At 40.4% G+C, this 288,358-nt stretch overlaps 1 protein-coding gene across 5 annotated transcripts; it reads right to left on the reverse strand.

Moving 5' to 3' along the window:
- Nucleotides 1–27,395: 27,395 nt before the first annotated feature.
- CHL1 (cell adhesion molecule L1 like) lies at nucleotides 27,396–224,036 on the reverse strand. 5 transcript variants are annotated; one of them, XM_079122180.1, is made up of 27 exons: nucleotides 223,736–224,036; nucleotides 110,398–110,585; nucleotides 105,272–105,377; nucleotides 103,899–104,086; nucleotides 92,077–92,199; nucleotides 91,232–91,402; nucleotides 90,190–90,237; nucleotides 88,137–88,257; nucleotides 81,428–81,612; nucleotides 74,010–74,141; nucleotides 69,258–69,398; nucleotides 68,816–68,927; nucleotides 67,297–67,463; nucleotides 64,717–64,882; nucleotides 57,090–57,214; nucleotides 52,237–52,338; nucleotides 51,894–52,091; nucleotides 50,212–50,282; nucleotides 44,881–45,103; nucleotides 43,322–43,437; nucleotides 42,977–43,181; nucleotides 42,507–42,629; nucleotides 40,631–40,810; nucleotides 36,975–37,136; nucleotides 36,216–36,347; nucleotides 34,239–34,311; nucleotides 27,396–31,242 (listed from the first exon to the last, which is right to left on the reverse strand). In XM_079122180.1, exons 2-27 carry the CDS (start codon nucleotides 110,486–110,488, stop codon nucleotides 31,026–31,028), a joined length of 3,678 nt encoding a protein of 1,225 aa, XP_078978306.1. In that variant the 5' UTR covers nucleotides 110,489–110,585; nucleotides 223,736–224,036; the 3' UTR covers nucleotides 27,396–31,025. The 5 variants fall into 5 exon arrangements, with proteins under 5 accessions (XP_078978306.1, XP_078978307.1, XP_078978305.1 ...); XM_079122181.1 differs by lacking the exon at nucleotides 223,736–224,036 and adding an exon at nucleotides 222,275–222,421; XM_079122179.1 differs by lacking the exon at nucleotides 223,736–224,036 and having other exon boundaries at nucleotides 110,398–110,627.
- Between the last annotated feature and the right edge of the window lie 64,322 nt (nucleotides 224,037–288,358).

A 288,358-nucleotide genomic window follows, 5' to 3' on the forward strand; every position in this document is an offset into this window, starting at 1 on the left:
TGGGGGCATGCATCTGACGTATATATTTTGTGTCTGGAGAGTGGAGTCTCTCTCTGCTTCCTGATGTGATGTCCTGACCTGTTTTCCTCTATCACACTCTTCCACCATGATGTTTAGTCTCACCTTGAGACCTGAGAAATGGAGCTGGTTGTCTGTGGACTGCGACCTCTGAACCTGTGAGTCCCATGATAAATGTTTCCTACTTAAAATCATTCTTATCAGTTCTTTTAGTCACGGCAGTGAAAAAGCTAATTAAAACAGGATCCAAAATGGAACTCAAGTCATGTCACATCCACATTCCAATCAGGAGGGGTGATACAAGGTAAGAAGAAGGGACATGTACCTTTGAAGGTGTACACCAACCAACCACCTTGCATGCCATGTTCACATAATCCCATTTTCCAGAACCTCACCTTAAGGGCATGACAAACTACAAAGAAAACTCTGCACACACTCATGTTTTCGTCTGTAGACTCATGTTCCATTAATGAGGAAGCAGGAAAAGGAGGTTTTTGGTGACCAGCAATTTCTGCAATAAGAGAACAAGTGATAAACAACACAAACTGTGTGGCACACTAGTAACTGGACAATAATTTTATATCAGGTTGTCTAGGACAACACATTTGATTATCAGATATGACAACTCCATGAGAAGAAGTCATCTTTATTACTTATCTAACCTAAGTAACGCATTACTCCCAGAACTTGTAGGCTTAAAACAATTCGTACTTGTTACCTGAAAGTAACAGAATCCACTTAAAGTTCCCAGGGTAGCTAGCAGAATTCATTCCTGTCAAGCTGTTGAAATGAGGGTTTTAATTACTCACTGGCCTTCAGTCAGAGGCTGCCCTTGGGTTCTGGTCACATGGGGCCACTTCAACAAGGCAGTGAACATCATCAAAGCACATAAAGCAAGAAGGCCAGTAAGAAAGATTTCTAGCAAAATAGAAGTCACAGACAGCTATATCCTAATCTCAGAAGTGACATCCTGTCCCTTTCTGCTGTATTCCATGAGAGCAACTCCCTGATGCTAGTTCACACTCAAGAGGACAGGATCACCCTAAGGCAAAAAAACAAAAAAACAAACAAACAAAAAAAAAAAACTAATGAAGGAAAGACACACATTAAAATTATCGTAAGCAAAGAATCAGCTAGTAAAAGGACTCAAATGTGGTTTTAACCTCAGCATGTTCACAAAAGGTGGTGTGGGGATGTGTGTGGGCACATGTGTGTTTGGTGTGGCATGAATTAAGGACATATGATAGGTGAAAGTCAAATCATGTCAAATTTTTAGACCAGGATAAAGAGTCCAGTTATTAATATGCTAGAAAGCCTTTGGAAGACTGAGCAGGAAAGTGATATTGTACAGTTAATGTTTTAAAAAATGTCACTCTGGTCCATTATACAAGATCACCCAAGAGGGTTGAGATAGTACAGTCAGTGGGTAAGAGAAAAAGCATCAGAGTGTGGTATCCTGGAAGGAGGGGAAGATAATCGTGTTCGCCATGGGGAATACATCGGAGAGGTCAAATCAGAGACAGAGAACTGATCACTGGATTTGGGAACATGAATGGCGTTAGTGCCAGCAGGAGCAATTTTAGAGCAGAAGTGGGTATGGGAATGTGATGCGGAGGCTGAGAATGTCCCAAGGATGGCTGTCTTCAGAAGTTTGCTTAGGAATGTCAGTGATGTGGGAGGCCAAGGGCAGGACCGTGGTTTTGAGCAGTGGTATTGGTGAGAGTTGATAAGGTTATGCTGAGATACGACTCTCGTGGTCAGTCCTTGAGCACAACAGACATTACTCTCCCCTATTGTGAATCTGGAAAAAAAAAAAAAAAAGAATTTCTAGGGTTTAGCTTCTCCTTCTCACTCAGGGAACAGAGCTGAAGTAGGCTCCCTCTTGACAACTGTGTCCAGGGTCACCTGGCACCAGGCAGAGAAGGTGACTTATAAAGCTGCCAGCCAAAGTGACCAAAGTGGGTTCCACACCCACATCTCAAGTCAAAAGGTTCCAAGAGCTTGCTCCCGCTCGAAGCACTGGGTTACACAGGAGGTAGCTTAACACCATGGCTCAGAGCTTTTATCACGAATTACACATTTCAGAAACTCGGTAACTACTACAGACTGACAGAAAGATGAACTGATGAGACCCGAGAACACAGAACGGTGAACGGAGCATGGGCCTCCACACTCAAGTCCAGATAATAGCCTTAATTCCATATGAGCACCTATTTTGAATCTATAGCAACTATCACAGAAGGAGGAATACAGAATGTTGGGACAGATTGGTGTGCTTGCTAGAAATACTTAAATAAAGAGACAGCACTTCATAATGCTGGCCTTTGGGATGATTGAAGTTTATCTATATATAGTGATGAACACAGGCATCTAAAAGGCATTGTTATTTGAAACAAACCTTCAGAGGAACATTTATTTAAAAACACAGAGATTATGGAGGCTATTTCTGTTAGCGGCCCCAGCACACATGCACATGCCGGCCCATCTACCCTCTTCCTCTGCAGCACAGAAGCGAGTGTAAACCAGCATAAAAATAAAAGAATTCTGGTGCTTACTCATTAAAATGATAACAAGTGTTGTGATTTTGGAGACCAGAATAGAACTGGGATTGGAGAGAAATGAGAAAAACTTTGTCCGAAGTATTATCTTTTGTAAGAAGGAAATATTCATATATTATTTGCATAATTTTTAAAAGGCTAATTAACTTTGTTTAACACAGTACTTCCTAAATGCAAATGTCCTTAATACAGATAAACAGACAGCTGGGTATGGTGGTGCACGCCTGCCATCCCAGCAGCTTGGGAGGCTGAGGCAGGAGGATCGTGAGTTCAAAGCCAGCCTCAGCAACTTAGCAAGGTCCTGTCTCTAAATAAAACTATCAAAAAGGGCTGAGGATGTGGCTCAGTGGTTAAGTGCCCCTGGGTTCAATCCCCCACACCCCCACACAAAAAAATAGATGCAAACAAATACATGCACACATATGCATTAAAGTGCTATAGAACTAACTGGAAAAATAGTTATTTGTTCAGGATCTTACTGAGTCATCTGCAGGAGAATTTTTTTTCTCTCTCTTTTAGACTAGGGATTGAACTCAGGGACACTCAACCACTGAGCCACATCCCCAGCCCTATTTTTTGTATTTTATTTAGAGACAGGGTCTCACTGAGTTGCTTAGTGCCTCACCATTGCTGAGGCTGGATTTGAACTCATGATCTGCCTATCTGTCTCCCCAGCTGCTGGGATTACAGGTGTGCTCCACCAGGCCTGTCTTTTCTATGGGAGAATAAGGAGAATATTTATATATCACGGGTAATATTTATAAGGTGTTACCTTGCCTCTGCCCTTTAAGAAAGCTAGAAGGGAAGTTGCTCATTTTTCTTACTTCATTTTAATTGTAAATAAACCTCCTCTCAGAGTTCTTAACCATTGGGTGAACTGTTTCCCAAGACATAAGCAGACAATTATTTAAAAAAATAAATAGTGCATAGGAAAAGTTCCCTTACACACTGAACAATCTAGCAGGCCAAACAGAGAGGCACGAGATGTAAAAATCTTTCAGTGCCCACTCCAGAAGGCATCGCTGAATTGAACATGGAAGTTAAAATACAAAGAAGTATAAATATACAAAGAAAAAGAAATAAAATAAAAAGAAATATAAATACAAAGAATGAAGCAACAGTCACTTTGTGCATAGGAAGGAGACTCACAACGGCAAAACCAGGAAAAAAATAAAGAGAGAGAGAAAGGGAAATTGCCTTGAAAGAAAACTGAAAAACTAACAGGTTATGCAGGTCAGGTCTGATATGGGGACTCAGTGATTTCAGCTTCCCAGGGTTTTATTTTCCTTCTCAAACCAGAGACACAAAAGCAAGCTTGAGCTAGAGACTCATCAGAGTGAAGGATGAACGGGGAGGAAAAGACTCACATTCCTCCTGCTTTAGTAGCTGACAAGCGGGGCACTGTGATTCTGTCCTCAGGTGAGCTACAGGGAGGAATAAAACATAATATCCCAATCGAATTCTCCTACCGAGGACCTGGACTGCAGTTAACCAACCCAAGGGGCCAGGAGAACATCAGCCATGTCTCAAAAGACATCCCACGATTTTAAAGACCACCTCTAGCCTTGGGGCTCACATCACGAATAAGACCGAGTGCTGGAAATTGACATTGAATCAGACCTTTCCTACAGCAAGAAGAAAAAGGTAGCACATTCACCGGAAAAGGTAGAGTAAAAACTATCATGCAACATATTCTCTATCACACACGCATGTGCACGCACACACACACACACTTATTCCTTCCTTACCATCTCAGTGTCTGCCTGCCTCCCAGTAGCAAACTCATCATGCATGTTTAATATAGAACACCCTCAGTATTTATAGACAAACATAGCTGTTTCGTTGTTTTTGTTTTTAATAAGCCTCTTGCATATTTACAATTTGCCCTGCAATCAATGGCTTTAATTACCACCAGCGTGTTGATTATGGTTTAACACTGTGAGTGTTTTTCTTCCACTGTAGACTAATTTTTATTTCCCCTTGGGAGTCGTTTAGTATTTCAGCATTACAAGAAGCTGACGCTGTTTTCTTGAGGTTGCTAACACAGAACTGAGGTCAAAAATCTTTCCCTTTAACGGGCTTGAGAGGAAATACTGGGGACTTTGCAGGTCACAGCCTCTGTCGCAGATGCTCGGCTCTGCAGTTGTAATCTGAAAATGTTGAAACGCATGTAAACAGGTGCAGCTGTGTTCCCGGAACTCTCCAAGCAAACAGGAGGGCGAGGGTTGTGGCTCAGTGGCACAGCATTTGCCTCACGTGCGTGGGGCACTGGGTTCAATTCTTGGCACTACATAAATAAATAAAATGAAGACACTGTGTCCATCTACAACTAAAATAACTCATAAACAAAAAAAAGGAAACAGGAGAGGTCAGACCGGGTCAAGGGTTTGTAGGTCATAGACTCCTGATTAGGAACTAAGACTCTTATAACACTAAAGTCCTTAAATATGCATATATAACAGAATAATACATTCATAGTAATGCATGATGAAAATTCCAGCTGATGTCATCTATGCGTATATTTTTAAAATTCAAATTACACAAATTTATCATATTTTTAGTAAATTATTGATGACCAAAGAGAAAGATAATAATAACTTCTTTTTGAGGGAAAATTAGGGACAATACACACAGAAATAATAGTGGCGTTCTACAATCAGACAGTCGTGCTATAACCATCTACATTTTAGTCCTTCTTGTCTTTCTCAGGCTCTTCCCTGTAACCAGCTTCCTCAGCTATCTTGACATGGGCTCCCCACACAAAGCTGTCACAGACATTAGATGGCCATTATCATCTCTGCCTTCCATGGGGGAAATGTAATGTCCATAAAGGTGGACAGAGTACACTGCCCGAGATACACACACAGATGTAGTAACACAGCTGGGAACGGAACCCCAAGTCCAACAGAGCACTGTTCATTGCTGTTTCTACTCACCCTGCTCTCTTCTGGTAGAAACAAACCCCGCTGGCCCTAGGTTATCAGCAGAAGTTCCAGGTAAAGCACCCAGATTTGGGGAACTGAGGGAGGTGAAGTTCCAAATACTCAGGCAATGATGACAAGGTATTTGGACAATGCTGAGTGATGCAGAGATTTGGATTAGTGGCCTCGGTGATTAGCAGTAGCATTTCATTCTTTGTTGGCTGACAGGTGGAGGTTGATCTTTGTACTCAAATATTCCCATACTTATGCATTATATCTCACGTGTCTACTTATTACCTAAGTCAAGGATGCTCAGTATGTGTCATGAGCGATTAATTACAATTTTAACTACGTGGTGTATGGGCCTGGAATCCCCACTGTCCACATCCATAGTAGATATCCCTTATCAGTCATGGTGCCCTTCGGCTTGGCGTTACCTTTCCATCTTTAAGAAAACGCTCCCAATAGATTCCATCTCTTAATCTGAATTTCCACAATAGAAGTCTCTTTTCTCTCTTAGCCTTAGATGACCATAACATTATCTCTACCTCAGCTCTGAGGCAGACCTGTCCCAGACTTCCACAGTGGGTTATGTAAGCTTTTTGACAGGTATCAACTTTGGTCCATGACTTGGTTGACTAGTAGTGTCTCAGGCTGGGAGTTAGGACATTAGAGCATGCACGAATGTCACTGCATGTAGCAGTCGTGTCCTGGGTCTCAAAGCCTGGAAGGCATTTAAGGAGGTATTGATATCTACAGCATCACACTGTGGCAGAGGAATGGGAAGAAAGAGTGATATAAAGAAAGCGGAGGGGAGAAAAGTATATGCAACCATTATTTGTGTTGCAAATGGAGGCTTCTAGAGAATGCTAGAAACAAAAGGAGATTCGCTGTCATTCTTGATCAAGCTTCAGGGACTCCCTCTCGGAATAAAGGGCATTCTTCAGTTTTGCTTTGCTAACTCAGGTGTCTTGCTATCTGAGTAAACACCCGTGGTCAGTAAGTGTGGCATAAATTTCTCTAACCTGTCTCTTGAGCTTTGTTCATGCATGTATGACTTTTGCATCTTCCTACACACCTTCCCTATAGCACAATTATAGAATTCATATTTGTATTTTATTCAAAAGTGATTTATCTACAATTGATATATAAATGTGATTTACCTACTTTTAATAATATAAACCATAAAAATTCCTACTTTGTGCAACATCCATCCTTTGCCAAAAATTAAACTCAAATATCACCTTGATTGCACAACCAGGGGCGTAAGTCATAAACTATGTCAAGGACCATTATCCTCCTTAGTTGATAAATATAGAGCCTAGTTTATCAGGTTGAGTCTTGATTTATGAGACTTCTGAATTCTGTAAGGCTCTGAAGAATGTATCTGTGGTATTAAGTGAAGTGCCCCGAGAATCAGAATATATTGAACAGTTCCCACAGGTGGGTCATGAAAGACCATGAAATAGCTCAAGAGATCTATTAACTACATAAAAACTTTGGTTCCCAAAGGTTGTAGATAATGACGTCCACAATAATGATGTCTGATCTCATTGCATCTTCCCTAACCACCTGGAAATTTTTTTTAAATCACAGCATAATAAATACTCTACTGCTAATTGGACCAATAACCAAAGTTTCTGCCAGTTGCTCTAGAACTTTGTACTCACTAAAATACGCTTGGCCATGTCTGGAAGATAATTGTGGTCAATTACTGGTTATGAAGACTTAACGATTATGGAAAAAAGTTTATCTGTATTTTCCATTCTAGAGAAACCTATTAAATAATTTTACTGGTTATTATTCTGATTATGAGAACAAAAGAAAGAACTCCAGTCTTGTCAAACTGTCTGGAATGTGACAATAGAGATTTGTGGAGGGCTGGGGAGATAGCTCAGCTGGTAGAGTGCTTGCCTCGCAAGCACAAGGCCTTGAGTTCGATCCCCAGTACAACAACAAAAAAAAAAAAAAAAAAAAGAGATCTGTGGGGTAGAAAACAAGTTACCATGAACCTCAGTTCATCAGCTGAGCTAGGATTTTAAAGATGGCTCCAGTGTACGTTTATGTTTATAGTAACAGAATAAATCTGTTTTATCCACACTTCACACTGGACCCCACGGTTAGGAAGGATTTTTGTTTGTTTGGTTGTTGTTTATGTGTTCTTTTGTTTGTTTTAGTTAATTCCTTTCTCTACCCTTGTGAGTTGGGATTCCTTGGCCAACTGTTTATTTCCCCACGACTTTCTTTCACTAGGCAGAGATTTCTCTTAAAGCAAATCATCTATGACAAATGGCTGAATGCTGTTGTTTTTCTTTTCTTCTTTTCCTTCTCTTTTTGTTATTGTTTGTTTTGTGAGCTGCCTTCACAACTCAATCTTGTTATTGAGGTTCTGGCTTGGAGATCCAAGTCTAAATAATGTTTCTAACATCCTAAGGAGGACTAGAATACTTTACATTGGAAAGCCAAAGCTATTAGTTTAAAGGGTACTGAAATTTGATACCCCATACATTCTCATCAAATGTAAATAAAACCATTTTTTTTTCTCTTAGGAAGATATACAAAAGAAAAGTTATTAGTAAAATTCACAGGCAAATGAAATAGGGCTGTGTGGTAGTTTGGTCTTTTGGGTGTGTTTGGAGATGAAATGGGACACTGAGTATGTCCTATTTAATAAATTTGTTCAAAAATTCTCTAATTGTATTAATTTTTATACTAAGGCTACTATAATGTAAAGTTGTCAGTTATTCTAAGAAAAATGCTATATGACTCTAGATATTGACCCTTTAGTATCCATAGATTACACCCTGGTATGGACTGAATGTTGGTGCCCTCTCCAAAATATAATTTCAAAACCCCAACCAAAAATAGGACTCTATTTGGAGATCAAATCTATAAAGAGGTAAGAAAGTCAAATGAGGTCTAAAGGGTGGGACCCTGATCATATGGAGTTAGTGGCCTCCCAGGAAGAGATACCAGAAACCCTGCATCTATGTGCTCTCTTCTCCCTCCCCTCGCCTCTCTGTGCATTAGGGAGGATATTAAGGTTTAGCAGTTAAGGGCTACATTTTTTGTAACTGAAAATCATTCTGGTCATAGGAACTGAAACTTAGTGAGGCTGTGAAGATTAAAGAAGATAAAATATGTGAAGCTCTCAACTAAGCTTGGCTTAAAGAAATCAGTGAACAAGAAGTACTATTAGGATAGCATCCGTTACTCTTCAGAGGAGATGAGTGAACCAATTAAGGTGCGTGAGGCCTCTGGTCCTGCTGAACTCTAGCATTAAATAAAACTGATGGCTTGATGATGTCTGAAAATTAGTTGTAGGTCTTTTTCAAAATAAAGTCATTTTTGACTTCATAATGAGGACTGGAACTTGCCCACACAGATTTTCCAAGTGACAGTGCTGAGTTTTACCTGGGTCCTAGGTTCCCAGAAAAGAGCGATGGAGATTCCTTCCCATCATTTTATATTCTGGAAAAATGACCCAGCTTAGGAAAAAGAAGCCAACACTTCACCCCACAGGGAGAGAGAAAATTCATGATACCCCTATGATCGGGCCAGATGCAGGTTCCCCAAAGTCCTGTTCTTGACCTCAGAAGGGACAAGCTGAACTGCTTCGTCCCTACTGATGGATGTGACAAAGCTTTGGTGGAGCAGACCTTGGTGAATCCTCTCTCCTTCTCCCAAGCCCTGGGGCTTGGATGCAGAACCCTCCTAGGCCAGCTCCCAGCCCCTCTTGGCTGCCTTCAAGAGAAGAGAGTGACACGGGAGGAAGAGACCCTCTCTGTTCTGCCCTTTGCAGCAACCCCCTCATTCTCCACACTGCCCACACCTGGGTCACCTTGCTTCCTCCTTTTTACAAACAAAATCTTTCCCCTAACAATCGTGACACTTCTGTTAGCTAGCACTCTGTCAATCATTGCAAACACTTGGGATAAACCACTCTGTAAGAATGAAGGTTGACTTGGACTCACTGTTTGGGAGATTTCGGTCCAGAGGAGCCCGGTGGCTTCCAGTTGGTGATGAGGGACCACCTCATGGACCAAGTTCAGGTTGCTGCCAATCCACCCACCTCAGCCCTGGAAAGCTGAACAGTGAGAAAGAGGAAGGGGCGGGCCCCCAGACTCAAAGACCTCCCCCTGGGCTCCAACTCTGAGGGGCCAATAGCACCCAGCTGGAGACAACCTTCGCCACGTGGGCTCCCAAGGGACATGCAGGGACTCTACCTTAGCACTGACCAATCTTGTGGTCAGGAAGCCACGTCATCCAGTGAAACCGCTGTCTTCCCCTCTCACAATATCCTTTTTGAACAGTCTCTTCTGACCTATGTGCAGATTCTTTTTTTTTTTTTTTTTTCTAATTCAACACAGGAAAATCAAATGAAGCGAAAACTTACCCAAAGACTCTGAGAGTCGCAGATGAATTGGTTCCCCCAACTGTGACCTCCTCTCTCCCAGTGACCACTCCCGTTTTGGGTTTTTCTACAATATAATTGAAAATGGATGGGTAAAATAAAATAATACATCATCAAACTAGAACCATCTCACCTACTTTTTAGGAAGCCCTTCTCAAGGGTATTTTCTGGCTAATCCAATTCTTAGTAATTCTAGCTAATTCTAATAGAGTTTCCTGTTAGTCAGCATCTTTCGCACAGCTGAAAAACTGAGCTATTTTATCAAATTAGTTTTTCGGTGATTGAATGTGAGACTTGAGGAAAGTTAAATCACTTTTGCTCTAGAGAGCAATGGATATAACTCCATAATCTCATAATATTCTGATCAAAAGTTTTCCATATTAAAATCATCATGGTTTCTTGCTAAAGTAATATGTTCGACTTAAGATTCAGCAAGCTGGGCTTGGATGTGTGCTATTCTGCAAAGAACTGTGGCTTAGACTCACATAGGACTGGCCTCCATCTCTGGCTTGCTGTTTTATAGCAGCTGAGCAACATAGAATCTCAATCATCTCACCTGAAAATCCAAATCACAACACTTAATCTCACACAGTTGTGGGAAGAATCAAATTGTGGGCAAAGTGCTTAGCAAAGTGCCCAGGAAAGGTGAAATTTACAGATGCTACTGTTCGTAATGTAAGGTTATTCCTCTGTGCCTTTGATCAATGAAAGGAGCTCTCTCCCAGTCTCTGAACAAAAGCTTGGGTGATTCAATGACTTCACTGGGCACTTTTAAGAATTTCAAACTCCAATGTTACTTAGTTTGCCCCCAAGCTTTATTAAGATAAAACTGGCATAGCCAGGCAGAGTGGCACATACCTGTAAACCCAGCTGCTGGGGAGGCTGAGACAGGAGGATTACAATTTCAAAGCCAGCCTCAGCAACTTAGTGAAGCCCTAAGCAATTTAGCAAGACCCTGTTTCAAAACAAAACAAAACAAATAAACAAACAAAAAGGAATGTCGCTCAGTGGTCAAGTGCCCGTAGGTTCAATCCCTGGTACAAAAAAAAAAAAAAAAAGGCATAAAATTTGCACATGATTGGCACATGTGATTTGCTGAGTCTGGACTTACATATACTCCTGTGTTACCATCTCTATAATTAAGACTATGATCATAGGCACTACTTCCAAAAGTTTCCTCATATTTCTTTATGCTTTTATCTCTCTCTCTCTCTCTCTCTCTCTTTGTGTGTGTGTGTGTATTGAGACCACAACATGAGCTCTACCTTCTTAGCACGTTTTTAAGAGCCTGATATTTGAACTAGAGGCACCATGTAGCAGAGCAGATCTCTAGATCTTATCCTGCGTAACTAACTCTACACATTGAGCAACTCAAAATCCAATGTTACTTCAAGTTGCTAAGCATATCCTCTGTTCCAAAACTAGAATATCTAAATGGAGATATTCCTGAGTTCATAGGAAGCCAGTATATGGAATCTGGGTGGAGGCTGGAGGAAAATATGTGGTTACTTCTCTTTTCCTCAGTCTCTGAGCCTGGCAGGTGTTGGATGCTGATTTTTCCTCTCCAGGAGGGTTTTGCTGACTTGAGGGAGACCAACTTCTCTCTGTGTGGGGAACACTTTTCTCCAGCCCCACTGACCATGACGAATAGGTTTTCCATTTCTGCTCATCACATCCTCCTGCAGCAGCCTCCTCAGAACCCAGAAGCCCCTTGACAATAGGTTCATCTCCTTCCAGGACAGTGTCTTGAACAAGATTCAGACACCAACCCCAAACCCTGCATCCTGTTGTGGCTCTCACTTCCTCGTGGTCCAGATCAGAAGACACTTGCCCATCCTCTGTTCCAAGACTCTGAGATCAAATTTGATTCCAGAGATGTTGCTCTCCCTCTGCTTCTCTGCCCATCTCTACCCATCTCTTGAATTTTCAGATCAGAGACCGACAACCTAAGGACCCCAACCTAAGACCATTATGTTCCCCCAACCTAAGGACCATTAGAAGTTCTCTTCACAATTATGTCAAAGTTATTTTCTCTAGAAGCAAATAGAGAATCCGCTACAGCTCTTCCCTTCCAGAAATGAGATTCATGGAATACAAGATAGCCCACAATCTTACCCAAATTTCACCCTCAGGGTGAATGAACTGTTTCAAGACCTCTCACAGATTCTCAGGCACCTAAAGTTAGCTAGTTCCTTTAGGCACTTTTATAACACTATGGATGTCTGATATCTCATAACTGATAACTTTGGATCTATCTTAACACCCTGATGTATTATTATTGATTTATTAAGAAGATTGGGTTCAGTAAAAATAAAGTTTCATAGTAATATATCTGCTACTTGCATGATTAACATTTACTGAGCATTATAATGGATTCTTTGAGTTGACCCAGGAAAATCCCAAAGGGCAAATGAGGGAAAGTAATAAATACAAACAAAAAGGTTGTTGTAATACAATGTACAAATTTGAGAGCAGAAGCAGCAGTCTCATCAGGAAATGTGGTGCTGACTTTCATGGACATTTTAGTTTTTATTCTGTGCATGTCTTCACTCCCAGAATAAAAACAGCAACCTCTGCTAGGACATGTGTTCCTAGCAGACCACGGGCTGATCACTTCTCTACCATCGCACGTGAGCTTCACTTCATTCAGAAGGTCAGAGAATGGAATAGCTTCATTATGTGACCAGTAAAGACAAAGGTGTAAAAGTGATTCCAGGTCTACCTGAATCCTTAACCTGCATGTTATATTTTTTTCTTCTTTTCCTTTTGTGGTGTGAGGGTTGAAATCTGGGCCCTGTCTATACTAGTGCTCCCCCACTGAGCCTTGCCGAGTCCTAACCTCAGGTCTGCAACACGGCCCTGGTGATACATGTTATTCCAGACCCTTCCTTAGGATGTGCTGAAAATGTGTCCAAGGTCTATACTCACTAACACCAGGGGAATAATCCTCAGTGAGAAGGAGAACATTCTGAAATTATACAATATTTTTTCTTTAGTTTGGCTAGAAAAGTACCATTGAAATTATAAGTTTTGAGAATAAAGATTTCTTTTTTTTAAGTTTTCCACTGAGTCTACCAAAGCCATAATCAATGATTCAGTAATTCAATAATTCAGCAATGGATTCAAAGGGGCATTTTGTAAACTGAAACTAGAGACCCTAATTTTATACTGCTTTGGGGAGAAGCAGAGGGCCCACCATTAGCTAGAGGATCAGAGTACATGAAGTGAATGGTTTCAATCACCCAAACTGAACTGATAGATGATTGACAGAGAGAGACAGAACCAGGAAGTCATTTAAGGGTTTGGAGAGGAAGTGATTGAGATCACTGTTTTCCAAACTGTGTTCTAACAGTCAAGAGTTCTTAGACCCAGTAAGTTTGTGAAACACTGGACCCAACAGACTTCTATCCTGTACTTCTGACACCTTGAACGTGCATCTCAGCTATCTGAGAAGGGGGCTATTTTATTATGTTTCACATCCCTACCATCATAGAAGCCATTTGGTCCCCCATCTACTTGCTCCCCAGTTAGTCAGCTTTTCGTCACTGTGACATAATACCTGAGAAAAACAACTTGAAGAAGGGAACATTTTTGTCTCACCGTTTCAGAGGTGTCAGTTCATGTTAAGCTGGCTTCTTTACTCTGGCTTGTAGTGAGGCAGAGCATCATGGAGGAAGGGCACGGGGAGGCAGGTCTGTTCACCTCTTGGTGGCTGGCTGGAAAGCAGAAAGAAAGAGAGAAAGAGTTGAGACAAGGTATGTTCCCAGAGGCATGCCCGAGGATCCATGTCCTTCAACTTGGTCTCACCTCCTACAATTTCCACCATCTCCCAGCAGTCCATTCAGCTATGAACCCTTCAATGAAATAATCTGTTGATGACGTCAGAGACTTCATGATCCAATCACATCCCAGTAGTCCCATTGCCGCACAGGTGACCAAGCCATCAGGATATGAGCCTTTGAGGGAAACCCCAGATTCAAACTATTATATTCCTAAAGGAATGAACTTTATGAAACGAGGTGCCAAGGTCTACAGAACCTTCTGGATAGTCACGGGGGTAAGCTACTGCTCTAATAAATCTGTTTTAAATGTATATACCGGAAGAGATATAGAATCATAATTATAGGGTCTTTTCATCTAAAGAAGAAAAATCAAAATGGTTTTCTGGTGAGAAGAAAAAGTGTCCAAGTCAGAAGTTCCATCAGCAGGAACGCTGCATAATGAGGCTACACACTCAGCCCAACCATCTCTGCACGTACCCAGAGACCGAAGGCAAGACTTTGGCTTCTCTTTGAAAATTTTATGTGATAAATGCTTATTTTGGGCACCAAAAATCACAGTCTTTTTTCAGCAGCGATTTCCCAGCTGAAATAACTCATCCTAATGATATGCACAGACTGTATACTACAGGCAGCTTCCTTCTGCCATCTGCAAACGGAGCAGACACTGCGGGAGGGCAGGGTGGTTGCAAGATGCAGCCTCTTTTAGTAAAAACCAGAGAAGAGCAGCTGTTAGCAAGGGGAGTGCGCCTACTCTGTCTCATTTATTTATTATTTTACATGCCAAAGAGTTACAGGAGTTATATTCATTTCATTGTGCATTAGAGGAACTGGAGATAAACTCTACTGCAAGAAGGAAATTACTCAAGCAACTTTGGAAAATGGTGTGATTAAGCTCTCTCAAAAGCCCACTTGGCTGGATCCCCACACTGACTTTGCTCCCAGACCCTCCTTCCACAGGGCAGGGCACAACGAAATTGTCACCCATCTACAACTCATGTCGATAGCTCAGAGGTTGAACTGCCTTATGTTGTGAGCCTCAGGAAGTTTTCTGAAGTCATTTGGCCACTCCTTGTCTTCTTGGATGACCTCACAGTTTGCAAATCCACTCTTCATCTTAGATAAAAACACCTCCCGGGATGTCTTTGCTGCACGAATTCTTCATCCTGTATCTGACACATTCCAAAATATGCTCAAGAAGTTCTGTTTGAGGAAGGAGTAATATAACCTGAAACAAAGGTGAGAAGACATTGATAAACTCGGGTAAATGGTGAATGTTCTGCTTTGAGCCTTCCGAATTTTTTAAATGACATTGGAATGTCTATATTTTTGCACCTGTACAGATAATTACTGTGACATTTAAAAATTGCCAAAACACAATTAAAAGTTATAACAAACTACTGAGGGAGGTGGGATGAAATATTTGGAGCCCAGTCATGGAAATGGCCCAGGAGCACTGAGCTAAAACAGCAGGACCTGGAATCCTTTGATGCTGTGGTGGTTGAAGATCCACAACCCTACCATGATCTCACAGTCAATTCCTGTGAAACGTATGCCTTGTTTCATTTAGTTGTGGACCTGATTGAAAGGGGTGAGTTTGGGGGGAGTAGGAGGATGCATAAGGAATTGCTGTGAGTTCTTAATAACTCTGTCAACCACTTACCTCTTCGGTGTGTGATGCACCTGACATCATATCCTTTATAGTATGACTGACTGTAGTGCTAATAACACTAGCTAACTCTATTGCATACTCAGCTATATACTGAGTACCACTTTACATCCATTTCAGAATCCTAATGATTGAGAGAAAAAAGGAGAGAGATTAGTTGTCTCAGTTTATAATGAATGAAACTGAGCTCTGAGACATTGAAAACTCAGTGCCACTGGTTGAGCACATATATCCCTTTCAAACTTCATGTTCAAATGTAAGCCCGACTCTGATGGTATTAATAAATAAGGGTGTTAGGAGGCAATGGTACCCCAGGGGCTCCACACTCATGAACGGATTGTGCCTTAGAGAGATCCAGTTCACACCTTCTATCTCTTCTGTCAGAGAAGCACGCAGCCTCCTCCCCTCTGGAGGATGCAGCCTTAAGGCGCCATCTTGGAAGCAGAGACCAAGTCCTCACCAGTCACCAAACGCTGGCTTCTTGATCTTGCACTTTCCGGCCTGCAGAAGTGTGAGAAGTGAATCTCTGCTTTGTTGTTGTTGTTGCTTTTAGAATCACATGACAGTAAAGTTTATCTTAACATATTATACATACATGGAGTATAAACTTACCCTAATTAGGATCCTATTCTAATGCGTACATGATGTAGAGTATCACTGGTTGTATATTCATATAAGAACATAGGAAAGTGATGTCCAATTCACTCTATGGTATTTCCTATGTCCATCTCCCCTTCTTTCCCTTCCCTTGTGTGTTAGTATCTGCATATTAGAGAGAGCATTTGGCCATTGATATTTTGGATTAGCTTATTTCACTAATTAGCACTAATTATTTCACTAATTAGCATGATAGTCTCCAGTTCCATCCATTTACAGGCAAATGCGATAATTTCATTCTTCTGTATGGCTGAGTAATATTCCATTGTGTATATATGCCACATTTTCTTTATTCATTCATCATGTTGAAGGGCACCTAGGTTGGTTCCATAGCTTAGCTATTGTGACTTGAACTGCTATAAACATTGATGTGGCTGTGCCACTATGGTATGCTGATTTTAAGTCCTTCCGATATAAACCAAGGAGTGGGATAACTGGGTCAAATGGTGGTTCCGTTCCAAGTTTTCTGAGGAATCTCCATACTACTTTCCTGAGTGGCTGTACCAATTTGTGGTCCTACCAGTAATGTATGAGTGTACCCTTTCCTCACATCCTTGTCAACATTTATCATTACTTGTATTTGTTATAATTACCATTCTGGCTGGAATGAGGAGGAATCTAAGTGTAGTTTTAATTTACATTTGTCTAATTGCTACAGATGTTGGTCATTTTTTCAAATATTAATTGACCATTCCTATTTCTTCTTCTGTGAATCTCTGCTTTTTTAAATACATTACTCAGTGTAAGCATTTTGGTTTTAGCAGCACCGACAGAGTAGGACATTCATTTAGGGTCATTTAGCTATTTACCCAGTAAGTGGTGAGGGTAGGATTTCAGTCCAGGAATTTCTGACTCTTAAAACCTGGATTCATAACCACAAACCTAGGAAAGGCACAATGCCCTGTGGACAGGCTGCCTCAGCCTCTGCCTGTGCACATGGCAGACATCACTAGTTGATGCTGGCTCTCTGTTGGTCCTGCTTCAGTGCACCTTCTTGGTCAAGATGGTTCTGCAGTCACTACCAAGTGATTGAGTTGGCCTGTGAAATCAGTTGCCATTCTTTTATCAGCAGTGCTGACTTTAAAATTCATCCTCTAAATCACTAAGATAAACTTGGAAGAAAAAAAAATCGCTAACACATTTTGTCATTGATTATTATAACCCTGTCACTATTAATACCACATAGTGATGTTTATGTATGTATTTTAGTTTAGACAAGTAGGAAATGAAATGAATGGTTTTTAATTTGGCACTGCAATGCATGAAGCACGGGGAGGAAGATCAAGGAGCTTGTTTGATATGGAATATGCATTTTTAATGATTTAGGCAAGCGTAGTCATTGTGACTAGTTCCAAAGTATAAATAACATTTTCGAGACCATGTGTCTGACCATCTGCAGGATTCCGGTATAATGTGTGTTCCAATGAACTTAACTATACAATAGGGAGTTGTGCAGGCAATTAGTGGCTTTGTGTGTGTCCTCTGATTCCACCAAGGCTGGCAGAGAAAGCAAGAATTTGTAAGGAGAAAGAATAAAGACACACCCTCCTAGTGGGTGAGACCATGAATACTACAGCCATGAGCCCAGAGTCTTGGAGTAAATACAAAGACCCTGCAATCAGTCCTTAAAGGAGGGTTAGATCTCTTGCAATGCATTTGTGTCTTGAGAATCCTTGCCCACACTTTGAAGATAGAGCATTCTCCATGCAAGGGAAGTCCAAGAGTTGAGACCACAATTGCGAGTCCCTACACAGAATTCTCTGCCGCTTCTTTTAATTATAATGACTTCCAGACATTTTTCTGAGAAATGCTACAGACAGTTATCACTTATGACATGCTGGTTTTAATGGGAGTGTTTAGGAGAAACCAATGAATATTAAAGAAGTTCTCCTTCTCGGAGCAGAGCAGGAAGACGTGAGCAACACCTCCCGCGCCAAAACCGTTAAGCGTGGCACAGAAAATTGTTCAGACGTGAGGATGTCATACGACGCCTCATCATGTCAATTATGAGGCATTTCTTCTGACCTGTTCTAGATGCTTTTATTTTGAGGGCCATGATAATTAACCTTGCTTGCTCTCACACATGATAATTGTCATAGTTAAGTTTATTGGTCAACTGGACTGGTCCACAGAGTGCCCAAATACTGGTTGGACATTATTTCTGGTGTTCTGGAAGGGTGTTTCTGGATGAGGGTGACATTGGAATTGGTACTGAGTAGAGCAGATGGCCCTCCCTACTGCCGGTGGGCTCTACCAAGCTGTGGAAGGCCTGCAGAGAAAAAATGGCTAGGAAAGAATGCCCTGTCTGTATGTGTCTACCCCCAAGCAGAGGCCTCAATCTTTTCTTGCCATCAGACTCAGACTGGAGCGCACGACCTTGGTTCACCTGGTTCTTGAGGCTTTGGACACAGACTGGAAGGAAATCCTTGGTTCTCCCAGGTGACCAGTTCATCAACTGCAGATTTAGGCATCTAATTCCTCCATAATCACATGAGCCAACTCTTTACTGTAAACCTCTACGTAACTAGAAGGATGTGCATGTGTGTGTGTGTGTGTGTGTGTGTGCACGTCCCCTACGGTTTCCGTTTCTCTGGAGAATCCAGACTATGCCAACAATCATCTTACCCTGCATGTGATGCTGTGTGCTTTCCCATCTCCAGCCATGTTTTGAGAAGAGCCTATTTCATTCCTTGTTATTTTAAATAACAATTTTCTCTTGAGTTCCTTCCTTTGTACTTGAAAGATTGATATTGCTACAGATGACAAAGCCGAATTCTCAGGGGTTTGCTAGGTCAGACAGGTAGTAAGACAGGAGTCGGACTTTGAAATGTGAAGTATCGCTGGTGACACAACCACCTAAGAACTTGGAGGCCACCTCTTTTCTTTCATCACAGGGACAATGGTGACCTCAGGCATGTCTCTTTCTCTGATTCCTTTTATCAATAATGGCACTAAAGTTGATACCCTGTTTTTTTGTGCGTATCAAGGACTTGTGTTCCTGAACCATGATAAAGACAACACAGCAAATATGGAAACACACGATGGACATTATACATTGAAGAAACACTAGAATAGGACAGATATAGGTAGAGAGAGACGAAGAGAGAACTGGATTTGAAATTAGAATTTGCAGAGCCGGTGCTTGCTTATTTGGCATATCCTGTTGTTAGTATGGTACCTTTGGGAAAATTCTTTTAGGCCTCGGTTTCTTTTTGCATTGCATGTTGAATTTTGCAGACCAGGAGTTCCTCAGCATGCTGAGCCAGCTGGGTTTCCAAGCATTCCCCACGTCTCCTGTATTAAGTACAAAATCGTTTAAAGGGGCACATTTGGGAATCTGATAAGAGGCCAAGGTGGATGTTTTCCAGAAAACACACATTCCCCTAAATGCAGAGTTCATACCCCATGGTACAGTATTGACTCCCAGACCAGACCAACTCCTGGGGACTTTTGTTCTGACATTCTATCACTGTGAAATGCCATCTTTATAACAGACTTCACTTAAAAATGACGAGGTAAAATGCTTTCATCATATTGATTATTCTAAACATTTAATTAAATCATAGGAAAAAGAGGAAATACAGCATTTGAAAAGATGTTCCTAGAATGAATTTCGGAGATTCTCATTTATCGTGATACATATTGCCAAATGGCCCTTCTTAATTATTTTACCAATTTGTATTACCAGCAGGAGTTATAAACAAATGGGTTAGCAACTCCCTTGCCAAACCAAGGCTTTAACAATTTTTTCTTTCAATTTTGCCAATTCTGTAGGGACTAACAGAATCTGGTTTTTTTTTTTTTTTTTTAATGTTTAATTTTACTGTTATATAATCACTACTGGATTTTTCTTTCAGATATGCACTAGCCACAGCTACAATGTAGGTTGTGACTATTTCTAACATCGTGGCAAAACCTGGGAATGAAAAATGACACCTTCAGATAAGTACTACCTTCAGGTAGAAGTCCTAGTGTGCGCTCTTTCTGGTTAAACAACAATGATCCCTTGTACAAAGTTGCATGGTGACCTGGGTGTTTATCTTACCACATACTCTAGGCGTCTCCATAACTCAAAGTTCTGGATGCTGAAAATTTTAAGAAAGTTCTGTGGGGTTTATTCCTCTGCAAAGTAACGTTCTGCCCAGAGTTGGAAACAACCACAAGCAAACCTGAGATTACCCTGCCGTGGAACCAAAATAGGTGCCAAAGCAATTTTAAACCACTTTATAGCTTTTCAGAGATCCCCCAGGATTAGCTGTTGATCATTGGCTCAGTTTAAAAAGGAAAGCATCAAACAGAGAGTTGAGTAAATTTTCCTAGGCTAGCATTTCTTGGAGTGAAAAATGAAAAATTTTTCTAGCAGTTATGAAAGTCCCTTCAAATTTTATATACTGTGTTGTGGATTTTAGTTCATAAATCACCAAAAAAAAAAAAAGTTTGCTGTAACTTTTTCATTCTAATTCATTCTAAAAGTCAATTTGCTACTTCCTTCAAAGGAATATTCAGAGTCGTGATGGAATGTTATTCTACTTAGGACACCCTTTCACTCTTTCAGAAATTTCCTCAGGTGTAAGTGGTTGTTTTCAAACGGAAGCTCCGTGGTGGGTCAGTGATTCCCAAGGTGCCATCTGTAGACCACGGGACAAGAGCAGCCACACATGACAATCTAGCAAAAAGGCAAATCCATGTGCCCAGCTTCAAATCTGCAGAACTAGAGGCTCTGGGTCCCTACAGTCTGTTTTAACAAGCCCTCCAGGTGACGAATCTCCATTTCCCTAAAAATAGATGATAATATAAATAATTCAGAGATCACTTCCATTTGCTTCCACCAGAATTTTAAAAAGTCAGACTAAGACACTATTTTTCTCAAGTCGTAGATAGTGTGAAAAGATAATTCTACCATGCTTTGTTACGATTTGGAAAACACCAATCCCTTCGAAGTTAGAAAAGACCTATAGGACCACTTGCAACAATTGCATTAAAGAAAGTCAGTAATGATCATAATAAGACTGCCATATAGAAATAAAAGAGGAATTGTAAATGAACCCCAACTACATACAGACTTTCAGAAGGGGAAACAGAAAACTATGTGATACTTTTGTGAGGCAGTTTTGAAACACTTTGAAACACTTCCATCTAGTGGTTGACTATTTTAACTACATCTTTTATTAAAACACTACGATTTTTAACCTTAGACTTTGATACATCCACTACTTAAATTAAGCAGAGACATGTGTTGGAAATTCTAAAATGCAATTAAAATTTTAGCTGATTCTCATGCTTTCTCTCTCTTTCACTTGATAATATAAACATTTCCCCCATGGAATTACAAGCATACATTATAAACACTTCAGTGCAGAATAATCATTCAAATACATAACATATTGTGGTAAACTTCATTGTATGTAACTTGCTTATATTTACCAAAACTTTATAGACCAATTTCTATCATTATAAGTAGTGAGTATGTGACACATAATTGTCTTAAAAACCATGAGCAACTTAAATAAGAGAGGATTTGGCGTCAGTTTTTTAGAAAATCATTTTTTTGCACTCTAATCAAGTCTCCTGTGTGTAATTTTGTGTTTTTGCATTACATATAAGGTTTTTTAGTTGAAGCCACTATAATCCTAAATATATGAAAAAAATTAAAACCCAAGTCAATAGGTTTTTTGTGCACAGATCAATCAGACTTTTTCCTCACTATGAATTATTTTATTTTCCCCATGTATGCTTTAATTTCATTAAATTTTTTCAATGAATTTGATACCTACTGTATACTGGTTCTGATTCTTGGAATGAGAACAGTGAAGAAGACTACATTGCTCTTCCCATGGAACAGATTAAGGTAGGATCAGAGAAGAAAAACACATAGGAATAAAGATTCATGTAGTAATAATTGCTATGAAGAAATAAAATGAGATCCTATCACTGGCCCTGGCTATTTTCAAACTGATAATCAGAAAAGTCTTTCCCGAAGGCATTCCGTGAAAACAGAGATAGACATGAAAATCAGCCAGGTTCTATAGGATTTGGAAGAACATTCCAGACAATAAGAATGCCTTTCCTAAGGTGTTTCTGAGGCAAGAAGTTTTGTGGGTTCTAGAAACAGGGACCAGAGTGGCCCAAGCTTGCTCTAGGGGATAGCCACAGGTAGGCAAGGACTAGCTCATATGTGGTCATGTGGTTAGAAATTTGGGATACTTGCTAAATATATTGAGAAACCATTAATGCAATATGATTGCACTTTATAACATTTGTGGGATTGTTTTATAGATGGAATAAGGGATTAGGAATGAGGCAAGAAGGCCTGTTACAGGAGAGAGATGATTTGGAATTTTGTAGGATGGCAGTAATATGCAATAGAGAATAATAAGTGAATTTAAAATATATTTTGGAGTTAGCATTGCAGAAGGTGACTGACTGCAGAAGGAACAGTGAGGGAAAGAGCAGATTCAAGACCAATTCAAGCACTATTCCCTTGGGTTACTGGGCAAAGGGTGAGATCGTTTATCAGGACACACAACACCAGAGTAAGAGCAATGGGGTGCAAAGAGAGGCAGTCTTCATGCATCTGGACTAGGCTTTCTCCAATGCATTCATTATTTGGAATATCTACTCCTTGTGACTCACATTCTTTTATGTAGTAAATATTTAATAAATACCTATCACCTATGAGGCATAGTGCTAGATGATTGGCATTTCCAGTTAAAGTGAAAATGTCTCACCAGCCATTATGGAACTCCTAGGCTAGTAGGAGAATTAGAGACAGTTATCAAATAGACAATAAAAATAAAAATAAAAATAAAAATACACTGATCTGTATAAGTGATCAGTGCTGAATTCACCAGAGGAATGCAATACTATGAGGTTTCCCTAAAGAAATAATATCACTTGAAAACAGGCCAGTGCTCCGTGAAGGGAAAATGAGATTGCGAAGGTCTTGGAAGAGCAAGGAGTTTGGGAAAGACCCGAGGCTCACGGGAGACAAGGATTTAGCCTGAATTCCTTGGCAGCAAGGCCTTCAGCTATCAGTACATTGGCTACTATTTATTAGGAAGTGGGTCCCATGTAGCAAGCTTAAGGAAAAGGGACGGTGACAGAGAAAAGTGTGGAGACCCCATAGATGGTGCATCACTGAGTTGTCCACTGATCAATCAAACAAGTGCTTTCTCCCTTGGGGCCATCCTCCGTAAGGGAAGAGGCGGCAGGAGAGGTCAGAAGAGGTTTGAAATCCATCCACTAACTGCCTTCGTCCATTACGTCGGCATTCACGCCTCATGGTGTTGATTTCTCCATGCTTCCAGCTAAGCATGAGTGGGCACAGGGCAGCCGCACAGCACCTCACGCCAGGGTGCCAATCAAAGAGATCCTGGCAAGGGCGCTTCACAAGCCCTGTGGGGGTCTCCACCCACCTGCAGTTACTCCATCAGGGTCTGCAGCGCTGCTCAGGCCAGCAGTGGCTGACACAGTATGGACAGAAGAGTAGAGAATCTGAAGCAGGGCAGAAGAGGGGTTTGATACCAGGGTGAAGGCTGGGATGGAGAGAGGAAGGGAAAATGGGAAAAGCATGGACTGGGAGAACCCTGAAGGGCAACTGAAGATTTTTGCTCTTATATATTAAAACTAAGGATAGAACTACCAGATGACACAACTTTCCCACTCCTTAGTAATTTTTTATTTGAATAATATACTTTTTTATTTTTACAGCCTGCATTTCGATTCATTGTACACAAACGGGATACATCATTTCATTTCTATGATTGTGCACGATGTAGATTCACACCATTCGTGTAATCATACCTGTACATAGGGAAATGATGTCTGCCTCAGTCCACCATCTTTCTTACTCCTGCCTCCTCCCCCCTCTCATTTCCCTCTACATAATCCAAAGTTCCTCTACCACTCCCTAGTATTTATCCAGAATAAAGTCAGTATACTATAATGATAGTTACTACAATGACTGCAGCAATTCAATTCACAATAGACAGATTGTGGAATCAACCCAAGTCCCCAATATGATATATATGTACATCTCTCTCTATATATAATATATATACATTTTCTTGATCTATATATATATTACACACACACAAACACACACACAATGACATTTTACCCAACCATAAAGAAGAATGAAATGATGACATTTTCTGGAAAATGGAGAAAATCATGCTAAGTGAAATAAGACAAACTCAGAAACACAAACGTTGAGTGTTTCCTCTCATATGCAAAAACTAGAGCAAAATAAGGGAAAGAAGGTGGCAAGGGAGGGGACAAGGTATCACAAAGATTTGGGGAAGATCAGTGGAGTAGGAAGAGAAGACTGAGAGAGTGAGGGAGGAAGGAAGGAAGTGATGGGGAAAGAAATATGGAATGAATCTGACAGAATCATATGACATAAATGTCCCAAAGGGAATATCATCTTTATACATGTAGAAAATACCAATCGAAAATAAATCAATAAGGACATGAAGGGATAGAAAAGTAAAGGGAGAATGGGATTGAAATCAAATTCCTCCTATGTATACTTATGTCAAAAGAAACCCAGATACTATGTATAAGTATGTTCTAAAAGAAATGGAAAACCATTCTCTTGTTATTATTCCTAGGAGGGAAACAGCCTGGATATACTTGCACTTAACTAATCACCTTGCCTGGAGAGTGGAGAACAGACTGGAAGGGGAGCCAGTGGATACAAAAGAGTCAACCAGAGTGGTCACGATGCAGAGGAGGGGGCAGCCCAGGGGACACATGGGAGAAAATAGCAATGGAATTTGGTGGTGGTTTGGATATGGGTGAGGGCAAAGCTTGGTGCAGAGGATGATGTCTATGCCTTGGTAATTTTGCTGTTGTTGTTCATTACCTAATAGTTTTTTTTAAAATTTGTTTCCACATTTTTACCCATGTGTTATAGCTGTACATGCTGGTGCGATTTGTTTTTACATATTCTACATATTCGTACATGCACACAATGTAACAATCTAATTCAGCCAACATCACTCCCCAGTAGTCAACAGCTCCCTTCCTCCCTGCCTCCTGCCCCTTGGTCCCTTTTCTCTAGTGATTTCCCTTGATTTCCATGCTATCCACCGCCATTTTTCTTTTCCTTTTTCCTTCCCAGCTTCCACATATGGGAGAAAACGCAGGACTCTTGACCTGCTGTGTTTGTGCTTAACAAGATGGTCTCAAACTCCATCCATTTTCCTGCAAATGACACCATTTCATTTTTCTTTATGGCTGAATACTTCATTGTGTATATATCTCGTATTTTCGGTATCCATTCATCCATTGATGGATACCTAGGCTGGTTTCATGGTTTGGCTATTGTGAATTGTGCTGATATACATAGATTGCTACATTATGATGACTTTGATTCTTCAGGATAAATACTGAGGAACTGGTCACATGGTGGTCCCCTGCCTAGTCTTCTGAGGAGCCTCCACCCTGATTTCCATAGCAGTTGTACTAATTTACAGTCCTATTGACAGTGTTAAAGTTTTCCTTTCTCTCTACATCCTCTCTAGCATTTAGTATTATTTGTATTCTTGATGACCGCCATTCTAACTGGAGTGAGATGAAATCTCAGTGTGCTTTTGATCTGCATTCCCTGATTGCAAGAGATGTTCACCATTTTTCCATACATGGCCATTTGTGTGTCTTCTTTTGAGGAGTTTCTGTTTAATTCATGTCTGTGTATTTGGCTTCAGCATTTAACAACAGTATTGCCATTCACTGAAGTGTACATTTTGAGAAAAAAAACAGATTTGGGAGAGGAAAAGCACGCACTCCCTTTTAAAACACCGAGTTTAAAATATCTTTTAGGCATCAGAAAAAGGTAAGTAGAAATTCACATATAACACCTCAGTTCTCAGAAGTGTACTGTACTGAAAAGAACTTTAAGTCATCTGTCTGCACGGGTCAATCAACATCTTAGGAGGACTAGATATGTTAGGGGTTTCAGTAGCGTGGGACAGACACCTAAGGTTGAGTCTGCAGACAACGGCAGGATCTCAGAAGTCTCGGAATGACATATTCTCTTGGCAATTTGTAATGTAGCAAATGTATTAATTTGTTTTTACCAGCATTTCCAAAGTATTTTGATGAAAAATAACATGATGCAAGAAACCTCCTTTGGAAAACAATTATATTAATAATCACTATGGCAAATTCTAGATTTTTCTTTCTGTTACAAATACACGCAAAGAATATTTTCCCCCAACTGTTTGCAGAATTTACATATTTGAGTTGTTGCAGTGTATTTTTTTTTTTTTAGTTAATATCTGGCAATTTCCTTCTTTTAGTTTGCTTATTATATATAGTACAAGATATTGCTCACACTGTGATTGTCATAAGAATGATATAAACCCCATGGTATTAACATAGCTTAGCAACTCACTGTACTGAATGTCCTTGGAAAGTTACTCTGTATTGTATTTTGGGGGTATCAAGTGAGAATAGAAAAAGAAGAGAGGGGTCCCATTAAATATTTTGGTTTTTGCTAGAACACAAAATAATCATCCTAGAAATATTCAGGACAGCAATTGTTGAAAGTATTTCTGGAACAATTTTTTTTTTCAGTTTCTCATAGAAGTGAGTGGAATATGCTGAGATGTTTGTGATTCATTTAAAACAATTTTTCTGAATTGCTACTCTGCAGACTACACGTACACAGACTACACATACACAAATAATATATATAAAGTATATATTATGTCCCCTATTGTATATCTTGACCACATAGCTTAAAATCACGAAGTTTGTAAACATAATAAGTCAGCATCAAATGAAACACACCATTCTTTAGCATTTTTTAAGAGTATGTGAAGGAGAGGAAGAATGAAAAAACATGTATTATAATGGTTATTGACCTGATTTTGGAGTCTATAGCCCTGGGTTTAATTTCTAGTTCTCCCTCACACTGGTAACGTCAAGTTATTCAGCCTTCTTGTGCCCCAATTCTAAAGCCAAAGGTTAGTCCAAGGCTAAATGTGAGAATGCATGTAAGATTCTTAGTACAGATAAAAGATTTTTGAGGATCAAGATTTTCAAGAGATTGTCTACTGAGCCAGCTCTAAAACACTGTGCAAAATATCGGCTAGCCATATTAGAAAGCATAACATATTGGACATTTTCTTGAAAAAAAATAAACAGATGAATATACATTCATCTTAAGGTTATATGTGTTTAAGTATAAACTTTATTGACATTACATTTTCCAGATATGGTGATGTCAAGTCGTCCGCTTGTAAAAACAGTATTTCAAAGCACTTTGCTCACACCTCACTTTGTTAATTAACAGAATCAGCAGCAACTGCAGTTAGGGCTGATCTGTAATCTGATTCTTCTGAAATGGATAGAAAACAACACAAACATCTCTAGAGTACATGAAGTTGAACTTTTATTTTGAAAGCTGAATTCATGTGTAGTGAAAATATTTTTGAACCATACATAGTCAGAAGCTTAATACAAACACCATCTACAATACAAACACATTTCAATAAAGTTCTACTGTGAATATTGACCTAAGTAAAAAGAAAAAAATGGAAACTGGGGAGGAACCTCCTCTACCTACCCTTATCTCTTCTGATGATGTAATCAAACAATTTAGGATACAAAATCAAATAAGCTTTGGCTCAGCCCTCCTTATTACACTACAGGAACACCAGGATATGGACTACCACAGACTACAAACCCAATCCCATGATAATCAATTTAAAACTGTTACAAGAATGATATCTTAAAGGCATGTAAACATCTTTAGGGTTTCAATTGGCAATTTACGTTTCAGATGCTTAGAAAAACACACCAACATTCTCATTATTGTTTTCTCTTTAGCTCATCTCTTCCATGAATATAAAATAGGAAAAAATATTATTTGCGACTTCCAGCATAATTTCATTGTGCTCTACACTTTTATAAACATGGGTACATCTAAAATATCAGATGCCTTTATACCAACAGAATAAATTCACCAAATTCACATTTTCTTATAAATATGCATGCAAAATTAGTGGAAAAACACTTTCGTATAGCAAAGACCCTGCTTAATTTTCTTCTGATTAATAATTTTCAATGGCATGTGCAAATCGTACCACTCAGTGAGCAGTAGATTTATTTTATTTATTTTTTTTCTGTAGAGTTGTTCTTCTATAAAAATATATTTATGTGCTCGCAGGAAAAATGTTGAGTTGGTGTGTGGGGGGGTGACTTTTAGATTACATAATTCATTACAGGTTTGTTGATGAAGTTAAAAGGCATCTTAGCTTTTATCACTTGCAAATTTATATTCATAAAAAAGAACACCCTGTGACAAAGATCATTAGCACTTTGTAGTTGAGAGTTTGAAGCAAAGGAGTTAAACAACTTGTCTAAGTTGATGTACAAAATCAGATGCTGGAACTAGGAAGAAGAGAAGGATCTGCTTGGCCCTTGGACAGCTCTCTGGGAGGCTGTCCCCATCCATGATCCTTGAGATTATATGCACTCGATCACATTAAAGTCACACGGACAGTATGCCAGAGAAAGTAAACCCAATGAAGGACAGAATTCTAGGTACTGGCTGCTCTTACAGTGGGCATTTTGCAAATAATTATTGCCTATGTATAACCAACACTGCATATCACAGATTCTGTTACTCATTTTCTGAAGGAAAAGAATAAAATCCACTTTAACCTACTTGATTTCTTTTTCATTTAAAACTGATCCTGATTCTTAAAATACATAAATAATATGATTTCATAAATAAAACCAGGGCAAGTCACGGACTGTCATGATGAAGGTTTCTAGGAAAAGCCGAATTGTATTGAGAAGAGGCAACAGACTGCACAAGACAGGCATGAACCAACATGTCCGTCAGTTTCGACCACTCTGAGGATATAATTAGGCACATTGTTCTCAGCTAAAGAACAATGAAGTCTGAGAAGAACCAACACTTCAATATGTGCATTCACTTCTTTCTAATGGAGCTACTTCTCACCCTTTGGCCATTATTTCCAACCTGCAAGAGCTTCTTAAAACCACTTCTCAGTGGATGGCTAAGAAGAGGAATCCCATAACGGCAGAATTGAGAGTTCCAAGCTTTACCTGGTCAGGAGCTGAGCATCACCAATGCCTCTATGATAAATCAGTACGTGAGGATTCCCCTTCCATAAAAGCTGTGCCTTAGAAATCAGCTGGTGGTGCCCTCAAGCTGCACTGACAGATGTGAGGACCCTTGCAATCACATGGGTGGGGGACCAGATATCTGCCCCTCTGGATGTTTACTTCCAGGTGGGTGGTCGATTCCCAGCCCAGGAAAGAGAGTTTTAAGCAAGACTTGTATCTCCTGCCAGTGTGTTTGCAGGACACACAATTAAAAATACAATTACTCCATGCACATGACTTCGTCAGCCAATATCAATGTCTCTGGGTTGGGTCCCCCAGATACATAATGGATCACATAAACCAAATTTTGAGAATTAATAGTACACATTAAATAATTATAGTTCAAAAAATAAAGTAACATCTGTGAATCAATTTCCTTTAAATAATTCTTTCAGGGTGAGGTTAAAAATGTTTCTATGAAACGCGAATTTGAACACTCAAGTTTACTGATCTGTGTGAACAGTCCTTCATACCACTTCTAAAACATTTCCATATATTATTTTCAAAGGACTAGTAGCCCACATGCCAGGAAATAAATCCCCTGAATTTGCACTGACTTTGAAAGAAGGAAAATAGAGAAGGAAAAAAAAATCTCACTATAAATGCATTTAAAATGTGATCTAGACACATCTACGTATAGGAATGTCCACTCTCAATAGTTTTTCTTTGTTGGGGGACTGCGACAGGAGAACACTCAACAACAAAAATTTATTTTGAAGAATAGGAAAACATTGCCTCAATATTTGTATGAGCTTTTATTTGGAGACTGTTGGTAAAACACGGTAAAAGAACAAAACCCAAAGGCTTCATACAAAGTCTTCAGGAAGCTCAGGTTACTGGCAGGAGCTTGGAATAGGGAAGACGGCAACTAACTATATATTTTATCTGTATAGGCATGCCTGTTCATGTTTTTTTTCCAACTCCAAAATAAAACACATCTATTTTTTTAATTGTGGAAACATTAACATAATCTGTACAATGCATTCATGAAATATATGCAAGTATACCATCACATAAAGAAAAAAGGTCAAACTGACCAACTTGGAAATGAAGAAATTAAATAGAAATACCTACTAGAATCCAGAACCAGGGACACATTACACCTGTTCTTCTTCACAATAACCTTGTGACCACTGCGACTTTCAAGCTGAAGTTAGTGCCAGAAAAATAAAATAAAATAAAGATAAAAAAAAAGCGAGAAACAAAGATGCTTGTGAATGTTATAACGGACAAAATTTTTTTAAAAAATCATACCAAAATTAAAAACATTATAACTCTATTTAAACATGACCATCTCTGGGCAAAGAGTTAGGAATTCAATAAATACTCATTGCTTTTTCACCTAAGACTTTTGCTACTAAAATTTAAATAATAAATTTAGACTGTATATATTCCAGGAACCGTTTTAATAAGATATTCATATTTCTTTTTTACATTTTTAAATAACTGGTGTGCTTAGGATCTTTTAACCTGCGGTGAAGCCAAGTCACTAGACAGTTCTCAGAGACTGAACACAATAAATGTGTACACAGAGATAAACCCAAAGGCAGCCAATCACTGCACACACTCAACAGGAAGATGGGGCGGATGCGGGGTGCTCAGGGGGTGCTTTGGATTCACTTGAGGTGGATCTAAACACAGAATCTGTTGTGTGTTCTGCATTTTGAGCACCTGGAAAGAAAAGCAGAAATCAAACATGGCCTGAAGCGTTTGGTGTTTCATCTTCCTCTCCACCCATCCGCAGCGTGTGGGCGTTTTCTGGATGCCATCTGCCGACGTGTTTCTACCTCTCCCTGAAAGTTCTTGCTCCCTTGGACAGACGACTATGGAAGGTGGGGGTGGGCTGGGACGCGGGTCCAGCTTTCATGCTCGCAGCGGGAATGTGGCCGTGGAACTTCCGTTGCTCTCCACTGATCCCTTCTCCTTGGATCCAGTGTAAGCGCCAATGAACGATCCATCTTCGTTGAAGAGACCGTGGTCTCCCTCTCCGTACTCCACCAAGCTGTCAGCACTTTCTGTGGCCGGCATATCCCGGTTGAGGGACCGGAGGCTTCCTTTGAGAGGCTTCTCATCACTGTCGCTGGAAGGTAGAAAAGAAGATTTCAGCAGAATCTAACATTCATAGGCACGGAGCGCAAGACCCACTGGCCAGAGTTCTTCAGGCGTTCCCATGAGCATGGAAGACAGGTAGGTGCAAGAAGCCCACAGCACACCTTCGCAAATCAACACTGAGAAAGTCCCAAGCGAGGTGCACCTGTTGAGAACAGGTGATCTCTGTGCAGCTGACTGTCTTAACCACCAGGATGCAGGCAGTTGCGACTGCACCCTCAAAAGCCAATACAGCACAATCAGGACTGCTGGGCCCCCGTGCTTACTGAGGTTGTTAAGAGATATTTGTCTGAGGAATGTGCAGCTGCCCGGAAACCTTATCTATCAAGGACAGGGGGGCCTAGCCCCACTCATCTCCTGCATAGTTCACCCCTGCCCTCCTCCCTTCTTCCTCTAGGACCCTTCAGTTCTGGCGGGACCCAATGAGAATCAAATAGATTGGCAGGCCCAACCAGAGGAGGACTAATGTTTAGCTGTTCCAATGTTAACCAATAACGTACAGGTCTTTGTATGTGAATGTTTGCAAATCTCTTAAATAGAGGGCTTTCTCGCCCCTTGGGGCCACTCCCTACTCAGCCACTGCAATGGTCTGAGAGGCTGATTGTGGTCCAGACTCAAGCTTGTAATAAAACCTCGTTGTGTGTCTTGCATTACCGTGCCTGCACTTTGACTCTCTGGGGATCAGTCGATATCGGGGACCAGTCAATACTGGACCCTAACACACCCACGCTTAGAAACAGAGAAATGATCTTCTATCACGCGTGACACTTCTGCTGCTCTTAAATTCAGGAGCTTGTCTGGGACAGGCGGAGATTCAACCTACTGACATACACAGAGGCACCATAGTCTCAAAGTCTGCGAACCCCCTAAATTCACACAATGAACTGAGAGGTGATTGATCAGTCATGAGGTTGGAGCCTTGTGAACAGGATTAGCATCCTAAGAAAGGTCCAGAGAACCCCCTGCTCCTTCCATCATGTGAGGACATGGGAGAAGGTGTCACATGAGAATAAGAAAGTTGACTCTCACCCAACATGACCTTGACCTTGGACTTTCAAGCCGCCATAACTGGGAAAAGACACTTAGTTTATGGTATTTTTTGAGAGCAACCCAAATGGACTAAGACATTTGGCTATTTCTCTTGCTTCATGAATTTTTGGAGACCCTACATTTCAAGCCTTCATCTTCTGCCTTTACTTTTGATCTTTACATTCTCCGTGTCCTTCCCAAATTTGTCCTTTTGCTTAAGTTAACCAACTAATAAAGTTAAAAAATTTCAGATATGATATATTAAAAAGGAAAGAAGAAAAGGCTGGGATTTTTAAAACATAAATACTGTAAGTCTATTTATGGGGTGGGTTTTATCTTTCAAGAGAAGCAAGTAGAAAAAAATAAAAAAAAATAAATAAATAAATAAAGAGAAGCAAGTGGAGTTAGCAAATTATCAAGAAATTTAGAAATTTTCTAAATTTCTGATCCGGATTTTTTTTTTTTAAAGTACCAACTGGTATTATAAAGATAGAAATCGGAAAAAATCAATTTATAAAACTTGAAAAAAGTAATGATTAAGAAAAAAACATAATATAAACACAGAGAGTACGATGGGTGGTCTCCATCAGCGCTGTCCAACAAACATCCAACCTTGGCCTTCTGGGAACACGGCAGGGGTGGTACTTCCCAGCCCACTCAGAGTTATTCCTCTGCACAGGTAACTTGTTGGTGGCAAAGAAAAGTAAGCAAAGTTGACAGGTGTCACTTCCAAGAGGGAGATGTGGAGACAGAGCTCCATCTCCCAGCTTCTGTTTCCACTGCTGTGTGGACCCTGGATCCTGATCCAGCCCCTGCTGCTCCTAAGTGATGACATGACCGAGAGTAAGCTGTGCTTACTGTAGGTTGAATATAAGGTATTCCTGGGGCCGCTCCTGGGCAATGCAGGAATCTTCAGAGGTGAAGTTATTAGATCATGAGAGCTATAATCTCATCAGTGGATTAATCCACTTGATGGATGAATGATTTGAATGCACTAGTGGGTGGTAAACATAGGCAGGTGGGGCATAGTTGGAGGAAGTGCTCTGTTTATTTCCCACCCCCAACTCAGTACTAGGCACTGAACCCAGGATTGCTTTCCCACTGAACTACAACCCCACTGTTTTTGCTTTTTAGTTTGATACAGAATCTCAAGTTGAGCAGGTTGACTTTAAACTTGCAATCCTCCTACCTAGTCATCCCGGTTGATGGGATTACAGGCAGGCACTACCACACCTGGCTGAAAGAGGAGTCCTAACACTTCCTGGAGAGCAACCTACTTTGTCCTTCACTTCTTGCTCTTTCTCCTACGATGCCACCCTTTTATACCTTCATACAGTTGGCCCAGCTCTGCCCAGTAGCTACTGTGACATAGTCTTCTCATCTGTGAAGGGCGAGCTTCTCTCTCTTTTGGATATCTCTTCCTCCAGAATTCCTCCCAGGCAGAAACAGTTGTTCCCTTTTATGTAATTAGTTAATTAGAGTTATTTGCCTCTGTAAGTATCTTTCCCCCTCAGATTCAGGTCACCTAGAAGACCGGGTTTGTAAGCTATTTACCTCTGTAGGTGCATGGATACTCTCGTATATGCATGTGTCCACGGATACAGAGTGAATGTGACCCAGGTTCACTGTGGCCGTGCTCAGAGTGGTTTTAAGATGATTCAGCCAGTCCAAGCAGACATTCCAGCCAAGTAACTACAGTGTCCCTGTGTTACAGGCAGCTTCTGGGCGTGTCCTAATGCACATTTCTCCCAGGACCTGGTTCTCCACACCCCTCCATTACCTGCCCAAACACTTAAGTAGATGCTACCCATGCAAAGTACTCTTCATAAAGGCATTACAATACAGTCCTGTAAAAATGCTTTAAAAATAAACCCTTTTATTGCACATTTAGTAAATCTGATGAATATGTGCATTTTGAAAAAGGAAGGTTACATTTACCTGTATTCACCAAAAGTTTCATCTTTCACAGACTGAACTTCCGGATCTGGATGTAAATCTTCCTTTTCTTTCACTGGAAAAAAAAACAAAAAGAGTGGGGGTGTGGATAATGCAAAAACGTTGGCTCACAACATTTTGGTAGTAAGGTTGAACGGTGGTGAATTGAAAAGAACAGCCCAATTCAAGACTTTCTGAAACAGGTGATAAAAGTTTTTTTCTGTGGTTATATCTACAATACATCATTACCTGTTTATTTAAACAAAAATTTTTAAAAAGGAATTATCTGGGTCCTACATGGTTTTCACTGTGCTGGCAGCATCTACAGATCTTCATGAGACTACTCGATATTATATGGGCCACACATCTGAAAAGAGTCCACTTCAGACTGGTCCCTTGATGAAGATTTATTAATATTCACCTTACTATTCAAAAATTTTGAAAATGCCCTATTAAATCTGTCATGAAACCATCATGTATAAAAGAAGTCAATCATTTAATTACTCTTTTTCACTCTCTTACTAAAATTGCCTCAATTTCAAATTACCAAGGGCGACTGCTTTTTCTTTTAAGGGCAGATTTGAGGAAGTTCTTTAAAAATGAAAGAGTCTGCAATTCATGAATGGGTATTTGTTGAGGATTCTCAAATGGGAAAGCTAAATCTCTTCAAAGTTTCCAGTGAAATACCTATAATATTCATTAGTCATCATGAATGTAATTCATAATTCAGAAGAAAAACTGAGATGTATAACAACACAAGTTTTATAAAACCTGAGAAATCATGTCCTAGATGGTTCTATGTACATGATGGATTCCCAGAGAACATTTGCTGGAGGAACCACATGCCAATAAAAAACCTCTCACGTATCTGAACATCATCATACCAAGAGCTGTGTGATCTAAACCTTCTTGCCTGTAAAAAGCACCATGAGATCGAAGCAAAATTAACTTATGATAATATGTGCCTCTGAAAAAGTCAAAATAAGTTTGAGAGTTGAAGACAGTTAAAATAAAAGCAAACATTTTTATCAACAACTAGAATGCTTTCTATTTTTATCAAATACACCATCACTTCAAGAGGTGGGGCACTCAGCAGAGGTCATGGTAAGAAGCCACACGGTTTTATGCATACCCGGCGACCTCAACGCAATAGCTAACCACTAACATGGACTAGTGGAGTCTGTGTTCCAGAATGCACTAGCACTAAATGTCAGAGTGTTGTATGTATATAGAAGCAGAGTAGAGATGGGTCCCTTCTCGGGACATTTCTCTTATGTGTGGAAGCTAGAGATGAGAGAGAGAGACACAGAGAGAGAGAATATGAATGAATGAATGAATGGGGGAGGGGAGCATCTCATGAAAACAGAAGGGAAAGCAGGAGAGAAAGCAGACCAGGGGAGGGAGGAGGAGGCAAAGGGAAGCCCTGGGGGATCGAAAGTGACCATACGATGCTATGTGTATGTATGATTGTGACCCAATGATTTAGATTTACATGGATGAGAGCAACCCCAGAATTCCTAGGTGCACAGGAGACGGTGACCCCATGACGCTAGGTGCATATAATAATGAACCCCACTATCATGTATAATGAGGATGCACTAATAAAAAATAAATAAAAAAATAAAAAGCACATGTGATTTATTAATATGTGTTCTTGATATCTCAGAGAGTTGATGGATGGAAGATAAAAGCTTGGAATTATTACACACCTGGTTAGAACCTGTATTAAACAGCAGAAACTAGAAAGCAAGTAACTCCTTAGAGATGATATTATAAACCGTGCATTTTCTTTAGTTAATGAAGCTATAGTTTCCCTCTCGTATACTGTCTATCAAATTTGCTCATGGACGTTTCACTTTGATGTGCAAGAAAACAGTAAAATTAAAAAAAAAAAAAAAAAAAAGGTTTCTGAAGAACACCTCCCAGATGAATTGAAACACGCTTGGATGAACTGAAACCCACGGGAAGAACCAGTCTTACCGGAATACTTGCCCCCTTTATTCCTCTTCACAAAGCAGACAGTCAACAGCATTAGCGTGAGAAGGGCAACAGCACACATCAGTCCAATGAACCAGCCCTGCGTGGAGATGTCATCGTACAAGCCAGCATATTCTGCCGTAGAAAGAGAAGCCACAGTGCTCAATGCCCGGAAGAGGATGTATACATCATGTAATTTGGGGCGAAATCAGATTCTTTTTTAAATAAACAAAATAACATCAACATTACTTTTCCTTTGAATGATCCCAGAAGAAAAGTGATCTGAAAGACCTTCTCCTGGGGGGCCGCTAACAAACCCCCCTACATTATTAAGAAAGGGCCTTTTATAAGTTGCTCTGATTCTGAGGAAGAAAAACCAAAGAGGAGCGTGGAGGCAGGGAAGCAGCAGAGGGTAAGGACAGCGGAGAGGCCTGGGTTAGGAGGAGGAGGCCGCCCAGCCTCCGCGGGTTTGGATTTGGGCCTTCTTTTTAGTTTTTGTTATTCACACGTGTTAATTAGCAGGAGATATTTTTAGGCAACGAATCTGATAGAAACCATAAGGGAGAAACTGAACCACTGGGGGAAGGGCGTGTTTTTTCATTTTTGATCATTTTAAAATGCTATGGCAATAAAAATTGAAATTATGGCTTTTATAGCAAATGGACTCTATAGTTTTGTCTTTAAGATGAATGTGTGTGCAATCAATTCACAGGACACGGGTGCACGGCCTAAGACTACCCCAAACAGAAGCTCATTTCTCACCTCTCCCTCTCGTCTCAATTACATCTTGAAAAATGCTATCGTTATCACCCCAATTCTTAGTCATTAGGTGAACTATATGTTCCGCTCCCGGCTCAAATACCTCTACGGGGTGAATCTTTTGAGTAAGATTTACTCCTTCTGTTATCTTCCTGACACCTTCACCTAAGAAAGGCACACAGTGAAATCATATGAATTGTCATCACTGAAAGGCAGGATATGACAGGTAAAAAATACTGTTATTTGAGATAAAAAATAAAGCCACTGCAGCATTGCATGTTCTTAACTAGGCCTTGAATAATTGAATGAATGAGAATATCAGCTTTTCAAGACTTTGCTTTTTAATATGCTGAAAATGAATAAATGAAATGAGCTGAATTCATGGTCACCTGAGATGATAAATGGTGGATGGAATGGTCTATAAATCTGCCTGGTCATGTGAAGGGTTCAAACCCAAACACAGACTTAAAGAAGTGATACAGTGTAATGTGCAATTTGGATTTTCATAGATCTAGTGGTTTAATGAAGAAGGCCTGTTGACCTTATGATTTTAATTAAATATGTTTATAATGACTAAATATTAAATAACTACATTAAATATGTACATATAGGTATACACACATGCATATATACATATAAATACATATTCATTTTGACTTGATATCCATAAATACTGATGGAATGGCATCAGAATATGGTTATATATTAAATATTTGAAATTAGTAGAAATTTAAGCCACATAAAGTGCAGGTTTATAGGTACATTTAAATGAAATGGTTTCACTGACATTTTGAGAGTGGTGTGAGAATTAATAATTTTCCAAAAAGAATTATCAATATGTCAATACATTAATGGTAGAATCTCAGGGTAACAGATGAAAAATGAGTCAACTTTAATTAAACATACATATAATTTTTGATCTTGCAACCAAACAGGCAAAATATTTTTGCATTTAATACATAGTTTTGCTAGGAATCAACTCAATATTATAAATGCACACCTGAAAGCTTTAACAATTTATACATGAAATAAATTCTTTCTTATTTATAATATAAGGACTTATGAAACTGTTTCAAATGGGTATACGTTACACTCAGTATTTGATTATAACTTCACCATAGACTAAAAATTGCTTATATAGTTACTGAATAACAGAAGGGCCTTATTTAAAGTGGCACCATGGAGAACGTAAGGTCAGTTACATAGCTGAGCAAAGCCTTTAAGATTAATCAACTTTGAAATAGGATGCAATCAATTTTGACCTTGGAAAAAAGAGAAATATTAGCATAATGTTAAACAGGGCAAGCTTTTGAAAATTAGAGAAAAGCATATGATTTATTGAAACAACTAATGACACAAAATTATATTTCTAATTAACTTCATTGTTTCCTCTCTCAGATTATGAAATGGGAGTCACCAGAAAACTGGAAAGGAAATCAGAGAACATTTTTTAAAAATGCATGTCTATTACACCACACACTATGAATAAGCACCAAATCATCTTAAAATGTGCTATCTAGGCAGAGCAAGAAGATGGACATGCAGAAGTAGATTCCAATTTGCACAAAAGGTATCATTTTTTGAGTCTCAAATGATACCAAGATGCATCTCTCAGAGGATATACTTTTTTGCAAAGATTGTGTTGAAATCCAACAGGAAAAAAATGACAACTTTTTTCCCTGTAAACACCAAAAGATATGCCTATTGAAGAGAAATCAGTGTCAACTGGGGAAGGGGTCAGGAGTTGGATAACTGAAAATGAAGATTCCTGAAAAAGAGCATAAACACACTAGTAAGGAACATTTTCATATTACTGACACATATAACAGTGAAGAAATCTGCTTTAAGACACTCAAGCACATTAGGTACCTCTTTAGTTTGCAGAAAAGATGTAGCATCAGTTAAACTCACACAAACAACATTTCCACTCTCCACACCCCAATTTGTCAAATAGGAATGGAAACCAGCCCAAATTTTCCTACATATGTGCTAGAATGTGGGACTTCTAAGGCAGCTTTGTGATTTTTTTTCTTTTATGCTGCAAACTGGCAAGAATCAGACTAGAATTTCTCTCTAATATCATGTTCCTGTTTCTATCAAACAACCATTATGTGCCTTAAAATTTGTTTTTAAGAAATATGGAATTTATCACCTCATGTAACATATAAATATGTGACTACGTGACTGATATGATTCTACATTAGGTATAATTGGAAAAATGAGAGATGACACTCCATTTATTTATGATCTATCAAAATGTATAAATGCATTCTACTGTCATGTGCAACTAATTAGAACAAATAAATTTTTTTTTAAAATATGGAATTTATTTAGATATATTTAGATGACTTATTGAGGTGGCTACTATTTCAACTTATTTTCTCTGAATGGAACCCTTGATACCAGTTTGCATCCCTGAGAAATAAGATCTTTTAGTTACTGGAAAGTGTCCAATCATCCTCTTGAAGTTAGTTTAACTCGTGTGAGACGAGAAATCAGTTCATTTCACTTGGTGTTCAATTCTCCCCTGGGGATAATTTTTGGATGCTTTTGGGGGTTATCTGAATGTATATCCTCTTCCTATGTAAGGGAGGGGCAAGTGTTTGAGGATTCTGGGGAGAAGATAAAACTTTTGTTAAAAAGATAAAGTAGAAACAAGAAGAGGTGAAAACTTGCTGATGTATGATGACTCACAAACGCTTGTCTATTTTTTAAAATATCTTTAATAAATAAAAGACAATTTAATTTTCTCTTTTACTGTTTTCTCCTCTTGGTATGTCCCTGGATCCTGTTGTTTTCTAATCTACAATTTGCAAAAGCATTTAGAACAGAAGGATATTTGCCAATCGCTACATGGTAAACCAAACCAATGCATGTATTTCCCATCTCCAACTCCCACCAATTCTTTTTCCAAGTCCCCCATCCCTGACCAGCCTGCACCCTTCAGAAGTCCCTCTTTCTTTAACTTCTTAGTGAATACATCAGTTCCTCTGATGCTTTTCCCTTTACTTTGTCAGCTTATTTCTCCGTTGGTGCCTATTGGCATTAAAGAAAATTCAGGCAGAACACTGCTAAAATTGTAACCCGGAGAAATAATTCAGGAATGGAAGTGGTTATAAGGTAGGAATGAAAAGAAAAGTCTAATTGAAGGAGGAGAATTGTCCTAAACCATAAATTGCAAGTCACTTACCATTCAGGTAGGTGGTATCGACCACCAGACAGTAAAATAAAATGGACATATATATTATGCACAATATGAATCAAGGTCTGGAAACAAGATACATTATCTCTGTGTTGCAAAATGCCTATTGAGGCAAGAGACAAATATTCTTCGGTATGGAAACATTATCCAAAGAAAAATATCCCTCCACCAACCTTGTGAGTAATTTTATGGACTCATGTCTCCTATTTTCATTAAGAATGACAGTTCCTGGCCTTAGTGTGTGCTCAGCTAGGGTTTGATTGCTGCTGTTCATACATCTATAAATCGTCAATGTGAACTGTGCACACAGTAGGAATAAATTGTTTATCTATGCTCCTGGGAAACAGAAGGTCAGATGGATTTGGACTGCCATCTTTCCTCATATCCAGTGAGTGCCTGGTGCATTTCAGGGCTATGGTGCGCCAAGACACAGGCTGCAGAAGCCTGGGGTACTTACTCCCTTCTCCCAAGGTGGCGCTCTCCTCCGTGATGGGTTTGCCGCAGCCTTTGGAGGTGCAAGCCCTCAAGTAGAACTTGTACTTGGTAGTTGCATTGAGGTTTAAGAGACGCCAGCTGGGCTTTGCTGGAGTTGTGATGTTGATAGCATTTAATTCTCCAATCTCAGAGGTGTCGTTGACTAGAGAAATAAACACAGATAATGACGTCTCTCACTTCCTATTCCTTGAGGGACTCTGCCCCTGAGTTTTCTGGTACTTACACTTGTGTTCCGCAAGGAGTCATTTTAATTATTCATACCTATTGACTCATTCAATCTTAGGGTAGAGATGTGATTGCTGACCAGATCATCGGGGGATGACTGAGATTTATCAAAAATAAACACTTTGCCCAGATCTAGATTCAGTAATTGGCAAACGAGATTTGCATAAGCCATCATCTTTTGGCCCCAGAGACTGCACTCCTAATCACGCTGCCATATAGGAGGCAGCCACCTTCATAGTACCCATTAAAAATGATGAACTTTCCCCCATTATTTTCATTGTATCCTTGACTTAAGTACTTTTAATCTTCTCCTGGAGGAACAATTTACACAATGATTATATGGTTCCTAGTTTAATGTGTGTCACCAAATAACTACATATGTTCCTTGAATTACAATGAAGTTACATATGCCCCCAGATAAGTGTTTCTTATATGCCTCAATTCCTGCCTCCTTGAAAATAGTGACGGTACAGATCTTATAGTTTGGTTTTGCTCTTTTTTTATTTTAATGAAATAATACAGATAGAGTGTTTGGTAATGATCTTGCTACAGAGCAAGCATTCAAAAATGCTAACATGCTGCTTCCATTTGAATCTTGCTTATAACGTGCTAAATACATGCTCTCAACTCTGTAGAAGCCGTCGCAGATAAAGCTGCAAGATTTTTATGTGCTGCCTGTGTAGCACATCAGGGATCTCTGATGGGCTGGCTTTTCTCAGTCCAGTAGACTGGATTTCTTCTATTTTTTTGACCATATAGTATTTAACATCCTCAAATTCTGAAATTCTCATTGCTAAGCTACTGCTTAAGTTTTCTGTGATCTAAGTCCCTAATTTCCATTTTGAGACGATGCTTAGATTAGAAGACTGTTAGAGTAAGGATGTACCACGATTGCAAAATGATCTGATTCTGCTTAAACATTTCCTATCTAATGGCACAGCAGCACATAGGCAGAGATTATTTTGACTAGTGGTCCAGAGACAACACGTTGGTCCTCTCCTTGTTACCTGAACCAGTGTGATGCTGGTAGAAGCTTTCTGCACCCACAGGTATGTTTAGGGTTGAGACCGGAATCATGCATTCCAGCAGGTGAGTGAGTATAGTGTGGGAGTTACATGTGTGCGCTGTGAATCTTCTTTATGTTGCTGACTAACTCTGTTCCTGATCAAGTTTCTTAATTCCAAGGTCTCTTACTTATAAACAGTAATAAACAGCAAACATATATCTTCTGGCACCCATTGGTGTATTGTTTTGCTTCTGGAACAGAGGTCTGCAAAGTTTTCTAGCCAACAGCTAGACTGTAAATATTTCAGATTCTGAGGACCATGTGACCTCTGTTGCATCAACTCAACTTGGCCAATCTAGTGAGAAAACATCGACAGGCACTATGTACATAAGTGGACGTGGCCATGTTCTAATAAAACTTTATTTATAAAAACAGGTGGGAGCTGAAACATTCCTGCAAGTGACTTTACAGACCTCTGCGCTCTAAGGTATTGCAGCCTACAAACCATGGACTTACGTAATTGTCAGATCTTTAAAACGGCATGCCAAATACTCAAGTTAAAAAATGCAATACAAGCAAGTTAACCCTGATGCAAATTGCTACTTACTTATCTGGTACTGTAATAGGTAGCCAGTTAAGTTTCCATTTAGTTTCTTAGGTAGTCCCCAGGACAAAGTAGCAGTGTCTTTATCGACTTTGATGACTTTGAGAAAAGCTGGCTGTTCAGGTACTAGAAAACACAAGACCAGAAATGAACACTGGTAAAAGTGGTAAATTCCTAAATAAGCCCCATTAGATTAAAAATCGTTACAGAAATTGAGGCGTTAACTCATATCAAGTACATATTAACTCTGTACAGGGGAGGACATGTTTAATATAGCCACTGGACAATTACCATTGTTACTATTATTCTACTTGGTTATTTTCTTTTGTTCTTTTTTTTTTTTTTTCAGTTGTAGATGGACACAAGTACCTTTATGTTATTTATTTATTTTCAGGTGGCACTGAGGATCAAACCTGGTGCCTCTCATATGCTACTGAGCCACAGACACAGCCCCTACTTGGTTATTTTCTTACCTCCTTCTGGCGTCTGAAATATATAAGGCTCACTCTCTGGCCCAGCTCCTTTGGAGTTATAGGCTAAGACTGTCAAGTGAAATTCACTGAAGGGCTCTAGGGAGGGAACCATGCCGTAGTTTCTCTGTCCTGAGAATCTTAGGATGTTCACTTCTTTGGGATGTGCTCTTCCATCCAAAAGACTCTTCGTTTTCCACCAATTTATCTGCAATGAAAATATGAGTGTCTTCAGGGATGCGCCATACAACAACTGCAGTGGCAGATTCTCTTTTGGCTTCTCCCAGAATCGGTTCATATTCTCAGGAAAGACACAAAGACAACAATAAGAAAAGCGGTGACAGAAACCTGATAGCCTTTCAGATGTCCATGCACCCTGTCCTTGGGGATTGTTGACCAGACCACTTTCACTAATGTGCTGTTTATAATGTCCACACCATGGATCACTGGAGCTGTATCAGGATCTGTGAAACACAAAACCAAACGCAAAGGTGATGATTCCTTTCCAGAGGTGATTTCCATGCTGTTTAATGTAGGGACAATACTTCTGTGAAATTAAATCCAAATGGAAGCAAGAGTTCCTCATTACAGAGCAGTTTCTCAGCCCTCATGGGTTCCTAGAAGAGAATGTCCCATACAACACAGAAATCAGGATCTCCAGATGTTTATACCGTGGGCAAACGTAGAGGGAAATTTAAAACAAAGTACCATGAAATATTCTGTGAGCATCTTGTCTTTCAAAGCAAAGGAGCTACATCAGTCATATAAAAAATGGGGATTTTTTAAAATCAAATATTAATAAGAGCAACATTAATTGAGCACATGCTATGTGTCAGGCACTGGTTATAGGTTCAATCTAAAGATTAAATGAGCCAATTCATGTATCTTTAGAGTAACCCCATGAGATTGCTACTATCATCCCATTTACTAACAAGGAATAAACCCAACACAGTACAGCCGAGACTCTCAGGTCAGACATGTTCCGCTCCATTCTTTCTATTTAATCAGAAGAGTTTAAACAGCAAGTGAAAATTCTTGGATCAAATTATTACTCTGGATGCTAGAAGAAATAATAACTCCCAATGTGTTGTGACGTAGAACAGAGAGGTTTCTTTTTCTCCAGGCATATAACTGCAGCAGTTCAAATGCTATTAGCAATTAGTAATATGATCACATCGCCCCTGTTTCCTAACTGTTGCATGTGGGCGTGTGTGTGTGTGTGTGTGTGTGTGTGTGTGTGTGTACAATTCTACATACAAATCTGGGTCTTTGCCTCATTTGTAATAAGAAGGATCCAGACAGGCATATGAGACCCAGGCAATGGCAGCAGATAGCTGTTAGGAAGTCCTTCAAAAGGAAAGGCAAAATCAGGTGCCTGTAATCGCAGTAGCTTGGGAGGCTGAGGCAGAAGGATCGCGAGTTCAAAGCCAGCCTCAGTGAAAGCAAGGCACTAAACAACTCAGTGAGATCCTGTCTCTAAATAAAATACAAAATAGGGCTGGAGATGGAGCTCAGTGGTTGAGTGCCCCTGCGTTCAATCCCTAGTAACCAGCTCCCTCCCCCCCAAAAAAGGAAGGGCAAAGCTAACTGAAAACCTTTAAACATTCAGGACAGCTTTCTTGCTTAACTGAGCTCAGTGATAATTTCAGGTCTTTGATTTTCAAAATAGAGATATAGCTTTACTGGGAAAATAAAGTTGAATTTTCCAAGTACTCCTTCAGCACACTATACTGATCAACCATCCTCTGCACTCAACCCTAAAGTAGAAAGCTATTTCTGCTATCTTTTCCAGCTGGTATATTCTCTTTGCATGCAGAAGGTGCTCAAAAATACTTGTTGACATAAATGTAATATATTCAAGAAAAAACTGTTCTTGAGTGCTGAGGGTTTTCAGGTGCCTCACTTACAGTCTTCTCCAGAATAAAGAGTCACTGACTGAGGCTCAGGTCCAGCACCAAGTTGATTGACAGCTTGAACTTGGACGTCATAAGGCGCATAGACAGTAGCTGTCATCACCCGCAACGTGTGGTTTGTGACGGTTTCCTCTTCCCACTCCTCTGAGGCTCCCTTTGGCTTCCAGGACACTCTGTACTCCAGGCCTGGCCCGTTCTGCTCCATGGATTTCAAAGGCTAAAATAGAAGTCAAAACACTTTGATGACGGGGTCAAGAAAATATACCCATGCACAATGGAGTTCTACATGGCCGTGAAGAAGAATGACATTATGTCAGTCAAAGGTGAATGGATGAAACTGGAGTGAAAAAAGCCAGATTCAGAAAGTCAAGAGTCAAGGGTTTCCTCTTATATGTGGAAGCTAGAGAGAAAAAGGGAGTAGGGGATCTCATGAAAATAGATGGGAGACCAGTAGGGTAATGGTATAGGGTGGAGGGGAAGGGAGGAGGGGAGGGGAAGGGGAAATAGTGGGGAATAAAACTGACCAAATTTTGTTAGGTGCGTATATGAACATGCCTCAGTGAACCCAGAACTACGTGTGATTGTCATGTACCAATAAAAAGGAAATCCTCATTTGATGTCACCACAGACAGGTTGAGCCAGAGACAGTAATGAGCCATCCTAAGACACGTAAGAAAGGCTACACAGAAGGATCATTTGTTTGGAGATATTCATTACTCCCCGTTGGCTCAGAAGAGTTGTAAGTTATTGCTACTCTTCTCTAAGTTTATGCTTGCACATTAGCCCAGACGAGATGCCTGAATTACTTTTCCTTTGGAAAAGTCTCAGTTTTTCGTGTAGAAAAGAATTTACAAATACATCCCACAGAAAGTTGTAGCTCTTGTGGGAACTTTCCACGAGAGTCTAAGTGTTCACTCTAAGGAGCTGGTAGAAATGGAAGAGGTGGTTGTAGACTCCTGAGTCCTGAGTGGTATTGCCCTAGCTTGTCAAGGGAAGGCCTTTCACCAGATTCCACTGGTCTCCATCTACCATCTTCCTTCCATTAGAGAGGAGACACTATCCATCTTTCAGTCTGGAAAATAATCATGTTTATACCCCAGAGCCCAGCAGCAGTAGATCCTCTTTATACATCAATCATTTCGCAGCTTCTAGAACATTCTGTTTCTGATTCTTAGAGAGAACGTGCCTCTCTCACCCACTTTATTTTGCTGCATAGGAATGTTTGGTGGAGAAACTTCTAACACAGGAAATTGATTATTTCCACCCTAGCTTTTAATTAAGCAGCACATTAATTTAAAAAACATTAATGTGATTTAAACCACTTATTTAATTTCAGAAAATGGGAATTTTATTTACGTGATTCAGTTGTATGAAATACATTTAAAACACAATTTTACTCCTAGTGTAAAGTTCACTTATATTAACAGTAATTTCATTTTATATATGCGGGTGATTCAATAAGACCATATATAATGTTCTTACAGAATTTGTAATGGCTTTTCACTCAGTCTAATTTACCAAAATACTTATTAGAAGCATTAGTTAGAATGAAGTTGAAAGTATCATGCTATTTCAGCAAATAATTTTAAATTGTATGCCTAGCTCAAGGTGAATATGTAAATTTTCTGGGAGAAAAAAAAATCAAAACAAAATTAAAAAAAAAAAAAACAACTTTCTGAGAGTTTCCATAGTCTTGTTAATACTTGCATTTACTGAAAAGTTTTACTCCAATATATTTTTAATACAAACTGGATAAAATTCCCCAGGGACTTTAGCACTGTAGAAATGAATCAAGCCATGACCTGCAAGCTCCACAGTGCAATCCAGAATTATAATTTCCTTCAGCCCCTACTGATAGTAAATGTGCACAAATAATATTCCATTTGTACGTGTTTTGCTTCAAGGAAAAGAAGCAAAATTTTAAAAAGTTCTCTAACAAATTTTAAAATAAACTGGGAACTGTTCAGAAGAATCTCGTAGCTCCGTTGACAGCCTCTTGGCTGAACAGGCTTCGGAAGAAGCATCGGGGTGCTTCCTATTTGGCTTTAAGACAAGAACTTTCAGATTAAGTTCCCCAGAAGAGAACAGCAGAAGATTCAAGTAAAGTCAAAAGCCTTCCGTTCCCCGTACTGTGTTGCCCCTGAGGAAGAAGTTTCCAGAAAAGAAGATACTGAGTTGGGATCAAGAAAGTCTAGATGGGGGACCCTGGACTTCCTTCCAGGGATCTGAGAAGTCAATGGTATAATTAGCAAGAATCGTCATATACAATAGTGTAAAAAAAAAAAAAAAATGAGTCTATACTGCTAACTTGTTTTCAAAGAAACCTGTCAACCAACCCAGGTTTTAACTCCCTATCTAGAAACTAGACAGATAGCCACAATGCCTTAATTCCATTAGAAAAAATGAAATGTTTGAACATTTTCATTTATTTTTAATTGACAAAAATTATATTTATTTTATATAAGATGTTATTTTAAGAAATGTACACATTATAGAATAGGTAAATTGTGCTAGTTAGCATATATATTATATCTCACACATACACCTCAAAATATTATATAAAATGTATCTCAAAAATATATTTTTGTGGTGAGCACACCATCTATTCTCATAGCAATTTTCAAGAATATAATATATTCTTCTAACTGGAGTTGCCATATCTTCTAACTAAAATCCATTTAATTCCATGTTAAAGCTGGTGGATCGTCCTATTACATCTACAGAAATAGTTGAACTAAGGTCTTTCAGGAGCTAAACAAGCTGACTGTGGTCACAACACCTGCAGGTGAAGAAGCTTGTATTTTCCAACATCAGTACAGAGTTTGGTAACTGGTTGGGTGGCTGGTTGGTTTTGGGGTATCTTTGAATGATATATTTGTTATTTATTGAAAGAAGTTAAAAAAATTCTTATGAATAAACGTATGCTTATGAACAGCTGGGAACTGCCAAGCAAAAATCCTTCTGATATAGGTAACTATCTAAGTGACAGTGGGCTCTTTTCTCTTTTGGGAGATAGGCCATTATTTTTTAACACTTAAACAATGTGGGTGAGTCATGTCTACTTAATCCATGCAAAGTAAATTTTAGAAAGTAATACCAACTAAGAAAACTAGTTCTGGCATTAAGTTAGTATTTCATGTTTAACTGAATCCTATTTAATCCTGAAACAAACTGAAATTAAGGGCATCTTTTTCTACTGCTCATCTGTTCATTGTTTTGTGAAAGATCAACTTTAAAAAAAAATTGTGTCTCTCTGATGGTTATGCAGATAGGAATCATTTTGTGGGTCAGTTCCTGGGGGTGGGGTCAGGTAACTCCGTCACAGTATCTGCTTGTCCACTGGGGTATCCAACCTCTTTCTAACTTCTAACTTCTTCTTCATGGATGATTCATTCAGAACATGGGCAATGAATAAACGTTCTCCCCCACGGCTGTGTCTGGAGGGATTAGAATTCTGACACTCCTCAATAAATGAAGCACAGGGACGCATACCGTGAATGAAAGTCAGTCTAACTTCAAATCCCTGTGTCTACTTCTTTGCCTGGGTCACTTAATCCACCTGGGATTTGCTCTTCAAAGACATATTGCTACACTTTTGTGGTACAGTCTCATCCTAACCATGAGTTAGGTCTTGTTGCCAAGTTGGCGAGGAAAGAGTGGCTTATGAAGAAGAGGAGCTATAATGAAGCCAGAGACTCCTGTTCCGCTCTTACCACTGACTGGGTGGGTGGCACCTGGGTGGGGGCAGTAAACTGGGAGTCTCACAGTTTCTCTGTACAAGAGGCACCTGCACCATGGCGCCCCCAGAGGAGGGATTTGGAAGCGCACATTGGTGGAACAGGGGCTTCTCTGGTGGACTGACTTGCAAATGATACAGTATTACTGTCACCTCACCAGTTACACATGGAAATTTCTATGAAACTCAGAATTTTCCATGGAACTTGGAACAGATATACTCTAAACTAGAGTGCAGATATACTCTAAAAGAATAAAAGATTAATAAAATTTCAGACTCTAAGTAATTATCAAGACAGTGTAGCAATGAGTATTTACGATTATTTAAGGAGAAAATAATATTCTTAAATAGACCTAGTTTCTTAGTGGTAATTAAAAAAAAAAATTCCATGTCTTCATTTTGCAAAATTTAACATCACTGAAATACAAATAAAAATGTTAGTGTTTATATAAAAAAAATTGTTGAAATAATTGGAAGGGACAGGCCATGTGAGTATGTAATGGATACAAAAAAAATGGATCAAACTTCATACATTTTAAAATTCTGCCACAAATCGTACCTATAATAAAGTGGAAAAATGAATTATTATATTCCAAAATGTCATATATTTGTGCAAAATTCAATGAAATCAATACTGGAGGCCTATTATTAATCAGGTGATTGAATAGTAATCTATTTTCAATTTAGTTCCTCATGAAACACGTCTAAGTTCTAAATGTGAAAAATGACATTCTTCACTGCTACAGAAGAAACTTGGAAATGATACTAGAATAATTGAAGTTATCTCAGAAGATATAATTTTTCCCAAATTTAAAGAGTAAAGTCTATCTAAGAGCATTTAACTAGAGATACATGGAGGGGGGAAGAATAGAACTTAATGGCCAAACACACTCATGATTTAATCCTAGGTTTTTTATTCTGCAGGGGGAAGGGGTTTGAATCCAGGAGTGCTTAAACATTGAGCCACATCCTCAGTCTTTTTCAAATTTTATTTAGAAACAGGGTCTCACTGAGTTGCTTAGGCCTCACTAAGTTGCTGAGGCTGGCTTTGAACTGGTGATCCTACTGCCTTAGCCTCCCAAGCTGCTGGGATCACAGGCGTGCGCCACCACGCCAGGCTTAATCCTGGAAGTGTTCACGGCTGGCTGAGCAGGGATAGGGAGACCCATCATCATCTTAGACCCCAGTTTCTCCAGCTAGAACAGGGTGTTACTGATGCTGGAGAATTATAAATGAACGTGCAATATGGCGAAAGGGGTTAATCATGGTGATTACCACTTGGGGGTCGGGGGGTGTTCCCCCTTTGGCATTAAACTTAGCCACACAGTGAAAGGCTCTCTGTAGCTTTTGAATGTGAGAATATCTAAAACATGGATGATAAAGTGTGGGAATCTGAAACTCTCAGTAACAGACACCAAGGGCATCAGCCTGTACAGTCCTCCCTGAATGATTCACCAAGCTTGCCTCTTTCAGATCGCCGAGATCTTTCGATCACAAACGCTGTTTTGTCACAGCAGTTAGCACGCAGACCTAAAAGGAAGGGGGACCAAAGGCACAAAGGATTCCGCAGGTCATCACGGAGCACGCACCTCCCATTTGATGATCATCTCCTTGGGCTGAGAGGCTTCTACCCTTATGTCTTGTGGATTCTTGTCTGGAGCTGAAAAATGACCAGCATCAGAATTATTTTTTTCTCCTTACTTTGTAACCAATAGATAAATCACCATATTATTCCCCTCCAAAAACACCCAGAAACTTAAATAACTGTGATGATCAGTATTAAACTCAATATGGTCCAGTCCCTAAAAAATAATTAAGATCACTTCTAAATATTTATTTTATTTTGACAGTAAACTAATGTTCTTAGAGTTACACAATTACAACCCAATGGATAGAACATGGTTTATAAAGCATCTTAGATTTAAACCTTCTTTTTTATTCTAAGCCTGCTTTTTTAAAATGTATTTTTCATTCTAAACCCTCTGTGTTTCTTTCTGTTAGAATTGTTGGTAGAAATAAAAGTTGTGCGTATTTGCTCTGGGAGAAGAAAATTAAAGCTCATGTATTCACGGCAACAGCCAAGTTTTGAGGATGTGAAATAGCCAACAGCATGTAATGTAACCATGGAATATATTCCGATGGACCCATTTTATTAGAAAAAGCTAAGTAGGAGGTTTAGTGTTAAGTTCAAGATACATTAAAATCATACAAGTATCAAATTCAGTTCTCTCAACTTGCTTTATCTCAGTTCAAAAAGGAATCATATCCTTACACATTTATTTCACTTGGGAAAAAATAAATACCATGCTGGACAAAGTGGTGCACATCTGAGATCCCAATGGCTCTGGAGGCTGAGGCAGGAGGATTGCAAATTTGAGGCCAGCCTCAGTAACTTAGGGAAACCCTGTCCCAAAATAAAAAGTAAAAAGAGCTGGGTATGTGGTTCAGTGTTTATGTGTCCCTCATAGGTTTAATGCCCAGGAGAGATATACAGATAAATGTAGATATATGTACACATACACATATATATTTGTGTGTGTGTGTATATATATATATATATATATATGCATGTGTATATATACATAGAAAGTATATATATTTTGTAAAATATATATAAGTATAAATATATATTAGTATATGTATTTTAAATATACATGTGTATATATTATATATCATTTTAATATATGTTAATGTGATTTAATATATTAATGTATTATATAATCAATATATTATATTAATATATAAATATATATATTATGACCACACTGATCCTCAATTCCACTTTAACAACACAAATTACTTGAGCACTACCATTCATGAGATTAAAAAAGATAAAGAGCATTCTGGCAATTTACTAGACAAGAAGATACAAGAAATACTTGTATGTATAGCAATGAATAATATTAGACACCTTGAAATTTAACAAAGTATCTCTAATGAGTCAAAAGTCATATCAGAATACTGAATCCTTGGCACCTCCATGCACTGAACTTCAGTTTAGAGCTCCTTTCTGGTCTGATCGAAGCATGATGTTTAGTTACAGGAACTCATCACCCATTTCTCCCATTCCACCCTCCTGTCTGTCCAACAGGTACGTCATACTCCTGAGACCAATTTACTTTGAATATCTTACGCTTTCTTCCTTTACAGAACTGTTCAAAGTATTTGGACAAATCTCAAATCCTATACAACTTGATCTTTTTTTTTCAAATGTTCCAAGAAGGATCCAAACTCACATTCTGGTAGACACCAGAGAAGGGACTCTGCTCACCTGCCGGAGGTGTGTCATGATGCTCTGATGGCTGGCTAGGTTGACTTCTCCCAACCTCATTCACGGCGATGACCCTGAACTGGTATCTCACGTACGGGGCCAAAGGTAAGAGGGCTGTTGTCTCCTTTCCTGGGACTCTAGTCAGCTCCTCCCACCTGCCGGGTTCCTCCCTGTTTCCTTCAAATTCTATGATATACTCTGGCAGTAGGAACAAGGACAACATATTAGATCAGGCTGGGAAAGCGTAGGTTCTACTAAGATGGACACAGAATAGGAAATGTTTGGAGGGGTACTCTAATTTACTCTGCGGGTTAAAGAAAACCATCATTCCAAGTCTTCCTACCACTGATATTGCTGTTGTGGTCATCTCCAGCTTCCCAGGACAGCCGGACACTCCTGTTCTGTCTTTCAGACAAATAAAGGTTCTCTGGGGGATCTGGAGCATCTAAGGAATAATCAAAGACAAAGGTAAGGAAACTGCAGGTGGCTGCCTCTGTTTCCCTGGCTCAGACCCGCTGCCAGCCTCCTCTCCTCTCTGGGCGCAGGTCTCTCTGCCCTGTTCCATTCCACTCTCCCCCGCCTGGATCTTCTGCTTCCAACAGGGCGACCTGCACAGATATTCTAGCAGGACTTACCACTTTCCTTTTGCCTGACTGCGGTTCTCAAAGGACAATCCTCAACTACTGGTGGGCTTCAGAACTGTTTTAGGAGTAGTTTTTCAATGCAGAATTCCTTGGTGCCCTATCTCTGTGCTATTGAAGGAGCTGGGTCTGGAAACTTTATTTGTAAATATGTTCCCTGGACAATGATCATGCTTGATCAAGTTTGGGAAACATGATGTATCTCAAATGGACCATCTACTTTCTTCTAGCTCATACTTTTACATGCCTCATTTCTTACCTGGGTATGACTAAAAAAATCTTCAAGATTGGGATCCTATTTTATTCATTTTTGCACTGCCCCTGATACCTTGTATACAATTGCTTTGTGACTACATGACTAAGTGAGAATTATATTGCTGCTTCAATCATGTATATAAATATCATAAGGAAGCAATAAAAATTAGGTCCTGTGGTTATAAGAAGAATAAGATAGGGAAAATGAGTTTGACCTTTCTTTTCGGCAGTTATTTTAGATTTTCATTGTAATTTATGATAAGGTATTCTTGGCGTACAAGAGCAATTTTCACACTGTCTGGGCCCGGAGTCTAAAGAAGAGTAAGAAGCCTGCTTACATGATATATGAAAGAGTGTTCAACATCTCTAGTAATTAGAGAAATGCAAATTAAAACAACTCAAAGATTTCATCTTACTCCAATTAGAATGGCTATTATCAAGAACACAAGCAATAATAGATGTTGGTGTGGATGTGGGGGGAAAGGTACACTCATACATTTCTGGTGGAGTTGCAAATGGGTGCAGCCACTCTGGAAAGCAGTCTGGAGAATTCTCAGAAAACTCGGACCCACCTTTTGACCCAGTTATCCCACTTCTCGGTTTATACCCAAAGGATTTAAAATCAGCATACTACAGTAACACAGCCACATCAATGTTTATAGCAGCTCAATTCACAATAGCCAGATGGTGCAACCAACCTAGATGCCCTTCAACAGATGAATGGATAAAGACACTGTGGTGTATATACACAATGAAATACTATTAGCCATAAAAAAGAATAATATTATGGAATTTGCAAATAAATAGATGGAACTGGAGAATATCATGCTAAGTGAAATAAGCCAAGCCCAAAAAACCAAAGGCTGAATGTTTTCCCTGATAAGTGGAGGATGATATATAATAGGGGTGGGGGGGGGAGTGAGAGAAGAATGGAGGAACTTTAGATTATGTAGAAGGAAATGAGAGGGAGGAGGGTATGAAAAATGGTGGGCTGAGACCAACATCATTACCCTATGCACATGTATGATTACATGAATGGTATGAATCTGCATTGTGTACAATCATAGAAATGAAATGACATACCCCATTTGTGTACAATGAATCAAAATGCAGTCTGTAAAAAATTAAAAACTAAATAAAAAAAAAAGTAATAATAAAAAAAAGAAGAGGGAGATCTGGCATTGGTGTGAAAGGAACAGGAAGACTGATTAGGTGATGACAGGTGTTCAGGTTTGAAGGACACAGAAATTGCTAGGACATTCAAAATAAAAGCGATATGAAAAAGAAATCTCATCTGGCATAGTCCTTGCTTCCAAAATTTGATCTTGATTTTCTCAAGTACTCTAGAATATTCACCTATGTCCAGAGGAGACCATGAGGGTATTACCCAATGTGGCCTTCCAGAGGGCTGTTTTTTTTTTTTTTTTTTTCCCTGTCTAGGTAGAAAGTAGCAGCCACTGCCCTGCTCAGTGCTGCTGAACTTACAGTTGAAAATGAACTTTGACCCCAAAGCATTGTTTCCAGTTAAGAGTGGAACCTTTTGATTTTTCAAGTGGGGTCCCTGACTATGTCCGAATGTTAGGGCCTTAAATAAGGAGGAGCTATTCTTTTCCCCACTAGGTTTCTGAATCTCTGAGCTCAGAGAACTTGTGTTTTCTCTTCAGCATTTACTAAGAGTCCATGAACCCTTAAGTCTCCTGAAATAACTAAGACAGGGATTAAATTGAGTTTAAAATCAGAGAAAAAATCAGATTAACAGATTAAAATCAGATCTGAAATCATCAGGAACTAGATTTGAAGAGCTTGCAGCTGAGACTTTAAAAATGATATTCCCAAAGCATTTTTAGGTTAAGGATCTTGGAAATAATATCTGACTAAAGTGGATTTAACCCTATGCAAAAATATACATATATTTTTGCCAGGCGTGGTGGTGCATGCTTGTAATCCCAGTGGCTCAGGAGGCTGAGACAAGAGGATTCCAAGTTCAAAGCCAGCCTCAACAACTTAACGAGAACTTGTCTCAAAATAAAAAATAAGTAGGACTGTGGATGTTGCTCAGTAGTTAAGCATCCCTGGGTTCAATCCCCAGTATCAAAAAAGAAAAAAATATTTTCTAGGATAAAAGTCTTTTAGAAACTACATGATTTGATAAATGTTTGTCACCATGAGTTATCGAAATGAACTTTTTTGAGATTGGAGGGCAAAATGGAATATAAACTCAAGGGAGTGGTTTTTAAAATGTATCCTCTCTCATAGGATATTCTTAAAAATTATTTTTTAGTTCATTCTAAAAAGCTTAGAGTATTACTTCATACATAAATTGTACCAAAACTACTATTGATTTGGAATCACCAAAACTCAAAGGTTCTAGCAAATGGTAGACTCATCATATGGACAGAAGCTTAAATTTTGCAAGGAAATTGAGATACCGAGGGCCAAGTCATAGCCTATGCCTGTTTCACTGCTATTACTCAGGACCTTCGGGGGCAAAGTCCATGGATCCTGATACATACGTCTATCCTCAGGGTGCCTGGAAGGAAACCCCAATTTACATGACACTCACATATTTTATCTGGTGAATCACAACCATCTGGTTGGGATCATCACTAGAGGATTAAATCCTTCTGCATACAGAGCCCTGGAAAACTCACACACCTACCACCAAACATCCTGCCCAAAGTGCAGTCCTACTGTGCCCAAAGCTGCAGTCCTACTGTGCCAAGTGCATACCCTTTCAACCTGGGATGAACTTGATCCTTATTTTTTTTTCCTAATAGAACTTAACTTGGTGGCTCTTGTCTTCACTTGCAGAAACACAACCTATGGATGCAGTTTTCACCAGCTGACCTCAGAAGAGACTTTTCTCCCCACCTACAGCACTCTGAGTAACCTACCTGAGACTCTATTGCTAAGACACAAAGTCCTGTTCGTAACCATGATCAATCCAGACACAGGATGGAGGAGTTTAGGCAAAAACCAAACACTTTTAAGAAATATCAACCCGCTAACATAAAAACTAAGCCGCTGAGCACAGTGGCTCACGCCTGTAATCCTAATGCCTCAAGAGTCTGAGGCAGGAGGATCACAAGCTCAAGGCCAACCTCAGCAACTTAGCGAGAACCTGTCTCAAAATAAAAAATAAAATAAAATAAAATAAAATAAAAGGGCTGGGAATGTGGCTCAGGGGTTAAGTGCCCCTGGGTTCAATCCTTGACTGATTGATTGATTGATTAATAAACAAATAAAAGACGGAATAGCGCCCACCAAAACTGAATAAATGGAAATTGCAACATTGTCTGTGTAAGTCAGGGTCCCAGAAAGGGATAAGTAGCTCACACATTTTGGGACAGTCCCACAGTTGCTAGTAAGTATTCCTTAGAAACATGCAGGGCACCCCAGGGTTTCCAGATGTTGGCCGTGGGGGTGACTTGAGATACTGAGGTTGACAGAACAGTTACCAGAATCCCCTAAGAAGAAATTGTGTGCAGAAAGCCTTCCTGCAGGAGGTGTGACCTCGCTGGGAGATACAGCAGCCTGCAGGGAGGGAGGAGGGAAATAAACACCCCCATACACATGCCCCGCTACTCCCACGGATCCCCGGGGGCTGCACCAAAAGACAGCTGGGTGACAAGTGACTTGCTGATATTGTCCCTACAGGGCAGGTTTCCAGGAGCTGTTGGGGAGCCGATCTGCAAAGAAAATTAGGAAACATCCTGTAGATGGTCCCAGAGCCCTAAACACTGGGGATTTCAGGGGGTCGCATTGATTACACTAGTGAAGCTTGCACACTGTTTTCTAATCAGGATGATCACCTTAAAAGTCAAAGGCATGCCGAACACTTGAAGTCCCTCCCACGCTTCCCTGGACCCTGGGGAGCTCAGTCTGTGGTTCTGGTGCCCAGCAGGGCCACTGTGCATCCATCCCCGGGCCCCATTCCAGACCATTCCACTCTCACCCAGCTCCACTCCTCAGCCCCACTTCTGTGCACCCCCGGAAAGGGTAGCTCAGGAGTGCTAGGGAGACAAGCCTGCCCTGCTGTCTGCCTGCTATAGCATCACTAATCTCCCACAGACACAGACACATTTACCCAGAAGGGAAAAGAAATTTAGTATCAATCAACATCTTTTATATGAGGACAAAGTGTTGAAAGTTGGGTTAGTTTTGAAACAAAAAGTCCAAGCTACTAGTTACGTGCAGGGGCTCAAATAATCACCCCTAGGCTTCGTCATCTAGGAATGATGGAGCTTAACCAGGAATGGAGAAGTCATGAGGCAGAGTTCTCTTGAGTGACAGAACTTACCAAGGACAGTGACTTGCGTCATCTCAGCCACGCTATCCAGAGCAGTTTGAGCAGAGCAGGAATAAATGCCTTGGTCCTCCAAAGTGACATTAGATATGGTCAGATTGGCTCCATCAATAATTATCCTATCAGGGAGGAGGAAAGAGGATCCAATGAGAATAAAAATAAAAACAATGGAAACAACAGAAACAGAATTCTTTTAAGTGCACGTATGACCCATGGAAAATGATTCTAGACGGAGGGGGAAAAACAGCTCCACATACTGCAAACACTAGGAGAGAAGGCCACAGACGAAAACCAGAAATCAAGTCTTACTGGAGCATATGAAGCTGTCCACACAGCCAGAAAGGGGGTCGCATGCTTGTTTTTGTGATGATACGTATATATGCATGTTAGCATCTGGGTTTTTTTTTTTTTTTTTTTTTAGTTTTTAAAATTGGTGCATTATAATTATTTAGAATGGTGGGATTTACTGCCACATATTTGCACATGCAGACAATTTAACAGTACAATTTGGTCAATTTCATTCCCCAGGACCACTCCTGTTCTTCCCCCTCCTTCTGTGATCCCCTTCCTCTCCTCTACCGATTGCCCTTATCTCCCTTTCATCTCCATGAGACTCCCACACACACCTGTTTTGGGGGGAGGGGTTTATTTTTCTCTCTAGCTTCCACAAGAGAGAAAACAGGGCCCCTGGCTTCCTGAGAGGTTGGTTTTGGTCAACATAAGTAGACACTTAAGATGCCCCACCACCTGGGATGATGCAGGGGGGACGGCAGGACCCCCCACTGCCCATCATGTCTGTGGAATGCTCCATACCTCCCAAGAGCTAAGACGTATGTGATGATTCTTGCGATGTCAGCTGGGAACCCTACACAGTTTTATTACTGGGGATGCAGCTTATAAAGGCAGGTTCCTGAATCCCACCCCGGTTCCACAGAACCAGAACATGGGCAACAAAGTCTGAAAAACCGTTTTTGACAGGTTCCCCTTTTCTCTCCCCTTCTGCCTCCAAGTCCAATCACACTGAGATCTGATAACAATTAAACTCTGGGACGTATGTGGACACTAGGTGGCAGTCTAGTACTGCTTTCTAAAGATCATTTCAACCAGCGTTTCCTTCCATTTTTGCCAAGTGATAGCAGAGTCTACTACTTGTAATTTTTAAATTCGTCTTGATAAAGAAAATTAATTCCTTCTAATAACTTTTACCCTATACCTATATATTATCAGCATAATTCTTATATTTTTTAAATAGAATGCCACTAAATTCAGAATATATTCATGGCAGTGGGTATTCAGTTGAAATAATGTGGTATCATCCTTATGCAAAAGGTGACTCTTCCTAAAAATTCTAGTGTAAAACTCATAGACTGTTGGACATTTGAATTGTAGGAAACTATTTCCAAGTGTAATGAAATCAAACATGGTTCTGCCTTCTGATTATAGACAATTAGCCTCATGCCTACACCAAGGACTTAACAATTTGCCCATGGATACTGCCTGATCTGGTTGGTTAAAAATCTCACTATAAGCAGTTAGAGATACAGCTCAGAGGTAGAGGTGTTGGCTAGCATGCACGAGACCCTGGGGTCAATCACAAAACTAATGAAAACAAAAACAACCCTGACTACAATTCTAGACGAAATAAAAGTTGGACATAAATTAACTTTTCCCTTCACATCAGTTATATTTCCACTTGATACAGCCTAAAAACCTCTTCAAATGGGGCTTTAATGCCTTTACAAAGGTACTTGTCCACAAGCACCCATGCGAGCTGAAATTTTCTTGCCAATTTTGTGCCCCAGTACACAGTTGCTTCAGGTCAACAGGAAAAGGGCCATTTTTTTTTTTTTAAAATAACTCATTGTGTTATGCATTTTTTTCAATCTAATGAATATACTGTAGTTGCCCCAAATTAATCAAGATAGAGTAACCTTAAAATTTGGTGAAGGTGTACCAAAGAAGACTGTCATAAATTTCACACCCTAGCTTTGGTCTAGGTTTCAAATCAGAATATGTGAAGGTGGGACAAGGTCCATTTGAACATGAAGTGTAAGTAATTCTGATCTGACAGATATAAAAATCTGGGGATGATATGCTTTAGCAAGGATATGCTACGTTGTGCTGCAATGACAAATGGTTCCAAATTCTCATTGCCTAAGAAGATGACACCCTATTTTCTTTGCAGTATGATCCTATCATTGGTCAGGGGAAGCTGCTCAAAGAACTTCTGTCTCTTTGCCCCTGGATCCCTTCCTCTGCCTGTCTTACCTGCTTAACTACCACACCTGAGTCGCCTGCTCCCACTGGAAAACCTCCCACCCCTTCCTCTACAGCACCAAGCTTTCTCGTCCCCAGTCCACACCAACCTTTTGTAGGTGCACTTGCCGGATGTCACCAAAGACAACATGACAAAGTGATGCTCTTTGGAGGCCTGCAGTCGAGGCCCATCAATTCTTACTTATATATAAAACCTTGAACAAAAGAGTGAGCCCAGTTCGACTGATCTGAGAAATGGGACTATCAATATTTTCTTTCTTTTTAGAAGTACAGGAAGCAAAGCATACAAAGTGATTCCTGTACACAGCCTGAGAGAGAGAGGACGCTCAAAGGGACTAACTAGTAACACGACGTGAATTTAGCTCAGACTTCTGGCTATGCCTGGTCACATTTCTCAGGGTAGATATATTGTCCCCAATTCCCATGCCTCCTGCTTTGCTTTCACAAATTCCCGTAGTTCATCATTTGCGAAGGAGAGACCCCTACTATGGCTACATTATATCTCTGCATCCTTGGCTGCCCACCCCGAGCATCCTCCCAGTCGTTTGCTGCCATTTCAGAAAGGAAAGGAAGCAGCCTTTGCCTGGAGCTGGGGACACAGTCCACCTACTCGGGCTCTGCAGACCTTCCTTTCCCACAAATGATGGTCTTCAGCATATCACACATCCCTCCCTCCAGAGCCACTCAGTCTATCCTGGAGGGCTGGTCCTTCCCTCTGACTACAGCCATGAATGGTCTTCATGTGCTTTGCTAAAATTTTAAAAACTGTTTTCCTATGGAGAGCAGTGACAGAGGATGTGAGAGTAGTGACTGAGACTGGTGTCTCTGGTGACCTCATGGCTGTGGCATGCCTGGTGCCTGGGAATGTTCCTGTGCAAGGGCACAGGAGGCTCAGCTGCTGTGGTAATGCCCTGCATGAGGAGGCTCTATCAAGAGTCCTCTCAGCTCTGACCTTGATCTCAGGCACACGGCTCCTGGGAAGAGAGGCACCCTCGTGCTAGACAACCACAGTGCTTCACCAGCTCTGCTGCTCCGGTTCCTGTCTGCTTTACAATAACATTTGTTTTAAATTTTTTAATTTCATCTATTCTAATTAGTTGTCCATGACAGTAGAATGCATTTGTACATTTTGATAGCTCATCATAAATGGAGTAGTCTCTCATTTTCCTGATTGTACATATTGCAGGATCACATGGGTCATGCAGTCATACATGTAACGTACATGAGGTCATAATGTCTGTTTCACTCTGGTATCATTTGTTCCCCAAACCCCTTCCCTTCCCTTCACTCCCCTCTTCCTAATATAAAGTAACTCTATTCTTCCCTATCCCCCCCACTGCTTATTGTGAATTAGCTTTTGCATATCAGAGAAAACATTCATTGGGTCTTTGGTTTTACACAATGGACTTTCTCCAGAGCTACACAAAGCTCCTCACATTGCACTTTGCAACTGTGGATTGCAACTGCAGAAAAGCTACACAGATGTCCTGGTTTCTGTAACTTTCCTGAACACAAAGAATAATGCTTGCCCAGTCTTTAATCTCATAATGAGACATATGTATATAAAGATGGCTGGTGTAACTCTTTAGATCTGCATCTGCATCAGAGAGCAGAGCTCCACCTGGATCCCAGCTTCATCTTCCAGATCCGTGGGTGTGAATCTCTATTTTCCAATCCCCTTCGCCCCTCACCAGACCCAAGAGTTTGGCTGCGCTGGTAGCAGCCATTTCCTACCAAGCTCCGTGCAATTTTTCAGTAAGAGTGTGGTCTCTGGCCACCTGCAGATTGGAAATCCACAGAAAATTCCTCAGGATCATTTCGACCTAGCTGAGAGGGTTGCTGTGAGGCTTAAGGAGGGCTGTGAGGCCCTAATATAACCAGAGGCCCCCAGAGGACATACCAATCCAGAGTGGCAGTTCCCAGCTCCTCCCACAAGCCTCCATGGAAAGCTCACAGGGGGGAGAGAAGGAAGAGTTTTCAATTGTCATCATTCTCTCTCTAACTGTGGTTAGAAATTTCACCTGGTTTTAGTGAAATCTTCTGGTCTCCAGCCAATAATAAGAAGGTTCCTCAGCAGGGGCTCACTGAAGGTCCTCCAGGCGTCCAGCAGAGACCTGGGGTCTGCACTCAGCCCCTGCCTGGAAGCACCTACGCTCTGCCCTGCACACTCCTGAGGTCTCTCCTGAGCTCAGGTTACTATCCCCACAGCTTGTTGAGGGCATACTGGACAACCTGCCTCACTTGCTCAGGCCACTCGGACAGCCAGTGGTCCATCTGAATGAAAACCCCAGCGTCCAGAAGAAACCGTACAACACTGTCACCCAGAAAGCCTGGCTGGAGATTCTGGGGTGACACCTTCAGTGTGCATGTCACATCCCCAGTGAGGCATAATCTCCAATTCTCATCCTGGAAACAGCCCGGAGATCACATGGAAGACCCGAGATAATCAGGTAATTTTGACAAAAGAGAGAATTCAGACCGATTTCAGAATTTGACAGGTTGACGGAGACTAGTGTGAGGGTAAAGCTCTCCAGGGGCAGCATGTAATTCTGCAGAGTTAACCAGCTCTTGCTTCAATGACAGTGAGTTACAACGCTTACACTGTCTTTCTAAACTGGGCATGGTGACGCATGACTATAATCTCAGCGACTCTGGAGGCTGAGGCAGGAGGATCGCGAGTTCAAAGCCAGCCTCAGCAAAAGCAAGGCACTAAGCGACTCAGTGAGTCCCTGTCTCTAAATGAAATACAAAATAGGACTGGGATGTGGCTCAGTGGTGAGTGCCCCTGAGTTCAATCCCCAGCAACCCCAAAAGGAAAAAAAAAGAACTGTCTTTCCACAAATCTTTACATATAGATTGGCAGGGGGAAGTAGTTGAGGTGCCATGGTTGAGGCCAGTGCCTTCAAGCCAAGTTCTAGAATATGGAGGGCAGGAAACAGAGATGGTAAGCAGATGGTCTGACAGCTCAGATCATCAGCGACAGGTGGGACCCAAAGTCGTGCTGAGTGCAATCGGTGCTTTCAACCATGACTTTTTAGTCTCATGGGAAGTACATTAGTCTTACTCATAGGAAAAAAGGCCCCATTAAAAATAGTCATAAAAAATAAAATACTTAACAATTAATTTCTAAATGTGCAAAGCTTATTATACTTATTATACAAGAGTATAATAAATACACTTGAAAAAGGAAAATTATGTGATGTTCTCATGTAGGAGGCCCTGTGTCACAAAAGGTCGATTCTCTCTAGCTTATCATATTTAACAGACTCTTGGTAACAATTACGACAGCAACAACAACAAAACTGAAAATCTCACTTAAAAGTTCCTGTGGAAAACAAAGTTGGAGAGGTCGAAGTCTGAAAAATAAAAGAGAGTTACAGAAAGTGCCAAGATTCGCACGCAGTAAAACATACTGCAAAGGGGAGAATTTTAAGAAATTGACATTCCGACAACGAACAGTCAGTCCCACAGACTAATAGAAGCCCAACGCTAGAAACAGATACATATGAAAGTTCATTCAGTACGTGGCCCATCAGCACCTCAGGCCTGTGGAGATGAGGGTTAACTTCTTAGATGGGGCTCATACAGCCACTGGACGGCAGGCAGGCCCTCCACGCCCTGGGCCTGCGGCACAGTGCCAATGGAAACTCCCCACCAGGGCCCACGCCTACCTTGACTTTCACCCTCATTTGCTCTGCTACATTGAGGTTCCCTGAGCTTGTATTAAGGGAGGCCTCTCCTCACATCCTCCTCTGGGTCAGACTTGCAGCCCCGTGGGGCCTGTCAGCCAAGCACTCTGACAGGGGAAGCTGGTGCAGTGGTCAGACCACTAACTCTCCTGTAAACGCCCAAAGCAGGCTCAGGACCCCTCGGACAGGGGCTCTGGGGTCCCCTCACATGGATGTGGCCATAATGGGCAGCACAGCCCTTGGGACGCCAGAGAGTCCTGGTTCTGAGGGGTGTCTCACGTCTTAGTCCTGAGCATGGTCAGGGTATCTGAGTGGAGAAAATGTTTGTGGTGGGGAGTCATGAATAACTGACTTAGGAAAGCAATAATATCCTGACACTAAACAAAAGTATTTAATAATTTTATTAGTAATAATTTATTATTTATAATAATATAATTATTAAATTATTTAATAATCTTATTAAAGATTTATTCTTATTTAATAATTTTGTTTATTATTTAATAATAAATAAAACCTGACTTAGGACAGGTCTGGCTCCTTTAAGGTGGTAGATTTTTAACCCTTAGTTAAATGACAGTGCAAAAGTATTTAAAGCTGACTTCCACACTTTCTCAAGAGACAGGGCAGGCATCCTGATTCTTTGGATTCTAATTGATTCTTTTCCTCTTCACTGTTCTTAATATTGTCTGGTGCTATTTGACATCTATCCATGCTCCTTTGTTTTCTCTTCTATAGTTTCCCTGTATAGAACATTCTAAAACAAAACACCACAACACCACTCCCATGGATTCTGCATTCCCTGATCCAAACAATTGTGGATGGAAAATATTTTTACAAAAGGTACACCTGTACGGAATACATAATGTTCTCATTGTTACTCCCTAAACAACACTGTGTAATAACTACTCACTTGCTATCTACATTGTATCAAAGGTTACAAGTAATCTAAAGATGGTTTCAAGTATAGGAGAGAAGATGTGTGGTTCAAAGCTTAAGGGAGGTCGGAGGCAAACACTGTACCATTACATACATTGGGCGTGAGCATGAACAGATTTGAGTATCTGCAGAGGTCTTGGAACCAGTCTCCCCATGGACACCACCCAATGACTATGGACGAAATGCCGCTACTTTCTAGCAGCAAGAATTCCAGTACTGAAGTTCCGCCAGCAAGAAGGACTCGTGGAAAATTGGGAGAGAAAAGGGAAATGGGTACCATCTTTCTTTGAAGCAGGGTGAGCAGATAGTGGCTCTGGCAGACATGGGAGTGGTCAATGGCTGGACTCTGCAGTGGCCCCCAGGGAATGAGGTGGCTGTGGAGATGGAGTCCCTTCCAGATATCTGGATCACCACTGCAGTGCCCACTTAGCTCCTGCAGTGTCCCCAGTGATCTTTTAAGCTCCTATGCTAGGCAGGCCATCTGGCTCAGCCACATGGAGGGGCTTCTGCCTCATGCACCCCATGATATGAAAAGTCATCACTAAAAACAAGAACGTAAACATGATGGGAAAGTCAAACGAGTGTGGTCTGACCTTCCAACGAGGAACTTGAACCCCAAACTATTTTCATTCACTGTGAGTTAAGCTTCTACATGTTTTTTTTCTAATGCAAGGCGTGAAGCCCACACCCAGGTGATGACCTGTCATGAGTTCACCCACCTGCCATCTTCTGTGCCATTAAATTCGAAGGCGTCCCCATCTTTGCTCCAGGACAGTCTCAAACTGTGCTTCAGATGCGAGTCACATATGCTCTCACAGTGTAACTCCAGTACGTGTGATCTGGGGACACGAGGGTTCTTAGGAGAAACGCTGAGTTTTGTAGCATCTGTTTTCACCAAAGAAAGAGTCGGTTAGAACTGGAGAGCTTGACTTACCTTGGGATCAATCGCCTGCCTTTTAAGCAGCCAAAACGGTCAACGTCACTGTCCCACGCTCATGCAATGCTGTGTCGTATAATCTAACGTCATACGTCATTACTGATTTCTTTGTATTCAGGCCTGGGCCTCTGACAAAATGTGGGGGCAAGTGCCAATCAAGAGTGTGACGGTTTCTCTAACTGCTGCTTGGGCAAAGGGGGCAGGAAAAGTATTAGCAGACAAAGGCCTTTCAAAGTTGAAGAAACCAGAATTGTGTTTTTTTCTAGTGCCTTTGGAGGCACCATGCAGTAAAATGAAAAGTTACCTGATATTCTATTAGCATGATTATTATTAATTCAGAAACCTGAGTTCAGAAGACCAGGCACAGATGGCTACTACCAACGTGGATGTGAGGAATGAGAAGGTGAGCCCAAGGAGGTGGGGCCTGTGGCTATTTTGTTACACAGTGGATCACGGAAGCCTGGAAGGGAATCTGTGCAAATCAGGTATTTGATACATACTTAAATGTGTTCTTGAATGAATAATGGTTTTGTTCAAAATAAAAATAAATTCCTAGTCTCAACAGCAGAAAGCTCAAAGATTGGTACTATGGCTATCTTGGAAAAAAGCTGCTTCTTTATAATTGCTTTCAAATACACAATCCTTACTCTTCACCGGCAAATGGAAAGAGATGCACTTTTAATCTGGCACTTGGTACCTGGTGACCCCATTGGAGGCAAAGAAGAAATATCTCAAGAACTGACCTCCCATTCTACAATTGCATCTATCTATAAGTTTCACAAGGAAATAACTTTAAAAAAAAAAGTGTTAATAAAATTATCCCATGTCCCAGGCACAAAACTTAAAGTAACAATTAGAGTTAATATCAAGGGTATGATTAAATATGATTACATATCTTATCCTAATTCTAAATTTCAAGTAAAAAGAAATTCGTTTCATAAAAATAGACACCATCGAATAAGTGATTATCCTATTTCGGGAACTCTGCTCAAAAGTGTACCTTCACTGTGGCATTTGGTAATTACAGTACCTATGAATATTAATAGTCCCACCTTGCAAAAACAACTTAAGGCTGAAATTGAGCGTGAGACCGAATTGTGAGGTCTAATTGCTAAGAGACCAAAGCCGGCTTTGAACCCAGCCCAGCCGAGACCACAGCTTTCCCTTCAACCCCTCCATTAGTTAACCTATTGCCAAACATTTCTTTTAATATACAAGCCCATGCCCTTGACCCTTCCCTCCTGTTTTTTTCACAGTCCTTACACATCCCACAGACATAGGACACTGACAGGTCATGAACCTGTCCGTCTCTCTGCTTCCTGGCAACACCGAGGTCCCGGAGGTGGGCAGCAGGAATGATAGCCTTCATCTAGACTCTAGGCCCCCACTTCTTGACTCTGAACCTGGCTGATGGCTGGCCCTCGGCATAGATTTGCTTTCTGGAGTAGAAACAATCATCTCCATTGGTTCCTTCAGTGCATCTTAAACATTGTGCAGACTTGAAGATGCAGAGAGACATCAGGGATAACACACAGTGGGGCAGAATATTTGCACCATCTATAAATACAGCCCGTGGGCTTGGCAGTTAGCCAGCTTAGGGCCCAGAAAGAGACGCATACTATGAAATCATAAAAGGAATAAGAAGAGAAGAGAGAGTGGGAAAGAGGGCGTGTTGGGGCAGAGAGTGAGAAGAAAATACAGTGAAAACCTAGAATCCAACAACTGTGTCCTCTCATCCAGGCAGAGCTGGGTGACAGGCCATGACATTGACGTGACCCCAGGGCAAATCCTGCCCCCGGTCACTGTAGGTCCTGTCTAACCTCTGTGTTTTCTCTGAGTAATATTGAAACCAAAACAGCAGTGATACCCAAGAGGCTATGAACAAGTTCTCAGGACTTTGTCATGAACACAGAATGAATAAAATATTATTTGTGGTGCAAAAAGGGGGGAAGAATTTCCCTATTCTGCCATTCTTCAACTTTTATGAGTTTGTGAAATTTTTATCTGAAAGACTTGATTATCAGACAAGATTACCTTGAGTTGACTACTGAAATAAAATATCATTACAGAAATACATAAAAATGCAAAAATACATAAAAAATAACAATCTTTAAAAATTTTTAAATATTGCTGGTCATCCAACACCAAGGACACCTAGCTCCCTTTTAAAATTGTGTAAATCCCCGTTTATGTCATAACCTGTCATGCTTACAATAGTCTTTTAGAGACAGGCAAGCCAGCACTTTTGAAAAAGGGTCTCAAGGACTGTAACGGATGTGCATATTTAAATCCTATGGTTTCACGTGAAGACAAAATGAACCCGTGTGAGAATTCATGCAAAGTAAAAATGAAATAAAAATACTTCTAATATCCAAGTTGGCTGTGACTGCTGTTTTTCCTAAAGCATTTTCTACCCAACAAGAGTAGGATCCTGCATCTTCTTCGGTGGTCCTGTTGATTTGTAACGTGCCATTTCTGTGAATGTGGTACCGCCTACCCTCCAGAGGCTGGGCTTCATCCGCCGTCTCCCTATGGAGATAGAAGGTTTACGTCAACTTGGGGTGCGACAGAATTGTATACTCTTGAGTTTCATCCCTGATGTTATTTGGGTTCATCCCTCCTTCGGGGGCGTAACAGAACTTTGGAATGTTCCACTGGGGTTAACCTTTTTTCTTAGAATTGGCCATGGACACCTATCTTACCTGCCCAGATATATGGCAGCTAAAGTAAATCCAATCCCTACTCTAGCCTCTACTGCCTTTCTCACACTGATGAGAACCGCTTTGCATCTGTCCTCAGAGCTTAATAAATATTTTCTGGCTTATTGATGGTGAGCTCTTTAGTTAATGATTGCTCCAGGGTACTGAATGGGAAAGCCAGTAATTGAAAGAGATAATGAACCTTCTCAGCTTCCTGCTGTCCTGGGAGAACATCGGTCATCCCGAAATATGATAAGCCAGGAAATCGGGCCTGTTTTGTGGACATGGATTTCATTTACCCTATCCACCCCAAAGTCATTTTCTCCCACATTCATCCATTTTCCAAGCATTTCCTGCCACCGTTTGATTTGCCCCATTCATTTCACCATAAGCAACTGTTCTACTAAAAATTGCCAAAGACAAGCTGTGTCTGCTGCTCATAGAAGATCTGGATTAGGCTGAGGTGAATGAGGGGTTTGCTCTGGTTGCCAAATTTAAGAGGGTGCCAAACATTTCAATGAGCAGGATAAATAATATTTTAATGGAGTCTTGTTTAAATGAAAAGTTGCAAAAAAATCCATGGTGAACAAAAGATCACAATTTTAAGAATAGGCAAAATCCGCCCCACATTTGTATGACCTACTGCAGGTTCTGAAGGGCAATGGAATCATAGTTCAGGAGAAGTTCAACAAAGTGTTTTCACTAAAGAAACCAAGATGGCAGATCCATACCAAGATGAGTTTGAACTTCCAACACCCACTAAAGTACTGAAATTAAAATCAAAATGACTGTTGGTAAAGTTATAAACATACACACCAGGAATTAAATGCAGATTTAAATAATTATTTAGAGAATTCTGGAAATTACAGAGAAGTAACAGATGACCTTAGATATGCCCGTAATGGAAAACCGAATCTATCTTTAACATTGTCTTAGGAATCACTTCAATTCTTTGGTTTTCTTTATGAACATAAATGGCCTTTGGCATTTCCCCATGTGAGACTATCCTAGAAATCTAGCCAGTGTTTTCAAGAGCAGCAGATAATTAAGTTAGTTTCCTTATTTCTCAGAGGCAATGGCTGCATCTAACAACACGGACATAATGCCTTCCATCAAATGATGGATGAAGAAATCACACATTCTACCACAGACATTCTCTTAGGAAAATGTGGGCCAGCTTACCAGGTCACTATTGCCTCCGGTGAAGCAAAGAACTCACAGTGTAAGAAAGCACTGTAGCCAACCACCGTAGCATAATTTTCTTCATCTTTGGTTTGGATCAATGGAACAACATCTATTTGAAAATAACACAAGTATGGTTTTAGACCTTCCTGGAAGAAGTATGTGTGGATTATATTTTCTGACATCTTAATCATATTAAGAAGAATGGAAGAGACCTGAATATTGCAGTACATATTCCTGAATTAGAAAAGTAGCCAAATTCAATACATTTTGCAAGTATCGTTTTGGTATGACATCTAATGCCCATACCTAAGGTGAAAGATGCTCTAGATCTTTTCCCCCATGTTTTCTGAGTCAAGAATTCAGTTGCGACTTATGATTATGACCCTGACCATTTTCCTTCAGCAGACAGCGGGTCCAGCCTGCTCTCAGGTATGCTTACCTACGACATCGATGTTGGCGTTGGCCAAGATGGTTCCATGAACGTTGGAGGCCTCGCACTGGTACACAGCAGTGTGATTGGGCTGCAGGTTGGTGAAACTGATTTCCCTGGGGAAGATGACATCACCAGAGAATGGATGATCTGAGAGAAATTACAGAATGTCAGTATGATAAGAAGAGGACATAAAATATTTATATGCCATTTATGAAACGTGTCACACAGTATTTATATTTTAAGGCCATTTTAGGGTGAATTATAGTTCACAAATGCCAATCCTTGAAAACTTTCTTAACATGCACTGTGGATGTTTCCTTTCAGAACCTTTTGCATTTTCTTCATTCAAGTTAGAAATTATCGTCAGTATCTGTTGGTCTGCAGCACACTGACCCACACAACCCGATTCATAATAAGATTCTCGATTATTTCTTTGGTGCTTAAGTTCTACTATGAACAGACTCTCACTTACTCTTCTGAACTTAGGTCCAGATTCTACCCAGCACAAATCACCTCATCAGTTCATCTTTATCTTTCTAATTTACCAACACTGGTTGCTGTTTTCTCCCTTGATACCTTTATTTCTACTCCATGGCTCCATCCTTCTGGGATTTTCTGACGTATACTACTTATTCTTGTTTATCATTTAACTATTTCAGTTATATAGCTCACATATTTCATTTTCTCAGTATGACTAGCCCTCATGAGAGTAGAGCTAGATCTTCAAAATGTGGGCAATAAAAGATATCCCACTTCAAACCCCAGAAACATCTGGAAATGAATATACCTAATATTTTTGGTGCATTTTTTTTTAAGAACCAAAGAGGCCTGTGGGATGTGTCCCATGCACAACTTTATTGACTCTGCTTAGAATGCTGTGGATCAACATTTACAAGGTCATTTTAGAAGTTAGTCTCTGAGCATATGAATGATATATCTCACAGCATTTGGTAACATTTCTGCCTCCAAAACCCAAGTCCTTGTTATGTCATAGATCATGGAAAGTAAAATGTATTGCATAGAAATGTTGGCGGGCTTGTGTGAAAAAAATCTAGTTTAAAAGACACTAGAAGATTACCAATCAATTCAACTTCTTCTGAATTGCTTCCATGATGCTAAATAATGATATAGTAAGTTTTAGGTTACAGAAAACATTGAAAGTAGAAAAATGAGACGTTATACTCCATTTATGTATTATCTGTCAAAACTTACAAATGTACTCTACTGTCATATACAACAATTAGAACAAATTTTAAAAATTGAAAAAAAAAGAAAAATTCAACAAAGAAAAATGAAAATGAAAACAAAAAAAAAAAAAAAAAAAGGGAAGGTTTTCTTATCCTTTCCTTCCTGGGAGTCATGAGTGAATCCATTTTCCACTTGACCGTGACCTCCGTGAGGGTAGTACCTGGTCTATGTGGCTATGCTCTCTGTCCCCCAGCTCCTGAAGATTGGCTCTACCAGGCAGAAATGACTGCAAAGGTCATGCTGGGTAAGCATTTTATTCATCAAAGATTCCTGTGAGTTGGTGGGAAAATAGTCCCTGAACAATGGCCGTGAGCCCTTCTCAGAATCTGTGAATACCTTACTTAACCTGAAATAAGAACACTGCTGTTGCGATTAAGGTGAAAGATTTTTGAGTCAGAAAATTGATCCTGAATTATCCAGATAGGCCCCTGTAGCTACCCAGCTTCTTAAAATCAGAAAACCCTTCTTGGCTTTGGCCAGAGGGACTGTGGTTACAGAAAACTGGCCAGACAGACGCAATGGTGCAGGCGCAGAACCTGGAGGAAGACACTCTTAAGCCAAGGAAGGTGGGTTGTCCACAGGAGCTGGAGAAGGCAAGGCAAAGGGATTCCCTCCGTGACCCTGCTGACAGCTTGATTTTAGCCCAGTGAGACTCATGTTGCATTTCTAACACAGAGAAACAAAACAGCAACTGTGTCATGTTTGAAACCAGGAAGATTCAGGCAATTGTAACAGCAAAACTAGAAAAGCAATACAGTTCTTTAGGGCCATGTATCTCCTATGTTTTGAGAAGGGGCACAATGAACAGCTCTTCCAAGTTCTTTAAGACAGAGCTCTCCAAGAGTCTTGCGAGGGAGTATTTCTGATGCGACCCTTCACTCCAACCCCAGGCTCAGAGTTCAAAACTGCAGGGTTGATCTTTCCATCCCTTTTGTTCTTACCCCTCCGGCCCCTGGGCATCCATGAATCCACACAGCGCGGCAGAACGATGAAACGAGACTATGGCCTCGTGTCTGAGTTGACAAACAATCAAACATGGCGTGAGTTTGCCTTTCAGGAAAGGACACTGCACAATGTTGTCACATCCCGGCTGCAGCCAACAGGAGGCAGGGAGTCCAGAAATCCAAGTTCATGTGATAATAAGCAAACACGCCAGGCCTATCCTCACTCAGGACTCTGTCAGTTTTGTCCCTGATCATTTCTGTGGAAATGAGCGCCTGCAGAGGGAGAAACTGCACTCTGAACTCGTTCCGGGCCCATCTCTGGCTCTAAATTGGCTGGCCGTGTGTCTTCAAGTCAGTGATGTGGCTTCTGCGAGCCCCAGCTGCTACATCTACAAATGGCAGGTCATGAAAATCTGTTTCTTCGAGGCTGTTCGATGCCCGGCATGTGAAAAGTTTAGCTCTGCCATCAGTAATAGTAGTCACTGTGGCTTAATTTTTTGAAATTTAAGAGAGAAAGAACAGGAGTGCCTAAGAGTATATGTGGAAAGAGATTCGGATCCTGCAATCACACCCCCCAAACCACAGATGGCAGTGACCTGTCTGCTGGGGAACGAGGAGAAATGCACACTTGAGGAGCCGGGGCGAGAAGCCGGCGCCTGGGATCTGCAGGGGTGGCTCTGGTTCCGGGCCTACATGACGTAGCGGTGCTCCTTTGCTTTTCAGTCCTGATCTTTCCATCTCTAATGAACCAGCTGGTTCTACTTTGAGAATAAATCCAGAACCTAACCACCAGGTCCCGTCTGGCCCGTGGACCCAGTGTCTCTTACACAGTCCCCTCCTGAGTTACATAATCCAAGTCCCCATTCAGAGGCCAGAAATCTCTTTCGATAACATGCAAATAATAGCATGCCACACTTCTGCTCAAAATCCTGCAGGATCTGCACACCTACTGCCAAGGAAATCCCAGGTGCCTGCTTGGGCTTTTCCTGTACCTCTGTGCTGGCCCTTCACTGTGGGCTGACCTGATGGCCCAGCACTGCCTACCGGTCTGTCCCTGGGTTTTATCACACAGGGTTCTTTTTTCTCCTGTACAGAACAAACACACCTCTTCACCTTCACTGACCTCTCCAGCCTGAAAGAAGAGTCACAGGTTTTGTACGGCTGAGTTCCTCACCTCCTGCAGGGCTCTGCCCAATGTATGGCCACAGGAATTTTAGGATCTTAATTAATGCAGCAACCCTCCCTGGATCCTGGCGTCCTGTGCACTCCACCATTACCTAGCTGTTTGCTACCTAAGTGTTTGCTACCATGTGCTCAACTGGCTGCTGACCTTCTCTATCCACCAGAATATCAGATCCAGTAGAGCAGGACTGGGTTCTAGTCAGTGGTAGATCCCAAGCAATAAGCAATAAGATCCTGAGCATGGGAGGTACTCAGTAAATATTACCGGATGCAAGAATCTGTTAAATATGAATAGTACTACAGCCTCTCTAAGGTTCTTCTGGTAATTTGTGAATGCCTTTCACAAACAGATGAGCACCATTCAAATGTAAAATTTTATGATTTTTATGTTTCAATCTGCGTTTCTTATTTTGATGATCTTCACTCTCTTTATCAACAAAAACTGTTCTCATTTCCCTTTGAAATGACAAGTCTGAACCTCATTTGCTTCACTTCTTATTCTGTTCTCTGAAGAGATGAGGGGGAAATCTCACATTTGGAGATATTAATGATGGAGGGCTAAGGTTTCCTGAGTGTCATATTGTTATGGTTTGGAGGTGAGGGGTCCCCCAAAAGCTCACAGGTGAGACAATGTAGGAAGGTTCAGAGGAGAAATGACTGGGTTTTATGAGTCTTAATCGAATCAATGAATGAATCCCTCATGGGATTAATTGAAGTGGTAGGTGTGGGTGGAGGAGGTGGAACTGGGGTGTAGCTGTGGGGTATATATTTGTATCTGGAGAGTGGAGTCTCTTTCTCTGCTTCCTGATGATGCGAGCTGCTTCCCTCTGCCATGCTCTTCCATCATGATGTCACCTGGAGCCCCGAGGAATGAAGCCCGCCTTCTATGGACTGAGACCTCTGAAACCGTGAGCCCTAGAATCAACCTTTCCTGCTCTGATTGTGCTGGTCAGATCATTTAGTCACAGCAGCGAAAAAGCTGACTAACACATGTGAAAACAAGAATAATAAGCCATACGTGGGGCTACGGCTTATGCGGCAGCTTCGGTGCAGAGCATCCTCTGAGTTGTTTTATTTAACTTGCACAGTAGCCCCAGGACTCATTGCTATTTTTTCTTTCCTTTTTACTGATGAGAAAACGGTTTCTAAGAGAGTTCCTTTAACTCCCAGTCAGTGGTTGAGCCAACGTGATAACACAGGCCGTGTGTCAGGCTTCAGAAATGAGGCTGCTTCCAATCAGGCCATTTCTGACTTCCTGGTTCACCTGTGCTGCTCATCGCCACGTCCCAAGTCCATTTTACACACAGCCAGGGCTCCCTGATGGTGAACTCCCCCCTCCACCCGCTGCCTGCCGCAATGGGTCCCAACTGGATCTTCAACTCACTGTCAACCGGGGACCCGTTGACTCTCCACTTGATGGTCGGCTGCGGTTCCCCCTCCGCCTCACAGAGCAGGATACCGCTGCTCCCTGTGCTGTACACACGACTCTCAGGCTTCTTGGTCCAGCGTGGAGGCTCTGGAAACAAAGAGAAGAGGGTTTCAGAGACCAAGGTCCCCAAAGGTAAAGACCTGTATTACTAAGAATCACCAGCAGAGGGCGCAGACACCACAAAGTATCTCTCAGTTCTTTTCTGGTAGATTTTCTTCTGTAAAACAAGTTGGGCGTTGTTATTTGTGCAATCTGGTATGTGAGTGTGTGTATGTGTGTGTGTACTTAATTTGGATGCTGAGCATGTATAATAAATCAACATACTAAAAATAGTTAAATATAACCACTTTATTGAGCTACATAAGCATATAGTTCACTAGCAGAAAATAAGGAAGGAATAAACATGGGAAGTTCATTCGGTGCTGACTCCAGCTTATCCTCAAGCTGCAGCAAAGCCTCTGAAAAAGACTGATATTTTAGAAATATATTTGGGGAATATTTTTAAATACTAGTATTTGAATTTTCAACATTTAAATTATTAATTAATGATTTCACAGCATTTATATATTGGTATCTATTCCTATTTTTCTAGTTGATTTGGAAAATATTATTTCCTAGGAATTTTGTTTTTGGAAAGGGACAGGGAGTGAAGACTATAAACAATACTGGAAGAAATAAAATATGTAAATCACTGGCATCTTTGTGTGCCCTAACGCTTCATAGTATAATACCAAGTGGGGTTTCAGAACAAAATGGAACATTTTTCTTTAGCTCAAATATTACTGTCATGTTTTGTCACCCTGAGAATATTAGTATTTCTTCAGCAAGTAAAATATTTCAATTGTGGATGGCTTGGATGACTTCATTTTAGAGAAAACCCCACAAAACTTGCACAGAGTAATTTCCATTAGCTGTTGCTTGGTTATTACCCCCAAGACACCCGGGATTTCTGCTTTTATTTAAAAGCAAAATCTTTAAAGGTAGATGTAGGCATAAAATGAAAAGTACCTTTTAAATATGTATTAAGTAAGGGAGGAAGAAGGGGATTATGTGAAAATGTCTATAAATTCTCCAGGACAAATGAACAATACACACACATACACACAGTGTGTTTGTACATGTTTAAACACACATACACACATAAATAACCATAAAGTTTGAGTCTGAGCAAGAGAAATGCTTTTGGATTTATTCTAAAGGGTGTGAATTTAATTGTTAAATTCCAAGCTAAATACTTGTATTCATAAATAAATCTGGAAATATTTAGTCACATAGTTTAACATGCAAATTGTCTGGATTACAAACTGTGGATCACTTTTTGAGGCAAAGGGTGTGTGTTTTTAATGTTACTGTCCTTTTTTGGTTTTTTTTTAGTGCAAACCCAATAAAGTTAAAAATCTGGGAGCTAGAAAAAAATACTCCAAGAATCTGAAAATTTTTGTTTATTGTACAGTACTGTGACTATTCATTTTAGAGCATGTAAAAATCAGGATCATTCAATGAGGGCATTTATTTAAATCTTCATGTGAAATAAAATCTAGATTTCTATTTCTATTCTAATTCCAGGATCTTCATTGATCTCTTGGAGTCTAAACTAAGATCCACTGCTCTTAGGCACAAAAGGGGTCTTAAGGTTTCACCTCATCCAATCCTCTCACCTTACAGACAGAAGACTGAGCTTTGGAGAACGTGTCTCCATTTCCCAGGGTCATTGGTAAAAGAATCCTCCTCTCCTGGATCTGTAGACTGAGCCTATGCATCAGCAGCCCTGAGACTCTGAAACCATGTGGTCAGCTTCTGGCTCACTGCTATCTTACCAACTTGGACCAAAAAGAGGTACGAGGCTAACTCAACTTACCAACTCTTGCTTCATGCTTCTGATTAAATCCAAGCCCCCCAAAACCTATCCACTGACTCAAGACATTCCAAGTACTGGGAAGGGGTTGTTACCAAACTTGACCCTTCTTCATACGCTTTGTGAATGCTCGGACATTCCAGTTTAGTCTTCTCAGGCCTGCATCCTGCAGAAGTAAGCTGGTCCTCAGCAGAGGTGGCCTTTGCCGAGCACACTGAGGGAGACTTAGCTTGTCCCGACACTACCCTCACTTCCAGAGGGGCTAAGACTCTGAGGCCTGAAGTCACGAGTGAGAGGCAAGAGACTAGTGATCCCCCGAGACCCTGGAGGAAGGTCGCTCTTCCTTGGGTCTCCTCTGCTTTGCACCAGGTCGGTTCAGAACAGACACAGGTGGAGTACTTCCAAGTCACAAATGCAAGCAAGATGGGTCCCCAAAGACTGCACTGGAGAAGACAGGAAGCAAGAAGGCACCTGGGAGAGTCAGCAGGCACTGCCTTCTCGTGGTCACACTCGCCACGGCACCACGGTGACCATACCAGCTAGTCACTAATGACTTCACTACTAACTAGTGTTAGCTACGGGATGGGACAGAGAGGCAGGGCAGAGGCAAGCAGGGCCAGAGAACAATCAGATGCTTTCTGAAACTCAGAACATGCAACTGCATTCCTCAAGGATAGGACCTGGTTTAGAGGATGAGATTAAATTAAAAAACAAAACAAAAAACAACACTGAGTCCAGAGAAGGAAGCAATGACGTGGTGACCAACGAAGCTGAAGCAGGAGGGACTCGAGTTCAAAGCCAGCCTGGGCAAGCAGTGAGACCCTGCCTCAAAATAAAACAAAAAATAAAAAGGGCTGGGGATGGAGCTCAGCAGGAAAGTCCCCAGGTCCCCAGGACCACCAAAAAGGAGAGAGCGAAAGGTGACCAACACTGACTGTAGGGGTGCTGGTAGTGGGATCATAAAAGATCACTATTTTATCTCTTAACCTGAAACAGTCAACGAACTGATGAAACTTCGTGTTAGAACTTTACCCACTTTAACATAATTGCAAACCAAAAAATAAGATGATACATTGGTTTACCACTGCCAAAAGCGGGGTGCTTACCTGTGTGCATATGTGACCGCTTGACCGAGGTGATTCTACAACATGTACCACCAGGAAAATGAGACATCACACCCCACTTACGCATGATACACCGAGGTGCACAAGTGCATTCAACTGCCATGTGTCATGAATTAGAGCAAATAAAAATATTTTTTTTAAGACTTTTGAATGCCAAGAATATATAAAGAAGCTAGTAAGAGGTATTTAACACCAGGAGAACACAGGAAATTGACCCCTATCAAAGTTATACCCCACTTGTTTACAATGAATAAAAAAAAAATTAAAATATTAAATTAAAAAAGAAAAGAGAAAATGTCAAGGTCACAAGAAAACAAAACAAAACAAATACAACAGTTGGTATTTTCTTACTAAAACTTTTATCATAGACTTCCACTATTTATATTCCAATAAGTCAACGATTAGGGTCATCCAATTCGGTTTAACTACAAATTTTTATTTTTTTTTTAATTTTTATGTGTGTGTGTGTGTGTGTGTGTGTGTGTGTGTGTGTGTGGTATAAACCCAGAGGTGCTTAACCACTGAGCCACATTCCCAGCCAGTGTGTGTGTGTGTTGTGTGTGTGTGTGTGTGTGTATGTGTTTATGTATTATTTAGAGACAGGGTCTCGCTAAGTTGCTGAGGCTGGCTTTGAACTCATGATCCTCTGCCTCAGCCTCCCAAGTCACTGGGATTACAAGTATGCGCCACAGCACCTGGCTAGCAATAGACTTTTTTATTTGGAAGTAAGGTCTTCTTAAAATACCAGTGACTTAGCTGGGCATGGTGGCACATGCCTGAAATCCCAGCAACTCAGGAGGATGGAGAGTTCAAAGCCAGCCTCAGCAACTTAGCAAGACTCTGTTTCAAAACAAAACTAAAAGGGGCTAGGGATGTGGCTTAGTGGTAAGTGCCCCTGGGTAAAATCCCCAGTATAAGAAAGAAAACCAATGATTGAACTGCATTTGATTTCACAACATCTTTTTATAAGTCAAGTCATTTTAGATTATGAATTAGTAATTATGAAAGCATAATTACTAATAATTTTTTGTTCTAATTAGTTATACATGACAACAGAATGCATTTTTTTTTTTTTTTCATTTTTCTTTGGATTGAACTCAGGGGCACTCGACCACTGAGCCACATCCTCAGCCCTATTTTGTATTTTATTTAGAGACAGGGTCTCCCTGAGTTGCTTAGTGCCTTGCTTTTGCTGAGGCTGGCTTTGAACTCTCCATCCTCCTGCCTCAGCCTCCTGAGCTGCTGGGACTACAGACATGAGCCACAGCACCTCCCGGTGGAATGCGTTTTGGCACGTCATACATAAATGGAGTATCACTTCTCATTCCTCTGGTTGTACACGGTGTAGAGTTACACTAGTCGTGTAATCATACACGCACATAGGGTAATAATGTCCATTCATCCCACTGTCCTCCTACCCCCACACCCTCTCCTCTCCCTTCACTCCTTCCTGACTAATCCAAAGTACCCTTATTCTTTCCTACCCACCCCCATTGTGAATTAGCATTCACATATCAGAGAAAACATTTGGCCTTTGGTTCTTTGGGACTGGCTTATTTCACCTGGCATAATATTCTCCAGCCCTATCCATTTACCAACAAATGCCATTATTTCATAGTTCTTTAAGGCTGAGTAATATTCCATTATGTATATATACCACATTTTCTTTATTCACTCATCTGCTGAAGGGCACTTAGCCTGGTTCCATAGTAGCTATTGTGTAACCAAATCTTTTTAATTAAATTTCTAAACTTCGGAAGGCTTAACTACTTCAGAGGCTGACAACATGAAAATCGTTAGTGAAGGTTTACTGTTGTAAAGTTTACAGTTGAAGTTCCTGGGGTCATATTGTGATTCCTGGATTCAGAATGTCTCCCATGGCACTTCAGTATCTTTTCTTACAGAGTCTGTAAATACGGGTGTCCTGGTCACCTACAAAGTACAGTGAGGACATCCTGTCTATTTCGCTCACATATATTATAGAATCAGAACTGCATAAAGAATTCATATTTGAGATGTTGTAGGTTCAATGACAAGTGCATAGATCTGGATTCTGTTTTGTAATTGAGAATAAATATCACAAGCAGAGACAGTAAGGAGCTATGCTTTCACCAACACCAGGGTGTTTTCAGAATGTGCTAGATTTTCAGAGTTCCCAGGATGATTACCCTTTCCCATATGGTAAGTCCTTGATATTTAATTTGGGTTTCTAAACAAGAGATCACAGAAAAAAATAAAGAAAGAAAGAAGAAGAAGATAGAGGAGGAGGAGGAGGAGGAGGAGGAGGAGGAGGAGGAGGAGGAGGAAGAAGTTATATTTCCTGCTTTTACCCTTTAAGGGATAAAAAGGGGTAGTTGAGAACCATCCTCTCCGAGCACACATGTATAGAGAGAAATTCCAAAAACGTACCCCACCCAGTGTACCTTTAGTACTTTCTCACTCCAGAGAAAAGGTCGAATGTTCCTCAGACACACATTATTTACATCTCCATGATGCTCTACTGGCTGCTGATAGGAGGAGTCAGAGCCGTAGGTTCAGGAGACCTATATTCCTTGGAAGCCCTGCCGTTAACGTTTTTAACCGCATAATTAATTTTTCACATCTTCGACTTATTTATTTATTTATTTATTTTGTTTTGCAACCCTTGCGATTCTCTTGAAAAAGCTCTGGTCTCAACCATCAAGAAATCCGTGGCCAGATTGTTAAAATATTCAGCTACCGGAGCGATGTCCCAGCCATCTGGAAGGATTTCTGAAACAGTCAGCAACTTGGAGTTGGCACAGCTAACAATGTGCACATGTCTGATTGGTGGGGAAGGGTGTGCTGCAAGGGGTGGGGGTGAGAGAAAAATATCCTTGTTGCAGTACGTCGCCACATCACATAGCCGCTTCAGAGGATGATTAAAATTATAGACAAAATAAATCTCTCAAACCCCTCCTCTCTGAATATCACTGTGAAGGATTTATTGTCAAAGGACTATCACTCGAGCCAGATGTGGATCACGGTTCACAGTATTGGACTTGCTCCTACACAAGTTTCCCTATTGTTCAACCAAAGAAAACGAAATTCTTATCTTTGGTTTTTCCTCCTTTCCATCACGACTAACCATACCCACTGTGGAGAGGTTTAGGGACATAGCCTTGCTCAGAACAAGGTCATTACAAAATCAATTATCTTAACATTTGCTCGTGAGTGGAATTTGTGTCTGAGTCTCTCTTTTTTCACATTAATTAAAACAACAGACCATTATCTAGGTGTTCCTTGGGCAAATGGGAGCTCTCAGAGGTGAACTTTATTGGAATATTAATGGCAGCCGTATAGCACAAGATCTAAATGGTTGCCTGGGAGAGAGATCTCCTTTCAATGGCTTAGCCTACCTGGCACTAAGTAAGTACAAATGCAGTAATCGTTCCATTAATTTGATCAATACAGTCAAAACCACAGATGGAAGGCCTCAATGTGATCAGACCCACTGAAAATAGTCTGCATCAGTCAAATTCACAGCAAGATTAGAAGATTTCCAGTTGTGCCAGCAGGCACGGTCCCAAAATCCACATTGTGTGGCTTCCCTCTTTATTAGATAGGGGTCATCATTGCCTGTTTCTATACATACAAAGATGGTAAAACCTCAGCTGATCGATAAAGCTTGGATTTCCAGAGATAGGATGACTCCTGATCACTGTGTTTTGCGCTTTCTAGTAGGAATGAACATGCGGACGTATTTATTATACTATCTATTTTCACCTCTCTGGAAGCCGCATGCTGACAATCATCAGAACCCCAGATACACAGAACGTGTGGAGCACCATCTATGCAACAGATTGAAAACCACCTCAGCTCAAGATACGGGACCCAAGAATGTAGAATTTAGGGCAGCGCTAAGACAATTTGCCTGGCACCTTCCTTGGCTGAAGAAACTCAAGTGTGCAGAAGTGAAATAAAGACACAGAAATCTAAAGACAAGACACAAATGTTCTTCCCGGTGCCACGGAGGACAGGGAGCTGTCCTAGTCTGTCCCCTTAGACCTTCCTTCTCAGATGGTTTCAGGTTGTGCCTGGTCACACCCAGGTGACAGCAGAAGCCGTTTCTCCCAGTGAGATGATACTGGAAAAGAGGGTTCACGAATATGTGAACAAACCATGGGGATCATCCAGACCCCCTCACAGGAGACCTCTTCTTGTCATCTGTCCCTTTCAGGTGGTTTTGGCAGACGCATGAAAAAACCAAGGTGACTGGAGGTGAAATATAATTCAGTGCCCATGCTAAACTCAAGTCAGAACACGTCCTGTCTTAACCTCACAAGGCATGGTCAGTGCCCCCTTAATGGGAGGAATTGTCTTTTCTTGTTTTGTTTTGTTTTAAGGAGGAACCAAAATCATCGCAGGAACTGTACCTTCTACAATGACATGAAAATCGTGACTGGCTGTTCCCAGAACGTTGCTGGCCACGCAGCGGTAATTTCCTTTGTCCTGGTAGGAGACATTCTCTATCTTCAAGGTCTTGCCGTGATTCTCTTTCGTTACTCTTCCCTTGGGTAAATCACCACCCAGTTTGGTCCATTCCACCTGTGGAGTTGGTCTGTAATAAAAATAAACAAACAAATCCGTAAATAAATAACAGATTACAAGGTATTTTCCAAGGGGGAAAATCTTCCTGTGGGTAGTTTGAGGGAGCCAGAGATGATGGCCCTCTTCCCTGTGGTAAATTTGAAAAATATGATAAAGTAGGACCCAATGGAGGGAAGATGTGATTGCCCCTGCTGTCCCCAGGACAGGCGGCATTGGGAGGTGGCTCAGGAGCAGAGCCAAGGACATCGGGTGGATGAAGAGCCCACCCATGCCAATGAAGAGTTCACAGTATGTAAAAGGCTGTTTCTGTGGCTTTTTCACTTGGAGAGCAGCATAGGAAAGGAAGCAAGCACCAAATCTTCCTTGAGAGGCCTTTGGAAAGATCAGTTCACCCAATTAAAACATACATACAAGCTGGGCACAGTGGCGCATGCCTCTGATCCCAGTAGCTTGGGAGGCTGAGGCTGGAGGATCGCAAGTTCAAAGCTAGCCTCAGTAGTGAGGCCCTAGGCAAATAAGCGAGACCCTGTCTCAAAAGAAAACATAAAAAGGGCTGAGACATGGCTCAGTGGTTAAGAACCCCTTGGATCAATCTATGGTAGCAAAAAGGAAAAAAAAAAAAAAACGAACAAGACAAGAAGTGGTAACCTGTCATAGATCTCATGGGCAAAGGAGTCAAGACAAACTGGTTTTCAGAAAATCCCCTTTTATGAGAACTAAAGGGATTTTTAAACATGGCTGATTTTAAGTGATTAAGGATTATCTTCCTTTTCTCTCTCCCCAACTGGCCTACAGGTATGAGTGGAAGAAGGTTAATACTGTTATTTTTATTAACATTGCATTTGCTTCCATAATCCTTTTAACCACTAAAAGCTAAAAGTTATTGAGTACACACTTAAGGTGGGTTTGGTTATCATTTCACCAGTAATGAATCTAAAACTCCCTGAAGATGATTAATTTGCTTAAGGTCACTGGAATAAAAAAATGACATGTTGGGAGTTCAATTCATCTGACTCTATTCCCGTCCCTCTCATCACTGTGTTCTAGAAAATGTGTCTTTTCATAAGACTCCCTGTCCTTCCAAACTGTATATTCTTAAAATATATGCTTGCCACCAAACCATTAATCATTATTAATTCGATTACTAATTTAATTATTGCTAGTTAATAATTAAGCAATTACCTCAAATTGCTTATATTAATTATCTCAAATTGTTTGTATGCACAGGCAATGGCTAAAATGATTATTATGCAAAAAAGCACTGCAGGTTAGATGAAGGCCCTCGAAACACATCTGTTCTCTTCCCCTCCTGTCAAAGCCCAAGGGCTGACCTGCCTTACAGATTGGAAGCAACTGTCTTATATTGGACCAGGTTTGGGGCGCCTGACACCCTTCCTCAGGAAATGGTAATAATGGTGAGGGAGGAACAGGTGACAGCATTAGCTTTTACCGTCCTGCGCGCGCACACACACACACACACACACACACACACACACACACACACAACAGGATGCATAACCAGGTCTCCTGACTACTCGCCTTTCTCTCCATCTGTCTCGGAGGCAAGCTGCCAAGCTCCTGGCTGCTCTGGATCTTGGTGCCATCCAAAGAGGAGTTCTTCCTGAGTCTGTTTAGCAGTGCAAGCATCTCACTTTCTACAAGATCTGCTCTCCCCCCAGTCCTTGAATACTACCAGGCTCCTAATACCTTTCCCTTCAAAGAATCAAATAAGATGACTGAAAGCATCAGAAGAACGTGTGATTTTATCTCAGGAGGATCCACATCGCTGAGAGAACTTCTGGATAGGGTCCTACAAATTTTTTTCTTGAAGTACAAACTTCAGGAAGATTTCCTAATAGCACTTGGGCAATGATGATTCCAGGGAGCATAAGTTGTTTAATGCCTTTTCTACACAAATATACACTCTCTCATCATTTTGGATTTTTGTTCAGGTCCTTGTTTGGCCAACTTTTATCCTTATATTTCTTATTTATAATGTGGTAGAATCACACCTAGCTCAAGTTCAAGGTGAGCTTGCTGTCATTCCACCAAGAGTAAGTGACTGCGAACTGTTCTGGGATGTGCCTGTTTCCTAAAGGCAGGACATCAGGGTGAGAGACCTTTCCCTCCTAATGAGATTCAAAACCACATTTTAACTACAGAGCTATTTAACTATCTCATTTAACCGTTCCTAATTTCCACCTTGCTCAGAGAATCTGTAAGCCCCTCATGAATATACCATCGAAAGCTTCCCTGGTTTAATTAACATTAACGACATTTTCACTAGTATTAGCTCTTTGCTGAAATATCTGCTTTGGGAATCCTCCTCAGATTCAGATTGTCATCCTTGATGTGCTGTTTTCTCCCTTTAACTAAACACAACCGTGCGCTGGGTTCGCACGTGATGCCGAACTGAGTTTGACTGAGAGGTAGTTTGGGTGCTGGGGACAGGCAGGATGCAATCCCAGTCACCTTTCCCTAGGCTTAGAGAAGGGACTTCCCTTCTCCAAAGAGGCTTTTAGGCTTCATTAACCTCATGTGCTAACGGGAATAATCACAGCCTGAAAACAGTGTATCGAGGGTAAAACCAGTCAATGCGTGTGAAGTACACAACTAGATGCTTGACACAAAATAATAGCAGGATATCTTGGCTGTGGTCTGATTGTTGTTACCACAAAAGGTTTGTGGTTTCAAACTTCACAGAAAAATAGAGTGAATCTTAAAACTTTTTTGTAAAACAATGTGTCACTTTGACCTGAAAGAGAACCACTGAAGAGGAAGGAAGGCCGAATCCAAACCTTGCAAGAATAGGAAAGACCTCTTCTAGTCAAACCTCGTGGGACAAGGTTTCAGAGTCTCCATGTCCTGACACGGCGTGGGCCGAGGGCTGCCTCTTTATATCTTGCTTCATGACACGTTAACTTCTAAAAAGCACATGAGAGCATTTCTATTATTATGAGGTCAGTCACCTCAAGAGGTAAATGATGGCATTGGAGAGAGATCAGCAAAAAGAATTACCGAGAGGACGGCCCAGCCCAACCCAGAAAGAGCCTGAAGGAACAAAATTGCTACCACTGGAAATACACACCAACATAACCAGAAAAACTGGAGGCGGTCACCATCGTGGTTCAAGGTGAATGTCGGGGCTGTGATCTCCTAACACAGTGCAGAGACAACTTCCTCAGCAGGGTCCTGTCCCAGCACACAACCTACCTCAGTACGCGCTGGTGACTGGTCGCACGCAGCCAACCTGGGTGCTTCGGCTGGGTGCCAAGAGAAATCTACAAAGCTTCAGAGTTCTCAAAGCATTCATTTCCACTCCTTTGCTGTATAATCTACTTTCAAACTAGTCATTGGGGATAGGCATGAATAATGAATGAATGACTTTTAAAATTTCGAATCCTTGTTCTACTAAACAGGCTCCCCAAAGCCCATAGTTAACAAAATGGATTAAGGTTTAAATGAATCCACTGGGGTGCCGGGGAAGAAGGAATGAATACCTTTACCATGGCCTTCCTGATGGTATGGAGGGATGATAGGAAAGATAGTGGTAGAAGCAGGTGATCTCGTACAACCAAATATTAAATAAGATGGTACCAACTGGCATGGATTTATAGAAGTCATGTGGTAAACATTTTCTCAGAGCACAGAAAAAGATATCCTGATGCCATCAGTATCAATGTGGGCCTTCCACAACTCAGTTGTAACAAGGGTGCTACTCTAGTGTAGAAATAGAATGCCTAACCCAACATACGAAATACTATTACCTCATATGGGAGACAAAGAACTAAAATGTTAAAGGACATTAACAAGAGCATATACTACTAGGCTTCCCTACACTAAATGCTAACTAAATGCTTTGGAAACAATCTGCTGAGACCGTGTCAGCACCAATAAACACTGCTTCCTGCAAATGCCCTGGTGTCCTGTGTCTTTGTGACAGAATCCTTTAGCAATTACTCAGTAAATGTAAGAACTTCAAGAGATGACCCAGCAAGGTCACTTAGTGAGATCACTTAGGACTTTGGTGAAGGAATTGGTAAAGTGCATTCCTTTTTCAGCTAATTAAGTTTTTTTTTTTTTTTTTTTTAATTTTGATTCATTGTACACAAATGGGATACAACTTTTCATTTCTCTGGTTGTACACGAAGTAGAATCACACCATTTGCATAATCATACATGTACATAGGGTAATGATGTTTGTCTCATTCTATTATCTTTCCTTCCCCTCACCCCCTCCCCCTCCTCATTTTCCTCTATACAATTCATCCTTCCTCCATTCTTACCTCCCTCCCAACCCCCCATTATGTATCATCATCCACTTATCAGAGAAATCATTCAGTCTTTGGTTTTTTGGGATGGCTTATTTCACTTATTATGATATTCTCCAACTCCATTCATTACCTGCAAATGGCATAATTTTATTCTTCTTTATGGCTGAATAATATTTCATTGTGTATATACACCAGTTTCTTTATCCATTCATCACCTAGGTTGGTCCCATAGCTTAGCTATTGTGAATTGAGCTGCTATAAACATTGATGTGGCTGCATCACTGTAGTGTACTGATTTTAAGTTCTTTGGGTAGGCCAAAAAGTGAGATAGCTGGGTCAAATGGTGGTTTCATTCCAAGTTTTCTAAGGAATCTCCATACTGCTTTTCAGAGTGGATGCACCACTTTGGGACCATGATTCTATATTTAGGGGAGCCAAAATATTCCACCAGAAAACTTCTAGTACTCATAAATGAATTCAGCAAAGCAGCAGGATATAAAATCAACACTCATAAATCTAATGCATTTTTATTCATAAGTGATGAATCCTCTGAAAGAGAAATTAGGAAAACTACCCCATTCACAGTAGCCTCAAAAAAATAAATAAATAAATAAATAAATAAATAAATAAATAAATAAATAAATAAATAAAATACTTGTGAATAGATCTAACAAAAGAGGTGAAAGATCTCTACAATGAGAACTACAGAACACTAAAGAAAGAAATTAAAGAAAACCTTAGAAGATGGAAAGATCTCCCTGTACTTGGATAGGCAGAATTAACATTGCTAAAATGGACATACTACCAAAAGTGCTATACACATTCATTGCAATTCAAATTAAAATCCCATTGATGTACCTTACAGAAATAGAGCAAGCAATCATGAAATTCATCTGGAAGAATAAGAGACCTAGAATAGTAAAGCAATCCTTAGCAGGAAAAGTGAAGCAGGTGGTATCACAATACCAGACCTTCAACTACACTACAGAGCAAAAGCAACAAAAATGGCATGGTATCGGTATCAAAATAGACAGGCAGATCAATGGTACAGAATAGAGGAGATGGACACAAACCCAAATAAATACAATTTTCTCACACTAGACAAAGGTGCCAAAAGCATACAATGGAGAAAAGATAGCCTGTTCAACAAATGATGCTGAGAAAACTGGAAATCCATATGCAGCAAAATGAAACTAAACCCCTATCTCTCACCCTGCACAAAACTCAACTCAAAATGGACCAAGGACCTTGCAATTAGACAGACATCCTGCACCTAATAGAAGAAAAAGTAAGTCCAAATCTTCATCATGCTGGCTTAGGAGCAGACTTCCTTAACGTGACTCCCAAAACACAAGAAATAAAAGCAGGAATCAATAATTGGGATAGATTCAAACTAAAAAGCTTTTTCTCAGCAAAGGAAACCAGCAACACTGTGAAGAGAGGACCTACAGAGTGGGAGAAAATCTTTGCCACACATATTTCAGATAGGGCGCTCATCTCCAGAGTTTAAGAACTCAAACAAACTTTACACTAAGAATACAAATAACCTAATCAATACATGGGCTAAGGAAATGAGCAGACACTTTACAGAAGAAGATCTACAAGCCATCAACAGATAGGTGAAAAAAATGTTCAACATCTCTAGTAATAAGAGAAACGCAAATCAAAACTACCCTAAGATTCCATCTCACCCCAATTACAATGGAGATTATCATGAATACAAGCAACAATAGGTGTTGGCAAGGATGTGGGGACAAGGTTCACTCATATGCTGCAAATTAGGTTCTGACAGGAAACTTTCTTAAATTCCATGGTGTAGACTTCCTTGGGGGCAAAGGACAATAGGATAGAATACTGATATCAGAGGTCCTTGGAAATGAGAAGGGGCAGAGCCAGAACAGTAACAGACAAGCCAAGAGAGCAGAAAGAGAAAACCTGGCCTGCGCAGACGTTGGCTGGGGACTAGCAACCTCAGGCTGCGAGGTGCACACCCATCTTAGACTGCTGGCTTAGCGAAGGGGAAGACCGCCTCCCACGATCATCACCAACCAACAGAGAGGTGTGATTCCAAAGCCAAGTTCAGTCGTGGCCTGAAGTCTGCAGAGTGAAGTGCGAGTCCCTTCTCCCAGACATGCGGTAACCGGGATTATTTTCCAGAAAAGAAAGGAGCCATTTAAAATCCTGCCTGCAAGCACATTTTCCTGAGGCTTCATTCTTTACGGGAGTGGACAAAGTCCCCAGCAGGAGCTAGGCTACTCACAGGCCCTCAGCGAAACACTCCAGCAGCAGGGTGTCCCCTCTGAGGACAGCCACCGAGGACTCGCCCCCACTCTCCAGGGGAGGCAGCAGCAGGCGAGGCTTCCTCTGCTTGATGGAATTTGCTACGAAAGAGGAAAAGAAAAATCAGATATTTTCAGACTTAGAGAGTGAGCACTCTGTGACACTGGATCTGCCCTAAGACACATCAGTCTATGTACATGTGTGTGTACAAACAAATCTAGGTACACACATGCATTTCTGTCTTCATTTAAGCAGCCTGCCCTTCAATCTTTGCCTGAAGCTTGGGGTTGTCCTCAGATGCTCTAAATGCATCAAGAAGATTTATAAAGATACTGATGTACACCACCCCTTCTAATTCAGAAAATTAGCATTCGTCCAAATAATTTCGGGAGGAAGCCCTTAAGTTCATGAATAGGTTTTGATTTTACATTCGGCTCCTTAACCAGGCAGTGCCATGTTTGACAGCTAGGGGTTCTTTTTTTTTTTTTTTTTTTTAATTTTAATGTTTCAAAATATTTGATAAGGTTTCTATTAAAATACACCTTCATGGGCTCTGCCTTCAGATTGCTGACTGAGGGAGTCTAAGGAAGATTCCAGGCCCCCGTGAATTTTTTCAAGCTCTGCAGACAGCTCCATACAGCCTCGGGCCTTCAAAGCTAAATAATTTTTTTAAGAAATAATAGTAAGCATTCTCACAAACTGCAAAGCAAAGTGTTCCATTTCCTCTCACTAACTTGCAGATACAAGGGCAGATTAGGAGACTTCCATTTGCACTGTGAATTTTGATTTTCACTGCTGAATGCAAACGTAAATCATTTTTTCCCCACCTAATGTCAAAGTGATTTCACCTTATTTGAGAAAAATAAATAGCTGACATTATACTGTCAGAATGCCAAGGCCAGGAAGCAGAGTATAATTTACTATACACCTCCTTGCAAGTATGTACTGAGAGATAACTGTCGAATGGGTACTATGTGAAAAGATTTTTTTGTTTTGTTTTGGTACTGGGGATTGAACCCAGGGACATTGTACCACTGAGCCACATCCCCAGCCCGTTTTTATTTATAATTTAGAGATGGGATCTCAGTTGCTTAGGGACTTGCTAAGTTGCTGAGGCTGGCCCCACACTGTCTCAGCCTCCTACACTGCTGAAATTACAGGTGGGTGCCACCACATCTGATGAAAAAATTTTAATTGAGTATTGGGAAGATATAGAAATATGCATGATGGAGATACTGATCGCCAAGAAAACAATGCGGGAAATGAATCAGCCCACCTTAACACTGAGGGACACAGAGAGGAGCCATCCGCCACCTCTGCTGATCTCACCAGTGTATTAGAAATCTGGTGAAGTCCCTGGTCCATGTAATGTGAGGAATATGCGATGCATCTCTGCCAGTGATTCTTCTCACTTTAGCAAACTGGCCTACTATCTAATTAAGGTTGACGAGGCATCTCACATGGAACAAAGATTCTAATGGATGATCTACACAAACAAATGGAATTAAAGATTCCATAGAGATGTGACTGGGGAAATTACCTCCAACTAAATTCTTCCTCAGAGAAGCGCAAGGTATTAACAGCCTATTAACTATTCCAAGAAGTCTTATAAGAAAAACATTCATGTGGCTCTTAAACACGGTGTCTCTCCATTTGTCTTGACACTTAACCATATATCTGTCCTTCCTGTGTGTTAAGTTATCAACCTTATACACCATGAGACATTTTGAGAGACTCCCAATAATTACTCCACCAAGTATCTACATTTTTGCACAGCTATCTATCTATATGTCACTTCTATAATTGGTAATTTTATCATTACATTTAAAAAGTTATTGATGTATAAAGATCACTCCCTTTGCATTTAAGAGAAGGGAGATACCTGGACCCTCTAGGCTTCCCTCAATAGGAATATTACCATTTTAATAAACCCACACAGGGAGTAAAGGAAAAACTCAAAAATTCTGAGATGAACATGAGCTATTTAAGATGAATAAAATGACAACAGTCTCCATGGATCACATTGGACTTACCCTTGGAACTAATTTCTGTGGATGAACTTGAGTCATTAGCATGCTTTACTGAAATATAAAAAAAAAAATGGAAGAAAAGAAAATACAGACATAATGGAAGATGCTGGTATCAACAAAGAATGAAAAGTCAAATATTTTTGTCAGGAAAATTACGAAATGAGGTCCAAGCAGGCTTCACTAGAACATTATTGGTAGTGGGCCTAGAGGTGTACATAGGAAGGATCTTAAGAGGCGCTTCCTCTTGAATCACCGAAGGTTAATCCAGGTGAGGAGGAGTCAACTCACAGCTGCACTGAGGAGAAATTGGGCCCTTAAAGAATGTCGTAGTGAAGCCTGGCATAGTGCATCCATACATATTAATGAAAAACCCATGTACCAAATTAGACAATGGGATGGTAATGCCAACTTTCAATATACCAGGGCCAATTATGCAGTCAGGGAACTGTTGGGGATTATCTCTTCCCTTTGAATCTTATGGTTCTTCCTCCCACTAATTACTTTTTCCCATTTGGGAACCCAGACTGGCATCTGCAGAATCAAGTAGGCAAGAGGGGCAATTCAAATATCTTTGCCAATTTGGTCCAAGGACAAAGAAAAAGCTTGATGTGATGGAAATGTTAATACCGATTCTTTTTATTTTAGACTCTTTGTTATTTTCTCCCCCATTTTCAGCCTGCTAGTTTATCCAAGGTCACGGTCAATCAATGTCTGAGACTGGCTTAGGAAAAAAAAAAAAAAAAAAAAAAAAAAAACCCTGAGATTTCATTGTGCATTTCGGCCACTGAAAATGCCTAGATCTAGCAGACGTCAAATGAAACACATTTGTACTGTGAATTGAGGATTTGATTTTCTGGCTGCCAGAGACAGGGCTACTGTGGATCTGCAGCTGCAGATGTCTCTTTCATCTGGATGAAGTCTCTAGAGTTGCACTCAACAATGACGGGAAATACCAGCCAGGCTTTAACTGTCTCCACTCGGGATGAAATCACAGACATATTCGCACTCGGCACACACGTGGCCACGATAAATTATTTGGACTTACAACTGTTCACCGTGAGCTTCATGGGCATCTTTTGGACAATCGTCCTTAATCTTGGAAATGCAGCAAAGCAACAGTAATCGTTCCGACTGTCTTTTTCTTCCACGTTTGCAAAGTAGAGATCTCCCTTTTGACTCATGTACACTCTTTCATCCTGTTCGATGTGTTCTAATTCTGAAAAGACATACTTTGTCACGGAAGGGGGAACTATGCTATCTCACCGCCCTTTCCCATTTTTATTTCTTGTCTGTTATTTCTCTGTCCCTCCCATTCCTCTCTAGTCTGGTCTATTTACAGGAGCCATTAAGTGAGCAAATAATTAACAATAAACAACAGCAACAAAATCCCTGGGAACATGCTTAAATCATTAACCAAGGAAGTCCACATGTGGACTAGAAATCTGTGCATTAAAATCCTCTTTACCATCTAGGTCTCTCTACCTCTGATCTGCGGGTCTACAATGGCTTCTCCAAAACCCAATCAACTGAAATCATGGGCTGCTTCTTACTTTCGTTCGCTTTGGATGGTATTTCTTTAAAACAGGGCTCCCCCAAAGTGATGTCTATAATATTAACCTCCCTGTTCCGGAATATGGAAACTACCCTTTTACAGACACATTTGTTCATACTGATAACCTCTCTTCTTTTAAATATGATATAATCAAGAGATAACTTTGGTGATTTTCTAGCGTTTTCAGGTACACTCTGTTTGTATTTAGGGTGAGGGACAGGCATTCATCAGATCTAATTTTTAAAACCTACTTCAGTTGACAGGGATACTGTTATTTTAATATTTTTTTAAAGTGATAAATAGGATGCATGATGCACCGGGAACAGAGCACTACTTACCTATGTTCATCCAGTAAATGTGTAGGGGTGGGAGACCTTTGGGAGGAGAGCACTGGAGGACGATGGGGTCTCCTTCCTCCACCTCCAGAGGGTCAATTTTTTCTTTTGGGAATTTGGGAACACCTGGTATAAAGATCATTGTGAGATATTATTTTAAAAGGAACTTTTCACATCAGCAAATATCTTTATAAATTGTTCTTTAAAAAAAAAATAAACATTTTTAAGAAATTCCACACTCCAGGTCCCTGTTTTTCCATCTGACCTGCAAAGGTAAATACGATCAAGCTTCAGCTAAACATACTTGTGCAACTTTCAAAATTACTTCTGCACTGTGAAGTCCTAGACATAGATATTTTTGCTATGTGACATCAATAAGGCAAAAATACACCTGTGCATATTGCTCAGAGCAGAGGTAGAAATCACAGGGTTTGGTCTTTTCGGTTTTGATAGATACAGAGTCTTTTCTCTCTAAACACTGTGATTTCTTTTTGGCAATTGCATATTCTCAATCTCTTGCTTTATCGTAAAGGCCTTGAATGTCCCTGGCAACTATTCCATTCAGAGTAAAAACCACATCAAATTAGAAAAAAAAAAAAAAAAAAAATTCAAAGCCCAGGTGGGGAAAAGAACAAAAACACAATGAAAAGTCAAACATGACGACTTTAAGTTGCATAGAGAGCCAACCACCTTGGAATCACTCCAGTAAATGAAATCTTAAATGAAATGGAATTGATGTAGGAAACTTTCTAATATTTCCATTTCTGGTCTCCTTCTCATAGCAAAGTCAATTTCCTCAAAGAGCAATGCAGTTACAATGGGAATGTAAGTCAGAACTGCAGAATTTTAAATCCAACATCAATGTCTAATATTGTTATGAGTATTTATAAGGATACCTATAATTTCCAACTCAAAATGCATTCTGCCTGAATATTATAGGGTTCCTTTCAACTTTCTTGAAATGTGCATTCTAGAATTATGCAGACCCTGATGGAGAGAATAACCTCATGAAGGAATTAATCCTGCCCTGATGGACTTTATTACCAGGTGTTCCATGATTATATTTTATTCTTAATTTGTGATTCACAACCAACCATCCGGTTTCTTGGAAATCCAAAGTCCTTCTCATTTATTGCACAGTCTCTTTTGAGAAACTTTGTGCATTTCCTGTATATAGTCATGCATCGCCTCAACCTCTGTCCCAACTCTTGGGTAGCTGAGAGAATTGGCTGACATTTCTCTTATGGGTGCATCAACTATGAACGATGAATTGCTTTTTGTCTGAATTCAGGGACCTTTCAAAGCTTAGCTATGTGGGAGGCAGGGCATTACTGTGCTTGCCTCTGCACTTTGGGAAGGCAAACTTCAGTTCTCTTTCTAAATCAGCCTTACAGCAATCCCTTGGGTGGGTGGATTCCCTCTTGGTCAACTCATCCTACCACAGAGATCTCTGGAAAACATATTTGAAATGACACTCAGCTTTGAATCATGCTTTTGGTAGAGTTAGCATAAAATTTCCATTCAAAGATATAGAAGTATCTAGAGTAAGTTCACTTTGTTAAGATCCTATGGAGAAGATATCATTGCAGCTATTTGGTAAACCATTGGTTTTAATCAAAGGCCAATGTTATTCGAGTCATTCTGTAGGAAGAACACCTTAGGCAAATAAGAGGTTGCAACTAATAGAAAACTGTCATGTGCCCAAAGTTTCAAATTCAAATCACTTGTTTTGTGCTAGTTGCTCTAAGTGAAGCACAATACAAGCATGCTGCACCATTAGGTAACTGTTAAATCTATTTATACTCAGTTACAAGGGCAAAAGAGGAAGGAAAATGTAGATCAGAAAATGGAAGGGCCATGTAATCTTCTGTAATAAACCAACTTTACAGGGCTTAGTGTAAATACACTATTGGACGATATCTATAGTGAAGTAGCTAATTAATAAGATGCATCAATACCTAATTGGAGAGCTGCTCTCTCAGAGCATTCAGGGAAATCTAATGATTCAGAGAGGGCTGGAAGGGAAGCTCCATCCCACCATCATTAATTAAATCTAGATTATTATATAATTCTAGTTATAAAACCATAAATATGTAAACTGACTGGCTTCTAAAGCATCAATAATGTAAAAGGAAAGAAGAGAAAATTTATATGCCTACCAAATCCTTTAACACAGGCCCTAAATCTTTGGGACACTTTTGAACTAAAAATGAAATTAGTCTCAGGAAAGAGGGAAGAATGTTTATATATTTATTAATTAAACTTTCAGAAGAAACACTGTAAAGGAAATTAATTTGTCAGGATATTTCAGGTCTTACTTGACTTTGAAACTAGTTAGTCTGATGCAAGGGCAAAAAGTTTAACATTCACAGATAAATGTTAAATTTAATTAATAGAATGTAAGAGTGAGCATGAATTCAAGTGAAGAAATGACTTTATTTAAAAACAAGTCAAGGACCCGGGCACAGTGGGGCAGGCCTATAATCCCAGCAGTTCAGGAGGCTGAAGTAGGAGGATCAAGAGTTCAAAGCCAGCCTTAACAACTTAGTGAGGTCCTAAGCAACTTAGCAAGACCCAGTGTCTAAATAGAGTATTAAAAGAGGGAGTATTAAAAGAGTATTAAAAGTATTAAAAGAGGGATGTGGCTCAATGGTTAAGTACCCCTGGCTTCAATCCCAGTACCAAGAAAAAAAAAGAAAGTCAAGACACTAACTTACTGACTGTGCTTCTCTGATAATAAGCATTAGTGTTATTTAGTGTGGACAGATAAGAGACTAAAAAGTAAATTGTAAAACAACAATTTGTGTGCACGTGATGAACTACACTCTTTCAGCTCACCAACGTATTTCCAACAGTTACTCCACCAACACCAAAAATCAATCACTTAACCATGTTTTAACACCACTGGTCATGACCATGAATGGCTTCTCTGAAAAGGGATCAGAATCAACTTATACATGAGTATCTACCCAAGCAGGACTTAAAGAACCTTCACAAAATCCCATTCACCTATGTCCAGATGAGATCCATTTCCTCTCCAAATAATGTCACATCAGCAAATCAAACATTTTGCAAATTCTATCTCTTAACTGTTCTCTAAGAAGCTTTCAGGGTGAGTAGTCGCTACAGGGAAGGCATTTCTAAGAACCACGCAGAGTGTAAGTGACACTCCAATGCATTCATGCCTGGCTTCTTAGCAGCTTCCCCAGTTAGAGTCCTTCCTGGAAATCCCTGCCAGGGGAGGGTTACAAGTTACCTGCACAACAGAGAGATCAAGCCCAGCAAAGCTGCCACTACGAACTCAGTCTGAGCTCTGCAATTTCAGGTGCCCTCAGTGAGTCTTGAAAACACATCATCTCAATTCCTTCTACCCAACAGGTAGAAAAAAAATAACCTCCTTGAACTGAAATAGAGACAACTTTGGCAAAAGATTATGTATCTAGAAGATACATTGCAGGATAAACCAGTTTCTAGTCCAAGCATTAAAACCAAGAGCCTCTGCTCCATCTGACCAATACCTTTACCGTTCAGGTAGTTTAAGTAGAATTCACACGTGTACCATTTTGATGTAAAAGGAATTGGTGACTTAACCACTATCAAGTTATATAACACTACAGATTATCTTGGCCCTTAAAGAAATAAAAATCAAAGGTTTCCCTGTGTTCTCCTACTATATGATTCTGCTACTGTATTACCAAGCTATTTTCTTTTTCTTTATCTTTTTTTTTTTTTTTTTTTTTGGTGCTGGGGACTGAAACCCAGGGGTGTTTAACCACTGAGCCACATCCCCGATCCTTTCTATTTTTTTATTTAGAGACAGGGTCTCATTAAGTTGCTTAGGGCCTCACTGAATTGCTGAGGCTGACTTTGAACTTGCGATTCTCCGTGTCTCAGCCTCCTGAGCCTCTGGGATTACAGGTGTGAGCCACCCCTCCTGGCCCAAGTTATTTTCAACAAAGCGTATTGTTCTGCACAATTAAAGGATGTGTCACCTGAAAGATCGGAGTCGATGGTGTATAACACTACACGGCATCAGCTCACACATGTGAACTCTGGAGTCAGTATCTTGGGGTTAACTCTGGCTTCAACTCTTACTATGTGACTTTGATTTTTTTTTTAGGTAATATACTTCAGTTTGCTCATTCATAAAATGCAAAACACAATGACATCTAAATGCTTCATTTGTGTCAAAGTCTAAATACAATATTTCATATCAACCAACTGACATAATCACTGGCATTTAAAAAGCACTCAATATACATCAATAATAATATTCAGATAAGGCATCTTTGCAGGATACAAACAGCCGCATGTCTGGAGATGAGACAGGCAAACGATCAATGCGTTTTCCTCTGCTGTGCCGCTGATGCTCCTTGTAGCCTACATCTTAGCAACTTTGATAATTTTACGCAGATAGTTGAGAGAGGAGGTGATGGGGACACAGGGGAGGGGAGGCTGCATATTCCATGTACAGCCTGTGATTTATTTATTGAATTATTTCCCCCTATCCATCATTGGGCTAATCTTTCTATGCCAAAGAGCTTTATCTAGTTTGACTTGCTGCTCTGTTTACCGGACTGGCCTGGTGAGCTTTTGAGTGCCATAGATTTCGCCTCAATGTGCTTGGCACATGGCTTATAGCCTGCCGTCATCGTCATGAATGGAGGCGACTGAGCTCGCAGGCTGCACGCCCCCTCCCTCCAGCTTCCATCTGTAAGGAGATTTAATTGATTCCCATTTCCTGTAGAGTACCCCATTAATCCACTTAGGACCACAGTCTTCCTTTCAGCCCATGAGCACCTAATGAATTCACACAGAGGAAAGACACCAAGGCAGCCTTTTCCATGCCGGTCATTCACAAACTCTGATGAATGAGTGCAAAATCCCCAGCCATAATTAAACCTTGAAAATCCAAAGTTGTACTCTCAAATGAACAAACTGATCATCGTTGCTTGGTTTGCACATATGAGCAGAACTGAGCCTATGCTAACATACTCTGCTTTTCCTCCTCTAACCCCTCCCGAACCAGAATGTTAAAAAGCCAGGGTGGGTCTTAAGGAAATGATCCTCAGGAATTTGAGGAAGATATGCAAATGTAGGGAGCTGGCACATTAGTCACTCTAATTGGTTTTTATTAAAACATTATATAGATGATTTCATCTCTAAGTCCACCATTTCTTAGAGTATTTCAATAGCATGGAGACACTGAGTTATGACTTTTATTCTTTCTTTTATTTGTCAGCCTATCCAGGATAAATCAATCACTAATAATATGCATTCATGCGGCATTTACTCAGGAATGAAAGGAAAAATGTAAGTGCACACCATCTTTCTGATTTTTAAGGATCCTAATTAATTCATAAGACAATCTCAAATGCTACACAACTAAATGCTTTACAAACTCCAAAGAATTTACAACAGTACTGTTTATGGAGAGTCAAGGATGTGGAAACCAATTAAATAGTCATTGACTTATGAATAGATGAAAAACACAGTGAGGTTCATCCACATGATGGAATATTATTCAGGAATAAAAAGGAATGAAGTACCAATGCACGCAACAGCATGGATGAGCTGCAGAAAAGCGCTAAGTCAAAGAAGCTACGTGGAAAAGGCTGTATTCGACTCCTCTTGCATGAAATGTCCAGCAAAGTAAATTTAGAAAAGCAGAAATTTGATAGGTGAGTACTAATGATTGTCAACTGCAATAAGATATTAAGTGCAAATGAGCACAAAGAAGTTTGGGGGGATGTTGGAATTGATTAAATACAAAAATAGAACGATGTTGCACTAAATGTTTTTAACTAAAAATGTCACTCACTGTGCATTTAATACAGTTACAACTGTAACATGTGCAACATACACTGCTGAAAAGAGGACCCTTTTAACACATGGGAAAACTGGAAATGCAAACATAGGAGAATGAAATGTGACCCCATCTCTCACCCTGCACAAAACTCAAAGTGGACCAAAGACCTAAGAATTAGACCAGAAATCCAGCACCTGCTAGAAGAAAATGTAGGCCCAACACTCCACCATGTCAGCACCAGGAACCAACTTCCTCAACAAGACTCCTAAAGCACAGGAAATAAAATCAAATATCAGAAAGTGTAATGGCATCAAACTATGAAGCTTCTGCACAGCAAAAGAAACAAAAGTGTGAAGAGAGCTGGGGAGACAGCTCAGTTGGTAGAGTGCTTGCCTCACGAGCACAAGATCCTGGGTTCAATCCCCAGCACCACAAAAAATAAAAATAAAAATAGTGTGAGGAAAGAGCCTACAGAATGGAAGATCTATGCCACCTGCTTCTCAGATGGGAATTAATATCCAGAATGTACAAATAACTCAAAAACTTAACACAAAAAAATAAAGCAATGAAAAAGCCATACATTTCTCAAAATAAGAAATTCTTCAAAAGGAATTTCTTAAAAGAAGAAATCCTAATGGGCAACAAATGTATGAAAAAATGTTCAACATCTCTAGCAATTAGGGAAGAGCAAATCAAACCTGCATTGAAATTTCATCTCACTCCAATCAGAATGGCAATTATCAAAATTAACCAGGAATGGAACCACCATATGACCCAGCAATCCCACTCCTTGGTATGTATCCAAAAGATTTAAAATCAGTGTACTAGAGGGACACAGTCACATCGATGTTTATAGCAGCTCAATTCACAATGGCCAAGCTATGCAACCAGCCCAGGTGCCCTTCCACAGACTAATGGTTAAAAAAAATGTGGTGTATATATACGCAATGGAGGATTACTCAGCCATAAAGAAGAAGTGCATTATGGCATTTGCCAGTAAATGGATGGAAGTGGAGACTAATGCTAAGTGAAATAAACCAGTCCCAAAAAGTCAAAGGTTGAATATTTTCTATGACATGTGGAAGCTAATTCAAAATAGGAGGAGGGGGAAGAATTAAAGAAAAGAAAGAATAAACAGAGAAAGGGGAAAACAAAAGGAGAGGGAATTTCATCAAAATAGAGGAAAGATCAGTGACATGGGGGATTGAGGAGGACAAAGAAGGGGCAGGAAGAGGTAAGCTCAGTGGAATGAATCTGACTGAGCTTTTGTATGCGCATGCATGGATGTGGACGTGATATGGACGGTGCTACCAGTACTGGATATATCCACAGGACACTAATTAACAAAGAAAGGGTAAATTGTAAATGGATTGAAGAGGAATCGGTGGAGGGACAGAGGGGTTGGGGGAAGTGCTGGGGACTGAAATGGAACAGCTTGTGTTTCCTGATTTTGTGATTCTGTCAGGGTGTATCCTAGTGTATATTAACTAAAAAGAATGTTAAAAATCAGAGAATAGAAAAACCAGTATAGGCTGGGATAGATTAAAATGCTACCTGGAGAGACCCGCTCTGAATCCTAAAGGGTACCATAGTCCAAGTACCATTATTTATATAATCATTTAAACTCTATGGATAGATGTATAATGAAGGGAAAAAATAACAACCGTGGCTTTTCCATTTCCCACATACATACTACCACTCCCACAGGAACTTTACTAAGCCATGCATTTTGTTCACTATTAAGTCCTAAATTATTCCTGCTATGGTTTGGATACCAAAGGCCTATGTGTTAGAGGTTGGTCCACAGGGTGGCACTGTTGGGAAATGTGAGCCTTTAAGAGGCGGGGTCTAGGGGGAGGCCCTTAGGTTATTGGGGGCAGGTCCTTCCAGCATCTTGGCTCTTTCCTTTTTCTCTTTGCCCTTGGTTCATCATGTAAGTAGGTGATGTCTGCCTCAACACCAACTCAAAGCTACAAAGCTGACCCATCATGAAAATGGAACCTCAAAAACTGTGGGTCAAAATAATTTTTTTTCCCTTCATAAGTTACTGTTTTGTTTTGTTTTTTTTAAATAAAGACAGAAAGCTGACTATATTACACCTAGTTAAATGAATGGCATATGAGAGGAACTTAATGAAGACTCGTTGACTAATTCACTGACTAAATCCCTATGCTGCATCTTAGAAAATCAATTTAGTTCATTGATTTCTCAAGTATGTGTAAATGGTACATTCTGCGTGTTGGTCTATTTTTTTCCCCTTCACTCTTTGTCTAGAAAACTAAACTGCAATATTATTAAAAACAGAAAAGCTAAACAATGTGTATAAACGTCTGCATTTATAGCAAACCACAACAGGGGATTGAAAGAAATGAACTCAAACTGAAATCACAAAGCTCCTTTCAATGTAAAAGAAGAATCAATTCTCTAAAGCTTGAGAGGAAAATCTATGGTTAGAGGTTGTATGAAGTTTTAAATGGTCTCAGATTTATAAACTTCTCGGGACTGAAATGATGGTCCCATTCAACATACAGATGATTACAGAAAGCTGTCGGATGATGAAATAATTTCAGGAAAAGTCTGGAAATGATGCATAAGAAACCTAATTTATTTTGCTCTTTCCTACAGCAGCAGAAAAATAGAGCAATTACCCACTGTGTAGTTCAGATTCAACTCTCATCTCTTAACTACAAAACTATCATTTTCTGGCCAGAATTACTGATCCATTGTTCATGTGTGCACTTAGTCTGCTTAGGTAATGAGAGAAGACATTTTTTAAAAATCTTTTAATTATAGAATCTTACACTAAATCATGCCACTTCTTTCTCTGCAATAGGTCTGGTTACTGCCTTTCCCTTTGTGTCTCCATAGCAACCACTAGAATTCAGGTTAGGTATCACCCTGGTATCTTGCCTTCTAAAACAGATATTTAATCTCTTTCTCTTTTCCTTTCTCTCTCTTCTGATATTCCTCGTCTTAATTTATTTCAGTTAGCTACATGTACAGAGTTTTCTTCAGGCGTCCATTTAGGGTTCACTTAGGACAGCAAAATCTGTGATGCTCAAATCCCTCCTATATAATGATATCATATTTGCACATAATCTGCATACATCAACCCATATACTTTAAATCACCTCTAGATTATGTAAACACCTAAAATAATGGAAATGGCATAGAAATAGTTGTTCTGCTGTATGTTTAGGGGGTAATAACGAGGAAAAAGTCTCTACATATTCGAGACAGATGCAATTTTTATTTTCAAATATTTTCCATTGGAAATTGGCTGAACCCACAGATGCAAATCCCACAGAGATAGAAAGCCGACTCTCTATATAATAGTCTTAGGATTCTCAGCCACAAATTTCAAGGGAGTACTTTCTGATTCCGAATTCATGGGCATTTCCTATTGAATACCATAGTAAATTTAAACTCCTAAAGCCAATTTCCAAGGTCCTTGTCAGTGCTGTGCCAATAACTATTGCTATAATATCTCAATAATCCAGAACATCTGCTTCAGATGGATCATTATGCTACATTCTCACTCATTTTGAGTATATAAAAAGGTCATCCATAAAACAAATGCATAGAATATAAAGAAATACAACTAAAATCTTTCATGCATCAAAGTAAATGAATATGTTTATTTTTCATTATAAAGGTTGTACATCATTTAGTCGAATTTACTTTCTGTATCTCTAGTATTTCTCCCTTCACTTTATTCCATTAAGTTGGCTCATTCATTTTCACCTCAAAACCATGTTACCTAAGAAGCTTACATGACTGAATTTTATTCTTCTTCTTTTCCTAAGTTTTTAAGATGATAAATATTCCTCTAAATAATGTTCTCACTGCATCAAGCATGTTTTGTTACATAGAATTTCACTATCCACTTTGCTTGACAATATTTTCTCTTACTACTATGGTTTAGATACGAGGTATTCCTGAAATGCTCAGGCATGAGACAACGCACGAAAGTTTAGAGATGACATGATTGGGTTATGAGCGCCTCAGCCTCATTAATGCATTAATCCACTGATCAGGATTAACTGGGGGGTGACTATGGGCCGTCAGGGTATGGATGGAGGAGGTGGGTCACTGAGGGCATAACTTTGGGGTTTATATTTTGTCTCTGGTGAGTGGATCTCTCTCGACCATGCTCTGAACACACCCTTCCACCATGATGTTCTGCCTCACCTCTGGGCCAGAGTCATGGTGTCAGTTATCCATGGAATGAGGCCTCTGAAACTATGAGATAAACTTTCCCTTCTCTAAGCTGTTCTTAACAGGTCTTTTGGTTACAGCAGCAAAAAAAAAAAAAAAATCTGACTAAAACACCACATCTTATTGAACCCATGAGTCAGTTAGAAAATGTTAATGAGTTTTCAAATATATAAGGAGTTTGGGGATTCCATGTACGTTGACTGTAACTCAATTACATTTTGATCTCATTTTCTTCATAGCTGAAGGTTATCAAATATGATTTTTCTTCCCATACCTATGAAAAAACGCATTCCACAGTTTTAGATACAATACTCTATACATATTAATTAGCTGGAGTTTATAAATGGGTTAAATTTTTATGGGGTTACTGATGTTTTTCTCTGATTGAGCTATGAAATAAGCAAAGAGATGTCTCACTGTTATGATAGATTCCCCTATATATCCTTTCAGGTCTACTTTTGTTTTATATATTTTTGTATTATGTATCCTAGTGAATTAACCTCCAGGAGGGTTTTTAAAAATAGAATCTACTTGGACTGATATTATGAATACCTACCTTCATTTGGAAAACATCTATTCTAAATAGCTCATCCATCTCTTCAGTTTTAACAATATGGTTTAGATATGCCATACTACACTTTATAGATTCTTTTTAATTTGGAGCATTTATTCCATCTACTTACATCTTCCATTTATGATACATCTAGATCTACTTCTTCTATTGTTCTCCATTTCTGCTTATAAATAACACCCTTAATGGCAAAGTGATTTACAGTCGGTCATGATTATTACAGATGACTTGGTCTCCTCTGCTAATGGATACCCACGTTATTTAAGTGGGACCGTTTAACTTTCTATTTATTTAATTTTTGCTTCTTTATTGGTTCTTCTTAGTTATACATAACAGGAAAATCCATTCTGATAAAATTATACAAGCAAGGAATGAATCTTATTCTAATTAGGACCCTATTCTTGTGGGTGGGCATTATGGTGATGGTCACTTAGGTATTTTCACATGCGTATGCAAGAATATTATGTAAGGTTTATTTTATTGTCTTTCCTATTGCTATTCCCCTTCCTTCCTTTGGTTCCCCTTTGTCTAATCTACTGAACTTCTCTTCTCCCTCTCCTCAACCCTTTATTGCGGTTTAGCTTCCACATATAAGTGAAAATATTCGACCTTCAGCTTTCTTGTGATTGGTTTATTGCACTTGGCTTGACAATCTCCAGCTCCATCCATTACTGGGACCATGTTACTTGCTTTGTTCCAGTCAACAATATAAGAGAGCTGCCTGGTAGCCTCACATTGGAGCATTTAAGGGCCTGTGCATACTGTTTATGCTCACTGTCCCAGAGTCGTGAACCAAGGTGGAAAGTTTCATGTGTCTCCATCAACTTAAATCATCTTGCCCCTCAGTGTTGCCCAAGCACAACACTGCTTATCAGATAATACATACATGTGTGTTGACACTGAAGCTTTAGAATCTTCTATGACTGCAGATTACTTTAGCTGATCTAATAATATGTTTAACTCAATCCTCATCTTAAGCAGCCCAGCAAGGATTATTTTCTCTCATACCAGATCTAAGGTTAGAGAAACAGCAAAATGACGCTGCTTTCCAAAGCCATTCAATCTTCAGTTATCAATACCTGGAAGAGAATTTCCCTCCCCATAAAAGATAAGACACATATAAGCAGATGAAATCAACATAGCTCTATTCCACGACAGTCCGACGCAAGACTTCTTTCATAACTTCACTACAACTGTTGTAAATGAAGGTCCCGTTGGAACACTTACCTGGAACTATGAATTCTATTTCTTCTGACATAGCCACTCCTAGTTTATTGGATGCAAAACAGCGGTATTTCCCTTGAAAGTGAGCTATGTGCCCCTCGTTTGGGATCTTAAATGTTCCAGAATGGTTCGACACGATTATCCGAGGGTCAGAAAGATCGAAAGGCTTGTCATCCTTGGTCCAAGTAAACCTACAAGATAAAAACCAACTTAACGATCCAGAGAATCCTAACCATTCTTAATCTTTAAAGGCGTTTATAAACAAATACACAAAGTGACAAAACCAAGACATTCTATGGTAAAAACGGGATACAGTGGAACACGATACAATATAAACAAGGTTCTCAAAGAATCTGAGAAATCTTACAAACCATACAGAGGTAGTTACAACGGAGAGAATAAAACCAAAGGCAGGTTTTTTTTTTTTATTCCTCTTTAAGTTTATTTAAATTATTTTTTTCCAATAAGAAATGTAATGCAGGATCATTATTTATAGTTTAAAGATTGCAATAAATATAAATGTACAATATAATTGTGTGTGTGTGCACGCATATGTGTGTTTGTGTAAAGAGCTCATTCAAAATCAAAAATACACAGGCACGTTCTATTAGCTAGTCATGTATTAGCATGACTAGCTAATACATGATACATTTTGAAATTTGTCACACATCCAAGACCATGCGAAATATACAACTTTGCCAAATGAATTGTGTAGGTTTTATAATGGTAATTAGCATATTTTTATTACTCCTTTATCTTCTGTCATATGGTTACGATTTTACCTACTTAGCAATTTCAATTTTTCCCTTTCATGAGTAAAACTAGGAAAAACAACCCTACATATATGGTTTTTTTTTTTGGGGGGGGGATACTGATCCAAATATTTTCTTTAAGCTAATTCCGACAAAGTAAAATAATTTTTTTTTTTTGGATAAATGTGGGAGAATTGGGTTTCAGAACAAAATATATTTAATATATACATATTAATAAAAATATATATTTGTATGTTTATAAATATATATACTTATATAATTTATATATTTATTTTTATATATTTTAATATATTATATATACATATTACATATATTTATATATTTTTGTATATTTTTAAACTACATATACAGTTATATTCCCATTCCATTATTAGAGAGCCTCAGTTCAGTGATATAATTTTTTACATCACTTGGGTAGCATGTAAAATAAGGAGACTTTATTTTCAGAGAATTAAGCATCACTTGCTTGGAAACCTCACTTAGAAGCCCTGAGCTTCGGTGCTGTGCAGGTTCATAATTCAACAAGTTTGCGGTAGTCAGATTAAAAATCAGAAGGAAGGATTGCGCACACTTCATGGTTATTTGCTTTGAAGGGATACTCACACAGGTGGCGGATTTCCTTTTGCTTCGCATTCAATTTGAAAGTATTCATCGAAAGGAAAGGCGACTTGCACTTTGGACTGTTTAGTGATTGTAGGAACCTGTGGAACTAAATGGTAAAATATGTACTTAAAGAGCAAATTCCTCAAAGTTGGGCAGGGTCAACTGAGTTATCACAGAAATACTTCGACTTGCTTTCTAAATGGGCAAGTTACCGGATGATAGCAGAGTGGAATTCATAGATGTTGAACTTCCTCTTTGCAACTATATTCTCTGCTAAGGAGTGTCCTTTCCTGACATCATTTTGTGTTGCTACACATAATCATTTTACTTAACCCCAGAAAAATGTCATGATTTTTAAAGGAAAAGAAAAATAGTCTTATCACCATCTTAAAATGTCTGTCTTTAAAATGATTGGCATCCAGTCTATGTTGACATGAGTATACAGTTTACATTGTTCCATCTTTTAGAAAATTTCTGCTTATAGCTTTCCATGCTTCCATATAGACATTAAAATTCACTGCTTTTCCATTGGTTGTTCCCATTGATAGGCTCTGAGATACTTGACAATTCTATTATTGGACATTACAGTTTTTCATTTCTTTCTTTCCAGGTAACATATATTTGAATAGTTATCTGAGATTTTCCTATTGAATTACATATAGATTTTCCTATTGAATTACTGTCTTGCAATAAATTTCTAGGCAAGGACATTAATAACAATGATGCTAAATAAATGCTAAAATCATTCTACCCAAGGACAGACAGCTCCCACAAGAAACACGTGGTTATAGTGGATCCTTGCCACCAGTGAACACTAACATGGAATAAAGATTCCGAGAAACCTTTTACTATTGGTTATAAAGGAAAACATGCCCTGCTGATTGTCTTTAAATTTTTATTTCTGTTGACTGGTTTTGTTAAAATAAGTTTTCCCATTGACTTGCTGAGCATTTGTCATTTTGCATTTAAATTTTTTTCTTTTCTCCCTTTAGTTATTTCTATTTCCCCTTATAAAATGTAACCAACAAATATGCATTGATACAAAAATAACAACTAGTTCATAAAATGTTGGTTGTTGCTGTTAACAGATATTTCCTGTTCAAGGTATCCCCTCATCCTTTAACACACTGTTAGTGTTTGGCAAGTTAAATATGCCTCAAAGCATGAGAAAAACTTTAAAAGTTAGGGGTGACTTCACCTCTTACCTCGTTAAGCAACTCGACTGCCATGATTATTAAATAATGAACTAAAATCATAAGTTAATAAACAAAATGCATTTCAGATACAGATCTGGAGCTGATTGTGGATTATGGCACAGATAAAAAAGCACGTATAGAGATTCCATGCTTATGAACAGTCAATATTTCTCAAATTGAGATGCTCCTTTTTTTTTAGCACAGTCCCTCAAAATTCTAAGAAAGCCACCAGGTTGCATTCTTAAGGAAATGAAAATGGTTTGATACCAGGAACCGTCTTTGGCAAGTATATTTTGAGAAATGCAATGGGCCCACAGGCAATAAGTCTGTGTAGATGACGAATATTCCCCAGCACAGGGACAAATTGAATAGGACCCTGAAACTGGGACACTGACCAGGCCCTGAATCACTGTCCTCACAATCATGATATTGAGGATACAGCCTAAATGAGTGGTTTTTTAAGCATTTTAGTCTCAGGACCCACTTACCTTCTTAAGAATTATAAGACAGCTTGAAACACTTCTGTTCATACAGGTTATAGCTCATATTTATAATACGAGAAATTAAAAAAGAAAATCATTTAAAATGTTAATTCATTTCACATAATTCTATGCATTTTAAAATAAGTAACATTTAGCCAAAAGCACTAAAATGAGGAGAGTAGCATTTTAATGCCAATCTCTAATTTCTCAAGGGAAGGCGATGATGTCCTCCTATCTATTTCTGCATTCTTTCTATTGCAAGAGGTTGATTTGTTTGAAGATATGAAGAAAACTCAGCCTTATACATATATGTAGTTTAGTGACACGGAACATTTTAGAGTCTTTTCGGCTGATTGAGGATCTTCTCCCTGACTAGGACACCAGAATTCAGAAGTGGTAGTTTCTAAAAATGCTTATTGTAATGCAGACTCTGCAACCTACCAATAAACATTTTGTGTTCTGGTGCATTAGACAAATTTACCTATTATATTTAACTTATGCATGATTTTGTAACATCCCACAGTGGTCACTTGGAAAAGTTATCAATTCCATAACTCTTCTAAACAGAAACACATTTCATCACAGTAGACCAAAAATTCACTCTTGTTCATCTCACCCCTGATGCAATAGGAAAAGTCGTAAATGTTGGAAAACTCTCATGGTCACAGTAGAGGATGTAAGTTTTCCAGGATTCTAATTTTTTTTTGAAAACTTCAATTTTATCATGGACAGTCATATTACCAGTTGTTTATCTCGAAGTGACAGGCTTATGGGGTTCATTTGAAAGAAAATCTGTGAGCAATCATAATTCATCTGTCAGTCATGCGTTCAAGTGAAAACAGCCTTGGAAGAGCGCATCTTCATGCTAGACTTCTGCAGAACTGCCTGATGTCTGCTGGCCTGCCAGTGCATCCCAACCCCAGGACAAGGTAGTCAAGGCTGGAGAGTCAATGAAGTTAAGAATGCTTAACGATTTCAGCAGTGCCAGTCTCCAACACAACTGCTCTGCTCTGCTTTTGGTTTTCTTTAGCCATGAGGAAAACCCTGAGCCCTGTTAAGCATGGTTTGGAGTTCAGGTCTGATTTGTGCCTAGGAAACAGCTTTCCACTTTTGCTTTTGTACCACTGGTATCAATGACATGAAGGGAAACAGGCCATTTCAAAACAATTTGGCCTTGATTGACCACCTCAATGGGTCTCTGGGACTGCAAGGTCTACAAACCAACCACATGGTAGGCACTGACCATCAGCCTAGAATAATAACTCACTTCTCTTCCCAATTCCAAAATTACATTTGCTTTTTCTTTCTCTAACAAATCTGATAAGAGAGTATTACTAACTTATGAGTATTAACAAAGTTCAGTTATCTGTTGTATATTCATACGCATTTTTGTAATATGCAAAAAAAAATCCACATATTCATTGCATTTACCTTGTTTTTGATTAATAGCGTTTCTAAGTACAGGAGGTCTTGAGCACATTGCAAATTTGTATTATTTAAATCTTATTAGAGACATAAATGGGCAGGGAAGAAACACAATGATGAGAGTCCCTAAGACATCAGCTAATAACTTGAGAACAACTTGTTTATTACAACATTATTCTTTCTTGAATTTGCTAAGGTTGTAAAAGCTCAGCAATAACTAATTATTCAGGGAATGGAGCTAATAACCTTTGGGTATTTATATGAATATATATTCTACATTATAAATCCTTTCCTCTATAATTAGGCCAATTACAGAGACACCAGACGCGTTGACATTCAAATTGGATACCTGCCTTAGACACGTTTACCCGAGAGTGCTCTAGAGGACTGAAATAAACAGATACTATTCAGTTGCTCTGAAAACAAGCCATTAATATTTTATAACAACTGTCATCAGAGGACATCACAGCACAAGACTACGTAAGTCACTGAGACAACCAGGAGACAAATGTGTGCCGTGGATTAATACCAAATTTCACATCTCTCAACACCAATCAGAGAGAGAGAAAAGAGGGAGGGAGAAGCCATGTGTGAGAGAATGGGGTCAGGAATCTGAATGAGGAATGTTGGTGGCTTCCATGCTGCTTGGAACTCGGCATCACCTTCTCACACAGCAGAATCACTCAAGGGAAGGGTGCTCTGGACTCTCGGTCTACAGTGGGGCTGATCCAGAATAAAATTCCACGTATTGTACAAAGGCTGAAAGATTTGCACCAAAAGTAAATAGCACTTTTAATCCGTTTCTCTGTATGACAGGGAGCAAAATTCCTTAAGAAATGGGAATCATGAAACAGAGGCTGAACCACCCGTTATAAATAGTAGAGGAGGGATTCCCAGCTGGAGAGGCAGGGGTTGAACGGGAAGGGTCCTGTGTGATGGGAAACTTGCTCCATCAAATCATTTAACACCCGCCTCGGACATGGGTTTAAAAACACATTATGGTATATAGTCAGAGAGTTGTTTTCTTCTCTATCCATATTCAGTCCGAGTACTTCAAAAGGAAGAGTTTCAGTTCAATATTAGCACTTTTCTAAAGTCAGTGAATGTGGTAAGGTCAGGACTGTTTGTCTAGAATTTAGGTGATCCACAATGATCATGTCCAATGCCATGATCCTAATCAACAACCAACGCCTCTTATAACTCTCCAGATTATATATGGAACAGACAGAGGAATTATAGTTGAACTACATGGTAAAAATTTCTCAACAACCTTTCAAGGATCTTTAATGACCTACATTCTTACAGCACAAGAAAAATTCTCCAAGTACCTGTATTCCATACCTGATATATTGTTACGTAAATTGTGCTTGTAGATGTACAATTTTTGAATGATTAATTACTATAATTTGTTAAAACTGATTTAGGATGGGTTACATTGCATCTGGTTTTACCAACAGATGTTAAGAAATAAATATTTACAGTACCACTAACTCTTAATACGAGTTTACACTACTTAATATGCTAGTCTTGGAGATAACGCCAGTTTATTATTTCAGTTATAAAATGACCTTTTGTTATTTTCACTATTCTTTTCATTCAAAATCTATAATTATTTTAAGAATACAAAGTCTACTCAATTTTTGTCACAACTTGTTGAATGCCGGTAACTTCAAAATAATAATTATCCTAAAAATAAATTGACTTAAACACATAAATATAAGAGGTGTTTGTAATATTTTGGAGTGTCTTAGACATATGGTAAAAATCACCTCATTTACCAGTCATATTTCTTGTTATAGGCCATGTTTGCATAAAAGATAAAATCCTCAGCTACACAAATAATTAGAGTAGCCCAATGTCACCCATCAAAAATAAGAAAAGCAGGCATGAAATCCTGAAAGATTGCTGGAAAATATGTAGAAATATGAAGGAAAAGTTACATTCTCAAATCACAAGTATTCTACTTAAAAAGTGAAATGCAAATGTAAAATTTCACAATAGGTATTGAAAGCTGTCACCGTACCTGAGAGTGGTATTTCAGTTGCTGTTGACAATTTTAACAGGAGGAGAATCAGAAATGTGGTTACTCCTCTTCCACTTAAAAGTGTCCCCATAGCTCTTCAGGAAGGACGAAGTTCAGAAAAATTGAAAATGTAATGCCTCTCTTCCTTTTTCTTTAGGACTGAGCAGAATGTGAAGAACCTGGAGACTCTAAAAATGAAGAGAATAATATATTAGTTCATGTACTCCCATGTCAATATCACAGAAATAAATATCAGTTTGAAACCATTTTAATGAACCTGTTCTCTAAAAATTCCACAAAAATATGATGTGTTTCTTCTTTATATGCAAAATACATGATAGTTGATATACAGAATATTGTAAATCATGAACTTTTTTTTAAACTAAAAATCATAAATTTACATAGGGCAATGTTGTTTGATTCATTCTGTTATTTTAATCATGAACTTTTCATGGGAGGCTGAATTAGGAGGATCGCAAGTCCAAAACCAGTCACAGCAACTTCGTGAAGACCTACCCTCCCAAGCTGCTGGGATTACAGGTGTGTACCACCACAACTGGTAGCATAAAATTTTTTAAATTATTTATTTATTTTTCATAGGCTGCATTTTGTTTCATTGTACACAAATGGGGTACATCATTTCATTCGGCAGATGAATGGATAAAAAAACTGTGGTATATATACACAATGGAATATTATTCAGCCATAAAGAAGAAAACTATTATGGCATTTGCAAATAAATGGATGGAATTAGAGAATATCATGCTAAGTGAAATAAGCCAATCCCAAGAAACCAAAGGCCTAATGTTTTCCATAAAATTTCCCAATGAATGATTTGTGCCCATCAAAGCAAATTTTATTTAGAAGGCACACTAGCACACTGTACTAAGTGTCAAGGGCTAGGAGAATGACTTCACATAGCTGGTTTCATTAAAAAAGGCAGCTCTTTTACAATCAATTTTTTATATCAAGCACTGAACCCTATCAGAGTCATTACTAAGGATCACAAAGATAAATCTTGGATTCTTCTGGTGAAATAACTTGTCATGTTCAATCTTGTCTCAATAGAAGGTGAATATTTTTAGCAAGAAATAGAAAAGAGTAAAATAAAGAACAAATAAATGAAGATAAGCCATTTTCACTAAACTTTATAGATGTGGGTTTGATTCAAACAGAAAGTAATACCTTACACGATTTAAGCAAAATGTCAATTCACTCCAAAGTTACAGAAACAGAGTAAGGATAAAATTTCAGTTTTCCTTTACTCTGATAGTAAGATATGTCAATTTTTCCCCAAAACACTGTGATAATGGACATCTAATTCTTAAAAATCACAACAGAATAATAATTTGCTCTAAAATATATTATTTTTTCAAATGTCTTAATTCCCTGTATTTTTCCCCTGAAAAGTCAATTACTCTACTTATTCAGTTAGAATTTATTTTTTTAAAAAGAAGAAGAAAGTGAAGACAAAAACAGAGACAGTCACTAAATTTATATTGAATTCCAGGTATTTTGACTTTTAAATTCACAAATTGCAATTTAAGAGATCAGAGACCTATGTCTTTCCTATACATGAGCAGTAGATCAAAATTTAAGTACTATATGATGTGATTATTCTCTTTTAAAATTTGGGAACTTTTAAGAGACAGTAATCCTATTTATATTTTTATTTTAAGAAAAATTAGATTGAACCAAAATAAGTTAAATTGATCCTCTATTTACATTCTCCCCCAAACTGAGCTAGAATAAAGGCGATACTCTACTTTCTCTGATCTCAATTATTCCATCGGTAAAATGGGAGTTAAGAAAAAAAATCAACTTAGCTTGCTTTAGAACGTTTCTTAAAAGGAGAACTTTTATCAGTAATTTAAAACACTTTCAAGTGCTACAGTATGTTAATTGACACCCCTTTTCTTTTTTGGAGGGTACCAGAAATTGAACTCAGGGGCACTCAACCACTGAGCCACATCCCCAGCCCTATTCTGTATTTTATTTGGAGACAGGGGTTCACTGAGTTGCTTAGCACCTTGCTTTTGCTGAAGCTGGCTTTGAACTCACGATCCCCTTGCCCCTGGGATTATAGGTGTGTGCCACCTTGCCCAGCTTTGACATCCCTTTTCTAAGGAAGTGTTATTCTAATCAACCAAATAAAATACAGAAAATGTTGATTTTATTATAAAAAGGAGACACGGATCACACTAGATAAACTGAGCTTTACGCATTTGTACAAACTTGGGAGACACCAAATCACGAATCTATTTCAAAGATAAAAAGCCTGGAGAAAATATTAATACCTTATCCTTTTTTCCTTCTGTTCTCTTCTGCAACAGTGTGATAATGATGACATAAATTCATTATTTACAGTTCCACATCACTCCTTACCTGCAATGTATTTTTTAATATTCTATTCCATGAATACTTAATGCTGATTACTTTAATGACATCTCATGCAAGTGTTTAATGAGCTGCCCTCTATTTGCAAGAGGTAAGGCTTTTTAGAAAACAATATTTCCAGATTAATATTTCATACATCTTCCCACTCTGATATAAGGACAACCAAGTAAGTGAGAACAGACAAGATCAATTTCAGTTACTTTCCTAATTTGAGCGGGTAAGTTCCCTAATTGCTACAGACACAGACTCTTGGCAACTAATTGTTCAATAGTGCCGATCTGACTTTGGGATTCCAATGGTATTCAGTACACGGTCCCGACCCACAAAATTATGCTCCATGAAAGATGCCACATTAAATCGCTGCCTTAAACAAAAAACAAACAACAACAACAACAAAAACTACTTATTCAGAGACCTAAAGAACACTGATAACTTCATTAGTTTCCAGAATATGGATCATGGTTAATTCTACATCTGACCTTACCTCCTATAGGGAATGGCTTCAATCTACCTGAGGTATGTAGGCTCATAGTCTATAACATTAAAATCACTGAAAGTTAATGTGTCACCCCCTGCGAGCAAGATTCCATTACGTGATGACAGAAGACCCCAAATAGCTTTCAGAGAGAAAAGGAAAGTCAGCCTTAATTTCATTGTCGGATGCATAAAGGGCACTTTGCTCTGTAATCCTGTTTTACAACAATAAGACAGCAATAAAATTATATGCCCATTCATCTCTCTTGAAAGAATACGAGGTTAAGTCCTCATGCCAGACCGTAGAGCTAAAATCCATTATTGGAACTCAGGATGGAACTGATACTTAAGGCAAGAGTCAAATATACTAAATTATTATTATTATTTTTTTGCAGTGCTGGGGTATACTAAACTATTTTTGAGACCCAGTCACACAAAGCTGGTATCTGAGAGTTTATGTTAATTTTAACTCAGATCCAAAACCAAATTAATTAATTTTCCTGCATCTGGATAAACTGGGTTTCATCTTTTTACAATTTTAACTCCTCTTCAGAAAGAAAAATAATCACCCCTGCCATCTAACTGCAGAGACACCATAGTGTCATATCATACAATTGATCCATCCTGACCACCTGGGTTTTTCCAGGTGCCTGGTGGGTTAAGAATTAAGAGCATTACACACACACACAGGACATACCTCATACTATTTCTGATGCAACAAAAGGAAAAAAATGCTCTCTGCACTTTTTCTAAACAAAACCCTTTAACATATTACAGCATCAATATTATAAAGTGACCACATAGATCCCTCCCTCTAATTTTCTTTTCTTTTCTTCTTTCTTTCTTTCTTTCTTTCTTTCTTTCTTTCTTTCTTTCTTTCTTTCTTTCTTTCTTTCTTTCTTTCATTGTTGAGGATAGAGCTAGAGGTCTCGGGCATGCTGAGCAATCACTCTATCAACCAGTTCTGATCTTTGTAACAGAATTCCCATGGTGGCAAATCTACATACAAATTCACCTCCTTGGCTTAAATTCATCCTCTGCCTTTGAAAGGAAAGGGGAGATGGCTAAGCTTTTGTAGATCCCAAGCTATGGAGGCCAGCTGACCCACCAAAAAGAGAGAGAGTAATGTGCACAGGATATGATTGTGAAAATGCAGTCAGCACAAAACACCATGTACCATGTGGCCCAGGGCAGGTAACCTCCCTCTCTCGCCATCCCTGCTAGTGCCTGGGGTAGTGGTTGCACTATAACATAGATATCAGGTGTCATCACAGGAAGACCAGGCTAGATGCAAACTTCACGGATCAGCTCAGCTCTTTTATTCACGAATGGGGTCATGGTTCTGATGGACCCACTTTCCTGGTGGAAAATGAGCCACTGGCCAAAGGAGGAGTTTGGGCTTATATAGGTTATTTTGAGAGGTGACTTAGTGAGTGTGTCAGATTGGGCCTTCAGGAATTTGGGTTTTTGGGGTGGGGGTTGGTGGCCAGCACCTGGAGAGGATTTGTCTTGGAAGAGATTAGTGTTTCCTAGAGACCATCATCCTAGGTTTGATGAAACACTTTCTCCCCACCAGTGGCCAGCATCTGAAAAGGATTTGTCTTGAAAGAGATGAAAGCTATCAGTGTATGACTTTCTTTTTACTCCCTTTTCCCAGGACACACTATCTTGGGGTTTTTCATTTTCTATATTCAACATTAGGATTAGGTCGGGTAGTGTGTAATGAGCACAGAAAACTGAATGCAATTTAATAATAGTATAGTGATGGTCACCTTATTCTTTTTTTTATTTTTTTTGCGGTGCTGGGGATCGAACCCAGGGCCTTGTGCTTGCAAGGCAAGCACTCTACCGACTGAGCTATCTCCCCATCCCTCGCCTTGTTCTTAATGATGATAGGACTGGCCTTTATTAACATAACAGTATTCTAATCCAAGCAGGATAGTTAACTCGTGCTGCTTCTATGAGAATTACAAAATCATAACAACTGACAATATAAAAATACATTCTCTAAAGCATTTAGGGGCAAAACGGTATCAAGTGATTTGAGGTACACTAAAAATTTAGAAAGCAGGAGAGTATGGTGGATTGTTTGCAAATCCAAGAACCTCCTCAACTGTCCCTGTCTCATACTCACACATGTTTAAGATGACTTTACAGGGACCGGGGATGGAGCTCCGGGGTGAAACACTTGCCAAGCATATACAAGGTCCTGAGTTCAATCCCCAGCACTGGAAACCAAACCGAACAAAAATGACTTTACAGATCTTCACAGGAAGCCATTTCTGACTCTGACCTCTCACATCTGTCAGGCTTTGACCTAAGGAATTCTGGGTCTATATCCCAACAAGCCAAGCAAGATTTTACTCTTTTTCTAGCTCTGGGAACACTGCTCGGCTACCCTGAGAACTCTGCTGTCAGATGACAGTCACACCCCGTGTCATCACTATAGTGCTGACCGACAGTTAGTCAGCCACGAAACGTCAAAGGGCAGCCATCCTAGACCAGCCAGCCCCCAGTGACCTGCAGCTGAACAGGAATGCAAAAACCAGCTTCTCCATGTCACACAAGAATGGCTGAGGTCAGCGAATCTACCCAAAGAAACAGGAGACTCGGGAACAACAGTATGCTTTTCATTTTTTTAAATTAGGAGGTTATGGTGTGGTTTGCAACACAGAAATGTCTGTTTGATATCAAAAGGACGGGATAACAGAATTGAAGAAGTATCAGTAATTGTTTAAGGTGTACAATATACATGGAGGTTCTTTATTTCAGGATATATTTTAACATTTCCATAATTCTGTATTATTTTTACTGCAGACTGTTTTAAATTCTACTAATGAAACATGGAGAGGCAAAAAAAGAATGAAAATGAGTTAAGAATAAATTCTTACCTAGGACAATTTACATACATATATTCCACCCCAATAAACTAAACATAAAAAACATATTTTAAAATTAGTTCAAAGGCCAAAAGCTTTTCTGACTGTGCTCTGAATAATAATCATCTCCTAATAATCACGTCTTGTTCACCTAATGGTAATGATGTCATGTTTACTGAGAACTTTTGACACTGTGGTTCTTTCGTGGTCGAAATGAATTGCAAATAATTTTATTTTCCCATTAGCAAATCAAATTATTCAAATTTTTATGCTGGAATTTAAAAATGAGGAGGTTTCTTCTTCATCCTAGAAAAGAAGCAAATCTGATTAGCGTGGTGAATGGAGAAAAAGCAACTTAGGTAACCAGTTTGGGATAGTGTATTTTGTCTTATTGATATTTTTCGTATCCTTGCCATTTTTCTCTCAATCTTTATTCACAAACATGTTCACGTCACATTTCTAAAGAGAAAATTTAACAAAGTAAATCCAAAGTGGGGGCAGGGAAGGAAACTCTTAAGATCACTGTTCTAAAAACCCATACTTCTACAGCATTCACTACATACAGCATAAATGTCAGTGATAGTCCATGTACTATTTTGATAGAAGACATGAAATGCACATAGCCAAAAAATAAAATCAAGTGTGACAGACATCCTTTTTGCTAAGAAACAACTTATTGTTTTAGCCACTGTAAATTCCAGGGACTGGAGTTCATTTTGCATTCTCAATCATTCCACATTTTTCTGCTTGGAAGCTGGAAACAGATCCACAGACAGCAGGCAGGGATACGTTATGCGACGGGTACCCAAACAATAGTGTGAAAAATAACTCCCTGGATTTGTGTAATCGTCTCAGCCAGTGTTGCAACTTGGAATTGTTTAAAGTTTCCTTTTTCCTCCACACCAGAAGGGCTTAAGAGTCCCTGAGCTGCATCAAGCAAGGTGCCTGATATAAAGCCACTTGACACTTTCTTGATGGAGTGCATGTCACCTTCGCTTCCCTCTGACCCCAGCTGTCCCTTTATGAAGCAGCTTTCTATGTGATTGCCAGGCTAGGGTAAATTGTTGGCCTGATTTGGAATCAGGTTGCTGGGGGCGGGGGGTGGGGGCAGCACATTTCCATAAACCTCAAGTGGGACCAGAATCACTCAACACCTTGAAGCTGAGGAAGGATAAACAAAAAGAAAATTAAAAGGCTTTTGTTCAATCACCTGCTTGGCTAATACCATAAATCAATTTACAAGTGTCATAAACACAGTAATTCTGAAATAACCGTTAATGGCTTCTCCCTCTGAAAACGAAGAAAATATTGTACATTACAGCCATATCCATCCAGACTCCTGTTTCATGTCACGGAAGTGACAAGACAAAGGAATTGCTTGAAGTGTTAATTCATCCTTCCTGCAGAGCTGGCATATTTTTATACAGTGGTTCAAAGAAATGTAGATCCCATCATAAGCACATTGATTTTACTGGAAAAACATCTGCTTTAGTTAATGCGGGATAAACTAATATTAATAGTAGCATTTATTTAATTAATTAGGTCACTACTATAGTTGAGCACTGGTGGCAATATAACTGAGTTTAACACTCTCCCATACACATACACACAAACACACACATACTTTTTTTATTTACATATACATCTGGCAAATAGTACATTGCAAGGACATCTAATTCAAGTTTTTTCAGAGTGGAAGATGATAAAGAAAATTGCCAAAAATCAAGGTCATTCGGCTGTAGGAATGGAGAATATGATCTCACATCTCAACACGTAAGTTACCTTCTGAGTTATTTTTCACAAACACCTTATTTGCCAGGGATGATCATCTAGGGAAGATTTCTTGAATTAAGGGAAACCCACAGATGTTCTAGAACGTCCCTAACTCAAGTGTGCAGCTCAGCACATTCTCCTGTGTCTATAAATCTGGGTAACCACTTCTCACATCTCTTAAGGAGTTGTAGTCAGCCAAAACATTGTATTAGCTTCATTCCCATAAGATTTTAGGTGGTCGGTTCTCAAGATGGTCAGCTCCTCTATCTACCAGATTCCAATTGGAGTAGCGTTTCCCTAAGAGCAAAGTGTGGATCATGTGGGCGCAGGTTGAACGGTCGCAATAACTAGGGAGTGCTACTGGTGATTAGTAGGCAGGAGCCATGGATCTGAAATGACCTCTTGGGACTTAGCACAGTCCTTCCCAAAGAAACATGACCCCATCTGAAATTGCTAACCCCGTGGGGAGGTAGGCTGGTGTTTTAGGATGCTCGGTGAGAAGAAAGCTGTGGGGTCAACACAACGCATGTACTCTACGATGGAAACAGTCACTTTGGAAAGCAGTTTGATGACTCTCACAAAACTCGACAAACTCTTAGCATGCCGGTCAGCAACTGCACTCCTTAGGTCGACCCAAAGGGATCAAAAACGTCACGCAAAACTCTGCACACAGATGTTTACAGCAGTCTTACTGGTAATTGTCAAAACTAGGAAGCAACCATGATATTCTCCAGCAGGTAAATGCATGAACTGTGGTACTTACCAAGGATGGCATATGAGCGCTAGAAACAGAGGAGTTACCAGGCCATGAGAAGACATGGCATTGGTCAGTGAAAGAAGCCAATATGGGAAAGGGCTACTACTCATCGGCTATTTCAATTATATTACATTCCAGGAAAGATGAAACTAGGGAGCAGGTAAAAAGATCAATGATTGCCAGGGATTAGGGAGCAGGGAGGAAAGACAAGAGACAGGCCATTATATATTTGTCCAGACCTTGGAATGACTGTACACCATCCAGAACCAGCCTCAGTGTCAAATGTGGATTGGGGATTTTTGATGTGTTAACGTAGGTTCATCCCTTCAAACAAATGTTCCACGTTGGTGGGGGAATATTGATAATGGGGGATTGTGCTATTTCGGACAGGGGGAGAGAAGGAAAATTTTTGCATTTTATGGTCAATTGTGCTGTGAAACTTAAACAGCTCTAAAGACTAAAGTATACCAAAAAAAAAAAAAAAAAAAAAAAAGAGCCAGAGAATGAAAGAAATATGTATAAGTGAAAATAATTATGACATGTAACTGATTTCTAAACTATAACTGAAGAATCAACTTCAGGAAATAAGGTTTTAAATTTTAAAATGCACCCTCGTATTTGCTTTTAGAGTCTATCCCTCAGTCCTACCTCATGACAAGGAACAGTGACTTCTAACAGTTTTTAATAGACGCCTATTGACATCCACCTGTCCATTAGACGATTGATCTTTTTGTTCAAATTTACTTTTTTCTTCTTCTCTACTCTGGAATTAAAGTTTCCCTTCTACCTCTTTCCTCTTTATTCTTTATATACTTCAACTTCACTCAGTATCATGAAAGGAATCTTCAACAAGGAAATGGAACACTTTCAGGTAAGATAAAAAGCTCTTTATCTCATAAATAAATATGCCTGAAAGTAATGTATCTGGAAAATGGGGACAAAAATCATCCATCAATAAGAATTTGGAATTTTTTAATAGTTATAATAAATTAAATATAATGTTTGATGATCATGAACTATTTCATTTAAAAGAGGAAAATGGTTAGAAACATATACCTACGTTTTGGATGTCTTTCATGTGTTTGTTTACCTCTTTATATTAATCAAATGTCTTTAGTGAACACACACTATGCACCTGTCTCATTTACATATTTGTAAGAGATTGCACATTTTCTGAGACAGACATTAGAGTCTATTCATGTTTATGGTGCCCGCTAAGTGGTAGAGACAGTCAATAAATTGTTCTAAAAATAAATGAATGGATAAATTTCGTGTGTGTGTGTGTGTGTGTGTGTGTGAGTGTGTGTATGTAGATATACATGTAGATATATGTGTGTGTGTGTGTATATACATATATATATAAAACCACAAAAGATAGACTGCATAAATAGAATGTCAATTAAATTTTAAACATCTGTTTTTCTCATTCATCCTAAGACAACAAAAATATTAGATTTTCTGAAGTACTCATTAAAGTAAATCTGGTTTGAATGTTTACAGCATTGAGCTCAACATGGCTGGCCTTGCTGTAATAATTCTACAAAGGTTAACAGAAATGGGACTTTCAATGAATCTCATTAATGTTATCAGTGTCTACTTAAGGCACACTACATTCACTGGTTTTAGTGCTTCTCCAAGTGCCTGTAACAAATGCCAAGTATCACATTTGCTTAAATTTACTTCAAAATACTTTAGCATGGACTGCATGACACTTAAGGAGATGTGACTGAATTTTAATCTACCTCATATCTGCCATTAGTTAATATTCAAAAGGAATGAGTTAAGCCCTGAGTCTCTAATCAAATGTCGCTGAATTAAGTACTACATTTGATTCAGGTATCTTAATTTGAAAAATATCAGGTAGCTTGATAGTTACCATAATGCATGTTAGAAGAATGTCCTTGAATAAAACAAGAGGTAGTCAAGACAGGTCGAAGCACTAGAAAGGTTTGTCCAGACCCTCCTGTATGAACGGGGTATGAATGAAGAGCTCTGTGCTCTATAGACGATTTCACTGCACTCAAGGAAACGAGTCAGATCTGCAATAAGGGTGTTTCCCTTGAGTTCAGTTAGAAATACAGCTGAACAGGAGCTGAACATCAGTTCGCCTGCCGCCAGGGAAGCTTCCTCCCAGAGCCCCACCATTATGTCTCCTCTGGATCCGCACATGCATGGGCGCCTGGCAACCTGATGGCTACTACATATTTGTATGCCTGGGAAACTTTACCTGCAGACTATCCTTGTCACTGGTACCTGGTAGCCAGGCCGAGAGAGAAGACAAAAACCCTCATTGTCCTCAGCGACCTGGAAACAACCAATAGCTACAGAAAGAACCAAATAATGAAAAAGTGAACAAATCGAAGCTGGTCAGAATCCAAACATGGAAGAGTTGTAACAGGCTGAGAACTTCCCGTATGAAGCCATTGTTCAAAATTAAAAAAAAAAAATACTCTTTTAAATCTGAGAAAGCTATATACCATTACACACACAGATGCCAATAAATGGTCCGAGAATGTTTTTATTTATCTTTCATCATCAAATGCACTTAAGAAGGGTCACTGTAATTGTCAGCTGCTCCTGAATTTTACCACTTCAACATGACATCGGGCCTATACCCAAAGGACTTAAAATCAGCATACTACAGAGATACAGCCACATCAATGTTCATAGCTGCTCAATTCACCATAGCCAGAGTGTGGAACCAACCTAGATGCCCTTCAGTTGATGAGTGGATAAAGAAACTGTGGCATATATATACAATGGAATATTACTCCGCCATGAAGAATGATAAAATTATGGCATTTGCAGGCAAATGGATGAAATTGAAAGATATCATGCTAAGTGAGATAAGCCAATCTCAAAAAACTAAAGGACGAATGATCTCGCTGATAAGCGGATGAGGACATATAATGGGGGGTAGGAGGGGTTAGCGTTAGGGTTAGGGTTAGGTTTAGGGTTAGGGATAAGGAGGGTGGTAAGAATGGAGGAAGTAAGGACAGTATGGAGGGAAAAGGGGTGGGGGGAAGGAAAAAAATAACAGAATGAATCAACAACATTGCCCTATGTAAATTTATGATTTTTAATTAAAAAAAAAAAAACATGACATCGGTAGGTTCTTTCAGAGAGAAGGAGTCTGCATGATTATAAGAACTAGTTTGTGGTTTGGGTTTCTTATCTTTGATATGTTACCTCTAAACTGTTTTACAATTATTATTCTCAAAACTTCTGTTTTGTTCTCCATTCTCTCAGACAAAAGTACCCAGGGCAACCGATGGGTTGAAAACACGAACTGCTATAGATTAATACCAAAAAACTTAGACTTATGTTCTCCTAAAATACTTGGTTTGCCAACTCAACAGTTAAAAACCCAAATAATTGTATTAAAAATGGGCCAAAGAACTGAATAGCTATCTCTCAAACGGTCAACAAGTATATGAAAAAATGCTCCGTGACTCTATCTTTAGGGAGTTGCCAATCGAAACCACGATGAATTTTATTATTTTATTTAAATGATACCAGTTAGGCACAACTTTCTGGGTAGAGTTATACAGTTTTAACTTAAACGCATATGTTTAATAATTTTAGGCCTTTGATCTAATACCAATGATATTTCTAAAATCTGTACTTGGTGAGATAGCATCTCACCCTAGTTAGAATGACTATTAGCAAAAAGAGAAAAATTAAAATGAATAAATAAATAAATAAATAAATAAATAAATAAATAAATACTGGTAAGAATGTACAGAAAGGGGAATGCTACACACTGTTGGAAAAATGTTGATTAGCATATTTATCATGGAAAACAGGATTAAGTTTTGTCAATAAATTAAAAATACAACTACCATATGACCTACCATTTCTTCTCCTGGGTCTATAGTCAAAGATCATGAAATCAGTATGTCAAAAAGACTCATATTGACCCATATGCATACACATATTCACCATAGCCAAGATACTGATTCAACATAAATGTCCCCCAAGAGATGAATGGATAAAGAAAATGTAATAGATACAACAGGAATACGATGCGGTAATAAATAAAGAATAAAATCCTATCCAAGGCAACATGAATGGACTTGGAGATCGTAAAGTTAAATGAAGTAAGAGACTCAGAAAGACAAATACAGTGTGATTTCCCTTATGAGGAAATCAACAGAGAGGTGGTCACCTAAGGCTGGGGATGGAGGGGGCGGAGGAGAGGGATTTGTTAATGAGTACAAAGATAGAAAGAAGGGAAAATGTGATGTACTCTCACATAGAAGGTGATGACAGTTAACAATATTGCTTCATAGAAATGAAAATAGAGTGGAGAATTTTGAATTTTTGTATTACAAACCAAATAAAATTGCTTGATAATGGACAAACTAAATATCTTCAGTTGATAATTACACAATATATACATGAACCAAAATATTATACTGTGTCCAATAAATATGTATAAGTTACCTGTCAATCAAAATAAACTTGTTTTTAAAAATTTAAATTGGGGCTGGAGAGATAGCCCAGTTGGTAGAGTGCTTGCCTCACAAGCACAAGGCCCTGGGTTCAATCCCCAGCACCACAAAATAAAAAAAAAAAAAAATAAAAAAAAAATTTAAATTGCATTTTCTAAAAATATTCCTCTAGTCAATTCAAAACTTCCAGGTGAACCATAATGAAGCAAATCAACTGTGATCAAAGAGATTTGGGAAATAGTGAAGAAATAATTTATGCATAACCACATGCCTAAGGTTGTCTAAGTAGGATTTATTTATTCAGATTCATAAAAAAGGTATAAGAATTTTTGTTGCAAATGGAGTAACTGATATATGAACACCTTGGATATGTTAGTAGAAATTTTAAGTTCCTCACTGTATGGATTACTAAAAGCAATCCTAGTCTATTAAAGTTATATGATATAAAATATGATTTCCAGGTACTTCTGAGAAATTCATAAAGAGCTTATAATTTCCTTTGGCTCATCTTCTGCGCTGATGATGACTTTCGAGCTGACAAAGTTGACTGATCATACTTTGCACTTTATGAGGAGATTACTGCAGAATCCCATCCCATGACCCAGACCCTGGAGTCCTTCAGATCCTGTCCTTGCTTTCCATGAATAAGAAATAAGGACAGGAAAGCAATATCGGCTTACATGTCATTTTGTGAATTGATTGCCTTCTCTGACTGGAACGACCCCAGTTAGACACAACTTTCTGAGTAGAGTCACGCAGTTTGCCCAAAACGCGTATGTTCAAACAATTTTAGACTTCTCATTCCAACGTCAAGGATATTTCTAAAATATGCACTGAAGTTTTATCCCGTATCATCTTAATTTTTTTTACGTATTTTTATAATCAAACATAATTTCCCTCATAAAGAAAAATGTGGCAAAGAAACACGAAATTAAAAAGTTAAGATTGCACATCTACCTGCCCCCTCGTTGTGCAGGACAACATTAAAGGTATGTCAGACATTTATATTTATAACATATAATAATGTTTTATAATAAGTCATATATATCCAGATATCTATCCCACTTTGCTAAGTGAATAAAAAGGTAATTTTAGGGTGATACCTGTAGAACTAACAACAGGTCAGGACTTTGGGATTTCTGCTGGAATAACTACAAGTTACTGGTGAGTATCACTTCAGCTTAGGAAAAGAATTTAGGAAAGATGGTGGATGTTCTTAAACTTCTATAGTTACAGTTTACACATAGAACAGGGGGCACTGCCAATGCTGTAAATATGGTGAAGTTGACCAACATCTCTAATGTTAACTCGATCGTGGGATATCAGTTTTCTTCTTTTTCTTTTACATTATATTTTGTGACCCCAAAGACAATACCATAGTCATGGGCGGACAAATCTTGAGTGATTTTTTAAGTGGCAAAGTGTGCTGTCGATGTTTCCATTCAATCTGCGATGAACTCTAGTGACGCTTGGCCAGGAGATTTCCTCTTTGTCACACAGATCTGCCCCATGACTCAAAGAACTCAAAAATACCATCCTTGGCTACTAACATATCCTCAGCACTAATAAATTGCAGCTTGCTCTACAGGTGTAGTTTTCATAAATGTTGTGATTTGAATTAACTAGACAATCAAAAGAGATATAAATTATGAATAGGTCTACAGTGTCATTTGTTAGGGAGAAGTTGATAAAATGCAAGCCGCCCGTGGGTTACCTGAAGAGTGACTTCCTTTTGGAAGAACTCAGACTAGAGAGAATTTCTGTAGCATAACAGCACAACAAGGGTGGCCACCATTTGGTGATGTTGCTCCTCTTCAGAAGCAGCAATGTCCACAGCAAGGACGTCTGCAATGGCTTCTCACACTTATAACTAGACATGCCGGATCCCATGGAAGAATTAAATCACTGCCAAAGAATCCATTCTCTGCACAAGCAAAAATCACCTCCAGTAACTTCTGAATTATTCAACAGGGGTTAACGGTACTCCAAAGGTAACTGCTGGCTCTAACTAATTGCCTTCGCTTGCTTTTTGGATAGAATTGCCAGTAAAAACGACTTGGCAGTGAATTATGATAACCACAGAAGATAGGGTCCTTTTGTATTTTCTTGATTTTTTTTTTTTTTTTTTTTTTTTTTTTTTTTTTTTTTTTGTTAGAGTCAGAACTATCCATTTGCTCCAGAGAAGAGTCCTCTGGAGAGAAGATCTGAAGCATTAGGTGTACCACTCCCTTCTCCCTTTCCCCCTCTTTGTCCACCCTACCAAAATGGTCCGCAGATGGCGACTGTGTATATTTGTGCCTGAAGAAAAAGCTACCGAGGGACCCGGCTGCAGCTCACTCATTCATAATGCAGCCAGCCTCCCTGGAAGAGGACGGATCCCTTCCATGTTTGCCCCCATGTGGATAAATGGAGGGACCAATGGTCATTTCACCATGAGAACCAACAATGGCATCTCATTACTATTAGAACACGCATCAGGATTCTTACTGTCGGACCGGTTCTGAGCCATCTGGAACCACGCCTGTCCCTCACCACTCTCCTCTTTGTGCCTGACCTCTAATCACAAGGTCTTTTAATGGCCCACATACTCCAGTTTCTTGTCAGATGCTCTTCCCTCAGGTTGGGGCCCTCTTCACATGTGTCGCTTTGACCTGGGTGACAATTTCTTGTCCCTGAAGTCTTGACTTCACCTGCTTCCTGAGAATGCCTTCCAATGTCACAAGCGCTTCTGTGGCATTGTTTTGGGGGATTTTTATTCCTAGAAATACTCCTGGCCCCAGCAGAACCCATATCTCAGTTTGGAATGCTATTGCTTAAGGTGGTGGCTCATGATCTCCTGATCACACTAAAATGACAGGAAGAACCGGTGGGTCTTTGCTCAGCACGTGCCCACTACCAAAGAGAGTGCCCTGCAGAATAAGCAGGCAGCCGGTGAATGTGTGCTGCCTGAGTAGGAAGTGAATATAGGTTGAGCAGCCCTGATATGAAGACCATAAATGATGCAGAAAGCCTCTGAGCACTAGCACAGTACCATGCATGGAATATTCCAGGCATGCACTCACGAGAAAGGTCACAATCAGACAACAGTGCACTAAAAACATTACATGAAATTACTTCCATGTTCCTTGTACAAGGTGGATATGAAGCCAACATGAATGAATTTTGTCCTGAGACTTGGGTTCCATCCCCAGGATATCTCGCTATTCATATGCAAATACTCCAAAAATGTAAAAGAATCGAAATCTGAAACTCGTCTGGTCCTAAGTTTTCCAGAGAACACATACTTAACCTGTACCTATGACATATTCGTGTGCAAAGCAAAATGAAATATGGCAAAAAAGAAAGCGTGACAGCAAAGGCATCCCGCGTCTTTCTAAGGACCTGGCTGTATACTCTTTCCCACCACTATCCCAAAGCCAACCCCACCCAAAAACAGGCCTTCTATCTAGCACCTCCGTTTGCCTCAGAACAAGTTCCTGCCTGCCTGCCTGTTTCCCTGATCTGAAACAAACACACTTCGACAATTGGGCTCTTTAAACTCAGAAAATCCAAAGTTGCACTGAATTTCCTCTTACGACAATTTCTATCTATCTCAGTAGCACCTCAACTGACCCTGGTGATCCAAGCTAAGAGCTTGAATCCCCTACAGCCATCCGCAAGTCTTATTAGTTTTAGTTTCTATCTACTGATCTATGAGGGACTCACCAGACTCCTTCTCTTGACCTTATTAATCAGTAATTATAATTATTACTCATTAATTTATAATTAAAATTATTAGTGAATGATAAAAATGGGTCAGATCTGTGATCCATGAGAATCTCTTTTAAAAAAAAAAACTTACCTATTGGTTATTTTAGCCTTCAATAAATATTTTCTGCAAGAATCCATTTGTATGCCTATTTAACACAATGGGTGGAAATTCTGAGCAAGATCTCCCTGGAGACACGCAATTGCTATGGTTTGATGTCCAGAGTTCCCGCTACTCCACGGAGCTGTTGATAAGTGGTGGAAGCTTTGAGAGATGGAGCCCAGTAGGGGCTCCTTAGGACACTGGATGAGCATCTGCACAAGAGAATGTGGGAACTCTGGCTCTTATCTCGCTTTGCTTCCTGGCTATAGGTGGACCCTTTGCTCCCCACCGATACCATTCAGCACCCCCACCTGAGGTCCAAAGCAAAAGGTCTCCCCGATCTTGCATTGGAACCTATAGAATCATGCTCCAAAAGAAATCTTTTCTCTTTGTAAGTGAATTATCTCAGGTATTCCGTTATAATGATGGTAAACAAGCCAAGTTCACGTGCTGACAAACTGTCTCTTTCCTGAGCTAAAGCCACTGAGAACAGTGAAGAAGACTGGTTGTGCTCTCAGATGGAAGCAAGGAGCCTGCTCAGGAGTACACTAACCAAACCCAGCTGATCATCAAGATGCTCTCCTAACACACCCTGGCTCTGGACCTGTGTGTCAGGCTGCATTCTGAAGCGTAGTCCGACTCTATCATTGCGGGCCCACTGAGATGCCCAGATAACATTTGCTGCATCAGAGTAAAGAACTCACAATATTAAAATCAATTTGGCTTCCTGTTGTTAACCAAGGGTTGGTTTCATCAGTCCCACTGAGTGGAGGGAAAAACAGAGCTCTCTTTGAAGCTCACAAAAGCTTAAGGTCAGAGCATCTCCGTGGGATGCAAAGCCAAGCCAGGCCGAAGCGGCAGACAAATGGCATCTGAGGTGTCCTGCCACAACAAGTACTTCGGCAACACACCCCACTCACTCGTTATTTGATGGAGCTTTGTTCTGGCTCCACAGTGTTTGAAGTACCATATGATTTTAAAATGTAATATGTTCTCTCTACCGTTGATTAAAAATAGCACACGTCTTTGAGAACTGTTATCAGATTTGCTCATGCCCTATTGAAAAGGCATCTAGAAGTTGGAAATCAATTGTGCCCACAAGTCTCATTTTCCATGGTGCCTCCTGATAATGGTAAAGCCCTTGGTCAAAAAGAGGGAATGCAAAAATAACAATAAAAGCACTTCAATTTTCTCTCAAACTAAAAAATAATAATAAACCTTCCTGCTCCATTCACCACCCCTATTCTTGTATCTACGTCACTCTCTGTTCCTTTCTCTCACTGTCTCTCCTCCTTATTTCTCTTCTTCTCCCAAGAGGTCTCTGTTCTCATCTCTGTCTACACCAGCACCTATTCCTGTCTCTATCCTGTCTTCCTATGTCTTCTGCTGATTTAATTATAAGCATATGTATTCACCAAGCCTGAGCAACCTGAGTTGCTGATTTACATATTCTCCGACTTCAGTACCTACCTTCTCCTTAAAGAGTTTTGTTCACAGAGGTTTATAAGCAATGGATATGACACAGGAACAATATTTATTTCCTGGTCCAGTTCTCCTCATTTTTTAAAAAATATTTGTTTAGTTGTAGGTGGACACAATGCCTTTATTTTATTTATTTATTTTTATGTGGTGCTGAGGATCAAATCCAGTGCCTCACACGTGCCAGGCAAGCACTTTGTCACTGAGCCACAACCCAGACCTCTCCTCTTTTTTAAAATAACTTCTCCATTTTGTCCCGGGTGTGGGTTCCTGGTCTAAACGGGGGCCTCTACAGTACCCGGTCTCTCCAGGACACTGTGAGGGGTCTGTGACATGCACTTAGGACCCAAGTGTAGAGGTCCAAACCACTACGCAGGAGCTTCCAAAGTCTCTGTTCCTGTCTGTCTGTGGAATTCTGCAGACATGAGCTAGAAACTCCCCATGATCATGGTTCTAAACTCCTGGAGGAGTCCGTGGAAAATAAAAACGAAACATAGGGAGAGAGAAGCACAGGATGGAGAGAGGGTCAATGGGACTCACGCATCTCTGAGGCCAGCGGCGCCTAGAGTTTCACATCATGTTATATATGAAATTATAAATTCCATTATTTCTGTATTACTTGAGTTCAGTCTTTCGCCACTCCCCCCAAAAGCTTTAACTTTTCTCAACGATCTAAAAGTCTGGAGATTGAAGTATACAGTGATAGGCCTAACTCTGTGATCAGCCAAGACGAGTCACCAATTTTGAGAGTGAGAACAAAAAGTGGTTAATAGATAGGTTCACAATGAGATGTCACAGTGGAAATTTCAGCTAAAGCACCAGAAGACGCAGATCACAGCACTCAGAAAGGAGGGACCCAAAGTCCTGGGCACATTTAAGATACAAAAGAATACACAGGTGGGATAGAAATTATAGCAGCGTTTCTCTGGGGAGAACTGTACTGTGATCCCCAAGTTTCCCCAGGAAAGAGCAGGTGCCACGGTTTTATGTTCTAATCCCACACCAAACGAGAGAGACTCGGAATTCAAACGTGAGCTTAGGCTGGGCATGGTGGTGCGCGCCTGGGCATGGTGGTGCGCGCCTGTAATCCCAGCAGCTCAGGAGGCTGAGTCAGGAGGATCAAAAGTTGAAGGCCAGACTCAGCAACTTAGCAAGGCCCTGAGCAACGTAGTGAGACCCTGTCTCAAAATAAAACATAAAAAGGGCTGGGGATGTGGCTCAGTGGACTCCTGGGTTCAATTCCCAGTAACAAATAAAATAAAGCATACACCCGGGGTCTACGGTGTGGACCGTCCCTGCTCGGGACATAAGCCAGCCAGTGTGCAGTGAGCAGCAAAGAATTAATAGAGAAGGAAGTTTAAAGGAAAAGCCACATCCTTTGTGTGGCTTGATCAGTCATTGGATTGTGCCGAGCATACTGTGTTTCATTGGCATTTTGATACTTCCAATTCAAATTAAATATCCAAAGGCAAATAACTGACCTTTTGCAGCTTTGGGGTGGCACTGTGTACCTTGTTCTTTAGGAACTCTTTTAGAGATGGATGACTGCATCTTACTCTGAATTACTTCCAAAGAACAAAACCTGTTATGATTCTACATCCCTGACATCTTTCCCAACATGCCTTCTTGTTGCTTTTCGCTGTGCTTTCTGTTGTGGTGGTTCTGACGCTGGGGTGGATTTTGTTTAAGTCGTACACACGGGAAGCCTTTTTGATTCACCCATTCAGCGTTTCTGCCCGTTTCTCAAAGGGCAAGCAATGTTTAAGCAGCTGCTTCCTGTGTGGCTTTGGGGCACTGGAAACATTCATAATTAAATATTGTGTGCTTTTCGACTTCTTGCTCATTAGCCTTTTTGGTGTGGTGACCACTCATGTAAGAAAAGTAATTCTGCATGCATCTTTAACTCTTTGTCCCTGGAATGGACCCTCTCAAAAAATGCCAAGTCAGTTGGCTCTCTAATCCCTGTTAGGTCTGGGGTGGGGACTGGAAGACAAATCATGCCTTTCCAATAGAAATGACCGGGTGGAATCATATTCATGGCTACAGAGAGAGGGAGGAAGAGAAAGATCGCAGAGGGGGAGAGCCAAAGGAGACCTTGGAAAGACAAAGCGGGAGGAGACAGAGAGAAGGAGATGATGAGAGAGACAGAGGAGGGGGTAGTAAGCAGACAAAAGGAGGGACCAAAATAATCAACGTTACATCTCTCTGTAAATTAACAACAGTCCATTCAATAATAAATCGGATAAATTGCATTAGAACCTTGTAGAATCTGGTGCATGGAAAGCATTCAATCCATGTGTATCAAGTTGACAAACACGAATAAGTTAATGACATGCAACTCTACTCACGCAGACCTGGAATGGCATGTGTTTTCATTGATGAGTGACGTCAGGGTTGAATCTGATCAACCTCACCTGGGAAGGTCAGTATGCACCGCATCCTGGGACAGAACTGATCACTTATGCGGACAATGTCTGCTTCCACGGCAGTCATGTCTGTACTGAGGCTAACATAACTTCTTATTTAGAAAACACAGTTGGCCCTCATCTCCACCACAGATTGTGCATCCTGAGAGTCGACCAACTGAGAGTTGGCTGTGCATTCAAGGAAAGAAAACAGCATCCATACCATACATGTACAGCTTTTGCTTCTCGTCATTATTCCCTGAAGAGTACGTAACCATAGCTATTTACAGAGCATTTATATTGTATTAGGCATGATCCATCAACCAGAGATCATTTAAAATATTAGGATGTATGTAGGTCGTATGGGGATACTATGCCACTTGATAAGGGACTTGAACAACCAAGACCTGGTATTCCCTGTGGATCCTGAACCAAATCCTCCATAGATACTGAGGAAGTACTATATTTAAATGGTTTAGAATACAATTCACTTCCAAAATCTAGTGGTGAATGAATATGAAAAAGGAAAGAAAATGGAAAATTTTTCTCTTAGATGCCAAATGTTATGACAGATCTTGTAGAATCACAGTCAAAATGTAACTGGTGTGTTTTTAAGCACATGCAATTAAGTACAGTCATCCCTTGGTACCCACAGGGACTGGTTCCAGGAACTCCTTTCACACCACCATCTCTTCATGAATAACTCCCTTGTATGAGGTAGCAGGCATCCACATCTAATCATGCACATCCTCTGTGTACCTTAAACATGTGCTAGATAACTTATCTAACACAATGCAAATAGTACAAATAGTTGTTATACTGCAACATTTAGGGAATGATGAAAGTAAGTCAATATTTTTTCAGTATACACATGATTTTTTCCCTAAAATATTTTTGATTCATTGTTAGAGGCACACACAACAAAAGAACCCAAACATACAGAGGCCAAGTGTAATGTATGGATGGCTTGAAAATCATGATCAATTTATCTTTCTGTTTAACTTGGACTTTTAGTTTAAAAATCTTGTCTAGCTTTCTCACATAATAGATCAGGAAGCACAATTTAACATATATATATATACACACACACACACACACACGTATATCCACATACATATATACATTTATACATATATACATACATATATACATGCATAGATACACATATATACATACAGATATGTATGTATATAAGTATACACCTATATATACATATATATACACATACACACACACACACACACACACACACACACACACACACACACACATATATATATATACATCTCCAATGACATCTTTAAGTTATAATTACTCAGAATTGTCATTTGGAATCCATAAAAGGACAAGAGTTAGAAACTGTCAGGATTGGTTGGGATCATAGTAAATACATTCAACATTTGTTGTTTTTTGTTTGTTCTTACATTTGCTTCCATTTTCAGGAAAACGAGTGAAACATAGATTATTTTTTCATTACAGTGATTTCTTTCACAGTTAAGTCAGTTTTCTTGCACAGTTTATAACAGCATTTTAAAACTTTAATAAATGTTAAAGTACTTCATTATTTTAAAAACACAACATTTATTTTATAAACTCCCCTGATCTATGTGTTTACATATAAATAAACAACCGACAAACATTTATTGAGTCTCACCATAAAGCATGCATCAGGTTGATAACAATCATTCAAAAAAGCATCGGGACTTCATGTGGATGAAGCATCAAACCCCCCAGCAATAAAATTTACCCCTGGGAAAATCAAACTCACTAATTACGTGGTTGGTGGTCGATTTCACTGTCATCCTATAGGGGATATTACAGAATCATCTTTATTTAGAAAAGAATTATTTTAAAAGAACTTACTGAACGAGTGTAACAACTGATCTTGGATTTCAACAAGTAAAACAGCAAAAGCAAATATCTGGCAAAGCCAAGCAGAACTTGGTGATCAGATATGCAGAAATAGAAAGGAAGCCTCCTTCAGGCAACAGTTCCTGTGTGACAGGAAGAACACACGCGTGGACAGTCCTGACTTGAAAGCATCCTCAGTGAAACGTGTGCTGCTTTGACGGTTCCACAGGATTTAAAACCCACAGTCAGCATTTCTGCCGGATCAATTCATAACGAACACTCGCCACCTCCAGAGCGTGAGCAAAGCAGAGAAGGCTATAAAGGATGAGACGACAAATAATAGACAGTTTCTAACACTAGGAAGAGTCAGATGCATGATTTCCAGCTTTTCTTTCTCCTGTTTAGCACTGAGACCAAAAGGAGCATTTGCATTCCAGGGTAAACTTAAGCCTTTTCTCAGAAAGGCTATTTCCGAGCATGCAAAGGTTATATTTATAAGCTGAGCTGCAAGAGACATTTTCCTGCTGTGAGGCTCCACAGGACCAGCCCAGTCAGCAGGATGTTAAAATCCTTCTGCACACAAATGTGAGCAAAGCTGCTCATTATGGTCGCTGACAGTCATCTTGAAAAACCATAGACCAAAAGGTTCTAGGTCAGCCAGTGCAAATAGGAATCAGTCAGTATTTCAAAGAAACAGCAAAAAAGCAACCTTTAAACATCTCTTTATCGCAGAGTAACATTGCAAAGACTGTTAGAAACTTTTCTCATTTGCCTGCTTACAGGAAACCAATTATTTATTTTGTAAATTTGTATCAGTGGTCCTAACAATACTGTCAAGGCAAAACTGGGTGTATGGCCAGAGTGACAAGGTTTCTTTCTAGCACTGGATATTGAATTCCCCCTAAGTAAAAAAATAATAAAAAAAAAAAAAAAAATTTAAATCAATATGTGGAAAATTGCATAATTTACTTATTCGATTTGTTTTGCAAGTGGTACAATAAGGAAAAGACCCAGGTAGAACATATTTAAAACAATAAGGAAGCACAGAGGTTCTGTATGTAATATCATAGGTGTTCATTATGTTTTTTGTTATTCTGGGGGATAAGTACATGCAAAAGTTTTGTTTTTTTGTTTTCTTTTTTGTTGTTGTTGTTGTTGTTGTTGTTGTTTGGTAGTGGGGATTGAATGCACAAATGCTTAATCACTGAGCCACATCTCCAGCCCTTTTTTGAGACAGGGTCTTGGTAAGTTGCTCAGGTCCTCACTAGGTTGCTGAGGCTGGCCTCTAATTTGGGATCCTTCTGCCATGACCTCCTGAACTGCTGGGATTACAGGCCTCTGCCACCATGCCTAGCCAAAAGTTCTTTCCTTTTGCTAACTGTAAAATCAACTTTCTTCCTTTCCTTAATCAACCACTTCTTCCTGCTTTTGCATTAAAGGAGTTGCCAGTCTCTTCTTTCTTACACCTAAATGTATACATTAGACAGGCAAACTCTGTTGTATAGCAAAAGCCCCATAATAAAGCATTAAACTTTATCGTATCATTTATAAATGAGCGCCCAATATACTATTAAGAAAAACTAAAACTGTCATCACAGATACAATTTTTGTGTCATTACAATGTGTCATTAAACAGAAACATAGAACCCGGTTATGCATTCCTCTGTGAACAAAATAGTAGCCAGAGGTCTGTCGGAATCCAACATTGTACTAGGAGCCGTGGCTGGTTTCAGAAGTCTAGTGCTTGTGCTGACTACTGAGCTTCCCTACCATGAGTTATGAAAAGTGACTAAATGGTTTTGATTTTGTTTCAGCTAGATGTTACAACTTCTCTTATCTATGGAAACTAGCTTCAGAATAGACTCACTCATCTTAACCCACAGTGGAGGATATAGCAGGAAAAAAATCCAAGGATTAAGGATCTTATTATTGATAAATACAGCCGCAAAATTAAATACACTCAGGTGTTTATACCTTCAAAATAAAGACGAGAATCTGACTTGTAGTAAGCACTTTGCATACCCTTAAATATTAGATAAATAATTGTTTCACTTCTCTCTTTTCAATTAAAAAGTTTAAAGGAGAAAGACTAAGAAATAAAAGCAAAGCAAATGAGGCCCAGATATGATTTTCCACTTGAATTCTCGGCTTCTGCTCAGAGGTTTCCTGCTGGATCCTGCTGCACCTTGTCACTTGACACGCTTGCCAATGCAAGAGACTACGATTAAAGATGTGGAACAGATGTGCAAAAAGGAATCTCACTAAGCCAAAGCTTTGATTATTTTTTTTTAATGAAAAAGACTTCATTAGACTAACTACTAAAATTCCAAATATTTCCTAGAACACAATTACATCCCAAGTTCCATTTCATGACTAGCCGTCTTCTCCATAGAAAGATAGTGTTTCTGCTCCTGTTGATTTAAAGATCCTTCAAAGGTCCACCCCACCGACGGAACCTGACAATATAGAGAAGGCAGAGAGGGAACCACCCGGCACATGCCATTTGCTAGGAAATGCTGAGCCTGGACAGGGGTTTCAGAGAGGCCCTCTGGTCCCCCTACACGTCCCCCTCCTGCGACAAACAGCATTTGTAAAACAGCAGCCTAGGAGCCTGCAGAATCAGTGGCAATGGAACTGGGCCAAAAGACAGACTCGGAGGAACAGTAAATCTGTAACCTTGACCTCATTAGCAGCAAACTGTAACCAATTGCTAATTACCTTATGGCCGTATGGTAAATTGTATATGTGTGTGTGTAAACCGTACATGTGTGTATGTAAATTCTGTATGTGTGTGGCACCTAAGATTTGCAAAAATTAATGTGATTCAAGTTGGGGAGAGGAGATTCCAAATTAACTAAGATCCTTTAATGGAAAATAAAGGTAAAACCTTCAAGGACTAGCCCACATTCTGGTGGAAAATAGATCTGTTGTAGTAAGTAGATGGACTTGGTATAAATCAGCTGTTTTGTCCTATATTCTGGGGAGATGTTTCAATCAGAATCTAAGTAAAAGAAAGCTGGCTGAAGAATATCAATACAGCAGTGCACGTATGTGCTATGAGAAAAAAATACATTTTAAAAAGAACTGCATCAAAAGCACACATAAGTAAGAAGGATGACATCAGCAAATACTGTGAACCAGTTTCATCTTAATGCACAGAAGAGGAGGTAGCGGAAAACATCCAAAGTTTAAGGAACATGTTATTGATAAATACAATTGCAAAATTAAGCAATAATAAAATTAAGTATATTATTAAATCCAGTTAGTTATATTTATTATAAATGCTGCTACTTAAAGGGTTAATTCTGTTGAATCAAATCAACAACTGGCATTTATAATCTCTGTAGAAAAAATTCTGGGGTAGATACTAAGATTACCAAGAAGTGTCTCAACCTCTTTCCCAAAGCACATATCTACTGCAGCAAAATGACTACAAAGTCACACCCTCTTTGTGTCCCAGCACAGATTTATACCAGAAAAGGCAAGAAGACAATTCAGTGTGTCAACTTATCAAGTGGCAATGATAGTCTTCAACAGAGCTATGATTTGAACCTGGTTGTCCTATCTGGAGACTGGGTTTCAACTGCTGGGTTTCAGACTGCTGGTTGGGTTTCGACCCAATCCCTGTTGTGAGGTACCAGAGACTGGAAACTGAATCCAACTGTAGTGAACTGTGGGGTTTAGCAACGGGGCTTTGTAAGGTGATTAGGATTACATTCATCAGGGTGCAACCCCATAATTGCATACTGGTGGCTTTGCAAGAAGAGGGAGAGAGACAAGAAGAGGCACACACAGTCAGCTTCCTGACTCTTATCAGGCGAGACTCACCAGATGAGGCCCTTCCACCTGGGTCCTCAAGAACACGAGCAAAAATGAAGCTCTTTCCTATATAATATGCCAGTCCGTGGTCTTATGTCACGAAAACAGACTGTGACAAACATTTGATATATATCAATTGTCTCCATGTGCCAAACTCGGAGCTGGTGTCTGGGGACAGAGTGGGGTCCCAGGCTGAATTCATCACTGACCCTTTAGAACTTATAATCTAATAACAGGAAGGGAAACCCCACCATGCAGGAGCCAGACTGTGTGCTGGGATCCAGAGCAGGTGGATGGGGTCCTCTTTAGGGGAATTGTGGGAAGCCCACTTTAGAAGGTGACATCTAACTTGGACCAGGAAAAGGAAGGCCATGAACTTTGAGTTATGTGCATTACAAATTATGTTTATTGTACATTAGTATAATTATGCACAATTATAAAAGTGGGAGAAGGAAAAAAAAAAAAAAAAAGGCCAAAGACCAACATAATGGGAAAAAGTGAGGAAAAGTTACTATAAGACCAGAAACACGCATCTCCTCAGGGCAACATTTTTCTTTCCTACCGCAGGCACGAATGCAGAGGCCCAATTTGTTCATAATCAGCGGCGACAACGGAAGTAGAAAAGACCCTGGGTTTGCTGTTGCCTTCATTTTTAAACTGTTTCCCAGCATAAAATAAACACTGCTGATAATACAGCTATTAGGTATGGCATGCTGGCTATGCGAGGTGCCTGCTATGCAGAGTAAATCATTTTATTAGAAGTCCTGGAAGAAAGCAGTTAGTGTCCCCATTTTACAGCTGACTAAACTGAGGGAGAGTGGAAATCATTCCCCCTCAGTTACATATCTGGGGAAGAGTCAGGCTTTCCTCTTCAGAGCACAAGAGGCTGTGAGGCTGTGAGTTTTAATTGCTGTGTTAGAAAGGACCATCAAAGAACTGTTGAAATGATTCTCTTCTCTGACTTCCTTTATTCATGTGATCGCATGCTGAATTCACAGTCTTACATTTTGTACTCAGTATTCTCATTAGGCAGTGTAAAAAGATACACTGGCTTGTCTGGTGACCCTATTTTAAATGTCAGTGGTACCTGTAGAAGACCACAGGCAGGACTTCATGGGATTTCACTGAAAGGGCCAAGGTGCCCCACCCTATTGATGCATCCTCTGAAAAGCACTATCTTACTTTGCAATTCATCTCCTTCCTTGACAATAATTTGCATTTCATCAAGATGCTTGAACTGCAACCCCAGTTTCGACTAGGTCCAGCATCTAGCAGAGAACTGAAGAGGTGATAATGGATTCATCTGTCTAATTAATATTTCAGGCTTGCAAAGAGCCTTTACTTCCAGGAGACAGACCTACTTTTAAAAGGGAAATATATGCAAAGTTCTTTAGGCAGGACTTTCACATTTAACAATGATTAATGGGAGCAAGGTTTATTTGATGAATGGGAGCATTTACACATATATTTTTCCAAATATCCATTGTCTTGCCCATTGATTCATCCAAACATCTTTCAACCAATATTCATTTGTTGTAGACCTGTTATGCGCTAAGTCATTCAAGTTAGTGGGAAACATTCATGAGCATGAAAATCTCAAATATATTATTTGATTGGTCGAACAAATGGCAGAATAGATTCTGTTTTATTGTATACTTAATTTCATTATCTATTTCCAAGAGAATTATAAGTGAACCTGTTACTCAGAAGTTTGCAGTTTTCCAAACCCCAGGTATAGGTAATGATGCAAAATACCACCCAGTTTATTCAGCGTACCCATGTTCAATGGGTGGCTCAACTCAATTAAAGTTTATGGCAAAATCAATTAATCCGACTTGTGTCCTTGGACCAACTGAGGTTGAAGAAAGAAAATAAAGAGAAACATTACACTCTGCTTCCTTTGCAACATACTGATGAATTTCCCTGTCATGACAGTAGTGATCGTGCTTGTGCCGTTATCTGAGCAATATTTATCTCTTGTCGCATAGAATGTTTTAAGGTCTACCTATCTCACATTTGCTTTTTAATGGTTCACCTGTTTTATGGCACTATTACGAGACTGGATTCCTTTACATTGGCAGGGCTGAACAGACCCATTAAAAAATGTAAAAAAAAAAAAAAAAAATTTTTTTTTTTTGACTTTTCAAGTAGCTGGAAACACTTCCTAAAACTCTCTGCCCAAATACTCCAGCAGGCATAGGTAGAGAAGTAAATTGACATGCCCCCAAAAACACCTCTTGGCCCTTTCATTATAAACTATACGTGTGTGTCATAAAAAAGAGACAACTTTCATTAATAATTCATTCACCTCTTTGCTTTGCTGTCCTTTTATTATCCAGTGCTCACCTTAAATGTCTCCTCAGCAAGACCTTGCTTGTCCAATAACCTAAGGTAGGTCCTCTCAACTCTTCGCTTTATTATAACAGAGCACTTCCAGTATTTTGTGCTGAGTTATTTCTCCTTCAAGGCTCACCAAAATCCTCTAAGTTCCGTCAGAACAGGGACCTATATTTCACTACTACTACCCACCCACTAACTTGAAATGACCTAGCACTTAACAGGTATACAACAAATGTTGATGGAACCGTATCTGAGTGGGCAAATCAATGAATAAGAGAGCTAATATTTGGAAAATATGTGTGTCAGTTCACTCATTCCTCCAATAACAAAACTATCATTAAGCATTGTTAAATGTTGGGGTTTTTTTGTTGTTGTTGTTGTTTCTATGGTACTGGAGATTGATCTCAAGAGCACTCAACCACTGAGTCACATCCCCCGAACGTTTTTTCTTTTCCTTTTTTAAAATTTTATTTAGAGGATTTCACTGAGTTGCTTAGGGCCTCACTCATCTGCTGAGGCTGGCTTTGAACTCATGATCCTCCTGCCTCAGCCTCCCAAGCTGCTGGGATTACAGGCATGCGCCACTGCTCCCAGCCTAAATGTTGATTTTAATCATGCATATTATGATTGAGGAAGTACACCAGTGGGTACACCAGTGGGCAATCCTTAGGGAAACTACTAAAATTTTTTAAACATGTTAAAATAAATAGTCAGGAAAATAAAATGATACACTAGGAAACATTTATTCAACACAAAAGAAGAAAGTAACAAATAGAAACACAAACACAAAGATGCAGAGGGAAAAATAGCAAAATGCCAGGCATCAATTGTGCCCTGCCAGTAATTATATTAAATGCAAATGAACTTATTAAATACTCTAATTAAAAGCAGCAATTGGCAGAACAGTTAAGAAAGAACATGATCCAATTTGATGCTATCTAGAAAACATAAATTTGAGATTCAAAGGTGTGTATAGCTTGAAAGTAAGGAAATGAGAAATCTTGGAAAAGTAACCAAAACATCTGCTGCATCTATACTGACATTAGATGAAATAGACTATAATAAAAACAAAAACTTGTGCTAGAGACAAAGATACAATTTTAAAAGACAGACTAATTCATCAGGAAGATAAAACAATTATGAACATACATGCACCTAACAACATTTTCCTAAGCTACACCAAGTAAAAACTGATGTGTTGAAAGGATAAGTAAGACAATTCAGTAATAATTGTTATCAACTTCATACCCTAATTCAATATAAAAGAACAACTAGGCAGAATATTAATGAGGAAATACAAAACATGGGGACATGCAGAGACTTCCATGGGCTTCTGAAGAAAGACACAGGAATCATTTACCAAAAAGCCATAGAACTGCTATTGCAGCCTGTCTGTTGGCAGAATTTGCCTGGCTGGGAGAGAGGTCTGTCTTTGTTCTATTAAGTCCTTCTACTGACTGTATGAGGCCAACCGGCATCATGGACAACAATCTGTTTTAATCAAAGCTGGCCAATTTAAATGTTAATCTCCTCAAACAAAAACAACTACAAACTTCACAGAACCATCCAGATTGATTTTTGACCAAGAATCTAGGCACTGTAGGCCAGCCAAGGTAACACAAAATTAACCATTGCTGAGTTGGATAAATGCTATGACTGAGACTCAGGGAAGTCTAGCAGGACCAGCAAAACCTGAGGTCAAAATGATAAAGGTAAACAGGAAACCAGAAGATAGCTCAGGACCTGGATACTGAGATGTGAGGCCTCTTCCATTTGTGCTCTTGAAGTTGTATAAATTTCCAAGCTCCTAGGCAAATTCACAAGGAGCTGTCAGGAAAGAAGTGAATTCCTACTGCACCATTAGTAGGAAGACCAAGTTACCTAAAACAGTTACAGGGCTTCTCAACCTGAAATTTTGCATGAGACAATTTCTTGGATGGAGATATCCTAGGCACTGGAAGAGAATTTACAGTAATCATTGGGATTCAACCTCAGAAATCTGCAGGGCAAGTCATGAAAATCAAGAACATCTCTAGACATCACTAGATGTCCACTGAGGGACAAAATCACCCCAACTGAGAAACTATGGGTTAGAGAATGTGATACTATGAATTAGAAATGTTCCAGCCAACTGTTTGTGTGTGTGTGTGTGTGTGTGTATTTACTATTAGCTATTACTCCCTCAAACAGAGAGTGAAGTTTACTGCATTACCCATGAGAGAAGAATATTTGTTAAATTAACCACCCAACCAATAAACAAAAATTCTCCTGGTTCATCTTTTTACTCTTCATTGATTCCTTCTCGTGGAGTTATTCTGTTGATGGTGATTAAGGGGATGTTTTATGGTGGTGGACCCTCCTCACTCTTTATAAGGCAGTAAAAAGGGCAGAAACCATTTTGAATTGATCTTTATCAGTAATAAAAATGTTCCTGAACTTTCATTTTTGTACAAATCATTTTGTGGGCCCTCAGGGTGTCGTTTATAATAAAAATATTCACGACAGATTTTTTTTTCTTTTGAGAAGACATTTTTAATTTTTAAACATTTTCTGTTAGGAAAATGTCTTAGATATTGTCTTTGTCAGCTTTCTAGGACCATGATGAAATACCTGAGGTTTGCTCCTTAAGAAGAAAAGAATGTTCATTTAGCTCACAGGTTTGGAAGTTCAAGTTCAAGATTGGGTAGGCCTATTGCTTTGGGCTTCTGACGAGGACACCAGATGGAGATGTCGGGGAGCCTGTCAGGGAACAAACTGCTGGCAACAGGAGCCAAAGGAAGCCCGAGACTAAGATCCCACAAACCCTTTCAGAGCATGTCCACAGTGACTAGGCCCTGCCTATAAGGTACCCCCACCTCACAATAGTGCCAAGCCAGAGACCAAGCCTTTATTTAACAGGTAGACCTATAGGGAACACTTCCCTAAACCAGGGCAGATACTGTGCACATCAGCCCAGGTCTTCTAGTAAAAAACAAAAACAAACAAACAAAAAAACCTTGCAAAACCCCCATTGTTTTAAATTAAAAAATAAAATAAAAACTGCCACCACCACAGCTGGCCTTAAAATAAATGTCCTTAAGTCTACCAACAAGGTCCTAAAACACTGTTTTTATCCTAAATTTCATATCAATCATGACTTCCCAAAGAGTTACATAAGACTTCACCTCCCAAATACAGATACCACAATAGAGCATCTCCCTAGGTCTCTTTTTATCTGTTTTGTTCTTTTCTTAACTTTATCATTTTCTCTGTGGCTAGCAGAAATCTGATTTTATCCCAACGTAACTATAATTAGCAGTTTAAAAAATACTAAGCCATGTGTGGAAAATCCACACTTTCATGCCATGATTTTATACCCAGTCTGAAAAAAAAAAAAAAAAAAAAAAAGCTCATCAAGTCAAAGCATTAACACATTTTCAAGTAACTTCTCAAGAGCAATCTTGTTTTCCCCTGGCTCAGCATTTCATTTTTATGGCTTCTATTAATCAAGACTAAGCAGTCTGTAAGTCCCAGACCCCGGCTGCAGATTACCTCCTGGGCCTTGCCCACGGCTCCTTCCCATTATCCTGGTACCATTTTTTTCTGCCTCCATTGTTTTAACTTGGCTTTGACTCTCACCCTTCCATCATCCCAACTCCACCAGGCCTTCAGCACAGCGGCCATCAATTTCTAAAACCATAGAACAAGGACTAATGTTTGTATTTCCGAAGGGAATTCACTGAATAATAAAGACCATTTAAGAAATGCCAGGAAAAATTGATTACTCCGGGATCCAGAGCAAACAGTTCAGATCAGAGAAGAATACCACCATCTATTTCCAAGAATTGGTGGACAGAAAAAGGAAAGAAGACTACTAAATTTATCTTTGTTCTCTATTGTGTTGGAATATCAGAACTAACAGAATCCGAGAGGCATTGAGCTTAAGAGACCAGCTATAGAACATAGCTTCCCCCTCAATTAAAATAAATATTTTTTAAGAAACTAAGGATATTTTAAAAGATGTGGAAGAAGATCCAAAATTAATACACAGAGGCAAGGAGCCTGATATTTTCTCCATGATAATTCATTTAATCAAAAACAATTTTTTTGTTTTCTATTTCACAGAGGTAGAAAGGCACACATAAATGTTGGGTACTTTCTTCTCTGTTCTTATCCTGGAAAGTGCGTGCTAAATTGCAAAAGATTTATGTTCATATATGAATACAGCACAGTGTAACTCCACACCATGTACACCACAAGAATGTGATCCTAATTAGAGTAAGTTATACTCCATAAATATATAATTTGTCAAACTATACTCCACTGACTTGTATATCTAAAAAAAAAAAGCAAATAAAAAATAAAGATTGATTAATTAATTGCCAGATGTGGTGGTACATGTCTGTATTCCCAGCAGCTCGGGAGGCTGAGACAAGGAGGATCATGAGTCCAAAACCAGCCTCAGCAAAAGCGAGGCACTAAGCGACTCAGTGAGACTGTCTCTAAATAAAATACAAAATAGGGCTGAGGATATGGCTCAGTGGTCAAGTGTCCCTGAGTTCAATACCAGGTACCAAAAAAAAAAAAAAAAGAAGAAGAAGATATCATTACTGAGATATTTGTCATTATTCTGAATACTTTTATTTTATAGATCTCCTTTTCTCATGTCTCCATTACAATAACAAGTTCTAAGCATCAGAAATAGAGAAATCTGAGGAATCTCAATGCTGCTTTTAAGCTCTTGGCAAGAGTAGGGCAAACTCATCTCTAAAACCCGAGTTCCCCCAGTGTTACTTCTACAAGACTCAATGCCATCTCTTGCTCTTTTCTTAGACTTGACAGAGTCCAGACACTAAAGCATTACATCCTGCATGAAGTTTACAGACTCCTATTCATATATATTTAAAATATCTCCTTCACCGAATAACAGCATTTATTCTTCTGCAAAGACGGTGTCTACTACACCCATTTCTACCACGATGCTTCTTGAAAGTCACAGTAAATAGCTTCCAAATACAATGTCTTCTCATTTTTCCATGGATAATGCAAAAAAAAAAAAAAAAAAAAAAAAAAAAGGCAGCGAATCTTGGAGGAAAACAGGTTAATTTTATGCCAATCATGAAGCCTGGTGACAGGTGTCACCATATGTTAGGACAAGATCTCCTGGCCACGGGTCATTGCTTTGAAAGGCACTAACGAATGCTTGCGGTACTGTGACACGCTGAAAGGCCCCGGGGGACCCCATGCAAGATCTCCTGACAGGTATGAAATTAACACGTGGCATCACGGTATTTTCCAAACCTGACAGCCCCCCTGATCAGCTGCCACTTATCACAGTAGGGACCTGGGGAAGAACATGGGCATCTAGTAAATGATTTCGATGGGATCACCCCAGGTTTATAAGGAGAATCATCCCCAAAGAGGAGGTCCAAAAGGTTCAAATCATAGAGGCGAGTAGTCCCATATATGGGCCTTGAGCAAAATCATTCTTTTTCGGATCCTCTTGTGATTTTAATTTGCTTCCTGGCCTAATTTCCATAGAGGAGATGAATAAAGTATTCAGTATTATATTCTGAAGAGCTCCTGTTTTTCTCTTCCTTAAGCTGGAACAAGCGCTTCAGTCATGAGCCGAGGAAGTCCTTAGCAACCGCTTCCTCTGACACTCACAGACGCATTCACACACGCTCCATCTCTCTGCCTAGTGAAGTACAACACAAACGTCCAACTCCAAGTCTTATAATTACATCACAGGCACAGATGTAAAATCTGTAAACTGTAACTATAAAACTCCTCATTATAGGAAAGAAAGATGTTAAAAGACCCAAGCACAACATGCACATTATATCATAACTGAGTGAGTGACAGGCGTGCTTGGCTGGTTTTTGAGCTGATTCTTTTTCCTACATCAATTTCAATCCAAGGTCAAAGGTAAGCAGCGGAGGAGCCAGACACAGAGGCACACATCTGTAATCCCAGGCCGCAGACAGGCAGAGGCAGGAGGATCCCAAGCTTCAGGGCGACTTTAGCAACTTAGCAAGACCCTGTCTCAAAAAGAGGGGTTGGGGGCTGGGGTTGTGACTCTAGGCAAGGCAGAGCACTTGCCTAGCAGGTGTGAGGTACTGGGTTCAATTCTCAGCACCACATATAAATAAATAAACAAAACACATGTCCACCAACAACTAAAAAAAAAATAATTTTTTAAAAAAGGGGGTAGAGGTGCTGGGGATGAAGCTCAGTGGTAGAGCACTTCTGTGTTCAATTCCCAGGACTGAAAATAATAAACAAAACAAAGACAATGAAGGAAATGAGTCAATAGGGAAAAGACAGAAAAAGCAAATGGAAAAACAATCACATAAACAAGGTGCTTATTTTCTTGGAATTCCTCATATAAAAACCACAGGTGAGTCCTGAATACCATATTTTTTTTTTTGCATATTTCCAAGAGATAAATCATCAGTATAGTGATTAAAATTTGAAGTGAAAGCAATTTATGGTCCTGAAAAGGGGAAAAGTACCATATGGACATAAATGTGGTAGAGCAGAGAATGAGAAAATACACACGGTTCAGAGCTACACTCTTCTTCTGATGGTAAATTAAATGCATTAATATTAGGTGGACAGGCAGATATAGAATATCAGACTCCAATTTCACCATTGGACGCTAGTTTCTTACTTGTGGTGTTTATTTTGCTTTTTATAATGTGAATTCTTCCAGAATTCCTTTATGATCCCCAGATTTGGATATTAGCATTGAATTCTAGAACTTGGAAAACCTTAACACTTGATCAGCTTCCAAGCAGATATTCAATTCTTTAAAATCCATGTAGTGCATATAAGAAATTTATCTCCTGCATTTAATATATGGGTTATAACCACTATATAACACATACTGTGTGACAGATACTATTCTAAGAATTTAAAAGAAGGAGGAGGAGGAAGTAGAAGAGGAGGAGGAGGAGAGGAGGAGGAGGAAGAGGAGGAGGTGTATTATTGTCTACAGCATTCAGATGAGATTGCACCTCTACCCAGTCACCAGCTATGAAGCAGGACCCTTGGGAACTGAACTCTGATGACCTGACCCAGAGCCACACTCAGCCTCTGTGCCACCATAGTGCCACAGAAGTCCTTTCCAGGTCAGGGTACAGCAATCCTCCCAAAGATGGGTTTCCCTGTGACTAGTGCCAGCTACTGCCTCTCACCAGGACCTCACGGTGAAGGACAGTGCAGTCTCTGGGTTTCAGTTCTTACAGCAAGGCCGCCCGCTTTATGAAACACCCACATTCTTCCGAGCAGGCTGAAAACTCTGTTCATCCCCATCTCCCGGGAGATATCTGAGAAGGAAGGCGATCACAATTGGGTGCTTTAGCAATCCCGGTCTTCAGAGATCCTAATGAACACATTAGGTTGGATATCTATCATGAATCCTACATCTACTATATCATTCAGTATGGTGGCAAGTTCAGATATGGTGATCTTTATCTTCATGACATTTTAATAGATAGAGAAAACAATAGTAAAAATGACAGTGGATATATAGTATTTATTTTTAAATAATTTATACAGGAACACCCCACACTGGTGATTTAGATTCTGGAGTCCAAACCAGTCTTTGACCCCTATTGCTATGATGATTATTTTCTAGAACACAAATTACTTTCTTAAACATTCAACTTCTTGGGTTTTTGGTCTATTGAAAGCGTTTTAAGGATTAAATGGAATACAATAGAAAATGCTCAGCAAATCATTTGGCACGTAAGACACATTCACTTAATAGTATCTTTAATCATTATTGCTAATGACGTTTAAATTTTATATGAGCTTCTATTTGTGGAAATGTATCCTTTTAAGTATTCTTTTCAGACTGAGAACCGTTCTTTGGAATCATAGCAATGATATTTTTTCAGTTTGGGAAAATAAAGATTTCTCATTATAGAGCAGCAGCAAGTTTATTAAATTCCCCATTCAACAATGTCATGAATACATAATAAGGCAGACTCTTGGAAAAATGCAAAACACCTGGTCCCTAGGTGTCTACTCTCCCTGCTGGTGATGTCGTGCAAACCATCTGTTATTTTCCTCTGTAGCAAAGTAGTAAATTTTTCATTATAGATGACAAAATTGTGTCAGTTCAGATAGTAACGAAAGCAATTTGTAAAATATGGTTTTTCTATAGAGATAAGGCAAACTTAGACTCACATGAACAGAGGTAAGAAATAATATTATAGAAGTTAAAACACTTATGTAGAACTGGAAATGCAAGCAGAATATTTGCTTCTATCCTGCAAATAATTGATATTTTTTTCCCCTTAACCTGACAATGGACATCTGACCGGTGAACAGGAAGCTTAAGAAATAAATTCTTGTAATGTAACAAAATACTCTCATAAGAGGGCATGATGGTAGGTCATGAGTCACACCACTAGTGAATCAGAACCTGGCCTTACCACTGAACAGCAGGGTAAACTTGAGCACTCACTGGCTGCTCTCAGGAGCAAGTAAAAAGGCAGACTGATCCCGACCCACAGGCTGTATGTAGCAAGAACCAAGTGTCACGACAGGCACCAAAGATGCAGGATGGCATCGAGCACCCTGGAATGCCCACAGAACTTACTGCCCACACTGCCTGGTTAGAAAAAGGGAAATATTGCTTTTCATCTCATAAAAATGCCGAGGATAAGTTGACGGTCCGTGAGGATGATAATGAAGATATCACCAGGATCACAGTTGTAGATGGAGAAAATACGAGGACTCAATAAAGCATTCGTAATGTTTCTTCCACTTCAGCAATTGGGTAAATCATCGCGTAAATCAAAGAAACAGAGAGAAAATTGTGCATTCATCGAGGCAGGTACACCCTGCACTTTGCAAATGTGGAAAGAAATTTTCCAATTGCCTATGACTTTGATGCTTCAAAAATTTGTCGAAATTATCCTATTTAAATTTCAAGCATCACGTTAGATATATTCAAAAGCCAGGAACATGTTGCTTGCTCTGAAAAGAGCTCTTGGTTCCAAGTGTCAGCCTACGTCCCAACAGAGTGAAGTAACTGAAATGCTTCAGAAAAAGGACGCTCAAGACATCGCTCCAGAAAATAACTGAGCGAATGCTCTAGAAAACTGCAGCATCCGGATTTAGAATGTTGTGAATTAATGATCTTTGAAGGCAGTTCTTTTCTCATTTAAACTGATTGAACATTAGGCATATTTGTTCTGCTTTCCTAAAGACGTATTTAGTCAGCTTAATAGTTTTGAATATTCTAATTTGAGCATGGTTTGTATTAGACTAACACATTTATCTTGAAACAGTTTGATTTCTGAACTTGACGTGAAGTGTGTGTGTATATAATGTTTTAAGATGATCGGCAGTACTCTGTCTACATCTGCTCTTCACGGTCTACCATGTTTAGTCAGCATTTTCATCATTGTGACCAAAAGAAGTGACAGAAACATAGGGAAACATTTATGTGGGGCTCATGATTTCAGAGGTCTCGGTCCATAGATGGTAGACTCCATTGCTCTGGGCCCCAGGTGAGGCAGAACATCACAGCAGAAGGACAAGGAGGAAAGCAGCTCAGGACAGGGCAACCAGGAAGCAGAGAGAGCTCTGCTCACCAGGGACAACACATAAAACCCACAGGCACACCCCCAGGACCACTCCTCCAGCCACACCCACCTGTCTACAGTCACCACCCAGATAATCCCTCAGTGGATTAAGGCACAGAGTAGGTTACGGTTCTCAAAGGTTCTCAAAACCCAATCAGTTCATCTGTGACTGTTCTTATATTGTCTCACCCATGAGGTTTGGGGACACCACATTTCCAAGCCATAACACAGGGACCCTGGGTGAGTGATCAATGAGCTGAGATGCAGGAGGAGGTAAAGCTCTGCAGTAAAGATGGCGCAGGGGACATAACTGAGCACATGGAACAGTTGCAACTCCAGAGGGACTTGGAGAAGATGAGGGAGGTCAGGTCACTGCGAGGAGCTGGTGAGACAAGGGCTGATATGGTAGAAGTTGAGTCTTGGGTCCACTGTGGCCACCGTGGCCATTCAAGGAGCTGAACTTCACCCCAACCCAAGTGGAATGGAAGGTCAGGGAGCCGCTTTAATCCAAAGGATGATGAGATCAAATCTGCCTTTCAAAATGAATTTGGGGATGGCGTAGAGAATTCTAATTTGGTCAAGAAAAGATTGGTGTTGTTAGGAAACATAACTAGGGGGCAAATATTTGATGCATGGATAACACTATCCCACTGCCTCGAATTCAAATAGAGCAGGGATGTTAATACCCAAAACTAAGCAGCATGTATACTAGATATATAGTATTTTTCTAGGAAAGAAGTCCTTATGATTGAAACCATGGACTTGTCCCCAGTGTTCCTGGTTCTCCTGGTTTCATGACGTATTCAATTTTGTCCTTCCGTGCACAAGAGAAGAGGAACGTGCAGGAGGAGATGGGAATGGTCTAACCCACTCAAAGCAATATCAATGAGGGCTAATCGAAAAACAATGGAAGTCTGAGGACTCTGGCCCTGAAGATGAAAGGAGATAACACAGAGACTGAGAGGAAAATGATCAAGTCTGGGAGTGATAATTATCTCTATGGAATTAAAGAGTTTAAGGACTTATGGGGAAGAAACACCAGCTACACTGGAACATACTGACTCAAGCTCCCGGATAAGAACTCTCCTTTGGCAGAGGTTGGGCAAACCAAGGACTTTCAGAAGGCACCAGGATGTAGACAGAGCAAGGGCAAATTCATCTGCGACAGGAAAATTCCACTTAGCAAATTCTAGCTCTTACTCTGTGATACCAAAGAGACTGAAAAATGGGCAAAACTTTACCAAGTGCCTAATTTAGTCCCTCTTCTCACTGTTTCCTGGGGTCTTTGCATCTCCTTTTCCCTGTATTTGGACAGCCCCTATCTAGGGACTCACAGAGCTTCACTTAATTCAGATCCCTGGTCCAGAAGTACCATTTTAGATAGGCATCCCATGGCCATCCTGCTTAATGGAAGCCCTGGCTTTACTTCCCTGACTGGGAAATGGGGCTATTGGATGATGTATTATCTGTTGATTTAGCTGTGGGTTCCTTCTCAAGATCAGACCAGAAAGTGCAAAAGGGCAGATCTTTGTCTCATTCACCTCTCTATTCTCTGTACCAAATGCCCGGAGATTACAGAGTCCAGTAAATGAATCCAAGATGGAAGGAATAAGAGGTTGGATACCGTTGGGAGTGCAGACCAGAGTCCTCTTGATGATCATCTTTGCAAATTAGACTATAAAATGTGTCCACTGCGGCTTTCAACTGTTTGAACATAAACTTCCCGGGTCTTACAACTTCTTTTCCATATTGTGAACAGCTTCATAGCCTTTAGAGTTATAAGACTTAAGTTCTCTTTTCTTGAGGCTTCTCACAATTGGAAACGTCATGGCTGATGCACTAATTTATCACCATATAAGCCACCCAGGGACAGAATCAAGAACTAATTCATCTTCTTTCCCTGGAACTCAAATGTAGTGTCTTATGAAGGATGGAGATTGCATTCTTGAAAATATTCTGAGATATCGAATAGATAAAAGGGGGGATGAAAGATGCATTGAAATACATTAATGAGAAATTATGTCTTGTGCAAAATAGGAAAGAAAAACCATCAAGTCCAGGAAAACACAACCGAGAACAGCACAATGACAGGGCAAAACAATAAATAAAATAAAATGATGAGTTGAAAATATGTCTCTCTCTACACGAGAGATGGAAGAGAACAAGAGGAGACAGGACAAAAAGAGACACAGAACAAGGTAATGATAAAAATAAAGCAAATGTAAACAAATGTAAACACTGAAACTTTAAAAAATAATAATAATAATAATAATGAGCCAAGTGAGGTGGTGCATGCCTGTAATCCCAGTGGCTCAGGAGGCTGAGGCAGGAGGATCTGGAGTTCAAAGTCAGCCTCAGCAACTTAGCGAGGCCCTAAGCAGTTCAGCATCATAAAGTATTTTATTTTAAATATTCTAAAATATTTAATAATAATAAAATATTTAAAATATTTAGGGCTAGGGGTGTGGGTTCAGTCCCTCTGTGTTCAATCCCCAATACCAAAAAATCCAAACTAATAATAATAACAATAGCTCCAATATATTTTGGCAACTATCAGATGTTTGTACAAGTATCAAATGTTTTAAAATAGCAATTCAATATAATGGTAAAAGCCAAATCATAAACATGTTAAGGGATTTAATTGATAAATAACACTCTGTGTTCATAGCATTGGTAGGGTTAACTATATATGTATTATTTAAGGATAATAGAATTTTGCCCACTCAATTCTGTTGAAATCTCACTACTCTACAGAAGACATCTGCTTAAATGATTTCAGAGTCTGCACGTAGGGAAACTGTGTCTTATCACAATGTGATTGTTAATAGCTAGAGATATGACTACCAAATAGAAGTGTCACACTTACCATCTCTCATGCCCTTAACAAAAAAGATGACTCTTCCTAAAAGTGCTTGAAACAGCTTGGGCTTCCAAGAAAGGCTCTTACGCACGTTTACCACTGTCCACTTTGATTCTTCCTTCCTCTCTCTGTGGCTCTGAATCTATTTGTCAGATAACCATACCACACATTTCCTGATTTCCACAGCTTTCTCAGCTCTGCATCCTGGCTCTCTACTCATGCCACTGTCCCTCCAAATTTACAAACTGTGGGCTGTTGACCGCCAGCCCCACAAACAAAGGCTTCCCAAATCCCCTTCATTTCATATCATGAGAAACTGTCCTTGAGTATGTGGGTAAATCATAAGAATGGTCTTTAAAATGAGCTTTGCATCCTCACTTTTCTGCATGAGTTTAGGAATACAAATGTTTCAAAGTGACTTTAACAAAGTTATGCATCATCTATGCATGATAAACGGTAAGAGCTACTATGTAACAGAAACTGATTGTCTCACTGAAATCCACAATAATGCAATAAAATTGGCATTTTTGGAAATAACGAACGACAAATGACTCACCCAACTCACTCAGGTCATAACTGTAGGTTTGTAACAGGTTGTCCTTACTTTCTTCTTTACCCCTCTGGTTTAATCCTTAGAACAGGGATGTTTGGTTGGACTGGGGTGTTAGTCCTGGTTTTATTCTGTGGAGGGAGGAGTATGGGGATTGAACTCAAGGGCATTCAACCACTAAGCCACATCCCCAGCCCTATTTTGTATTTTATTTAGATAGGGTCTCGCTGAGTTGCTTAGCGTCTTGCTTTTGCTGAGGCTGGCTTTGAACTCACGATCCTCCTGCCTCAGCCTCCTAAGCCACGGGATTCCAGAGTCCTCGTTTTTTCATAGTTTCCACAAATTCTCTGACAACTTCCTATGAAGAAATGAGATCTTTGCCTCTTTCCAAGAATCCAGGCTGGCTCTAATGGATTTTGCAGCCTTTTTTCTGCAGCAAGGACAGAGAAAGCATGCCTCTTCCTCTTAGTTCCCTTAAGGTGCTTGATCTGAAAGACCTAGGATAGGCATGCATGAAGGTCTGCTACCCTGAGACCACCATCATGGAGAGGTCTCCTGCCAGTGCTTGGGTGGGCAGCCCCAGCTGAGCCCCCAGCTAACTGCAAGATCAAGTGCTAGCCGTGTATACAAGATGAGTAGTTGCAAATTGGGTTTGCTCTTTCAGCTCTTTGGAAGCCACCAAGGAAGGATTTGGGACTCTTTAGCAAATAGTACACTAGGCTAATTTCTGTATTTATCTGCAAACCCTATTTACTAATTAGGAAGAAATAACAACAGCAAAATACAAAGCTCCACTCAAGATCTTTTTTCACATTCATCCACACCTGTAGCAGGGAAGTCTAAATGAAGCTAATATTTTGGTTTCCAAACTCTTGGTCTTTCTACTCTATTTGGGAACAGTGAAAGAGGGGGAAAATGATTTCTTTCCTAAGACTAATTCCTGTGATAAGTGATATAAAGGCAAATTTGGAAATTTCTAAAGATTTCTCCTTCATTTCTACTTCTTTACTGTGCCCCAATAGTAGCCCACAAGTCTCGGAAGTGCATGATTATTAAATGTTGCAAGATGTAATTATGGCAGACTTCAACTGAACAGAAAACCTATATTAGTGGGCATATGAAATTGGATTCAAAATGTGAAATGATAGCACAAGCTGATCATGATTTCTTTATATATTTTCCTTGTCATTGCTATAACTTCTAGAAAAGTCTAAAGTATCTCAAATTGTTTTTACATCACGGTTTGATATAAATGCACTACAGAGCATAAGAAATCGACTGCCATTTTCATGCACAAGATTCTATCTAGTGAACGTGTGTTAAGGCAAAACATGTTTGGAGCAAGAATCAACAGAAAAAATGTGATATTTGCAACAAATACGAATTGAATAAACCACCAGCTGTGATATAGAATCAAAGCACCATTTTTAATAGAAAAAGACACAGCATTTTTTAAATTGACCAGGAGAGAAGCAGATCAAACTCAGAGCTGAAAATGGTCCACTAATGCTAATGAATCCTTATGATAATGGCCATCTTTTCTCCTTCAAGAAAAATTCAGCTGTTTTCATTGTTTTTTGGAAATAGTTCATATTTTAAATCTATTTTCTTAAGAAAATACCTCTTAAATCATAGAGAGCCCAAAAGCTATATGATATTTAGTATTTTTCTTAACCTTCATACAAGAACATAAGGGGGAAAAAATCACTGAGAACCTGGCTTTGCCTCTGAGAGACACACCAGGGTTTAATTAAGTGTTAATGTTAAAATTAGCGATGATAATGAGATATAATGTATGAGATCATTTCAGGTCCTCCAAAGAAGACATTGTATGTTTTTGGTTTTAATTTCCCACTGATGAAATAACAAATCCAAAAGTCCCATCATTTTAAGGTAATGGCTACTAGAAACTTCTCAATATTAAAATTTCTAAGCAAGTGAATACAATATTGAAAATTAAAATATGAACAAAAGATAGAAGGAAATGAGTAACCACTCCCCACCCCAGGGACTGAATCACCTCAAGGTGGCTAATTAGGATCTTATGCATAGGAACTTGCTACCAGGGCAAGGAAACAAATTCTCATTAAATTCTGAACCCAGAGGCCTCTGGGGGAATGACAGTAAGGCTCTTAGCAGAATTTTTAATGGGGATCTTTCTGCTGAGTAAACCTGCCTTCACAAAACTGCTATCACTCATTTGTTCAATTATTCAATAGGCATTTATTTAAATCCTGCTGTGTATGAAGAAAAAAGACAAGGAAAATACAGCATACAATTTTATCAAACTTGAAATACATCATTACCATCCTTGACACACCCGATCTCCTCCGAAAATACAGAGCTGAATGCAGTGGCCCACACCTGTTAATCCCAGCGGCTGGGGAGGCTGAGGCAGGAGGATCACAAGTTCAAAGCCAGCCTCGCTTGAAATACAGAGCCGGGTCTCCATCATTACCATCCTTGACACACCTGATCTCCTCCGAAAATACAGAGCTGAATGCAGTGGCCCACACCTGTTAATCCCAGCGGCTGGAGAGGCTGAGGCAGGAGGATCACAAGTTCAAAGCCAGCCTCAGCAAAAGCGAGGTGCTAAGCAACTCAGTGAGACCCTTTTTCTAAATAAAATATAAAATAGGGCTGGGGAGGTGGCTCCATGGTCCAGTGCCCTGGTACCCCTGACAAATTTTTTTTTTTAAATACTCTACTGGAAACAACAGATGAACAAAGGGAACCAGATGCACCAATATTTGAAATAGGACAAATAATGTAGGTGAATGACTCAGAGGTACTGACACATGATTGGTGACCAGCCAGCTTCTGTTCTATTTCACACAGGGAAGTTATTATGATTATATTATGGACTCCAAAGTGATCAGGCAATGTCTTCAGTTCTTATTAGCTTCCTTTGCAGTATTACTGCCCTATGAAGCTGATGTGGATCTTGGAATGTCCTACAATGAACTTTGGAAATCCTACTTGGCCGACTTGGGAAACATCCAGCCTCACCCCTGGCAGGTTGAAAGATGCACAACCTGCTAATGTTGCTGGAGAACCACACCACTGGCTTTTGCTTTGTTTGAAATGAAGCTCAATCTTATCTCATCCCTCACATCTGGCTGCAGGAAAATGCCACAGAACCACACTCAGGTTGCCCCAAAGGAATCTCCATGCTGGTGTTGTTAGCACCAAGGTCAAATGGGAAAGAACCTTTTTACAGAGGAGAAAGAGCCACCATGGTGCTAGCTGGGGCCTTGGGGAAAGAGGTCAGGTCCTTCAGTTTCCATGCACAGCAAAGAAACTTAGAGTCTCAGTAGGCAGACAGAGCTTCAAGGCATAGCCCTACCTGCCATCCAAGCAAACTCTATCTCTTTCATGGGAATATACTAGCTACCTGATTTAGTCAGGTTTTTTCGCTGCTGTGACTAAATGATTGGACCAGCACAATTATACAGGAGGAAAGGTTTATTTGAGGGCTCACAGTTTCAGAGGTCCTAGTCCATAGAAGGCTGGCTCCATTCCTTGGGGCTCGAGGTAAGGCAGAACATCATGGCGGAAGATTGTGGCAGAGGGAAGCAGCTCACATCATCAGGAAGCAGAGAAAGAGAGACTCCGCTCTTCGGATATAAAATATGTACCCCAAAGTCACACTCCAATTCCAATCTCCTCCAGCCACACCTACCACTTCAGTCAATCCCATCAGGAATTAATCCACTGACTGGGTTAAGACTCTCACAACCCAATCATTTCTCCTCTGAACCTTCCTGCATTATCTCACATGTGAGCTTTTGGACGATACCTCACATCCAAACGATAACACCCTTAATAAAGACATGTCTTCATTTGCCACTCAACTGGTACCACAGTTCTAGGTCTCCATCAGTGCCATTTGTAGGTCCAAAGGAAAGATTTGAGCTGAGCCAGCTGCTCCCCTTGCTACTAAACTTGGGACCAAGTGCTGACTAAGCTATGGAATTCTTCATATGGTGAGAAAGAAGGATCTTTCCCCATATGTATGTATATTCTTCACAGAAGATTCTGTGGGAAAAGTCTGCCTCTGGCTACTAACCTTATCATCTGATAGACCCATGAAGAGCTGCCCCAAGACCACAATCCAACTTTAGGGAACAAGCTGCACGGCCCCATCTGCCTTCAAATACCAGTGGTCCTAGGTCTCCTCTTTCTCTCTGCATGAAATGTTTTGCTTGTTTTCCTAGAAGGCTTGTTATTTTAACCAAGGCTCCAGAGAGTTCGAGAACTTCCAGTTCTAAGAAGGGTCTTCCATCACAGAAGACTTCTAGGTGGTTTCTCCCAATTCACCATCTACTGCCTCCTCTCAGAAACCATCCTGTTCCAAATCTTAAATTCCACCTCATCATACCCCTGAGTACTTCACCAATTCTGACTTTCCCTCTCCATACCTTCCATATGCAGGTTTTGGGTTAAGGCGAGGATAATAAATAATCACATAGACTTCTAGAAACATTTCAGGTACAGAACTACCCTCTAACTTCTACATACTGTCCCTCATTGGGCTTTAGGATCAGATAAATCAGAGTTTGAATTTTAGTTCAGAAAACTGTTGGTTTTTAATAAGGAACTTAGTGCAGACCTTGATTCCTCATCTCTCATATGAGGATACAGCATAATTCTTAGTCTTAAGTTGATCATGGAGTGATATAAAAACATCACGGCAAGTGTTAACAGCATGACACGATAGAAATGTCAGAGCAAACGGTCACTGAATGCTCACTTTCTGTGTGCTCAGCACTTGATCTGCATCATCTGATTTAAGCACATAAAATTCTATCAGGCAACTATTTCGTGATCTCTATTTTATAAATAACGTAATTGAGGCATTGAGCAATCTGGCCAGGTTCAAATGGCTGGCTGGTAACAGGGATACCAACCTCAGCATTTTATCTCTGGAGCTTACCCTCTTAACTACTTTGTCACACCACCCCTTAATTAAATAATGTGCATTATGCAAATAAGAGCTGAACACAGCACCTGGCCTACAGCCCACATGACTAGTAAATTGTGGTCAGATTCGTAACAACAAGGAAGCAGCAGAAGCAAAGAACATCAGATAGGTATACTGCATATTGTACAATGTCATTATTAGAAATTTACCACATTTCCTACTGCAGAGGGCAGGAACTCACTTGTAGCTCCTTCCAAACGCTCAAAATAAAGGCCTTTCAAAGCCGCCATGATCCCTGACCAGGAAGCAAGGACTGGAAAGGAATGTTTACCCAGTGTGCTGGAGGTCTGACTCACTGAGCACTCTGGTCTTTTGTGCAAACCACCATTGTAGAAAGAGACAGAAGGTTCTTGTTTTTCAGAATGACACATTCCCCTAAAACCCCAAGACGATTCCGTTAATCACAATGTCCATTGTTGGAAGACCAAGAATCATTCATTCTAATTTGGAATATGAAAATTGACCTCCAGCTTCCCAAATATTCCCCAAATTTGAATATCCCAAAAACAGGAAGGGAGAATTTATTCAGATTCTGTAATCTTTGTGTTTGGAACACAGTAGGTCCACAGTAGTATTGGTACTGTCCCTCGATGCTTAGGCCAGGGACATTTTTTTTCTGACAGTCCCCAGTTATTTCTTGAAGAGGACGATTCCCAGCAAATATCCTTCCTGCTATTCCTTTAGAGGAATAAACTCCTACTATCTTTCTATTATATGTCTATTAGAAAAACTACTAGGTCTCCTTACTACTGAATTCTTAATTCTTTGGGAATGCAAAATGGGAGATTTAAAAACTCATTTTTAGAATGATTCCCCAGTGTAGGAAATACAGTAAAGGCCACAGAAAGCGTATCCTTTACTGCATGGGCTCAATTGAAAAGTGAATAAAGAAATTATTTATTTGTCCTATTCGTGTGGCAACAGGCTTAGTGTCTTTTGAATAGAGTACATAAAAAGACTCATTTGACTCATTTAACTACTAACTGGTTACCCTTACAGTAAGGTCTGCGTGACCTAGTCAGAGCAAAGCATCCCAGAGAGAAAGAAAGTAGAACAAAATTCTCCGGGGCATCTCAGAAGGCAGGGGTGGGGTGGTGGGGCAGCTCCATCCATCTGAGAAAACCAGATCCCTGGGAGGAAAGGTTTTTCTTCTTCAATCAACATCTGCCCTTTGTTCTACAGAATTTGGCTTCAGACATGGAAGTATTCAAAACACAGAATCTACACCAGGGTCCATAGTTCGCAATGGTACAAAATTAAAATCATTCTTCCAATGTGCACTAAGCCAACTCAGGCATGGTGAGGGTCTTTCTGTTCCAAGAAGTGCAGAAATTCCAAAGTCGGATGTACAGAAGCAAACACCTGCACAGATCAAAACTGTAATATCATCACATCCGTGAGAAAACAGGACTTGATCATTTGATTATGGAAACAAATCACAGCTAGATACAGATGCTGATAGATACACGAATGGACAGGAGAGCTAATGATTGTGGGTGGCAACGGGGACCTTCTCTGATGGATTCAGTGCATCCAGTCACCATACCTTTCCAGGAACAAATGCACCCTTCCTTTCCCTGACATTCATTTTAAAAGAAAACCAAATAAGAAACATGTTACATGAGCACCAAGTCATGGAAAACTCAGAATCATCATGCTATAAATTGGAAATTTTCAGCTAAATGCTCAGCAAGTCATTGACTTTTTTTTTTTAAATTAATTGTTCCAAGAGCCATAACCTCTTAATGCACCAATAACACCCTAGGGATAAAATTGAATTAGGTCTTTCAGATGGAGAGAAGTTCATCTGATAAATTACCAGGAGTCCCAGGGCACTTGAGTGGACCAAAGGTCAAAGAGTCTGCCTTCTACTTCCGGCGGGCCTGGATTCTATTCAGCAGAGAAATCTTCTACTCCCCAAGTTTCCCTGACCTTGCTCTACAACTGCACTGGTCTTTAAATTTTGAGGTCATTCTGAATTCTGCATGGAAAAATACCCTTCAAATCACTAAATATTACTAATATTCAATATTCCTTAAATATCTAAGGAAGGTCTATAGGAAGCTATCATTGAGGACTGATAAATGATCCTAATGTCAATTGGTAGCTAATTGGGAGAATACTCCAGACCCTACTGGGAACCTACTCACAGGTGTGCCTGATTTAGCCTGCAGAGGACACTGTCCGAGACTTGAACAGGCTTCCGTTTCTTTAACACTGAGAGTCTTAACATTAAAATCCTGACTCCTGTCCTTTCTTTAAAAAAATGTAGTATGTCTCACAACACAACTTGCTGCATGATTGGGTGGCAAATTTCCAGGGCTGCTAGAGTTTTTCTGCTGGAGAACAATTGTGCTTCCCAGGGCCCAGGGCCCCACCATTCCCTATTACCTCCTTTCTCCACAATTCTTCCTGACTAACATCCAAATGACTAATCCCTGACCTATTCGTACTGTGTGGGTCTAGAATATGAACATACTCAAAGTACCAAAACTCTCAATGAACTTCAAGAAGTTAGTAAGATAACATGTTATTCATCCGGTGCCACGGCACACACCTGTCATCCCAGCAGCTGGGGAGGCTGAGGCAGGAGGATCACAAGTTCAAAGCCAGCCTCAGCAAAAGTGAGGCACTAAGCAACTCAGTGAGACCCTGTCTCTAAATAAAATACAAAATAGGGCTGGGGATGTGGCTCAGTGGTTGAGTGCCCCTGAGCTCAATCCCCGGTACTCAAAAAAGAAAAGAATACATATTATTCAGTTCTTTCCCTTTAAAATACTAAAGACTAAGCTATAATCCAGCAAAAACTACTTCACAATTATGATCACATTTTATTATGTTCACATTTTATTTCTCCTTATACATACTGATTTAGGTCTTCCAGGGCTGGTCCTTAACTTTTTAGTCTATATTTTAAAACACTGTATACGATTCTTTGTGTTTCCAACTTGACAGAGAGATTAAAAACCAAACGGCTGCTCGGGTTTTAAGTCAGGAAAGTTTCCTCAGCATCACTCAGCTCTGATTCATCTATTTCACAAGTAAGAGCTATATAAATCTGTGAATTGCTGAGATCACACAGGCAGTACAAATGAAACTCAAAATGGGAATATTTTTTAACCTCAGTCCAACACTTAATTTTCGTAGCATCTGCCCATATTAATTCTATGGTGCTTCCCGGAAGAAAATAACAGCATTTTTTTAAATTTAAGAAATGTCTTCTCTTTCTCTCATTCACTTTCTCTCTTTCTTCCTCTCTTCCCTCTTCTCCTTTCTCCCATCCCTCTTCTCCTTTCTGCTTTCTTTCCCTTTTCCCTCCTTAATTTTTTAAATTGACCTCATGGTTCCTTTGAAGGTAAAAAATAAGTATCCTGACAAAGAGGTGTGATTCTGTACCGAGTCATTCTTGTGTGAGGTGAGTTTGCCTACTTGTGCAGGGACCACAGGTTGAATGTCTGGGGAGCGGGGGACCCGACTGAGGGGCTGGAGGCAGAACAAGAGTCTAAAACATGACAGGACTTATCATATCAGCTCATCCTTCAAATGACTCCCATTGACTTCTGGGGGGAGGGGATTAAGTACAGTTAATTTAATACACAATAAATGGGGCAGACAATAAGGCTTCTCAAACTGTCAAAGAAAGAAAAGGCTGATTTCTGACAGTCTGGTGGATACAGAGCAGCTGACGCCTCGTGGAAAAGTCTGAGAAAAATAACTTCATTTAAAGGCCATTTGGCTTCCCTAATCTTATTTCTGTGTTATTGCTCTTCCCCGTTGTTGAATTAGTAATGAAGTTTGTGGGGCAAATATGGGGCTCTCTCTCCAGGGAATCATTTCTGCAGGCCTTTGCCTTCCACTTGAACTTCTGAGACTGACCTTTTGAACCAAGTTCACAAAGTTCAGGTGTGTCCATCATGCATCTTTTTAAAACGATCTATCTGGGTCAGCTACCTTGGTCTGAAAGCAGGTGTGATGTACAAGGCTTGGTGTCACTCTGGCACAGGAATGTGACTTAGGATGGGGGTGAATTCTCAAGCTATGGCATCATCCAAACAGGCTCTGATTAGGGTCCTTCTGTGTTTTTAAATAATAAGCCAACATGTGAGAAAATGTTCTGTGCCTCAGGAAAGAGGAATCTCCAGTTGTCCAGTAATAAGCAATTGACTTAAACTCCCAGTGCCTTCAGACAGACTTATATCTTCCTTTAAGAATAAGAAGGATGGTAAATTTTTACTATTTCAAAACTTACTCTTTACATTTTCAGTGATTTTTACATGGTAATGCACTTATTGAAAATCAGTCACAATAAAATTTTACAGTAGAGACGAAACAGTTCTGAGTCACAATGCCAGAAATTCTAATTCATCCGCTCTGGAGGGTGTGCCCAGGAATCTGCAAGGCCACCACATCTTTATGGTACTCTTTCCATAGTTCATTTAACAGACTCATGGTGATGAATGCTCTGCAGGGTCCTAAGTACTGTGTGTACAGTATAAAAACAAAGTGCAGGCTTTCAGGGAGCCTTTTAATACATAACTTTAAAAAATGTTGGGCAGTGATAACAGCAATGAGTAAAAATAAAACAAGACAGAGTAGACAGGAAGAAGAGTAGGTATGTCAGCAAGCAAAGGGATAGTCAGTGAGAGGGGGCTGATCTTAGCAGCTCAAGGACCAAACTTTGAGAAAGACTTGGAAGCACGCTAAGTAAAAAATGGAACGAACACCCAGCTCCTCGCTTGGACATGGTGTCAAACATTTTCATCTATGTTCAAATTCCCCATTTCTCTCTGTACCTAACAGTTTAATCATATTTCAGTACAACACACACAAAAACCACACGGATCACACGCATCACAGATGAGGTAGATGGTGGCCTCCGTTCAAAAGAGAGACGTGTCCTAATGGTAGTGCTTTCTCAAAAAGGGATTCATGTCTGCGATGGAATTACTAGCAAGTTATTGATCTTAGCCTACGGGAAGAGAAGTATGGCATTTAGAATACAGGAGGTCATTTGCTCATTTTCTTTGTTTCACTCAAGCAAGTCAGGAAAATGGTGGCCAGGTTTAGGAATTTCTATTTACAACGGATTTGGACAAGTCACGCTCCTTCAGGGGTGGACTCCAGAGTTGGAAGGAACCATGGCTGCATTGTGGGAGGAAAAGTTCAAGGAGCCAGGCATTTCTTCTTCACCGGGCTCCAGTGAGATATTAAATTATTCCTCAAACATCTGCAGCTCATAGAAAATGGATTAGAATGTGTTTTCTATGGTCCCCTAGGGCAGAACTGAGAAAAACAAATGAAAAAGATCTGAGGCCCCCATAAATGTGACTCCAGGATCGGTGCCCTACACACATGGATGAATCCTGCAGAGAAGCCCCCTCCACAAATGTGCGGGAGGAAAAGTCAATGGCCATGTGTTGGGATGGTGTATCGGTTAGCTTTCCATCCCTGTAACAAACACCTGACCTAATCTACTTCACAAAGATAACAGGTTTACTTTGGCTCACAGTTTTGGAGGTTGTAGTCTGAGAGAGGTTGGCCCTGGTGCTTTGGGCCTGTGGCAGATCAGCACATCAAGGCCGGAGCACATGATAGAAGGAGACACATAGGAGAAAAGGAGGAAGAGGAGGAGGAGGGAGAAGAAGAAGAAAGAGATGGAGTGACCTGGGGCTCACTGTGCCCATCTCCTAAAGGCTCCATCACCTATCTACGGCAACACTGTGGGATACAAGCCTTTACCACGTGGACTCTGGAAGACACTAAAGACCCAAGCTATGGCAGATGGAAACACAAAGCCCTTCAGAAACCCCAGTGAGTGGCTGAATGGAAGGGCCTCTTGCTGACTAAGACAACCTGCGACTCAGGATCCACAATTCTATGACTCAGAACAGCATGCCAAACGTCCCCCATGAAACAATACTCTCTCTGACTCTGAGGGCTTCTCCAGCCACAGCTGCCTGGACAGACAGCCAGCAGGAAGACATGAAAGGTTTAATTGGGGTAATGGGCTTTTAAAGGACCCTCCGTTCACTTTCAAACTGTGCTCCCTGCTTTGGGGCTGCATCTTCCAGTCCCCAGGGTCCTCTCTCTGGTGACCCCATAGATGTGGAAACACATCAGGTGCACCTTTCAGAACCAGGCATGCTGATGTCCTTCAGAGTCTACCTTCTGCAACGTGAGAGAATAGCATAAGGTAATGAAAAAATCCCTTGCTTGGTAACCCAATCAGAGAACACGTTCCTGATTTTATTCATACCTGAGCATTACTTGAACTCATTTTTTAAAAATTTTTTAGATGTTGACAGACCTTTATTTTATTCATTTATTTATATATGGTGCTGAGACTGGAACCCAGTGCCTCACACATGCTAGGCAAGTGCTCTACTACTGAGCCACAACCCCAGCCCCTGGACTCATTTTTAATATCCTTACTCCTCTACTTACAGTATCTTAAGATACTGTGTTCTCTTACTATTAGTGAAAAATTAGTGCCTTTACAGAAAAATGCATACATTGAAACCAAAACATATAAATTCTGAATAGATTTTGGGCCCGGCTAAATTTGACATAGGGGTCTGCTTTCTTTTTATGAAAAATAAATAGTAGCAAGTGTTTTTAAAAAAAACCTATAAAATCCTCATAATAAAAGTCAGCCTTTGGCTTTATCTGAAATATGGAAATGGGATTTAAAAAGGGAACACTCAAAATAAAACAAGTATTTGCTTTATCTACTGTTTAATTCTATTGAATCTGACATTACCTATGAGGACTTTATTTTTCATCAGTGTTATTATTCATCTTATAATCTGAGAAATGCTGAGTTAATTAAAATAATGGCCCCATATTAGGAGGCTTAACCCAATCAAGCTTCCCAGCTGGACAAAACTTTAAGGATTAAGTAACTAGAGAATGACAGACACCATGGAAAAATCCATGGGGGAGAATCTTCAATCACTTACATATAAGGCCCTTTTTTCAATTGGAATTTCCACGTAAAAGCAACCACAGAATGAGACCCATTTCTTGGCTCCTACGGCAGTTGCTGTTAGCCTAAATCCTAAGGCTGGCAAAACAAACTGTTGTAGTTCAAGTCTTTCACTCACCAGCCATCCAAAACCTCCATTGAACAACTGGTACACACTGTTCTAGGCTCTAGTGGTGGATAATGTCATGTCCCCACCCATAAATTTACATGGGGATTTTATGCTTCAAGGCAATGGGTACAGCTCTCCAAGCCAAGGTTACTCAACCTCAGCATGGCTGACGTTTGGAGAATAATTTTTTTTCATGGTGAATTGTAGAGTGTGCTGCAAGATTTTAGGAGCATCCCTGACCTCTGCTGACTATGTACCAGTAGAACTACTCTCTCTCGTTAATTAGAACAAAAAATGTCTCCAAATACTCCAAAACTCTTCCTGAAGGGCAAAAGTGAATCCTGGTTGAAAACTAATATCCTATGGCCATCCTCTCTGATCTAAAGCAAGGACACTGTGTGACTCTAGAGAGTACCATCCATTTAAACGCTCTGTGAAAGAGAATATAGAAGTTTACACTATCCAATGATATATGGTAAGTTCTTGGCATTGTAGGGTTTTGCAGACTTTTATAAACTCATTGCATTGAAGTAAGTTTCTTTCCTCCTGTTCTAAGCAATATCTAATGCTTTCTTTTTTTCTTTTTTTTTTTCTGTATTCTCTTTCATATTCCACAATACCTATAAAAATAATAAATAAGGTAAATCTTTTTAAAAGCTACTGCTAGAGTCATATCCTCTTTAAGGTTAATTATAACAACAAATGTATTTTTCCTTATAAAGAAGTCTATGTACATTCACAAAAGTATGTGCTAGTGAGCTCTCTATGGATATATTTGAAGAATGTAGATATACTTATATACAAAAATACACAGTTTCATCCAATATAGATTTATTTTTATATTCATTTTTGGAAAAGTTCTTGAGAAATTTGTAAAGAAAAATGCGAGTCTAGTTACAGAATAATTTTCTTTGTGGATCACTAGACACTAATGAAGATTTGCATATAAATAACTTTTCTCCTTGAACATGAAATTGTGTATACTGAAAAACTTGCAAGAATATGAAAAAATATGTGAAATACATATGGTAACTGTACAATATTGGTTGAAATTATACAAGATAAAATCTGCAAAACACTATCATAAAAAATATATTAAATAAAATCTATGGGAAGTTGTCATTGAGGTTGTAACAGTAGTACATCACTCCAAAGAAGATCTGCTGTACGGTGCGATGCATGAAAATGACATGCTATGGTCATACATGTTAATTTGCAGGCTGAATCAAACACCGAGAGGTAGACTATATACCAAGGTTCTGTTATATCATACATTCTATTCCTCAATATTGATTATTAACCTTGATTATCTTCTCTATCTTCTTCCTTACATGTACACACATACACAAATAAAGGCCTAGAAAACTCTTATTTGCTTAAAATTTCTTTAATTCTAAACAGAAGATCAAACAAAAGTGACCAATGAATGCTGCAGATAACACGAGGTAGTTCACTGTTCTTTTGGAAATGGGGGTGTAAATCCAAGCAATTTTTTTTTTTTTTTTTTTTTTTTTTTGGCAGTGCTGGGGATTGAATTCATGGCCTCACACACGCTAGACAAGTGCTTTACCACTGAGCCATATCCCCAGCCCCAAGCAATTCTTGAAAGCTAAAGTATGGTAGCAGGCAAAGTAAGAAATACACTCAACCTATAGACATCTTTTGTTTTAACCAGCTTTCTCATTACTCCCACCAAAATATCTCTCAAGAAGTTTATTTGGGGCTCAAAGTTTCAGGAGTCTCAGTCCAAAGATGGCTGACTCCATAGCTCTGAGCCCAAGGTGAGGCAGCACGTCATGGGAGAAGGGCATGGCTGAGGAAAGAAGTTCAGGATGTGGCAACTAGGAAACAAGAGAATGATTTTGCTCATGAGGGATAAAATATAAACCTCAGAGACAAGCACCCAGTGACCCACTTCTTCCAGCCACATCCCACCTGCCTACAGTTACCACCCAATTAATCCATGCAGTGGATTAAGGCACTGATTTGGTTAAGGCTCTCATAACCCAATCACCTCATCTCTGCACCCTTTTGCACCGTCTCACACATGAGCTTTCAGGGGACACCTCATATCTGAACCATAACTCCCTTCTTTCAGACATTTTGTCAGAACAATGGTTCTCAACTCCTGCTGCTATACAAGACCCCAGATAGAAGTTGAAAAGAATAACCAAAGTAACAAGGAATATGAGAGCCACCTTAGCTCCACCTCCTGAGCCTGCATGTCCATCCAGAAGTCCTTGGATTGATGACTGGAGGCAGTCAAAGGTGAGAACTGCCATTCTAGGTGGTCAAAAAATACTGGGGAAAATAATACAAGAAAATAAAGCCTGCTGCATACATACATGATCCATTTATCTCCACAGTTTTCAAGTTTCAGATACCAACTTGCTTTCACTATGTACTCCCAGTTGCCAGTATGAAATGAAATCCTTTAGCATTGAGATTCCTTTCCTACACACTAGAACAACATAATTCACATACATACATATATACACACAAACCGTACTAGTTATCAAAGACAGCCATAAAGCCTATTTGTGCTTCCTTCATGACCTAGAAGTTACAAAGTTCTAAGAATTACATGAATGATTTGCAACTGTTAACATACAGTATATAAATCATAGTTACTTACAATGTCTGAAAAGGTTTATATACGCACATGAAATTCTACATAATCTTTCCTATTGCCTTTTAATCCTAATAGCTGGAACTCCAGTCATTTCAGTGGATAAGAAAAGAGAATTTTTTTTTTTTTTTTTTTTAGCTACACAGAATTGACTGACTATATAACAACTCATAGCTCAAAACAACCTTTTCCCAGAAAACAACTGCTTTTTTCAGACTACAATTATAGTAGGAAGTCAGTGAGAAGATTAAGAATGAAAGCATCTATGAATAGCATTCTGTAAGAAAAATTAATGTTTCAAGCTTGGATCCAAGTATGATTTCATAGGGCAGAAATGAGACCCAAAGGGCAGAACCATTGTATTTAGAAATGGGGATGGAAACGTATCCTGATACATAGAAAATAGCAGGATAAGAATAAAGGAAATTACAATTCTGGTTGTTTTTCACGTTTCTAAGATTTGATTGTGTCTACTCCAAAATACAGGTGATGATACCCTATGTGATGGTATTAAGTGCTGGGGTCCTGAAGAGGTGTTTAGGTCAGGAGGGCTTGTTAGTCAGCTTTTTGTTGCTGTGACCAAAATACCTGACAAGAACAAGTTAGAGGAGGAAAGATTTATTTTGGCTCACATTTTCAGAGGATTTCATCCACGGTCTGCTGGATTTAAGGCAGAAACATCATGGTAGAAAGATAAGACAAAAGAAATCTGTCAGCTTATGGGAGACAGGAAGCAGAAAAAGACAAGAGCCAGGGACAGGATATAGTCTCCAAGGCATGCCCCAGGGACCCACTTCCTCCAGTCAAGCCCTACCTGCCTAAAATATCACCCAGCAGTCCATCTGAATTATTAATCCACTGATGAGGTTACAGCATTCACTCTCAGGTCAATTCCTAAAAGTTCTACCTCTGAACCTTGCTGCATTCCCTAACACTTGAGTTGGTAGAACATTCCAGCTTCGAATCATAACAGTGCCACTCCCCCATAAATGGTTTTAACGTTCATATAAAACTGGCTTCAGTGTTTGACTAGCTTGCCCTTCTCCTGTCTACCATGTACTGCATGGCAACCACCAAATTTCCCTCAGGAAGTTAACATGAGGACCTCATTGGAAGCTAGTGCCTTGATCTTGAACTTCCTAGCTTCCAGAACTGTGAGAAATAAATTTCTCTCCTTTATAAAGTATCTCATCGATGGTTTTCTATTAAAGCAACAGAAACAGCCTGAGACACATGACTTATAAGGCCCTGCAGAGTCTGGTGTCTGATGACTAAAGTCTCTGCATCTGGCTCCCCATGTTCCAGCTACATGATTCATCTTTGAAGACCCTAGAAAATGCCCAGTCCTTTCTTACCTCATGCTTCCATTCTGTACCTCTCCCAGCTCTGATGGGTCTCAGCTCATCCTATATCCTGAAAGAGACCTGTGTTATGGTTTGGATGTGAGCTGTCCCCCAAAAGTTCATGTGTGAGACAATTCCAGAAGTTTTAGAGGAGAAATGATTGAGTTATGACAGCCCTTGCCCAATCAGTGAATGAATCACCTGATGGGATTAACTGAGTGGTAACTGAAGGTAGGTGGGCTGTGGCTGGAGGAGGTGGGCATTGGGGGCGTGGCTTTGGGGTATATATTTATATCTGGCAAGTAGAGTCTTTCTCCCTCTCTCTCTCTGCTTCCTGATCATCATGTGACCTGCTTCCCTCCATCACGCTCTTCCGCCATGATGTTCTGCCTCACCTTGAGCCCCAAGGAATGGAGCTGGCCTTCTATGGACTGAGACCTCTGAAACCGTGAGCCCCCAAATAAACTTTTCCTCCTCTATAGTTGTGCTGGACAGGTCTTTTAGTCACAGCAATGTACTCCTTGCTACTAGCTTGGGCAGGAGCCTGTGGAGGTTAATAGACCAGGTTGCTTTTCCTGGGAGCAGACTCAGGGAATGTGAGATCAGTATATGGGGAAAGGATAGAAAAGAAGCTGAACTGGACACAGAGAGACGTGAACTCTGAGGAAGTGTTCATATCTAACCCGCAGGGACTTCTGAAGCAGCACTGATCCCTTGAGTTGTCCAGAATTGGGCCAAGGTTGCTGGGCCTTTATTCTGCCACCAAGAGTGGACTTCCCTGGAAAGGGGACTGGCTTTGATGGAGTGCCCTTCAGCTGAGGCCATCCCTGAAGTGGGCTGATGCTTCAGGGCTGGCTAACAGCAGCCTACCAACACCTGAGGAAGAAGGTAATTACCTTCTTCAAAGCAGGATCTGGACAGAGTATCACAGGGGCCACCAACCTGACTTTATCTCATGCTCCTCGTTCTCAAATGAGCAAAATGATGGCAATTCCACTGGCCTCAAAAGGTGTGTGATATTAAACATGGCAGCGGGCTCAACACAAGAGCCTAATAAATAAATGCTAAGTTTGCTGTTCTGATTAGGGAGCCCTTTTGAAAGGTTATCACTTCCTTTCTTCATCTACTTATTCACCCAAAATACACTGACTGTCTTCCAGGTGGTAGGGATTTTTTCCTAGCTGATGAAAGAGGACTGCAAGTTCCCCATTGTCCAAATGGCACTTACACTTAGGTAATGGGGAGATAGAAAACAAATGTAGAAACAAATAATTAAAAAGATGATGTTGGGAATAAGAAGTATTAACTTGAAGACCCCTCCCAAAAAATGTGTTTAACATGTCGTATGACTGGAGTCCCTTAGTGGGTCACAAAACCCACAAAGTAAGGGGACTTTACTGGTCCAAAGCAAAAACAGCAGAAAAGGCCAACCAATGGGGGCAGCCTTAGGGACCCCTGACTCCAGGAATCCAATTCCTCCAAGGCTGTCCTGCTTATTTGCTCTTATCCATGACTGAGACCAGTTCTATCATCCCAACTTGGGTTCATGCATTTCCAGGGAAAGACTCTGCTTTACCAAATGAGCAAATTTGCATGATCGTCTTATATTGGGACATGTGTTCACCCCTGTTTCCAGGACAATGAAAGTAATGCTATTAATTATTGAGCCTTTATGGTGTACAAAGTATAACACAATTATACTGTTATAAAACTTGCATTATAAAACAACTAGATCTACTTTTAAAAAGCTGTTAAGTATTATTATCTCCTCTTTACTGATGAGAAAACTAGAGTTCAAAGAGATCAAGTAACTTGCAAAAGCACATATTATTAGTAAGTACTGAGGTCAAATTCAACCTGCTTCAACCCCATGTCCAAAGCAAATGCTCAGAATCACGAGATAATTAGACCTTGTTTATGCTGGTTTATGTACAGTTGTGTTATAGTAACTATATTACTTCATTACCTTCATTAATCGATGCTAAACAGTCTTCCACCCAACATAAAGGCAGAATAATTGGACATTTGCAAACAAAAAGCATATCTGGACAAAGGCAGATGACAAACTGGGGAATTCTTTTTTTTTTTTTTTTAGTTGTTGATAGAACTTGAGTGTGAAATGCGAAATAGTCTCTAAGTCAGGAGAATTATATAGGAGGTCACACTCTCAAATCAGCAAATATACAGTCCACTGAGCGAGTCAATCCCCGTTTTCTAACCTGTAATTTAGGGACGATAGTACAGGAACCACCTATTTGATGCTCTTAGTGTATTTATCCTGAGAAGAAATTTCAAGGTACCAAGTAGAAAAAAAAAAGTACCTGGATTCTTTTAATTTTTAAAAACTATTTTTAATTCATTGTACACAAATGGGGTATAACTTTTCACTTCTCTGGTTGTACCCAAACTAGAGTCACGCCATTTGTGTAATCATACACGTACATATAGGGTAGTGATATTTACTGGATTCTTTTTTATATCTGGGGCATGACAAAGAAAAATTCCATGTTTAGCATAAATATAATCAAAAGTTAACTTTGTAATGCTAAAACAACAGCAATGTAAATGAAGAATAAATAGTAATGAGATGGGACTCCAAATGAACTGGATATTTACATATTTAAATAAGTAAGAAATAAGGGGTGAGTGAAATAATTGCCCCTTTTCTAATTTTAGAGTGTAATATAAATCTGCTTCAGAAACCAGAGTCTTAGATATTTTATATTTTATAAGAAACAAAATATGCTTTCAGGTGTTTGTGGTGGTCTTTACAGACAGAGGTGGTTGAAAGTGTGTCCTGAAGGCTGATTCCTTACCATTTGATGTTACAGTTCTTGTGTTTCAATTTTCAACACAGCTTGATACTTTTGGTGGAAAAAAAAAAGTGAATTCATTTTAAACAGGACTGTAAAACAGTGATAAAGAGAATGATTTGAGAAACCAACCATGATGGGAAACTAAATGTCCCACGGAAACACTTGAAAGGCTTTTTAGTGCAAGAAATATGTGCTCCGAAATTTAATCTAAGATAACAGAAACCGCTAAAATGTGGATTAAAGAGATGTAAGTAAAGTTACCAAAAGGTAGAGGTACGCTTCTTTGTTAAAGTCTACTTTCCAAAAACAACCACTTGCGCTAACCCCACAATATCTGGACTGAACTTGCTGGTTCTAAATATGCCAAGGAAAAAATGGAACACTGGAGCAGGAAGGAACCTTGAAATTATTTCCTTAAACACCTCGAATTTGATAAAAGTAAGAAGTTGAAAGTGAGAACTGAAATGATTTGTCTAAAATCCCATCAGTGTAATGCTGATGAAGAAGAAGGAAGAGGCTCATTATCAGGAACATTAATTGAGACAAATTGAGTTAATGATTATGATCCCCATTTTAGAGATCAGCAACCTGAGTTTCAGAGAGATTGATCAACAGGTTCAAAACCCTCAAGTCGTGGAAACTGCCAAGTTAAACCCAGGAGCTTCTGGCTTTTCAGGCTCCCAAATCCATTCTCAGTCAGTAAATTACCTGTAGCTCTCTTCCCTGTATTTTAGCCGCACTGACTTTGCACGCTTGACTGAGGAGGCTGAGGCAGGAAAATCGCAAGTTTGAGGCCAGCCTCAACAACTTAGCAATGCCCTAAGTAACTTAGCAAGAACCTCTCTCAAAATAAAAGGGACTGGGGGTGCAGCTCAGTGGTAAAGTGCTCCTGGATTCAATCCCCAGTTTAAAAGAACGAAAGAGGACAAACAAAAGCATGCTGATCAAAGCTAATTCGCAATATTCAAATCTACTTTCAAATCGAGTTTGTTCTGTTCCCTGTATTCATATCTAGTTTTCTTATTATCTCTGATCAGGCATAACTTCCTCAGACAAGCCCCTGACCACTGCAGGTCAAATTCCCACATGACCCTCCCTTCTAGCACCTAACAAAGCAACTACTTTATACCTGTTTGCATGACAATTTGAATAATAGGTCTGAGGTGATAGGTGACAAGCTGCATGACAATAAGAAAGTTTCTAGTCCTGTTTGCTACCCTAACCTGAGCCCAGAGTCTCTTACCAGTCACAGCGTAACTAGGAACCAATGAATGAATGTGCCTAAAAATGGGCCTCATTCCTATGAGGTCATCAAAGGCCCTACAATCAAATGGACAAATGGAAAGATACTTGATAAGAAGACTAATTCTACTTCCACTGTCATTTTGCTCATGTCCCAGGATTAAAATATTCTAAAATACATCAAGCGCAATGTCAGGAGGATATGAGGTACAGTGATTGAAGGAAACCAGACTCTACCACCCAGAGATGGCCCAATGGCTTAAGAACTATTTCAAGTCAAAGGCAGTTAAAAGCAACAGACCTAGAAAGCCTCCACACGACCTTCTTTCTGCCTAAAAATGGGACATACATTTCCCTTTAAAAAGGTGTTCTCCTCCCCTCTTCCATGTTAGAGGAAAACCATTATCCCAAGAGACAGAAAGCTGGTTTTCAGAGGGGTCAGCACAAAGAAACCTTCCTAACATGATCCTTGTCTTCCGGGAGGATTACACACATCTATCTGCTTTCTCACATGACAGCACACAGAAGCCCACAGCCTTTTCCTCTGCCTTGCCACTTCCACACAGTTGATCATCCTTTCTTAAAATGGTATATAAATCCCTGGGTCCAACTGCTTCTTTGTTTTTCGGTTTTTTACTTTTTTATTTATTTATTTTTTTAGTTGTCAGTGGACCTTTATTTTATTTATATGGGGTGCTGAGAATCGAACCCAGTGCCTCACCCATGCTAGGCAATTGTTCTGCCCCTGAGCCACAATCCCAGCCCTACTTTTTTTTTAACTTCTTTTTCTATGACAGCTTCCAGGCACATAAAACATTGAATTATTCACAGCAAATAAAATTGGTAAGCCTTTTCTCCTACTAATCTTTGTTGTTTGGTTGACAGTTTAATTCACAGGCACCAAAAAAGAGGAGCATTCCGGAAATGTTTGGTGTCTTTTCCTGCAGAACATTCCACAACGTTAAGCAACTTGTTCCACCCACGGTATGTACTGAAAACAGTAAATGCTTCAGGAGGCCTGAGATAGCCGGTTAGAAAGAAGTTAGCATGAACTCGAGTCCCTTGTCCCCAACTTAAATTTAACAGACGATCATCTCTCAAATATAGGATTATTGACCTGCTGTTTCTAGTTGCAAGGAGAATTTTAATACATGCATCCAAAAGGGAAGCAACAGAGGTAGACAGACTAGAGACTCCCAAAGGACTCTTTGCAAATAAGCCACCCAAGCCAGCCGAGCTGGCTCCTCACAATTTTAAAGGCAAAACTCAAATAAACAATGAAAAATCATTTTCATTTTTCTAATAGCATACGCTGTCCTTAAGAAAGGGAGATTGTATTGCACGGGGTGCTCAGAGGGCTTTGATGTACTTCTCCCTTTTTGAGGCTCTCCTGCTATTTTTTAATGTTGGTGTTCAAGCTGTAGGGCAGGGTGCTGTGGCATAAGACTAGCGCTCATCTCTGAACCTTGTGCGTCAGCCTTCCTTCTGCTATAGGATCACCTATGACAAACTAAATGAGCCTTTGATCGGAGGCTTTGATTTACCTTTTAATTCCACACTCCATCATAGGCTCCAGGCTGCCTGCCCAGCTCAGGGCTGATAGCCATGATGGATTTCATGGCTTCCAGTAGCTGCCCACCTACACAACCCAATACCATCCGCTGCTCAGGGGAGATGGCTATGATTTCTGTCAATGTTACACATGGTGTTTTTCCCCAGCATGGATTGCCATAGGGCAAAATGGCATTTTTTTTTTTTTTTTTTTTTTTGAGGAAACACAATTTTCTCCTTTCATTTGATTTTGCTCTAAGTCATTTGTTCGGTTGTGTTTCTTTTGTCGTGGACATTTTATGTGTCTGGCGTACCATGTTGCTGCTTGAACAGGGCTTTTAAAAATACCAACGGTAAGATGGAAAGAGTTTGCTTATTGAGATCAGCCAAGTGTTTCTGGGATTCTGTGTCTTTTGATCTCCGAGGTTTTATTGGTCATTTTATCCATTCTTTTCTCTGTGATGCAATGCTAGCTGTTCCTCTTTTTGTAAAAGGATTCTGCTTTCTGTTTGCAAAGAAAGCAAAATACGTTAAAAAAAAGAAGAAAATGTCTCTGAAGACTGAACCCAAGCTTATGAAAATCTAAACATCAGACAAAACAAAGGGACAGGGAAGAAACTTCTTGCAGGTAATGAATACAACATTGTCTTGGTGGAGGAAAGCTCCTGTGGGTGTTTGCATATGTCCCAACTCATCAAATCGTACATGATAAGTCCATGCAGCTCTTTGTAGGACCAATTACAGTCCAGTAAAGCAATAAAAAAAACCCACAACTGACAGTTAACAATGAAAACCTGCAATAAAATCTCAGACTTGGGCTGAAAAATGCAATTTTTTTTTATACCATGCTCACTCTATAATCTTTTGATTTTTGAGACACCCTTTTTTTTTGGTGCCTTAAAATCTACCTGTAGCACTTTAAGGACATATTTGTATATCTCAGCTTCCCTTTGGATCCTCACTGGATTTTCATGCCTTGGAAATCGCATTTATTTGTGTATGTGATTCAAGTAAAAGCAACGTCAATAAAACTCCAGATGAAACAAAATGTATTTTTGGCACCTCCATCCCAAAATTATGTATGCAAATTGGAGGCGATCCAAAGAAAAGCCAAAGGAACGATGGAGGGAAGGCAGTGCTGGCTAAGGAACTGCGTGGCTTCACGGCCCATAAATATTGAAACAGCGTCAACATCAAATATAGACAGGAATGATTAATTCTGAGACGAGGGCATGCAGATACTCTAATGCATTCGTATCACGAAAAAGAAAAAAAAAAAAAGGATACTGTTTACTAGCATCATTTTGAAATATGAAACATTAATAATGTATGCATGGTGTTCTCGCATCTGATGGAATCTTTTGTCGCCTCTGAACGCCCCTTCCCAAGACACGCTGAAAAACTACACTTGATTATTCAACCCTAGGGAATTACTTTCTGAGAAGATCAGTTTTATTTGGCTTCCAATCAGGACTTCCTGCAAAGAGATTTTCATTCATTTTGCAGAGTGACATGCTTTTCTTTCCTACTGGTCCCGAAGGGAAGGAGACTGAGACAAATGCCAATACAAAGGCCAAGACTCACCTGGCCAGGTGGGGCTACCTGAAGGCCCAGAGATCAAGGAACATGAGAACTCATTCCAAACCACACTTACACGTAACTGGGAACTCCTAGCAAGACTGCCGGAAGATAACAGGATCCAGGGGAGCTATCCAGAAGCTTCTGGGCACAGCAGGTATCCAGGGAATGATCTACCAGGAGGTTCTTCCCCTCTCTCCAGTCCTCACTTTCTCCCTCCCTGACCTGCATTTACGAAGCATCTGCTCCACCCCAGGCGCCATTCACAGTGACAATGATGCAGATAGAAATTTGACTGGGATACTGCCTTTGAAGACACGTCCATGAGATGAAGATATAATACATATAAAATCACAAGTGAGGCTAAGGTTTGTGACCAGGGCCAGAGCCAGGCAGAGGCAGAATGGCCAACCAAGGTGCATTGGTATGGTGTGTACATCTCTCTGTGCTGAGCACATTCTCCAAGGCCAGGTTGAGTCACCCGGCCCTCCCCAGAGTCCAGCAGAGGAGCCAAGCCCTGCTGTGACCACACACAAGTATGATCTGTGACAGTGGACTTGCGTGTCCCTGGAAAACAGTCGATACTACTTTATAGCAACTCCACAGTCCATCCAAGGCAAAGCAGCCGCAGTCTCACAGAAAGCACTTAATTAAGATTAAATGAAAATATCACTCTCTCTCCTGGACTCTCAGGACATGTGGCTTGGCCTTTTATATAAAGAACCCATCAAAGTCCATAAATCAGGAGGAGGAGCAGGGTGGAGAGATAAGCACCATCAATCAGGCTCGTTCGTGCCCCAAGGTGACCTTCCACTCCATGTTTCATCTTGAACTGCTGCTACAAAAACAGTCTCTGTCATTAGGTCTCCTGTTAAGATGCACGCAGAACATCCCCTTCGGAAAAATTATATGCCGGTAGGGCAGTGAATAAGCTGTGTGCCTAAACGTAGATGTGCGTGAGAGACACAAGCAACCTTAGAAAAAGTCTAACGCTTCAACTCTAAATTGTGCTCTAAGTTCAGATAAATTCAAGGGTTGGAAAATACAAAAGCAAAATTAGCATTCCTAGAGTACAGTCTAATCAGAGCGTAGGGGATGGTTTCAACTCATTTTAAAGCAGAAGTCATGGAACAGTGGAGAGTGAGGGAAAAGTCTACCAAAAAGGTTATTTTAAAAATTAAGGCTTAAGTAAGCTTGCTGCGTGGCCTGTAGTGGTGTGTGACGTGTAGCAAGTGCATGTGCTTGTTCCTAGAATGATGGTTTTCTAAGCCCTTCCTGAAGAGGCTTGGCTTATTTCTCAAGCACCACCATGAAAATGGATGTTAAGGGAAGTTATTTTGTAGGATTAAATAATGATTTGGTTCATCATCAAAAAAAAAAAAAAAACAAGAAATAAATATAATTCAATAAAAGTAAGCAAAGGATGCATGGTAATGAGGCAGCAGAGCATTCTGCAGCTTTCTGTCCATTTCCATGATGTTTATGGATGCAATTATTAATATGTCACTGCCACAATTAAGGTAGCATAACGTCTGTATCTAAAATTGAATATCCTGGGTATTGTTTCATATCTGTTACTTTCCGAGCTTTTTCTTAGGAACAAGAAATTTACTTTGAGTGAAACGCTAAATGTGTTTTAATGGAATCAGTGCACCTCCATGAAAGAATGTGTTTAATCAGATTTCAGGAATTTCCCCTAAGGATATTACAGTATATCTCAAAAGGTTTTTAATCTTCTAATAGACCTGTAGATTAACTGGAGTTAGCCTGTGTGGAGAAGCCAGCCCTCTTAGAGCAAATTCCATAGGGCAATACCAACTCAGTGAGTGGGACAGAGAGGGCAGGCCTGTTTCAATGGTTTTCTCAAGGACTGATTCCTGCAACACACCCCCGTGCACACAGGAGGTCCCTGGGCTTACCAGGAACTAGGCTTGCTCACATTGACTCACAGAGACCAGACATTATTTTGTATTTATTAAGGTCCCACTTACGACCAACATATAGAAAAGTTCTGCGTGCATCAAATAACGATTATTTGGTACTACCTATTCTGTTGTTTAAAAAAATGCATACTTGAGAACATAAGAAAATCATGCATTCATATCACTAAGGAAAAAAACGCTCCTCTTTGAATAAACATCATTTGTCTTTAAAAGTTAATAATGACACTAATTATTGACATTTACCAAATTGAGCACAGTACCAGGGACCCAACTGGGCTAATAACTGTAATCAAAACAATCGAGTTTAAACTGTGCCAACGGGCAGTTACAACCATTATTCCAAGTTTGCAAATTATAAAATGGAAGGTAAAAAAGTGAAATAGCTACCCAAAGCCACACCACAGTGCATCTGTTCCGAACACTTTGAAATCAGTTATAATTCAACTTAGTATTACAACACAGACTTTGATAAAACTCCAAGAGAGGCTCCAGGTCAGATTGTACATTAATCCAAATTCCAGGGACAGTTCCTGAAGTTGAAATTCCCTTCAGATCATGAAGGGGTGAGCTCTGTTTGACCCCTGAAAATACAGGTTTCCTCAATAAAACCTCAAGCCTCCTAGGAATCCAACCTCTGAGAACTTCATGGTCAAATTCATTTTTCTATTAAATGTGACATTTAGATAAATATCCTCAAGAGGCCACTTTCAAATATGCCAAGAGGTGAGGAAAATAACTTTAAGGATAGGGGTTTGCTCTTTAAAAAATAAGTCAGCATTTTAAGGGAACCCAGAAAATAAACAAACAACAAACACTTAACTGTATTATATAGCTGGGCTATACCTTTTCTGCACTTTGTGAACACAAAATTTCTGCACTCTCTTCTTATTCCACGTTACTCCCTCTGGCTACACTCTAGTACTGGGTATTGCAATAATTAAGTACAATCAAAATCCATGAAGCAACTGATTAAGGAAAATATTCTTACCAGTAAATAATTTCCCTTAGTTCCACTGTGATCTGCTTGCTGTTAAGACAGGATCATTGTTCAGAGTTTATAGCACCTGAGGAGAAATTTTAAAGTTATCATTTTAGAAATAATTTCCACCCAAGGAGCCGCTTTTAAAGTAATTCTTACTTTTTCTGTCAAACAAACAAAAAAACACACACACATACACAAGCATTTAAACGCCGCCCCCCTCCAATTTGTAGCCCAATACCTAAGCAATAGGCTTGTTCCATTGCTTTAAAAAAAAAAAAAAAAAAAAAGTCCTGTGCATTTCTATCTTGGACTAACAGAAGTAGAAAGGGCAGACCTGCAGGAAACAGCCACATAATTGCACTTTTCATTGCAAGAATCATTGATGTGCCTTCTCTTACAGATTCAAATTTTTTGCACCAGACTCCCATTTGTCTATCTCCTTGGCAATTCTCCAGGAACTATTCTGCGCAATTGCTACTTCCTTTTGTCTGATACTGTGACCAATGGGTCCAAATAAAACAATACAGATAAAGAGGAGAAGGGTTCTATCATGAAGCCCTCCAAGGTTCGACTCTGTCAATTACAGATCTCTCCCGGCCTCCCATCTCTGAACAAATCAACACGTGACACATCCTCTTATGGTTGATTCTAGATGATTCCAGAATGAGCGCTCAGTCTCTCAGGGTGTTTATAAACTCGTTTCTTTTCTAGTTGTCCATGGGGCCTTTATTTTTATTTATTTATTTCTATGCGGTGCTGAGGATCGAACCCAGGGCCTCACACAGGCTGGGCCAGCGCTCTACCACTGAGCCCCAGCCCCAGCCCTCTAAACTTGCTTCTTAATGCTGTCCCATGAACACAGCTTTGACAACCTAAGGTTTCCTGCTAGGCATCAAGACAGTTCCAAGAAGTCAGGGGTTTGTTTTTTTATACCAGTTGTCATCATGGAAGGAACACCATTCAGAAGAGCTAGATTTCATCTCTCATTTCTAACTCATTTTGGTAGAAACTACTAATTAAAAGATGTAGAAAACGGTAATATCTTTGGCTCTAAGAGAAAGAAGGAAGGCTACAAAATCCAAGCAAGTCACTCACATCCTGGGCATTATTGGACAATTTCTTTGGCCACCTTCCAGGAACTGCTGCCAAGAAGTTATAAACAGATTGCAGCTCCTTGGGAGAGAGACTTGCACAGGGACACAGAGAAGGAAAGGCCATGCTGGCAAGTGTAAGAAAGTCCCCATGCTTTCCAAAGGACCAAATGACATTCTGCACAGACTGTGTCCTTTATGCTTTGCTTTAGTAGCCTCATTCCAATCCCATTAGGCCTACTTCGGTCGCCATTATTATTTGAATGATTATAGCAAATAAAATTGTTTATGGACCGCTAAAAAATGCACACAACAGCATCTCCTATGGCTTCCAACCAGTGCATCCATGGTACACACTACAGGGTACAGCCGTGTTTATCGACTTCTGCAGGTTAAGAGAACTGTGCTTTCAAGCAGAGGACTATGGACGCTGGTCTTCGCTCGGCTGCATCCAGCATCTGATGTGTTACAAAGGTCTCTCAGTGGGAAATAAAGAAAATGCAATGTTTGCAGGCGTGGATTCCAAGTGAGAGCGGCTGAGCCTTCTGTTCTATTTGCTGAGACTAAAGTTTAAATGACCTAAAACAGAATGTGCTTCACGTGCCCCAGTGATAAAGAATGTCATAATTCAGGGTAATATACAGTGGGAGGCAACTTTTATTGTCCCAACATTGAATTTCTGGGAGACATCCCTTCAAAATCCATCCATGTCACACAACTCCCACAACAGAGGTCCTAAGGGGGCCTGACTTTTTACCAAGCTCAAGGCACCCAGAAGATCAATGCCAGTGCTTCACCACCCAGGCTTCCAGGAGTTTTAAGACTATGGTTTGGTGTTGGGCATGGAGACTTATCTGCATACACAAGGCAGCAGCCTGTGATGAAATCTCAACTTTGGTTGAGAAGGTACTTGCATTAGTAATTGTGTGTGTGTGTGTGTGCGCGCGCATGCATGTGCATGTGTGCGTGCTTGGTACCCATGAAGGATTATCTCTGTTCATCTTGCAGGTGCGTGAGCTTTCAAAAGAGATCTGCAGATAATCTTTAAGAAAGCACAAGCAACATTAAAAATATGTACATATATGTATACTTGTTATTTTATATAATTAAAAAAAATTCAACCTCGATCCTGCTTTCCTATGACATATAGGAGCATACCAGTGTATCTGTGCAATTTAGGGTACACATATTAGGCATTATAGACTCTGAACATTATGATAAGGGGGTTTACACAGTATGCTAGTATAGTCTAAGAAAATGTCTTTTTTATTCTGCTTTTATTACATTTGCAGGATATATGATCCTTTGAATTTATTTGCTCTAGCAATAGTGAACCTATCCCTCACTATCACTCATATAGATTACAAATGTCTTATTTTCTGTTTTTAAAATTAGGGACCTAATTTCCCTAAGGTCCTTCTATGTAAGAGATACAAAAAAAAATATGACTTCCAAATGTAAAGGGAAAACTGATAGGAATATGGAAATCCAAACCTGAAGAGTTCAGAAGTATACTAAGACAAGGTGGATATAGGATGCTTCTTGGTTGTTCACCACTTTTATGGAAAAAAAAAAAAAAGAAGGCATGACTATCAGAATATACAGCGCAGGTACAACTAGTTTAATTAAATTCTACGAACTTCAGGAAAAATATACAGAAAGTATATTTCAAGAAGGTTTTCAAGAGCAAGAAGTAGTTAGAAATAGATACTATGGGGCTGGGGATATAGCTCAGTTGGTAGAGTGCTTGCCTTGCAAGCACAAGGCCCTGAGTTCAATCCCCAGCACTGCAAAAAAAAAAAAAAAAAAAAAAAAAAAAAAAAAAAAAAAGAAAAAAGAAAAAAAAGAAATAGATCCTATGAGCTATTCCGCCAATATGTGCCCAGCCAGGCATATATGAAATGGTAGTCCTGAATCAGCTGAATTCAGGTGCACACATTACCAGAATGGGAACATCTCACAGGTGTTTCTCTAGAATTTGAAAACAGCATTTTTCACCCAACCATGGCCCCATCATCAAACCTATGACATCATCAGGTGCCCAGCAAGAGAAAGCAATCTCTTATGTGCCTGCAGGAAAAATTGACCATGTACGAATCATTAAGAGACCATGAGTCGCTTTTCAACATGACACATTTCTAAAGTAATTCAAAGTATATTTTAGGTATATTTAATTTTAAGGTATTTTAAGGTATATCTCTCCTTATGCAATGAATTCATATCATCCTATATAAATCACAGTTCCATCCTTGTCAAAATTAATGACCAAACAGCTATCACAAAAGTTCCTATAAGGTTTAACCCTCATATTTCATAGGCTGAATCCTGAATTCCAAAATGGTATATCTTGATAATGCCAGTATGACTAGCTGGCTAAATATAGTTTGGATGAATTAGTAAGTGAATGCATAAAAGCTACGCATACCATTAATAGTGAGTGGCACTTCCTAGTTCCCTAGGTTGACAGTCACGTGTGTGCATGTCATACTCTCACAAAGCAGGAGGCAGCACATTACCAGTATAATATCCATCAAAAGTGACACTAGCACAGAAGAAAGAGAGACAGAAGGGCCGAAGAGTCAGTGAGCATCTACTGTGTGACTTGAGGACACTCGTGCAATCTTTCAGAACTCCAATGGTCTCACTTATAAATGGGAGTATGCATTTCTTCCTTGCAGGGTAGGTTTGAGAAGCAGGACTTCATGTATTAAAAATGCTTATTCCTGGGCTGGAATTTGGAAGGTGCTCAGTAACGGCAAGGGATGGTGGCAACAGCAGCAGCAGTGGCATCTTTGCCGTCATCCTGGGGCAAGCAACCATGCCAGGAGGGCACTGAGCAGCCTCCAGCTTCTCTCTGCTGGAAGGTCCCCACTCCAACTCAGCCAGGGACAGGAAGGCACACGGTGTCCCAGGGGATGACCTGTGAACCAGACAGATGCTGTGCACACCACAACTGGGCAGCTGCATGCTCTTCTCCTCATGGGGTAGAAAAGGGTTTCTTTACAGTGTTTTTTGCAAACTCATGAGTTCTTCAAAGCCGGGGAAAAAATGTCTCATTAATTATGACTTCCTCAGCCCCCAAAGCACACTGGATGTCAAACAGTCAAATACTGGTTGCTCAATGTGTCCACTGAATGAAAATGCCTATTTTTATGTGTGTATATCTGTAATCCAGAGTGGTTTTTTTTTTTTTCCCCTCCTTTTTAAAATGTACCTAATCTTATTTGATCTTTAAAGACTAGACATGTTCTGGTGATGTTAAAAAAAAAAAAAACCCTCATTATAAAAGAGTTGAGCATCTCATATTTTTGTCAATATTTGGGTCAATACCTTAAAGAAGTTAGAACAGAAAACATCTTTTTCTTCCTGCCATTGAACCCAGGGCCTTGTGCATGCAAGGCAAGCACTCTACCAACTGAGCTATCTCCCCATCCCAGGGATGAGCTCTTGATGCAAGTCAAGGAGGACCTTCCCCTCAAAGTACAGGCCAAGATGTTCAGGACAGATTTGTTGAATGACTCTATCTTTGCAGAAGAGAAACAATACATGATGTAGGTAATAGCCCCTGGACTATAAGCTCAGAGTATAACAAAAACCAGCACATAAACAGAAATTCTTGGATAAGCCTAACATAAAATGATGCACACAGATAGCAAAAACACAAGGTAATAGTGAGTGTTTGCTTTTAGAAATTATTCACAGGTTGACCCTTATACGAACAAATGAAAATGTTGAATGTTGAATTGTTTCCTAAGAATACTCCTTGAAAAGTCTTTGGAAATAAAACGATCCCTATTTGTGACCACTAATTATTTCTGTACAAAAACACAATTTCTGAGCCCTTGGTATGGGTCATTTGTGATTTTTTTTTTTCCTAATATCAATTGAAGACATACCCTGTCCTGGGTAATATGCTAAATAATTCGTGTATTATCTCATGTAATGCGAGTATGAGTTCTACTGAGTCTAATTTTATGGACAGTCAAATAAATTCAAATAGGTTAAGTAGAATGTGCAAAATTACAGTAAGAATGAGTGGCAGATTCAAGACTAGAAGGAACCCCCTCCATGTAACCCCAAAGCCTTTGTCTTTATCTTCACCTTCCAAGTACATCATTCAGGTAAAGTGCCTTGGGCTGCTTTGGAAAGAAGACTATACTGTATTCCTCCAAATCTTACCATTTCTTCAGGCATGCTTCCAACTCTCTAGAAAAGGCCAAGAGTATAATGAGAGGTCAGCAGCATGTTCCAAGGCCATTTGGAAGTTCTCATGAGTTTCATTTCTAGCTCTGTTACTAACGCTGCCTATTAAATGTCATGTTTCTAAACTAATTTGGGCCTCCGAATCCTCATCCACAAACTAAGAATGTTAACTGAGTGATTTCTACCAATTCTTTTTGCATTGAAAGTCCAGGAGTACAACAAAATGAACCTGAAGGAGCTTTGGGAGACAAGAAAGCTATTGCAGATGCTGGAACAATGGAATTCTCACACAGGAGAAGGTGTGAAAACAGAAATCCTCAATGTGGGAAGATGAATGCACAGATCAACACACACAGTAAAACCTAAAAGGATGCAGAAAATGTGAACATACCTATTTTTTTACAGTTAGTTAAAACGTAGAAGAGAGGAGATATCTCAGGTTAAAAAAAAAAAAATTGGGATTAAAATCATACACAAAAGAATTCTGTTACCAAAATCTCAGTCTTCATTCCCAACGCCAATTCAATATACAAGCACATGGTTTTGAGAAAAAGAAGTTTTATTACTTTACTGGCAAAGGAGAAGCACAGGGGATTCCTGTCCCAGAGGCTGTGATTCTGCCCAAGGGGGAGAGCAGAGGTTTTTAAAGAACCTATTTAAAGTCTACATTCCAGATGTTCCCTGGAGGGGGGACTGAGATTCGCTTATTAATTTGGTAGAGAGGTAACAGGGGTCCACTTCACCTTTTGAATATCGCTCTGAGGCTTATTTTTAAAAGGGACAAGTTTTTCTTCTCCTCTTCTCCCTCTTTCCCTCCCTAACCTGGGGGCAGGGAACATTACCTTGAGTTACCTTAAGGAAGGAGATATCAGCCAGAGGATCTGGGAAGTGAATACCTTCCAAATTAACAAGTGAATGTCAACACACCATCAGGGGCCCTGGGACCCCTTCAGGACACACCTGGAATATTGCCTTTGAAGAGCTCCTTTAAAATCTCCTTCTCCCTCCTGATGGGCAGAATCAGCCTCTGGGACCAGAGTCCCCCGTGCTTCTCCTTTGCCAGTAAAGCAATACAACTTCTTTTTCCTTTTTCTCAGAACCGTGTCCTCCTTATTGAATTGGCATTGGGGATAAGGACTGAGCTTTCGGTAACAGGAGAAGAGGTTAAAAAAAAAAAAAAAAAATTTACAACTTCAAAATAAGTGGCAGAGCAGCAAGGGCTATCTATATTCAAAGCATGAAGTGAACTACTGTTCCATTACTACAAGTCATAGATGTTCTAGAAATAAATAGCTTCCAGAAAAGTGGATACATATTCTTGACCAGAACACTCACAGTTTATTAACAGGAAAGAGAGTGGACATTTCACCTCTAGCATTTGAAAACATCCTGCAGGACTAAGACCCTTTCTTCCCTTCCCTACAGGGATCTAGATCTGACCAGTGACATCAGAAACACCCAGACACGCTGGAGTCCTGAGCTGGCTCCCACCTGAATCCCACAATTAGATAATCAATCAATATTCACTGAATGAAGAAATGAGCTCTACCCCATGCATGAGCTGTGTCCACCTTGGGAAAACAACGTCACTCTTTATTTTGTACCACAATCAAAGGCGAATGTGATAAAGCTCCCGACCATCAATAACAGTTCACCTTAGCAGAATTCCCAGGTGTGGAAGTCCAGGGCCAACAGGAAACTCAGATCCCTCCTGACAGCATGGAAAACCAGGAAAACTGAAGAACCAGAAAAATCCTCAAAGCCAAGTTTCAGCCACATTATATAGTCAAACCCCAAAGCCTGGGCCCCTCTTCTGAGGTGCTGGTTCCCTGTTACTGTAGAGAGTAAAAATCTTCTGGGGTGCCGGTTCCCTGTCTGTTACTATAGAGAGTAAAATATCCCACCCTAAATGTATTTCTTCGGTGTATTTCAAGTTTGGTGTACTCAGAGAAACCAGATCTCCAGGGCTCACTCTGAAAGGCTGCCCTTTTCTAAAGAAAATTTACATCTATAAAGGAAAACTACATTTGTGAGGCACAGGGCCAGCATATGCATGGAACAGGTTTTTGTGTGGACTCTTCTCCTGTCTAGAAAAGACTTTTTCGTAGGGAGAAGAAATCAGGTTTCTGACACCTGGCCCAGAGGGGGATGGCCACAGGTGGCTGTCAGCTGGAGGACTCATTGCCATTACAATCCTGCTCGGTAAGCGTCTCCTCCTCCCTACCACCCTGGCCTTAAATCCCTGCCCCCTGTGTTGACTCTGAATAAGCTTCAACTACATTTGGGTTTCACCCTATATGTTGTTCAAGCTCCCAAGTTCAAGCTCACTGATGAATTTCGGTTTCTTCCCGTCAACCTATCAATCACCTGTTTATTTATAAACTAATCAACCTTTACAGGGAAGAGAGTCCATTGACGATTCCCCTGCGTCACCCTGGAGCACCAGGGCAGGGGCTGTCTTTGTTTTGCCTTTCTGTCGAAGGCAGTGTGGGCATCAGAGAAAGTCACAGAAGCAAGGTATCCATGTTTTAAATCAGCAAAAGCTCAAACAGATAACCTTTTAGGATTCAAACAGAATCGAGCTCTGATCTCATATTATTTTCTGATGCAATTGGAGACTGTCTCCCCGGCATGTCCATTAAGAAGGTGCAGAGCCCGTTCTGGAGATAGTTGATGGACACACCCTGTTTTTATTACCGTCCAGAATGTATGGGACAGTAACACCAGTGAGGCAAGACTCGTGTGTCTAAGCCTGACCACACCACGTGACTGTGGGCAAGTTCACGGCAATGGCAGCCGCTGTTCCCGATGAGGAGAGGATGCCCGTATGCAGGACTACCTGCCAGGTATGGTACCAATGGCTCCACAGTTACTGACTCATTCCAGCCTTACAACCCTAGGAGGTAGAGGCTTTCTTTTTTCAGGTCCTCATTTAAAGATGCAAAAACAAAGTCACAGAGATGGGACATCCTACCTGGGGTTACCTAATCATAGCTCCACAGTGGAGCTTCGTGATTTTGATATCCCTCAACATGGCCACCGGTATTATCAAAGCATTGGTGCCCCTTTTAAGGCAGACTCTTGTTCTTTACGGCTGCCAGCTTAGCGACAGGGATTTTCAATCACAATGAAAGAACAGAACTACAACTCATTAAAAGTCACACTGAAATACATATATTTAAAAAAAACAACACTGTCTAGAACGCTTTCAGACATATTTAGTTATGAAAAGAAATTATCATTGCTATTATTAGCAAAAGCATGATACAAGGGGTCTTTGTTTATTCATTCGAGTATGTGTTTTTTTGACTGCTCTGTGCTCTGTGTCCTGCGCTAAGGTCAAGCACGCCCATGAATAGGAGGCCCTATGTCCCTAAAATAGGACCTTGTTTAAAGAAATCTGATCCCCGGATATTATTCCCTGTTTCCTACTTGAGTCTTCACACCTGCTGCTTTGGTCCCACCTGCTGGTTCGCTCCAGAGGCAGGACCGGCGCCTCGTGCCACTGAGTCTGGGCCTCGGGCTCTCTGCTATCCCTGCTCAGATCCCCAGGGCGAATCAACAGCTAAATTCTGCAAGGTTCCCTTGAACACAGCTACATTTCAGAACTCTGTCTCTGCTCCCCAGGGGTTTCAACACTCTTCTGTACCCATATATATAAAGAAATAAGATCATCTGTCAAAAGATGATGACTATTAACTTAGCATTAGCTTCATATATTAACTATTATGTTAGTATATCTCCCTGTGAAGGGTCATGGCAAATAATAGTCCTATAAGACAGCTCCCCAGGAAAAACGGAGGGACAGTGTGGCTCGGGAGGAGGAAGGGAAATTGTCCAAAGATGAAACCTCTCCCGGGGCACCCTTGTCCAGTAACAATGGGCCCTGAGGGGGCAGCAGTCTCTCATCTCTTCCCAGGTTCATCCCCAGTGTCTCCACCACAAGCAAACATTGACCCCTTGCCAACCCCAGAGCATCTTGAAGGAAGGAGGCAGATACTGACTGCTGGGCCCTGACCTTTGACCTTCCGCCATCACAAATCAGTCCTAAAAGGAGGCACAGCAAATATTGAAACTTTGGGAAACAATGGATACCAGAGAAAGTAAAACAATGGGCAAGATTTGAGTACTCCTCCCTCGGGATCTGGACTCCTCACTACCCAGGTAATAATGAGTCTCAACCTTTACACAACCACCTCCTAAGTTAAAGTCCTAACCTGCACAACTAGACCCAACAGTCCAAACTGCACGTCCGTGATCTCCATGAAACTATAAAACCCAGACTCCTGTAACCCGGGGGCCATCTCCATACCCACAAAGTGGGCCCTCCCGTGCCTGATCAATGGACCTCACTGCAGAATAAAGGAAAGCTGGCTGATCCAAGGTCTGCTTCCCATCCCTTGCCTCTGTCATTTGTGGGCCATGAGCTTATACCCTCCTCAACTGATATGTCAATATTCAGCATGTGCAGGAGCTATGCACTCTCAGATACACACACATACACATGAATGTATATGTACACATGTAAAAGTCATATGCTGCTGTATACACTATGAACATCTACCTTCAAAAATTGTCTAATACACATTTTCACATTCATACGCTTGAGTCAATACGCACACATCTAGACATGGAGTTGAACTCGATTAAACATTTGAGCGGGACATGCTCAGACATCAATGCACAACAATGTTTACTGAGTATAATTTATGACAACAAAATTTCAGTAGCAATCTAAATGTTGGAAAGAAAAGTCAAGGACTTTAAATCTAGGTGTGTGTTAGAAAGGCTTATGGTTTTAGAATGTTGTTTTCCGAGAATATTGAATGCCAAGAGCCACTTAGAAGATAATGATATGACGTATAGGTGAAATGAAGCACTACAGAATTTTACACCAAGTATGAGCTTGAGTTTGCAAAACCTGAAATTTATGTACCCATATCTACAGAGGAGATAAGAGAGGAAGGAATATCATCACCTTGCTACTAGCTACTTATGGAAGGAAAGAAGTAAAGCGAGACTGAAGATGAATTAACTTAATATATTCCAATGATAATAAATCACTTTATGCATCACAATAGACATGTTAAGAAATAAAAACACTTTTGTCTCCAAAGTTGCATAGTTATTAGATTAGGTAGTAAAATAGACCAGTTTATCAAACTGAGAAGAGAGGAACAGCATTCCAGTAGGAGAGCTGGGGCCAGGTATGGGACAGAAGAAGAAATCCAGGAGTGTGAAAGAGCAGAGCACAGTCAAGAAGATATATGCAGTTTGGGGGGCTGGAAATGAGGTGTTTGGAGGCAGGGAAGAGGTGATAAAAAGAGAGGAGGCTGAGATCACGGGGAACCCTAGCAGCCAAGCTGAGACAATTAACCTTTATCTCTTCATCCAAGAGCAGACTGGAATTAAGGAGGAAAGGACAAGATTAGATTTCCCTGTCAGGAAGATAATTCTAGTTTGACAGCTTTATATTCTAAGGTTCATTTGTTTGTTTCAAGGGCATTGGATGGCATGATTCACTAGGAAGGAAAAAAAGAGAGAGAACAAACTGGTTTTTCTCCAGAGTGACCTGAACGGGCTCAGTCCTTAGCTTATCAGAAGAATTTGAAGCACTGTTTGGTTTCTTCCAGGAAAAGGTGTTTGAAGACAGGCTTGGGGGCAGTACCTGGAAGAATTCTGGACTGTAGTGTAAAGTCCTGTGGTCTGAACAGCATCAGTCCTGGCGTCTAACAACCATGAAGTCTAGGGTTTTTCACCTCCCTGAATTTCTGATTCTTCTTTCTTCTTTCTTCTTCTTCTCTCTTCTCTGTTCTTCTTCTCTCTTCTCCTTTCTTCTTTCTTTCTTCTTCTTCTTTTTTATTTAACTGTCGCTAACCACTGCTAACTCACAGGACAGCGATGAGAATTTACGGAAGGCAAAATATGTAACAGAGTGAATCTCTAATATGGTGATAATTATTTAATACACCTCCCCTAGCAAATGGGAACTTTGATCTACAAGGAACATCTAAATGCCAATGGCTAATTTGCACAACTGAAAACACAAAGCTGATCAGCAGTACATGTATAAGTTTCTCTAATAATTTCTTAAAAATATCTAAAAGGGCTGGGAATGTAATTCAGTGGCAGAGCACTTGCCTAGCATGCATGAGGCCCTGGGTTTAATCCTTAGCATAGCAAAAAAGATAAATAAAAAATAATAATAGTAATAATGATAATAATCTAAAACTGCAACAAGGATATAGTAAGATATTCAAAAGATGAATAAGGTTTTAATAATTACTATGTTGTTATTATTGTTGTTGTTGTTATTATTATTATTCTACTAGGAATTGAACCCAGGGCAATTAATCACTGAGCCACATTTCCAGTCCTCTTATTTTTTTATTTTAAGACAGGGTCTAAGTCGCTCAGGGCCTCACTAAATTGCCCAGGCTGGCCTCCAGCTTGTAATCCTTCTGCCTCAGCCTCCCAAATTTCTGGGATTACAGACTGTAGTTATTGACAGAATCTAAATGTTACCATAGGTCTTTAACTTTCAACTTATCATAATAAATGCTCAATTCATAATAATTATAATATAAATATGTACCAATTCAATGACAGCTCTCAAAATAATTTTAATGAAGACCAAATAAGAATAATTCAGTACAAGGATCCCCAGGGGGCAGTGTACAACAGAATGAAGTACAAGCACATTTATGCCACTCAAAACCCTAATCGCTAATTTGCAACATCTTGTCAGTACGTGGTGTGAGCCTGATTCCCCTGTGCCTTCTCACAGTGAGCTCAGGGGTTGGGAGACACCCAGACATCTCAGGTTAAGTATATGGAGATGAAAATTCCAAAGTATAACCTTCTGGTCCACCAACAGTTGTTGCTATTACTTTCACTCCTGCACATAAATAAGAAATATAAAGGAATTTAGAGATTTTAACATGAGGAGAGTAGATAATCATTAGTGATACTCTGAAATATCTTCATTTAAAAAAAAATTGATTGCGGCTAGGGTGGTGGCTCAGGGACAGAGCCTAGCATGTGTGAGGCACTGGGTTCGATTCTCAGCGCTGCATAGAAATAAATAGTATAAAGGTGCATTGACAACTAAAAAATATTTTTTAAAAATTGATATTGGAATGCCTACATTTAAAGTATAAGTTGAGGATAATGCCAACCAATTTAGGGAGAGATGCATATGGAATGATAGAAAGTAAGAAATAAAGTCGAAATGTAGATGCCCATTGACAACTGAAACTAATATAAACTTCTTTAGAAATTAAAGTCAGCATTTAATATAAACCATATTAATCCAATCCTATTTTACAAATTTTGAAGTTTATTTCACCTACCGGTTACACACACTTCAGTCCTCTAGGGAATTGTGCATCTCTCATTTGCTACAAAGTAAAAGCAAAAGAAGAAAAAAATGGTAGCCTGGCCTTATTGATGGTAGTGGTGTTCATATACAAAAGAGAGGAGCAGAAGGAGGAGAGAAGGAAAAACATGCCTTGATTATGGGAAATCCCCAACCGAATTTTAAAAATAAATAAATAAATATTGGGGGAAATTACTCAGATCTCCAGTCTGCATTATCTTTCTTTCTCACTCCAGGGAATTTAGGAGATGGATATGCTACTGCATGAAGTTCCGGGTAGAAAAACCATTTAATAAATATTAGTCAGTAAACAAATACAAAATCCACCCTTCAGGAGTCCAGCACTAAAATGATAGACTCCTAAAATAGTATGAAAATTGTGATTATCTGGCTGATTATTCTTAACCCAATAAAAATCACAAACACATTCGAAAATCTGGAGAAGTCTATCTACTGGCTTTCCAAACACGCACGCAAGCTTTCCTACACTCGATACAATGAACACCTAACAATCTGAGCAGCACCTCTGACCTGGACCACTGGAGCTACTCAGGACAATGTTCAATTGTGAACACAGAATATTGAGCCTCACTCCAGAGAAATAAAATCTGTTGTAATTGTTTAATTGAGCTTTGCTGCAAACTACCTATAACAATACAGCATCTTACACTTTAGCGCAATCTAACAAAGGTTGTGCAACCCTTGAAAGAACTTTGCACGTTAATTTGTTTCTTAGGTTCATTTAAAAATAAGGCAAAACAAAACTCAGGGGGTCGTGTAACCTCTTTAATGTCATGCATAAGAGGTTCAAAGGTCAAGTGCAGAGTCACTTTGTGAAGGCGGATGATATAAAAAGACACACAACACACTCAGTCTTCCATCATGAAAGGAAAACATTTTTTTTTTTTTTCCCAAATCATCAGCTGCTGGTGTGCTATGTGCAAGGGAGCAAGCTGCAGACCCAGAACCTTCCCACTTGAGATTTTGTCAGCTCTGAGTCTTTGCTTTTATCTCTTTCTGTTTAATGTGAATGGCACAAAAGTCGGAGGGTGGCACCACTTCCTTAGCCTCTCCACATAATCCAGGCATCATATAGGAGCTTAAAAGACATTTTTTCTTCTCTTCATTACATACTGAAAGCTCAGAATGTATTATACAAGAGCCCCTTTGATGCTTCAGAAATAAGGCTTCTGTGAAGCTGGGCGAACCCTGGTAAAGAGGCTTCCTCCAACGAGGGGCAGCTTGTCACTCTGCACGCAGGGAAGTACCCACTCTGTGCACCTCCCCAGAGGGCCTGAGCAGTACTGAACCCACTCGCCCAGAGGTGGGTGGTGGGGCAGGAGGAGAGAGAATCCATTCACACAAAACAGAAGCAACACCACGGCCCTCTCTTCCAGGAGACCTTGGTGTGAGAGGAGGGAAATGTAATCTCATGAGTCTGTGATGGGGGAGGGGACGGAAGGGCACAGTGGGGTGATTGATTTCCAAGCTCAAAGCAAAAAATATGGAACCAACCTAGGTGTCCGTCAACAGAGGAACAGATGAAGAAAACCGTGGTGTATATGTATACACGATGGAGTTGTACACGCTCAGAAAGACAAATGTAATGATGGTATTTGCTGATAAACAGCTCAGCGAAATAAGCCAGACTCCAAAAGTCAAGGGTCAGATGTTGTCTCTCGTATGCAGAAGCTAGGAAGCAAAAAGGAAGAATAAAAGGTGCGGTGGTCTAAGAAAAATGGAGCAGTAGGAGAGGAAGGGGATTCGGCAGAGGGAAGGAGGAAGGGATCCAGTTGGAGGGGGAGGGAAGGGAACAGGGAGGTACTAAGGAGTGAAATTGATTAAATTATGCTAGGCACACGTATGAACAGACCACAGTGAATCCCACTGTTAAGTCTAATTATAATAAACTGATTAAAATAGATAGAAGGGAGACCAGTAGAGGAAGGAGTTCTGGGGGAGGAAGGAAGAGAAAAGGAGGTACTGGGGAATTGATCTGATCCTGTGATATGCATGTATGAATACATCACAGTCAGCCTCACTATTATGTATATTAAATGCACTAATAAAAACAATGTGGAAAAGAGTAAGTTCTAAATTCCATGCAATTAACATTTTATTTTCGGTTTGGCCACACCACGTAGAAGATGACCATCTTGGTTCTGAATCCAGCTATAATGATTCCATTGAAATCCCAAGGGGTACCTTGTAAACCCACTGAGAGTGGAGAAAATACAGTAGATGAGAATTACATATATTATTTGAAAAATTCCAGCAAAAGACCCTCCTTTTCATCCTTCCAAGTTCACAATTATTTCCCTTGTTTTCATATGGGTGAAATAAATAAATATATATATAATCTACATAATTAATTACATTAATTGCATTATATTAATATGTTTATATATAGAATATGAATATAATACACACACACACACACACACACACACATATATATATATGTATATATATATATATATATATATATATATATTTGTCAGAGTCCAGTGAAATGTAAGACACTATTAGGATCCCCACATTATAGAAATCGGGCTTGATTCTGAATAATCAGTGTTCCTTCAGACAGTCACACTGTTTTGGTCTGAGAAATGCAATATTCTCTGATTCTTTCTTGCATTGATTCTTCTCTTCGTGCACAGGGAGTGGGGGCAGATGCATTTGCTTCTGTATTTTAGCAAAAGATTCGTGGCAACTTATCAATGAAAGCGTGGGCTAAGAGGCTGGCCAGAGGACCTTTTGTGAGCGACATTTTCTCCTGCCATTTTTTTACACATCAGTGCTCAAAATTAATGAATTTTCAGAAGGACATAACAATTAGGGGAAAAAAAAGATTATGAAAGACTTTTAATAAATTGTATTGGGCATAAAACATGTTGGCAGAAATTATAATTAATAAGAAGTGAAATGTAACACCACCTTAAAATAGAAAACAGAATCCCCTTGGAAACAACACATGGGGCTAATGCAAAAATCAATGTTCACTGTGCTGGTCGCTTGCAAAATTACACAATTAATCCTGTGTAAACTAACCTACCAGCAACGCACACCGCAGGGTTGCTGATAACCATTAGGCTGCACAATGTATTAAAGGAAGAGAACTTTAATGAGATCCCTGGAGAATCAAAAGATTTAAATCACCTTTCCTTTCCCTTCCCTTAAAAGAGCATTTTTATTCCAGTTAACAGACATTACTTTCCATATCTGATACACATATGGTCAAATCCACCATTAAATCAATCATCAGGAACCAGAAGATCGTTCATCTTGAGTCTGTAACCTGCTAGTGAGTCGATTTCAAAGCAGCGGAGGATTTAGAAATCTACCAAAGATGCCCCTTTCTCTTCCTCACCGAGGTGATAGCAGTCTGTTGCTGTTCTCTACCACCGGCTCTCAGAGAGGCTAATGACCCATCAGAAAATTGCTGCATTAACAGGATATATACCACATGAAAACACGTAGCCCACGTGCATTCAATTTATGTTAGTTACAGTCTTACTACACAGGGAAAAAAATAGAAATAAAGTCGCCACTTAGGTATAGACACTTTTTAAACATATTCCCTCTTACAAACATATAAATATTTTGAAAACTGAGTGGATGGAAACATACTTATGTCATGTGCAAGTATCTCATTAAAATGCTTGATATCTAAATAGAAGAATCATACACAGGGTAAGCAGAAAACAGTTTAAATATTTTTTCTGGTAGTTGGGTTAGGCCTTTAAGGGATTTTTTTTTTTTTCCAACTCTGAGATCGAATGCAATCCTATCCACTAGCATGCCAAAACAGTCTTCAAACACTCCCCAGTGTTTTCATTACATAGTAAATTGAGCTAAAAGTGCCTGGAAAAGGAAGGGTATTCTTGTTAAAACTACCTTCTAATAACATCATTACATTCCATCTTAACTTCCTCTGAGTCCTGATTCATTAATCCTGACTTCAGTCTTATTACAGATCAAATCCATTTAGGCCTTGTTTGCTTCTCCAGCAAGTCTGTGTGCCACAATGGGTAGGTGGGTGGGTAGGAGGGTGGGTGGGTGGGTGGATGGATGGATGGATGGATGGATGGATGAATAAGTGGATGAGTGAGTGGAAGGAGGGATGCATGGATGGAAGGAAGGAAGGACAGATGGGTGGATGGGTGGATGGAAGGATGAATGGATGGATGGACAAATGGAAGGATGGATGAATAAATGGGTAGAAGGATGGATGCATGGATGGAAGGAAGGATGGATGCATGGATGGAAGGAAGGATGGATGGATGGATGGATGGATGGATGGATGGTAGGATGGATGGATGGATGGGTAGGTGGGTAGGTGGATGGAAGGAAGGAAGGAAGGAAGGAAGGAAGGAAGGAAGGAAGGAAGGAAGGAAGGAAGGAAGGAAGGGTGAATGGGTAGGTAGATGGCTGGGTGGATGGGTGGGTAGATGTGTGGGTGGGTGGATGGGTGGGTAGGTGGGTGGATGGATGGATGGATGGATAGATGGATGAGAGGGTTGGTAGGTGGGTGGATGGATGGATAGATGGGTAGGTGAATAGACAGACAGGTGGACCAGTGGAAGGACAGATCATTGTGGGCATTAGCGCAAGAAAGACAGGCCTGTGCTCAACCTTCTTACATTCTCCCTGACAAGGCACTGGCTGGTTTGTTCACTGTGGCTGCACTTCAGGAAATGCACACCCAGCAGAGTGCTGCTACTATAATAAAATCACTAAAGAGACACAGAAAGAACCAGAGCAGGGATCAAGAAGCAGAAAGATGCTAAAACACAGGGAGATGACAAGAGGAAAGTCCAAGAGAAGAAAAACAATGTGGATACACGAGAGGAACCGTGCCAGACAACTTGGAAGCTACTTAGCCACGGAGAGAGCTTTGCTCTGTGATGCATCTGCACTAACAATGGAGCCACTGTCCACTCGTGCCATGGTCTCCAGAATACACTGTTTCCAGTCGCTTTGATTTCTGTTCTGTGTCCTTCGTTAACCAGCTTCCCCACACGTATATCACCTACTGTCTTTAAAAACAAGATGAACCTTTCAGTCCTCATTTGCATGCAGCCGTGAAGGAGGATATTCTAGAAAAGCAGGGACTGTGGCTTATGTGTTTGTGTGTTGATTGTCCCCTGAGCTCAGAGCACGATGCCCTCTCCCATTCCAGGTCAGACATCCGCGCTAGCATTTCAGAGCATCATTAAAGTGTACCTGCAGGTGGAGACGCTTCTGGACTCTAATTTCAGGTCAATTTTTGAGGGAACAATTTATCACCTGTCTCCTGAATTTTTCTCCTACAGCTTTTGTACAAATGCAGCTAGGCAGAAAACATGAAGAATGACTTCCAAAGCTCTTCTTGGCTTCGTTTCAGTAGCTGGACATTCACAGGTGGCGTGCATTAGAGTAAGATGGGCTTAGGGCGGAGACGGAGTGGGTCACATCCATACGCCTGGTAATGACAGCTACAGCTGCTACTTTCTTACATGACATAAACATTAATTTTACCTGTGAAGACTCCTGGTGAAATTATTTACCGGAAATAATAGGCACAAATTAACCTGCCATGCATTTCAGCTTTCACCAAAAATTTTCTCTGTTTTCTACAGGAAAATATTTTGACAAAGATGGAAGCACCTGTTCTACTGTTTTCGAAGCTCTCCCATAGGAAATCTATGCAGAAAAGAACCTCTCTTTACTGAATTATCTCCTGAGCATTGGGCAGAGGGGGCATATTTTGGAAAATGACAGGAAATATAAAAACTATAAGTACTATGGGGTAAAAAACTGTTCTCTAAGTTAAAGTTGTAGAAATATTTCCACTTTAAAACTATGGATATATACACATATATGCATACATATACAGATGCATACATGTATGAATATTCATTTATAAAAATTGTTTTGGTACTAGGGATTGAACCCAGAGCCACATCTCCAGTCCTTTTGATTTTTTTTTTTTTTTTATTTTGAGACAGGGTTTCACTAGGTTGTTTTGGGTCTTGCACTTGTGATCCTCCTACCTCAGCCTCCCGAGTTGCTGGGATTTACAGGCATGTGCCACCACACCTGGCTTCCACTTTAAAAGAAGGCAAGTGAACCCTAATCCCTCCTCTTTGCCTATCCTTAACTATCTTTGTCTCGATTTTAGAGAGAAGCACGACCATTGTATGAGTTCTGGACAGTGGAAGGACAATCCAGAGAACTTCCAACACAATGTTGATTATTCATCTTTCTATCATCTCTCAACCTCAAATGACTGTGCGCTCTGAGGGTAGGAACTATCGAAGTTACTCACATGCCTCGTGAACTTAGTAGAAAACTGGGTACAGTTTTATGCTCCATGAAGAAAAAGTTTCTAAACATCATGTCTAGTCCATTTATTTCTTGCACAGTCCTCTTGGGTTCTTTTAAATGCTATTTCTCACTCTTCTCTCCCACCAAAATCTGCAACTTGATGTCACCAAACCCACTTTGGGTAACTCATGTGGATCTGACCATACCAACAAATAAAGCAAATACATGTTTATCCAGGAGTCTTTGGGCTTCACTGTTCTGCTTTTAAAATAATAACTCATTTAAAAATTGCAAGCACCACCCAATGTAGCTCCCAACCTTTATGGTTTTAACAATAATAATAGTTACTGCGCAAAATCTGAGCACATTGGAATAGTAATCTCAAAAGATGGCACAGCACCCACACAAAGCTATTTTAGCCCCGTGCGTCAACACTTAGAGCATTTACCTTCTAATATTAACTTCATAGTGTAGATCTGCATTCCTGTGACACTTGAAAGTGTCGCAGTTGGTTATTAAATCACAAACCTGAAGAACCAGAAAACCTTCACCAAAACATTATTAACTGCAAGGCCATTTGAATTAAATGGTAAGTTTGATGAGCAAGGAGGTGGACTGACAGGGTGACCTTTTAAATGTCCACGTCATGGCCCCTGGAACGTGCCAACGGTTTACCTGAATGTCAGGGGGGACTTTGCAGATGAAATGAAGCGATTAAGGATGTTTGGATGGGACAGAGCCCTGGCTCCATGGGCAAGTCCATGTAATCCCAGGGTCCTTGCAGGAGGAAGGCAGGAGGCTAGGACTCTGAGAAGCTGCTGTGGGACAGAGCAGAGACAGAACAAGAAGTGGCAGATGCTTCACTGATGCCTTTGAAGATGAAGGAAGGAGTCAAAGTCAAGGAATGCAGGTGGCCCACGGAAGCTAGAGGACAGAAGCAGGTTCTCCTGCAGGTGCCTGGAGGGACGCAGCCCTGCGGACACCTGACTTTGGGATTTCCGCCCTCCTGAACTACCAGAGAATACATTTGTTCTGAAGCCACTAAGTTTGTGAAAATCGATGCCTGCAGCAATAACGAACAAACACAGGTTGCCTAACAGAACTGTGTAGATTGACAATTACATTTTAATTGTGGGAGCCATTTTTTGTAGTTTTTTTTCACCGGGTACTGGCAATTGAACCCAAGAGGGCTTTACCATGGAGCCACATCCCCATCCCTTTTTGCTTTTTTATTTTGAGACAAGCCCTCACGAAGTTGCTGAGGGGCTCTCTAAATTGCTGAGGCTGGCCTCAAACTTGGAATCTTCCTGCCTCAGCCTCCTAAGTTGCTGGGATGACAGGCATGGTCTGCATAACTGGCTTGTATTCTTTTGGAGTTCATAAAAATAGAGGCCACTTTTTTTTTAAAAAAAAAAGCAAAATTATTTTTATTTTTTTTTATTAAAAATCATAAATTTACATAGGGCAATGTTGTTTGATTCATTCTGTTATTCTTTTTCCCTTACCCCCCTCCCCTCTCACCCCTCTTTTCCCTCTATACAGTCCTTCCTTCCTCCATTCTTACCACCGCCTTATCCCTAACCCTAAACCTAACCCTAACCCTAACGCTAACCTCTTCTACCCCCCATTATATGTCCTCATCCGCTTATCAGCGAGATCATTCGTCCTGTAGTTTTTTGAGATTGGCTTATCTCACTTAGCATGATATCCTCCAATTTCATCTATTTGCCTGAAAATGCCATAATTTGATCATATAGCCCATCTCACAGAGTGCCCGCCTCGCATGCTTGAGGCCCGGGTTCGAGTCCCCAGCACTGTGGGATTGTGGGAATAACAAACAAATGAAATCAATTCTGAGGCCACTTTTATTGTAATTACTTTGCAAGAAGGTGAAGTCATAGTATACTTTTAGTCTGAGTTAAATTTATGCTGCTTCTTATAGAAACCTGAGTCTTAAAATCAGATTTATATAATGCATGTAGTCATATTCTTACTGAGTACATAAAATATTTTCATAAATTAAGTCAGTAAGTATTAAGGAACCATGGATTAATATCTTGTACCTGTTAGGTATAGCATCAATATTCTTATTAGCTTAATATTAAACAAATGGTTTTCATTTCCTCTGCCATGTTGGGCTCAACTATATTCCAAGGGTAAGAGCGCTGTGAACTGCCAGCAATGCTGGCCTTCTGACCTGATCAACCAACAACGATGAATCTTTGAGTCCTGTGTAAATGTGAAGAACAGGACGTTTATTCTTGTGGAATCCCTCTAGTCCTATGGGGAAAAATTAAAATTGATTTGACTTTTGGTCTACGCTTTTACAACAACTGTGATATTAAACAGGGAAAGCATGAAGTTCTTTTATATCCAAGCAAGTGAGTCCTGATGGACACGTAGGGTGTACTGTGTAGAAACACTGTTCCCACCTCATGATCTGGAGCTGAGACAAAGGCATCTATCAATCTCCTGTGATACCACGTCCACCAGTCAGGGCTCAAAAGAGCCTAATTAGCATAATCACCATTGTACAATGATCTTCAGGTGCTATTCTTTTATAAAGAAATGTAAATGTCGGGGCTGGGGATATAGCTCAGTTGGTAGACTGCTTGCCTTGCAAGCACAAGGCCCAGGTTCAAATCCCCAGCACCACAAAAAAAAAAAAAAAAAAAAATGTAAACGTGGTCAGGAACCACAGTGGGTGGCACATGCCTTTAATCACACAGTTCAGCAGTTCAGGAGACTGAGGCAGGAGGATCATAAATTTGAGGCCAGCCTCAGCAAATGAGCCAAGACCTAAGAAACTTATCAAGACCCTGTCTCAAAATAAAAAAAATAAATAGAAAGGGCTGGGGATGGGGCTCAGTGGTTAAGCACCCCTGGGTTCAATCTCTGATGCAAAAAAAAAAAAAAAAAAAAAGAAAGAAAAGAATGGAAAAAAGAACAAGAAATTAAATGCAGCCAGGACAATATAAAAATACCAAAGCAAGTGCCATCTAGAAATAGCAAATATGAACATTTTTCCATATTTGCCTCCAAACTCACTTTGTAACTTAAAATACAAGGAGTTCAATTAAATCCCTTAAAATTCCTCTAAAATCCTGCTTTCCCTCTACTTCACAAAAGAACCAATATAATTAATTTTGTTTGTAACGAACACATTGTTTATACTTTAACAAAGACAATATAAAGTCACATGGGCTTTTTTTATTCATGTAATTAGCATCACACACAAGGTATCAATCAGACTTGTTTTTTCCTCATAAACCAGTGTTTATGAAAACTATATTTAGATGTAATTCATTCAACTGTTCTGCAGAAGTCAACCTGTGGATTTTATATATTCACATGTATTTTAAGTTACAGGTGGATATGCATTTTATGTATTTTAAACTATCATCCCTTTTCACACAGGCATTCGATTGTTGATGATTTTGCGTGTGCAATTGGTTGCATGGAACGTAAAATATCTGTATGTTTGATTCCCCATTAAACTTTTTGTTTTTTGTTTGTTTGTTTTGTTTTGGGTACTGGGGATTGAAGCCCAAGCCACTGGGATTATAGGCTTGCACCACCACACCTGGCTTCTTGTTATGCTTTTTTAAAATCAGACTATTGGAACGTAATTCTTATACACACACTCAATTTTATAAAGGACCACTCAATGCATACTGACAAAATTATACACACTGCATCAAGACCATCTCTCATTCCACCCACCAATCCTTGAAACCAACGATTTTCTTTCTGATCCTTCAAGTCTACCTTTTTCACAATATCACATAAACGAAATCACAGTCTATAAAGTGCTCTCACTGAGGGCGATGCTGGTGAGTGATTTTATACGGTTGCACCGATTAGTAGTCCACTCTTTTTGATTTCTTAGTAGCATTCTATGGCCTGGATAAACCACGACTCATCTTTAACTGGAATTCCCTAATAACTCATGCAGTTGAATATCCTGGTATCTATTGTTGGCCAGCAGAATGTGTTTTCTCCAAAATATGTTCCAGCCCTTTGCTCATTTTTTCATTGCATTTTCATTTTGCTTAGCCACTTGAAAAGTTATTCTTTGCAATGATTATTTTGTTCTTTGTGTCCTTTTCCGCACATTTGCCAGCACATTTCATATATAGTTGAAAGTGAACATTCAAAGTCTAAATTTAAATTTTCCAAGAATGCCATTTTACTGCACTTGCTATCCCTAACACACATGCCAAACTTAGGGCAAGAATTTGGCTGAAGTCGACCTAATCTATTTTCCATACAGTAACTCTGAATGCTTGCATGTTTCCTTCCTTCTCCAGGCGGAGGTGGGTGATACCTTCTGTACCGAACTGAAGAAAGCTAAAGAGGATGCACAAATTTATAGCAAAGAAAAAAGGTACCTAAAATCCGTTTAATAAATGTTTGCCATTTCAATCAATACACGTCATACTTATGATCAATAATTGAATGGAAATGTGTCTCATTTTCTGCATCTAACACACAACTGCTGTAAGAATTAATGAGCAGGTTCTCTCAGTGCAGGAAGTATGCAGGGATTTTTTTTTTTTTTTTTTCTGCAGAAGAACACCAGCAACAGCAGAGGCTCATAAATGCCACCAGCCCAGTCCCCAGGCCTCTTGGGGGTCCACACACAGACGAGCCAGCCTGAAACAGGTGTCTTAAACCTTCTCACTGCAAACTGTTTCTTCTGTCCTTTTCCTATGGCGGCTACCTGGGCACAGAGGCTGTGGGTTATAACTTCTAACAACCCCCAATGCACTTCTATCATTGTAATAGAAGCATGATAAATAAAATAATAGCTGTCTTGCTTATAAAATCTCCTGATCGCACTCTAGTTCAAATCTAAGCCCTTCCATCTCCCCTGTGGAATACCAACTGTTCTTCTTCCATAAGCCAGCAATCTACTCTGCACAAAATAGCTATGTGGTGTAATACACGTGCATGCGTGTGTGTGTGCACGCGCATGCGTGTTAATAAACAAATCACAATGACTTGCTGAACTGTTTGGATTCCTTTGCAGTTCCTCTAGCTCACTTAAATCCTTACTGTTCTCCAGGACCCACTGGGCCTTCTGGGCTCTGCCTAGGCTTTGCTTGTGCCAGTGACTCTCTCCCACGCTCACTGCAGGGTGGGTTCTAGCCTGCTGTCCCTCCCAGGCCAGGCCAAATCCCTTCCTGCTCACTGCCTCCTTCCTGCCTGCCTCTCCTCTGCCGCCACTCTGCTCTCTGGCTCTCTTCCTGATTCCCTCTTTCCGTTCTGGCTCTGCTTGAAAGGCACCTTCTCAGAGACTCCTTTCTGCAGTTCCTCCTCCCGTTTTTCTCTATCACAACCCTTTGTTTCCTTCCTGGAATGACTTCATGTGTTTACTTATTTATTGACTAGCATTCTTGGTAATGGCAACTCTGGGAGGGCAGGGACTGTCTTCATCACCCAGCTCCACGGCTCCATAAATATTGGATGAATGAATGAATGAATGCATGCTGGAATCACAGCCACCCAGGCGACTGCCTTGGAGACGCTAATTCTTCTCCCCTGCTTTTGACCTGGGAGCAGGACGACAGGACCATAGGTAAATTTTTTCCTGACACTGTTCTTTCCCAGCACCGATCTGCTCCAACCGAATTATTCAGGAGTTGCACAAAACGTCACACCTTCCCTAATGCACACAGGACTGAAGGAGAAAAAAAAAAAATCAAGCTACTAGAATTTCCTTCGTCTGCTAATCAGCTAATCAGCACAAGCAGCTTGTAGCAGATGGGGCACCAAAGGTTGCTGAAATGGCACACAACTGATTCCAGGTGATTTAATATCTTACGTCGCTCTAGTGAAAATATCGACAGAGAAGAACTGATCTGGAGTCTTTCCGCTCTGCTAAGCTTCCTGTCAGCTTTTGAGCCTCTATCAAGGCATTTCTATATAGCAACATTGCTTAAGAAAGACAGACTGGTGTGGCACCCAGAAACCAGGGTCAAGTTGGGAAAATACTAGTTCTTTGGGTGCAAAGGATCATGGTTATCCATTCTTTCCCCACCAAAATAAGTCATGATTCATCTAGGCCAATGATATCTAATGCTTATGGAAGGAATCAATCTAAGTATTAAAATGGTCTTGGATTTGCTATATGTTTATCAGCAGGTCTTGGCCAGTACCCACGTGCCACATCTATTTCCTACCACTCTGACACTTGACATGGTTCTGTTGGAGTGGAAGATCCGACACTTGACACGGTACTGTTGATCATCCTTCCTCTTGGGGGCCATAGGCATGGCATGTCTCCATGTGTAGTTGCTTTTTAATATTAATAATCAATATATCATTAGAAACTTATTGGAAAACATTGGGAAGGTTTTACTGTATTGGGACACAAAATAGTGCACAATGAAAATTTAGCAGTAATACATAGATAAAATATATAAATATAAACAACTGTAGCTATGCTTGAGTTAAAAGGAGCCTATGATTACTTCAGTATAATACTTTCTAAATATAGGTGGACAAAGAGGCATTCTTCTGAGCTTGGATGTGGTATTTAGCCTTTGTTGCTTTCCTAGTTTTAATAGTTGATTCTAGAGATACTTTACATAAAGAAATATTTAGGTTAGTCATAAATATAATTTGTGTTTTTCCTATGTTTAGTCTAATTCTTTGAGAACCAAAATAAGATTATAGTCTGCCATTAAATGAAATAGAATAGACTAAATATTAACTATAAGTTGATTTCTTTGCCCTTTGTTAATAATAGTAAAAGTTTTTCACTGTTAAACACTGGAGTGCATGGTGGGGGTGGTTTCTCAGAAAATCTAGTGACGTGTTTGCTCTGGAGGTTGAAGGTTGGCAGATCGTGGTGCCCTTGGTTTGGCTGGGGGACGGGTCATTTTGGTCTGGCTGGGAAATAAGGTTGTTTGGGTCTGGGCTATCATACAGAGCGAATGTGTCCTTTGAGAAGAAGTATAGATTGTACTTTAGAAGGTTTTTCTTATTTTAAACTAACCATAAAATGATATAATCATTACTAAAGAAAAAATGTATAAAAAGTCTGGCAGAAAAATAGAGAGATTCAGCCTCAGAACACTTGGTGTCTCTGTCTGCTGCTTCTCCATCCACCTAGGACCCCCGACCCCTGCTAGGGCTGGACCCCGGCACCCACGGGCAGTTGGCCCTGATAGGAGAAATACCAAGTTCAGATCCACTGCCTGGGTCGCACCTCACTCCAGGCATATGGTGAGTACAAACGAGTTTACGTGTATTATAGACAAACTTGGTTGGAAGTCGACCCTCCTGGGGCTCACAGACTTCTCTTCCACTCATCTGGTACAAAGTCTCAGAATGAACTCACATAAGCTTTATGAAAGAGAACATTCATTTCCCTTCTTCTGTGGACCACATCAAAGAAGATACACAAAAGTGAAGAGACTGTTTTCCATAGTCAGGCAGGAAGGTCAAATTTGGAAACACAGGATATCAAAAAGAAAAAAAAAAAAGTAATATTTGCAATTATCATGTCAATCCTCTTCAAAGATGATTTCACTCTTAATGGGCCAGAATTTTAAATATCCATCAGACTATTTTCCTCATAATGTAACAATTTGAAATTGTACCATCAAGAAACACAGTTCCAATACCCATTAATCTCATCTCTCTGAATGACAGCGGTACTTGACACATATCACATTTTGTTTACCTTTTTGCCATATTTTGGCAACTAGGCCTCAGATCCTGCGTTCTTACATTTAAAATATCTCTACAGGTATACAGCCTCTCTCGGATATTCATTATATCGACTATCAAAGGTTTAGACTGGCAGTTGACGAACTGAATAAAACTGACTGATTCAGGGAACCAGTAAATAAAAGATCAGTGAAAACAATGGAAGAGAAAAATTCAAAAATCATAAAATGGCCAACTCAGAAGCAAATGTCTTCCTCAAATCATTTAACAGACAGCAATGTATCTTTTTCCAAAGTCAAGTTGAAAAGCTTTTGAGAGAGATGCTCTAATGCATGGAATCATTTTATAATTAATCACCTAGCATGTGGTCAAGAAATAGATGTCATTTGGGCTACTAATAAACACACAGCAAATCCATGAGAATTTTAACCAGGTTTTCACTTTGTGGGTGAAGGCCTCATGAGAAAGCATGCCCTCAGAGAAATAATTCAACACAAGTGCTCTAATGTGAATTTGGAAAAAAAAAATAGCTATGTGTGTGAACATTCCTGCACTACGTGTTTAAATTCTCAATTTTTTAGTTTCTAAATTATGCTTTCTCACCGCTATCTTATTAGCTGCACATAACCCATCTTTGCAAGGAATCATTCCAGTAGGTGTAGTTAGACTATTTCATATCGCTGTGGCTCTGGCTTTAAACACTCTAATGATGCAAGTACTTCTTCTAATGAACTTTGAATAAATTACATTTTCTGTATTTCTAGGTATAAATGAGAAACCCACCACACTTTTAGAGAGGGACAAGATACTCAAGGACCTGCCCAAAGTAAGGAAACCCATTACAAATCAAGGTCGGTATTCATGCCTGTAACTTTTAAAAAATAGCCCAATGGCTTACAGTGGTGAATTGTATTAAAAAGTAATGTATAAAAAGATTCAAGTCCACTATGCATCATTTCCCTGGAGAAGAAGAAAATAACACTGACAATGCAGCACATAGCATCTAAGTCTCTCAGACAATGGTGCAAAATATTTTCACTTGGAAAAGGTAGAAAGATTGGACAGCTGGACACAAGAGTGAGTGAACCCTGACATTTCACAGCCAGACCCTAACATCTGAGGTCCTTATTATTAACTTTATTTTACATTGCACATGTAAAATATGTATAAAGAATAACCACAGAATGACCTTTTCCAGGTCTGTCTGAGAACCAAGCCCCAGAAGGAACCAGAAAAGTCAGCAGTACTCTCTAATGCAGAGGAGAAATTAATCCAGCTGAAAAATAAAGCAGGTGCTGTATTATTATTCTGCTGCGAGCAGCTGGCTCCTTGGACAGCTTAGAATTGAGAAGCATCTCAATGGTCATTGGAGCCAAACGTCCCTGTGATGTTGATGTGCAGCCCCAACCTCTCCACCCATCGAACCAAGCAAGCATGAGGACAGAGGCCCCGAAGGAACCTATCTCCCACCTCCTCCACCTACATCTGACTTTCTCTAAATGGGAGAGGGCTCTTGATGGACTGGTATTTAAATTGCATTTCATCTCTTCAGGTTTTCTCCAACAGCCCTAGATCACATTGTGATAAGTACTGCTAAAATTAAGTGTTCCGTCAATAGGGCTGGAGTGTTTCTTTTGCTTCAGGGGGACGGACATCCAATTCCTCCTTTGCCTTTCAAACGTTCCTTGGTCCCTCCTCGCTTTTACTGGTGGGCTCCTCTTTGACAGACATGACCGTTCTCCAGTCCGACCAGAATGTCTAGACATTCCCAGGGCATTTTTCAACCTCCGTTTTGTGTTGTACTGGAGCCCATTTTCCAGCTCTGTAATTACACTGGAGATTCATAACTTTCCGGGTGCTGAACTCAGAACATACCCACATTGGTGATATTTTCTGGGCCCATATCAAGCAGTGACTTTTAGCATCTTCAGGCCAACTGAGTTCAACTCACCTTGAAATTCATCTCCTCAGGGCAGTATGTTCACACAGTAGGAACAGCACATGTTTTCATTTAATGATTAAATGTAGTGCAGGAGCAGGAAAAGGGGAGCAGAGGAAAGTGGTGAGTTTTTTCTTTTTGTTGTTTTCTTTTTGGTACCAGAGATTGAGCCCAGGGGTGCTTAACCACTGAGCCACATCCCCAGCCCTCTTCTATATCTTATTAGAGACAGGGTCCCGCTAAGTTGCTTAGAGCCTTGCTATGTTGCTGAGGCTGGCTGTGAATGTGCAATCCTCCTGCCTCAGCCTCCCGAGCCGCTGGGATGACAGGCCTGCGCCAGCACGCCTGGCTTGATGAATTGCCCTTGGAGGTGATTTGCCTTCCTTGCAAGCTGCATCTGTGTGAGCAGGGTCAGCAGCCCTGAGATGACCTCAGGACCTAAGTGAGCCACGTGACTGGCATTTCCTGTGACTTCCCTTTCCAACATCTGACTAGAGAATACTGAAATTCTCAGGTAGGTGCCCATAGGTCATGACCAGCGCTCCTTCTTTTGTAAAGACAGAGCAGGACTCAAGGCTGGCTCTGCAGCAGGCAAGTGTTTCTAGCTAGAATTTAATGACCTTGGGCCACTTTCGCCATGTGAATGTTTACCGTATCTTTTCATCCTTCGCCTCTGACACCAGTGTTAACATTTATAGGAATGAAATAAAGCTTCCATTTTAAGTCAGTGAGTTTTCCTCTTCACCAGCCAGTTAAAAATCCAAGTGAATTATAGCTGGTGGCACCAAGATATGGCACAAGTAGCAAAGATGCAGAGTCGAGGAGAAGGCGGCCTCAGTGGACCAAAGATTCTTGAGTGACTCGCAAATTTGGGAAGAAAGGAAGGCAGGAAATCTGCATGAGAAGACAGAAGAGGGGGCTGGGCAACAGAGTCTCTAAGGGTACAGGGACAGAGAAGAGAATAATGAAGTGTGAGTCCCACTGAATGTGGAAACCAACCGTGACAGTTACTTGGCCTTCAGAGCCGGGGAGCCAGGGGAGACGCTGAGGAAGTAAGCGACATCCCAGCCAAAGTGACAAGCGAGAAAGGGGATTGGAACAGTGACTCTGAGGCCTCAGTGGAGAAGACGGACCGTCAAAGGCAGAAATCCGGAGAGGGCTGCAGCGGTCTCGTGATGAGAAGACCGAACAGGGGCACTTTCCAGAATGGCTGGTGAAGAAAGGAATTCCAGCGTGTCAGGGAGAAAGCCAAAGCAGGTCTCCTGGCACTTTAAAAGTCAAGAAAGGACAGAAATCAGCAAATTGCTAAAGCCAGACGGCAGAACAGGCCATGTCAGCTAGAGAGAAAATACTCCGTGCTTTTGATCAAAAGAAGATGCGGAAAAGTCAAGGGTGACCTATGTTCCAGGAGCCCCGACCGTTCCGTTAGGGTTGAAGTTCCACCCACTTCCTACCACAGGCCCTTGGCAGGCCCTTCTCGCCCCAAACCTCTGCCATTTCTTGCATTTTTTTTTTTTTTTTTTCTGAAATGGAAGAAAGCAGGATTTCCTATTTATCAGGCTTTAGGTTATATCATTTAAAAAAGAAACCTGTTCAGAAAAGTGACATTTCTCTGAATAAGGCAATCTTCTAGCAGGGGCTGGAGGACTTATCATTAAAATAACTTGAGACAACATCAGGCAACCCGAGTTCCATCTGCACTCTGGACCTCTTGGGTCAACTCGCTCCACGGACACTCCTGAGCAGGACCTCTGCTACCTGGCTTAACTGGCTAGTGATATCAAGTATCTAATTAAATGATGTTGGGGGAAGCTCTCAATCAAAAGCACCTTATAGATTCAGCAATGCAGAGTTCAGTTCACTAGGGCATGGCATTTTAGGGTGACACAGATTGCATTAGACTCTAGAAGCAAGTTTTGAAATATGAAAGACATAGTGCCATGTTCTATAAGTGCTTTGGGTCCCAGTGAAGTAGGCCGGGTACTTCATCGTGAGGTGGGATGAAGCTTCAGAGTTGGAGGAAGGACTGCATGCATGACTTGTAAGCACCGCAAGAAGAACAGCCTGCCAGAGAACTGGGTGCGGTGGCAAGACTGGAGGACACAGAGGCAGTGGGGGTACAGACTGAACCCACCGCAGGCCAGCAGTTCACCTGCCGTCAAAGAACATGCGCAGACGGAGGAAGAGTCCAAGAAGCTCCCCTGCTGTAGACTCTGGACCTGCCCCTTTTCCACACTCTCCAACACAGCAGGGAGAGGGAAGAAGAATGTGGCACCCTCCAGCCATTACAGGAACCTCCGAGAACTCAGGTGGAGGGTGGGCCACCCTCTCATCCAGGGCAGAGAGCTTGCCTCCTTCTTCATTTGTGGCCATCACAGATGAAGAGCAGGGAACGCAGACGCCTCTCTTCTCAAGCCTGCTTCCCTGAGCCATCAAGCAGCTAGTCCCTGGGTCCTCAGGTTGGGCTTTACCAAGGACGGCCCTTCTGACTCTGCAGAGGCCTGGCTAGCTTCCACAAGCCCAGGCCCCTTCCGAGCTATGGAAATCCAAAGGGGTCAGAGGCAAAGGCACCAGAGCAACTCCTCAACTTCAGAATCAGGCTCTAGAGCATTCCCAGCCAGGGTGAGGCCTCCCTTCTCTCACCTCACCTCTACTGTCTCTTTCAAGACAAAATTAGGGCACCTCGCCAGGGCTGGTGGTGCGGTTCAGTGATCAAGTGCATGCTCCCATGGAGGACGCCTGGATTCAGCCCTCAGCAACACACACACACACACACACACACACACGCACAGATGAAAAAAAATAAAAGAGAATAACACAAGAGCATCTCAGACTGCTCAATTCAAACTTCACACTCCTGTTACCCCTCCTTTTCAAGGGCAAATGAGTGTAAGATATTCAGAAAGTGGGGATTAAAAGGCATACTCCCTTGAAAAGAAGGTTTTTCTAACAGTGTTTTTTTTTTTAACTCAATTATGAAGTGAATAGTTGATCACAGGGGTGTATTAGTTAGCTTTTCGTTGCTATAACAAAATACCTGAGATACTCGACTTAAAAAAGATGAAGTTTATTTTGGCTCACGGCTTTCGTGGTTCTAGTCCCTCATTGGCTCTGTCGCTTTGGGTCAATACGGAGGCAGCATGAAGCACGAGGCACAGCAAAACTTCTCATGCCCAGGATGGAAAAAAGGAATGGGAGGGGGTGGGGGCTCCAGTATCTCCTTCAGGGGCACAACCCCAAAGACCTTCCAACAGCGACACCCTGGGAACAGAGCTGGGGACACAAGGGCCTCTGGGGGATTCTTATTCAAACCATAGCAGGGAGGGTTATAGTCCTGTCCATTTCTTGTCTCTCTTTCCATTTCTTTCTACCCAGTCTGCATGAGTCAGTCGTCCAGCGGGTGACAGAGGATTGCCTCCCTTGAACATCCCTAGGACTAGGCGTTAAGAGAACAGTCCATGTCGGATTCTTGGAGCCCAGCGTCATCAGGAGAAAAGTCCAGCAACCCCACCAGGAAGACCAGTGAGAATCAGAGGCTTCGTGGAAAGAAGGGTCCCCCCTCGGGGCTCTGCCTTTCCCACGGTGCCAGAGGTGAAGCCACCTGGGGGCCACCAGAAACACCCCCTGATCACACGATAGGACCCTCACTATTGTCATCGGACAGAAGAAATCACCCCGTTGAGCCCCATTGACCTTCTGAGCTACAAAATCATCAGATTGCACAAAGCAGTGGTGTTTGGAGCTACCGTTGAGCCTGTGGGTTAGTTTGTGATGTATCAACAGATAAACAGAACAATGTCCCTTCGCAGGTGACATAAATTGTCACATGGTCACAGTTCAGAATCACCTTTTACCATTTCTCCTCTTAGCTCCATAGAAGCTTCCAGAGGTTTTTCTTCACTGTAATAAGAAGCTGGTTTAATTCCCTACCGATACCCCAAGGATCACACATGCAAAATACATATCTACTGGATTCATAAATGGTTTTCAGCCATCTGGTGAATTCCCTGAACAAAACTCAACGTAATGAATGACGAAGATGGCACGCGCTCACCTTCAGAAGTTAATAGCACGGGTGTAGTATTGACACAGCCCGGCCTTCCTGAGCCATGGTAATATAAATTACGCTCTCTGCTGCACCTGCGGTGGGCAATCCAAAAACTCTATTGCAAATGACAGCACCTACCTTGGAGAGTTATTAATATGTTGATTTAAAAGTCTTTGAAAGGTTCAGTGTTTTGTTGATGATTTGCATGTAATCTTGTTCAAGAGCTGGATCCCTAGGCAAGTGGGTTTCCACATGATTTCCAGATTAATGATCTCTATTCCTGTGATATCTTTGTTTTAAACAATTTCATAATTTGTAAATGATTCAGGGGCACTCATAAAGTCTTTCCAAGTTCTGAGTTGTCTTTCCTCGTCTTTTTATCCCTCTTCTCTGAAGGAAACATGTTGGCTGTAACTTCTTTTGCCTGTGAATGAATCTGCAAGAGTTCTCTCATCTGCTCTAAACCTCAGTTCTGTCTTCTGTTAAAACAAAAGACAATCATGTTTATAAGAATGTTTCTGGGCTGGGGATTTAGCTCAGCTGGTAGAGTGCTTGCCTTACAAGCACAAGGCCCTGAGTTCAATCGCCAGTACCACCAAAAAAATTAAAAAAAAAAAAAAAAAAAAAGAATGTTTCTAAATTAAGTTATAACTGACCAAACATCTTTCCATAAGTAAAATGCTTGTGCTTCAGTGATTTTGTGCAGAGATAGAGATCCAGGTGGCAATGAGGCCTCTCTCTTTCAAATTCTAGATACTGGCTGAGAATTTAAACACTGGAGGCAGCTGATGATGACCTGGGACAGGTCATTACTATCATCACTGATTTATTTCACATTTTCTATATTTTTTGCTACAATAAAATAGCTTTGGAGGAAAACGAACATTATTTTGGCAACATGCGTGAAATATTCACACTACCCTGTATCATCCTGCATTTTAGGGGATCTACATGCATCGAAATAAATTAAGATTGAAGGGATTAACCTATATGTTAATTACTGTCATTTGCTACTAAAAAAATTGGTCTGTATAATTCAATTCCCCAATTTAAATTTTTTAAAATATTTGTAAATCAGACGTAGATGTATCATTCTTTCAGTTTTCTACTTTGGTTTTATAAGTGACATCCATTTCTTAGCCCAGAACGAACCCATGTACAACCACGCAAATAAATCCATTTCATTCATGATGCTGCCATCAAATAACCAAAAAGATAATGGAATGCCACCTTCGAAGATGATATACTATAATGAAACCTGGTTGAATAAAAGCCTAGAAGCTAGCAGACCATTCCTTTCAGAAACCACAGAAATGGAAGTAGAGCCAAACTGGTCTTCCCTGGAAGATAAAATAGCTTCCTTCAATCAAAAGACCCAACTCACACTCTAAATGCACTTGGAAGCGATGCCACACACTTTTCTGCCTGTCCTCACCAGCTCTGATTTTGGAGGGAGCAAGGAAGTGAAGCACATGCTTAATGGAGGCAGTAAATACTATGCGCTGTAGCAGATTGTTTTACTGTTAAATACAGTAATGGGTTTTTAATAGCTGCTGTCCAAAATTACATTGGAGAAAAATGGTTTATTAGTAATAATAATAGCTGGCACCTTTATCTTCAAAGCACTTTACAAATATTAGCTCATCAATCCTTACACTGCCACTGGAAGGCCATGGTATCCTCGATTACAGCTAGAGAAACAGGAAAATAGAAAGGAGTTTGCAAAAGGTTTTGTGTACAGGGTCAATTTCCAATTTAAAAAACTCATATCAATTTTTGTATTTGAATCAATGGCATTTGCCCTGATGAGGGCCAGCCCTCTTTTTGAGGGGACAGTGGTTAAGGTCAAACCCAATTTATTTGAACTTGGCTCCCAGAAGCAGAAGAGTCGCACCTAAATTGCTCACTGCTGGTCCCTTAATATCACTCCAAGCAAATCAATTGTGTTCAAAATCTATTCAGACCAAATGAATGACATGCAGAAACTTGTATGCATAGAAAAGGCAGACTGGGGAGACCCTTTGAAATCCAGCTCCCCTGAGAATTTCCAGGGGTCACCAAGTGAAATGGAATCAAGGTCAAATTTAAACACTTTTTGGGAGATTTTCTATTTTTATCCATTCATTCCGATCTTCACTGAAAATAGTATGTCTTTTATCCGCAAACAATAACAAATAACTCAAAACACTCAATTATTCTTGCAGCTGTGGGCTCTACCTGCTAAGATTATTATTTCTGTTTGTCTGTTTGCCTATTCTTATGGTAAATGCTTCAAATGCATACCACTGGGCAATGCACTAAATATTCTTTACATCTTTACACTCTCATCTAATGAGTGAATTCTCTACTCTCTGCAGAAGCACTTACAGAACACGTTTAGCAAGTCTTTCCATTCACAACAAAAAATATATATGTACATCTGAAAAGTCAGGCACTCTACTCCAGAAAAACAGAGAGGGCTCCAACAAAGGTCCCATCCCCAAACCACCCCAAAGAGAATCCTAAGAAACAGCAAGTACTACCTAGGCCAAGCAGGAAGCAAGCATGTTGCTGTGTCTGATACAAAAAGGAGCCTTTTGGAATCACTTAGTAGTTGGGAATGCTATTTATATTCTGCATATTTAATCATATATTAATATTGGTTTCCAAGTACTGCAGATTAAAAAATCAAAATCCACTCAAAACTCCCCAATATACTGACCACACCTGAAAAAGAACTATATTTCCTCTTAGGCCTCATCAGCATTGATAAAGAAAGTGTCTTCATCATGGTCCGCTCATCTACAAGAACAGCAAGGTTGGGGTATGGCATCTGCCATTGCCAGCTATTTCTGTGTTCACCCAGAGTGGCAGAATTCACACTTTCTGTGGAAATGCCAACTGTGTAATTCAATTGGTTACACATACATTGCAGATGTGAGGTGACTCCATGCATATTGATATTAGAGAGCCTCGTAAACATTTCTGCCAAGAAAAAAAGAAATGGTAATGATGTCAAGTAAAAGCTCCGGGGAAGAAAAAGGTTGATTTTTACATATACTGGTGCCTAGGGCCTGGTACGGGAACATTCAGATCAACAGATGCTCAGATGACAAGATTTTGGAGAGGACACAAATGTCCCCCTCTGCCAAAGTGTCTCCCGCATGAGAGTCACTTGCTGTTAATCCATTGCTTCGAAGACATTAAAACCTCATTTTAAATGTCACAATTCCTAGACTAGAACTACAGAATCGCAATGCCTTCAGAGGACTTCCGATATTCTACTTTCCTTGTGTTTACCTGGGGTGGCTGCACCCAGAACAGCTAAGTTTGGATGAACCACAGGCAAGAGAACAAGCCCATGGTGAAGATGGTGCTGGGGAAATCTGCCATTCATGGGGACATGGATACACATTGTAATTTCAAAAATAAATGCCCGTTAAAGGAACAGACAATGCACAGAAGAAATACGATTGGTCAGCAAATATATGAAGAAATGTTCACCACCTCTAGCAATTAGAGAAATGCCAATCAAGACTACACTGAGATTCCATCTCATTCCAGTCACAATGGCAATTATCAAGAGTACAAGTAACGATAAATGGTGGCGAGGACGTGGGGGAAAAGGCACACTCACACATTGCTGGTGGGATTGCAAAGTGGTGCAGCCACTCTGGAAAGCATTCCAAGTTCCTCAGGAAACTTGGAATGGAACCACCATTTGACCCAGCTAGCCCACTCCTTAGTTTATACCCAAAACACTTTAAAACAGCATACCACCGTGACACAGCCACATCGATGTTCACAGCAGCTCAACTCACAATAGCTAAATTATGGTACCAACCTAGGTGCCCTTCAACAGATGAATGGATAAAGAAAATGTGGTACATATACACAATGGAATATTACTCAGTCATAAAGAGAAATGAAATCATGGCATTTGCGGGTAAATGGATGGAGCTGGAGACTATCATGCTAAGCGAAATAAGATAATCCCAAAAAACCAAAGGCTGAATGTTCTCTCTGATATGAGGGTGCTAACCCACAATAAGCAGGGTGGAGGGAAGAATAAAAGTTCATTGGATTAGACAAAAGGGAAGGGAGAAGGATGAGAATAGGAAAGACTGTGGAATGAACTGGACATCACTTTCCTATGCTCATACATGAATACATGACCAGCGTCACTGCACATCACGTACGACCACAAGAACGGGAAGTTATACTCCATGTGTGTACAATACGTCAAGATATATTCTACTGTCATGTATAACTAAAAAGAACAAATACAAAAAATTTTTTAAAAAGAAATGAATGCCCAAGAGAAAAGAGAAAGGATGTTAAGAACATGGCAGACTCCAGGGCGGCAGAGAGTGGCAGGAGAGAGCTCGGGCTGGGAATCCTCTGTTTCCAAGTCCGAGTCCCCCTCCGTCACTCACAAGTCACACTGGGTAAGCCTGGAGCAGGGCCCTTGCATGTCTGCACCTTCCCACTTAAAATGGACCCTATGCTGATGATACCTTCTTCCCATCGCTGATGTGGACATTGCAAAGCACCTGGTAATGCTCCAAATAGGATAACTGGTACCTATCTAAACTATCTACTTCCACAGGCTTAGTCCACCTCTAACACAAAGTAGTTATTTCCTGACAACTTGAAGGACTGGTCCTTTTCAATGTCTCCTAGGACCAAAACACATCACAATAAGTAAGCTCATTCATTCATTCATTCATTTAAAAATGAGTATGATAGCACTGCAGAGGCACAGTCAAAACCAGGTTTCCCTGTCTTTGGGTAGGGTTACATTCAAACCTGAAAAATAACTGTTGACATTCTCAATATTCCCTAGACCCATTACAGCCCTTGGTTTACAGAGTAACTCTGGATTTGCTGAAAAAACCAGCCAAAAAATAAAGAATCACTCTCAGATCTCTGAGCATGAATTCTGCTCCTCACCACTGCCTGGCCAGCTGTTTGACCCTGGGTCAGTTTTTCCATCTCTGAAATGGGCTAGCAAGCCTTTCACTCACCACCCGGTTGTACAAGTCAATTGGGATGATGTGAGGAAATTCTCTGGAAAGCCCAAAGCACTTGAATCATTAAGGTACCGTGGGTGTTATCAGAAATCTCCATGGGTAATGGAAATGCAGTCTCCAGTGTTAGACTCTGAAAAATATTCATCTTCTCCCAAACTATTTGTTTTGCTTATATAATGATTATTTCTTTTGAATGCGCCAATATGTAAGACATCCTACGATGAGATGACACACTATCTCTTTACATTCTACAGCCAAGGTCCTCAACACGATGACAAACTGGACTCACAATCAACTCTAATAGCATCAGGTCAACAGAAAGTGCCACACGTTCCCCTCACCCACGCATGTTCTGTTACCGTGGAGAATAAACCCCCTTGCCCCTGGAAACACACATCCCCCAATGAATATTCTAAAGGGCATCCCTGACCTAGTTCCTCGTCCTCTCCACAGGCACAGCTATGCTAAAGAGGAGGGATCCCCCCTCCAGAGATCCAAACGTGCAGCTTACGGTGACAATTCAGCTGCCAGGCTGTCATCTCAGTCTTCACTTCCCAGACAAGGCATCTGCAATCCCTTGCATGAGAATCGCTGGCCCCTGACTGTGAGAGCTTTTGTCAGGCAGGAACCTCTGCTAAAAACGCAAACCTGTTACCATAGAAGCTGTCTCTTCCAAGCTTCTCTGTTGAACCGACTCTCGTCTTGGAAAGCAGAGCTAAAGCACAGGAATGAGCGATCTCTTCTGAAGACTGGGGGGCTACACCTCTGGGCTTGAGCGCAGTGACCCTCTCTTTTGCACTGTGTTGGGTAATTCAAGCTCTCCCCTTCCTGAACTTCTTCCCATTCCCTATTTGAAGCCTTCATGGTGTGCAGGGTATGATTCCAGAACCTTCCAGATTCAGATCCACTCTCTCTGTCTTCCTCCATCCTGCAGAGCTCAGGGAGAACTGACCTTACAGACCACTTCGGCCACACTGGCTGCACTCTGTCACGCAGTCTGAGCCGCCCTGAAGGAGGAGCAGCAGCCCTGGGCAGAAGATGGCTTGGTCTCCTGATCAGACAGGAGCACTGTTCCTCTCTCAAAAGTCCAGGTCCTGCCGGGCAGCCCTTCCCCAGAGCAGCAGCTCCCACCTCCCCTTCCCACTGTCCCTCAGAATGAAGGCAGGGAGGGGGTTCCAGGGCTGTCTTAGCAATCCATGTTAGTTTGCCTTGCTTAAAAAGAAGGGGCCCCCTCTTAAGTCTACCTAAAACTGACCCACTGGGCCATGACCTGTGCAGCAAGAGGGACACAAGTGAGGCCAGCAGAAGGCAAGGTCTGACCCAGAGAGGATACATAATAGTGAGCTCTTCAGAGCCCCAAAGGGACATACCACTCAGTTCTTTTTTAGGGCGGGGGTGGGTACTGGGAATTGAACTCAGGGGCACTCGACCACTGAGCCACATTCTCAGCCCTATTTTATATTTTATTTAGCAACAAGGTCTCACTGAGTTGCCTAGCGCCTCACTTTTGCTGAGGCTGGCTTTGAACTCGAGACTCTCCTGCCTCAGTCTCCCTAGCCGCTGGAATGACAGATGTGCACCGCCGCGCCCGGCGCCACTCAGTTCTGACCATTGGCTCTCTCCACCTGGCCACTCAGGTCCAAGTTTGGGGGCTCAGGTTGGAAAACTGTACATGTTTCAAGATAAGTCAGAAATGTGAATTATCAGTATCTCCTGTTTTCACATGTTGGCCAAAGAAATCTTCTCCAATGTTCTTTGCATCAATAAGAACACATTAAGTTGAGTTCAGTCCAAGGGACATTAGTTTGGATCCTAAGTAGACTACAGCTCCTCTTCTTCAGGAGAAAAAAAGAAAAAGTGTTTTTCTTTACCTTATACCAATATAACAAAAACAAAAAAAAAAGTTGAAATTCTTACCTACGTAGCTATTTCTTACACAATGAAGTCCAAAACCCACTCTTCCTCCCTCACTGGAAATCTCGGGGTAAAACAGAAACATTCACAACTCAAACATCACAGGAGCGTTAATACTCGGGCCTGTTCTAAAATAGCAATCTAGTGAAATCACTGAATTTCAACATGGCTTACACCATTCATCTGCAAAATCGGGATAATGTCCTCTTTCCTACCATCCTCACAGAGGTGTTTGGTTGGAAAATGAAACAACACAGGAAATGGAAAGAGCTTTTGAGATCTTCCAGGAATAAAGTGTTACTCAGGCCAAAAAAAAAAATTAGTTGAGAACCTAATGGGAAACATTTCATGACACCCAGGTAACTGTGAGTCAATGCCTGAGGTCAACAGGATCGCACGGAAGTTCCACCCAAACAGGAGGCAGTGTTTCTCCATCTTGGCTGGACGTTAGAATTGCAACGAAAGCTTTTCAAGTCCAGATGCCTGGTCACTGGACCCTGAAGGTTCTAACTGACGTGGTCTAGGTTGGTAAAGCTCTCCAGGTGATTCTAATTTCAGCCAAGCTCCAGAATCCCTGCCCACAGGTTCTTTCTGACATGTGAAACAATCAGTATTCATCTATGCACATCTAATTAGCAGGAATCAACAGTTTTCCATTTGGTGGGAGTGTTGATAACAACTCATACTTATTCACAAACACACACTTCACACACTGAGAATGTAAGGAAGGATAATTACTACTATAATAAATATCCAGAATTTATTGGGCATTTAATAAGTGCTACTAAGCTGTCTGCAGAGACTGTCCCATAGGATGTTCATGAAAACACCCATGAGCGGTAGGGATGTTAGCCATGTTGCCATAGAAGAAATCAGTCTTAGGTCAAAATGGCAGTCATGGCCACATACCTACCAGTCCACGAACGCAGACACTGAACCTTGGTAGCCTGACTATACCGCCAGTGTGTTTACTACCACACCAATGGCCGCCCACTGTGCCAGACACTGTAAGGCTTTACGAGATGCATAAAATGGAACAACGTGTGCCCTCCAAGAGTTTATGATCTGAGAACAAAATTGTGATGCATGCTAAAATTCATAGACTGTACAGGAAAATGGTCTGACTCTTGTCCCTGGAGTCAGGAAGAGGTAGAGAAGATAGACACCAGTTCTCTGCTGAACATCTCCTTCTCCAACTACAGAGCAAATAACATGCACCCAAACATCACTAGGGAAAATGTGGTAAGACCACCAAGAGAAGACACCCTGGTCAAAGCACAGAGCATATTTATCTATTTACCAAACTCAATGCTTATTATTGCTATCGTTATCTGCCAACATCATTTGAATTGAATATTCGTATCTACCCTGAATGTACCAAAGCGTCTGTTTAACTGGCAAACTGTGAGTTTGAACTCATCTCTCCTCTAACTCTATTTCTGATTCTTATTGAAATTATTTTTATAAACGCATGCAGACACTCCTAATAGACTTTCAAGAAGATATCCAAGTTGTATGCTTTTGGCAAGAATGGATTACTTGCAAACAAAATTGACACTGTTTACAGAAAATTTTCAAAAGGAATACAAAATATGCCTCTTTGTATTTTTATTATCTAAACACAATGGGAAGGTAAGAGGGATCATTTTTTATCCACAATACATAAAATCTCAATTAGTTATGGTCTATTTGTGCACTGACTAAAAACATTCGTTAACAAAACAGAATTTTCTAGTTTACTGGATAAATACACCAGAAGAAATTGCAGAATAATGTTGGGTTGCCAGGCAACCGGGGCACTACTCTCTTGTTTGTGATCAATCTCACTCATTCATCAAGCTTCCTAAACCAGTGCTGGAGAATTCCAACCAAGTTGTTTCTTGGGAAAATTATAGTGACTTTCGGCAACACAATAACACTTTTATTCTCAGAAGATAAACTTAGATGTCCCTTTGATCAAAGGGATGTGTTAATTCATTATTCTCTACATGGTGCTAATGAGAGGCTATAATTAACTAACTACACTATTGCAACACACATAAAATAAACTGCAGTAATTAGTCATGTTTAAGGTGTTAACCATCCTCCAAAATTAAAAAATAACAGAATCTTTCCTCCAATAAAGATGTACGGAATGGAGAAAGCACCATATCTAATTAAATTGAGAATTGTTTCCCATCCCTCCCCAAGGGAGGGGAGGAAGGCACATGATCACCAAAATGTGAGAGATTTCACTTTAATAAGAGAGAAAATGGCTCAACGCCAAACCCACTTGTAGGTAGACATAAAATGCTGGCAAATAATGTCATCTTTTCTTTCAAAGAATGCCTAGCACAATATTTTTCCAGGAATGAATAGAAAGAATATTATGCTTTCACTCATTAGCTGTGTTAACTTAGCATATTGTATGTAAATCACCATAATAATTGCATTCTGTTCAGAGTGAATTAGTTAGAATGAAGCTGTAATCAAAATGTTCATAATTGAAAATATAGTATTCTCAGACTTGGTTTGAAAAAATAACAATGAACACTGATTGAATCAGATAATACAGTTCATCACCGGGAACAGCCTTGGCGTAGAGAGAAGTTGATCCTCTTTATTACCCCTCTGTATGCTAATTGGCTCCCCAAATTCAGGGCTCAACACCTTCCTCTCTCTCCTGGTTCTCTACTCTAGCCCTTTGCCTCTGGCCTCACTTAATATTCCCAACTGCATCCAGGCTTAGGTTTTTAAGAAGAATACAAAATGGAGAAAAGCTAAATTTTTGTTTCTAAAATACACTAGACTTTATTGCACTGTTGGCTGTCATAAATCAAAGGGCAAAATAATTTCCAATAAATGGAACATTTAATGCCGAGGCTCCTGGGAAGCAATATGTAAATGATCACATGAATTTCAGACAAGCTGTCATGCTAATTCCTCAAGGTACCTTTTAAAGATGACAGATTCACTGTGAAGATGAGTATAGCCAAAGTCAAACTTGAAACAATACTCTACTACCTGAATAGGAACTCACCGTATCTCCTGACAATCATCCCTTCAAATCTGATGCCATACTTTTCCTTATTACTTAATTCTCCCAGATAAAAACTACTACAATTGGCTGGGTGTGATAATGCCCGACTGTAATCCCAGTAGCTCTAGAGGCTGAGGGGCGAGGATGGCAAGTTCGAGGTCAGCCTTAGCAGGTTAGCAGGGCCCAAAGCAACTAAGTGAGACTCTGTCTCAAATTCTACAAATAAAACAAACAAAGGGCAGGGGATGTAGGTCAGTGGTAAAGTGCCTCTGGATTAAATCTCCAGGAACCCCCTTCAAACAAAAAATTTAAAACACCCTACTAGAAGAGCACATTGGTCTTGATCATTCCTTATTTAATTCTGGATAAAAGAGAGTCAGGCTAAATTACTTCAACAATGTAATTTTAGATAAAACAATGTCCTATCTTCAAAGATTTCAGGAGTAACTGTAAAATCAGGCTTCTGACCTGTAAATGTTTTTCTAAGGGAGGTCTTTTTCATACAGAACACTTCATGTGATGATTAACTATCTAGTTTAATGACTATGACCTCAAGTCTAACAACACCTGCCTCTATTTTAGTAAGCAAATGTTGTTTTTAATTTATTTAAAACCAGTTCACTTTTTTTTACTTAAACGTCATAAATCTATCATTTGTAATATCAGTTCCCATCAAATAAGCAAATAGGTTCATGATCTGCACAGCCTGTCTCCAGATAAGGCGGTGTGTCTCTGTAACCATGAGGTAGCAAGGGACATGGATAGCTTTTATTTAAGGGAAGGGACCCTACATCTAGATGCAACAGAGAGCGATCTGGGAAGTATATATTAATCATCAAGGTCCTGTGCCTCTACAGTGAAGTCGGTACAAACATACCCTGAAAGAGACTTTAATGAACTGCCATAGTCAATATTCACACCTGCCTGGTAATAACTATTTGTCTCCATTTATTCAATGACAATATTCAGGAGCCTGCACAGAATGGTCACACTCTACACTGAACCACCACTGCGGGAGTACCTACTGGAGCACTTGAGGCCATAAAACTGAAAGCCAGGATATATGCACTAGATTCTAGAACCTAGTCAAATTACAAAAGCCACAGGGTTTTCCATCACAAAGAGACTGAAATGAAGACAAATCCAACCACCACATCAGCAGGTCAAAGAGGAAACACAAAATCTTACCCACAAAATCGCGGAATATATTCATTTTCTTGTCACCAAAAGTTTCCTCAAATTGCTTTCTAGGGCTGGGGATATAGCTCAGTGGGTAGAGTGCCTGCCTAGGATGCACAAGGCTCTGGGTTCAATCCCCAGGATCGCCAACATACACACACACACACACAAAACAACAATAAAATTGCTTTCTAATCTCTGTCAAAGCAATATACTGAAAAGCCAACCCCACCGGCAATGGGTTACTTTGTTGCCAGCCAGAGCTCTGGAAGAGTTGGTTGGCCTGAAATATTAATATCGCCTGAGATGATTCCTTAAAACCAGAAAACACAGCATTTTGCCTTCAATGAAGGTGCAGAGCAATGAGCACACACGGACCATACCTGATTAACTTGATGAGCAATAACAGGCTAACCACAACTAACTTCGGAGTGTCTATGATGATCCCCCCGGTCCTCTGGGGTGATCGTTTACCAGTCTCGCAACAGCCCAACAGGGAACCTACATGTCATCCCCATTGTTCAGAAGGGGAAACTGAGGCACAGGAGAGCTACAGAGCTCTCCCCAGACCCGCGGAGCCGTGCAGCTGGACTCGGCCCCACGTGGTCGACCCGGCGGGCTCCACCTCACGCCCACCCAGGTGCTTTCCAGGTTGCCCATCCCCGACGCGTGCGCGCGCGCGCAACCCCCGCCCCGCGCGTTCCGGCGGGAGCGCGCCATCGCGCACGCGCCTGCTCGGGCAGCTACTTGCTGGCTCTGGGGGCCGCGGGGTCCCTCCCGCCGGCAGAGTCGAATCCCAGCGCCCTCCTCCAGGCCGAGCCGGCGGTTGGCTCCCGCAGAGGCACCCAGCGGTGCAGCGCACACCTGCCGCCGCACACCTGCCCGCCGCGGCACGCCTGCCGCCCGGTTCCCCTGCCAGCCTCCGCGGCTGACGGCCAGGCCACCCACCCCGCGCCCGCCCGCCCGGGACTCGGGTACCTGCGCCCGCCAGGCCGCCGCTCTCCGCCCCGGGGTTTTCGCAGGAATTCTCAGCCCTGCTCCTGGCTGGGAAAGTGCGGCTCGCGGAGAGCCAAAGGAGAGGGAATGGAGAGGCCGGCGTTCTCTGCCTCCGGGCTCCAATCCCTGCTCTCCAAATTAATCACTTTCTCCCTGTTCCCTCCCCACGCACACTCGGAGAGAGAGGGAGAGGCACAAAGAGGAAAAAGGGACCCTCCGTGACTGGCATCTCTAGCTCCCCAGGCTGGGCTACCAGGGAGCCATGGCAACCAGACCCCTGGCCTGCCCTCTCGCCCCCACCTTGGCCGGGGGAGGTGGAGCGCCCGCGCCTCCCGGTTTTCTCATCACACCCCCTAACCCACATCCACAGATTCCCCCTTCCAGGCTGTCGGCATTGCGGACCCCCATTGGGATCTAGAATTCTCTCCTGAGAATAGGGGCAAGAGAAGGAGCGGGGCACAGGTGGAGATCTGAGCGTCATGAGCGCAATGGCCAAGGGGCAGAGGCCAAGACCGATCCCGCACCCTAGAGAGGGCGGAATCTACAGGAGGATATGGGATCCTCTCCAGAGGGTGGGATGGACACCGGAGCGGGGGGGGGGGGGGGGGGGGTGTGGAGGAAAGACTGAGTGTCAACCTATCGGGTGACCAGAGGTAGTAGGAGGGAGCTGGAGGATTCCAGGACCTTGCTCACTGCATCCGAGTGACTCCTAGGACTCTGAACCCAGCCTTAGTCACCTCCGGGGCTGAGACAGGAGATGTCTCTTCCCAGGTTAGGGCTGAGGGTCCAGCCCTCAATTGCGCACCATTTATTTTCCATAAGGGGTTGACCCTCTCCTCCCAGGCGCAAACCCTTAATCCTCCCCCGGTCTCGCCCAGAGCAGGCTAATGAGGAGTGGGAACCCCCCGCGGCTAGCAAGAGACATGCAAACGGACACACCTGAGTCGCCTCCGACCCCCGATCGGTCCGGTACCTTCCCTCCAGGAAACTTCTCCCCAAGCTGCCGAGGAGTGGGGAGAGGGAGGAGCAGAGTCCGGGGGCTCTGGGAGGATCCAGGGGAGTTTCTTGCCGGCCGCTCTCGGAGGATCCACGCGGGTGTCAGTCTGCCCGCCGAGACCCGCCTCTTCGCTCCGGCTGTCAGCACTGGTTTCGAGAAGACTGGACCTGTTCTTGCTTGCACCGGGATCCACGCCCTCCTGCCGGAGACTGGCTCACTCCCTCCTCTTTTTCTCGGTTCTGCTCTGCCACCCCTCACCCACGCCGCTTATTTCCCCTCCCTTTGCACACTCCCTTGGGACAGAGAGTTGCAAGCCGAAGACTTTCCTATCATGCAAAGCCACAGACTAAGCCCAAACTTGTCGTTTTCAACATCTCTTGGTCAAAAGAAGTGCGATCGCTGCCCCTTTTATTTGCAAGGGAGAAATCTAAAAGAAACCCCTCCCCTCTCTCTCTCCCGATGGTTTCCCTCAGTTCATATTCCGCACACGGGTTACCAGTCTGGTTTCGGTGCTGCTTGTTGGAGGGGTGTGGTACCATGTGTCTATTAAAAACGCCTTTCTGGCTCTCCTTCCTCTTTGAGGGGCGTGGTGGGGCTTGCGACTGAATTTACAAAGGATGGCACTACCCGGGGCGATCAGATCAGTACATACAGAAATTTAGAACCCTCCCACTGCTGTTGTGTTTAAAAGATTTGCCCTAATACTTAAATTCTATGTTCACCATATTGTTCTATCAGGCTTTTCCTGCATGCTCTCTATTACTCACGGTTATAAAAGAAAGCCCTGTGTGCTCATTTCAATGCTTAAAAAAGAAAAAAAAAAAAAGCCATTTCTGATGCTTTATCAATTCCATGGACAAATAGAAATATTTATTTTAGAATCCCCAGCAGAGGAAAGTTACGGCTCTGGCATTGCAACCGATGGACACAGTTCTTTGATTTCCTTCCCCACCATGTTTTCCAGAGTATGCACACAGAACCCAGCGGGGAGGGGTGCGGGGAATCCTGTTGCATTTAAGGGCTCTTTGATGGTAACAGACTTACTGACTTCTAATTTTTACTCCACCAGGCTGTGAGATTGACTTCACAGCCCCATTTTGTTCTCAGGGAGGGCCTGAAACAATGGAGACATTTAGAGCTGTGAACTACTCTCAGAGTTGGATGAGTCTCCTGCGGGGGGCTCCGGAGAGGAGCAAGAAGAAAGGGGAACCCAGGATTCTGCAATTCCATTAAATATTCTGAAAACGCATCAATGGACTTTTACATTTTCATTATTGGTGACCTCGGGGCCTGTATTCTGCCAGAGTTCTTGTGCGGGCACAGATCCTCCTGGCTGCTTTGGCAAACTGTGAACGCAAGTGAGGACAGGATTTGTCCCAACTTTAAGCTGTACTACTGGAGTGGTTTCCTCCCCCGAGGCATCATTATTCATGTGGCATGTTTTCTAAAGAAGAAACAAAGAATATTGAATAAAATTCCAACAAGGAAAATACTGTGCTGGTAGGAAACCACTTCCAGGTCAAGAAGCCACTAGAGAGACCCAGCTCAGTGGGTCCTAGTACTTTACTACCTTCTGGGGAAGCATCCAACTGGGTAAGACTCTGAACTCCATTTTGGCCAGAGCCACAGTGTACTCTTAGCCACAATAGCTCTTTCCTTCTCTGTGATTTGTTTGCCTGACATTAGGATCATTAGAAGTGTGTGTGTGTGTGTGTGCGCGCGCACCAGTCCTTGTGTGCCTAGAGAGAGAGACAGAGACAGAGGACCTACTCTTTATCAGTCACTGTATGCTTTGGGTGCTAGGGTATGGTGGGAAACTCAGCAGACAAGACCCAACTCTTCTTTTTAAATCAAATATCTAGAAATATATTAGATAATACCAAGGCACAATACCCCAAACGGGACATGAAGTAGCAGTTGTTAAATACAGGTTTTTCTTAATATCTGTACTTCCGAGTCTCTGATGCTGCATATACTTGTGGAAATAATTGCTGCCTCTGGCTCACTAAGAATGGTAATTAAATCAGCGGATATGCAACACACTTTACCCTGAGCAATGAAATTTTAATAAAGAAAAAAGGAAGAGAGGGACAGGTAGGGAAGAGCAGGCAGGAAGGCCAGAAGGGCAGAATAGAGGGAGTGAGGGAAGGCAGTAAATGAAGAATTAATAAAGAAAAAACATGTCTGTTTAGAGGTGTGCACCATGGAGGCCTCGGACTGTAATTTCTACATCCAAGAAACACCTCCTAGCTATTATCTCCAAGGATGGGCTCATATTTTTTAATGCATTATCAAATACAGGCAATAGTAATACGTTTTCCTGGCCCACGTAACTCACAACTCCCAAGTTCAGCCTCCAGGAAGGCTAGACGCAGCAGACAGCGTTCAGCCAGAGCAGATGTGTGCAAAAGACACCTTCTGCTGCTGCCGGGACCTCTCTCCTGGCTCCCTTCTACTGTCTGACACTTCATTCAGACCCAGTTCCCACTCGCACACGATCCTAATCTACCAAGCGTCAGCCAGCCACACCAAGGCCCTGGAAAAAGACTCCATTCTGAGGAGTCACGTGGAAATGTCTTCCTCGAGCTTTGGAAAGGTGTGACTTTTCTCCCGCACAATCCAGGAAGACCCTGTCAAGTGAAAATACTCTTGGAGAACCACACATGGAGGGGGGAGTGGGGTTCTCTCATGAATAGAAGCAGAAGGTGAGTGAGATAGGCCAGTCAACTGGAAAAACATAAAAGGTAGGAAGAGCTGGGATATTTTTCAGCTTTTCCTGCTGATTTACTGCCCACCCTCCGCCTGAACTGTCATTTGGTACCGTTCCCGGAGCCAGGGCCGTTGGGGGAGTGTCGCTTCCTGGCAAGGCAGAGTCGCTAGTGATAGGGCAGCATGCCTAGAAAAATGGTTTCGCAGAAGAGCTGGAGTTTGGGAAATGGCATTTCAGTCTAGCAGTGCCGATAGTCACAGATCCACAGTAAAGCAGGAGGTTCCACCGAGGAACGCGTCACTCACACACAACCTTAGAAGTCGGAAAGCAGCAGACGTCCACTTAGACATTAACAATGTGAAAGAAGACCAGGTTCACTCTGCAGAGCCATGCTGGCTGTCAACAGGGCTTCTGGTCATCCTTTCATACAAGAACAAAAGGACATGTGCTAAGAATCAAAGGACACTAATTCTGGAACAAATAAAAAGGTAAAACATTCCATTTCATACCAGGGATCAGTAATCAGTGTCTGATTTGGCCCTCGGAGGTCAGGAGAGCAGATACTTTCACCGGCTTTTAACAGAGCTTCTTCCTTTTATGGCCCTTAATTACATTATCCTCTGTATCTAAAATAATGTTATCAAATCACACACCTTCAGGCATCCATTGATTACTTGTGAAAATCAGAAATATGTCTCACCCTCCAATCAGAAGTGGCTGCCGTGGCTAGTTTACTTTCTCCTCTTGATCTTTTGTTGCAAATCCTTGTAAATTCTTGTCGCAGATGCCTGTGAACTGGGATGGAGGATAACTTCCTATATGTTAGGGGAGAGTCCTGGTATTTTTTTTGCGGGGGAGTACAGGGAATTGAACTCAGACTCACTGGACCACTGAGTCACATCCCCAGCCCTATTTTGTATTTTATTTAGAGACACAGGGTCTCACTGAGTTGCTTAGTGCCTTGCTTTTGCTGAGGCTGGCTTTGAACTTGCCATCCTCCAGCCTCATCCTCCTGAGCTGCTGGGATGACAGGCATGCATCATGGTGCCCAGAGAGTCCTGGTATTTTTACAGGATAGGAATTTCATCTGAACCTCTTTATTTCCAGCATCACATGAAATCAAGAAGGGGCCTCAGATAACATGTTGTCTCCCATAGCTTTTCTCCCTTAGCTTTTCTGAAATTATCTCAAAAATCTACAACTGGTTAGTGGCCTAGGATATGTTGATCATCTCCCAGTTCCTAATCTTGGACCACTTGAGAGTATAACGGGCTGCTACCATCTTTAAAGAAAATGATATGCATTCCAATTCTGCTGCAGTGACCCAGACAAACTGTGTCTAGTAATAGAGTCACACCGGAGATAGAAAGGCTCATCTTTACAGGGACAAATAGCCAAATGAAAGTCTTAGTTGATCCTTTTCTTCTGTCTGTTTATCCAGTTGAGTTGAGAAATGTTTCCCAATTCATAAAGGAAACCTGCTGGAGAAAAACAAGAAATCAAGTGGGTCTGATTAATATAAGACTGTGGCAGACACTGCTTGTTCCTCAGACCACTCTCCACCTCATTCTGTCCTCTTTCCCTTCTTGATCTCACAGACACCCACCTAAACGCTATTTTTCAGTCTCCCTTGTGACAAAGTTTGGCTCTACCGTTACGTTCTCACCAAAGAGGCGTGAGGAGAAATGGCACAAGCGACTTCCAAGTCATGCTCTTAAAACCACTTGGGAGTCACCCATTTTCCTCTGGGTTGGCCTGCCATTCATTTTCCTTTGGGTTGGCCTGCCATTTAGCAGGATCACGTCGAGAATGAGGAAAGAACTCGCTCACTCGGTCAGAGGCTGCTTACTAACAGGAGAAACTGCACTTGTCTTTCCTCGTCTTCCTTGTCTTTCAGATTTTCTTGTCTCTTGATGACAACGGTTTAAGCTTTCCCCTAACTAACGCACCTGGACTCTCTATCATCCAAACAACTTCAAAATCTTCCGGGAAAACAGGAATGGAGGCCACAGGGAGCATCTCTTGGTGTTGCCTGCCTAGTATTTCTCTACCGTCATTCAGCTCAACCGTCACTAGGGAATCCTGTCTCCTCTATTTCTGTGGCAGAGCTGAGGTTGATTCCAAAGTTCACAGTCTACTCGGGTTCCTGGTATATGACTCAGAAGTAACTAGCCCCTATCTTCCATCCCTTTGTCCATAGTAACCACATCCATGAAAGGCGTTGGGCCCAGACAGAACCAAGGAGAATCTGCTACAGTTCGGATGTTATATGTCCCCCAGAAGCCCATGACAAAGCTTTGGTCCTCTAGGTGGTGCTACTGGGAGGTGGTTGAACCTTTGGGAGGTGAGACCTAGTGCAAGATCTTTAGATCACACGTGGCATGGCCTCCAAGGGGATTGTGCAAGCAACCTCAATCACAGTAGCGGAGGTAATCCTAAGTTCAGGAGAATTTCATGGTCCTCAGAGGATTTCAGTTCAGTTTGGAGAGTTGACTGGTCTTAAGAGGGACTGCCCTCCTCCAAAGAGAGAACTTACTTTGGGCCTCCTCCAGCCCCCAGCACCCGGGTTGCTACCGCAGCTGCTGGCAAGCATCATCCTGCCTTAGGGGTCCAAAGCAGGGCCCCTGGTTGTGTTAGAAGACTTGGGCTAGAATATACTTCACTGAGTGGAGGAGAGTCCTCTCAGTATTCTGTAGTTTTAGGACCAGAGACTGCCACAGCCAAACACCAGAGTCTTACCAACATTTGTCCATGCTTTGCCCCAAAGGAACCAGGGAAGGTCTCCTCTCCAGGCCACAGACTTGGGGCAGCAGTTATGGCTTAACCTGTGTCCGTTCATCAGGAACCAGGGATGGTCTCAACCATATCCAAGAACTGTAGGAACACAGCTACCGGAGGCCCCAGTTGACCCATCCATTGGGAACCAGGAATGGTCCCAAAGGTCAACCACATTCAACAGCTACAGGAACCCAGCTATGAGAGGACCCAGTTATTGGCACCACCTGTACTCACCCAGCAGGATCTAGGGAAGATCTCCCCAGCCTGCAGCCTTGGGGCAGAGGCTGCTGATGAAAAATGCCCAGAATCTCCCAAGCTTGTCCCTGGGGCCCCAGAGACTGTCCCAACCTTGTCCTATAGCTCCAGGACCATGACTGTTTCATCACTGTGACCAAAAGACCTGACAAGACAATTCCTGGAGGAACAGTTTATTTGGGGGCTCAGGGTTTTAGAGGGCTCAGTCCATAGACAGCTGACTCCATCGCTCTGTGCTGGAGGTGAGGCAGAAAACCATGATGGAAAAGTAGGCAGAGGAAAGCAGCTCAGGACATCATGCCAGGAAGTGAGAGAGCGAGCAAGCTCTACTCAACAAGGACAAAATACAGATCCCCAAGTCATGCCCCCAGCGACTTACCTCCAGCCACACCCTAGTTATCTACAGTTAATCCATTCAACTAGATTAATGTGCCCATTAGGTTAAGGCTCTTCTAATCCAATCTTTTCACCTCTTAACTTTCTTGTGTTGTCCCACACATGGGCTTTTGGGGATCACCCCATATCTATACCATAGCTGCTACCAATGCCACAGCCTCATACATACCAGATCTGCCCCATGTGGTCTACAGACATCCTCATTCACATCCTGCAGCTCTAGGACCACGGAGACCAAAGACAGGACCCCAAGATCTACCTGGGCTTGAACCAGAGGACCCAGAGAAGGTTTCCTCCATGTTCTAAACCTCTAGGGGCATGGATGCGAGTGCCACAAGCCCAAATGTTTCCTGCATATGCTAGGCAACGTATTGCCCACAGCTCATAGACTTGGGGTGACAGCTGCTAATACCCCAACACTGGTATCACTTCTTCTTGTCCCTTTGGACCTGGAGAGGGTATCATCTGCTTTCCAAGCTCCATAAAAGCAGCAGACAGTGCTACAAACTGCATCACCAGTTGCAGTCACCACACAGGACCAAGGGAAGTTCTCCTTCAAGTCCCAGCTCCTTGAGTTTGTGGTTATTGGTGCCACAGACCCAGCATCATCTCTGCTTGGCCCCAGGACCGGAGAGAGGTTCCATCCCATCCTGTGGCTTCAACACTGTGGCTGCTTGTGCCACCACCTTGACATGAGTCTCTCCAACGTATGATGCTGGCAGAATTGGATTTTCATATGCAGAAGAACGAAAGTAGATCTCTTCCTCTCAATGCTCACAAAATTCACTCACAATGAAACAAAAACCTAACTATAAAACTGAAATATAAAATGACGACAAGAAAACTTAAGAGAAGCACTTCAACACATAGGGGTAGGCAGTGATTGTTTATATAGGACCCCAAAGGCTCAGGCAACAAAAGTAAAAATAGACAAGTGAGATTAGCTCAGACCAAGATGCCTTGGACCAGCCAAGGAAATAATCAACAGAATTAAGAGAAAACTAGAGAACTGGAGAAGATATCTTGAAACTATTGATCTGACAAGAAGTTGATAAAAAGAATATATAAGAAACTAAACTGAAAACCCAAAATGCAAATAATCCAATTAAACATTTTCCAAGGAACTAAATAGACACTTTTCAAAAGTAGACATATGAAAAGCATATGAAAAAATGAACAATCCCATTAATCATCAGGAAAATGCAAATTGAAACAACAAGGTAGCGTCTCACCCCAGTTAGAGTGACTGTCATCCAAGGAACAAAAAATAACAAAAGCTGTTGAAGATGTAAAGAAAGGGGAAATCTCATACATTGTTGATGGGTATGTAAATTAATATAACCATTATGGAAAAAAGTATGAAGTTCCTTCAAAAACTAAAAAGAGAACTATCATATGCTCCTTCAATTCTACTAGTGGGTCTATATCTAGAGATGAACTCATTACACCAAAATTGTATTTGCACTCTCATGTTTTTTGAAGTCCTACTCATAATAGTTGAAATATGGAATCAACCTACATGCCCTTTAGTAGATGAACCCATAAAGAAATTGTGGTGCATATGCACAATGGAATATTATTCGACCACAAAAAAGACTTGAATCCTGTCATTTGCGATAACATGGATAGAACAGGAGGTCATTAGGGTAGAATAAACTAGCCAAATACTACATGTTCTCATTTATTTGTGGAAACTAAAATGTTGATCTCACAGAAGAAAGAAATGGAACTGGGGTCAACAGAGACCAGGAAGCCCAGGAGGCAGAGGGGATGCGTGGAAATTCAACAAGGAGCACTGAAATACAGAGGAGGAATTAATTCTAGGTTTTCTGGAGCATAGTAGGCAACTAGTATGGCTTAAAGGCATCTAGATTTCAAACTAACTAGGAGAGTGCAATGTTCCCAGCACATGAAGACCTTTAATGTTTGAAGAGAAAGAAGTGCTTATTATTTCCTTGGTATACATGTGTAGAGTAACCACAATGTACTCCATGAAGATGTATGAATACAGAACTTCATTAAAATTGTTCTAGAAACTTTAGCATAAATATAGACATGTGTGGGAACTTACTTTTGTTCTTGTTTTGAATTAGGAAACAATGATACATTCTGTATAGGAGCTTTTTTAGCAGTTTTAAAACGTGCTGTGGACCAGTAAGTCCATGCAAATGTTTAGAGGTCACAGTTCATCCTTTCAATTAACTTTCTTTCTTGCAAAATAAACAAATTAATTAGCAGAAGTGTTTTTAAATCACAAAATACTATTATGTAATACACGGTGTGAGTGCAGATGTACCTCAATTATGCACAAACAACACATGGAACTCATTTTCTTCTAAGGGTTAAGTAAGACTTGGAAATTTAGTTTTTCATATTGTTTTTCATAATGTAGCCAACAGAATCACTAAGACATTCAAAATGCTATTGCCACAGTACAATAAGCTCACAGCAAGGGTTCCAAATCTCCTGTTTGTATTGACAAAAGAGATTTGTCTTATCTTACAGGGATTAGTTGCTTTATCTTCTGCCCTGTCCTTTGTGTTTCTCATCCATGTAATTTTGTTGCCAGTCTTACTAAAACTTAGGGCACATGGCCAGGCATGAGTTTTACACAACTCTTGTATTTCCTAGGTACAGAATTTTCTCCAAACAGGAAACATTGATTGGTTTGGATTCCTTCTCAATCCCTTCATAATAACACAAAGGTGAAATAGGTTTGAAAAAATTCCTTTCTTGCATATAGAAGCTTCTTAAATGTTTCCTAGTATTAGCAGATTTTAATGTCTCAAATGCGAGTAAAGGAGGAAATTGCATGATGAACATCTGGAATATTCTTAAGCATCTAAAATGTTCTAATATACTTATCCAAAGAAGAGATCAAGAAGATAACAAGCATTACAGAATACAGTCAATGTAAATAATAGTAACCAATACATACCAACTTAAATAACTTCACATTTTTTTTTTTTGGCCAATAAAAATATAGCAAATTGAAATATAATTGGATTACCAATTTTTGTATGGATGCCATTTTGGACACCATCAAAGCATGCAATGATTCTAGAAAAAAATTACATTCTATATTATTATATTAAAATTTAATTCTAGAAGTTTCAAGAGGTACATAAATTTGGACTCAGACATTCCAATGTGAGACTCCATGCAACGTAAATTGCCAGAAATAGAGAAAACTCTATATGCCTATAGATATTCAAGAATAAAATAAATTAGAAATACATAAAAGTGTATTTACTAGCCTGAGTTATAAAACAGCCTCTATTTGACCATTTCTTAGAAAACTGATTATAAAATCGACTTATAAAATGGACACAAAATTGGTTATAGAAAATTGTTCAAACTAATCAATTATTCTGTAATCCTATGATGCAACAGTTACTAAAATGATATTTTCAAAGATGGATACAAATGAAAAATTCTTTGCAAGGTAAAGTTACAGACTTTAAGTGATAGATCTTTTCAGGACCAGACGTTCTGCAGAAAAAACCATTAAAGTATAGACAAAATATAATAAATGCCTGAGGGCTCTGGAAAGTGACCCGCAACGGGCAGATGCTGAACAAGGGCCAACTGTAGGAAGAAGACGGTCCTGGCTAATTTTCCTGTTTTGCAGATCTGGGTGGAGGTCAGGATGCAGTCTCCCTATTGTAGGTGAATAAAATAAGGAAAGAAAACATGTGGTTACTAGCTGCAAGGAAGACACAGCTTAGGAAACCAGGATGACAGAAAAATGGGGAGATTCATCAAGCAGATGGCCTGAGAGAGACATCTCCAAATTCTACAAATAAGTGCTGTCAAGCGTCTGGCCATCTTCCAGAATGAGCATTACTAGGTGCTACAGAATGAATGGCTGGGCCACCCCCACCCCCAAATTCTTACTTTGAAAACTAATCCCAGTGAGATGGTGTTTGGACACAGAGCCTGTTGGAAATGATGGTATCAGGAAGTTGGAGCATCGTTTGTGAACTTAGTGCCCTTCTAAGGAGCCCCCGAACATTTGCACTCATCTTCCACACTATGAGCACCTGGTGCAGAGATGGTGCCTATAAACTGGAAGCAGACCCACAGCACACCATGTCAGCCAGCACCTGGAGGCTGGGCTTCCTGGCCTCCAGAACTCTGAGCCATTAACTTCTGTGGTTCATACGCCACCAACCTATGGTATTGTGTTACAGCAACCAGACTGAGATAAGAAAGTCAGGCAGTCTCCACACAGCCCTGCCGAGGTTACAAAAGCTGCACTGAGATTTCAACAACCATTCGCTGCATAGGATACTCTAGTTTGATTCCTGCTATATTTATTGCAGCAAAGAAAAGTAGAAATCAGGGACTGGGCATATAGCTCAGCTGGTAGAGTGCTTGCCTCGCATGCATAAGGCCCTGGGTTTAATCCCCAGCACCTAAGAAAGAAAAAAAAAAAAAAGAAAGAAAAATAGAAATCAAATCAGTATTTTTTGAAGAATGTAATGCAGAGTCTCTACATTGTTTAGAAAACAATTCAAAATTATTCAACTTAGGATAAAACAGACAATGTATTTTAGTTCTTTTGCATAAAGACCGAGAAGCGGGTTAGTTGGGTCCTATGGTGGATCCATCCTAATCTCTTGAGGATTCTCTATTGCGCTTTCCAGAAAGGTTTACTAGTCTGCAGTCCCTCCAACAGCACATGAGTGGACCTTTCCCCCACATTCTTGCCAGCATTTATTATTATTTATATTCTTGATAATCACCACTCTGACTGAGTGAGACGAAATCTCAATGTACTTTTGATTCGCATTTCCCTGATTGCTAGGGGTGTTGAGCACTTTTTCACGCATCTGTTGACTAGGTTAATCAGAAGGATGCACTTGCTGGTTTTGGTTGGAACAGGAGCACATTGTGCTGGGAGAGTCAAGGGTTGAACGTTTTCTCTCACATGCAGAAGCTAGAGAGGAAAAGGCAGGGCAGAATCCCAGAAAAACAGAAGGGAGGTCAGTGGAACAGAGGAAGGGTGTTCAGGTGGAGGAAGGAGGGATGGAAAAAGAAAGAATGAAATTGAATAAATCATTCTATGTACATATATGAATACACCTCAGCAGAAAAAAAAGGACAATGTGTTCCATCCTCAACAAGAACACAATGAAGATGACCCCAAGGTGACCTAGACATTGAGTAAACAAAGATTCAAAAGTGCAAATATAATTATACTCAGGGAAATAAGAGATTTTAAAACTAAACTCACAACAGGGAAATCTAAACAGTGAACACAACACAATCTCAAAAAGGACAAAAAAATTCTAGCCCAGTGTGGTAGCACACGCCTGAAATCCCAGTGATTCTGGAGGCTGAGGCAGGAGGATCACGAGTTCAAAGCCAGCCTCAGCAAAAGTGAGGCTCTAAGCAACTCAGTGAGACCCTGTCTCTAAATAAAATACAAAATAGGGCTGGGGATGTGGCTCAGTGGTCGAGTGCCCCTGAGTTCAATTTCTGGTACCAAAAAAAAAAAAAAAATTCTAGGTTTCAAAATACCATATCTGAAATTAACAATTTCAGTTAGCTTAACAGTAGTGTGGAGGCAACAGAGAAGAGTTGATGTACTTGAAGATAGATCCATCGAACTTTTCTAACCTTAAAAACTGAAAGGAAAAATACTGGGGAATAAAGAAGAGAGCCTCACAATATTTAACATGTATATAATCCGATTATTAAAATAAGAGAGACAGCAACTCAGGAGTCTGAGGTAGGATCCAAGTTTGAGGCCAGCCTCAGCAAACTTTGTGAGACCCTAAGGAACTTAGCGAGATCCTGTCTCTAAATAAAAAAATAAAAAGGACTGAGATGTGAATCAGTGGTTAAGCACCCAGGGGTTCAATCCCTGATGCAAAAAAAAAAAAGAAAAAGGGAGAAATGGGTCATAAAAATCTATTTGAGAAAATATATTTATATGTTTGTATCATTTATTATGATCATGTGAAATTTATATTTTATCAGTATTAATGTTAAATATTTATTTTAATATTTGTATTTTAAAATATATTTATAATAAAATATTATTTTATACAATACTTATGGATGTGTAATATTTAATATGTATTTATATAAGTATATATCTTAAAATATATAACATAAATATAAATATGTAATAATAGCAGAAAATGTACCAAATTTGGTACAAGTCAGAAATTTGTAGATTCAGGGATCTCAGTAAAACTTCGGAAAGATGAATTTAAAGAAAGCCCACACCTAAGTGCAAAATAATCAAAATGACTAAAAGGGAAATGTTGAAAACAGCCAGAGAGAAAAACAGCACATTACCTAGTGCTTGCAGCGAATTTAAAGTGCTAAAAGAAACAGAACAAAACATGCCTTCCAACTCATAATTCTTTGTGCAGTGAAAATATTCAAATATATAGGCAAAATCGAGATTATTCTTCAGGCAAAGGAAAATTAAAGGAGTATCCACATCAGAACTGTATTCTAAGATGCAGTAAAAGTTGTTTTAAATCATACCAGATGGAAACTCAGATCTTTATAGAAAAATAAAGAGAATTGGAAATGGTAAATATGTGGATAAATATAAAAGACTATTTTTTTTCTTTCAGTTTACTTAAATTATAAATGGCTGTTGAAAGCAAAAGGTCTTGATCTTGCTTTCAGTAAAAGTGAGACAACTTCCCACTTCCAGAGAAGATGCACATTATTACGTACATAAAATATCACTTCCTATGTGAAGCTATGTTTCAATAATCTGTATTTCCTAAATGAAAATATGTATCATTTTTCACAACACGGATTTCATCTAGTGTTTTATGATTAGCAGGGCTAAGGAAGCCTACAGAGAGTTAGAGAAAGATCAGCCCAATTAGATAAAAATGAAAATCCTCTTTTCAGATCTAAATTTTGCCTCAGCTCTCTAGGAAGAAAGAGGTCATTAAATGATGATTTAGTTGCAGACTCTGGACTAATTAGAATGCAAAACACTTCACCATTTGCATTTGAAAACAAAGTGGAATAAATATAGCTAGTCCACTTCAAAATAAAAGAACTTAAAATTGATCTAAATTTGTATGAATTGTTTAAGAGAAGCACAGACCAAGTCTCTGCCCAGGATAATAGGATATTTTTTCTGCTATGCACTAAGAACTGCGGCAGAAACCACTAGAACAGGTTAATTGGTAAGCATCTTACATACAATGAAATCAGCACAATTCTCATACTTCAAACATAATTTATTTGCTTTACTGAATGAAAGACACATTTTGGGGTAGCAGTTTTTTTTATTATCAAAATTAGACTGAATAATGAAAGTTAACATCCCTAAGAGGATCATTATTGGAGGATCAGACACAATTATCTTACACCTAAAAAAAAAGGAAAAACTTATTTTCTTATGGCATTTCATCCTGTATTGTAACATGTACGCAAGTGTTGGATAACATAGGCAGAAAAAATAATATTTTTAATTTTTCATAATGATGTAATAACCAATTAATTATGAAGGTATAATGGTAATGCAATGTTATGAGTTTTCAAGGTAATGAATAATTATAAATACTCCAGTTTAAAGACAGGATAGAAATTTTAAAAAGTTTGTTTTATTCCTGTAACTTTTTTTCTTTCCATTACTAGGGGGATGAATCCAGGGATGCTCCACCACCTAGTTACATCTCAAGCCTTTTTAATTTTTCATTTTGAGACAGGGGTTCACTGAGTTGCTCAGGCTGGTTTCGAATTTGTGATCCTCCTACTTCACCTCCTGGGTTGCTGGGATGATAGGCATGGGCCACTGTGTCCAGCTTAGCCTCTTTCTTTATAGAGTGTATATTTGGAGAATATTATGCTTTTTAACATACATAAAAATATCTCAAATCTTGTGGGACAGAAATAATAGAAAAAAGAAAAACAGTTTACTTCATACCAAAATACCTCATTTAGTAAACAGATTTCTACCTTTATTTCTTATTTCTTAAAAAATAATATATAAATAAAATGCATAGAAAATATAATCTCCTTTAAATGATACTTAAATAGGGCTGGGGTTGTGGCTCAGTGGCACAGTGCTTGCCTGGCATACGTGGAGCAGTAGGTTTGATCCCCAGCACCCCATAAATAAATAAAATCAAGACATTGTGTTCATCTACAACTTAAAAAAATTTTAAAATGATACTTCGATAAAATGCCCCTGTTTTTATATTGAGACATTATCTAGCGATCTAGTTATGCCTTAATTCACCTACACACTTTCAAAACTCAGATACGGTAAAAAATGAAATTGCTTCCCAAAATATGTAATGAAGCATAAATAAGATATTTGGAAAAAAAAAAAAAAAGTAAAGCATCTTTAGAAATAATGTGCATTTTGGTAATAAGTATTTTCACTAGGGTAAATCGCAAAGCCCTGCTAACTAATCCTGCCTCAACTGATTTGAATATCCAATTCTGGTGCCAGGTTTTGGAGGTGATAGTTGGCAATGAACTTCTCTCAAAGCCTGTGAATAAAGCGTGGCATATGTTCCACACTTGACGGATTGCACACATCCATTACGAGACCTCGAAAAGAAAGCCATCCCCATGCCAACCTCCAAGCCCCGGACGAGAATCTATTCCAGCCATAACTCCACGGCGATGACAGAGCAAACCAGCATCAAGCGGGGGACTTGGCCAAAGGGAGCATTTCCAGAAGGTCAGAAGAGGTTTCCCGTAAAATGCGGTGGAAGCCCAACTGCTTTGTCCCATTGTATATGTACCCTAATAAACTCCTTGAAGTTATGGGGTTTTCTCACCATCACGTGATCCAACGTGGACGGTGAAAGAGCCCCTTTCAGAATGATCTCAGAGACGGAAAATACAATATGTTCGCTGAAATCATTTGTTCATAGAGTTGAGCAAAGGAATCAGCCTCCTTGGGAATCAGAAGTTAAAGGGAATCTCTCCGACCCGGAGAGAGACACCAGTTGTGAGCTGAGGTCAGTGAGTAGGTACAACCTTGTAGCTTCCTTCATTGAACATGGATGACTTTGTGTTTGCTCTTGATTCCCAAGGTTTAGCTTTAGTAAAATGGTATATAAGGTGCCATGTCACCGGGCCATTGTGGTGGGTGCTAAAGTCAGAAAGAGAGAAACTGCGAACAGAAGCCAACATTACCTTCCTAAATGAAGTAGAAATACCAGGAAGAAAAAGGGGAAACAAATCATAAACAGCACAATATACACTAAAAAAAAATCTCATGTAGAAAACACATGCTTCTATCTTGATCTCACATTCCTTAAGAAGTAAATAGCCCTATCAAAAAAACATGGGGTATTGGGGGGTCCAAGTGGTAAACATACATGAGCAAGTCATCAAGAATTGAAAAGGAATGGGAAAACATAGTCACAGGAGGGACAAACAGTCAGATGATTATTTGTGTGTGTGTGTGTGGTGCTGGGGATTGAACCCAGGGTCTTGTGCGTGCGAGGCAAGCTCTCTACCAACTGGGCTACATCCCCAGTCCCCAGATGCATCTTGTGAACTTCAGACTTTGCAGGCATCTTTTGGACCTGTGAGTGAAGAATCCGGTGTCGCGGTTTTAATGAAACCATTGTTCTTATAAATTATATTAGGTGTAAGGAACAGCCCGGAATACCAGCTGGGTCACGGTCAGAGACGAACAAGTCTACGCACGTCCATGATGTGCACGTGCTCCACACCGTGTCTCTGCGTGAATGAGAATAATTTATTTTCTAAATATTTGGGATCAACGGACCCTTCATAGGTCTTGAAATTTCCTCTGTGATGACAGGAGTTAAGAGGAACATGGCCTTGACCGTCTTGAATACATTAAGGACACAATGGTTCTTTTCTGTATCCCAAACTGGAGAGAGGCACTGCCTAATCCTCACTAAGAGGTGCCCCGTGGAGATTTTCAGTGTGGGCCATTGTCGGGATGGCTTTCATCTCAGGCGACCAGAGGACCTGAAGGATGCTCAGAGGAACATCAGCTAGGAGCTGGAGAGCGTGGGCAGGATGCTGGCCACCCTGCAGTCTCCAAGGACATTTGTCTTCCCTATTGCAGGTGCACACAGCCCTCACCAGGCAAAGTGCTTTCCCTGTTGCTGATTCGACTTCCTGGACAGTCTTGTGTTTGCAGACTGACTCTTCTGGATTACCATTTCATTAAGGCCCTTGGTAAATATGGGCTTGACACAGCAGCTGGACAAGTTATGAACGACATTTATTGTATTCTGAGAGGTAAACCGTTTTAAATAGTTGTTTGGCCTTTATAGTCAGAGATCATGATCAAATCAAGGAACACGTAAAAGTCGTCCCAAATAAGACAATTCCATTTCAATTAGGGATTTATTCTGGCAATGAAGAATACAGTGAGGACGTTCATACCAAGGCAGAAGTTAGGAGAATAATTAAGTTCTCAAAACTGAAGAGTGCATCTCAGAATCATAATCAGCTGATTTTGTACTTTAATTTACTTTTCATTGCCGTAGAGATGACTTGGCTGTGATCAGAAGTCTTTTTCTATTGTAAAAAAAAAAAAGAACCACACACGTTTTTGACCATAAATCAGCTTCTATTTTCTGAGAAACAACCTAACCTTGGAATAAAATGACAAAATGAAGTCACCTTCCTAACACGATGTGAACCACGAAATCCTAAACTGTTGGCTCCAATCAGAGAAGTTACATTTCAAAACACGATGAGTTGCCAAATACCTCCTCTGTACCAAGATAAGAATCGTCCCCCAAACAAGACATGGGTCCTTTCTATTTCTCATGGAACAATGAGATATGCAAATGGGAAAATATGTAATTGACCTTAATAGAGGTCAAGTAATAAAAGGATTTTGAAAAGATTTTAAATAAGTTCAAGACTGATTCTATCCTATCACAACCCCTACTAAAAAATCTAAATGCCTCTGCAAGATGAACAGGAAGAAATGTACACATTTTGGTTCATTAGATCATCGGTCACCATATTCACTCATTCCCAGTACCACTGTCCAAGGTGAAAACCTGTCCTGGTGTCTGGTTGTCCAGTAAACTGGCCCCAGAGGGCCACAGCTCACATGAGTTTCCCTGAACCATTCTAAATCCAGAAGCCTCACCGTTTGGTTCATTGTGCCTAACAGTACAGTAGTAGTGTTCTTCTCAGATTTTATTAGGGATGATGACGATGGTGATCCCCATGCTGGAGTTGTGGCTGAGTGGTAGAGCGCTTGCCTAGCATGTATGAGGCACTGGGTTCCATCCTCAGCACCACATAAAAAATAAATAAATAAAAATAAATTCATTAAAAATAATGGCGATCATTCTGCTGACTTTTCTTGAGGGTTCCTTATAAATCCAGCTCAGTGCTAAGGCTTAGACACCTCAGGCATACTCACAAAACATCCATCAAATTCTCATCATTACCACGCATCTTTCACACGTGAGAAAATGAGCAAGAGAGAGGTCAAGTAATTACCCCGGGTTACAGCATTTGTGGGAATCCAAGGTTTTACATTAGATACTTTGACTCCCTGGTCTTTGCATGTGGTCAGTGTCCAGCTTTCGCCAAGGGAACACACATTCTCACAAGCCAGGGGTGGATTCATATTTCTTGTTTCCCTCATAGTTAAGACCACAGAAGATTTGACTTGTCCCAAATTGGTGCATTAACAGTTATTGAATTGTTGAATGAATGGATGCTTGGTAGGATAGGGAAAAAAAAAATGTAGGAAGGACAAAGAAATCAGATTTTGACGCAGAAGTTCCACATATTTTCCAGACCTGTCACTTTCTAAGCCAGTCTCTTTTCCAGATCTGTCATTTCCAAATACCTGGGAAATCTAAATATTGATATGTGGCACTATTAATTAACCCAGCAATAAATAGATTAAATGAAGACAGATGTCATATTTTGAGAAATGTATAATTTAGGGAACTTCTTGGTGTGATCCACTAAGAATGGCCTGGAAATCAATGGACTACCAGAAACTGTCTTGACTGACATCATTCCTACAAGACTTCCCATATTCACCCCTCACCAGAAGGGCCATGAACCCCCAGACCAGGTCTCTCACTCTGAAAATGGTCCTCATTCTCCCTTTAATATGTACGCCTTGTTTTACTGCAAGAGACATCTCTCTCTTGAGATTGGCCACATTATCCCTTGAATACGTATCTAGTTGCCCAAATAAATCTCTGTCTAGCCTCTGACTTGAGTGCTGAAATTCCTTTTTATCATGTTAGCCACTGGCCCTAAGTTAAGTTCTCCCTTCTCTCTGGGAACTCATCAATCCCCTCTTTGAAGACACCTCTTCATCCATGACAGGAGGATGGATTGATGGGTGGATGGGAGGTCAAGTGGGGAGATGCCGAAGGAAGAATTTAATGCAGGTATGAGGTCTAAGGTCCTTTATTGTTGGAATCTAAAATGTCCTGTGCTAGATTAGATGTTTGAATCTAATAAAGTTCCTGTGCTAAAAATTTTCTCTCCAGCCTGTGGTTCTACAAGGATGTGGTGGAAACTCTAGTTGGAGACTAGTTTTAAGAGCTGAGTCACTGGAGCCATGACTTTGAAAGTATATTTTGCACTTGGATCCCTCCTTTCTCTCTCTCTGCTTCCTGGATGACACGAGAAGAGATATTCTCTCCTCTGTTCTTCCACCATGATGTCTCTGCCTCCCCACAGTTCTGAAAGGAATGGTGTCAGCTGACTGTGGATTGAAACCTTTGAAACTAGGAGGCAAGGTAAATCTTTCTTTCCTTAAGTTGATTAATCTCAGGCATTCTGTTACAGCAATAAAAAGCTGATTAACTCAGAGGTTGTTTGAGGAAGGACAGGCTTTGAAAACCGAAGGAACAAGAGGAGATAAGAGGCTGAAGAAGAGAAAATGACAAAAGATTTAAGCCAGAAAAACTGGAAGAATCAAGTTTCTAACAACATCCTTCATTTGGTTCGGGCAATGCTTTGATACGGAGGAGACTGACTCACGGAAATATCAGAGAATAAGTTCTAAGTGTAAAAGCTTGAGAGACTGAGCCAAAGGACTGACTGTGTTTGGTATATTCTCAGGGGTTGTGGAGAGTCACCGCCATGAGCTGGTTTGAGAGTGAGTTCTCCTGAGGCCTCCCTCCCTGGCTTGCATGTGGTCACCCCTCTGTGCCTGTTGTGTCTGAATGTCCTCTTATAAAGACTCCAGTCAGATCAAACCAGGATCCACCCTAATGGCCTCATGTTAGCTTAATCACTTCTTTGTGGACCCTATCTCCAAGGACAATCCTACTCTGAGATTAGGGCTTCGCCATTTGAACTTGACAGGAGCCAAGAATGGCCCACTGTCTTTTGACCACCGGTGCTTTCTTCCCATTGTTCCCTATGTTTATTTACCAAGTCTAAGTTTACGTCAGAATGACCTTTACTCTCTGTCCCTTCGCCCCTTTTTCTAGAGCCAACTAGCTCATGGCCCCATTTCTTTTAGTATGGACTTTAGTAACTATCTCCTTAATTTTCCTCTGATTATTTACTTTTTTCTCCATCTCCGATTCATCCTACTGACGGCTCGAAATATTAACACAGGTTTTCAACTTTGCTTGTGGAATAAAGACTTAATTGTCATCCTGTTATTTAAAAACATGGAAGACCTTGTTTCAAGTCACACATCCTGAGGCTAGCTTTCATGCCAATGTGACTACAAGTCCTTCTGCAAGACTAGACCTGCTGTGTTTTTTTTTTTTTTTTGATCTTGTTTTTCTGTGGTACAGGGGGTTGAACCCAGGGCTTCGTGCATGCCAGGCAAGCACTCTACCAACTGAGCTGCATCCCCAGCCCTGGCTTTCTTAATACTCAGCATTTAATTCCTGCACTCCTTGCTCCAGAACACCGATGCTGTCCGTCTTGGTCTGTTCTACGCCAGGACACCCTTTGACTCTACACTACAATGCCTCTGACCCCGAAGGCATCCTACAGCATTTCCCCTGAGAATTTACTGGGGATCTTGAGTACCCTTCACAATTGCTTTCTCCGATGCCTCCTTGTTACTATAGTGATGGTTATATTAGCTACTATGCTGAATACGTGCATGTATTATTTAATTTTTGCATTCATCCTTAATATCTGCAACTGCTTTCCCATTTTACAGGTGAAAAAAAAAGAAATGAACCTCAGAGAACTAGGATGTCTCCCTCAAGGTCACACCGCTGAAAAAGAGCCGGCACTTGAATCTGAGTCGCCTGCTCTGATTCCAGGGCAGGGACACACGCGGTGTTTTCCCTCTGCACGTTTAAACAGAACCTTCTCTATCTGGGAACATCTCACTTAGGAAATTATGATCTGCTGCAAAACAGGAGCACATCAAGTCAGCCAGCAAATGGCACGTGACACGGGGCCTTTTTAGTGTCCGTCATTATGTCTGCCTGTGGCTCATTTTCAACCGAGGACAGAGTCCTCTTTGGCCAGTGTTATAACACACGATGTCTGCTATCTACCATGTGCCCCTGCGTATACTGCACAAAATGTAGGCACACATCAAATGGAAAAACCACAGTTATTATCCTCTTTAACTGAGCAGACCATCTTGATTTCATATATTAGGATGGATCAATGCTTATTTTAAAAGAAGGGATAGGAAACAATGACTCAGAATTGAAGTTTGTGTTATACTTCCACTCATGATCATTTCTCTCTTCTTACATAAGGTGTAAGAACTAAATGATTTTCAAATATGTTGTGTCTCCTCCTCCTCCTTTTTTAAAATTTTTTGGTACTGGGGATTGAACCTAGGGACACTTAACCAATGAGCAACATGCCCAGTCCTCTTTATTTTGAGACAGGGTCTTGCTAAGTTGCTTAAGTCCTTGCTAGAATGACTGAGGCTGGCCTCAAAATTGCTATCCTCTTGCCTGGGCCTCCCAAGTCACTGGGATTACAGGTGTGCACCACCGTTCCCAACTGTTTTATTCTTTTTGCGATGTGAGCTGATTAAAGTATTTATAGCTGCCGATTTTGTAGATGTTTATTTTCTCGATTTTATGATACAGCCATACAGAGATATGAACAAACTAGAAACTATTATCTTGAGAAGTACCTGAAACATCGATGGATCATTGTCTACCATAAATAATCATAACCATTCATTTTAATGGCAAGGGTACACCAAGCGAAGTGAATAACTGAGACACAATCCAAATAATTTAGAACCAATCAATGTTGGGATGAAATATCCCAGCAATTGTCCTTTCTGAGTTATCCTGTTAATTGATTGTACTCTGAACTTCACTCGTATGGAGGGAGCATTGTTTTTAAATCAATATTACTATTAAATCTGAATCATTAATTAGCTCTATATTTTCAGAGTTGAGAAGGAAATTACATGAGTCAGCTCCCATGGGTACCAGGGATTGGCTCTGAAGAAAGACTAATTTTGTGATCAATGCAGTAACAACAATAACAAAAAATCAGAGTGAGTGTCCAAATTGATTTAGCTGAAACAACAGAACTGTATCTTCCTGCGTAGATTTGAAGCATGCATTTTACTTGGCGTGAATGGCAGGTGGGCAAGAGCTGACCGCTTCATCCGAGAAACTTCTTTTCCCCAGGTGTTTTCTGTAGAAGGAAAATGAGTCTCTGGGACCAAAGTGAACATCTTTACCTTTCCAAGGAACCGTCTTAGTCTGACAAAATGCATATGGACAAAGATGTATGGGGGTTGTGCCAGTAGGTTATTCAGAATGAGGAAATGCTTACCATGCATTTAGAAGGCGTGTCGGCGAAAGGCAAATGAGATCTAAATTTAGCTGGAGCTGGGGGGCAGTGGATAAAGAGTGATTATAGCTGTTCTTTCTGATGAGGTTAGTAGCTTGGATCATGACCTCCTGAGAAAAAATAAGATGGAGTGTTCTAATGGATTTCCCTTAATCTAATGTAGAAATGACAGTGAATGATGGTTCCTAATTAGCACCCTCCTCTTCACTCACATTTGGTACGAGACCCCCACATTTGCCTATGTACTCTGGGAAACCCAAAGCCAAGCCTCAAAAGACACGCTTCCTGACTCGCTCAGGGAATAAGAGTGACACATTTAAATTGGTTCTGTGCAAACAAAGAAAGAGATGTTGTCTTTCCGTTTGCTATATGCAACACAAATTTGTCTTGCAAGGTCCTAAGAATCCTGGAAAATGGACCATACATCTAATCATACATCTAATTCCTTTGTGAAATTACATGGGTCTGGAATTTGTTGCTCTGCAGATATATAGCATAAAAAACAGCAGAAAAAAGACGCAGAGGGTGTTGACTGTTTTCAAATACTTTGTGTAGCAACTACATTCCAGAGCCTATCTGCCTACCAGTTCATCCTCTGTTTAATGATGCAAGGAATGGGTGCCAGATTTATTTTCTCCTTATTGCTTAATGAAAGAGCCCGTTACCCAACATTCCCTTCTGTGAAACCAAAAAGATAAAAAGAATAAAAGATGCTCAAAGCCCTTCTTCAATTAACTTAGCGTCTGATTTTTAACCTCTGTCTAACATCGTCTTTCACTCTGAAGCATTTATTTAGGTTTCTTTGAATGTTTTCCTGGTCTGAAGCAACTGAAGACTTTGGAAAGAGTAGAGGGTTTGGTGGGGGTGGGGAGAGGAGAGGAGTTGGCTGTTGTGACCCATGTTGTAAGATAACCCCATATCAGGAATTGAATTCCACATTCAGAATCCATTCTAGTTTCTTATCTTTAAAACCACCTAGAGCTGGTAATTCGGAAAAGCTGGATGGATAAATGGAAAACCAGATTCTGATTTCCTCAGGAGAATCAGGCTGGTAAATCCCTGCTGGATCATGGAAATTAAGCATTACCCACCTCCCCCAAACCAACCTTTTCTTTTGCCCTAGGATAACCTGATCAAATTTCTTGGCTTCATTTTGTCTGTTGGGCTAGCAGTCATGTGAATCTGCAGAAGCCCTGTCAGATCTAAAGCCAATTTCAAAGAAAAGCCAGTTCCTCAGGGGAAAGGCGTCCATGCACACACAAGACTGTGTTAATAGTTAAATCTCATCTTCAAATGCCACCAACTGTCTTAAGAGAAAGCGATACAGGGAGCGAGCAAAAGAGAGAACCAACCTCAGGAAAAAAGCAGAGTGAGAAAGAACTGCACGGAATGGAGACAGAGGAGAATCCACAGGGAAAATCCTGGAAAATCAAACCTCCTACATGTTGTAATAAATGCATCAACCTGGAAGCCACAAGCAAAATTCATACCAGCTCTGCACAAAAACCACGAAACATTCTTTATCCTGGTATCGCTATGAAACATTAACTGAGACTGATGTTTCATATTTCTCCAGCTATTTAGTCAGATGCAAAATTGCATATATATTTTTGTAGATACATATTATATTTAATTAATAAAATAAGAATCACTAGGGGAAATACCGATAGATTTATTTACTTCATGATACGTTGTTTGGTAACGTGGACTTTCAAATCTTTTGTGTTTGGGAAAATTCAGCTAACAGCTATTTTCTGAGAAGTAGTAGCTTTCGATAGTGTTGGTGATTACAGATTATTACTGTAAATTATATTATGTGTAGACCATTAGATACTTTGTCCAAGTATTATGCCAGAGCAGTGGGGTACACCTCTACTCCCACAGACTGAGGAGGCTGAAGAAGGAGGAGCATTGAACGTTCAAGGTCAGCCTCAGCAATCTACTGAGGCCCCGTCTCAAAATAAAAATATATAAAGGGCCAGGAATGTAGCTCAGTGATACAGCACCTCTGATTCGATCTTCAATACTAAAATTTAAAAAAAAAATACTGTGTCCAAGTATTAAAGTATTCTAAGGAGAGCTATTTGAAGAAGGAATTCTGGCATTATATGAATATGCATGTTGAATAAAATATTGTTATTGAGAGAAGGTACAGAATAGAACTATTATTATTTAAAGATCTCTCATTTATTTATCTGGTTAAAATTAAGTGTAAACAAAAGAATCAAAAGGCATTTGCATGCTAATCAAAACAATGTGCATTGTTAATGTGGAAATTAGTGATACATCATTTTTTAACCATTAATGGATATAAATCCAACATACATTCAAAATAAAATACAGAAAATCCATGTAGAAATTAAGAGCATTGTGTCTTAGGCAGCTTCTCAACAGCTTACTTGAGGTTAATTTATTCTGAAATTCTCAAGTAACTCAAAAGAAAAACAAAGGTTTATTTTCAGTGGTTTAATGATCCAAGCTACGCAATATGCAAAACACACAAATCACAATTTCATGCCCAAAGACCACTTATATCCTCATTCATGAGCCAGGGACATTAGGGGTGCTATTGTTTATTTTTCTTGGTCCTGTGTGTGTGTGTGTGTGTGTGTGTGTGTGCGCGTGTGTGTGCTGAGAAGCTCCCTTTTCCTTTGTTTGCACTGAGTGTGAATATCTAGAATATCAAATCATTATAGCGCAATAACCACACACCCTCCGCTGGTCATCCTGGGGTCTCCTAATTGGGTGGAATTTGCTTCCAGATTTTCTTCTTTCTGAGCCGCATATCCATTCTTAATCCATTACGGTTATGCAGACAGAGTCAAGTATTTAATTAATACATTTTCTGGAATATTCACCAAAAAAAGAAGTTCTGTACATGTCATGCTGGTGTGTTTGTATGTGTGCAAGAGAGAGAGAGAGAGAGAGAGAGAGAGAGATGGAGATACAGGAGGAAAGAGAGCCAATGTCAAATATCAAGTCTGTCTTTTTAACTCTTAACTTTTACCAGAGAATTGCTCATTTCATGGCTGCATGGCATAGGAGGAAGATAATTCAACAATTTTTGTTTTATTGTAAATGACAAAAAGTTCAAATTCAGCTCATGCTTTTTTTGTTCTTTTCTGTGTGTGTGTGTGTGTGTGTGTGTGTGTGTGTGTGTGCGCGCGCGCGCGCATGTGCACACGCACACACGCACACAAGGGATGAAATCCAGGGCCTCATGCATGCTAAGCATGTGCTTACCTCTGAGCTGCAAGCTCTTTCCATCACTGTGATAGTTTGGCAATAATGTGTTCCCCCAAATCTCCTGATGATGTGAGGATATTAAGAGGTAAAATGATAGAATCTTGGGAGCTATAGCCTAGTCAGCGAATCCTAGTTTGAATGAGCGGGTAGTAACTGTAGGCAGGTGGGGTGTGGCTGGAGGAAGTGGGTCACTGGGGGCATGCCCTTGGAGGGTTGTTCCTAGTGTGACCCCTTTCCATCTCCCCTCCTCTTTGCTTCCTGAATCCCCCATGAGCTGAGCAGCTCTCTTCAGCTGGGCCCTTCCCCCATGATGTGCTGCCTCCCCTTGGGTCCAGAGTAATGGAAAAGAACATCTCTGGACTGAGACCTCTAAAATTGTGAGCCCCAAATGAACTTTTCCTCCTCTACGGTTTTCTTCTTGGGTATTCTGGTCACAATGACACAAAAGCTAAATAAAAGAGAAACTGGTAACAAGAAGTTGAGTTGTTGCTCACCCTGTGCTTCGAAAGCCTTTAGGAATGGTTTGCAAAAGGAATATTAATAATTTCAGACATACAGCCTGGAAAAGCTTTAGAATGCTGTAAACAGACCTTAACCGGCACTTGTGGTGTGAGCTCAAGAGTACAGGATGCTGATAAGAATGCAGACTGTGCTTGTGAGGTTTCCAAGGAAAGTAAGGACTCTATTTGGAAATGGACTAGAGGCCACTCATGTTATATTCTGACACAGAACTTAACGACATCTTGCCCATGGCCTGAGACTTCATGAGGCTGGATTTAAAGATGATGGACGAATTAATTTAGTGGAGGAAATTTCAAGACAGCACAGCATTCAACCGGTTTCATGAACATTGCTGGCAGCTTTTAGCTTGGCTTAGTGTGAGAATCAGGACCAGAAAGCAGAACAAACAGGTTTTAAAAATTTGAAGTTTGGCCAGAAAAGTTCAGGCAAATCTGGAAACAAGGAAAATGTCCTTGTTGAAAAGATTACAGCTGCTAAAGAGAGGCTAAGCACTCTGCACAGAGACTGTAGGAAAGATGCCACCGTGACATCTCAGGAATTAGCAAGACCAGACTCACTACAGTCTCCAGAGTACACAAGAGAAAAAAAAAATTCCTTTAAAAAGAGATCCTGGTGGCACCATGTTCTCACAGAGGTGCCTAAGAAGTGCTTTTTTATTTCCACCATGTTGAGTTAGCTGCACAAGCATTCAGAGGCTGCTACACCCATGATTCCAGAGGACCCCAGATATTGTGTGAGCTGATGGCAGGCAGAACCTGGTGTCATCCACAGGGTGCTGTTTCTGCAGGAATGCAGCTCGATGGAGTTAGGGGACACAGAGACTTCCACCAAGATTTCTAAGGTAGACCTGGGAGGCCAGGCACAGTGTAGCAGGACTGGCATCCCTGTAGGCTGCTGCTAACAGGGCATTGCACGAAGCTGTAAAGGTGAAGCCAAAGCTGGAACGGAGATGCCAGGAATGAAGAGCTACCAGGAATATGGACTGTCTGGGGAGAAAAGCTACTGGAAGAGAGCCAGGATCAAAGAAAGCTCGTGTGTCCTACCGCTGGCAAGTTCAAAGGGGCAGGGTTGCCCAAGCCCTTTGCAAATAATATCTCACAGGCAAGTGTCCAAGTTGTGTATGCAGAGTTATAGGTGAAGTCACCAGACCTGTTGCCCCACTGAGTTTCAGTCTTGCATTGGTGCCAAGCCTTCTTTCTAATACCCTTATTCCTCCCTTTTGGAACGGGAATATTGACTCTGTGCCACCATACTTGAATATAGGTAACTTGCTTTTGATTTTTATAGGCGTTCACGGCCGACAGTAAATCTTGAGTCTCAGAGGAGAATTTGGGCAATGATAAAACTGTTAATACTATGGATTCTTAGAGATGAACTAAGTAGATTTTGCATCATGAGATGGACATAAGTTTTTAGAGGCCAAGGGTAGAATATGATAGTCTAGATACTTTGGAAAAACTCCTGTTAATGCATGACTATTTCGAAGTAAAGCAATTGGATTGTGAGACTTGTAACTTCATCAGTCCATCCTGGACTGACTGGGTGGTAGGCAGGTGAGGTGTGGCTGGAGGAGGTGGGTCACTGGGGACATGCCCTGGAAGGGTTCATCTTTCCTGGGGCCCCTTCCCCATCCATCTCTCTCTCTCTCTGCTTCCTGAACCCACCACGAGCAGAGCAGCTTTCCTCTGTTGGGCCTTTGTTCCAGGATGTTGTGCCTCACCTTGGACCCAGAGTCATGTAGTCAGCCATCTATGGACTGAGACCTCGGAAACTGTGAGCCCCAAATAAACTTTTCCTCCTCTAAGTTGTTCTTGTCAAATATTTCAGTCACAGTGACACGAAAGCTAATTAAAACACACATTCATTTTGTAAAAAGAAAATGATCATGTTTTGGGGAATTCCAGTTGCACATCCTGGCTTTAAGGCAGTATCCCTTGACTGCCCTTTTTTCTTCATCTCTAAGAACTTTTTGCTTGGCTTCTGTTTTTGCTCAGACATTCCCTCTGCAATGGGCTGGAGATCTCTACAGCCCCAGCCCCACACTCCCCCATCCTAGAGACCCTGAGAGAAGGATGATGCCAATAAGTAATGACAACAATTAGAATAGCTGATATTCTACTATGAAGTCACCAAACATACTGCATGCCAGGACATGTCTGAATTCTTTCATCCTCATTTACTAATTAAAATAACTTTATTAAGTGGGTGCAGTACTCTTTATGTTTTATAGATGAGTGTAGGGCTATTAGGAAATGTGAGAAATCCCTAACTGATCTGATTTTTGTTCAAATGCGTATTCCTAAGGCAGATTTTAGGTAATAGTTAACCCAGCTGCATTCCAGGTCTACCCTTTGGGACATGGAAAGAATTCCATGTTCCCCAAGGAGGAGAAGAAAACATCCTAAACTACCCGTCTCTTAGCATCAACATTGGAATTCCATAGAATTCAATGTCTACATTCAAATTTGATGAATACTCATCCAATACCTTAACTTAGATGTTTTAAGGAAGGGATTAATAATGATTAAATAGTAATCATTAAATATTAGTAATACAGTGAATCATCTAGTGCTCATTAAAAACAGTAATTTAATCTGTACATTAAAGGAGGTCAAATAAGTATAGAGAAAGCAATAAATATAACATGAACAACTATAAGAAATGCATAGAAACAAAGCACAAACAAAGATAGGCAAAGGAAGAAATTGTATATAATAGAAAAATAAAAATTATAGCAGCTAAACCTTTTTTTTTTTTTTTTTTTTTTTTTTTTTTTTGGGTACCAGGGATTGAACACAAGGGCACTCGACCACTGAGCCACATCCCCAGCCTTGCTTTATATTTTATTTAGAGACAGGGTCTCACTGAGTTGCTTAGCGCCTCACTTTTGCTGAGGCTGGCTTTGAACTTCCAATCCTCCTGCCTCAGCCTCCTGAGCTACTGGGATTACAGGCGTGCACCACCGCACCCAGCAGCAGCTAAATATTTTTGAAAGTCTCTTATATACTGTACACTGTGAAACGATATGAGAAATGCTTAGATTTCTCATACTTCCCAGAAGAGGGAACTGAGGCTAAGAGAAAAGAAGTTCAATCAAGGAAACAGCTACGGAATTACTGGGCCTAGATTCAAACTCTAGTGCTTGCTCTCTTGTGAATCCTCTTCTTGTTGAGCAAAACGGGACTAGGATAGAATTTATTTAAATTAGTTCAGAAAAAGAAATGCACCGTAAATTATTGAGATTCTTTTTATCTTATTTATTGAAAGATAAAATTTGCTCTGCAAATTTGGAATTTGCAATTCCAAAGTCATAAAACATGCACATTGGAAGTTTCATCTGTAAGGAAGGGGAATTTCTTTAGTATTTTACCTTAAACTCAAAATATAAGCCCAAAAGAACAGTATTAGTTATCAATCAAATTAATGAACATGTTAATACAGTCCAGGTGCTTTTGCTGCAGCCGGTATGAATTACAACCCCAGGAAGTACTGTCGTACATCAAAATAATTTTGCTAATGTGGTAGGAATGATACATTGTATCTCATTTCATTGATGCTTTTTAAAGACCAAAAGGTCTACTTTCAAATTGTGACACGCCTCCTTTAATGTCAGATAAAAACGTTAAGAACCACCCTTTGAATTTTCAAAGAGGTACCTTACAGTTTATCACCTCAGTGTTCATTTGATGTCAGTTGGTGCCTTTGCTTTGCAAGACTGGAGCTGGAAATAATTCAAGGTCATCTACTTGACGAGTAAGAACTTAGAGGGAAAGTATCAAATGCAGGAACTTCAAGAATAAGTTTCTGAGTCAAATAAAAAAGACAGAGTAAATCTCTGTATTAACACATTATTCTAGAGGATTTCTTAAAACACTGGTGGATTTTAGAAGTTTGAAAAGCTCAAACTTTAAAATTTGCTTTCAGGTGGAGTAAAATGATCTCGGTTTTTGCATAGGGACTTTACAACTTTGACTTTAAATTTCTAAAATTATTTTTGATTTGATTATAAATATTGGGCACACTGATCTCAAGTGTATCATCTACTATGCATCTAGCATGGCAATAGTTTGGCAAACACATTTTGCCTGTGCAAACACCTTTGAAGATTCTAGGACAAACTTTGTGCTAAAAGTCATCTGAAGAGGAATTAGTGGAGACCTGTTGAGGATCTGCCTCTGTATAGACAAGACAACCAGCCCGACAGCTGAAGATTTTACTTCACACCCTGTTATTCTGAGCATACCAGCACTGTCAACTCGGATCTGCAGATGTGAAAGGGCGACCTTACGGGAAGAGTCAGAGACGTTTCCTTACCAGCTCATTAAAAAAATCAATTTGCAAGCACAGAGAGGAGATCAAGGCATCAGTGACAGCCAACCCTAATTTATCAGAAATAAATCAAACTAAATAAATCCAATTTATTTTCATATCAAAAGAAGTGACCCTGCGAGTTGGAAAAATTCAGAGATAAGAAATTGCCTTCATTTTAAAATTTTCTTTTGAACCTACATTCACATAGAGTTTTGACTGATGAAGATTAGTTTTGCAAGAGAACTAATTCAGAGAATGTATATCCAGAAAAAAAAATATATATACACACTTATAGGCAATAGGCCTACATGAATGGATGCAGACAACTTCATGGTGCTTCCTCACATTTTGACTTGGTTTCTCAGTTCCAAGTTACCCTGGATTGAGGATGAACAGAATATAGGAAGAAGGAAGTTGGTGGAAAAATTTAAGCAAGTGCTATGGAGAAAACATGCTTGTAGCTCATTTGTGAAACATAAAGAAGACTGGTCTGTCTGCAGTGGAGGGACGTGGTGGAGGAGAGGGGGACCAGGAATCATGGCAGTTCATGATGATGGGCATTCAGAGTCGGGCAAAGGAATTAGATGCAGATAAAATTAGATGTGGGAACCGAGGAAGGACTTGAGCAAGAGCAGAAGTAACATGGCCCAGGAAGTTTGCCTTCAGCGATGAGTGGGACTGAGGCGAAGCTAGAAAAGAGAAGTGAAGTGAGCTAAAAGGGGATGCTGTGCTATCCAAGCTAGGTTGTGACATGGTATCAGGATGGCAAGGGGCTCTGATTGACAGGAAAGACACCTCCAAGACAGAACTTGGAGGACCTAGCGTCTTTATCCTCTGTGCATGACCCTGGTCTTAGAATTCAAGCCTGGACAATGGGGAATGGGACAGGGGTCCTTGTAGGAACACTGACTCTGTGTTCTTGGACTCCAGGTCTTTCCTTGAGACTGAATCTTCACATCTGTAAATGGGGCCTGTTATGGTTTGGATGCGAGATGTCCCCCAAAAGCTCATGCGTGAGAGAAGATGGTTCAGAGGAGAAGTGACCGAGTGGAGAGTCAACTCAATCTGTGAATTAACTGAGTGGTAACTGGAGGCAGGTGGGGTGTGGCTGGAGGAGGTGGGCATTGGGGGCGTGGCTTTGGGGTATGTATTTATATCCGGCAAGTGGAATCTCTCTCTGCTTCCTGATCATCAATCATGTGAGCTGCTTCCCTCTGCCACACTGTTCCACCATGATGTCCTACCCACCTCAAATTCTAAGGAGTGGAGCCTGCTGTCTATGAACTGAGGCCTCTGAAACCGTGAGTCCCCAAATAAATGTTTCCTCCCTTAAAATTGTGCTGGTCAGATCTTTTAGTGGAAGCAGCAAAAAAAGCTGACTAAAACAGCCTCAGCAGATCCTTTCTCTCAGCTGTGAATCCACGATTCTATAATACATGCTGTGGAAGAATAGCCAGAGTTCATTGGGCTGGAAGGTGTTTAAGAAAAGTGTAGTAATGGGTAATTGCTTGAATAATAGCACATACAGAAGAACATTGAGCATGGACCACAAAGAGTACTAACTATTTTGCTTTTATTATCTTATTTAGTTCTAATAGAGAACCAATAATGGAAAGGGCAGATAAAATAAGAAAAAAAATGAAATTCTTGTCAAGAAAGACAGTAAAGCATCCTCTGGACAGACGGAATGAATTGACAGGGAGGCCTCTGAGGGTTTTCTGGAATGGGGAAGTCTCCATGGAGTCTGGCCCAAGTGGCCTGAGGTTCGGTTTATATAACTCCATGCTATCTCTTGTTTATTTAACTCGCATTGACCCAAATGAAAAGAAAGGGCAGCAACACCCATCTTAGCTCCAGAGATTCCACCAGGGCTGTGAATCTTCCTTTTTTCAATTTGCCACCACAGACCACTTAATTCTTGTAACTGCCTCCTCACTACACACTTTCAGCGTTAAAGGCATTCATCTGCACCACTCTTGACCAGGAGCAAAGCGGAGAACAATTCTTTAGGTGGTGTTAACACTCAAGCTTAGACTAAGCATGCCAAGTGTGATTTATATCGTCTTTCCGCAGCCATAGGACCAGTATTCTGTGGGCCCTTTCTCTGCGGTTGCACGTTAAGCTGCACAGTTTAGGTTTGCTGAAACTCCCAGACTGCTTTCCTAATCAGTATTCGGCAGTATCTTTCCCTTCAGCAGATGCACATTATTTTCTTCTCTCTTTGTTCCTTTATTTAGTATTCTCAGGTTTATCTGTATCAACTGCCTTTGCAGCTTATTAGCTTGATTTCAATAATGACCCTAAGTCCCATAAAGATATACATTTAAATTGTATGATAGCAAAACATACCAGCTTGCCTTTGGAAAATTAAGAGGTAGAATTATGGGCAATGTCTTGCAAATAGATATTCTTCCATTGGGCAATCTAACAAGGACAGAATTTTTTTTTTTTTTTTAAGTTGCAAGATTTATGATGGAATCTTGCTTATGCCCTTTTAGATAAAACATTTATCTTGGTGTAGGTATAATCATATTACTCAAAACATGTACAATGGCATCAATTTAGTTTTGGAAGAAAAAGAAAATAATTTGACTTTATGAAATATTGTGAGACTCTGCTTTCACTGAAAGCTGTGGTATAAAAATGCATAAAGGTAACCAATTACAAGTATGTCATCAAATCAATAGTGGATGTAAATCATTTTCACATTAGTAACATGAAAATGTGAAAAAGCTGATGAAAATCAAAACATGAGATACTGGTTGAAGATAAGAAAATCTTTCATTCTGAGTTCCCAGACTGCGCCAGGAACAAATACAAGCAACCAAAAGCAGTAGTCTCTGGGCTTCCAAATGAGGAACAGACATAATTACAATCCATCAGTTTACTCAACTGGTCAATGTGATTCACAGTTGAATTCGGCTCTAATTGCCATTACGCAAACTACGCTATTTATCCCCAGACAGGAAAAAATGGCAGCTTTGTAGCCCAGCTCTAGAGCAACACATTTCAGACAATCAACACTTACAATTGTTTTCTATTCGAGCTTCCAAGAATACAAATTGCAGTGAATGGTGAGAAATCACAAGATGAGTCACGCTTAAGTTTCACGACAATCAGATTATGCAGTGAATGCATCCATCCATCCACCATTCAACCAACATATATGTGCTAGACATGAGACTTAATGTTTGGAATAAGCGATGAAGAAAAGCAGATGTGGAGCTTACAGGCCAGGCGTGGGTAAGAGTGGCAGGTGACATTAATCAAATTATTACACAGATGTCATGAGGGAGAAGGTCAGGTGCACAAGAGTGTGCAATAGAGGAAGACAACTATAGTCAGAAATCTTGGATGAAGGATCCAGTGGGAGTAACACTCATTCATTGCATTGAGCAAAGGTAATAGTGAGATGAAATTAATTCATTGAAGAAGGGAGTGAAAAGAAACCCAAGCAGAAGGTGGAAGATGGGGAATCCTCTGGTGTGAGGGCAGCTTCGTGCATAAAAAGCAACTAAATGGACAGTTTTGCTGGAGTATAGATTGCAAAGATCTGGCACCCCAGGGAGAATCCAGATCAGAGTGTCCTGTGGGCCATGATACAGAATTTGGTTTTATTCTATATGAAAGGAGATAATATTGTGCTATTTTAAATGGGGAGGCAGGTTAAGATTTGCATTAGGAAAAGATCACCCCAGCTTCAAAGACTGCAACAGATGATAGGAGAACATCAGAAAGACCCCCAGCGCTCTTCCTGGTCTGCATTACCAATGGCAAGTATTGTCACACGTCAGCGGCACTGGAATCAGAAGGATCACAGGAAGACACACTTGGGCTGATCTAGATAGGCAGGTTTATGACCCTGCTGCCCTGCAAGGAACGCTCTTCCGAAATTCCTTCAGGAGCCTCCTGAGATTGGAATCCTGGTTCTCAATCAACCTCTTTGCAACAATGACCCAGGTCCGAGCGGCCAACAATTAGGTCTACCACCATGTTATGGCCCCCTACCTCTGCCTGTCTCCATTCAGTCAACATTTCAGATCATGTTCCACTTCTGCTCCTCCAAAGGCGTCCACCTAACTTGGATTCAAAGTTAAAGTTATCACAAACGCGGCACTGAGACATGTCCACGCCCTCTCCTCCTACCCAGCAATCACATCTTAGCCTCTTATCTTCCCTCTCTCCCTCATTCTCTTTTCTCCAACCACCTGTTCCTTGAGTATGCATCCTCCTGCTTTGGATTTGAACGTGCCACGCCAGGTGCCAAAACACTCCCTCCAGGTACCCAGTTGGTACCCATTCCTCCGGTGTCTGTCTCACGTGTCCCTTGCTCACAGAGAACTCACATGACTATCCCACTTCAACTTACATATGCCCCCATTTCTCAGGTTCTCTGTACCTTCTCTCCCCATCCCTGTTTTTTTTTATCCCCTTAAAATACAAACACTGAACAGATGATATGCTTTATTTGTTGTGTTTGTTTGTCCCCTTCCACTATGTGACTCTGTTGTTCATTATCATAATAAAATACCTGAGGCAGGTTATTTTAGTTTTTAAAAAAGGATTTTTTTTTTTTTTTTTTTTTTTTTTTTTTTTTAACTCATGGTGCTGGAGGTACAAGTCTAGGGGCCTCATCTGGTGATGGGTCTCTTTGCTGGCAGGTCCAAGGCAACACAGAGCCTTGGATGGCAAGAGAGGGGTGTGTGGGGTGTGTGTGTGTGTGTGTGTTTCTTATCTCTCTCCTTATAAGTTCACAAGAATTCAATCATGAAGGTCCTTCCCTAATGACCTCATCTCTCCTACTGAATTTCCAAAGGCCTTACCTCTAAACACCATGGCTGGATTAAGTCTCTGTTCTCTTAATATGTTATAAGTGTTAAATTTCAATCCATGAATCCTTGGAGGATATTCAATCCTTATTAAAACCATATGACCAGCTAATTATTATTATTATTTTTATTATTATTTATTTTTTTTTTTGGGGGGGTACCAAAGATTGAACCCAGAGGTGCTTAACCACTGGACAACATCCCCAGCCACTTTATTTTTTTTATTTTTATTTTGAGACATGGTCTTACTAAGTTGCTTAGTGCTCCCAAAGTTGCTGAGGCTGGCTTTGAACTTGTGACCTTCCTACCTCAGCCTCCCAAGCCACTGGGATTACAAGCATGCACCACTGTGCCTGGCTTAATTTTACATATATAAATAGATATATTGTGTGTCAGTGTGTGTGTGTGTATGTGTGTGTGTGTGTGTGTGCATATACATAAATAAAACTCCAACTCCAGGCAAAGACTGCATGTAAACTCATTTGTAAAATATACAAAATGTTATCTTGGTCATCAGATTGTTGCTCCTGGAGAACAGTGGGAGAAAGGACTAGCTCACGAACATTTAGTCTTCCAAGAGAAACATACTGTCACCTAGACCTGCAAACTCAAGGTCAGCAGGAAGGATCTTCACTGAGGAGCTCATTAATGCAGTGTTACCTTTCTCCATGAAAATAACTAAATGAAGAAATGCGTATGTACATCACAATTTAAAAGTGGGACACTTCCACTAAAATCTGAATTTTTAATTACTCTTGAAAAAAAATTTTTTTTAAAGAAAACAGAAGATATAAGCTTACTGTAGCCTTATTCCCCAGGTCAGTGAGGAGCCTGCATCTCTGTCAAAACAAGAAGACAAGGGAATGAACTAAATGGAGGAAATGCTTAGAAAAGCAAGATGGAAGACATCTCTTATTGCCAGTGGTATTTCCTATGGTCAATATGGAACCACCAGCACATGCCTCTCATTTACATGATGTTCCCGGTCCCCGTGGGCCTCTGATGGGGCAGACCTTGAGCGATGAGTGGGGAAGGACTTCAGCAGAGGGAGCAGGGAGCAAGCTCAGAGGCCTGGCCTGCTGGGAACAGGGGAGCGTGGGAGTAGGTGGGTGCAGGGAGTGGGTGCCCTGCAGAGGGCAGCTGTGGACAGATATGAAGGCCATTTATAAGGAGTCAAGCTGTCGAGATGTCTTTGAGAACAACAGAGGTAAGTGTAAATTTTAAGTTGTGAAGCAAATTCATCATGAATCCTGTTAGGATTATGGATCCAAAGGGAATAAAAATATATATATATATAACTGAAGAAAATCTGAGTGATTTTCTGTAAATCTAACTTCATGGACCTCACCGAAATTCTTCCAGCTGCTCAGAGGTATTTGCTACTCTTTCCTGAATATGTGGTGAGAAGTTTGAAATTATGGGAAACACAATCTGGAAACTAGCTTTGAATTAAATTTATTACAGTAGCATTCATTCCTACTTTGATTTGCAAACTTAAAGAGTAAGGTGCAAAGAAATGAATGTACCATGTGCATGTGTGAGCAATGGGGACTCGAAATGCAATCTGCATCTCAGGCTCCTGGCTGTTTCTGCACTGAGGTTGCAGGGAAATGCATAACATCATCTCTTACCTCTGGTTACGGGACCCCAAGCCACAGCCCCTGAGACACACACACAGTAGTCTTCTAGGCAGACCTATGAGAAAATATTTGCTTTGCTAATAAAAAAAGAAGAGATGTTCCTGGCATTGGCCTCCTCCTTCCTCCCTCTTTCCTTTTCTTCCCATCAGAGGCCAATAGATGACTGGTATTCAGCTCCTATCTTGGCTCTCCTGAAAATATGTAATTACTGAAGCTCGCTTTGTTGTCTTGTTATGGGAGAAAAAGGAACTTGCCTTCATTGAAGCCAACCCTGTGTCTTGGCTGTGGTAAGCACCCTCTGAGACAGCCTTTGCTGAGCCCACTTTCTTGTATTCAAGACCTTCTGTAGTCTCCTCCCCTGGAGGGTGAGTTAGTAAGTTTGACTTACTTCTGTTGAACAGAACAGGTCAACAGCAATGGGGTATCACTTCCAAGATCAGGTTACAAATGGCAGCAACTTCCATCTTGGGTGCCATCTCCTGCTTACTGGCTTGATTAATTTAAGGGAAACCAACGGCCAGGCTGTAAGGATATGAAGACATGCTTATGGATATGAAGACACTCATATGACCCACAGAGACTAAGCCACCAACAATCATGACTGTACCCAGACACAGATCCTCACTAGGTTCGCCTTTGAGGTGACACCTTGGTAAAGACTTTCTGGAGCCCCTGGTCCAGAGGTAGACAGGTAGGCTACACCCAGATTTTTGACCTAAAAGTACATGAGACAATGCATATTGCTTGTTAAGTTGCTAAGTTTTAGGGCAATTGGATATGCAGCAATAGGTAACGAATACAACCAGCTAATATGATCATGCCTAGAAGCACTTTTAAAAATATCCAAATAGGGACCCTGAAAACACTAATTTCTTCAGCAAGAGAGAGAGCTGAGACCCAGGAATCAGTCATATAAAATGCTCCCTGGATAACTCTTATGTCAGTGTGCTTTAGAACAAGGACTTTAAACTACTTGTGTGTGTGTGTGTGTGTGTGTGTGTGTGTGTGTGTGCGTGCTTTGTTGCTATTTAAAGCAAAAAAGACTATTAACCATTATGCTTTCTGGTGTTAACTATTAAATATTTGGGTACCCACCACTTCCTGATTTAATTCTAGTTTTCTTTTGGCATTTAGCAAAATGTTTGATCCATGGGATAGCCAGTGTACCTTTATTTTCCTTGCTAGCTCTTACCTATTGTATGTAAGAGTTTTGCATTACATAAAGACGGCATGAAAACTCCCAGACTGGCCCCTTCCATCTTGTGAAGAGGCAACCTAGAAATGATAGATCACCTGGTAGCAAGTCTGATTCTGTGTTCAGAGCAAGACCGCCCTTACTCACTGAACATTAGTCATTATATTCTGCAGTTTGTGAATTTTTACCAAGGACTCCAGCACAGAATTTGTGGTTGCTTTCAACTTTAAATGATTTTTGCACATTTGAGGTAGCTCTTATTCAAAGTACATGGACCCTGGGGGCAGAAAGAACTGAGTTTTAATTACTATTTATTCATTTGCCAACTGATTCATGTTGGGTGAATTCTACTTGTATACAGCTCATTTTTATAAAGTATATATAGTATATGAGGTATACTACATATGTTACCAGATTATTGTGAGATTTATACATTCATATTTAGCTTAGTAAATGTGAGTTGCTATCATTATATTGTTAATATTTTTATTTTCAATGAGTAAAAGATGACAATTCTATAAAACCTACCATGGTTCACTCACCATGGATAACAATAATAACTTGTTATGTTTAATTTTCTGGATAGCTCTTTGGAGGATAAAGTATTTAAAAATCACATCTTTATAGAAATTATTATCCTATGAAAATGTTTTGTGCTTAAACCTAGGGCACAAAACTTGAAGAATTTGGGGGGTGGTCCACAACAAAGTAGATGGGCTGGAAGTTAAGAGTCCACGAAACAGCTTTTAAAAAGAAGAACCCGGTAGGCATTAACAGATAGGGTAAATGTAAGTGAGACAAGAGAGCAGCACTAATGAGTCCCAGGAACATATTTTATTAGAATTTATGTCCAACCCTGTTTGGATCCTGCCAAAGGCAAGATTTCCACACGGAAAGTAAGATGTTTAACTGAGATTACTGTTTAAATAGCCAATACCGCTGGAGCTTTCTAACATTCCACGAGAGTTCCCTGAATATTCATTCCGTATTTCATCGTAAAATAACCACATCTGGCCTATCTCCCATAATGAATCTAGAGATAGGAGTTATGAACATGAAGTTGTAATAAAATGGAAAGAAAAATAATTGGAAGAAACCTGAAAATAATAACATTGTGTGAGCCTCCAAGGACACTTGGACAGAGCGAAAGTTAGAACTGTTCCTAGTATAGAGTGACCCATGGGCTGGGGCTGGGGCTCAGTGACAGAGTGCTCACTAGCATGCTTGAGGCCCTGGGTTCAATACCCTGCACCGCTCAGAAGTTTTTTAGTAAAATAGGCAAACTTGATACCCTAAGCTAAGCTTAGCCTTCAGTGGGAAAGACAAAAGTGGAATGGATAATTCAAATGTTTTCAATGTAGTCAGGAAGAAGTGCAGGGTGGTTGCTTTTAATAACCAGACTTAATCAAAGCCGGGGGTTTAGTGGAACTTTGCTAGAGAACGAGACTGTTAATTTCAGATCTGAAGACTCAAATGCTATTACCATGTACATATGGGACTTGAGATGCTGTGACAGCATTTTGCTATATAAAAGAGTTACTAAATTAGAGAGACTTTAATGGGAAGAAATCTGGAGATATATATTACAGATGAGGATCACAATGGCTGAGTTCGGAAGAAATTGGTAAAATGGTCATGTAGCAGACAGAGCTAAGAAAGTGCTTGGCATAGCCAAGCAGAGAGACACTCTGGCTAGGTATATGGGGATCCCAAAGAGCAAAACAGAGGCGAAGACATGGTTGGTGGGCTTGGTGCTAGGTTGCCTCCGCTCTGCAGCCTACAAAGTGATCTGGCTTTGGAACAGCATCTGGTTTTCCCTCTTTTTTACCCTGTTTTGGCCTCAAAATACTATTGGTGTCTAAAAGCCATTTTCATTCTATTTAGTGCAAGTCTGTCTAGGTGGAAAGAACATCTAAGTGAAGTTAAGCGTCAGAAGAGAGTAAGCAAGACGTGAACTAGAATTAGGGGAATGTGGTGCTTATAAACTGGGAGCCATCTAGAAATTGCAGTGGAGTTGACCAAATCATTGAGCTTCTAGGACCCAATAATCATGTGGTCTTTCCAGGCCCAGAGATTAAAAGGTTCCTCCCAACTCGTGTCTCCTAAACAGTACACTACAAGTTATTTTCTGATCTCCACATACATAAACTAGATTACCTAATAGTCTAGATAGGGAAACTGAGAATTAAATAAGTTCCTCATGTCACACAATTAGTAAGTGTGTGTCACAGATGGAAACCGGACTTCTTACCCTGGTATCTGTGCTCCTGAGCATCTCGAAGGCCAAGTTTGCTTGTTGCTGGAAGATCCTATCATTCTAAGAACTGGTGGAGCTTATGGGGAAAAAAAAAAAAATCTCTGCTTTGATTACAGAAACCTTTTAAGACCATCTTCATGTACCTACAATCAGGCCGCTCTTGGATCCTAAGCTGGGGTCAAGTTCATGGTCGCAGTGGGTATGCGTGAGATGATTTTACATATGTGATACCACGTTCATTTTTTTGCCACAGGGAGCTTGCCTGGGAGATGACCAGTTGTGTGTTTATTGCTACCTCTGACCGGCTCTGTGGATTTCTGCCCAGAAAAGACTAAAAACAAAATAATCAACCAAAGCATTGCTAACCAGCAAAGACCTCTAAACTCAGACACAGATCCTGTGCACTTGGACCCACGTGGGTTTATGAACTAGTTCATAAATATTGCTCTTTTTCCTTTCCAAACAGAAGAGCCCTTCAAACCAGATTCTATTGCTTTTCTGACAACTGTATTCTGACACCCAAAGCAGCTGCCAGGTTTCATCTCTCATTTTTCCAGAAAACCTTGATGCTTCTTTTCCCCCTGTTTATTATCCCCCATCTTTTGATTGTGTGTGTATGTACTAAGTGAGAAGCTGCTTGAGATTGCAAAATCTAGGAAAGGCTCTTCCTGGTTTTGGAGACTGTGTTGACTTTCTGCTCTCAAGTTTGCCTTTGTAAGAACCCCAAGCCCTAAGTCAGTAACAGCTGCTTCACCTCCATTATCTACCTGACCTGGGCCAGGTCATAGGTGGGAAGGCTCAAGATAAGGGAAGCTGGGACAGAAGAACAGAGGAATCTCTAGGCAGCAGTGTCTGAAAGTGTCAGCAGGAAACACAAGCCAATGAAAGATTTAGGAGACATGAAAGGAAGGAATAGTTCCCCAAGTGTGGGCAGGCTTAAAGAAGCAGCACCAGAGGCTGAGGCTTGGAGCCCGCTGCAGCAAGAAGCCACTTTCACTCTTTAGCATAAAGTGAGAAGAGGACATAATGTTACCTGCCTCTAGAGGGAAATGAAACTCAGGAAGGGCAACAGTTGGCTGAGGAGAGCTGTAAGTGTGGAAGCAAGAAAACTCAGCCAGAAAATGTGGCCCAGTACAGAAAGAAAGCAGAGGAGCAAACTGTCCTATCACTCTCTCCATCTGCATGTTGACTTCCTGCTGGTGTCTACCACGGGCCTTTCTCTGCATCAGGGTGTTATGGGCTAGATGTGAGGTGTCCCCCAAAAGCTCCTATGTAAATGCAGGAAATGTTGGGAGGTGCGATGATGGGATTGTGAGAGTTGTTACCTAATCCGTGCGTCCTGGCTCTGAATGGACAGACTGGGGGGCGATTGCAGGCAGGTGAGATTGGCTGGAGGAGGCGAGTCACTGGGACTGTCCCTGCAGTGGCTCATCCTTCCCCGTGACCCCTTCATCTCTCCCTCTCTCTGCTTCCTGTGCCATGTTCTGAGCAGCTTCCTTCTGCCTTGCCCTTCCGCCATGATGTTCTGCCTCACTTTGGACCCAGAACCACTAGTCAGTCATCCATGGACTAAAACAATGAAACCAGGAGTCCAAATAGAATGTCCCTCCCCTAAGGGAACTTTGATCACAGCAACACAAATCTGACCAACACACAGGGTTTCTCACACTTTACATGCATTGGAGTCATCTGAAAGACTGAGGAAACAGATACCGGAACCCTGCCTCAGCAGGGTCTGGTTTGCTAGTCTCAGGGTGGGGCTCCAAAATTCCTAGTACTGGGAGAAAAGTTCCTAGATGGTAGGGATGCTGCTGGTCCAGGGACTCAACCTTGGGAACTCCTGATGTACAGGAAGCTGGCAATAGGATTCGGGTGATGCAGCGCATAGCAGATCACCCTCCACGGGCAAAAGGAAAACGTGCAGAGAAGAGGGAGTAGGAGTCTGGGATAGCTCATGAAAAATAACCAGTACAGGGAAAGACACCAGCAACAGCCTCAAGGAAGAAACCGGGAGGAAACATGCATGAAGTTGGTGGGTTGTGTGTATAAAATCTAGTGGCAGAAATAGAAGCATTCTGAGAGTGACTGGGAAGGCCTAGTTATTTCAAGAAATGTGGGGAAGGAGACAAGACGGCAGTTCTGTCTGGGAACAGAGGTAAAGATCAGGTCCCAAGAATAAGAGACTCAGAGCAGGATCCTCAAGTCCTGAGGTAAAGGAGAGGGGCGTAGGCAAGGAGCGGCCTGAAACAGGTGAAGGGTGAAATAGAAATGGCGTCAAGTATCCCATGACACCTGGTGTTGACCTGCTGAGCAGGGACTTCCTCCCCTTTCCTGGAAAGTAGCACAGACTCTCCCTGTGAGTGCTATGGAAAGCTACCCTTCTCACTATAGGAAAATTGACAAGTTGGGAATACAAATACAACAAAATGAGTAAAAGCCATTTTACTATTTTAGCTCTGAATATGTAAGTCTGTGCCTACATAATTCACACACACATGCAAATATCCATGTGTATGTGTTAGTTATATGACCATTAAAAAGTTTACTATTATTTTTTAACTTTTAAAATTTGTTCTAATTATTTATATCTGACAATAGATCATTTTGATAGATCATGCATAAATGGAGTATGATCTCTCATTTTTCTGATTATACATATTGCAGGATCACATGGGTCATGCAGTCATACATGTACATGAGGTCATAGTGTCTGTTTCACTCTATCACTCCTTGCCCCAGACCCCTTCCCCTCCCTTCACTCCTCTCTACCTAATCTAAAGGAACTCTATTCTTCCATATTCCCACCCCATTTATTGTGATTTAGCTTCCACATATCAGAGAAAACATTTGGCCTTTGATATTTTTGGGTTTGGCTTATTTCACTTAGCATGATATTCTCTAACTCCATTCATTTATCAGAAAATGCCAGAATTTCATTCTTCTTTAAAGTTGAATAATATTCCATCATGTGTGCATACACACACACACACACACACACACACACACACACACACACAGAAAAATATATCTCAGATTTTCTTTATCCATTCATCTGTTCAAGGGCATCTGGGTTGGAGCAAAGACTTAAGCACTAGGATATAACAATTTCAATACAAGTGTGTGTGTGTGTATTTAACTTTGCAACATAGTTTAAATTATTGCTACTCACAACCCAGATGGAGGGCCTGCAGTAGCAAAATCACCAGGGAGTTTGTTAGAAGGGCAAGTATCAAACTCCCACTCTCCAGGTATTGAGATATTGACTCAGTATCTCAGTATCTCTGGTGATAGGGCTCACAAATCTGTACTTTAATAAGATTTCTGCATGGTTCTGACATACATATATGAAAGTTTGAGAAGCACTCATCAAAATCACTAGTCCTCAAATTGGTTAAATGTTGGGTTGCCCTGAAAAATCATCTGCCCATATCCTACCTCCAAAATTCTCAATTTAATTGGAATAGAAAGCCATCAAAGATGATTACATAGTCTTTTTTTTTTTTTTCTTTTTTTTTTTTCCTGCACCAATTGCCACTTCATCCATCAGGAGGTGGAATTTCCTTCTTCATGCCTAAAATCTGAGCATCATCATGTGAATTTTTTGTCCAATAGGCTATTAGTAAATATGGTTAAACAAAGACTTGGAAAGTCTTGGATATTACAGCTTGATTGTTTTGCCCACATTTGGAAAACAGAAATCATGTTAGTTGGATGACAAATCCAATCTTGGCAATTGCAGAAAAAAAATGAGATGCTCTTATCTAATAATCTGCCAACCACTAGACATGTGAGTTTATATTAAGTCATTCACTAGATGATTATATAAGTAACCCTGGGTGAGACTAGTAGAAGAACCACCTAGCTTAGCCCAACTAAAATGACCAATCCCGTAGTAATTTTAAAACAATGTCATGAGATGTTTGTTGTTGCAGCAGTAGATAACTGGTACAGGGTATGGCTTGAGTATTTTGATTTGTAAAAGCTCCCAGAGGGATTTTAATGTGCTGCAAAGTTTGAGTACCACTGATCTTAATCACTTAGTCTTATACTTGGCTATCTATATGAATCATTTGGAAAGTTTTCAGTAATAATGATAGCTGGAGCATACCACCAAAGTTTCTGATATTATTGGAAAAGATTATGTCATAATCAATGGTATTATTTAATAATGCTCAGGTGAACCTATTATGTAGCAAAATTTGAAGAGCATTGCTCTTAAAGGGTGGTAAAGTATATTTGGTGTTATGGTAATATACATTCATTTGTACAACCATCTATTCTAGTGATACCATGTGGTCAATGGATAGTGAAAAGAGTAATAAAGCTCCATTGAACCATGAGTTAGATTTGCACACATATACTTTCAGCTCTTGTCTAACAATTATCTATAGATCTTGAACCTCTTAAGGTAAGTGGTATCTTCATATGAACAAGGTGGGCCCTTCAGATTGACCTGAAAGAGCATGAATTCTTTGTACCCATGATTATCATATAAATCTGAAATTGTCAACACTTTGTGTCTATAGACACCAAGACTACCCAAAATATCCTATTAAAAATCTTTGAATGAAACAAATTTTAAAAATCTGTTTGAATATTTAAATTGGGAACTTGTATATAAAAATCAAGATAATTCAGCTGTTTCTGAAATTTCAAAAACATGGCAACATTGACTCCCTTTCTCACCAAAGCAATAAATGGAGTGAGCAGAATAGCAGAATAATGGAACTAAAGGTCTTGAATTTAAGAAAGGTCTTCCACCCCAAAATCCCTAGCCTGCCACCCTCTTAGCTATTCTTTTTATGACCAAAATACCTCAGAAGAACAACATAGAGGAGGAAAGATTTAATTCAGCTCATGATTTCAGAAGATTCAGTTCATGGTAAGCTGGTTCCAAAGCAGAAAGCATCAAGGCGGAAGGACTTAGCTTATGGCAGTTAGGAAGCAGAGAAAGAGAGGAAGAGGGCCAGGGGTAGATATAGTCCAAGGCAACCCCAGTGACCTCCTTCCTTCAGTCATACCCCATATGCCTCCATATTCCACCCACTAGTTCATTCACATATTAATCCATCAAATGGATTGATCCACTGATTAGGTGGAAGGTCTGCATGATCCAATCATTTCACCTCTGAACTTTGCTACATTTCCTCACCCATGAGCTGGTGAGGGTCACTCCAGGTCCAAACCATAACATTGCCCTCCAAAGGACTGGTTCATTGTTTAGGTTGCTTGCTAGAGTCCTGTATGAAAGGGAATATGGCATTTCCTGACACTTCTTTTGACTTTACATTAGATGACATTGAAATGTTTAATAACATTCTTTCTCTGTTAGTTTACCTGAACAAATCTACTCTTTCCATTAAGATGGCAAACTTCTTGAAGCCAGAAGCAATACGTAAACTTTGGAATTGTAGGAAGTAACTACTATCGTGTCACGGGTGCTTCCAGAGGGTGGTTTGTATTACACCTATTGTATTACATGTAAATTCTGCTAAGGTATTCCCAGATACTCATTTAATTAATTGGTTTCTACATCTTCTATCACTGTTTTCAAATCTTATGTCTTCATATATAGTTTCCTTGCTCTGCAGGTCAAATAATAAAGCAGATTCATTAGATAGGCAGCTTGGTATGCTCCTACGTGCACCAAGAAAATTTTAATAATCAAAGAAATAGCTGATTGTAAGGATATGACAAATTGCTTTGCTACAGGGTAATATAAACCTTAACTAGTATGATGAATACTTTTGCTTCACAAGGAAAACCGAAAGAGTGCAAATGGCTTCCACGTGTGCTTTCTGATAAATGAAGACAACTGTCTGCAACTATTCCAGATGAGACATAATATCACTTTCACATTGAGGCAAAAATGTCCCTAGAAAAAAGACATAAAGGAAGACGTTCTGAAGAAGAGAATATATACATGAAAAACATTTAATATCACCAGCGCATTTGTGGAAACATCTTTGGAACATGATGTTTTAAAAAAACTCCACTCCCCAATTTATAATCATCGCATTTAAGAATAATTGGTTTTTAACACTCTTCCCAAATGCTAATTCTCAAGGATGGTAATGAAGAAAGGTCTTTGACAACTGGAATCTCTGGGGTTTAAAATTCATTAGCACTTGTTTTCTAGGCTTTCCTTATATATGGATATTAATAAATGGTAAGAAATAACAGCTGAGGAGTCACTGGGTTTCTGTCTGTGAATAAAATATAGGATGACTATACTGTCGAATCTCGCAAAAATGTGACCAATGACACAGCAAACTCAGAACCTGGTAGGAGATATTCAGTCCTTGTCAATGGGGAGCTGATGCCTCATGTACTTTTAGGACATTTTTTTAGCGCAATTAATTTTATGTTGTTAATCTCTCAATGTACCCCTTCACTGAATTTTCTTTGGTTGTTTGCCGACCTTCCCCAATTGTGTGCTTTCTTCATCTATCTTAAATATTTTCCTTGGTCCATACATAATAAATCTTCAAGTGCCACATTGGTTCCTTCCCTAGGACTTGGCATAGTGCTTTTTTTAAAAACATTTTTTTTGGCGGGGGGGCACTGTTGAGCCACATCCCAGTCCTATTTTGTATTTTATGTAGAGACAGGGTCTCACTGAGTTGCTTAGCACCTCGTCGTTGCTGAGACTGGCTTTGAACTCATGATCCTCCTGCCTCAGCCTCCTGAGCTGCTGGGATTACAGGTGCTCTTGATTCAATTAAATATATTATTTATTTTTTGAGGCAATATTTTATTTTTGACCCAATACAAGATCATTTTCTGGTTAATGGTTCTTGTGTTAAAAATGAGTTATTATGTACTTTTTAGAGCTAAACAATCTAGATATACCTATTGGCACTGAAATTTACTAAATCATTATTATATTCATAATCGCTTTCCTTACTCATTTATGTTGTTGAGTGGATAGGTTGGGTTTCATTGTGATTTTCACAAGTTCTTTATTTCTATTAGTTTGCAGGTAGTGTTTTCAATTGTCCATGTGAGTTAAAGTACCACATTGTAAAAGGGCTATAAAGAAATAAAAATCTGAAAACTCTAAAGACAGGGCAAAAGGAAATTAAAAGTAACTCAGATGGGGCTAGGGATATAGCTCAATTGTTAGAGTGCTTGTCTTGCATAGAGATGGTCCTGGGTTCAATCCCCGGCACCACAAAAATAATAATAATAATAATGAAAATAATAATTCAAATACACATTGTGTGAAGTGGTTAAAAGTGATTGAAGAATTGGAGATATTTAGTCCCCTGTAGGTAAGAATTGGATAAGGGGATACAGTGATAAGTACACTCTCCAAATGCAAATATATTAGGTCCCGACACAGGTCGTGTGCTAGGCCAGGAGCTAGCTGAGGTCTAGAGCTATGTTTACAACACAGAAAAAAATTAATAGCATTAAATAACTGGGTTTTTCATTTATTTTAATTTCTCTCTCTCTTCTCCTCTTTCTCTCTCTCTCCCCCTCTCTCTATCTCTCTCCTTGTCTCCCCCAAACCCCTCTACAAACAAAATAGGCAGGAGCTTGGCACAGTGGAAAAAAATCAGTGAGCCTTGGCTTTCAATGCATTCTTTTCACCCTAGCTGTGTGTCTTGGGGAAATTTATTAGTCTGTTGTGTTTCAGGTTCTTAAAATAGAATTCTTTCTTATAAGGTGGTTTGAGACCTAATGAGATCATTTGGTGTGAAGAAACTAGTGAAAAGTATCCATCACATAGTAGGTACTCAATAAAGAGCACACCAATGCTATATAAAAATATATATTATAGTAATAAACTAATATATATGGTAACATAATTTTATGATTTTTATGAAGCTTCTTAATAAGAAATTAACATTCAAATCACAATGTTCCGTTTGTTAGCTAATGCTGTGTAACAGTACCACCACTGATTTAGTGACTACAACCAAGAGGGTCCAGGCACAGTTTAGCGGGTCCTCTGTATCAGAGTCTCTCATAGACCTTGGTGAAGGCCTTAGTAAAGTTGGGATTCTCATCTCTAGGTTCAGTGAGGAAGGATTTGCTGCCAAGTTCATGTGTTTATTGGCAAAATCCAGTTCCTTGCAGGTTTTTGGACAGAGGACCTCCAAGTTTTGTGGGTTGCTGAATTGGGCCACCATAGAGCCCTCTCCAAAGGCCAGCTCAGAACATGGCGGCTCACTTCTTCAAAGCTGGCAACGGAGAAAGTCTCCTAGCAAGACCAATATAATGATCTTGTAAAAGATAACAGCAGAAGGACATGCCAGGCCTTTGCTGGGGGCTTTCAATCAGAGGTCCTAGGGTCCACCCACACTTAAGTGGGGGGTATTTACACAAGGGTACAGGTATCTGGATGTGGAGACCCTTGAGGCTACTCTTGCCACACACAGAAATCAGAGGAAGGAGCACTGGTGTTCATTTGAGAGTTAGCTTAAAATAATCAGAACTCGTCAAAGGACTGGGCATGTCCGTGAGCAAGTGTTGACATTGGTTCAATTGTTCTATCAAAGATGCTAGAGATCCAGCAGGCCCATAGCTCATTTCCAAATTATTGTCCCAGTAGAACATGACTTGTTTAGGATACAGCGAACAGGGCTTCATGAGACTAGTCCTCATATCGCATTGTTAACAAAAGTCACTAGAAAAGACTTTCAGAACATTGGGAGTTTGCATACTGCCGAGTCACACAGCTTTGGGCACAAAAACAAAGTGTGTCCCTAGGAAGCAAACAGAGGGGCTAGTTTGAATACAGGGATTCCCTCCTGGAATCTCACTCCCAGCCACTTGTACAAACAAGAGATAAGCAGTGCCCACTCCTGATTGGCTGATATTTACATGGGACTGTGGGTCCTAGTTCATTGATCAGGTCCAGGGAACAAAATGAGACCTTCTAGAAGCCATTGATTCTGGCAGTAGAAACAAAACGCTGGGGCCACATTTGCTGACCCCTCATCAGCAAACGGCTACCAGAGTCCATCTGAATTAGGTCCAGTTACCCACCTAGGACTTTTCTCAGAGACTCAACTTTTCAAAAAAGTTTACCATATTCCAGTGACTATGAAAGAAATGACCATTTTGAAAAAATAAAATAAAAGCAGAAATGATCATTTAGGGGAAGAAAAAAAGAGGAGTAAGGTCAGTCAAATATCCACCTTCACCTATTCTTATGCATTCCTGTAAAATTCAAAAGCTTTCTACCTTAGAGAAACCATTGTTCAGGCAATAACCTAATAAAAATATATGAAGCTGAAAAACATAAATGGTCACACTGATACAAGAGGTGTAAATGGAGTCCAAAGTAATGAGCTTGACAATCGTCCTTCCACAGTCCACATTCAGAAAATAATCACTGGAGCTTACTAAATATTTATTGGAAGCATATTGCATTTTGCTGAAATTTAAGAAGGAAAGCGAGGAGAGAGACTGGTAGAGTTCTAACCCTTCTTCTGGTAATTACTTCTGTGTGACCTTAGGCAGGTTGCTCAATTACTCTGTGCCTAAGTTTCAACATCTTTAAAAGCGAGGGTAATATGTCTCCTCAAATAGACTTGTTTAGAGGATTAAATCAATTAGTTCCTATCAAGTTTTGACATGGTATGTCCAATGTGCCTAATAAGGTATTAGCTATTTTCCTAATACCATTTAGTCAATTTGATTAAAAAAGAGAGGCAAAACTGTGAACTTTGGAAATGAAATAAGATTTTTTTAAAACTAATATATTCTTGGAAATGTGTCTAATAAGTAGCCACCGTGAATCCTATCTTCACATTTTCTTCTATTTAATCATTTATACAGCACACACAGAACTAGTCAATTCCCACTTGTTGAAGCTTGATTACGAAGTTTTTTTTTCATTATTCTTAATGAGAACCTTGGATTAAATTAAAATGCAAGAAAACAGGTGGTTTCTCGAATTTTAATAGTAGCAGGATAATGAAGCCTTTGTTTTCCAATTTAATTAATAAATTATCCCCTTTTGATCCAAAAGCAAGAATAGCTTTCGGTAAATAATCAGCCTGCCAATATTTGCCAAACATTTCACATTAAATTGCTATCATTTGGATTACAGATGTAAGCGGTTCACAGACCCTCCCTGGTGTTTTCCCAGAAGCAATGTGCAACTAAATCAGCTCAGAAAGAACATGAGGATTTGGAAGAACTCATTTGAATGTATTAGAAGACATTTCACAAAAGTCCTCGTTTACATTCTTGCAGAGGCTTGGGCAATGCTAATAAATTGCACTGACTTAAAAGGCTGTTTCCTTTCCTTTTCTCCCTTTCTTTGTAGGTGGGAATTTATGGATGAAAAATTTTACAGTTGATGGTGAGAGAATTTCAGAATTAACCCTTTGGTTGAAACGGAGGAGCCTCAGCTATGCTTCTGTCATCTTCGGTTACCTTACAAATCTCAGGTCTGTTTCCTTATTTGTCAAGGCCACGCTAATTGCTAAAAGGGCACAGAAACACACTGGCACCAATGGACTTGGATCACATACTAACAGCATCTAAAGGAGGCTACTCCATCCTCCGTCTCTGCCTTGACATTCCTTTTTATTTTTCAGATAGGGACAGGTTTGTGCACATTGTGTAACTATGAAGACACACATTGAGATAGATAGAGCCCATCTTCAGTAATGCAAAAAAAGAACAACCTTATGCTTCTCATCCATGACTCTGGACAACAGAGACCTCTGCTAGGGGTGAAGTTATCCCATTGATAGTGTGCCCGCCTCTCACCTTCTCTTGCCAACGCCTGCCATCTTGAATGTCCATTAGGTCTGGACTACTATTTATTGGTGTAATGTGAGTACCTCTGTTCAGGTCATGAGACTGAGACAGCCGGCTGATTTCACATATCACTGAACAGTGAATAGACAGCATCCTTGTCCCAAGCTATAAATTGCACACACACACACACACACACACACACACACACACCACTTATGGTATAGTATGCTTGTTCAGTCCAGTTAGTTGGAATAAGAGAGAATATGAAATTCAGTAAGGATGATAGAAAAAGATTTTGTTTTCAGAATGCCTTTGCTTTAATATACAGAAGTGGTATAGCTTTAAGAATCCTCTAGCTGGGCATGGTGCTGCATGCTGTAAACCCAGCAGGAGGCTGAGGAAGGAGGATTGTAAGTTCAAAACTAGCCTCAGCAACTTTGTGAGGACTTAAGCAACTTAGTGAGACTCTGTCTCTAAATAAAAAAAAAAAAAGAATATTCTAGAGCCAGGCTGACTGATTTTGCATCACAGGGACCCCTGGGCAAGGTATCCAATGTTCTGGTTCCTCAGTTTGCTCATCTTTAAGATGGGAGTAATAAACAGTCTACATCCCGGTGGTGATAAAGAAATGAAATAAAATGGTAAATGATAACAGACTGTTGTCGAAGCTGAATAACTCTTAGAAGAATAGTAAGTAGAGTGGCAGGAGCAATAGAGGTCATCTTGACTCTCCCAAGTCCAAGAGGAAATAAACATACAGACTTTATGCAAATTGCTCTATGCAAATCACAAGTCTCTTTCTTTTCCATACTAAATAAAATAAAAATAAAACATTTGCTCTTGTCAATGGCAAATGTGTTATTGAAATTCCTGTTTTTTGTTTATAGTTATGTTATGGAAATGGAAATACCCTGCGGCCTGTCAATTAGGAGAGATGTTGCGTTCACCACATGCCTGAGGAGTTGCTGCTTCCGTTATTGCTGTACTCCCACGAATTCACTCTGGCAGGAGATCTGCAGTGGTTTGCGTGTGGTCTCTTCTCATTAGAGCCATGTTTACCACGTTTAACACAACACAAGTAGAAGGAGACGTTTCATGATCCGCTTTTTCTGATATGAATGCATTTGAAATGAATTCACCTGTATTTCTCCTGGACGACGGTTGCCTTCAACACTGAAAATAATTATTTACTTGATTTATCTTGGCTTTGAAAAGGAAGAAAAAAATCAACAGTGTGGGCTAAAAGACATAATGGGCTACAATTGGTAGAAATAATTTCTGTGCTTTTATTTGCTGTGTCCATCATACCCAGACATGGGTGTATCAATTAATGAAATACAATAGTTCTTTTGACCCAGCTATCCCACTCCTCGGTTTATACCCAAAGGACTTAAAATCAGCATACTACAGAGACACAGCCACATCAATGTTTATAGCAGCTCAATTCACAATGGCTGAACTATGGAACTATGGTGCCCTTCGACAGATGAATGGATAAAGAAAATGTGGTATGTGTCTATATATATATATATAGATGGAATAGAGATGGAATATCAGTTTTAAAGAAGAATGACATTATGGCATTTGCTGGTAAATTGGATGGAGTTAGGGAATATCATGCTAAGTGAAATAAGCCAAACCCAAAAAACCAAAGGCTGAATCTGAATGTTTTCTCTGATTACAGAAGCTAATTCAACAATAAGCAGGGGAATAGGGAAGAATAGAGTCACTTTAAATTAGGTAGAGGGGAGGGAAGGGAGAAGAAGGGGTATGGAGGAAGGAAGGACAGTAGAGTGAACAGACATCATGACCTCATGTACATTATGACTGCATGACCCATGTGATCCTGCAACATGGACAATCAGGAAAATGAGAGATAACGCTCCATTTATGTATGAGCTATCAAAATGTGTAAATGCATTCTCCTGTCATGGACAACTCATTAGAACAAAAAATTTTTTAAAAGTACAATAGCTCTACTAAATTCAGAGTGTTTCTGCTGTCCTAATGTTCACTGTGTTCCTATTATCGAATGATGATAAAGTCTTCTTGTATGCATTTCTTTAATCTTCTAGTAACCCTATGAAATAGGTATCATTTTAATCCTGGCTTTGCAAATGAAAAAAAAAAAAAAACACTAAAGAAATGTTACAGTTTGGATATGAGGTGTTCTCCCAAAGCTCCTGGCTTAGTGCAGGAATGTTCAGAGGTGAAAGGGTTAGCTTATGTAAACTGTAACCTAATTGGTCCATCCTAGGTTGGATGGACTGACTGTGTGGTAACTGAGGCAGGTGGTACACCCCGGGGTGGTCCATCTTCCCTGCAGCCCCTTCCCCTTCCTCTCTGTGCTTTCTGGCCAGCCAAGAACAGAGCAACGCTCCACCAGGACACTGTTCCACCATGATGTTCTGCCTCATCTCAGGCCCAGAGCAATGGACTTGGCCTGCCAAGGACTAAACCTCTGCAACTCTTAGCCCAAAGTAAACTTTCCCTCCTCTAAGTTGTTCTTGTTAGTTGTTTTTATCACAGTGACAAAAAGCTGACTAACATGTACACCAAGGAGATAAGCAACTCTTCCACTACCTCCTTAACCACAGTGGATGGCTGCATTTAGCTGCTGGCCAAATCCCTTTACCCCCTTTATTTATTAAGCAAATACATGGTTCTGCCACTAAAAATAATAGTTTCTGATTACATTCATAAATGTCTTATTTGCTGGTTCTCCATCCCATGGAAGAAGTCAAGGCACAGAGAGGTGAAGAACTTGTTCACAGTCACTCAGCAAGGAGAAACTGGGAAGCCAGGACTTGAACCCAGCCCATCAAGCTCTATTGCCTCATCTGACAGCTGAATGTTCTGCTGAATGGAAGAAATAGTCACCTTTATGCAAAAAAGGTATTTTTTACTTGAATGGTCTTTTGCTACTGGCAGTAAACTGGAGTCTTCCAAAAGTATCTTCCTTCCATGTACTGGGCTCTTTGGTCTGAAATGCCCATTAGTAGTGTCCCTTTCCACGTCTTTGCCCCTGCCTCCAACTGTAGAGTAGCATCCGCTCATACATTAGCATCTTTGACACACCAAGGACAACCTGACTACAGTTATAGAAAAGAGGGTCCCAAGGAGAACAGGACAGAGTACCAGTGAATTTCAACAAGTACTTCCTGGAAGACACAAGGGAGAATGGAAATAACAATAAATCTTCCCCAGATCCCAAAAAAGAATTGGAATGAGGAAATGCAAGTTAGGCAGCCCCCAAAATCAGGACTCAAGATGCCCCAGCAGGGTACGATTATAATTTATGTCCCTTAAGTGCATGAAAGCCCCAGTTTTACCTTGAATCTTCATCCACTTTGAAAAGTTAGCACAATCCTATTACTTTACAAAGCCCTTTCTCAGATGATATTTCATTTCTTGTGTAGAAACAACACTGCCTATCCAACACAAATGAAATCTGCGGATGTAGTCCTGAACTTTTTTTTAGCATAAATTAGAACTTTGGGGGAAAAGACCAAGCAAAAGGAAACAAGAGACTTTTAAGTCTTTAATTTCGAAATGTCAACCCTTCAGAGATAAACAATACTAGGAAATATACAGAAAACACATGGGTTAGTCTATTTTGTGTTACTGTCAGGAATTACCTGAGGCTGAATATCTTTGTAAAGAAAAGAGGTTTGTTAGCTCACAGTTCTGGAGGTTCAAGAAGACATATCTGGGTGATGGTCTTCTTGCTGGCAGAGTTCTGAGGTGGGTTAGGGCATCACATGGCAAGAAAAAGGGAGTGTGTATGTCTGTATGTGTGTCTCAGTTCTGTTTCTTTTTAACCAGTATTCAATCATGTGGGCTTATCTAACCCTAATCACGTCCCATAGACTCCACACTAAGCACCATAGTAGGATTGACTTTCTACCTACCCTCTTAGTCTCTCACAATGGGGACAAGAGTCCAACACATGAACCTGTGGGGCGCACATCCCACCCAGGTGGGATCCATAGCAACGTGGGTACAGATATGGATACTGTGGTGTGGGTGGCTGTGGAGAGATACTGAGGTTGGCTGAATGCTGTTTTACCTGAATGCTGTTATACCCCAAAGCTAGGACCCCAATGCCCACCTCCTCCAGCCACACCCTGACCACCTTCATTACCACTCAGTGACTCCCCAGCAGAATTGTCTCACATGAGCTTTTGGGGGACACCTTCACATCCAAACCATAACACAGGGTGATTTTTTAAAGTTGCCAGTCACGTGCTGGTAAACACATACACATTTTTCATAGGCTAGTCTGTCAGTATTTTACCTCATTTATGAAAGAGAAGGTCTTTTGTGGGGTGGTTTCACCTGGAAGGGAACAGGACTACAGTCATAAGGCCTGGGCTTTTGTTCTCTCCAAACACGTTAAGTAAGGGTCTCCAAACCCCCCAAACCAAAAACCATCAGTCAAGAACCTGCCTGTGTGAGAAGTGGTTATAATTGATGAACTTTTTTCTGGGTTGTTTGTACTATACACAATAGAATTCAGATTCATTCTCAAGGCATCTATATTTCACCCTAATATTTACATTAATAATCCAAAAACTGAATTAAATAAAAGATGGTATCTCAACACTGAGCTATTTTCTTCTCTTTGTTTATTTTAAAATTTTTCTTGGGGGGGGGGGCGTCAAGGTACTCAAGGAGAAAAAAATCAACCCATATGTAAATATAAATAGATGAGATATAATCATAAATCATCTATACCTGCTAAACTCAGGCAGTGATTAAATACTGAAATAGATTCGCTTCGCTGGAAATGCAGAAAATTTTAAAAAACAAGTCTCTTTTCAAAGAAAAAAAAAAGTGCTGGCTGAGAAGCTTTTTTAATAGCTTCAAAACTCTAATAAGTAAAGTGCCGTAATATAATATATTAAATGACCCATTCTGTAATATTATGGCTTTGTTTGACATGATTAATTGCTTTATAACATGCCAGTATCTATTAAAAATAAATCATACTGCTATAAATTATGGAAATATCTGTCGGCTTTTAATTATTAGTTTTTTACATATGGCTACTGACCCATGTTCAGACACGAAGACTTGCCTCCTAGTACTTGGGAGAAGTGTCGACACAAACAAAGGAAATTAAAACGTCTCTGAATAATGGCTTTGCCTTCCTCTGGTGCCCTTCGATGTATTTTCCTGGTTCCATATTAAAATGAGCCTTGAAACCTGCTATGTGGAAGAATCCTAGACACCGTGCGGGCCAAATAACAGCACTCAGAGTATGTGGAACACTCACTAATGTTACAAGTTCCAATGTGTCTAGGAACACATGGAGCATCCAAAATGATAACAGTTTTGCACATGTCAAATAGGTGACACGGATGGCATCTTGGCCTTAGGTCATATATGGTCAGTGGCTGCAGTTTGGATATCGAGTGTCCCCCAAGGTCCATGTGTTAAGGGCTCTGCCCTCAGGATGGCACTGTAGGGAACTGGGCCTTGTGTAGGTAGGGCCCAGTGGCGGGTCCTTAGGTGACTGGGGAGGGGCTCCTCTGTTTTTTTCATGGGAGGATTGCCCTAAAGCCTGAGCTTGACCCCTCCAGTGTTCTCTGCTCCTGGTTAGGAATCAGCAGGCTTCTCTTGCTCACTCCAACAAGCGTGGCCGCCACTGCTCTCTGCACCATCCCTTTGCCTAGCCTGTGCGAGGGTGTTTGAACATTCAGACTCCAACACTGAGAGCGAAATAAAACTCTTTATAAAACGAGCTGCCTCCTGTATTACCTTCTAGTCAAGCAAAGCTGACCAATACATGGATACATAACAGCAGTGATAAGCGGGGACCTCATTAGCTCTTCCTCATCCCTTCTCCTCTTCCCTCCATTTTCTTTTCCCCTTTTATTCCCACCTCCCCCATTTCTTCACTTCTAGAACAATTCCATTGTCAATCTTTAGGTAGAACTGAAAAGCAAACATGTATGCCAAATGTCCACTGGTGTCCTCTTTGGCCCACACCAGGGTGCCTACGATGCATAAAATGTCTGTGGATGAGGCTCTTCCAGGTGTGTGGGCCTCTGAGGAGGAGAGCATCTATCCAGAAGGGTGGCCTGGGCAGGCTCACAGGCAGTAATGCCAATCACGAGAGGGTCTCTGTTCAAATGGGGAGGAGGGCAGTTGCTTAAGGACAGGGTGGCAGGCAGCACAAATGGATATTAATTAGATATAGGGGGTTGATAATATCATTAAATCAATTAAAATTAATAGAGGTAAGTATGGAAAAGAAAGAACTACACTGAACTCTAGGATGTTAGATTGAAATGACAGGCATTGCTGTGAATTCATGGTTTTCGATTATGTAAGATGGATATGGAAACACATACTGATATAAACATATGTATTTTTTGTATATGTACAAAACATATAAACATATATATATGTATATATTTATGTTGTCTCATTTTTATTTTTTTGCTTTTTTCTTTAGAGGTCCTGTGGGTGGTGAATCACCAAGAGCAATGAGCACACTCAGCACCCAGATCTTGGCTTCTAAATATCATCCATAGGCTCCATGGATAAATGGTTAAACCCAGGGTAGATGGAGGTAGGGAAATGACAAGGTGATCCTCAAGCATCTTGTCATGCCAGAAAATGAGAGAATACTCAAAATATGGTGGAAACATTTCCAGAGGGCATTGACAGAAGGAAGTTCCAGTGGCCAAGTCAGAGGCAAAATAAACGTAGCAATCCATTGTAAACCATGCAATGAAATAGCCAATCAGTTGAGGAAAACATAAACACAAAGCATTAAAAGTTTTACAAAGAGTGGTTTTCTATACAATTTCTAAGTACTTCCTAATAAAATAACTAGTAATTTTGAAAGAGGGAAGTTTACACTGGGGAAAATGGACAGGTACCCTGTGAATCAAGGCGTCAAATAGAAATCACAGGAAAAGTAAAGATGCCACGCAAAGAACATAACGTTGCTTCAAAGATGTGTCAACTAAATTGAGTCACAAGGTGCCATGACATAAACTCAGACTGAGTGGTGGTTTTAAAAATAACTTGCCTGTAATTTTCAAAAGCGTCAAGGTCATGAATTCCAGGAAGGACAAGGGAATTGCCCCATACTCAAGATATTAAAAAGACATCACAGATAAGTATTGTTTGTGACTCTGAATTGTGTCCTCTAGCTAGAAAGGACATTCCTGAGACAACTGGTGAATTTTCAATGAGATCTGAGCATTCGATGGCAGGAGTTTATCAATTCGTTTGCTGAATTTGATGACTCCATGTAATAATATAGGGGGTCTTTGTTTAAAGGCCAGTGGGTGGTAACACAGCAGAAGGTCAGCAATTTTCTGCCAAATGATTTGGGAAAAAGCTCTCTATTAGGATCCTTGCAATTTTTATGCAATTCCGAATTTTCTAAATTTTGTTTTGCTTTGCTTTTCTGGTGCTGGAGATTGAACCCAGGGCCTTGTGCATGCTATGTATGTGTTCTAGCAAAGAGCTGTACCTCCAATTCCTTTCTGACATTTTAAAAATAATCAGGTCTTTTGTATCAGAGACTCTCACCACACAATCTCTTATTTTCCTGGTGTGAAGATAGTTGTAATAATATTTCTTTTACCGTGACTGAATTTGAATGGATGTTATAGATTTTATTTTTCAACTTTCAAATGTTTTATATCCTAGATTTTTACCACCCTCGAGAATTTCTATATAATTCAATTATTTTTCTAGCTCACTTTATATCTCACTGTGATATATTTACACGCTGTGCCCTGGGACCTAAGGATAATATGGAAAATCAATTGTTTAGAAAATAAATGCAAGCCCTGAGATAGCATACACCATTGTTGGACTTGGGTTTCAAATGTGCTTACTTGATTCTATTTTAGAGTAAATCAGATAAAGTTAAAATTCTATTTATGTATTCACCAGAAGTTGACTGAGCTCCCAAAGTGGTTGCCCACAAAGAAATTTTAATTAGTTTGATCAAATCTGTCTTTTAAGTAGTTAGGAATTTGGAGATCGGAGAAAATGATCTATTTTTATTTATTGTTTTAAGAAAGCGCGTGTGCACGCACGCGTGTGCACACACACACACACACACACACACACACACACAAGGAATTAAACTGCTTTGTCTGAGAGGAGCAGAGGAAAGACTCTCTGCCAACATAGCACAATTTGTATGCAACTCTCTTCCTCCACAGTTATCTCTGACTTAATGCATCTGGAGGGTTCCAGCCTACAAAAGCAGCTCAGGTAGGCAGGATACTGTAATGTGAATAATGGTATTAAGGCAGACAATATGGATTATTGACATTATAGTTTGCAATAATGCCATATAAAATAATAGGACTTGCAGAGCCAATTTGTGCTGAAAGTGTGTAGCCTTATCACATTACCATGGAGCAGTGAGAATTTCCTTTTCAAAGCAGTGTTCTGACCGGGGTTGAGAGCCAAGTTCTTTTCTAACTGGGTTTATGCAAAGATTTTGTTTCAGACATCTTGGGCTGGAGCAGCATGTAAATTGTCAGGAAAAAATATTGCTAGCCTGGAGCTACCAACAGAGCCAGTTGTACAGCCAAATGTGCAGATTTGGCAAACCAGCTGTTTTTTCCTGCTGAAGGAATCTTCATGTTGGGCTCCTGCTAAGCATTAAATCCTGCAAGCATTACATGAGTGGATTTTATATTGCAATAAAACCTGAGGCTTTTGTGGAAATTTAAACAAAGGGTACTCAATATTTTATGTGTTCTTTTCATTATTATTTCTTCACCTTGTCTGTTTTACCCAAGTTCCAAATATTGAAAAGGACTAGGCGACACAAAGCTACTCCACATTTCAGTGTATTTAAGTACTAAAGAAAACAGAGGGAAGAAGGCTGGACAGGTGATAAGAACACAAAGTCCTTTCTTCCCTTTCTAGAATAATAGATGCAGGAGAGCAGTGATTTCTGCCAACTTACTTCCCTATCTCTGTGTTCATCAGCACAGGGAAAAGTGCCTGGCAGATTTCTGAATTAAAATGTGCTCATTTCTAGAGTAGAAAGAACTGATTAATGTTCTCATCATGGGTGAAGATCACTACTTCTCAGTCAGGAGATTAATCCTGAGAGATATAACCTCAAATGTTGAAGAATGAGACCTTCTCTCATTATTGTTTCTTCATGAACACAGTCTTCCTGATGAGTTCGTGTGAAATGAGACCAAGAGGAATTATGGGATAAATAAAGATACCCTGAAAAGAACAAAGCATCACTTTAAAGATGCATCACCTAAATTTACTCACAAGGTAGCATTATACAAACTGAGTAGTGTCTACTTCATGGTCATAGATGGTCCAGACCAAATGGTTCTTAGAGAATCATTCATTCTTCTTTCTTCCTGAGTTCTTTTATTTATCATCGATCAGCTGTTTGTCACAGACAGTAATGATTGCAGGAGATACAAATACCAAGGGACAAAGGGCCTAATGAGTGTGTTAGTCAGTTTTGTGTCGCTATAACCAAATATCTGAAGTTGGGTAATGTATAAAGAAGAAAGGTTTATTTGACTTATGATTCTGGTGTGTGGAGGCTCCAAATAGCATCCTCGTGAGGGTTTCTTGAAGGCATCACAACACAGTGGAGAAGTAGAAAAGGGACAATATGTGGAGTGGCCTCACTTTGTAACAACACACTCTCTTAAGAAGCAACTCACTCTTGTGTCTTGTGAGACTCAGGCCACTCTGTGAGACCAGCTTCTCTTTTTTTCTTTTTTTGGAGTTTTTGGTACTGGGGATTGAACTCAGGGGCACTGGGCCACAGAGCCACATCCCCAGCCCTATTTTGTCTTTTGTTTAGAGACAGGATCTCGCTGAGTTGCTGAGGCTGACTCTGAACTCACGGTCCTCCTGCCTCAGCCTCCCAAGCCACCGGGATTACAGGCGTGCTCCTACAAACTTGGCCACAACTCTTAAAGGCACCACCACCTTAGTACCAAAACACTGGGAACCAAGCTTCAGAAACATAAACCTCTGGAGAATGAACCACATCGAAACCTTAGCAGTGAGAGTACTTGAGAGGAAAAGATTCTAATGCACATATGATAAGGATTACGAAACGGGAAGGAAAAGGTATGTATTCTGACTCAGATAATGCTAGTATTCATAGGGAAGAAGCATAAAATAATGTTAGAGGGGTCTAATAAAAAGAGACAGATCAGAAGTCTGGACAGTAATGAAGTTCCAAGAATGAAGCCCCTCAGGTAAATCCTTTGGCAGGAGCTCTCTGCCTGCATGCTCTGTTTTCTGCCTGCCTGAAATCTCACTATAAAACCTTGTCATTTTAAAATTACCATTTTACTGTGCTAAGTGTTTTGCATGCATTACCTCATTCATCTTTTTAAATATGCTGCCAGTAAGACATTTCTATTCTTCCTATATAGAAGATGAAATAAGGTTTAAGGATGCTTAAAAATTAAACTTTCCACGTCACTGAGAATCAGAGGCAGGATGTCCCTCTAACCTATGACCTTCGACGTGGAGATACTTGGTGTCCATCAGTGGGTGGGGTAGGGTGGCTCAGAGATCGATATTTGACAACCAACTTTTAAATCCAGATTTCTGGATTCCTCGTTGGCTTCGTGAACACTTTGTAGGAGACACAGCCTAGCACTAGGGACTGAAGTGGGAAGCCCACCTTCAGCCTGCATCGTAGTCATGAAACTAGGAAATAAGCAGACAAAAATAAAATAAGAGTGTCAAGTAGAATAAGTCCAAAGAAGCACATGAAACCAGGTGAGAAGATAGAGAAAGCTTGGGTGTTCCTGGGATGGAGTCAACAGGAAAAGAGGACAGAAGTGGCCTTGAAGTTTGGATCTTTGAGACAAGGAGAAGCCAGCCAAGAAAATGTCACGAAGAAGAGCAGAGGGAAAAGCAGCGTGGTGTGCAGACCACCGGTGGGAAGCAAGTGTCCCCCACATGGGGAGCCAGGAGAAGGAAGGGTGGCAGCATGTGGTCAGTTTAGGAACAAGGACACCAGTAAAAGTCAGAGAGGAGATGCGCAAACATCCTGCAGCATTCAGCTGCTAGATCTGGATGGATTCTAAGTGTGAAGGGGGCCTCCTGGGCGTTTGAAGCAAGTGGCAAGATGGCTTGCTATGCAATCTTCTCAAACAAGAACAAAAACATTTATTGCATTGGACGGAACCGGATGCGGGGCTCCAGCGGCAGACCACAGGTTGCTCTTTATTCACCTCTTCCTTAGAGATTCAGTTATTCCGGTCTCTTTGATTAACAAGGTAAGACTTTCTCCACCATGTGCTGGCCTAAGCATTGTTCAAATCCAGCTAGAATGTCCACCCCTCTTGCTCACAATTTTAGCATTTTGTTGTTGTGCATGCCATTCAGGGGCACGTCGGTCTCAGTCATGATAATTATACTTCTGGCAGTTAATGCAGCTCGTTCTTTATCCGTCTCAATGTGAACCTAAACCATGATCAACCTGGACCCACCAACCCATGGGAAAGATGGCCCTTGGAAGATTCTTCATGTTAAAGAGGGATGATTGAATAATATTCCATTGTGTATATACACCACATTTTCTTTATCCATTCATCTTTTGAAGGGCTCTAGGTTGGTTCCACAATCTAGCTATTGTGAATTGAGCTGCTGTAAACATTGATGTGGCTGCGTCACTGTAGTTTGCTGATTTTAAATCCTTTGGGTATAAACTGGGATAACTGGGTCAAATGGTGGTTCCATTCCAAGTTTTCTAAGGAATCTCCACACTGCTTTCCAGAGTGGCTGCACCAATTTGCAACTCCACCAGCAATGTATGAGTGTGCCTTTTGCCCCACATCCACACTAACACTATTGCTCGTGTTCTTGATAATAGCCATTCTAATTGGAGTAAGATGAAATCTTAGAGTTGTTTTAATTTGCATTTCTCTAATACGAGAGATTGTGAACACTTTTTCATATATTTATTAATTGCCTGTATATCTTCTGTAAAGTGTTTGTCCAGTTCCTTGGCTCATTTATTGATTGGGTTCTTTGTATTTTTGGTGTGGAGTTTTGCAAGTTCTTCATAAATTTTGGAGATTAGTGCTCTATTTGAAGTGCGTATGGAAAAGATTTTTCCCACTCTGTAGGCTCTCTTTTCACATTATTGATTGTATCCTTTGCTGAGAAAAAGCTTTTTAGTTTGAATCCATTCCATTTATTGATTCTTGTTTTGATTTCTTGTGCTTTGGGAGTCTTGTTAAGTCAATTCCAAAAAACCAAAGGCCGAATGTTTTCCCTGATAAGTGGATGATGATACATAATGGGGGATGGGGGTAAGAGCAGAATGGAGGAACTTTAGATGACATAGAGGGAAATGAGGGAGGGGTATGAAAGATGGTGGAATGAGACAGACATCATCACCCTCTGTACATGTATGATTACACGAATGGTGTGAATCTATATCATATACCACCATAGAAATGAAAAGATGTACCCCATTTCTGTACAATAAATCAAAATGCAGTCTACAAAAATTAAAAAAAAAATAAAAATGGATGATTTCAAACTTACTGCTGCTGAAGATGATGATGATGATGATGATTTTGATGATGAGGAAACTGAAGAAAAATCTCCAATGAAGAAATCAACACGAGATACTCCCAGCCAAAAATGCACAAAAATCAAACCAGAATGGAAAAGACTCAAAAGCATCAACACCAAGATGAAAAGGTCAAGAAAACTTCAAAAAACAGGAAAAAACTCCTAAAACAATAAAAGACCTAGTTCCGTAGAAGACATTAAAGCAAAAATGCAAGCAAGTATAGAGAAAGGTGGTTCTCTTCCCAAAGCGGAAGCCAAGCTCATCAATTATGTGAAGAATTGCTTCCGGATGACTGACCAGGAGGCTACTCAAGATCTCTAGTAGTGGAGGAAGTGTTTCTAAGAAAATAGTTTATGAACAGTTTGTTAAAATTTTGTCTTATTTCATTTCTGTAACAGTTGATATCTGGCTGTCCTTTTTATAATGCAAAGGGAGAACTTTCCCTACCGTGTTTGATAAATATTGTCCAGGTTCCCGTACCAAGACTGTGTTGTCCAAAATGCCTGTTTAGTTTTTAAAGATAGAACCCCACCGTTGGCTTGATTTTTAAGCATGAATGGAATGTTATGATAGGACATATAGTAATTGTGGTCAGACATGGACATGGTGGGGACACAAAAAATATACATGTGAAATAAACAGTATTTTAATAAAGTAGCACTATTTTTAAGAAAAAAAAAAGATGGATGATGTCTCATACACACCTGGAGCAACAGGCGATGGCGTACTAGCTTGTCAGGACCGCCTTGCACAAACATCAAGATTGATGCTGTGCACCTGACTTCATTACCAGACTACTGAGTTTCAATTGCCATGGCCAGAGGCAGAGCAGGCTGTGCTATGTGAGCAGAATCAATGACAGCCTCAGACCCTGTGGCTCAGCTGGCCTTCCCTGGTCAGAGACATTGCAGCGACTCTTGCTGTCGCTTCCTGTTAGAGGGAAAGCGTGTCCTATAAAGTCCCAGAGAGAGGATCCAAAGCCTATGCCTGATTGCTGTGGGGTCTCCTTGGTGCACAGCTCTTCCTGGCTGCCTTTTTTTTCTCTGTGTATTTGCTGTAATAAATCTTAACCACGTGCAGAGCCTGCTTTGGGGACTTCGCATTCTTTCGGCAAGCTATGGAACTTGGGATGGAATGGAACTCCTGAACACTGCCTCACATTTGCTTCTGCTGAGAGAAAAACTGTAGGACATCTGTGTTTGTTGATGTGGTTTGCTTCTCCTTTGGTCCCTCCGCCTTTTCTAATTTAGTCTTCCTGATACTTTCTCACTGGAGTCTGGTTTCATGTATAGATATTTGAAGGCATGCACACTGGAGGTGCTTATATTTATATTTATTTATACATGTAAATTTATATTTAAGGACAGGCTGCATGAGAAGAATTTGGCT

The sequence above is a fragment of the Sciurus vulgaris genome (assembly GCF_902686455.1).
Source record: "Sciurus vulgaris genome assembly, chromosome: 19".
Lineage (NCBI taxonomy): Eukaryota > Metazoa > Chordata > Mammalia > Rodentia > Sciuridae > Sciurus > Sciurus vulgaris.

What these genes read in the sequence shown, in the direction of transcription:
- CHL1 (XM_079122180.1), bottom strand. Translation starts at nt 110,488, where the DNA reads ATGGGGACACTTTTAAGTGGAAGAGGAGTAACCACATTTCTGATTCTC. An exon ending in CATTTACTGGATGAACATAG is followed by an intron (nt 91,403 to 92,076) that starts GTAAGTAGTGCT and finishes ATGTCTTTTCAG; the next exon opens with AATTAGAACACATCGAACAG. An exon ending in TCTTTATTCTGGAGAAGACT is followed by an intron (nt 43,438 to 44,880) that starts GTAAGTGAGGCA and finishes TGTGTTTCACAG; the next exon opens with ATCCTGATACAGCTCCAGTG.